Source organism: Corapipo altera, unplaced genomic scaffold (genome assembly GCF_003945725.1).
Source record: "Corapipo altera isolate COAL_440 unplaced genomic scaffold, ASM394572v1 46, whole genome shotgun sequence".
Lineage (NCBI taxonomy): Eukaryota > Metazoa > Chordata > Aves > Passeriformes > Pipridae > Corapipo > Corapipo altera.
In genome coordinates this window covers 59,270-347,627 of record NW_020884883.1, presented here as the reverse complement: position 1 = coordinate 347,627, position 288,358 = coordinate 59,270, and the positions used below count along the sequence as shown (strand labels likewise).

At 37.1% G+C, this 288,358-nt stretch overlaps 3 protein-coding genes and 1 long non-coding RNA gene across 5 annotated transcripts; 2 read left to right on the top strand and 2 right to left on the bottom strand.

Moving 5' to 3' along the window:
* The first annotated feature begins 80,625 nt into the window (after positions 1 to 80,625).
* MCPH1 (microcephalin 1) lies at positions 80,626 to 201,743 on the top strand. Its single transcript, XM_027641083.1, is given in 16 exon segments — positions 80,626 to 80,693; positions 82,825 to 82,916; positions 85,256 to 85,374; positions 89,488 to 89,572; positions 90,071 to 90,191; positions 90,481 to 90,621; positions 93,244 to 94,242; positions 102,210 to 102,322; positions 114,595 to 114,619; positions 115,313 to 115,331; positions 117,661 to 117,817; positions 123,773 to 123,850; positions 199,835 to 199,872; positions 199,874 to 200,009; positions 200,012 to 200,072; positions 201,688 to 201,743. Coding segments are annotated over 16 exon segments (2,259 nt in total). The 5' UTR covers positions 80,626 to 80,674.
* Positions 126,110 to 167,146, bottom strand: ANGPT2 (angiopoietin 2). 2 transcript variants are annotated; one of them, XM_027641084.1, is made up of 9 exons: positions 166,732 to 167,146; positions 145,732 to 145,887; positions 143,613 to 143,734; positions 141,779 to 142,011; positions 139,405 to 139,532; positions 132,695 to 132,796; positions 131,983 to 132,149; positions 129,100 to 129,230; positions 126,110 to 127,799 (listed from the first exon to the last, which is right to left on the bottom strand). In XM_027641084.1, the coding sequence occupies exons 1-9, from the start codon at positions 167,014 to 167,016 to the stop codon at positions 127,639 to 127,641; spliced, it is 1,485 nt and encodes a 494-aa protein (XP_027496885.1). In that variant the 5' UTR covers positions 167,017 to 167,146; the 3' UTR covers positions 126,110 to 127,638. The 2 variants fall into 2 exon arrangements, with proteins under 2 accessions (XP_027496885.1, XP_027496886.1); XM_027641085.1 differs by lacking the exon at positions 145,732 to 145,887.
* Positions 201,744 to 231,987: 30,244 nt separating the features above from the next.
* Positions 231,988 to 286,297, top strand: AGPAT5 (1-acylglycerol-3-phosphate O-acyltransferase 5). The gene is made up of 8 exons (XM_027641167.1): positions 231,988 to 232,434; positions 247,175 to 247,244; positions 247,459 to 247,574; positions 252,469 to 252,558; positions 258,971 to 259,061; positions 267,996 to 268,157; positions 281,919 to 282,042; positions 283,729 to 286,297. Exons 1-8 carry the CDS (start codon positions 232,216 to 232,218, stop codon positions 283,952 to 283,954), a joined length of 1,098 nt encoding a protein of 365 aa, XP_027496968.1. The 5' UTR covers positions 231,988 to 232,215; the 3' UTR covers positions 283,955 to 286,297.
* Positions 282,940 to 288,113, bottom strand: LOC113946190. Its single transcript, XR_003527338.1, has 3 exons — positions 288,032 to 288,113; positions 287,456 to 287,589; positions 282,940 to 283,172 (listed from the first exon to the last, which is right to left on the bottom strand). It is a non-coding gene; the product is annotated as an uncharacterized LOC113946190 (long non-coding RNA).
* Between the last annotated feature and the right edge of the window lie 245 nt (positions 288,114 to 288,358).

Genomic DNA, 288,358 nt, shown 5'->3' with positions numbered 1-288,358 from the left:
ATCCTTGCAAGCCAAACATACTCTGGGCTGCATCAAAAGAAGCATGGCCAGCAGGTTGAGAGAAGCAATTCTACCCTCTACTCTTCCCTTGTGAGACCCTCACCTACAATACTGCATCCATATCCAGAGTCCTCAGCACAAGAAAGACATGAACCTATTGGAATGGGTCCAGAGGAGTGACATGATAATTAACAGAGGGTTGGAGCAACTCTCCTGTGCAGAAGGGCTGAGAGAGTTGGGGATGTTCAGTCTGGAGAAAAGAAGGCTCTTGGAAGACTGTATTGAGATCTTAAAGGGGGATTATGAGAAAGACGGGGACAGACTTTTTAGCAGGGCTTGTTATGATAGGACAAGGGGTAATGGTTTTAAACTAAAAGAGTGTTGATTTAGGCTAGGTATAAGGAAGACATTTTTTACAATAAGGGTGGTGAAACACCGGAACAGGTTGTCCACAGGTAGGTGATGATCATCCCACCCCTAGAAACATTCAAGGCGAGGTTGGACTGAGCTTTGAGCAACCTGATCTAGTTGAAGATGTTTCTGCTCATTGCAGTGAAGGTTGGACTAGATAACCCTTAAATGCCCTTCTAAACCAAATCATTCTGTGATTCTATGATTCTGTGAGACTGCTAAAGGGCCTCCTAAGGCTGAAATGTGGCAGATAAGGGCTGGGAGGAGCAGTTTGGGGTCTTTGGAATAATCATTCAGTCATTTCCTCATGCATAATATAAAAATTGGAATGAATCGCATTAGAATCACATACAAATTACCAATGATTCTGAAACTAAAATTAAGTGGTTGAAAGGACTCCTTTAAATGGCACTGTTTTAACAGTATGTGGACATTAAGTTTTGCGTATGACTAAGACTGAAGTACAATCTTTTCATACTTTCAAATGAAGAGACTGAAAAGCATTTAAATTAATGATGTGACACACATTTATCTCAAGTATTATCATGCCATCTCAGCAGTAACTGTAGTGAGTGCAGTAAATATTGCTTGTTCTGGCCTGCAAAGCTACTGTTAACCTTCTTAGTGTCCCAAAAAAATCCCTTGGTTTTTTAAGAGAGTATTTTAATTTCAAATGGAAAAAAAATATTCATTGCTGATTTTAACTGAAAGAATTATTTAGGCTACTGTAAGCACAGAAAACAACTATCTTCTCTAATCGTAGAACAGTCATTTTAAATGTTGAGTTTGCTCTTTCAGTAAATCATCGCAGTAAAAAACCTCTCTTTTCAAGACTGCATATATGTGGAACACATTATTATGCATCTTAGCTGAGTCTTGATAGAATCTACTGATGTCTATTTGATAATTTGCTATACAATATGTATTAAATGCACATTAAGCAACAGTTTAGTACTTCAGTCTTTTATGCCTGTCTATGTGCAGCAAGTCTAGACTGGGTTCCTTCCTGTCCTGGTTCAAATTTCACACTTTAATTTACCTCCATGAAGATCCAAGTTTTGCATAGTAGGGTGGAAAGAAAGCATCACTTCCCAAATTTATTGATTCACAGAGATTAACAGATTTGCAGAACAACACAACTATTCTTTGACCAAGCTCTTTTCAAATGAACTAATTCATTCACCAGTAATCCTTGGCACTTTTTTTTTAGTACATTTAGTAGAAATTTTTTGCCTCCTTACGCTTTTGGATTGGTAGAACGTAAGTTTGTATTTTCCTGGTGCATGCAAGAACAAGCAACGAATCTACAGTATAAATAAGTAATCTCAGTTTATTCCATTAAATATTTTATTGCATCTTTCTTATTTTCTGAATTTTTTTCCTAAGTTTGCAGAATTGATTTCAAACTTTTAGTGCTTACATAAGACACCAAAAAATAGAACAATTCATCAACTTGCAAAATACTCACATATGGAGTATGGAATGAATGGACTGTGAAGTCCCAGGAGTAGACAATTCTAGTTTTGATCACCCTTAACAGCTTTCTATTTACTTTACCTCAAACTTTGAAAAGAAAAGAAATCTACTAACAGTGATCTTTGAAATTTTCTCTACGGTTCACATGAAAATTCTAAAATTTCAAGATAATGACATACATCTACTATATCCTATGAATTTTCACAATAAATTTGAAGTCAACTTTCCACATCATCAGTAACCACTTCATCTGGGATGGTAAGTAATCCTGGCTTTCACATAAAATATGTCAGAAGCCATAAGTAAACATTTACCTAGCTTTAGCGGTTACTCTTTATTATACCTCTGGGCATAAGGGAGGATATGAGGTGGTTCAGAAATGTTCAAATCAATTGCAAACCTCTATGGTTATCAGCTGAAAGGAACGCTTATTTTTCCCTCTTAAAGACTCTGCTAAACAAAAAAAATAAATTCCATTCTCCCACCGTTTGGCTAATTTTAAAAGACAATATGACATATTGGAATTATTTCTCTACTCATCTGAGCATCCCACTTCAGCATAATATAGTTATGTTCAACTTAGTTATGTTCAATTTACTGGCTTTGATGGTTAAAATTCTGGGAAATTTACACTCTCTTTTTGAGGGGAAAAATAAAGAAAAAAATAAGTAAAGAAATGCTTATGAGCTTTTCTGAGGAAAAGAAACAGAAAAATGGTTAATCACATCTACTTTACTACAAAATAAAGTGGATAAGTACATTTTGAGGGTTCAGTCTACAATTCCCATTTCTTTAACCTCTAAGTACAGGAAAAATAACTTTAGCCAGACCAAATATAAAATGCATGCTCAGTCACAAAAGAAAGTTCAATGGTTTTTTGGCTATTGTTGACAACTCTGCAACCACCTATTCCACTGGCAACTGTTAGGGTTGGATCAATAATTATCTTTGTCCTAATGCTTTGCTCGGATGGAAGCAGAATGAAGAGTCATTCTTGACTCTTAATGAAGAAAACAGTGAAACAAATAAAAGGAAAAACCGGAATTTTATGAATCAGAAATATTTATCGAGCTGTGATTACCAAAATGTCAAGCATTATAATAGTACTAAATATTCTCTCTGGAGGGTCACTGGGGTTTTGGAGACCTGTGATAAGGAGGAAGGTCTCACTCTTCTCCATCTCAAAACGTCTTGCTGCATGGGTGATCCCACTTGGGGTGCTGTCTCACTGAGGGATAAAGGAAGTTTGTGGAGCCCAGAAACAACCACACTAGCTGCCACAAGCACCAACCCCCACCCTCCCCATGACCTCATCATCAGGAAAGCTCTGCTCTGCCCTTTTTTGCAGGTTCTTTCTCTCAGCCAGTGTAGGTAGGAGAGCTGGGGAAATGGGAAAGCGGTGAAAGCATCTAATAACGATCACGGACTAAAAGAAGGTTGCCTTGGATCTGTGCAAGTTGTTCACATGCCCACTTTCCCTTTAGTAAAGGTAGTGTGAGTGATTTTGAGTTAGTAATTCTATATCTGTCTGTAACTGCTTTGGGTTGAGCTGGGAAAAGCAAAATGTAATTCAAATGCTCATGAGTTTGAAACACTGTCGAGGACCCAAGGTCCTAAGTGTCCCTGCTCAGTTTCCCAGAGCTCTCCCCCTCACCCTGCCCAGAGCACAGAACCCCACATCAGTCCCCTGGTGCCATCATCCCCTGCTGCAGCGATGACATAGCAGGGCCAGTCTCCAGCTCCCCACAGCCCAGCCCTGCCCAGCCATGGGCTGTGCTGAGCTGGGCCCAGCCTCTGCCCATCCTCCTCATCCCCAGGAATGTGTTCAATGCCCAGGGCTGGTGCTGCCCTGGTAACTCCAGCTGCTCTGCTGCTGGCTGGGATGGTGGGACAGGCCTGGCTGCCCATCCCCGTCTGTGCTGACAAGGTCTCCTTTGACTCCGAAGGGAACTCAGGCCACTACAACAACAACTGTATGTAGACACCTGCATTGCAGACACTTAAATGCAGATGTTTTAATCTGAAGCTAACTGCCATTCCTGGAGGTCATTCAAGAAAATGTCTGGTACAAGGTTTCCTGGACAAAAGGTAGATTTGACTTTGACTAATGCAAAGCTTTTATTGGTGATAAGGAACTTGATATTGCTCAGTACTTCTTCATAAAAACCTTCAGTTTTCCTCTGGGTAAAACACCTGGACTTCTGAATCATTCAGCAAGATGAATAGCATGAACCTGTCAGTCAGCTTGGTATCTCTTAAAAATCCATAAAGTTTTATTAAACTTTTGAAAGGCAATAGTTGCTCTCTAATTCTTGCAGAGGCTTTGTTGGTCTGAAGTGACCAACAAGAATACTGGAGCTGAAGGATCTTAGAGATGCAGCTGAAGTAATGAAGAGATGATGACTTCTGTGTGATCTTCAGTGTTTTCTGACATGTTCTTCTTTAAGATTATAAGAGCTCTGTATTTCAGTTAATACTGTCTATCGTCCTTTGCATGGAATTATTTTATAAAATAAAAATCTTATCTGGGAACTACAGTCTGCTCTCAAAATGCATTAACTCTTGGGGAGAAACAGACCTAACATATATTCTCAAATCTGAATGACAAGGAATTTGCTAGCATTTTATTAGAAATAGGTAAAAGGCAGCACCGACAATTTTCAGTCTCACAAGTCACCCTTTTACTCGTGTAGAATAGTAACTGTACCCCTATAATCAACTGGTGTGGTCTCATATTCTGAAGTGGATACAAATCCCCATGAATAAATGCTCCAGCACCATTATTAAAAGGAGCAAGAAGCAATGCCTTTATGGTCTGGTGAGCAATGACTCAGGCTGATGTATAGCTTTTTGATTTCTTCTGAAGATGGTGCTGCTGCTAGCACTTGAATTGTCTCTGCTTGTGGGGTTTTTTTCTCAATTGCCCTCTGTAGAAGGTTAATAGTAGGTATAGAATGCCAAAGTCTTCTACCCAGTGAATCACAATTTCAGATTTGTCACTTAGTGATGTAAAACCAGCTGCTATTTTAAGTGGAACGCTTACACTTCCCCCCCACCTTGCTTCACAGATGCTCTTCAGTTGTATGAAGAAATTTATAATTTTCTCTCTTCTACAAGCCTTCAGAATGTTACTAATTTCTTATTTACCACAAAATTTTCATCTTGTGTAAATTACATTGTAGAAGTGTTACACCGACCCTGTATGCTCTGCACTGATCTCACAGCTGGATAATGAAAAAATGAATTATATCCAACATAGAATTAAAATTCATAAGCATGGAACTCGTTGTAAACATGAAACTGCATCCTGTCTGTAAATATTCTGTAATGATGCTGTGAATTAGTATACTTAAGTTATTTCCAGGTTAAAAATTCATTACTCCTGCTACAAAGAACAACTTACAGACAGATTAGTAAAACCAAGCTGATATTACAATCATTATTTTCTTCTGACAGTCATGCTATTTACATTTTGTATTTCCTTTGACCTAGACAACTTTTATCATGAAATGTCAGCCCGAAGCAGCTGCAGACAGTCAGCAGCTCAGATTTGCATTGGTTTCCTTACGTCTTCTGGGGATTTTCTGCTCTCTGCTGCACATTACAAATATTAACAAAAAGGGAGAAAGATGAAGTTTTAGACATTTTGATCATCCTCAGGAGGAGTCACTGTCAACAGGATTTGGCCAAAGAGAGAAATGTCTATCACTACAGAATAGTGACATTTTTAAGCCTTCTTGCTCATCTTTTTTTTTCGCCCTATTTTTATGATACTACATCCTATATGCTCCTCTGATCTCCAGTTTCCTCTGCTCACAGATCATCCTACATTCAGCTTTTGATAGGTCATTGCAACAGTGAGGAATATGGGCATAGTTCAACAGCTAGTGTCATTTTTGTAAGTAATCGAAAGACAACTAGTTTAAAATGATATTTGACTTCACAAAAAGAGCTGATTTAATTGGTTAATTAAGGAAAATACAAAAATGTATTCCCCAAATTCTAGTTTAAAAATTATGGCTTCTAGTTAGCTTCTTCATGCTTCAGGAAGAACATTATAACAAGTTACTCAGGCTGAAATAACTCTTTGCAGGGTGTGAGGGAAAAAAGATCTTGTAAGTGGTCAGGTCCATGCACTGTATTTCTGATGTTGTTATCTCTTAGGTTGTGTTCTGAATGGTGTATCAGTAACAAGTAACTGAAGTCCATCAACTTAGAGATTTTAATGTATCTTTCAAAATTCATTCTCAATTTCAAGGAACCACTGTTGACACCCTTTGATTCAACAGAAGAGGCAGATAATATACATTTCTGTCTTATATCCATCGTCATGGTACCTAACATCACAATTAAAATTTCTCATTCAACTTGAAGACATCTTTGCTAAATTCTAAATCCTTATCAATGCCAAATAGAAGGAAATTGAACTTCTCCTTCTTTCATGCAAAATTAAATCTGATTAAGACTATTTAAAAAATAGTCGAACTAGTATTAGTTATTTCCCACTGCATAACTATATATTCTGCATATTGTGATGAACACATCTTTGAGCTCTGAATAAAATTTTATTTAAACATAGTATTAGCACAGGAATATAAAATGCCCCATGATAAAGATCATTTGATATAGAAAGAGTTTAGTTAGTCATTTTATGAAGGTTGAGAATTTCCAAGAAAAAGTCCTACATACTTTTTAAGAGTACATAGGATCACCAGATATAACAAAGCGTTATTTGAATGAAGCAAACAAGCATCTGATTTCTCTTTAAACCTGGTACAGATTAATTCAGTACTTGAATCTTTGTCACAGGTATTGATGAAGGACAGATATCCAAAAACCACTGGACTGATTCTCCATTTTAGAATCAGCAACTATAGTGCTTTTCACAATTTCTTAAGCTTTGCAAATTGGACTAGTAAGGAAGTATTATTAAAAGCAGGCCTTTGGGGAAAGTCTTTACCCGTATGTATTTGTTTGTTTGTTTGTTTCCCATCTACAAAGTACAGAGGTACATTAAATAACAGAGAATAAAGTTTTCTGAACCTTAAGAATGTTTTGTCTGGATTTGATTCAAGGTTAGGATTGATTCTTATTTCGTACAAACCAGTTCCTTCCTCTCAGTATACCATGTCTGGCAGTGTAATACACATTCTAATGGTGACATACACTTTAAAAGTACTGAAGTTCAAATTAGTAATTGCTTTACGTAAATAGTTGTTTTGGGGAAGGGGAGGGAGGGAACAGTATGTGTCAGCTTCTAGAAGCAGCTGAGATACAGTATGAAGAATTTGTGGTTGATCTGCAATGATTTATTAATACGCTATACTGCCTAGTTGTGGCTGTATTAGCTTGCTAGAATGTTAACTATATGCATATGTTGATTTACTTTTATAAGAGAGTAGTAGAAAATTGCCAAGAAGGCAAAATAAAGATTCTCAATAAGTATCCTGCTGGTAAACATTTCAAAGGCACTATGAAACAATATCTGAATTATTAAGCTATTCCAGGGACCAGCCAGGTCATTTCTTTTGCTAACACTTAGAGCAACAAGATTAGAAAAACAGTAGCATAGCAAAGAAGTACTTCTAGAAAGAGGGTGGAAGCTTTATAATGCAAGATTAAACTTTGAGCTTCTGATAATGATAAAAATAGGTAAAATCTCTAGACAAAAACTTTCTACTAAGCGTTTTAGCTCTAGTGAGGATGTAACTGGCCTTAATTAGCTATTCCATGGTTAAATTAACACTGTGAAAGGTGCTGAATCCTGACCTTATTTGGTACAGACTCTGAAGAAAAAATATCACTCCTTATATCACAACTCCCTTTTACAAATCAAAACCATTTTTAAATGAAGGTCAAACCATCAGTACATGCAGACAACAGCATTTGTAAAGCATTTGCTTCTTTCTAACTTAAGTGATCAGTAAGACCGATGACCATTAAAATCAAATTGCACTGCACTATGAAAGGAGACACATTTTTACTAGGTTTGCATTGTTGCTTTTTTTCCTTCCTGCTGTTTTTTATTACGCTCTCCAAAGATTAAAATGGAAAACTGCAGTCATGGATTTAACGTCTGTGTTCAGACTTCCCCCTTGAAGCAGATTGGCAAACAACATTACTGCCCTCAAACTTTGAGTGGCTCCTATTCCTGTACTTTAACTGTGGTCCAGGAATTTTACAACTTCTGTCTGTTGAGAGAAAATCTTATGAAATAAAATTAATTTCCCCTGTATCAAAATCTGTAGTTAGCAGCCACAGCATCTTTGTAAACAGGTAATATCAGAGGAATCAGAGGCAAGCTAGCATGAAATAGTAAAAACAAGTGGCTTCAGCCGCAAGTAATCAGCATCACAATAGGGAATATTCAGGAAACAAACAGAATTAATTTTGAAACCTTCAGTCTTTTAGACTAACAAAACAATGCACACACTTCTGCATATGCTTACATTTACTTGTCTGAGTAGTAGCAAGTTGACTAGAAAAGTACAGAAAGTAAAAGGAAACTTGCAAACATTTCCAGTAGCTGCACAGATGTCCCAGTGGAAACAAGACCAAACAAGCACGCAAATGGCAGTAATAAAGCCTAGCACAGTTAGCATAGACACACTTCAAATCAGAAGGAGTCTCTACTAAGTACACAGGGACAAAAAATCAAGTTCAGTACATAGTACAGCCAAAACAAAGGAAACTAAAAGGCGTAATGCTCTTCAGTGACTTTCTGAAGTGCTACTTAGCACTGTCTCGGGAGGTAGGCACAACCCTCTATAAAAGAAAAACAGACAAAAAGAGTCCAAAACCCAAAGTATTGCGCAGTAAGGAAGTCGTTCTGACCAGAAAGCAGAAATCAAAGCTCCGTGAAGGCAACCAACAAGAAAGTAGCAGATAGGTCACGAGGTGTCAAAATATCTTTGTTAACTAACACTTTGTAAGCTTGAGAGAAAACTGGGTACAGAAAATATATCCAAAAGTCCTTCAGGATTTTATAGGAGACTGAAGCATTCTGATCTCTGTCAAAATTAGTGCCGCTGATTTCGCAAGCAAACAAATTATAGGAAACTCACACTGATAGCAACTTTGTGAGAGTAGGGTCTCGGCATTGAAAGGAAGACTTGGCAAAAGCAGAACTATCTGAAAGCATATGAATAAGGTAATTTAAAACTCAAAGGGAGATACCTGACTGAGCAAAGCATACCTAAAAGGTTTAGCTGAATCTGCCATGCAGTATTTCAGCAGCTTTCTATACTGCATATTGTACTGACCTGCATTAACTTTACTTTTCATTTTTGTCTTGTATGAGTTCTCCCGAGGAAGCATGACACAGATATAGAATAAGCAGTTCTTTTAATATGAAAAAATTGAACAAGGTCACCCCATACTCTGTCAAAAGGGGTATTAATGGCATTTCAGTATCTTCCAATAACAAACCCATTTATGTATGCCATCACAGTAGAGTACTAAGCAGTCAAAGCACTACAGTAAAATTAATCAATACGTAATGTATTTAACTTTGAGCAAAATTTTAGTGCTGTTTTTTAAGGTACCTTGAGGTATCCTTTGGTAAATGGTAACTTACTAAAAGTAGCCTGAAACCATAACAACAGAATAAACATGCTTGCTTAATTTTCTTTTCAAAAGACTAAAGTATAAAATAGAAAAACATATATCATGCTTTACCCAAGCAACAATATCCTTTTGTGGCTGACAAAATATATGGAAGGTTTTTCTTAAAATCAAGTTGCCTGCAGTCAAATATACATAGAAAATGAGTTGTCTGCAACTCACTCACAAAGGGATTAATTTCCATTAGGTCAGCCTAATGTGATGCCCCCGTTGACTTACAGGTTATATTTTAAACATATCTCCTATTTCTTGAACTAATTTCAGGCCCTTGCATATAATGGAGACAAGTGTGAGGACATTGACTAGAGGACACAGCAACTTTTTCCAAAGATACCACATTTTGGTAATACTGAATAGGATCCAAACAGAACATGTGTTCAGGTTGGATTGAGTACTAGATCATAGTTTTATAGTGCACATAAATATGCACTACATTGCATATAAATATATACAGTATATATAAAAATATGTATTCTATTGCCTTTAAACAAGACACTAGTACTTTTGAAACCAGTGGACTTATCAGTGCACCTAATGACTTTACTGTTTGGGACACAGAGCAGTCCTTTTTTTCCCACCAGTTGACATTTTCTTGCTATTTTCTGAGGGCCAAAGGCAACATGTGTAGAGGTACACAGACTTCTTCTTCCAGAGGACTTGCTTCATATTTAGCTTTAACCTCCCTCTGGTATGGGTCACTCATGCTCCAAATATCTTTAAGCAGGTATAAGAAGTTTTGCACAATTCAGCTTCCTCCTGTTCCATCCTCTTTTATCTAAATGCCCAGAATTTGGAAAAGCAGAATTCTACTGGTTTTCAACAGGTATGGACAAGGATGCTCAGGATATTCTGTTTCTGTCACAGGCCTATGAAGATTCTCCATGGACTTGGATAAGCAAGTGTTTTACTGAAGGCCTTTGTTTCAGTTCAAGTATTATATACTTACACTCCTTGAATAAGTATGACTTACTCATCTATTCACTGACAATTACTGATTCATACACTGATAATTACTCTCATGAGTTGCTCTGCAGTAATTTGTTGCCTTCCAATCTTCCTCTTTCCCTAGTCCCAGGAGTTTGTTTGACTTTTCACACTCTCTGTATGATATCCAAAATTCTTCTCCCAGAGCCCTAGGGTACTGTAGCTGAAAACTGGAACAGAGAACAACTTGTTAATTTTTTGAACTCTGAAAAAGGATACTAGCAAGAGCTGTGCTTTAGGGAGACACCAACACCTTTGGGTAGCATGTTGGGGCTTTTTTTACCATTGGCTTAGTACTCCCTGTGCACTTAACTGGAGATAGAAGCCTAAGTCTGGAGTGCACATTCCTTTCAGGAAGCCACAATAGTCTCTGATTTCTAGAACACTTAGATCTTTTACTTGATCAATTCCCCAATCCATAGATACTGTAATAAAAAATATCCAAAATAGAAAGGAAATAACCTTTATTTTTTCCATCTTTCTGTGAAAAAGAGAATTTTGATCTTCCTTAATTGTATTTTATTAATACAAAATCTGAAACCCTGCCACTTTATGTGTCATGTACACTGGATACAGCACGTTTAAACACCTTTAGGGGTCTATTGGCTGATAAGAAACAATGCCACCAATACAATCATGATACTCTTCGAAATTTAAGAAATTGGGAAATAAAGGCAGACAAAGAACATGAAATGGGAGCAATTACAACAGCACACAAACAAGCAGCAGACTATATATAAGGAGCTGCCAGGCTACTTTCTCTCCCTTTCTGCACTTTCCTTTCTTCAAAGAGTAACAAATTATTATATACGCAGCTTCTCCAACTTTGTCAACAAGCTCACTTAGCCCCTCAGTGCTTTCCACCCCCTCTTTAGCAAGATAATAAAAAAAGTTTTACTTATTAAATGTTCAAGGACTAATAACTTCAGCATGAGTTTTCTGTTCAAACAACATAAACTGCTCAATCTGGGAGGACAGTAAGTAGGTCCCCAATTAAATTTCAAAATCTGACTAATAAGAGATAAAGGATTCACCTTTATAAAACAAAAGGTTTGTTTGACCACGAGGGAATAGAGGAAAAAGCTAAGAATCTAAGCTAAAGGTACATGAAAGGAAGGGTAAAGATGGAAGAAAAGAGGAGGGAGGTGACCTTTGCAAATGTCCCAGGTTCTTTCTGAAGCAAACACAGTATAAAGCACTGTGTGCATTTAGGCCCCATCAGTTTGAATAAGCCAACTGTGATCAAAGCAATTATTCAAAAGAATTAAGTCAAACACACAGAGAAGTGTTTGGAGCATAAGAGCTGTTGTTGCAACAAGATGACAGAATGTACTAGCCAAAGCCAAGGAAAGCCAGGCTTCAGTAGCTGTTTGAACTTTTTAAAGGAAAAATTGTACTGCAGTAACTAGTGAAGAATCAATATTTTCCTAATTAATTCTTTCCTTTGCAATTTTGAGTGTGTTGTATCACCACTATTTCTTTGTTACACAATAAATGATTCAAGCTTTCAACTCTAATTTTAATAACATTTACTTTGTCAGGGTGGGGAGGGGGGGAGTGTCATATACTAGTTCACACGAGTATTAATAAACTTGCAGCCAAAATCATTAAGACAAACATTGGAGACTGACAAATTCCATGAGGAAAAGATATGATATCCTGCCCTCCTCGAGAGAATAACTGCAATGGCAAGGTCACTAAAAGTGTCACTGATTAGCTTAAGAACTAAGTCAACAATAACTTTTAAATTTAAAATTGCATTTAAAATTAAAACACTGAGTGATCTAGAGAAAAGCAGTACTGGCATTTAGTAATTTGGAGTAACTTAATAAATTGCGAAGAAGCATTTGGACTAAGTATACTCCTAACATCAGCAGAATCACATTCTTTGAGTAATACAGGATTAACATTGTCAGTGACTAAAACATCATCACTCTGGCCGCAGAATATAAATGGCTTCTCTTCAGCAGGATTCTTTAAGTGATAAACCTCTCTCTCATCAGAATGTATATATTACTTAGTGTTTATTTTAAAGACATAGATTCAAAAATAATATTGAAATCTTTAAGTGCAGAGAGAACACTGGACTATTAAATTACATGGTTGCAGAAGGGGCTGTTGCAAGCTTTTGCCATGAGATAATTAGTTTTTCTTCCATCTTGTTCAAATTCACTTTAAAATTAAGGTGTTCAGTTCTGAATTTCTGCCAAACACTGCGACAAAACATAGGCTGCAGCTGAAGCATCAGGAAAGAGAGAGAGGGAGCTGGAAGCCATCAGCAAAGCAAAAGAACATTATATTGTGATTGTGAAAAATTGAACTAGGAGACAGTACATATAGATAAGAAAATATAATGGTTGTTCTGCAGAGCCCCAGGATGGAGCCATTCCACAACAAGCAGAATACAAAGGAACAGGAGGGAAGAATTTGGTCAAAACTCTAATGATGGTATCAAAGATTTTAACATAGTCTAGGTAAGGTACAAAGAGTTGCCAAAGTGACAACAAAATGTGGTTCAGCAGCACAGAATACTAATTATGGCACTGACTGAAAGGTATGGTTTAAAGAAGAGATGCATATGCCAGGAGAAATAAGTAAACACAATAAGATGAGAAGAACCTGCAGGAAAGTATAAGGAATGTCTCAGCAACTATTTGAAAATGAGAAAAACAGTAGGTTTTTTTTTCACTGATATGGAAATTATTTGTCTCATTTACAGATACAGAATGGAAAACAAAACAATGAAGACAGACAACATGTGACACCAGAAGAGCTAGCCTAAGGTGGCAATAGGTAAAGCTTGTTACTGCTCAGTACCCATTGGTATACAGCTATGTCGACACAAACAAATTCCTCATGGTCACGAGACAATAGCCCAAAGTCAACAGCTTGAATCTGTATTCATTATTTCTTTATGCCTGTAGACAGGGTTAGAAAAGAATAAAGACTAAATAGACAGATCAAACAGAAAGCTAGAGGCTTTTTACAAGGGCATGTAGTGGTAGGACAATGGGAAATGGCTTTAAACTGAAAGAGGGTAGGTTTGCATTAAATAATGGGAAGAAATTCTTTACTGTGAGGATGGTGAGGCACTGGAACAGGTTGTCCAGAGAAGTTGTGGATGCCCTATCCCTGAAATTGTTCAAGGACAGGTTGGATGGGGCCCTGGGCAACTAGATGTAGTGGAAGGCATCCTTGCCAATGGCAGGGGAGTTGGAACAAGATGATTTTTAAGGTTCCTTCCAACCCGAACCATTAAATGATTCTGTGAGCCTATGGCATGGAAAATTGAGCACCTTTTCACTTTTGCAGGTAGTATGTGTGAATGGAGAATGCAGCAGATGGACAAAAGCAGTGAGAGGAATTCATGCTTGTCCTATCTGTGAGGGCAGTCCCATCAAAAGGAAGTTAAAGCAAAACAGTTTTGCACAGTATCACTGTAGGGAATGGTAGGAGGGAGAGAGAGACTCTGTACCCTTTTTCCTTTCACTTAGTGGGTTTTTTGTGGGTTTTAGTTTGGACCTTCAGGTGTTAGGGGTTTTTTTGTTGCTGTTGTTGTTGGTTGGTTAGTTTGGTTTGTTTGTAATCTGTTTTTCCCAGTAGCAACTGGAAAAAATCCAGTCATAAACATCCAGTGATGAAAATCCAATGACAAAAAGTTCTTCCAGTATGCAAGACACATGGAGTTAGTGCTATCTTCAAAGCAAGAGAAAATCAATGGTCAGGTTAGTAGGCACTAATCTGAGATAGGCACTCTGATCATAAAGCTATCATATGAGGTGGGCACTGCTACCCACACACTGAGAGTGCATGATATAAAGGCTTTGCAAGTGCCTATCAAACCAGGCCCATTGAGGACTTTGCAATCTGTTACATCTGATTCTGGATCCTAATCACATTTAGTCCTAAGGAGCACACTGATCTGCTCAGCACAGTGCATGCAGTTCTACACAAGTGCAGATGAGCAGTCAGTGCCTAAAGAATTACAAGTATGAGGAAGGAACAATTAGGACAGAACACACAGTGCAATTAGAACTCAGTAGGGACTATATCATACAAAAAAATTGCAAATTCATAATAACACTGCCTGGGTTACTCATCGTCATTAAATAAGTCACCAGCCAGTTTATTTTATTTTCTTTGTTTTGCTACAAATTGCCCCAAAAACTTTAACATCAACACCTCATAAAAACTAGGTATATAAAGCAAATTTTGAGTGTGAACTGAAGTTAAATAAAATAATCAAGCAAATTAGTGTCTTCTCTAAAAGAATATAGAAATAAATACAAATTATATAAATATCTATAAAACAAAGCTGATGGCTGCACAAAAGACTGATCTCAAAGAGTGACACCTGCTTTTATAAGTCATATATTGCAGGGCTCACAAACTAAGATGGAATTTAGAGGGAATGTGTTTTCCAGTTCAGGTGAGGAAACAGAATGAAAACGATTTTACCTAGGTCAAAAAATGTCTGCACCTTAACATCCAGAGCAACAAGCATCAGAACTCAGATGGAATGAGTTGTCTCGATATAAATTACTTGCATGTTCCTACAGATATTGTTACTATTAACAAATGGAAGTGCAGGATTTTATGAGCTGTCAAAAGTATATATATCTTGTCAGAAGATCTTGAAGGTGACCTAACCAAGTTTTATTCTGTTCTTTTCAGCAAATATAAGTAAGAACAGATTCCAGAATCACATATTTGGCTACAGAATAAAATAAAAAATTTAAGTAGTAGCCTAATTAATGTTTATTTTACAGCACAAATGTTCATACCTATTAAAATTTATCATTATAAATCAATATTATAATTTTTATGTTTTATGATTATTATTATTATGTATTCTGAAAAGGCACTAGAAAATTTGGTCTCAAAATATTTATACAATTCTATCCTAAATCATTACTTGGAGAAACAGGACTAATACATGCATATGTTGATACCATATGAAGCAAGAGTAATGCACACACTGCAAGTAGAGTGTTCGACCTGACTCAAAGCAGCAATATTAAAAAAGGATGTTTCTTTATTAAAAAATAAAGAACATTTAAATTGTATTAAAAATACTTTTGTAAAAACAAATTCTAACAATAAACTTAGCAGCTGACTTTGAGGTAGAATTTATTTTTCATAAGTTCAAATAGTTGCAGTGTGGGCATTTACATCTGAGCTTCTCACTCTGGCCTTCCCATGTAATTGATGCAGAGCAACAGGCACGTTGAGGGAGTCATTCGTCTGATCTGTTTCCAATGTGTAGTGTGGGATAACACATCACACCCTGGGGAGGTCTATTTCTCTGCAATGACCATAAAGGGAGCTTCAAGTGACTAATTCACAAAGTACTATAGGTATCTACATTTGTTCAGAAGAAACCCACCCTAAATGTGTTCTTGAAGAGGAGTGTGATGTATCTTAAGACAAATACAGGATAAAAAGAGCATATTGAAGAAGTAGGTTAGAAAAATAATTTAAATTTTCAGGCTCAGTGGCTAAGAAATTACCATAATCACATCTCCTGTAAGTTCTCATTGTCTCATTATATTATCAAAAATCAACTTCAAAAATGAGCTTATTAGCTTACACTGGCAGCCACAACCAGGTAAAATGTATGGAGACAACTTGGAATGGTGAGACAGAATCCATAATGAGTAGCTGGTATAAACATTGTACAACCAGATATGAGAAATAAAGACCATATACCAGAAAGGGAAGGGACATTTCCTTCTTGATTTCTATTTGAAAACTGTGAAAAGATTTTATATTGCTAAAGATTTCAAATACATTCTTTTGAATTTCTCTTGCTCTGTTAGGCCAGCATAAACAAACACCAAAACATTCAATAATATATGAATTTTATCGAAATACTTCAGCGCAATGTAAATAAATGTTTGCCTTGATTCTTAAATCCAATGCCACACACGCACACCTGCTAAAAGGCAGGCAGAGCCTGAATGCCTGCTGGCTGGAACCTATTTCTCTGTTGTGGGTGGGACATTCAGTTAGCTAGTAGGGAAAGAGGAGCTTTGACAGCAGCCAAACAGTGGGGCAAGTTGACCAGAGGAGTTGTGCTAGCTCTGGTTTTGGAGGTTTTCAAGACTGATGGGACTAATTAAATTTCCACGTCTTTTCCAACCTATATGATTTTGTGTGCACGTGAGTCTTTCAAATATGAACATCTATAGAAAATTAATTATATTGGATATCAATTGATTAATATTTATTAACATAAATTTCTGATTTTCAAGGAACAATCCATAGTGCAAATCTTCTAAAATAAATAGGGACAAATATGTAACACCTACGGGCAATTGAATATAAGAACTCTCTCTTATGCTACTTTTCCTTCTGTCTTACACTGAAGGTGATATTGCCAAAAAAATCCTAAAAAAAATCACACAACCATGCTTTTGTTGCATATCCACACACAACGTCAAAATACAAAACTTATTTCAACTACTGTTTCTGTTCTTCTTGCAAATAGAAAGATGGTCCTCATGCCAACATTTAATTTATAGATACTTCTATCAGAACTTTCAAAATTTTGTAATTGTCTTGATTAGGCTTATTTCTTTTCTTTTCTACTCACTTCTTTTAAGTTATCTTTCTTGTCATTTTTTCAAAAGGAAAAGTTCAGAAAAATGCAAAGAAAAATCTACATCCATTTTACATTCCTGTACACAAATGCTACTTAGTCTAAAAGTAAAACCTTGAGCTTGGGTTAATTAGTCATCTGAAGACTTTAAAAAAATTATATAATCCCCAAATCTTGTAATCTAAAAATCTGCCAGTAACTTCATTCTGGAGGAGCAACATTTTCTTTCATAAAGGCTATAGATTATACATAGACAATATATAACACACATCTATGTTTAATTTGAGAGTCTATGATTAATGAAACATAAAATGCTTTTCATAGTTTGAAAACTTGGTTATATAGTGTAAATAATGATATGGAATGACAGCAATAAAATTACATCTTTAAATATACTTGATCAATTAAGAGGTTTTATGAGAATAGTAGTGACAGTACTGGGTTTTTGGGGTTTTTTTAAATGTAAACAATTTCATGGACCATTACTCTGTACTCACAAATAGTAAGTCATAAATTTCTGTAATCTCAGAGAAAGGAATTTGCATTTTATCTCTGAAGTTGTGAATATTTTCTGTGGGATCTGATTCTGACTTCAGCCTCTACCACTGTAGCTAAACCAACTTCAATGGTATTGCACTGTGATAATGAAATCAGCCCCTAAACAGTTGCATTCATTATGTAATGGAGTTCCATTAGTTAAATCTGAGAGACAGAATGCACTACCATTTATTTCAAAGCTAAAAGTATTTCTGACTTTTTTTTTAAACCCTGAAGACAATTTTGAACATTGTATGTATAATTCATTGACTTCATTTTAGATGAGAATTAAGTAATCAAAGTGTCTAAACAAGGGTGTCTCAAGTTATTTGAGATCTTCCAGGATATCTAAGCCACCTACATGGACTAGCAAGAATGACATGGAACCTATTAGAAACCTCTGTATCTTTCTTTACAAGCAACTGGAAACAGGATGTCTTGGACTTGAGATGACATTCAGCACCTAAGTTTAGACAACAGAATTCCACTTTCAAAAATATTTATTACTATCAGTATTAGCATTAGCTAAGTATTATTTAAGTCCGAACTGTTTCATTAACGTCTCTTTATAGCCAACAGAAAGAAGTAAACACTTCAGAATATAATTCTCATTATTTATTTTGCATATCTATATCTAGGTCAAATGACATACAAAAGCAGACATTTCTTTGCACTGAGTATAAAGGAATTGCCCTTCCCTCTGTGCTTTCTATCACTTTTACATCTACTGAACATATAACAACTGGAAGCATTATGATATCATATGATTCAAGTAACTTCCTTTCTTCTATCTAATCTAAATGGCCTGTCCATTAGTTACTATAGCACCGCATGATGAGCATAGAGGAAAAAAGCACAGAGTTAAGAGATGTCTGTTTCACACTGATAGCATGCTTGAAGAGACAGAGATGAGATTCATAACAAGGATGAAGGATGCATTTATTCTGCTTCATCATGTGTTATGTTATACAGAGGCATAATCCCAATGATATTACCAAAATAAAATTCATCAACAATTGCACAGTATCTCCAGTGCAAAGTAAATGTAAGAGTGTGATACATGAGACACCTCATAGTCTCCTGTACCTCTGAAAAGTGTTTATTTAATATTTCTGCTCCTAGGTGAGCAGTTAGTGATCAACACTGTTTTGTAAATGGTTTACATTGAAATATTTGTGTAGATAAGTGTTTTAATACAAGACACTTTTTCCATCAATGACTTTCACTCAAATCTTGGTTTAAATCAATTGTGTTTGATATGTCACCCTCAGCTTCTGTGGATACTGACTACAACACATATGCTAGAAAATTGCCACAAATGGCAATCCAGCAAGGGAAGTCAAGCTCTGCTGATGAGTCAGGGATGAGGTTCAGTGAGATAAAATGAATGGGACAGGCTCAGCTCAGGACACTGATTCCATTCTGCCATCAGATGTACAATTATTGATCTCAACAGTTTAAAAGAAAAGCATGTATTTGATGTAGTTGGCAGCAGCCTTCTAGTTAAATTGCTCTTCAACTGGCAGACTATTCTGTGAGCTTTGTTACAGAGCCGTTCATTAAATGCACATATTTTTTTGTATTTCTCACTACACTTAAGATAGTGAGTAATCTGAACAACTATTTAAACATTTTCAGTCACTACCCTAAACAGGTGCAAATGCAGCCTTGTTTGCATGGAACCTGAAGCTTGCCAGCAACAGGTCAGGAAGAATTCACTAAGTGTAGTCTTCTGTTCAGCTCAAAAGATGCGTAAGAGAACACACTGTTGAGAAAATCAGTGAGTTTGTCACAGATTTGGGCCTACAGCGCTTGGGAAGAAAGTCTTTGGGGGTAACATATTTTTGATATGATATACTTCAGCGTAGATTGTTCATAAATAGCTGGCAAAGATATAGTTTTCTTTTTTTTTTCTTGTCCCTCAAAAAAATTCAGGAGACAAAACGGGAACAGACAGGGACAAAGAAGCTTTTCCTAAAATTGTAGATAAGTAAAATATTGCCAGAAAAAGATTATGAAAGAGGTAGATCTAAAATTTAAAGCTACTTCTGTGCATACCTTTGTACCTGCTCTTTACAAAACCACTCGTGACTTGTTGTTAATATAGTATGTGTAAAGGAATTAAAGCATGGGCTTTATTATTCCCTAAAAGAAATCCCAGCTGAGGGATTCGAAAGAATGGGAGCACAAACCGCTAAAATCTGAGGGAAAGTACAAGAAGAGAAATATGGGAGCTCTGCAGAAAAGGCAGTTGTTCAAGGAGAGACAGAGAGGGTGAAGAGGATCAGAAGAAAAGTAGCAGCTAGGAGTAGCCTGAGAGAAGGAAAAGCCCAAAAGACAGAAATAGGTCTTGGAAAAGGTAATGGCAGCCCAGCCAAGACGAGGAACAGCAATTGCACCAACTCTCTAATAAGGGCATACGTCAAGTGTCGATATGAGATTTTCGTGCAGGAAGAGCTTAATGGATAGAGAAGGAACCCACTGATGGAGACAAATACAGGTGGTGTCAAGTGAATCAATCTCCAGGGCATAACACTACTGCCCTTACAATGAACTTCCTTTGAAATTGCAGGTACATTTGTTAACACAGTCTACATGATTATCTGAGCAGAGAACATGTTTTTATTTTGTGTATACATAACATCTTGCTCAGAGGCCTTGATTGCTAGGTAGACCCTCTCAGTGTTAGTGTGATACCAGTACTAATTAACAGTAACAAATGCTGTCAGCAACCGAATGGAAGGAGAAAGGGGGGGAACTAGATGGCCATGCAGATTCTTCATCCAAATACACCATAACAAAAAAGGACTAAATGGGAACATTTTTACTGTCTCCCCTTACAGCTCTTTCCTGGTCCATGAAAGCCACATCTACATAACAGCAAATGATATTGCAATAGCAGAAGGGTTTTCCCACCTGCTTCACCAGTTAGGTAGGAATTAGCAAAGTCATGCGTGTACCAAATGTTTGTAGATGCTTGTATGGTGATTATAAAAATAAAAAATTAACCAGCATGATCATAAATCACTGTACTTTGCAGAAAAGGAAGCTGAATTAAGGAGACAATTTTCATGTATACTTATCACTGTAAGTATATTGTGACACATCTTTCAACTGTTCCTCTGCAGAAGACTGAAACCTTCACAAGCAGGGTCTAAACGTTTGGGTTATTCTGATTATATAATTTCCAAATGTGTTGTGCAGCCACTGCTGTTAACTGGGTGACATGATGCATGACCCCACCAGAGGATAATAGCTCAGCATGTTGCATGAAGCCCACTTGAACTCTTTTGGCAAGAACAAGTGAGTCATTAATTATCCCACAGTCGAATCTATTGAAGACTTATTAACACTAATTCACAAGAAAGGGGCTTGTCTGATTCCCAGTAGGGATTGCGAAGCTTAACCCGACTGTTATTAAAATGTGCCTGATATTAAGGCAGTACCTCCCAAAGTAATGCAATTTTAAAGTGATATTAGTAAGATCCTCTGAAATATACTTGACTTCTCTATAAATATTACTATTGTATTACTATGCAATTACTGTTCATTGCCTAACCAAACAGGCCTTAACTATAACATTTAGAATAACGTCTGGTGCTCCAAAAATTATGTGAACTCATTCCAGCTATTCACAACAAAAGCTAAGTTAGAATTTCTGTTAGAATTTCTTTAATGCTTAGTTTAGAAATTCAAACCGACTGTCATATAGAAATCTATCACAAATTAATTCAGAAGTAATTAAAGAACACTTGAAAAGTAATTCAAGGAATAACCAAATACATTAAAAAATTACTAACATTGGCAGTTTAAAAATTGCTGTCATAGGAAACCAGAAAGTAGAACTGATATGAATTATACTGAAGATACTTAAGAATTTTTCTGGTCTACAGAAGCCAACAGTAAACAAAAGCTCTAGACTGAAAATTGAAGCAGAAGCTGGAAATATATTTTGTATTCCTTTAGGAACTTTGAAAAAACAACAAAACACTGCAAAGTTAGGTTTACTTGTACATTTCTGTCAAAATAGTAATTTCTGGTCTAGTTGCATTAGTTTCGTCTGTGTAAATCCACATCCGGGCAATATTTTGGGATTAAACCACCCTTAAATGTTTGCTTAATCAATAAAAATGAACTGACAAGAATGACATAGTAACTTGGAAATCTATGATGGGCCAAATTTTCAATTTTTTAAAAAATATGTCTTTAGAACATTAATTTAAAATACTTTTAAAGATATTTAATAATGAAACCACCTTAATTTTACTTTAAAAATTATTCATTGCTTAAGCAAACTTTACACTTTTAAATTGATTATTCTGTGCCATGATTGTTTAACACAGTCTGATGCCTGCTGGTATGTTTTGAAAAAAGATGAAATGTCTATAATAGAATTAACTAAAAGTTGCAGTCCTGAAAACTGTGTGGATGATGATGCACAATCATTAAATTACAAAATCCTAAAGAAATTGTCAATGCACCTCACATTTTAATTAAAAATTTCCTGAATTATTTTTCTGGACATCATCATTAGCATTTCATCCAGTCTGGTATAAAACTCTTGCCTGACAAGGAAGCATTCCTTTGCTTATATTCATTAACAAAGTATTCTCAGGGTGTCCTTAAATGTAGCTTAGGAACAGAGTATCTATCTATATGCTTTGCATGTTTGGAGTTTTTTTCCCTGAATCTGAAAAAAAATAAATTATCCCCAGAAGAGAATGGGATTCAGACACTTAAACCCTTTTGGTTTCTCATACTTCTTGTGCTCCTTTTGAGCTAGAAACTCTAACCTACTAGGCACACCACATCCTGGAATCCTGTCCTGCCATACCTAACCCTTGCCCTGTTCCTCTCAGGGAGCCTTCGTGCCTGATGCACAACTCTGGTGTCCACTTCAGGGAGCAGGCTAAAAGTCAGGCTCTTCAGAACTCACTGACTCAGTTATTTTTCGTTTTTAAAGGAGATCATTTGCCTGACAAAAGAGAAAATATTCCTCATAGGATGAAATAACTTTCTCATTTAAATCACTGGTTTTTGTGCATCCAGATAGAAAAGATTTCATAAGGATCTTTATCATACCAAAAATGTGACAAACACTGCAGTTGGCACCTGGGTTGACATCATGGCGTATTATGGTATGTCGAGTCAATACTCTCTAACACTGAAAGCACTATTCATATAGTGGAAGGCTGTAGTTCTCCAAGAGAGACAGAATGATCACTTTTTAAATGTGAATAAATGGTTGCAGAACAACAAAGCTTTCTCCGAGCTGTTAGGAGAGCCTCATAATAAAGTGATTATGTCTGGCTGTCTATTATAAAATCTTCCTGTTACTGAACCACTTTTAATATCTCATACTGAAGCTGCATACTCAGGATCTGCAAGCATTTCCAAAAGTGGCCATGAATTTTCGAACCGATTATAGCAACCTGACAGAAACATTTTTAAAAGCTTGACCTGGCAAACTGCTGAGTAGTCTTCTGAAGTGTTGGACAGCCTCAAATCCAATTGTTTTTAGGGAAAGCTGTGGCAACTCACTGAATTTTAGGAATACTCAGCATTTTGCAAGATTTAACTCTGAAGATCCTAATTGAAAGTCAATGAGAGTTAGTTTCCTAAAACTCAGTGTCTCTAAAATATTTCAGTTCTTGAAATCAACGGAGTCAGCTCCCTAAGTGCATTTGAAGCTCACAGTTTGCACTTTGCAGAGAGCAGTGCCATGATACCTGGCTCCAGCATAAGCGTTCATAATATCTGAAGGATATACTGATGGATTTGCATGTCTGCCATCTTCTGCAACATATTTATAACTTCCAAGGAAACAATAAGTTAGGGGGGGAAGGCCCTTAGTAATAAGCCCAGAAAATTCATTTTTTTATGTGTGCCATTTGTAGAGAGATATCACAATTTTGTAGTGTTAAAGGAAAATAGAATGGAAAAAAGGAAATAAGGTTGACATTGAAAGATGACAAAGGAAACCTGATTTATCCATCCAGGTGTACCTGTCCTCTTTATGAAAGCTATACAGATTCATTCGTTATTTTATATGTAAATAGCATGCTATTGTTAACATTTCAGCTTTACTTTGAAAAAAGTGCACCACCACAGCATTTCTTAATAGGTAATACCAGAAGTGGGCATTCAGCAGACACAGCTCATTGCCCCATAAAGAATAAGCATATGAAATCTGTATACCATTTGGTGGAAGCCAAAACTAACAAAAACTAACCACCCTACTGCCATGTTTGAAGAGCCTGATAAGGCATTCACTTGAGGTCCCAGCTCTGAGTCCCTTATCTTCCACGATTCCCTCTTCATCATTTTGCAAAATAATCAGAACGGAAAGGGAGGAGCCCACAGCAGCACGGTAACCAAGATATGGAGAAATTCAAAGGCTCTCCAAAATGCAGTCTCTAAGTTTCTGTTTGGTAGATGGACCAAGCTTTGTTCAGAAGTTTTCTCAAGATGTGCCTCCTCCAGTTATACCCCTAGCAGCATAGGGTCTTCCCCATATCTCTCAAAGAGGAAGAGGAATGATCACAAGTCAAATATTGGAAACTCCAGCAGTAGTGCCCACAACAAGGTCATTATTACTCTGAATATTTTACCAATTTTTTGTTAGAATGTACTAATAATCCAAGTCATACCCATGCCAAGCTTTAGAGAAACATTTTTGGGTGTTAGTCTGATAGTCTCTAATTAACTGATGTGCCCCACACTGTGGCACCAAGAGCACTGGCCTTGCTGGAGCCCCAGTCTGGCAGGGCTGCCCTCCTCAGCCATGTCCTTGTACAGAACCTGTTTAGGAACAGGAAGCACACAGAGAAGACAGCTGATGTTATGAGTTTGCACTGTGTTTTCTGCCTATAAAAGAAGAGTTTAGCACTACAGTTTTGGATTAATTTGGGGTAGGTATTTTCTCATGCAATTAGACTACTGCCCTCAAGTCCAATATTGACTTGATTTATAATCTTCTGTTAAAGTTAAATTGTTTTAATATCTCTTTTGACTCTTTTTCCAGATACTACTTTTTATTACTACATGTATTTAGGAGACATTTAATCTCTTTTTAAATAAAATGAAAAGAGAAAATGAGTACAATACATATAAAAGCATACATTAACCATTTATGCAGTAAAACTAATCAAGGTACGATCAGGATGACCTCAATAGCTATAAGAGGAGCATATCAAGTATTTTCCTACATGGCTATGTGTTTCTGTCCCCCAAATCCTAGCATCTGGACAAAAATGAACATAGTCTATGCTCTCACCAAATAAAACCCAGAGAGCTCAAAACCAGCAGAAATGCTTGGACAGCCCGAGCAAAGGAGTGACACTATGGTTCCACCTGCCCTACCTCGTCAGCCCACAGAGCATAGTGCTGGCTGTGAAGGGTTGTGGCAGCTGCCACTGCTCTGTTCTTTCCTTCAGGAACATTGCATTTGATTCCAGATAATGCTTCCATCAGCTGCCACAAGAGTTTCTCTTCATGCAATGCATAGCAACCTGGAACAGTTGTAAAGTTACAATTTATTGCTAAGTATTTGTGAGCTTATGTTTCATCTGAAAATGATGAGTCAAAATGAACCTTAATGGGTCAATCTTATCACTGAGTAATTCCAACCTATGACCAGTAATATTTAGGCCTGCTACATATGGTTGGGATTCACACAACCCTTACCAGCTCAAGCTATACCTCATCTTGCAGCCTCACATGCCTTTCCTGGACAGGAAAGAATTCAAACCTTCAGCCTATTTTTCTGAAGTGTGACCTCAGCTAGCTCCACCTCCCTTTCGTTTTTAAAAGCTGGAATAAATATTTTTCTAACTCATTTAGATATAATATTGATGATTTGCATTCTTAGAACAAAAAAGTCATGGTGGAGCACATAGTTGTGCACTGAAGTAATATTTTTAATGTCATGTCCACTTCTATTTATCCTTTTTTCATATATACTGTTGAAAATACTTATGTAATACAAAGGAAATTAAAAAAAATCGAACTGTATTCATTTACATTTTACCTCAGTACAAGATAACTGTTAACAAAGTGTATATGCTTGTATATATACAACTAAGCAAAGCTACATCTGAGAAACTTACCAGTTCAGGAAAAAAAGAATAATTTTTATTGTTCTTTCTTATTTTTTGACGTTATTTGAACAAAGCAGTTCTCTTGTTGTTATTTATTTACACAGTGTACAAACGTGCACTCTCTGCTCTTCAGTTGCTTGCCAATACTTTTATTTATTTAAAAATCAATCTCCTCACCATTAAATCCACTGTAGATGACAGATTTGGTACATGTAATAGTGTAGTTTTAGTGCAGCTTATATATTCTTCAGAAAAAGAACAGCTGTCTTGTATTGTTGTAACCACTTTTGTTTTGTCTTATACGTAAAGTATTTTTAAGGGTGATTTGAATCACATGGGACCAGTAGGCAGTTCATTGAGATGCCTATGAAGAGATAGCTAGTACACATTGATCTGAACTTCTGCAGTAGTAAAGACAGTAAAAAACTGAATTGTTAAAAGCCAGGATAGTACAGAAAAAAGTATAAAATAAAGTTCAAAAAATAATTATAGATTTTTTTTTAAGGCTACAGTTCCCTGCTTCTGGCATCAAATGTATTTCACCATACAAAATTTCACTTCTACTTTACCTGTTAACAAAAATCCCAACTAATTGCTTCTACAGTATTGGGTAACAAATGAAAGACTCTGCATTCCTAAACAAACACAGCACATTTCAAGAAGGAGTAGAGAACATTGATCTAGCAGTGACTGAGGCAGAGGTAGCTGCAGAGAAATGGAAAGGGAAAAAATGCAGAAATTGAGAAACAGGAGTGAAAATTCAAGGAAATAGCATGCTGATCTACCTGAGAGTGGAAGTTGATGTTGAATGAAAGGAGAATATATTCAGAAATGCCCTTGATAGATGTATTCCCATGCTCTAAATAAAGCCATAAAACATATTATACAGTGAAAAGTGTTGAGGGAACACCTGAAACAGCAAAATATTTTGTGTTTCTCATGAGAAATATATTTTCAAAATTGAATACAGAAGGCTCAAAATATTATATGTGGCTTTTTGTATTGGCAAGTGATATCTGGTGTTAGATTTACCACTAAGTTATATTAAATAATTTCACGGATTTTTGCAAGATTATCTGACTGATAAAATCCTAACTGATAACAGAGACAAATTTTGCAGGGAGCTAGAAGTCACATAGCACAACGCTCCAGAAACACATCTAATAGAATATATTTATCTCAGTAATAATATGAGATGTGGAAGCCAATAATCAGGCCACCAAATTAGATGCCAGGATTAGAGCTGCCGATTCCTTACCGTCAAAGACTGCAAATACTGGCCTTTGTCTGTAGTACCACCTAGTGTCAAAAACTCTTATCTCCAAGCTGAAAAGAACCGGATTGAACTCCATCTATGCTCCTTTATTTCCTCTGTCCTAAATAACCAAACTATGCAGGAAGGGTATCCAGAAGGCCTCTTTCATGATGTCAAGCCCAGGGAAGAGTCTTTCATACTTTTGCTTGCTTTATGAATTTTGAGCCAAAAAGGCGTTCAGGTTTTTGGGACAGGAGGTAAAAGTTCCCCCAATATTATGCACAACTTTGAGTACGGTTAATTTTTTTCCACAGCGTGAAGAACCAAAAATGCTGTAGGGTTTCTCTGAAGTGAAAGTGAGAGAAAGCCTACAGTGAGAGAGGCTGTGGTGGCTCAGTCCGGGCACTGTTTTGCATCTGTGGGCAAGCCCAGAGTGGAATCAGAGAACTTGCTAAGAGAGGAACTGCCTGCACACCAGAGAGCCAGCAGCTCCAGCAACACCCTGAAAATTCATCCTCCTGCTCTCCACATGTTTATTTCCTCGTGTATATTTTCTTTCAAAATCAAATGTTCTCCTCTAGATCCCAGGTTCTCAGATTGCCTAGGGAGGTGGCCATGCAGGGAGCCTGCCTCCTGCCTGCCCATCTGGCAGGGATGCTTGCAGGGCACAGGAGCAGGAGAGCTGGGCAGCCCTGGAGTAAACGCGCCTGCCTGCCTGCCAAGGCAGGAGAGCTGCCCACCTGCCAAAGATTGGCATCTGGCAGTCCCTCTGGAGCAGGGGGCTCCCAGGCAGCTGGCAGGCTGTGGGAGCAGGACAGCCCTGTGTTCCTAGAGCCCCATGCCAGAGGAGCAGGAAGCAGAGAGAGAGAGATTTAGTGACCACCCAGTCTGGGGGTTCCAAGAGAGTTGGGCAGCTCCTAAGCCTGGCAGCTGGGAACCAGGCAGGCTGGCATGGTGACGGGTTGTACCTTACTCAGCCTAACCAGGGCTTTTGGGATCTCTCCCCTCAAAACCTTTCTAGTGGAAAGTGGTTTTGCCCCAGAATTTTATCCATTCTGTTCGGGACTTCCCAAAAACACACTATCTAGAAGAAAAGTTTGTAAAGTGACTACAGGCACAGAAAGCTCACAACATGAATTCAAATTAAGGCAGAAGAGATTCAGCAAATGTGAAAGGATACACAGTAGGAACATTTACTAAACCAGAATGGAGCATGTTGACTGTGAATTCCTTGGAGATGCAGCCAGCCTCTGCACAAGGGCCTCATGTGACTAATGAGTAGCTGCCATGGCAGCTCCGTGTATAGTTTGTAGGTTTACTGATAAATTCAATACACGAGCAGACCAGAGAAACAACATAAAGATTAAATATATAACAAAAATTTGTAGCAACATCAGTTAATTGCAAAGCTGAGGCAGGAGGTGTTAATTACAATTATAGATGAGCCACCTAGTAATTCACATTAGTGAGTATAGAGCAATTATCAACCTGCTGGTTTTCTTGCTACTTATAATATACATGTTTTCCTACTTTTGATGGAACATAATAGCTGTATTGAACAATGTAAAAGAACAGTAATGGATATAATGCCTATTTAGGTAACCTACAGCTGTGATACACAATATTATCACAAAGACATTCTATTTGAAGTCACTTCAGACAGCTAAGTGTTTCTGCTGCTAGAACAGAGCAGAAAATACATAATGGGCATTTCACAGATGGACAGATACACTTTGTTTCTTGCATTAAGATTTACAAATACAAATTAACCTTGACTGGATCTGAGGCAAAAGTACAGTTTAAATTATGCACCAGTAAAAAAATTAAATCTAAGAGTATTAACATCAGTAAATCTCTCTGCAAGTGATAATTTGGAAAAAAATCTTCGTCAATTGATTGAAGAAATATAGTCTCCAAGCCTGGCAGATGTGTTATTCCTATGAGATACTAACTGATTTGGTTTAACATGTCTTACCCAGGAGAGACCATGCCATCATCATGTTAGCAGCCTTATCATATAACACATCATCATACGGAGTACTATAAAACAGGCATTAAAGACAAGGTGACTTCTCAGGAATAGGTCACTTAGTGCCATGTTAGTGTCATACTCATGTTCTTCACCATGGATCTATTTCAGTGTCAAGGCTCTGGTCACACTAATTATGCAGAGGTACCCAGGGGAAGGTAGAATGTACATAGAGCAACTGGCAAAACTATCCTTTCTCTTTTTACTGAAATGCAAGGCTCTGTTTTACTCTACTAAAAATTTCTGGTTTGTCCTGTACAATGAAAATCCCTTTCAGTCAAAAGGCAGTTACACATCTCTAACTAAACCTCCCTGGGATGAACTCTGTACATTCATACTTACAAGACACTCCACTGGTTTATTTCTGACAGTGCCTTACCCCTTGATCACTCAAGCCTTAAAGAAATGTTATAAAACCACTATTTGCTTCATACTGAAGCAGAACACGAGCCACATTTTGAAGATATAACACTGTTATTTCACATGCTTTTCATATATTTATGCCATTAGTTCAGTCACATTGAAATTCAATACAAGGATATCAAGCAACTATGCAATTTGTCTGAAAACTAGTATCTTTCGGGGCAGATGTTTATCAATTAACAGGCACAACTGGGATATTATAACTAAGCTACACATTTTCTGCTTGTTTAGCAGTAAGTGAAGCTGAATTCATTGAGAGCAAATTAAATTCCTCCTAGGTTAATGTACAGAACAAAACTTCACCACATTAGCAACATTATTATCTTACTACTCATGTTTTGAAGTAATTGTAAACTTCAATGGCAGGAACAGTGGCTAGAACTAACTAAATATTTTGAATTAATTCCATGACTATTTACTCACATTTTAAAAGAAATTTGTTTTGAGTTACATCTGCACCATTTCAGTGTTTCATTTCTGGATTACATTCACCAAAACCACCTGCCCAGCAGATTTGTGTATTACATAAGTCAACATAGCTGCTATTTTGAAAGCTTAGCTGAAATATAAAGCAGCATGCCCTTTATACTTTCTATGCAGCAATAAATATACCTAGAATTATGATATATCTATGTGTTCTTCTTCCTCCATAACCAAGTATGCATATGTTATCACCCTGTCTTAATCTGGGATTCTTTGACCAGCTTTTGATCAGATCAGATTTCCAGATGAGGTACTACCATTTTCAGACCTTTGAGTCTGAATAAGTTTCAAAGCATGTTACCATCATCCCTGGCCTAAAATTCCTAGTATTTCCATAATGGCACTGGGACTTGTATGATGTCAGAGCAGAGAGCTACAAATGAATTATAATTTCTTCCCTCTCTAACACTCAGATTGAGCAATGTTTTTACTTTCTTTGATATTGTTGAAAGATAATTTTGCTGACAATAACCATGCCTGCATATGTCTCAGGCCTTGTAGATACTACACGCTTAATCCAAGGAATAACTTAAAGTGTAACCTCACTCTATCAACCTCCATAAATCAAACCCTCTACATTATGTTTCACCTCACATAAGTGAACTGCTAGAGAATTTGAGTGAAATTCAAGTACCACTGCCGAGTGTGACAATGTCTCAGGATAACTAAACAGGTATTCAACATATTTAAATACTGAAAAGAACTTTACAGACTTTAATTGTGAAGTGCTTTCACTGGAAAATTCTTCATTTACTTCAACAGAAGTAACATTTTATCTTTTCTACTCATGCTTGATATGGATGTAACTCTGTGTTCTTTAAAGACTCATGAACAACTAAAATATAAGGAAATGGTTTCAAATTTTAGAATACTTTGGGATTTGTCACTGATAGTGAAGCATCAGAAATGATCAAGTGTAAATAGAGCTTAGACACTGGTATTGGCCATAGCTGAGATCTAAGTATCTTCCTCTGTATCTGAGCATCATCACTGCCAGCCACTGGAAATCAAACCTCACATTATTATATGTAACAAAAGAATCACTTGTCCTTTTTCCCTTGGCACCAGGCAGAAGTTACAGCTTCCAAGGTATTTTATAGTGAATGAAGTTAACTTTAGTATCCTTGGACTACTCCACCCCTTGAAGAAATTTTTATGGCTACAACTATGTTAGCTGAGTACACTCCAGGCATGAGTTCCTTAATGACATTTCCAACAGCTTCTTATTACCCTGTCTTTCAGTCCTTTGTAAGCTTTTGCTTCCTATTCCCCCAAGCTGACAGGCACTTCATATTGCTGTGTTCTGTTCCCATTCTATTTAGTATTGCAGACCACCATATAGTCCTAATTCTGGGCAGCTGAGGCTGTGACCCCAAATACAGTTTTTAAGATCACTGCATTCACGTACTAGCATGTACTTGTCCAAGTACAACTCCAAGAACCATGAGTTGATACATAATTATAATGCCATCCTAGGATGACTAAGTAGATCATCTACTGAGTCCCTAGTTAGGCTGTGCAGCACAAACTCTTTGAGGAACTTCTGGAGTAAAAAAAGTAGTAATTGAGCCACTGAAAGACAGATAGTTCTCCAGCAATGCATAATAGGCAAATTCCTAAAAGTTTTTAATTCTGTGTGTTGCTGTGATTCAGTTCCAGAAATTCAGACATAAGTTCCAGAGCAAGTATTGATGTCATCAGAGGGAGATGTGTAAAAGGCAAGAAAGTGTAGCATCATAGAGGGCTTTTTAAACAGTTTATGAATCATAACACATGGGTATCTTTCATTTGTGAACATCATACAAAAACTAGCAAAATTACTGTTGTTTTTTTAGGGGTTAGGAATGTATCTATTGTTAAGGATAGGTCCGGTGTAATTCTCCTGCTGTGACATCACAGATGACGCCAACCTATGGGAGATAGTCCTAACTTGTATATTTTGTCTAGGCACAGTTGCATTTGGCTTGGCATTACTAAATGCTACAAAAAGAAGTAGTCCAATGACAAGAATCTAATCCGTACACGAGGAGTAATCTGAGGTAGCTGAAACACTGAGCACAACCTACTTCCAAAAGGGAATTGCCTGTGTTGGGGACCAGATTATCTTTAAGATCCCTTCCAGCACAAATGATTCTATGATTCTATGTCATAGTTACAAAAACCAGCACAAACTTAGAGTTACCAACCAGTCTTTTGGAGCCCTTGGTGTCTGAGAGTACAAGTGCATCCCTGGGGCAATCGTGCCTGGAAGAGCATTGTAACTCACAGAATTAGTGATCCAAACAGGAGTTATCCTGACTGGGTGGATATGCTGTGCTATCATGCATGTAGAGCCTGGCCTTCAGACTGTTTTGCTGCATGTACCCCTTGGTTGCAGGGTCACCTCATTGTCACAGCAGAGCCTGTGGACAGCTCATACGCAGCTCAGCAATTACACCACCTGCATGACCTGGCTCTAAAAAGTGCAGCAAGATGATCTCATGGGAACATCCTTTTTTTCTGACAGTAGAAATTATTAATGCAATTGTTTTCTTTTAAGAAAGTCGTGTAAGATCTTAAATGGCCATAAAATGAGTAAACTTTCCACGGATAGGATCCACACAGTATGTTATGCCCTGGTTGGAGACCTGTTTGATGCTGGGTATCTAGGGATTCACAGCATCTGAAGGAATATAAGATTATCTACATGATCCTCTTTTCCTTTATAGTGTTAATACCAAAAAAATGAGATTTTAAGTGATACCTTGACAGACTCTGAGTGCCTTTCATTCTAGGACCATAAGAAATCAGCACCTTCTGGTGTAAAACAACACCATATTTTCTTTCTATAGCCTGCAGTACGGAAATGGAATTGATTTTCCTTTGTCTAAGTTTATGGGGCTCCATTTTGCTGCATTTTCAAATGAAAGGTATCAGAAAGCTAGTTACTGGAATAAAACAAGTTTTAAGGAAGACAATGGTCATCTGTGTTTCTGAGTATCCAAACTTCAGTTTTGGCAGTACTAGGAAATAGAAATGTCATTTTGTTTTAGCTCCTTGGCACTTATGATCACAGCATGTCCAATTGCTGGCAGAAAGACAGGCAACTGAAAAGCCCTGACACTCCATAGTGCAGGCATCCATCATTATGCCACCATTTCGCTATCACCTTTCATTAAAAAGCAAATTAGAAGACTGACTTAAATGTTATAAAACTTGGTCAAAAGCTAACCTCTGGTTACAGATCTTGCATGCAAATTTTAAAGAAGAAAGAACAATTTCTTAGGATTTCTTAGGATAAGACATGGAAGGTAGGCTTATAATGAAAAACTACTACCTCTGTTCAGTGACAGTAGTGTCAAGCATTATTAACAGCTCTATTTGTACTGTGAGAAAAAAATAGACAAAACAAACAAAAAAAAGAAGATGCGTGAAGTTTCAAATAAAAGCTAATATGAGTTTTGTACCCAGGATAACTCTCTATTTCACTCCAGAATTTTAAAAGTTGAAGTTAAAAGTGGCTGCTAAAATTGGCATTCTTTTGATATAAGACAGGGTGATGGAAAAGATCTAAAGTAAAAATTTTTTCAGATTTTCTGGAGCTTACCATGGTATCACTTTTGCTATTAATAACTATGCACAGCACAGACACTGAAGCCCTAAGCCCTTAAATGAGTGTGCAGAAGAGCATAAACACTGTGACTCAAGTTGTTCTCTTTCCTTCTCTCCTAGTTCACGGGAGAAATAAAATTAGATCTATTCTGGTAGCAGACTCTTAGCTCTTGATATACTTGCTTACCTGTTCCAGGTAGGACTCCGCAGGCAGAGATAACACTCTGACTTGTAAGACAGAGCCCCTGCCACTACCACTGTGCTTACAATACTGACATAAAATTCCATGACCATTAGCGTAGGTCCAATAGTTTGGCCCAGGTAGTTTTATAAAGCAGATCTGAAAGAAATGCAGGTTTGGAGTTTTTTTATTTTATGTGTTTCCTTACAGAAAAGTCTAATTGTGACAAAAAATACTCAGATTCAGAAACAGTTTCCATCAGTCACTGGTATTTGATAGGTAGTGGGCTTTTATTATTATTTTAAAAATAAATCGAAACTTCACTATTTGGAAATAATTAAAAGCACTAAAAACCAAAGCACTTGTGCTCCTCAATCTTTTCTGATGTTCTGCAAAATCAGTGGAAAGGCAGTGACAGAATGAACGCCATCACTTCTTCCTGGGCTGTGTGACATCCAACAAAAGGAAGAATGAAGGTTCTGCAGACTGGTTATTTTCCTTACTCAGGAAAATAAACCATACTTTACATGGTTACAGGTATGTTTAACTATGACATTTGACTAATGCATTGTTTAGTTAACCACACTTTTACTTGCAAAGTTACCTGTACTTTGAAGTACAGTACTGGACTACAGCCTTAGAGGTTCTGTGCCTTTAAATTAAAGCAGAGTAGGGATCACAAGTGCCCTAGAGATGATAGCCATCACCAATACCAAGAAATCTCTTCAATATGCTAGCAGTAAAAGCTAATAATAAAGAACTGAAAAATTAGCTTTTCAATTATCTGCTCCTTTCAAATCCACTTTTAGTGGGGAAAAAAGACAAAATTTTTATCTACAATTTTATCTATAGCTTTTCTCAGTCCTCAGAAGTACACAAAGTTTAATGATCAGTGAAACACCTGGTAACAGCAAAGGTTGAAAGACAAAACCCATATTGGTCTTTGTTATTCTCATCTCCTCAAATGTAATGTACACGCTTTATATAATTGTGATTTCTTCCTCCAAAGGTCCTAACAACAGCTGTAAGTAACTGTTTAATCTATAAGCAACTCTAAAAATGGTCTGCTTAAAGGAACTGGTCCTAGCATTTAGTAGTATGTACTACATCCAGGTCTTGCCCCTATTTGAAGTGCTACAAATCAGATATGAGGCTAGAAAATGTGGCGGTTTTATCTAAATTGAGCATACAAAGCAACCAAAGTCACCGAAGGCAATCTATATTGTCCTAATGCATCACAAAGAGCACTGTCAAAATGACCCACTCAGAAAGAAAGCTAATGTTCCCTATGGTCCAGCAAAAAGAAAATATAATTAATTGGAACCCTATAAAACATTATGATAAATATCTTATTTATTAGACTACTTCAGCAAGATCTATCTAATAAGAAATCAGATTGCTTTCAGAACTGGCTGGAACTGCCATTACCTAGCCATCAAGCAGTGAGAAACAGACTATGTTCATTTAAGCAGGAAATGTCCCTCAGCTTTCATGTATTTACTATAAATATGACCTGAGTTTATGAAAAGCTCTTCAGTCATTGTTTCACTAAGACAAGAGCAAACAGAAGAGCAGTTCTCTAATGACTGATACTACTGAAAGGTCTCTTACATGGCTCGCTGCTTGACCTGTAATGTGGGATAAGAAGCTTCTTTTTACAGCAGCAATGCCTCCAGGTCACATTTAAGGATGTTTTTTTCTTAATGAAGGCTGCTTTATTTCACAGACTGTACCATCATCGTTATACTGGCACAACAGCACTGGAAACTAATCCTCTTCCAAAGGAAATACAAAAACTATGTGCAAATTAGCAAGCCTTTAAGACAAATACAGAGTCATTAGAGTGAAACAGTCAGTGTTAGGGAGTGGATATCCATGGTTTTTTTATATATTCCACTTGCCTTAATCTAGTTCTGTTTCCCAAATGTTTATTTGCAGGTGGACCTCACCTTCTAGATTTTATTTATTCTAAAAACCAATTCATGTGTACTAAGGCCACCCCACAGTGTGAATGGAAGGAAGGGTGGGGAATGTCAGGAGATTCAGTTCAAAAGTTCACTCCTGCACTAAAACACTATGTCCATATTGTCCATAAACACAGAAGGAGTCTTCCTGTTGATGTAAATTTACTTCCTCTTTAAATTATATAAAGTCCATTCGATTGTTTTTTGCTCATACAAGAGCTGACATTTTTCATGCCCATATTCAAAGCCAACTTGCTTGTACTGGCAAAAGTATATTTCATAAACCCTGGTATACAAGTAACATCAAAGGCAAATCAGCACAAAGTATTTCTTCTAAACATGAGGCTGCATACCTCAAACAAGATTCCTGCACATGCATTGCTCTTGTAAATATGATAGATGTATTAATCATGCCATAGACAAGATGAGCTTCTGACACTTAATGCTATTTCTGTATGTTCTGAATATATTAGGATTATATAAAATGCAGCATCAACCACTCCATGCATAAAATTTGTATTTGTTGGACATTATTAATGGGAACACAAAGCCTCTCTCAGTATGTGTATGTACATGGTCCTTTAAACTATGGTTTGCACAGTAACTATCATTAATTTTAAAAGCCATCCAGTCATATTCCTGCACAAAGCTTTGAGAGTGTAAGAGTAAGCTCACATGTGCACAAGAATGATAAATGTATTCCTTTGCCTCACAGATACGATTTATATTCACCACTGCAGTGCCCATCATTTTTATGTAATGTAATACATTGTAATGACTTCTAAGTAAATAAATACTTTACAATGAAATAAATCAGGGAACTTCAGGCAAGAGCTTGTTAGAATTTTTCAGTGAAACTTTTATTATTTGGGAGAGACCATTTATCAAAGGTTTTTGTGGGATTAGTAGGAGTGACACTTACTGGGAAAGGTTTCCGATCTCTAATATGGACATGCCAGAAATACAAAAAGAAATGCAGGCAACAGAAGAACTAGTAATTGCAGGAGGTCTTTTGATGTACCAAACTCTTCGGAGTCCTTCTTTCTCATGATATTTTTTTTCTGTGGGTGGTACTTTTCTTATATCTGCAATTAACTATTTATTAGTCCAAAGAGAAAGAAAAGCTATTAGACATATCCTAGAGGGGTGGTCTCATCCTCTCAGTTAAAAATTTCTGAACATATACCCAATATATGTATATTTATTTATAAAATACATATATTTACTTCTGTACTATTATATTTATATATTATAAAACATATACAAAAATAGAAATTAAAAAGTATGAGATAAACATTATTTTAGAGTTTATTTTATTTATTAATGGTACAAAAATCATAGAATTATACAATGGTCTGGGTTGGAAGGGTCCTTAAATATCATCTAGCTCCAACCTCCCTGCCAGGGGCAGGGATGCCACCCACTAGAGTAGGTTGCTCAAGGCCCCACCCAAACTGCCCTTGAACATAAGGCATCCACAACCTCTCTGGGTAGCCTAAGAAATGCTTCACCACCCTTGGAGTAAAGAAGTTCTTCCTAACATCTAACTTAAACCTGCCATCTTTCAGTTTAAAACCACTGCCTCTTGTCCTGTCACCATGTGTCCATATAAAAAGTCCCTCTCCCTCCTTTTCATAACCCCCCTTTAGGCACTAGAAGTCCTCAATATAGTCTCCCTGAAGTCTTCTGTTCCCGAGGCTGAACAACCCCAGCCTCAGCCTGTCTTTGTAGGAGAGGTGCTCCATCCCTATGATCATTTTTGTAGCCTTCTGGACTTGCTCTAACAGGTCCTGTCTTTCTTGTGTTGAGGACCCCAGACTTGAATGTAGCACTCCAAGTGGGGTCTCACGAGGGCAGAGTAGAGGGGCAGAATTACCTTCCTCGACCTGATGGCCACTCCTCTTTTGATGAAGCCCAGGGTGGTTTTCTGGGCTGTGAGCGCACCCTGTTCTCTCACGTCCAGCTTTTCATCCATAAGAACCTGAAGTCCATCTCATCAGGGCTGCTCTTAATGAGTTCTTCTCCCAGCCTGTACTCATGTCTGGGACTGCTCCAACCCATGTGCAGCAGCTTGCACTCGGACTTGTTGAACTTCACAAGGTTGTCATGGGCCCACTTCTCTAGTTTGTGTTTTCTTCCTGCTCCCCAAGTCATTGCTTTGAGCATCCTGAGGTGTGTGCACACTCTACTTTGGAGACCACTGAACTAGAGTACCAGCCTCAAAGGCATGAGTCCTACTCCCTCATCTGAACTGAAAAGATCCAGGATTTGGTTTCTCACAAAAACATCTTTCAAGTAGTCTTGAATTTGCTATGACAGTTAAGATGGTAGTGCTACACTCTTTTTGTCTGAATTCTTCTATCTCACCACTAGCAGGAACGTGAATTGTCATTTCTGCTATCGTGAGTCTTGATCATTTGCAAGACAACTCACTAGAATTCAGTATATAGTAATGACATCTATATTCAGCAAAACGGTTGTTGCCCAGCAGAATGCTTAAAAAGTTATCTTTTAATATTTCTAAGTTCCTCTCTTATTACTCAGTCACCTTTCATACATACTCAAATAATTCTACAGTCTTAAAGTTGCATACAAGAATGCTTATTCAGTCTTGTTTAAGCTCTGACATAATTCCTTAATACCGATTTCTAAGTCCCAAATAGAAAGTCCTCAAAAGCATTCTAGTCTTTCTTTAATAAATACCCATCTCCGCTTGCCTGATTTCCCAGATGCACCATTCAAGTCACTAACACATGGGAAGAGTGCCCTTTTCAGGAATATATGCACCCCTCTTTTCGTAATGAGCCATTGCTAACCAGGTTTAGCACATGGGAACCCGGACTCTGCCCATGCTGTGGGAAGCCTGAAAAATCAGTTGCAGTCAACGCCACAAATAATTTAGTCTGCTGTGATGGTAGGTTGTACACCGTTTGTATAATGGCTAGCTCTTAGAGAACTCACAGAATGGTTAGAAAACAGAGCAGCCTGAGCTCATCCCAGGGGATGTGGGCTTAAGCGTATGGCTTTCAGTTATTGTGAGGGGCAAGATACACCGCCTGCCTTCAAAACTGACCTGCCAAAACAAGAAAATAGTCAGGTGGGCCAGGCTAGGCCTGGACCTCTAATGACTAGACAAGTCAGCGAACAGAGACATTTAAAGCTCTGCTTTTGGTCTGGAGCCATGACTCAAAAGTTTCTTTTTTAATAAAAGGTGTTCTCACTGCTACAACCAGACTTATCCTTGCTGGCTCTTCATCTGGTCTTGTGATACTTTTCACTATGTAAGAGTTCAAGATGCAAAGGAAGGCATGGAAAGTTCATTTATTCATATGGGAAAAGAAAATAATGCTATTTTTAGTCAGTATATTTAAAGTCACCTAATACTTGAATATGAAAACCTACTGATAAGACCAGAACTACAGCTCCCTTTTTAATACATTGTTGTGAAATCCCAGATATGATGCACAGTCATAATTTAATCATGGTAGTAATAACTTTGATACCTTTGGTAATCAATTAACATTATCTTTGGTAATCAATTAACACCATGAATTTTACATTGTGATATAAAAATCGATAATATGTCTTACTATTCCAGTTCATCAGCAAGTAGTTCATTTTGTTACAGAGACATTTTTTTATATCAGTTAAAAGAAAGCTCATTCCAGGGCTGTATTGTTCATAGAGGGTTCTTCCTCCTAATGGAGAGACAGGTTCCACACATATCCTGGGTACATTGACTCCCACTTAGGTATGTAAATTTGTAGAGTTTTAACTCAAAATGAAAAAAATGGTGCTATTTAGAAATTAAATTCTGCTTCACATAGCTTCACATTGCGTGTACAACTGCCTTTTCTGAACATTTGAGTAAGCAAAGCTTCATCTATTCAAATGCCCAGAGAAAGCCATTTCTGAAACTCACGTCTTTTAGTTTGCTTCCAAAACAATAATTGTCTTAAGTGGAAGTAGAAGTGAATCGGAAACAGGAAGATAGGTTTTGGCTGACCAGTCACGGTCTGCATACCAGACTGTGTTTATGAATTGCCAAAGGAAGAAAACACTAGTCTAGGCCTACACAAACTGATATTAATGCTCTTTGACCATTCTGTTTAAAACCATGGGCACTATGTTTAAAACCATTGGTATGTACAATGAGTAAGCCATGATTAGGTAAACTGTGTCCTCCCAATAACAAATAATCCAGAATTCATTCTCCTGAATTGATATCTTGTCTAAAATATTATCATGCAGAAAAAACCTTGTTCAAAATACATATACATATATATTCCTTTCTTCAGGGCAGGAAGCATATTTGCTTTGCAGTCTGTGAAGCTCAAAGAAATCCTCAGTGCTGAGAAAACAAAGTACCTATTGACACAATCATGTTTAGTTGATCTCTTAGAATTATGATGATGCTTGGTCTCACTGACTGTAGTAGCAGCATTTATTGAAGAACTGTTAAGAATTCTAAATGTAACACAAAAGCCTGGTTTGTCAAAAAATGAACACGAAGGGAACAGGGAAAAACAAAGAGAGCAGGCAGAAGAGGTAGACCACCACTTTAGCATTCTCCTGAGCACTCAGAAAGACAGCTAATGACCTTGCCAGTACACCTCGAGCCTAGACTTGGAACCGTCCATGGCCCATGTATTGTATTAGTACAAATACTGCTGACATTTTCTTGAACTTGTTCAGGGATATATCTCCTAATATGGTCTCCTCAAATTTTCATGGTTAAATGTCTCATAATACTAAAGTCAGAATGTGTTACATGTTTTTTTCCATTTGTAATGTCACAGTCACATAACAAACTAAAATGACATTTTTCTCATTAAAATATTTCTCCAGCAGCAAGTCACAGATCTGCAACAGTACCTGGCACTGGGATTTATTTTTTTTGTAGATCCATTTGCAGAAAACTAAATATGTGGTTTATATCCACTTTTATGCTTAACGTAACAGCAGCTACATCAAAAAGTTAGTATAGATTTAGTCCAAGCTTTCATATATTCCTCTGCAGATGACAGAACAAGTCCCATAGAAATGTTTTCAAATAAACATAAACATTTATTTAAAGTAGCTATTCACAGAAGAGGTACTTTTCACCAGAAATGTTACCTGCAGTTTTTTTTCTGAAAGTCACATCTTTGCTTTAAGTGGTTTCTGTAGTGTTTGCAAAGTCTTCAGACATAAAAGGCCATTAAGAATACAACTGAAACTGCATGTTGTCTCACCCTACAGAGGTTTGTGGTGTTGCCCGCAAACAAAAGCAAAAGACCAATTATGGCTTGAACACTGCCTGTGTCACACTGATAACTGACTACCCTTCTTCGTTCTTGTATTTTTGTAACACCTCAAGCAAAGGATATGTTTTCATTTCAAGCTCCAGTCCACTCCTAACTTAACAGCTTTCATTCAGTTGGGGTTAACTTTCACCTCCGTTTGTTCCATGAGGTCAGACTCCACTGCCTACTTACTCCATTTTCTAACATTTTCACCTTGTCCCATGCAAATTCATAGAATTTTTACTAAGGATTGCAGATTTTATTTCTCTGCCTTCAAATCACTTGTTGAAACTCTGATTTACAGCTAAGATCACTGTCAGTGATGCTAACAAACATGTCACTGTGTCTTCATGCTCACACATTTTAAGCAATCATTATCCTGTCCTGTGCATAGACTGTAAACTGTAAATGTATACTACCTGAGAAACAGGTTATGACTAGTCTTCCTGTGTGCAGATAGAAAGATAATATAGGATAAAAAATAGTAATTTTTGTGAGGAACATCAAGATGAGAGGCATTCATAAAAGAGTAGTACTTCACAATGCACCACTGAGGCTTTTGATCAGTATCTACCCAGTAGATACCCAGTATCTATCTGTATTACTAAGCTGGTAATACAGATGACTTATTAAAAGCATCCAGGAGTCTTTTTTTGGTAATCATTCAACTTAAGTCAGGTGAACTACAAAATACGAGGGGGGGGAAAGGTCAAGAAAGCAAGGCAGAAGAAACAAAATGGGTGGAATTTATTTTTTAAAAAGAATTCGGGTTTTTTTCTAACATACACGTTCACCATAAGAGTCTCAAATTTTCAGCAATGGTTATTCAACATTTATACCAACAACTTGGAACATAAAGAGCTCATTTAATACAGCCATTGTTGTTTATAGTGTTTAAAAATTCATAAACTCACTGTATAAACTCACTTGCTGAGATTAGTGCTAAATATTCTTACCTAAAACCAGTGCTACACCTGCATAACAGAAAATTGGGTATAAAATGTCAGAAAAAAAAGGTAAAAAATTATGTGCAAAACTACTCCTGTGCAATATTTAACTGGCTTCGACTGCACTGAAGAAAATACTATAATTAAGTAATTATGGAGCTTATCAGAGCAATATATTTTCTAACATTAGTGTACATCAGACATATGATGGTCCATAATAAGAAGTTGGATGTGCTACAATGTTTTCTTCCCATGAGACCTAGTTTGCATGTACGTTATACAGATTGTTCTACAGAAATAATAGAATTGATTCCTTGTTTGGTTGTGTCTTTTTTCTAAATGGAACACTCTAAAAATCAAGCATTCTTTACAGAAAATGAAAATAATACTTGAGGGCAGCATTAGTGGGAATGATGAATAAGAAAATAATAGGGTTTTTTTCTTTTGTTTATTATGGTAGCATTTGGGAACCTCACACTTGGACCAGAAAAATCACTTTGTCTGGAATTGTGCAAGAATATAAAAAGAAAAAAAATGAGAAGAAAACATTGCTGATCCTATAACCTAAACTTCATCATTACTTGATTTTGATTTTATAACACATAAGTACACTGAGCTTTGTACTCCACTCAGAATGCAAAACACACATGCACTTTGTAGTCAAGTGCAATTTTTTTGCTTTATTCAAGTTCTAATAGGAAAGGCCTGCTTATGTGTACAAGCACTTACAAGAGGTTTAGATAAAAACACCCCTCTTAGGTAATTCATAATATTTTTTACGCAGTAAGATAAAGATGAAAGAACTTTGCTTCCTAAAACTGGTATGGAACATCAAGAAAGCTCGTAGATCTGGTTCTGTTCAGATTCTGGAATCTGAACAATTTTTCATCATTAAAAGTCACGGTAATCTTGAAAATCTCTGATATGTCCAAAACGTCAGGGTACAGCAACACTTCTTTTGGAACATGATATTATAAGAAATTCCAGACCTTTAATTTGTGATGATATAGCAAAAATATTGAAAAAATAATGGTGTGTCACCAACCATAATGTATTATTGTCTATGGACATCAAACTTGTTAAATACAACTAAATCTGGGGTATGCATGAGAGTAGAAAATTTAAGAAAAGAATGTAAACATATGAGGTAAGGTAATCATTTTGGTAGACTGAAAAAGTCCTCCAGAAATTTCATCAGGAATGCTGTTTGCTAAAACATCTGCTAAAATGAGAGTTTTCATCTCCTTGGAGCTTTGCCCACTGTATGTCTGAACAATTCCAGGAAAACAAAATTCTCTGTTTAACTATCTCAGAAAGCATGCAAAGCATGCAAAAAAGTTATTTTAACTACTGTTCAATAGACATTCAATTTTTTGGAGTTGTCTTCATGCTCGCAAATACTGCTCTCTCTTAACTAACAAGTGTCTACTTTTTCTTGTCTACTTAATGGTTATTTTGAGTCTGGCCACAATACGGAACTGAAATCAACTTCAGTAAACAACTTACCATCAATAAAATAGCTGCTTTCTGGAATTTGGCAGAGTAAAATATTGAAACCATAATCTTCTGCAGTGGTCATAACCTGAATCAGAAAATCAACACACAGTTATAAACATCCATCATAAACTTATGGCATGTTTATCATTTTATTTCCACATTCAGCATACTAAACTATGCACAGTTTTTAAGTTCCTCTCTTGTAGGTAATCGGGCAAAACTATAAATCTGTACTTGTGATATTATACATTATTTTATTTAATGACAACGTTAACAGAGTTATGAGCAGGATAACTGTTCAACTCAACACACTCTGCCCACTTGCCTCCTCACTAATTAGGAGAAGAGACAGAAGTAATTGTGGTGAAGAGTATCGATGATAAAAAGAGAATGCAAGGCTACTTCAAAATCTTAGAACTTGCAGTAGTCCAATGTCATTGCTTCTCAGATACTGTTTTCCAAAAGCAGGTTTTGTGATGCAAGATGCTGCAGTACTGTCTCCTTAAGAGTTAGGAGATTTGTAATTATTTTTCTGGCCAACTCAACCAGCCAGGTAGTCAGGTCTGCAAAAAGCAAATCTTTCTTTCTTTCTGTTAGTCTCCTTGTCACTTTATCTTGGCACACTTCCCTTTCCCTTTCTAGCCAGCAACTATTTGCATAACATTCTATTGCAAATGACAATAAGGGTTGTTTAAAACTTTTCCAAAGGTATTTCTCATTTTTCTTTTGCTGGTCAGACAAATTAATTTGCAATTTAAGCAAGATGAGAGAATAGGTGAAAAAGAAATCCAGTGCTAATAGTGTGATTAGCTCTGATATACAATATTTAAGACAAGCATATTTCTTTCTTCATACTCTGTGGGACCGATTGGACATACAAAAGGTAGATTAAAATACCAGTACGGTTGCTCCGAAGATGGTAAGGGCACTCACTGATACGTTCCCAATGACAGCTGGGATGGTTCCAAAGGAATCAGCAAACGAGTTGTGACACACTACTGGTTTGATTCCACTAAAATATAGGAGTTTCTGTCATGCACCTTTCTGTCTAGTATGAAACCCAAGCGAAGTTGGGGTAGCAGTGCTTCTTAGCAGGGTACTTCTCAGGGTTACCAGAAAGGGCCATTTTTGCCTTAAAAATGTGCTATGGCGTGTTCTGAGTTCCATGCTGAGTTCTTCAGGTTTACTTGAGGATTGACTGTACTCCCTCAGGTGCCATGGCAGGGAGAGAAGGCAGATGCAGGCACAACAGAAGCCTCTTCTCACCCAGAAAGCCATCTCCTTTGGCTCCTTCTTTGCACATGGATGGGGAGAGGATAAATGGTTGGATCACTTTTAGTTCCATACTTCAGACAAAATCATCCAGGCAATGAAGCTGAAAGAAAGCCTTGTCTACACTGTTGTGTAGACAACAGTGGATAAGTTAACCTTTTGGATGAATCAAAGCTCTGTTTTCTCCATATGCTGCTCAGTGAATGCAAGCTGAAAGCAACCTGAACACTCCATGAATACATCGGTTAGTTAACTGATGTTTCACTTCAAATATATTCCTTAACTTATCTTTCTATATAAAATAATTTTGTGAATAATTTCTTAAAACATTTGTGGAAGTATTTCATCCTCTTTTGCATTACTTCTCATCACTGATTTACATCTTTTGTAGCTGCTTCCAAAAAAACCTCTGTGGAGTTTTAAATATTGCAAAGATATTTTTAATTCAGAATTACCATTGTCTAACTTTTCTTGCCCCTTTTCCTGTAAAACCCTTTTACTATCATGTATCAAATATCTGTTGTGACCATTTACACAAAAAGTGCATTAGCTATTACTTCTATTTGCCCTTCATTTCCCTGCACTACATGAATTTACAAGGAAAGATCTGTTAGGGAGCAGACAAAGGCATGTATCTGGCGTATCTATTTCTCTTTGGCTCCTGGTTAGGAGTGGAGAGCCAGAAACTTAGTGATAAGCATTAGATGTATGAAATATTGTTTTTGAAAGCAGAAAATTAAAAACTTCATCTGGAGTTGTGAAGCCTTTGAATGGGTGTCAGAAATCAGACCATGCAGCCCTCACTAGTACTTACTTTATTTTGTTCTGTTAAAGATATGCTACTCAATCCATCCTTTCATGCACAATCACACACACAAAACCCCCCATATTCTCATCCAGTGATGGAGTAAATCCTATGGCTAAAACCCCCAATATACAGTTATGAGCAAGTGATAAAGCTACCTGCCAGCTCAGCTGTAAAGGTATGCAGGAAGCATTTTTTTTTTTCTCCCTTAGGAACAATGTGAATAGGGCTGTGATTGCAACCTGTGGTGTTCTATCACAAAAAGTAAAATGTCCATGTTGTGTTGCAACATTTCATCAGTGTCTTAGTGGATATGTAATGGCAGTTTAAAACTGCATGGCAACTTTCCTTTGAAATATGATGATGTCAGAAAGCCTGACACCATGTTAGTTCCCTGCGTCCTTATAAACCTAAGGCCCAGTTCTGCAGAAGTTTCTGCAGAAGTTTCACATGAAAAATTTCTAATGCAAAGCAAGGATTTTGTAAAAAAATGCTGATTCAACGAAATAAAAATATTTTTATAAGCATTTTGGTTTCAGAAATTCACAGGAAAAACATTTCCATTTGAGAAGAAAAATACCTGTCTCTGATATCTATTCTCTTCCTAGCTAATCTGGAAGGCAACTTGGACCTTGAGTCATAAGTTTCATGATTTTAAAAAGTCAGCAATATGTTTATGAAAACTGGAAATTTGACTGTTTCCAATTCTGGAACTGCAGAAGACCTCATTGTGTATTCAGGTTTGGGTACTGTGTCCAGTTCTGGGCCTCTCAGTTCAGGAAGGATGTTGAGGTGCTTGAAGGTGTCCAAAGAAGGGCAATGAGGCTGGTGAAGTGTCTGAAGCACAAGTCCTGTGAGGAGTGGCTGAGGGAGCTGGGGTTGTTTAGCCTGGAGAAGAGGAGGTTCAGGGTAGACCTTATCACTCTCTACAACTACCTGAAAGGATGATGTAGTCAGGTGGGGGTCAGTCTCTTCTCCCAGGCAATCAGCAACAGGATAAGAGGGCATAGTCTTAAGCTATGTCAGGGAAGGTTTAGGTTGGACATTAGGAAGAAGTTCTTCACAGAAAGAGTGATTGGGCATTGGAATGGGCTCCCTAGGGAGGTGGTAGAGTCACCAACACTGGAGGTGTTTAAGAATAGAATGAATGTGGCACTCAGTGCCATGGTCTACTTGACCATGGTCATAGGTTGGACTCAATGATCTCAGAGGTCTTTTCCACCCTGGTTGATTCTGGGATTCTGTGACCTGTGTGTTTCTAAGTGATGTAGCAGGTAGCTGACCATTTTCCCTTGGAATATGGGGGCTTCATTCTGCTCCCCATCCCTGTCTTCCCACTCAGGGGACTGGTACCCAAAGAACAACTGTCCTTACTATTGAAGACTGAGGCAAAGAAGACGTAAAGTACCTCATCCTTTTCCTCATACTATGTCACTATGTTTCACCTCACATGCAGCAAAGGATAGAAATTCTCCTTAATCCTCTTTTGTTGCCCTCTATACTCTTTGAGGGATATGGTTATCAGTCATGATTGTGCATGGACAAAGACTTTACAGGTTGGAACCTATATAAATATAAATAATATACTGAATTCCATGCAGTACAATTACATATAAAAGTGTATATAGGTTCTAAAGAGAGTAAAACTCATCATTCAACAACGTATTACCTTATGATCGACACAGACAAACAATTCTTACACTGGGAACAACAGGGCTAACTGTCCCTTCACTTGGACCCATCGGACGAAAAACAGAAGCATAAACAACAAGCCTGAAATTATTTGGACTCCGTAGGTAAACAAGGTAAACAAACTGGTATATTATATCCAGTCTTTCAAAAAGGCTAACTTTACAAAGCTCAGGAAGATCTGCACATAGATAGAGCTGTTTAAGAGGATTCCAAAGAAAGGTCTCATCAGTATAGTGTACAATGGCACTAATAATCCCCTTTTGCTACTGGAAATATACATCCTTGTGTTAAGTTCCCTTTTCACAGACCTGCCCTATTGTCACACCCTGGCTGACCCAGATCATTATCCTTTGCTGTCATTTCCAACTAAGTCCCCAGCTTCTGGAAGAAATTCTTGTTATTAGTCCCTAAATGCATGACCTGACACTTTTCATTACTAAATGTAATCCTATTCTATTACAGGAGTCCTTTAGGTCATCCAATTTCTTCTTTGTATTGATAATACTTCCCAAATTTTGTAATCAGCAAATTTCATTACCACATTTCCACCATTTCTGCCAAGGTCATTAATTAAACTATTAAATGAGATCAACCTCCAAAAAGAATCCTTGACGAAATCTACACACAATCTTTTTCATCACAATTCTTCTTTCAACCAATGCATTGGCATATGTTTTCAGCCAGTTGTCCTGTATTTCTATCCATTTTTTGCTATTTTTCATTTTGACTAGTATCTTCCCAAATAGTAATGTACTGAACGCTCAAATGAAGATCAGATAGACTGGATTTTCAAATCATCTAAGACTGATAAAGAGGTTAACATTGGCATGTCTCACAGTTAGGAGTCTTAAAATGGTTAGTTGACAAAGCTAATGTGATTCATGTTCATATTACAAACACAATTTCAGAAGAATAGATATGTGATCATCTCAGGAAACATCTTTAAAGTAACAAATGTTTTCAACACCTAAATGACTAGGCTGTCATCATAACCAAACAAAATTGTGGAGAAACCCAAACACTTAAGATAGGAATACAATTAATGTCAAGAATTCTGATGTTAGGGAAAATAGGCCTAATCAAACAAAAGAGATTTCATTTTTTCATAAGACTGGTGAACAGAAATATATACACTTAACACATAAACTTGAAAAGGATTTTACATCCACATTACACTGTGATTAATACAGAAGCATCATATGATATTGATGAAGCATGTGATAAATAGGGTAAAAGTTACCACTAAGAGTAACTGCCACAACCTTGTATCCTAGACTGACCCTGCAGTCACCCAAAAAGACGTTCACTGTCCTCTCTGGTGTGTATTATATTCTGAATCACCCAGCAAAGCCACCCAGGGGTGGCCTTTCTTTCTCTGTTGTTTTTATATTTCATGGAGTGGAATCAGAGACAGGAAGAGAAATAAAGTCGGGTGCAAAAATGTCAGAAATCATTCTTATTTGGAAGTTCTTAACACACAAAGCTTGCATATGCAAGTGAGCTTGAAATACCTTTTGAAAATGCATGTACTTACTATGCACGCAAAGTCAGATTCATCTCGGAAATTCAAGACACTCCCTGAAATGGTGCTACTCTGTGATCTCTGTGATCAAGCTAAAAGACTGATAGACAAGGAAGCTAAGAACTTAGACACAATGTCAATGTAGTTAAGATCCAGTATAAGATGCTACCTTACTGAAATACCTTCAAGAACTCACAGAATATGCTGAGTTGGATGGAATCAAGTCCAACTCCTGGTCCTGCACAGGACCACCTCCAAGAGTCACACTATATGCCTGAGAGCATTGTCCAAACGCTTCTTGAACTGTGTCAGCCTTGGTGCTGTGACCATTTCCCCAGGGAGCCTGTTCCAGACCCCAACCACCGTCTGGGGGAAGAACCTTTTTCTAATATCCAACCTCCATGACACAACGTCAGGCCATTCCCTCACATCCTATCACTGGTCACCACAGAGAAGAGATCAGTGTCTGCCCTTCCTCTTCCCCTCACAAGTTGTAGACTGCAATGAGATCTCCCCTCGGTCTCCTCTTCTCCAGGCTGAACAGACCAAGTGACCTCAGCCACTCCTCATAATGGCTTCCCCTCAAGGTCCTTTACCATCTTTGTTGCCCTCCTTTGGGCACTCTCTAATGGCTTAATATCTTCTGATATTGCAGTGCCTAAAACTGTCACAATATTCAAGTTGAGGTTGCCCCAGCGCAGGGCATAGTGGGACAACATCTCCCTCGACTGGTTGGCAATGATTTGCCTGATGCCTCCCAGGACAGTTGGCCCTCCTGGCTGCCAGGGCTCTGCTGACTCATATTCAACTTGTCATCAACTAGGATGCCCAGGTCCCTTTCCATGGCACTGCTTTCCAGCATCTCATTCCCCTGTCTGTCTGAACATCCAGGAGTTGCCCCATCCAAGGTGCAGAATCCAGCACTCTCCCTTGCTGAACTTCATATGGTTGGTGATTGCCCAGTTCTCTGTCAAGGTCTCTCTGCAGGGCCTCCCTGCATTAGAGGGAGTCAACAGCTCCTCCCAGTTTGGTGTCATCTGCAAATTTGCTTAGTATCCCTTCCAGTCCTGTGTCCAAGTCATTTATGAATATGTTGAAGAGCTCAGGGCCCAAGACAGAGCCTTGTGGAACCCAACTAGTGACAGGTCGCCAGTCTGATGTTACCCCATTCACTGTTACCCTCTGTGCTCAACCTGTGAGCCACAACATGATGTGTTTATGCAGCTGTGTGCTGGACATCTTGTCCAGAAGGATACTCTTCTCACTGAAAAGTTTTCCATTTATTAGGAGTGTTTTTCAGGCAGTCCCAAAAGCACAGGTTAAAGGCTTGATTCTATTCAACATTTTCATTAGTGAGCTAGTTAAAAATTATTACACATGGCCATACATTTAGCAAAATGATAAATAAGGAAAAGGAATTGTGCAGAACAGTCTCTCTCACTTGCTAAGTTTGACCTCTATTTAAACAGCATTTAATTTACTAATGTAAAATGCAAAGTTCTATTTGTAGAAAGCAAGACTAGAGGTAAAATCCACAAGCACGACAGATTGTATCCTGAAAAGCAGTGACCAAAAAGCATGTAAGAATTATAGTAGACTACCAACTAAACATAAACATCTGGTGCATTGTTATCACTGTGCTGTATACAGTACTGGTGAAAGTAATCCAAGGAGATTGAATTTAGGTCTAGGAGTTATGTCTAGAAAAAGTTGCTGAAAATTCAGCAGTACTGAAAATATACAGAATATCTCGAAGGTTGTAGAAAATGCCTTTTAGTGAGAGAAAAAATAGATCCGTCCATTTTACCAAAAACGTGAAGCTGTGAGATGATTACAGAATAAAAGTGCATTTGCAGGGAGGAAACATCAGGTGTTAAAGCTATTTAATCTTATCAGGAGAGAGCAAAGCAGAAAACTGTGGCTTGAAGCTGTATTCACAGAAACTTGTGTAAAAGCTAAGGTACAAGATTTCAATGATAAATGAAATGATGAGAATGTGTAATCTCTGAATTTTTTCCACTACTGGTAAAAAGCTTCAATTAGAGATTTGATCCATTTTCAAAAGACGTAACTTTGCAAAACAATGTGAAAAGCAATGTTATGAGCAACTAGATGATCCAGTAATTTTGGCCTTAAATTTATGTATGCCAAACAAATGACAACATAATCTCTCTATCATCTGTCAGACATGCCCTGTATTTCTTACACTTTACCAAGAAAGATTATGCAGGGGTTTTTTTGTATTTAAGAAATACTATTAGTGTCACTTTCTTCAGCAGTAGAATAAATCCTCTAATATCAGGAGTATAACTGTATAGGCATTTAAAGAAGAGTGAAACTATCACTAACACACTGTAGAAATGCAATAATTATATATAAATAGCATTTTCACATATAATATGACAAGTGCAAGGTCTGATATTTCAGCAATGACATGACTAATGGATAGTACTGCACACATTCCATTTCCTTTCCAATGACCTGCCCTACCAATGGTATACAGCTCCCATTTCAACATGGATGGATCACAAAATATTGGATTTTAATCCTGTCACTGGTACAGAATATTGCTTGTCCTGGGCTTCAGGCCATATTGAAAGAAATTTAGCATTTGTGGAGGAAGCAGAAAGAATGAAATATTTCTCTAGCAAGATATTTATTTCCCTCAGTTTTCAAAAGAGAAAGTGCATCTTGAAACTAGTCACTAACTAAGTTAGAATGTTAAAAGAAATACCAGCAGAACTTTATGGGCAAAGTAGAGTAAAAGAACTAGGTATCAGACGGATATTACAACCATAGCATCATCTGAGGTATATGACAGACTAAAAAAAAATATGTATTTAAACCTTAAAAGAAAGCCAGTGGAAACATCTGAAGTGCAAACAAAGTAAAGAATTACTGTTGAAAGTAACATTTAGACTAGACTAGATTAGAGTAGAATAAAACAAAATATTTGCAATTGGAAGGGACCTACAACAATCACCTTGTCCAACTGCCTGACTACATGACGGCCGACCAAAAGTTAAAGCATCATCCAAATGCCTCTTAAACACTGATAGGCTTGGGGCTTTGACCACACTCTAGGAAGCCTGTTCCAGTGTCCGACTACCCTCTCAGTAAAGAAATGTTTCCTGATGTCCAGTCTAAACCTCCCCTGGCACAGCTTTGAGCCATTTCCATGCATCCTGTCACTGGATGCCAGGGGCAAGAGACTAACACCTCCCTCTCCAGTTCCCCTCCCAGGAAGCTTTAGAGAGCAATGATTACCCCTTTAATTCCACATCTCCAAACAAGACAAGCAAAAAGTCCTCAGCTGCTCCTCATAGGACATTCTTTCCAGCCCATTCACCAGTTTGTTCCTGGACATTAAGGTGCTGGAGTACATCCAGTGAAGGACAACAGAGCTGGTGGAGGGTCTGGAGCACAAGTCACATGAGGAGCAGCTGAGGGAGTTGGGGTTGTTGAGCCTGGAGAAAAGAAGGCTCAGGGGGAACCTTATCACTGTCTATAACTACCTGAAAGGAGGATGTAGCCAGGTGGGGGTCAGTCTCTTCTCCCAAGGTAACGAGCCATAAGACAAGAAGAAATGGCGTCAAGCTGCACCAGGGAAGGTTTAGATTGAATATTAAGAGAATTTTCTTCGTGGAAAGGGTTGTCAAGCATTGGACCAGACTGCCTAAGGAAGTGGTTGAGTCACCACTCCTGAAGGTATTTACAACACATGTAGACACATAAGGACATGGCTTAGTGGTGGATTTGGCAGTGCTAGGGGAACAGTTGGACTCCATGGTCTTCAGAGTGTTTTCCAACCTAAACAATTCATGATTATATGAAAAAATTACATAGACTGTGTGATTTATTCCAAATATGGGATGGACATTCATAAAAAAAAACACAACAGATTTTTATGGGATTCACTCCTGACTGAGATAGCAGACAAACAACACAAGAAACTGCAATATTAATCTTCTCTTGAAAATCCTTAAGTTAGTTGTCAATACTGTATTTACAAGGGCACATAATGTTTGGATGTTAATGAAATTAACAGTTATTTTGCAAAGTCACGTTAGGAAGCATGGACTAGTAGGAGGAAGCACTTGCCACTGGTTAGAGGTCTTCAGGACTCATGTTCAAGAAATATTTTATACCAAATATTAATCCTCCACAAAAAAAAGCATATGTACATCAAGCTTGTACTGGGGTATATTAAAAGGCATTAAAACACTTTAACAACATATAGGTGTTCTTTTATGTTTCTCATGAAAATGCCTTTTCAATTAAACACTTTATAATAAGTAAATGAAAGACTAATTTCTTTTCTTCTTCTAAAGTTATTTTTTTTTTCCCTGGCAGGTTCACATTTACAAAGATTAGCAGGGTCTGCACCAAAGCCATATAGCAAATTTAACAGCAAAAATTACTTTGGGGGGAAATTAAAACAAAAGGGGTGGGGAAGAGAGAAAGAGACAAAGAAAGGAAAAGGGGAAGGAAAGACTCCACAGTGGCCAACTGAGTAGGGAAGTGATGGGAGTTTCCAGACAAGTGTCCTACCCTAGGAGGTGTCCAGCTATTTGCTTGAAAGTTTACAGAGATGGAAATGAAAAACAGACTACAGAAATGGAAAGAGAAGGTCCTTAGCACTACAAAGGCTAAGGGTCCAAAGGCACTGTGCAACATCGCTGAAACATGCCAACACCAAACTATAGGAAAAAAATCTGAGTAAGTGTGAAGAGCAACAGAATTGAACTGAAATAGAGATTCTGGGTTTTATCAATTAATTCAACAACTTCAGTCATTGGGGGAAATGTGTCTTTTCATTTGGTTTCTTGTATGCTAATCAATTCCTAATTACTCAAACATATTGAATAATATATTGACCTCCTCTCACTGTTTGTGCCATATAGGTTAATGAATGACACTGTAAAGAACACAGTATCACACTTGGAGAACAAGGGATTCATGTATTATTCACTCTACATAAACATACAGTTACCCTTTTTTGCATCTAAGCCAGATTTTGGGACTTGCAGGTTGTTTGTGTGAGGAGATGCTGATAATGTAACCTTGTTTATTTACATCAACATTAAAAAAATAGAAAACCTTCTTTCTGTGATCAGAGAAAAAAAAAATAAAGTCTCTTAGTTTGCAGCTCTGTCCTGGAGTTCTCAGTCCGAAAAGCTTCTTTTCTAACGACCACATTCCCAAGAATGGTTCAGGCTATGCCTGGTACTTCGTTGGTAGCTCCCCTCTTTTCTCCTATGACTTTTCTGCCTTAACAACACAACAGCCCAAAAAAATCTCACCAGCCTTTCATCTGCTTTTCTTTCATATCCAGAAATATGTATGTAGGTTTGGGAGTGAGGCTGCAGTCTAGTTCTTTGAAGAACTAACTGCTTTATTTTTTCCCCTGTGGTTTTGCTTCTCTGTCTTAATGCAGAAGCAACATTTGGAGGAGGTGAGGGGCTTTAGAGGTGAAAGCACTGAACATAAAAAGGAAAATGCTGTTGTGTAGGCAGAGCAGGGAAGAGGACAGAAGTCATTGTACATAAACAAAGAAAAACCACATGCCTAAGGAAAACACAGAAAAGAAAATAGACTTGAAGAGAGGAAACTGAAACTGGAGATTCATTTGAACACTTAGCCATGATCACAAGTCTTCTTGTCCCATGGTACCTACACCCCAGTTCAGTAACCTCAGGGAAGACAATGCCTTCCAATATGCTACACTGAAAAAATTATTCCCAGTTTTGTTTGTAATGCTGAGGAAAAGGAGAACAACATTCCGAAATTGTGCTTTGTTCAGCTGCAGATAGAAGTGACTTTCTGTTTTCTGCTGGTCTCTCCCTAAGGTAACCTAATTTCTCCTGATCAGAGATCTAGTGATTCATTCTGGCTTCTGCCAAATGTCATGGCAGCCAACAGTCTGTCGTAGCCTACCTTCTTCCATGCTCTGCTATTCCTATAAGGGTAGCTGGGACAGGTCCTTAGGGAAGGGTATTATGACTTTGAGGAAGGAAATGTTGAGGTCCTTAGGTCACACTTTTTTCTGCTGGTTTAATCATTTCATACCAAACAGGAATCAATCTTCAGAATTACGACGGCTGAGTTCTTTGTTTTACAGACCTTGGTTTAAATTGCTAGACCAGTTCTTACTTATTTCACTCCTGTCCAGACCAGTGAGTCAGAAAAAGAAGAACTTTTTTCTGCTGAAGTAATTAAAAAAGAAGGTTATGCGGAAACACACCAGATACACAGAAGACTCAGTGATATACCTATAAACCTGCATAGAATGAAAACAAACCCTGCACACAGACACAGAAGCAAAATCTTGGACTTTCCAAAGACAGATACACCACCTTATGTGTTTTATGACCTTATCACAGGAAGGGTGATAGCACAGTTTACAAATCCCTCTCCAAAGAGATTCTATTCCTTACTATGGACTTTCCAATCCATAGTTTTGAGTATCTTTAGATATTCTACACCATACAGTCAAACTCCTTACAGGAATATGTGTATAAAATATTCTTTCCAGGAGCACATAATTTGCTGCATCAGGGCCCGTGTGCTTGTTTACTTCATAGGAACACAAATGTGCTATTTTAATTCTTTCTTTAATGCTTTCATCTAAAGAACAACATTTTCCCCTTCTGGTCCATGACTAAACATGTGACTAAATTTGTTATAATCTAAAGAGAAGTGAAAGCCAGGAGGAAGATGAGGATGTGTCCAGGGGAAAACATGAAGGAGGAGGTACTTGCACTCTGCTGCTAAATCTAGCATGAGTGGGGGCACACAACAAGTCATTTAGACAAATGGATAAGGTGTGGGAAACTTCAAGAGAGAAACTTCAAGTTCTTGCATAACTGTAGAGAAGTAATATCACCAGGATAGAGAAATGTGGTGGAACAGCTCACATAACTAAGAGTTGTAATGGCTTTTTGTCAAAGGTTTTTACTTCAGAGGACAGACCAACATGGGTGACACAGTGGTATGTAGCTGTCACATATCATCTGATCAGAAATATCAAGATGAAAGCTTCTTTAGACACAACACTTTCACATGCCCTGGTATACTTGTGGACTTCAGCCACTCTGACATGTGCTGGGAGAATATATTTGCTGGGTGCAAGTGATCTGGGAGATTTTTGTGTTGTGTGAACAAAAAGTTGAGTTCCTCCTAATGAAGGGGTCAACTGAGTAGGGAGATGCTCTCCTTGACCTATTGCTCTAACATAGCTAAGGAGTGGCCAAGGATGTGAAGGTCAAGGGCAGCCTTGGCTGCAGTAACCTTAAGACCGTGGAGTTCAAAATTCTGAGAAAAGCGAGCAAGACAAAGAGTAGAATCACAACTCTAGACCTAAGGAAAACAAATTCCAGCTTGTCAGGAACCTGTTTGGCAGGATCCCATGAGAGACATTTTGAAACAAAAACTGAAACCTGGGGAAGCAGCTACTTGCTTTTCAAAATGCTTATACATTCATGCAACTTCTACTATGTAATGTTCTTTCACTATGCAATACTTTCACTGCAGTGATAACAGTACAGAGTAGAGAGAGAATATACTTCGCTCTTCAAAAATGTGAGCTGAAATTAGAAGGCTATGCTAGAGTATAAATATGAAGACTAAGTGGTGGTTAACATTTGCATAAGATATGCGATATAAGCAATACAGACAATATGGATTACATAATGCATATATTTTATATAATGAACATCTAATATATGTATGAGAATTAAAAAAAATTTATGTGTTATCATTGGGTCCTAACTACAAATATAACCACATATACCAAGGTGGGAAGTCTGTTAGGAAGATATAACACCTGTAAATGTTCATGAAAGTGAATCTGGGGGGGTTAAAATTTTTGGAGAGTCTATCCCTTGTAAAGTACAGATTTGGAAGCATAACCTCAAATTAACAAGAACTGGCAGTGGGTAGGGCAGGCTATACAGGAGCCAGAAGACTAAGCAAGGAATTTTACTTCTCTAGGTTTGTTGTATACAGTAGAGGGAGAACATTTTCTCAACAAGGCATGTCATAGTTTGTTATGAAATATTTCGTAAAGGGATCTCTACCAATACTGAGAAAGTCTAGAGAAATTAGCCTCCTGTGCCTGAAGGTAGTAATTGTAAATATCCTCGATGTCCTCCTTGATACTAGGTGTTTACAGAAAAGTAGATCAAATAATTGCACTATCATAAAAATATGGTAAAGGTACTTGTGCAGATAAGAAAGGTTTCTTTAATATAAATCTGAATTTTGAACTTCACAAGATACATGATGATATTAAACTAAATCAGAAAGAATCCCTGTGGTTGGAAAAGTAAAAGCAGAATATGGATTTATCTTACCTCCATTTCTCTGACCATTAGTTGGAATCCTGAACTAAAAACTAAAGGAAAAAAGACTAATGCTAATATTTAAATATTAACTTTGTTTATTTTAAAAAAGTAGAGTCTTCTTTTCTTACCTTTCTTTACCATGTAATCATTTCATTTGTGCAAGGAACATCTAGGATGAACTCATTCTAGGATACTTATGAAGGCAAGAAATATATAATTAAAATTTGCTTGGATACAAACTGCAGGATCAGATTCTTTCTAAGTCAGAATTTAAAGAAGAAAAAAAAATTCTGCTGGATGTAAGACAAGTTAGAGAAATGTTTAATGAAAGTTGTTTACACAGCACTATTATAAAAATATAGATCTTATGTATGTGCATTCGAAGCACGTCACAGCACCAGTCTAAAACACTTAATATCCCCCTATAGATGACAGTTGGAAGATAATTTTTTGCTTACTCTGTTGAGTTTTTTTTCCTATTTACATGCCTTGAATATGTACAAGGTCTACTTTGAAAGAGGTGATGCATTCCCTCTGCGCTTTCCATATTGGGAAAGGTATTTTGGATGTGTATCTGTTTTATCTTTGTTTGAAAGGATTTCACAAATAGATTGTTTTATACTTTTCTTCATGATCAAAAGAGAAAAAGACCTGGATAAGGTATGATCAAAAGAAATTTAAAAACAATCCCACAATACTTCATTTGAGCATAAATAAATAAATAAATGCAAGTCAGATAAGACTAAATAGACAGATGGTAAATAAAAACAACATATAAATAACAATTAACTTATGACTGTGCCTAAGACCTTTCATGCACTACAAAGAACGTACAAAGATAAAATCAGTAGCAAATAGAGGTTTTACTCTTTCAACGTAAATTAAATTTTTCTGCTTAGAATTGAAAAGATATTTACTAAAGATATCTTGTTTCTGCAATTTTGCATGGACTCTTGTAAAATATATATCTATTACAGCTTGATATGCAAAACGATTTTTAGAAAGGAAAACCAACAGAATAACCAGCATCCATGTGACAGAAATGTCCTTGGCTTCAAAATATAAAGGTAAAAAAATTAATGTTGAAATGTCAGTATCCTTAGTGCAACATTTTGTACAAAAATATTTATATTAAAACATTACGAAGTGTTTAAGCTCAGCAATTGATTCAATATTGAAGACTATTTCAAAGGCTGTGCCTTTGTCTTTAGAAATTATAACAGTGCAGAAGATTTCAAACCTGTAAAGATTTACGGATATTTTAATGAGTAATTGCACACAACTCCATCAAATTTACAGGATAGAAGTTTATTTTGCTTATTATGCATGCTCTAAGGCAATTATAGTCCTGTAAATATTTAGGAATTTATCAGTGGGATGAGCCAACAATTAAGTAAACGAACAAGAGGTAACAAACTCAATGGCCAGTATTTACTTACTATTTTAAATAATCTCTAATATGCCCTAGATAATCATCATATTACAGCATGGAATTCACTCAACATCAAATAGAGGATGACTTACTCATATAAGAGGTGAATTTAAAAGCTTTGTGAGAAGAACCCTTATGGATCTGTCTCAAAACAGTGGAGAAAATAAAGTTCTCAAGTGAAAAGAATTGAACAGTTTAATTAGGGTTGAACTCTGAACCACGCATTAAAGGGCCTTCCAACTAGGTATAACGAAAGCCTAGGGTAACTTGGGAAATGTAAGCATTAAGAACATCCGCCTCTGTCAGTATAAAATTGGAACTATAGCTGCTGAAAGGTTATTACACTTGATGGTGCAAAACTTTAAATTAATTATCATTAAGTTTGAAAAAGAGAGAGAAAAAAACCCTAAGGTTATATCCAGATGGATTAAAGTGGAATGGAAAATAAATGGTTACTCACACCTGCCAGTCTTGAACTTTAAAATATGGACTAGCAAATGCATTTTCCAAAATGTCCCAAGTGATTTACAGATTTATCATTATTATCTAATATTAGTATTACCACTGAACCCTGAGGGCACTGTCAGACCGTTCAACAGTGTTCAATATCTTCACAAGACAAGGAAGACAGGTAACATTTGGGTGGGGGATAGAAGACTAAACTAATAACATATATGCCAAATTACTTATCTACATGCAGCTATGCAGCTGATAATTTGGGTGGCTGTGGGCCATGAGGAGTCCAGGACCAAATTCTGAGCACAAGTGCTCTCCCCTGCATTCACTGAGCACTGGGGAACTGCGGACATTTAAAACAGGAAAAAAACCCAGGCTGAACCTGAATAGGTATGAGAGTGAATTAGGACCAAAAAATAAACTCACATGAGGGAAGGCAGTACAAAATTGGAACTAGAAGTGCTGTGGGTAACAACAACCACATAACAGTAGAAACTAGAAAGTGAAACCACAACTGGGTTGGCAAAACCAGCAAGACAGACGAAAAAGCAAGAGCCAAGGAACAGGATGCAAAATAGAAAGAACTAAAGTGGTTAGTGAGCAAAATTAGCTGTCAAGGCATAGGGGCATTGAGATTGGGAAGGGATCTGGAAAGGACATGTGGTGAGGCAGTGGGATCTCGGATCCTAGGAAGAGCTGTGGTATTAGAGGGAATTATTGCAAGGCACTTACTGTGCTGTGGCTGTAGGAATGCAGGCAGAGGAAGAACAGGAAGACTAATGAGAAGCAAAGACAGACTTGAGACTAAGGCAAAGAAATAGGGGAAAAGATAGGGTCTAACTGCACCAGAAAATTACAAGTGGAATAAAGAGTATGGCAAAGTCTGGAGTGAGGGGAGCAGCTGAATAATGCCCTGGTGCACCCTATCACCATGAAAAGGCAGAGGAAGTGTTTTGCATAAAAACTACCTGGTCAGTTGAAAAGTCCCTTAGTTATTCAATAAACTACTTAATAAAGAAGTCATTTGATCAGCAGGTAATGCAGTCAAGTGTCAAGAGAAAGCATGCCCATTCTTTATGTGCTAATTTCAAAGCTCTAAGCATAATATCTCAGATTCTCAATTTGTAAGAAAATGTTGGACCCCAATACCAAGATAGTGGTCTCCAAAATTGAAGTTCACCTTATTCTCTACACCTGGCAGTGATAAATGACTAGTATGGCTAGAAAAATTTAATGTACTGCTTAATCACAAATACCTATAAGCCAAATACTCTGGGGTCACTAAGGAAAAGGTTTTAATTTGAGTTTGGTCTGTTTATGGACATGATTACTTGACATAGTCATCAGTAAAAACAGGAAACAGCCTCAGTAGCAGCTTAAAATATTCTCCATCTTCTGCTTTTAATAAAATTATACAAAGCTACACTTTTCCATTGGAAAATAACACACTTCTCAAGCACATGCAGCAATACAGCAGCATTTTATCTTTTTTGTGTTTTATACTGGGGATGTATTTATCTTTCAGCATGATAAATAACAAGTTCTACAGAAATGTGCACATTAAATGATGCCAGAGCATAAAAGTGGCAATGCTGGTTCATATTACAAGAATATAAATAGATAAAATGTATGATACTTCAAAGTATTTTCAGGAACTATATATTTTATTATTGGTATATAAGTAAGTGGTAAAACATGAAGAAGATAAGGTAATTTTCAGTGCTATAAAATTTATACAAACTAAATTATTTTCATATATATGAGTGAAAGGAGAAAGAGGCAATACCTCATAAATGAAGCGCATTACCATAATTTTCTACATGCCCTAAGATATCTACACTGACATATTAACTTCCATTCACTTGTTCAAAACATTTCAGTTTTCTGGAAAAAAAAAAAAAGAAAGATGAGAAGTGCCTTGCAAATTTCTCTTTAAGATTTCCTTCAAAAGACTTTATTATTTTTCTACTGTGTAAAAGAAAATGTGGTTTATGCATTACTAAGAAATAACGTGAACCTCTGGCCATATCTATTGGTTTCCATCAGTCTGTTTAATTATCCTGGCCCATAGGTTTTTATCTTGGCTGTTAATCTTGCCACTAAATACCAGACCTAGCAAAATCTGAGAGAGTAAGCACAACCTCCCAAGTCATAACATGGACTATATATAGCATGTGATCAGGAGCACAAAGTAAATTTTATTAATTATTAGAAAAATCTGTTTTCTCATCCAACAATGTCCTAGCACTTTAGGAGATGCTTGAAGTTACATAATTTTAAATTGCAGCTGTGACTGCCAAGTTAATGGTATCCTTTCAAATATGGCATTTCACTTAAAGATAGTTTAGCCTTTGGTCTTCATTCAGTTATTGTCGCTGTTCTAGAATTTTTCCTCTTTTTGTGGCTGTCATTACAACAAGGATTGTTTTTAAAATGTAGCATAATTAATTTACTAAAATCTCTTAAGAGTAAATAATTTTTAGATGTTTTAATGTTTTTTAAAAGGAATGCTACTGTATGTATTCTATGTATCATATTTATGTTACAAATCATATCTGTGTGGATAAATATACCCTACTAAGCATTTGATTTACAATAAGAAAAGGCTGTAATGTTTTGGAAAGCAGTTGTTCAATCTTTCCTAAATTACAACCTTAACTGTTACTCTACAAGTGTTTCTATGCATCTGTAACAAACATTAGGAACAGCATGATTCTGATTACATATTTTTTTCTAGAGATCATATCTTGCTTCTCTGATTCACTTGCCTTGGGGCCCTGACAATTTCCAAAGCAGAGGAGCACCATCTAGTTGTTTCTATACCAAAGCTGCTGCCCTTTTCTTTAGAAGTATATACTGGTTTTGACAGTATACTTTTCAAACATTTTTATTAACAATAAGATTTTAAAAAATTATAGTTGCTTTAGGTATATTTAAGCACGAACTCCCTTTGTGCTGTTCAATATTTATTTCTACATAAATGCTAGATATTCAAACAACTAAGAACTTATCTATTTCATTTGCTTGGCTCTATCCTGTGTGTTTGCAAGTAGGATTTGGTGGCTAGAGAGAGGACACTTCAGCATTGTGCATCAGCAGGAATGATCTCAGGAATTCCTTTGCCCTGTTCTCAGAGATGTGAGTGAGACCTGCTAGCACAGTCTCTGTCAAAGTCCTCAGCAAAGGGGAAAGTAGCAGATCATTAAGATATGGTTTGCAAATGCAGGTTACACACCCACAGCTCTTCAGCCTTTCCTAAAGTCAACCCACCTATCACTCAGGGGGTTTAGCTTTTTCGCTTTTAACTGTACTATTTTTTATAGGAACACACATTGTGTTTGGGGGAACGCAATCAGGATTTTTATTCCAAATTTCAGCAGCATTCTCCTTATTGAATAGAGCAGAAATATTTTATGCATACTGCAAGAAAATGCAGAGTCAGGATCTTTGCTGTAATCAGTTCACCTGCAGACTAATACTTCAGACTATCCACTAAAAATTTAAAATGGATAATTTTACCTATGAATTCTATTGTTTGTCAGATGCTTCCATGCAGTATATGTATTAGCACCATAAGAAAATAAGTACTTGGCAAAACCCTAATACCTAAAGAGATCTATATAAGCCTGCCTATAAAAGTGTCGGGCAGGAGAACTAAGAAGATCATTGTATCATTTTTACAGTTTCCCAAGTGCAAATTATCTTCACATTTAAAAACCTTCTAAGGTTGAATACCCGAAGGCACTTGGAGATCTAGACTATATTCTAGACATCAATTTAATAAATCCAGAAAGACTGTAATACATAGAAGAAAAACTTACTCTTGTAACAGGCCTATTTCTTTGCCCTTGGCTTTTAGAAAAAAAATTTAAGTTACAAACTAAACAGGTTCAATCACCGGACTGGGATGAACAAAATCCCTGATTCCTGGAGACAGCAGCATACAAGTAAACCAAAGATGGAGAATAGACTTAATGAGGGAATTGCTATGGGAAGCAAGGAAAAGCACAAAGACAAACAACACTCTACCTCACTCAAAGCAGAAGTTTGTCTCATCCTACTACGTAATTCATTTTTGGAAGTTGGCACCCTGGGAAACAGATGGATGCTACAAATTCAATTATTTGAAAGAACTGTTAGATGCAGCTTCCCATGATTCCTAATGAGGTCAGATTTAATATGAAATGAGTTAAAGTATTCTAATATTGGAAAAGAAAATGTAAAGCTTAAAATCATCAAAATATATTTTCATGAACTACTGGTAATGATAGTGCTTTGTTGGCTTTGTTTCTCCAGGAACCAGTAAGCTAGAGAAACTGCAGAATCTGACAGAAAAAAATGCTTTAAAACAGCAGATGGCATCTTATTTTCTATTTGGCTTCTGGAAATCTGCTGAACTTTCATAATCTGGATCTTGAAAATTATCCTGACCTGTCAGATAAGTACAAATTAAAATAAATAAACAAATCACATAAAAATAAACACAAATATAGAAGAGCTAATAATTTCACATATAGAAAAGTTAAAATACCCAATACATTCTATAGAACTGTATTAGGACCATTGTGCCAACAACTACTACGTTTCTTAAATCAAAGTCTGGTAACCCTGAATAAGTTAAAAAGAGCCAGGAAATAAACAGAGGAAATACTTCAATATCTATATCAGTCTGCCATCCTCACTGGAAGTGGAACAGTGTGTCAGAATATTAAAACAGTCACTGGCAAGTCTCCAAGATAACAGCTGGAACATACCCAGCAAAGTCATATATCATAACAAACATCTTCTGTAGGAACAGAGACCATCTAAATAAAACCAAAAATGGTTACGATGCTCTGCTTCTTGGGAAGACCTAGAATGTTAGCCAACACTTGCTCTTGATGACCAGCCCAGCCATGGTGCTCTAGATCACTATGTGCTGTCTGCATCCATGAAGCAAGTCATGACTTAACCCTACGGAGTGAGGTGTCCTTTTACAAGGAATCTCTTTCACACACAGATATCTATAATGTGCAGAAGGGCCTTCCTATTGCTTTTTGAGACCTCTTTTTGTCTATACCTCATAGAATAGTTGATTCACTTTACTGTCTAAGATGCTCCTGTCTTTCACCAGCCACACTGATCACATTGTGTCAGTATGTAAAAAAAGAGGTTATTTGTGAAACTGGGGAAAGTTGAGAAAGAGTCTAAACCCCAAGAGAGCTCTGTCTAGACAGAAGCAAAATCCAGCATGGTAATGTCCCACTTTGTTTCACTCCCAATCTTTATTCATAGTGAAAGATTAGAACTGTTCCATAGTGTTGAACTGTGCCTAGGGCTACAGTTTTCTACCTAACTAGGGATACACTCACCACAAGTGTCTCACTTTTTGTTCACATGATGTGGACAGCTGCAAGCTGCTATTTTCTCCTGAGTCCACAGAAACAGTCTGGGCAAGAAGACTGAATGCTCTAGAACTGACCTCCTCACTCCCACACCTTCCTCTTCTAATGCCCCAGTCAGCTGCTGGCATTTCTGCAGATACTGGCATTTCTGCAGCTGCTGTTCCTGGTCCAAAGTGAAGTTTCCACACTTTTTTTTTTTCCCCTTTGTTTTTCAAGAGGGAAAAGGCAGGACAATGGTGAGGTCAAAACAGCAGTAAGGGTTGTGTTATGACAGTGCGTAAAAGGAAAGTACACTCAACATTCTGGCAGTGGAGGATAGTCTACTCTGTCAGGGAGCAACACTAAAATTTTTGGTTGATTTCTGAGTTTGGATGGGGTTTTTTTATTGTTTGTACAAATCCCTACTTACTAACAGTTTACAGCCACAATTTTTGTTTAAGGACAGATTCAGTTTAGACCTAAGGTATACATTACTGCGAGCAGAGACTGACCTCTTTTCAGGTGAGAGAGAGAGGTGGTGTTGCTGGTGGGCAGGAAGCATCCAGGGCATGATTGCTGGTTCCTGGCAATACTAGCACACACAGTTTAATACTTTTCATTTCCATTACTATAAATAGTCCTATTTTATCTCCTTTGTGTAATAGGCATTTAAGCCAGGCTGGATGGAACTCTGATGAACCTGATCTAGTGGAAGGTGTCCCCGCCCACAGAGGGGGTTTGGGACTAGATGATCTTTAAGGTTCCTTCCAACCGAGGCCATTCTATGATTCTATGAGAACTCATGCAATCAATAAGCAGCGGTTTTGCTTTGTAAATGTGGTTGGCCAATTCAGTAAGTGAATTATATGGCTGATGATTCTAGTAACGTTACTTTTTCCCCTAAAGATTTTTCATTTTTTAATGTTTGTCAAGAAGTGTAGTAGTCAAATGTCATTGTCAAAGACCTGCTTCCTTCCTAGCAATCTTACCTGGACCTCAGCCATGTTCCTTCCCTGCTACTCCTCTCATTTCACTGAAACTGTCTTGCTCTCTCTGCTTCCTCTTTCTCTGTTGCAAATACTGTTGATGAGAAAGTAAAGCTCTCTCCTTAAAAATATGTACAATTCCATCCTGTTTACTCCACACTCAGACTGACCTCCTGGTCAAAACAGCAGAGCTGCACCATTTTATTGCAATAAATTACAGCCTCTTGAAACAATGAAACTTGAATTAAAATGTTTCTGCTGCATATTACAGGACATAAGGGCACCTAGGAAAAAAGCAAGGAACAAACCCTAACTAATTAATTCTTACAGCATTCCTATGCTTCAGAGAAGTAGGAAAGATTAAATCAGACTAAGAAAACAGAAGCCTCTCCCAACAGCTTGAAAATATATCATTGCAGGTTTCTCACAATAAAAAGTAAAAACATTTACATGAACTCCATGCTACTTTTTCCATATCTGTTTATATTCAGAAATGAAACCCTTTGGTCATTATCTAGGAAACACTTTGGTTACCCTTTGTCGTGTGTGGGAGTGGAAGGTTTAGACAAAATTATTACAAAGCAAAGCCTTGCTGGAGAGTTTTGAGATATAGAAAGGACTCCCTTGCTTTCTAAACCCCTTCTCAGAGAAGGGTTTAAGTACAGCTGAATCCTATCTTAGCCTTGGACTGTGTTAATGGTTTAAATTTAAGGAATTATTGAGGTATGATTAAACCACTTTACCCCGCAGGTTTTAACGAATATATCTAAATATATAAATGAATTATCTATTATGAGAAATTAACAAACAGGTGAACAGACAAAAGATCTTAATCAGAATTATTTACTACACAACATGAACACTACAAATCTACTAGTAGAGTATAATATAGCATAAAGTAGTAAAGTACACTGTAACAAAGCAATTATTGAAACAATTATATTGAAGCTAGCAAAAAGAAATAACTATTAAGTAAAGATCTCATGTAACTCACCCATACCAACACTCGTGGAGAGATTTCTTTCACGAAGCCTTGAGGAATATCCTTGGAGGGCATCCCCCACAAAGGGAGGAATCTCCACACATACACTCCAAGAAAGGTTATGTCAGAAGAACCTGACTGCATGAGAGAGGACTGAACTTTTATAGTATAAAGTGATTGACTGCTAGTCACACATTCACAGGCCAGCTATCAGCTTATCTGATTTGAAGTCTGGTGAACCAGGATGGTTTTAGTGTAATTAACACCAAGACAACACCTGGTTCCAGCAGTTGATCTTTCATGATGGCTTGCATGATTGCCTGATTGGATTATAGGTCTTATCAGGGTGGGTCTATCCTGCCACAGCCTTGAATTTAGTAAATAATGTCTTTAGCTCTGTTGGTCAGATAGCCTACTTTCAGATCAAGAGAGCAAGAGCAACAGTTCCTATGATGTAAAATAAAACTCCTACAAAAATTGCTAGCTATGTTTCCTTTTTAGTTTTTAGGTGACTTTTGAAATTCAGCTGAGATTGAAAAGTGATGTAAGAATAGTTTTTAAAAATGAAGAAACTGCTTTCCCTGCAGCATTTCAGTTTAATTATGTTTCTGATTTTCTCTTTGTAACCAGAAGCATTGATCAGCCTTGATTCATGTAAAGATCATCTTCTGCAGTGCTTCTTTCTTGTGATATGATGGATACAACCTAATTTTCTAAAACTCTATATGCTTGTTTACTAGCAAATAGAAGTTTTTTTCTTCATTCTTGCTCCACTCTGCCCCCTCCCCATCAAATACGTACATTTCCTATGTTCAGCAATCAAACATAACTTTTGCAGCAATACAAACCATAGCCTGGCTTCATAGTCAGGGTGTAGTGATCCTGATGTTATAACCACAGACAAGTCTGGGACTTGGACATGATTTTCTTTTACTCTCTGAGGCCAGATATTAATAAAGTCCTGAATTCTTTTCTCATGCAACATAGGGTCACACTCCAGAAAAAGCAAGAATTATCACTGGAAAATGCAAAGAAGAGAAGCCATGGATAACATTGCTGTCAAAAATGAGGCTGTATTTGATAATATGCTGTCCTTAACAAGGAAGTATGCTTAAGAAGTTTCTCATCCTCAAGAGTTCCTTTGGGCCCCACCTATTTTTCTCAATCAGATTAATAAAATGAAGCAACATTGTTCAAAAACATGGGTCTTGGAGGAGAGGACCCATTAACCTGAATGCAGCCAACTATGCATCATGAAAATCTGACAGCTTACTGCCACTAAGAGGGGACAGCAAACAACAATGGTATTACCGTCTGTGTATAGAAGGGATAATTTTTAAGCCTGTTTCACCTTCAAAGATATTTTATCACAGATGTACTGCTGTGTGCCCAAATACTTAAGGTCTCTGCATTTAAAACAACGGGAGGCAAATGTTATCCTTAGTAGTGTTGCGAAATTCAAAATGCCCTTGACATTTATTACACTGAGAATTATGATGAGTCTAATTTGTAGTAGACTTGTTAAACTGCTGGAAAGAAGCATATATCATCCCAGTAATATTTTTTCTATGCTTCAAATAAGACATACACATACAGGATTCAAAACGTTTCCCTTATATGAAGTGAAAAAGACATAGACTTCACTCAAAAATACACTGACCTCACTCATCCTATTGTTTTTCTCGAACTTTGCCGCTCCTGAAGTTTCTTTCTGTAAGAACACTTTGTCTCTTCCTCAGCCTTAAGAGACATTAAAATCCTTTTTATAATCCAATACATTGCCAGTAAAAACTCCTTGTTCCAACTGGAAGGCAAAGCAGATGACTTCCGCATCACTGACTATATTCCTAGAGTATGAATCCTTTTACAACCCCATTTGAGACTTTATATAGTACTTTTTATTCAAGCAAGTATAGTGATGTAACTTTTTTCCTAGTAATATATTCACTTCCTTTTTGTCTGACACAATTTTGCTACTATCTGCAAGTCCTATGTGAGAGTGCAACAAGCTATTTCTTCGCCTCAATGTTTTGCCATTTTTGAAAATGTTAGGTGTAGGTCTCATTTTCCCAAACCAGTTAACAGTTTGAGATGTTCAATCCAAACTTCTCTACAAGTCTTGTTTCAGAGGTAGATGATATTTTCTAAGACTATCAGCAACTTACCAAGACAAAAGAAGTTAACATAGGTCATAAGCAAGCAATGAATTTGTCATTCAGCTGTAACAACTCATGTACATACTCTGCCTCTTGTAAACATTTTCTCGAGGGTCAGTGAGAAAGAGTAATCAATCATCCACTTGCTCCTAGGTAAGAGCAGTTTCTTTTTGGCAGCTAGTGAACAAGCTGCTGTGCTACAAATTAACAGATGTGTTCTATAATGACTGCTCTATAGGTCTATCAACAAAAATGTTCTGTATAGTAGCCACACTTAAAGTTAGGCACCCAAAATTATCATAAAAAGGCTAATCATTGGTCTGGAGCCTATTACTCATGCCAAAAGTGTTTTTACAGCTAGCCATATGCTTGTGAGTCTCAGGCCCTAATTTCCAGCCAACAAAAACTGATGTGAAAACTTCAACTAGATGAACAGAAATCAGTTTTGGAAATGTTATGTAGAGCTTCTGGACTTCACAAAAGAATAGTTTTTCAACTTTATCAACAAGCATATGGAAATGTAATATACATGTGGCAAATTAACATAATACAGTAAGAACAAGGTAATCTCTTAGTTCATATAGTGTCTAGCTTTGTGTTGCACTATATCAGAACTGCATTATCTGAAAGAATACAGAAACTAAAGTAGTTAGATAACCACCTCAAGATAATCCCATTCTTGGACTTTGTACAAAACAATCTTTGATCTAAAACTTTAGGATGTCTTCTAAATGTCAAATAACAGGCCTGTTATCTGTCTGTGGGTTTCAGTATTTTCCAGTCTGTGGATCTCTACAGCTTTTCCAGCAGATCTATATGTCACTTTAAATTTTCACATCCACTGGGTTATTGCATAACAAATCCAGTTCATATTGCAAATCCCTACTAAGTGATCTCTGTATCTGTAGCTCACCCAACTGCAGAGCACCCTTTTATCTTGTTTTGTTATGTTTTGAACAGTCTGACAGAGTTGCTTACTCTTCTGATAGGTTTCACTGTATTGGGATGATCCAAATATATTCTATCTCTGCCTTGATGAAAGAGAAATTAGAATCCAACTTCAAACAACTGAAACGCAAATGGGTTAATCTTTAGCATTCTCAAATCTCCCATCTGCCATTTAACTTCTTCCTTATAATCCATTCCTAAATTTTATTCCATTTAATATTAGATGGACCATATTAACTACTGGCTTCACTAGAATTGCATAAAAGATTAGTTTCATCCCTGATTACCAAAAACACATGGTGATCAATCAAAGAAATCAAAATGGGTTTGCTCTACTTGAACACAAATGGATGTTTATCTAACATTTGTCATTTGTTCCTTTGCTGCTTGCCTATACCCTGAAACAACATCTCAGCCTTGGCCACATTGATCAACATAACTGGTCTACTCTGGCCTCCAATCAGGTCTGGAGTCACACCATCTATAACGCTGCTGATACTTTTGAGAAAGCACGCAGGATCACTCTCGAGGAGAAAAGACAACACAGAAAGAATCGTGCCTTGCAGAATATACAACCTAAGGAGTCTTTCTGCTGTGCCTTTTGCAACTGGATGTGCCTGTCTCTTATCGGCCTCTTTAACCACCAGCGTGCTTGTAACAAACGTGGGTAGAGCCCTCCTCAAATCTTCATTCACGAAGCCCAGCCATGATGATGACAACCTACTTTCACATGCAGCAGCACTGAGAGTTACACTTAGTTCTGCTGCACTTCTTCCACTTCTTCGATTTACTGTGATAACAGATTAGCTAAACAGAGCTAGAGGCATGCAAAAAACTTTTTTGCTTGTCTTAGTCTAGATGTTGTTTAAACATATTTGAAAAGGAGAGGGGTGTAAGGCTTGATATGCACACAGGTAACCCTGGGCATCAGGCTGTGTCTGAAAAGACAAAAGGCGAAAGTGGAAACCCACTTTGGTGCTTTTATAACACCACCTTTTGCATGTGCAATAAAACCCAAGGCTGTGTTCTCCCCCTGTGCTCTATGGCCTGCCTGGCCCCCCTGCAGGGGCCTCCAGTCATGTCTGTGAGAATTTTATCACTTGTAGCAAGGGAGTTACCTCTCGGCAGACAGATAAAGATACACAGCATCCTGCATGAGAATGAATTCTTTCCCACGTTAAAGCTTTTTCGTGGCAGCAAAAGTTTCTTTGAGCAGGTGTTACCCTCTCCCTTCTCACCATTTCTTCCAAAGGTCTCTGCACCTACAGGGGGAAACCAACAAGCAGAATTAAAACAAACAAACAAACCAATTTTCCAGATCAATAATTTTATTAGAAAATACAGCACAAAAAATTATGAAATAATGAGAACTCCAGGTGACTCTATCCAGTAATTTTTATAAATATTGCACTAAAAACTAAGTACTTTATAGCATCCTGGAAGACACCATTTCCAATGGTAAAGTGTTCACAGAATTATAGACTATCCCAAATTGGAAAGGACCCATAAGGATCATCGCATGCAACTCCCTGCTCCTCACAGGGCTACCTAAAACTGAACCATATGACTAAGAGCATCAACCAGTCACTCCTTGAACTCTGACAGGCTCAGTGTTGTGACCACTTCCCTCAGGAAAGTCTGTTCCAGTGACCACTCAATCCCTCCGGGAAGAACCTTTCCCTAATTCCAATCTGAACTTCCTCTGAAACAGCTTCATTCCATTTCCTTGTGTCCTATCTCTGGACAGCAGAGAGATGAGCATCTCCCTCTCTGCTGGCTGCCTTGAGAAAGTTGTAGACTGCCATGAAGTCACCTCTCAGCTTTCTCTTCTCCAGGCCAAACAAGCCAAGTGACCTCCTTCTCCTAAGTCTTGCCCTCAAGATCTTTCAGCATGCTGGTCACCCTTGTCTGGACACTCTCTAATACTTTTATGTCCTTCTTATATCGAGGCACCCAAAACTGCACACAATAGTGTGGAGGCTACACATTGGCAGCATTGAGAAGGAAAATGACCACCCTTGACCGTCTGGCAATGCTGCGCTTGATGCAACCCAGGACACAGTTGGCCCTTTTGGCTGCCAGGGCACTGCTGACTCATATTCAACTTGCCATCAAACCAAATCCCCAGATCTCTTTACTCTGGGCTATTCTCCAGACCCTTGAGGAAGACCACACACAGCTCCTGAAGTCCCCTGAAGAACTCCACTGGTGACTGGCTGCCGGACTGATGTAATCCCATTTACTATAACTTTCATGTTGACTCATGAGCCAATTGCTTACCTAACCTATTATGGACTACTATGCTCTATGCTGGACATTGTATTCAGAAGGACACTGTGAGAGACGTATCAAAAGCATTGCTAAAATCTCATACCACCATATCTACTGGCTTCCCTGGGTCAACTAGATGGATGACTTTGTCATAAAAGGAAATTAAGTTGGTCTTTCCCCTCATGAACCTGTGCTGGCTGTGACCAATGACTGTATAGTCTCTGAAGTGCTTTTCAGTAACTCCCAGAATAACCTTCTCTATATTTTTACCAGACTCTGAAGTGAGGCTGTCAGGTCTGTAATTACCAGGTTCTTCCTTCTTGCCCTTTTTGAAAAGTGGGACATTTGCCAGCTTCCAGTTGACTGTGACCTCTCCAGACTCCCAAGATTATTGAAAAATAAAAGAGAGAGGTCCCATAATGACATTAACCAGCTCTTTCAGTACTCTGGGATGAATCCCATCAGGCTTCATAGATCTATGCATATCCAGCTGGAGCAGGAAGTCTCAAACAAGTTCATCATTGGCTGGGAGTTGATCATCCGCCAGTCATGCCCTTCCAACACTGAGCTCCAGGGGTTCCAGGGATCATCATCAGTGTGGAAAACAGAGGCAAAAGAGGCATTAAACATCTCCACTTTGTCTGTGTCCCTATTTAAGCAATAGACCAACATTACTTCTGATTCTCTTTTTGTTATTAACATATGTTAAAAAGCCCTTTTTGTTGTGCTTCACAAATCTAATCAAGTTTTGGCCACGAGAATTTTCTCCCTACAGTGGTGAACAGAATCTCTGTACTTCTACCATGTTGCTTGTCCTCGTCTCCAATGTCCATATACTTTTCTCCTCTGCCTAAGTTTTAGAAGAAAATCCCTGCTCGTCCAAGCCAGTCTTCTGTACCACTTGTTTGACTTCTGATATTTTGGAATTGCTTGCCCTGCCTAATCATCCTGTCCATCACAGTCATGGAGCTCATTCCACCAAGTTTTGCTTCAGCCAATGATGTCATAGCTCTGAGACAGGGTCAAAGCTTCTAGCTCTTCTTTCTTATTCCTCAGGCTGTACACATTTGTATGAGGACATTTCAAACGTGGTCCATGTACTGAACACCATTGCTAGACCATCCCTCAAACATTGGCATACCACCCTCAGACTTATCTGTAGGGAGCCTGGTTCAATTAGCTCTGCTAACTCCTATGCAAAGATCATTTTCCCCTTTGAGACAGGTGTAACCCATCTGTTGCCAACAGGCTTGGTGCCATGTAGACCAACCCATGATCAAAAAACCCAAAATTTTGTCAGGTACACCAGGCTCAGAGCCAGGTTACTGATATATTGGTTCTTCCAGTTTCTTCCCTCATCATTTCCTGCAACTGGACGGACAGAGAACACAACTTGTGCTTCTGATCCCTTAATCAGTTGTCTCAAGGCCCCGAAGTCTCTCCTGATTGCCCTTGGACTTCTTGTTGCAACTTCACTGTTTCTTACATGAAAAATCAATAACAGATCTCATCGCATCTTTACTCAGGTCCAAGGAAGGCAGCAGACCTGTTCTCTACAAGATCAGGTTGCAGGTGGTGTTGTTCCAAGTGGTTTTTTCCACCTTTAGAACACTGTCTTGTACAGGAAGAACCCAAACCACACTTTATTATTGTCAGGTATCCATCTTGTCCAGATGTAGGACTTTGGATATATCATTGTTGAATTTAATGAGGTTCCTATTGGCCCATTCAGGTCCATTTGAATGGCAGCCTTAAACACTGTCAGGAGTACTGACACTACCCCCCAGTTGGAATCATTCACAAACTTAAGCGATTCCTTTCTTACAGCATCAAGGCTCTCACAACCTGGAACTTTAGAAACATAAAAATATACATTCTCAGCCAGAGTTTACCTAATCTGGTAACATATCTCAAATAGAGTCTCAACCTATTTATGGTTTCAGGATTTCCTGAACTAGGCATAACTGTGAAGTACCTAGTAACCCACTTGAATTCTGGGACCACTTCTGTCAGCCACAACAACCAGTTGCCAGGAGTTCTACAGTTTAAGTTCCTCTTGTGTGGAAAAAAACTCACATTTTCTTTTTGCTATGAATATGCCTTCTACTGAACTCTTCTTCATTGGGAAGAGAGAGTGAACAGCCTCTCCCCAATATCACTCTCCAGGTCACTCCTTTTTACACACTCACATCCCCAATCACTCCCACTGTTTTTCAGGCCATTTTGAGGCCCACTAAACTATATGGAATCTATCACATACCTCTACTCACACCAGTCACACTTCTCTGAACCCAAACTCTACTATATCCTACTTAACTTGGGAAACAAGCTCTGCTGATGGGATATGGGCAACGTATAGTACAAGTATAGTAATATTCCTTGTTTTGCTGTCTATTCCCAAAGAGACAGAAACAGAAGGCTCCTTTCCTGTGTGTACCACTTCATCCTTAATACAACTCAGAAGATCTAGTTGGCAAGTAACGCACTTCAGATGCTTTCAAATGAGCTTTGGTCATTCGTGTCAGGGAGATATAAGAAGTTCACACTTAATATTGTTCTCTTTGCTGTGTGCACTGCTTGAGGAGCTGAGTCAGTTGTAGCAGATGTGAATCAGCACCTTTTCTGCTTTAGTTCGCACCCTGAACTCCAAATTCACCCTACCATCACTTTTCCAGAGACTCACAAAAGCTGTGGAGCTCACAGCAGAGGATGGAAATCTCTTAAATTGGTCTCACCTATACAACCAAGACTTGCCTGAACATATGCAACAGCACCGCGTTTCTAAACAGTACCATTTGGGCTGCTTAGCCAAGAGACAATAGGATCATGAAGCATTTTGGATATTTGTCATTAATTCTGTCTTCCATGGTCTGGATCTGCATCTCCACAGAAATGTATGACAAGCAAGCAGCCTGTGTTCAGTACTCCAGTTCTCCATTGCTTGGGAAAATCACAAAGCTTCAGCACAGAATTTCAGTACAGAGGTCAGATAAACTGTCTTTCCCACCCCTTCACAGCTGCAGTCATAGCCTGAACTGAAGGCAGTGAAAACTGTTCAGAGGGCAAATGCATAAGCCTTCCATGCCAGCATGAACAACACAGACACCTGCTTATTAGCATGCTGTTGAGTCATGCTCTCAGCTACATGATGGGCTGTTACTTTTCAGCATGGTGCTGTGTTTTTATTCCACAGTAGGCCTTCATAGTAGGGGTCATAATGTGTCAAAGACATTGTCTTACTGGGAGAGTTAAAACTCCACAAGGATTAGTCTCTATCCTATTATCAGTGTTTCACAAACTCAAAATAAAGCTGGTGCTGTGTCAGCACATTAGCTTTGGATTTAAAAACAGTGATTTCTTAAATTACAGGGTAGAAAGAAAAAATAAAATTGGTGTTACTGCCTCAGCTGAAAGAAGAAAATATTAACTGCTTTTTCATTTCCTGAAGGTTTCATACTTACTTACTTCATGTCATTTTCTTAATCATGAATATCACATTGGAAAATGAACAAAATCATCACATTGATGAGAACATTCAACAATTTTGTAAGACTACATGATCAATAATATTATACTTCCTTCGTGACAGCCAATAAATGTCCCTCAAAATTTTTTCCTTGTTCCATGAAACATAAATAAGAAATGAGAGCAGTAGTAAAGGTTTTTTGACAATGATAAATACACATACATCTGACAAGCATACGTAACTGGTTTTTCCCAATATTACTCACAATGTAAGTGTGAGTAATATTTCTTTGTTTGTTTTACTAATATATACTAATAGCCTACATAATATATATTAAAATAAACAGGGAAAATACGAGATAAGAATTTCCTCTTGTCTGTTTAGATTAAACTACCCTGGAAAACAGAAGTGGTAAGTTGAAACATGTTTTCAAGCATCGGTCAAAGGAGGAAAACAGGAAAACAAACAAGCCACTGTTGGCAACCTCAGGAGGCTTTCTTCTTGTGGAGAAGCAAAGAGACTAGAATGCCTCTAAGGCTACTGAGGCGTGACTCCTGTATCTTATTTACAGCAGTTCAGCACAAGCTATTGCCAGCCTGTATGTCAGATCACTATGTGGTATGAAAAATGGCAACATGAGAGTTTATTTCACTAGTATAGTCCCAATTTTGAGCTATATTAGCACCACTTTCAGCTGGCTTCCTGGTCTGTAATTCTACTATGCATCATCAAAAGTCTAATCAGCTGGAAGTGGCCATTTCTGGGCCCAAAGATGTCTTCCTAGTGCTAACTGGTCAGGAACAATTTTGCTGACTTTTATACCAACTAGGATAGGAGAAAGGAAAAGGCATTTAGGGGCACCATATGGCACAGGGAAGGGAAAAAAACTGTCAGTTGCATAAATGAGGATTCCTGAGATCATGCTAGCATATACCACTTTTTCATAAGAAAACTGTTTTCTAGACGGAAGTAACAAAGATTAAATCTAAGTTCCTGTAATAAACCATTTGATATATGTTACGTTACTGCTACATATGAAGAAGAAGAAGGGGGTTTGTTCAAGTCCTAAATGGGGAAGGTAAATAGACATAAGATAGATCACAGGAGAGGGAGAACTAAAGAATATTCTAATGGAGATCCTGAAGGTGCAGTTAAGACCCAGTCATAGCTCCAGCTAGATACAGTTTTCATCTTACTTACTATTTTAATTATGAGCTTGGAAATAACAAAGTGTGTGCTAATGAAATTTGCAGATGGACTGAACAGAGGCTTTATTAAAACAGAGGCAGACTAGAATACAAAAACAATTGGATGAGCTCACATATTGGAATGTAATGAAATTGAAAACTAATAAACAAGCAGTTATGGTGCCATAACTCATGAGCTGGAAATATAAGTCTATCACAGAATAATTACGTGGTTCCAAGAAAAGGATCATAGGGTGAATTATGTAAAGTGTATCTAGCAGTCCAGTGTTAATAGCATAGTACACAACAGATACACTGTACAATTTTGTGTGCTACTTAACAAATCAAAATTCAAACTGAAACCGGAACACACAAGGACTGTTGGGCTCACTGAGAAAATGAGGAGTCTACTTTTTCAGAGGAGACAATGATAGTGGATGTGGACACTCACAGCTGCTTTCTGGAGCTTTCTCCATGAAGGGACCATGCAAGTTTGTACCTCCTGCAAGCACTTCTTCCTGCCTCTACATCTGTAGTGGTCAAGTAGCATTTAGAGATGATAACTGCAATTGTTACACAAGTGTTCAGGTATTAAAGAAACAAATTGACTGACTGGGATTTACTGATTTATAGGAAGTAGTGCACCCCAGTTGTTTAAGTTTATCTGGGACATAACTTACACTTGGAAATTTAAGAATGTCAAAAAAAAAAAAATACAAAAGGTTAAAGCTGTTGTTTGCCCAAATTGGAAATACAAAGCCAACCAACCAAAGGAACAAACAAACACCACCCAATAATCAATACACAAAATTAGACTCCACTTAATAATAGCAAACCTCCTTATTTGTTTTAGGTATCTTTCAAACACTTAATGTCACGTCTTAGGGAGTAAGTAATACATAGCCCACCATCTGAACTCTGTGTCTGAGAAATGAACCTTGTCTCTGTGATACAGCCTTACAAAATACAATCCCAAAGGTCCCTTCCAATTTATATCAATCAGTTAAGAGCTGGCTGAGAAGGACTCTTGACTTAGCAAAGAAAAGACTTGAGAATACAGATCTTTTTCATATTTTACCTAGCTTTGGAAAATTACATGCATTGTTGGGTTTTTTTTAGTTTTTCAAATTCTTTGGATGCCTGACAAACATTTCAGTATTCATAGAACTTTTACTTTTTTGGGACTATTAATTCTTTTTGATTAGGAGGTCAGTTGAAATGTAACTTTCACTGTTCCTTCCTTTCTCAAGATTATTTACCTGTAAAACTCTTTCTTGCCAGTGTTGCATTCTATAACCTGTATGTCCTAGTAACAGAATGTGCAGAAATCATGTCAATCTAATAGTTGATGCTACATTCCTAGCTTTATAGACACCATGAAATTGCATGTCATCAACCCAAACAACAAGCCTATTAAGATGGCACTAACTTAATGTAAGTAAGCTCCATTTGTTGTCATTTTCAGGAGTTCGTTATGGCATGAAAGCTAAAACAGCCTGATGTATTCAAGCTGACAAAACAGCAGCTGTAAAAATATATTGCTGCTTTCCGTAAGTACTACAGGATTATAAATGCTAAGGAGGAACTGACAGCAAGACAATACTGGCGCAAGAACAGACAGCTATTAACTAACCATGGAATTCTGAAGGGTAGTCACCATCTGATAACTGAGTTCCTGTAAAGCCTGAAGTAACTCTGAGGTCAAAATGTCAACAGTTTAGGACAAAACTGTAAATTTGTAGGATATTTTTGGCATTGTATGTATTTGTTTCTGTAATAAAAAAGGTGGGCATTCCAAACCCAGTGTTCTCATGAGTAGTCCTAATCTGCTCCGATAATGAATTATAACATCTTCTTGCAACTACTACTCTTCATTTTCTCTACCAATGTAGAATCAGAGCACGGAAATAATTGTACAATTCAGTATATTTCCCTTTAGCATCTAAAAAACCTGCTATTACCTTTTACATAAGGGCTCAAACACAGCCTGCGGATTTTTTACTAAGGGTTTGCAGTGTACATTTAAATCTCCCCTACCTCCACTTCTGAAATTGCCTTCAGATTAATGTTCATAGATGCTGCATTAAGACTAGACTCCCTTTTCCTTGAGGCAGGGTTGAGAACCTTGGTAAAAATATTACATTCTTGTCTAGCAAAATACTATGTAACATACTGACAGAAATGCAAAATATAGGTAAATGCAAACAAACATATATATGTAGATTGACTGGTCACTTTATACACATAGTGAACACGAAACTGAAAGGAAGCCTGTCACAGGTTCAGCAGATGAAGGACCCAAGAACTTGTGCTCAACATATGCCATAGATCTAGTGCCATATCAATGCCTTGGAAAATAAACAAACTGAATCAATACTAAAATATTATATAATAAATTAAGATATCTTAAATAGCATTGGTACAGCCATCTGCTTGGAAGACTCCTAGGGGTCAAGATTTTGAGTCTGTCCATGAAAGTAAGAATGGACATAATGGACCCAAAGGTATTTTAGGTCAGCACTGTCTCTCCAGTGGGAAATTACTGAAACAAAGAACAAAAGAAAAGAAAACACCAAAGTATTCATTGTAACTTCTCAGAGTCCAGCAATATACAATTCAGGGCTTTACTGAGGAAAAGATGGCTTTGTACACTTTTTATAGTCTTAAAATGGATTTCATGAATTTGCTGAATATGCTTCTAGAAACCATGTGGTTTACTAGCACTCTGAACACACTTCCACAGCCTGATGAAGCACAATGTGGAAATATCTCTTCCAAGAAGATGCCATCTGCCAGTCTTTTGGTGCTCGCTATCTCTCGCCGGGAATGCACCACTCCAGGTCCACCTTCTGCATATGTTTATGATTTTAAGGGCCTCTAGCACATCCAGCTTCCACTGTTCCTTTTCCAAGCTGACAAGTTTTTGTCTGAATACTGATTTCTGCTAAGGAAATCACTCAGTATCCTTGTTTTGCATCTCTCTTGTTTTTCCATATCTGCTATATTATTTTTCAGATGATGAAATGAGGTTTGCACATTGAAGATTTCAGGACAACCATATTTGTCCAGCCATATAGCAACCCCTGAGCTGTATGAGTTGTACAGTGAAGCTGTGCAGCATCATTTTCCTTGATGTACTCCTTCTTTCTCATGGCAAATCTCTTTATACTCACTAATTCTATTATTTTTTATACATTTTATCATTTTTCCTGGGGAAACCATCAGTTTTTCTCTAATTTCCCTCTGGTATCACATTTACTACACTTCAGCCTTCTAGCACCAAAGCCAGTTCCCGCTACAGTGCACTAACTATAGTTAATAGTACAGTTGCTGTCAAGCAATTTTGTAAGCTTTCATAAATACTGTCTCATAGTGCTCTTTGCCAATCCCTGTTTTGCTGGCTTTTTCACTTCAGACACTGCAGTTTGCGCCACCAGAGGGTTGAGAGGCTGCTGGTACTCTGATGCACCTTTCTAGAAACTAAAATTCTTCCTCATGGTTAATGGCAACACAGAAAATTCACTCAGTGTTTGGTTGTCAAAATATCCTGGCATCCCAACCAGCAGAGAAATAGTGTGGCCAGCAGGAATAAGGAAATGATTCTTCCTTTGTAATGGTACTGATGGGGCCACGCCTTGAGTTCTGTCTCCAGTTCTAGGACCCTCAATTCAGGAATGACATTGCACTGGTGCGTGTCCAGACAAGGGCAACAGAGCTGGTGAAGGGTCTGAAGCACAAGTCACATGAGGAGCAGCTAAGGGAGCTGGGGTTGTTTAGGCTGGAGAAGAGGAGGCTTAGAGGGGGTTTCATTGCTCTCTACAGCAACCTGAAAGGAGGTTGTAGCTAGCTGGGTGGCATCTCTTTTCCCAGGCAACTAGTGACAGGACAATATAACATAGGCTTAAGCTGCACCTGGGGAGGTTTAGGTTGGACATGCGGAAGAATTTCTTCCCAGAATTAATGATTAGATAATGGAATGGGCTGCCCACGGCGTTGGTGAAGTCACCGTCCCTGGTGGTCTAGTTGACATCGTGGTGTTTGGTTATAGGTTGGACTTTGATGATCTCAGAGGTCATTTCCAACCTAAGTGATTCTGTGATTCTGTAGCACAGTTTCCAGCAGCATTCGCTATCACGAACCTCTGCCGGCGCAGGGCAGGGCCGGAGCTGGGCAGAGCACACACCTGTTTCTGAGCAGGACTGCGTGGAGCACGCACCACTTTGCACTCCAGACATGTGTGGACACGACGCGGCCGCCGGTCCCTCCAGCCCCTCCGCAGGCCCTGCCCGCCGGGTCCCCCTCAGAGCCCCGGCACGGCCCCGCGCAGAGCGCAGGCGCGGCGGGGCCGGCGCGGGGGCGGGTTTGAACGGTGGCGGGTGTCGGAGCCTCCCGGGTTGTGGCGGCAATGGAGCCCGTTCTGACAGGTACCGGCCCGTCCGCCCCGCGGGGGCTTCTCCTGGCGCGGCCGAGAAGGGCCGCCGGGCTGGCGCGGGCCTCACTGTCCCGCTCTCCTTCTCCTTGCGGCCCTTGCCCCGGCACCTTCCGGCTGGGCAGCCGGCGGGAAGTGGCCGGGCCGGGCGGGTGAGAGGCTGCAGTCGCGGCCGCCCGTGGCGGGGGGACAGGGCTCCCCCGCAGGTCGCTCTGGCTCGCCGCGAACCCGCCCGGTCCCGGCGGCGGGGCCCGGCCGTTCCGGGGCAGGCGGGCTGTGCCCGGCAGGCCCGGCGTGAATCTGAGGTGCCGGGACGGGCCGGACCCGCCTCGCTCGGGCTGCCCCGCTGGGGTGGCTCCCGGTACTGCATGGCTCGGAGCCGCCATCCGCTCTTCCTGCTCCCGTCAGTCCTGGCTTCCTTCTGCATCTCTCTAAATTTCTGCCTCGCCAAGTTGCCCTCTAATGGCAACTCAGCGATCACCGCCTTCTCTGAGGCCTTCTAAGCATAAGTTGGCGTTTTCAGATTTCAGAGCTCTTTTAGTTGAAAAAAGCGCTTCTTCATTTTCCTTTCCATCAACTATACAAAAACTACAAAGGGCCTTGGAGTATATTTGATTACCTAAAATTGACTAATTATCATGAAATGTACCTTTGATCCTCCTGCAGGTGCATGGAGCTTTGAAGTAGCATCCCTCAAAATTCCTAGTGTGGCCTTTACTGAAATGTTCCGATCTGTTTTTCTAGAAGAATTATACCTATGAAGGTTCTAAAATATTTCCTGTAAGAGGAAGATAGTGTCTCTTCAAATACAAGTGCAGTGTTTCTCACAATAAAAGAATCAAGGGGAAAAAGCAACTCTTGTCAAATGCTACCCCGGTCTAGTAGTAGAATGAACCCAGCTGGTGCACTGGAGTAGATTTAAGTTCCCGTGTATATCTGAAGTCATAGTACTGATAATGAGATTTTTCCCAGTGGACTGAATAAGGAAGTGGTTTATGTTTCATATTTCTCTTGTATGTCAAAATTATTTCTAGCAATTATAAAACTATGTTAATCTATAGAAGTACTTCTACTGTTGGAGCGTTGTTCTAGTTTTCATTTAGAAAGAAGACAGGCGGCACTACTTACTAGTTAATCAGCAAGGCATGTGTCGTAACTAAGACAATTAAACAATATTTGCTGAGGATGACCCTTTTAAATTGAAACTCTCGATTTATTTCATCAGTTCTGAGAGTTGTCTGGCCTGTGGTTTGTATAAAGTTGTTTTTGGTGAACTGATATGCCTCTAGTTTCTGGAACTTTCCTGATTCATCATCAAAACGGAAAAGTGGCATGGCCAGTGGAACTGTAGTTTTACTTTAGTGCCCATCCTGAAATGAAATTAAAATTAATGAAGGGATTGTTATGAGTTTTATTTGCTTATCCCCCCATGTCAGTACTTCTGTATTGATTTTTTTAAAGACTTTGTTTGGTTGTTTAAAGACCTTGTCAACCAAGGCTGGTTTCATTCCTTGAAGAGATCGTTGAACTGCTTGATAAAGGAAGCTACTTAAATGTGAATACCTAAAGTTATATAAGGCAGCTGACATGAAATTTTATTAGCCCCTGTTATATGTACCTAATTTGAGGTGGTTGGATATAAATAAAGTGAAAATTCAAGTCGATGGGAAACTGTTAAGTAGTATTTTTGTAGAGTTTTCTGGGAGTTTGGGGAAGGAATAATTCTATTGTGGTTATTTAATTTTGTTCTGTAGCTTGTGTTACATCAACTTGTCTTCAAATTTTTGATTAACCTGAAGTTAGCAGTGATTAAATAATGATAAGGGTAAGCAGTCATGTAAAGATAACGCATTACTTCTTAATCTGGTAGTGTGTTTTAAATAAGTGAAGTGAAACGTTGTTTAACTAGTGTCAGACTTCTAAGTTAGCTTAATTACAACTAATTTAAGGGACATAAATACAAAAACTTTCTGCTGCTAAAAGCTGATACTCAGTTTACTAAAATGTATATTTGCAAGTGAATACAATATGTATAGAGACAAAATTTTATTAGAAAGGCAGCCTAACCAGTTTTACCATATTATATACTTTATTAGTTGTTTGTTGCTTTCTCTCTTCTTATCCAGGTGTTTCTGCATTTGTAGAAGTTTGGTCATCTAACAGAACAGAAAATTACTCAACAACCTTTGAACAGCAACTTCTTGATATGGGAGCCAAAGTAAGGAGACTATTTTGAAATAAATAGAATAGGAAAGCACTTAATTACACACTAGCTTGCTTGTTCTGCCTGTCATGTATATTCCTTTTTAGTATGAGTTTTTAGAGGGCAGGAAGGAAGAAAATCACAGACCCAAGAGCAGACCAACATGCTGTGAAATTCTTGCTCTGACAGATGGGAAATGCATTTAAAGCCTCTCTACATCTAGAAACCTCTTTACATATTAATGTGATAGCCTGCCTTTCTTGTGAAGTATTGAGCTTGCCATGTACTATGGGCAAAACAAATCAAAGTGTTGAAAACCTGTGGTTTGCAAGTATGTACCTTAGGTGGTTTTGTTTTCTTTAACTTGTAGGCAGCTGCTCTGTTATTAGTAAAATTTTCTAAGTACCATGGCATTTTACTCTTTCATTCCCTCTCCCACAAATGTTCTTCAGTTCCAGAAAGTGCTAGTAAAAATACATCTAAGAGACTCAGTGTATGTCAAAATGATTTTCTCCATACCAAATATAGTTGACTTGTAGGTGCAAAAGATGTTTAATTGCCAGCTGTAAAATTTCAGCCAGAGACCAAAGTCAAACTCACATCTTCCCTTCTTTCACATTATCACTGATTAATGGAGATTTTTACAGCCCACATCATACTCTAAAAAACATTTGTGTGAACTCCCAGTGCTCTTTAAGTGGGCATGTGTAGATATATCTTGCTGTAATTAAGAAAGCTTGCTGATCTCCCTCAGTCCTCTCTGTATGAAATAAGTTGAGAGAGTGCGACAGAACAGTAGGATAACTGGTTTTATTATAAAAGCAAACGCAACTCTCAATAAATAAGTCAAGTAACAAATATTTCTTATTCTTTTGTGCTGTACTATCAGATCTTTGTAATTCAATTCTGATGATAGATTTTTCTCACAGAAAATATGACAAAAGCATAGGGCTTCAAAATTCTTCAGATTGATTGAAGTAGCCAAATATGGTGGAAGGTGCAGGCAGATGATGTGGATGAGCCTATTTAGCAGATCCCTGTGACTGAAAAGGGGTGGTCATGCCCCTTCATTATTCCAGACACTTCCCTTTTATCGGCTTAGCACATGATAGTAGGCTGGCGTGGCTCATTGTGTCAGGAAATTAAACTCTGTATTAGTTTTTCACTAGATTGTTGATTCAGACATCTCCAGGTAAGTTCAGCTGAGCTGCAGAAGACGTCTGGGGTAAGGGAGGAGGTGGGAGGGGTGAGAGGGATGTATAAGATGGTGTTCCTCCATAATTTGGAGACAAAGCTATATCAAGCATCTGTCTCCTTAGGACATGAGCTGTCAGCTGGATACTGGCAAAAGTGAGTAAGCAATTGTATCTGGAATCATAACTTATTCCAAGAGAGATTCATCTGTCCCATATACCTAGATACTTAAAAATTATGGGATTTTGTCTGCTAAGAAGTCATAAATCAGCTTGCCACCAGAAATTTTTTGCAAAGCTGAATAGTTTTCTTAAAACTAAATACAGACACAGCATGCTGAGAGCCAAGTATAGTGGTGCAGCTGAGAGAGCAACAGCTGAGAGAGCAACATTTGACTGTGCTGAGAAGGTGCTGCTGCTGTAAAAAATGGGTTGTATTGGTCTCACCATGTCAACAGTCACAACTGATCAAGCAGTTCTGTGTAGGGTGTTTAGTCTCCACAAAGGAAATTTTGACTGTGAAGAATGGAATATCTAGAACTGAAAACATTATCACTTAGTTGTCAGTAGAAGCTGATAATTGACAATTTGATCAGATGTGGAATATAACTGTGTACTGACTTTAATTTTCTGTATTTCTCACTTTTTAAAGCATTCAGATATAATTTTTTTTTAGTGGCACCTTCAGCCTTCCCTCGAAACTAGCAGTGATCTTTATTGATGAGAATTGGTTTAAAGAGTGAGATTAGCTGTACTCTTTAAGCCTTAGTTATTTGCTGAATAAAAGATATAATTTGCTATTTCTTTAGATAGTGGCATCTGCTTTCTATACTGGCTGTTGCATAAGAAATTATGTTGCACTACATAAGTAAGTGATACAGCTAGAGTAGGGAGCTGGAATTAGTAACCTAGAAAAAAGAAGTCTGAAAACAAAAGGCTACTCTAGCCCTCTAGCCTGCATTGCTTGAAAAATGAGGCTTGAGTTTTGATTGTCTGAGGGTTTTTGCAAAGATGGGAAAGATCAAAAGAGTTTTTGACATAATGTTTTGAATAAGTTTTTATGCTAATGGTTTATACACTAAAAATAGACTACAGTAGCTAGTTTCATTAGCATTTTCCTATTATCAGACTTACAGGTGAGCTCTCTGTGTACTTCTGCAGGTCTCTAAAACTTTGAACAAACACGTGACCCATGTAGTCTTCAAGGATGGACGTTTGACTACATGGAAAAAAGCACAGAAGATGGGCATAAAAACAGTTTCTGTGCTTTGGGTGGAAAAGTGAGTACTCATGGTTATGATGAATGTGACTTTTCTCAGAGATAATGAATTCTAGTATTGTTTTATTGAAAAACTTCAGTACAGAACCTGTTTTATTAATGTACTTGAAATAGTGATAAATCCATGGGTAAATTGTAACTTTCCTATGACATTATTCCTATTATAAAGCATGTTAGTTGCATAAAAAGGTAAAATGTTAACTCTTAAAAAATGAATGTGTTGAAGTAGTTTCAAAGTACATTTGTTAACTATTCAGTGTTCTACTCCTTACTGTCAGAAGGCATGCATAGGCAGTGAAGGCCAGATATTTATGTTGGATAGCATTCTTCCATTTTCCTATGAAAAAGTACATTTCATCAAGGGCATTTTACTATTTCTGTACTTCTGTAGAAAGAATATATCCTAGCAAGAAAGAAAAAGATCCATATGTAGTCTGGCTTTTAAGACATTTGTCAAGTTCAGAACAGCACTACTTGAAGATTCTCTTCTACCATACGGAAAAAGTTAAATTTATTTTAAAAAGTTGTAAAAAAATTTTGGCTATGCAGCCGATCAGTGAGAATTTGCTAGTCCAGAGCTGCTTCTCTCGAGTTTACAAAGTGCTTGTGAGACCTAACTTAGATTTCAGACGAAGTGTCAAAACACAGTTTATGAATATGCATGTGTTATATTCAAACATTCCAATCAATAAATCGATGTGATGATGAAAATTAGAATATAAGTCAAGTAAAGAGGGCCTTACCTATACCAATTATAATATGCACAGAGATAGCAGTCTTACTGCAAAAATTTTGGGGTTATATGTTTTTTTTAAAAAAGGGGGGGGCAAATCTGATCTCTTCAGCCACTTAATTATAGGCCAATACAACCAGAAAACTTGTGATGCAAGGCCATTAGCATAAAAAGAAATTTCTGTAGAAGTAGGGGTTTTTCTTTTTTTTTTTTTTTAAGGATGTCAGATATAGAAGTTACAGACGCATAATCCAACCAGCTTTAACAACAAGGAAAAAATACTTTAAGTTCCCAAAAATGCGGGTGAAGCAAAATTGTGTTTATGTGAATGTATTTCCCTAGGACTTGGATGTGCTATGGTAAAAAGAATCTCAAAAAAGTGCAGATGAGTAGCATCAGCCATGGAAAAAGAATGAGAGTGCCTTACAGGGGAGAGTCTCGGACGTGTCATACAGAAATACTGTCTCCATAATAGCAGTTCCACCACAAGAATCTTCTCTGCAATGCTGGAAGGCATTGAGTGGATGAACACTATAGAAAGTTGAGCCATAGAGACAACCAGATATGTAACACTGTAGGAGACAGCAAGGAGCTTTGAAATCCAGGAGTAAAATGCTCAAGAAACTTTTGCTGGATACCAGCAACAAAGGGAAAAAACAAGAAAAAGAATCTGGAGGGAAAACTTAAACTGTTTGGTAGGAAAGAGAAGGCTAGCATCTTCCTGGTATTTTTTTAAATGTTCCTAGTATCATTCAGACCAAGGCAAGGTCTTGGTATAGAAGATGAAGTTTGTTGGAACTGGGGGACTCCTCTGAAATAGAGGTATTTTGCTGCAGAGGAGGATCCAAGCTGTGAATTATGATTGAACTTCTCTGTAATCTTTTTCTTCTACCTTTTAGTTTAAAGTAAATGCCAAAAGAAGAACAGAAGAACATACAGCTTAGATTGGTGCATACTGTAGGCAGAATTTATGGGAATATCATATCCTTGAGCAAAGTATAGGTCAGGAGTGGTAGAAGCTTACATACGAGATAGTAATAAATATTCTTACTAGTCATAGGGTTATGCAAATGAGGCACAGGCAGTACAAAATTAAATCAGTCTGTGCTAGCATTCAAATTTTTTTTTTGTAATAAGATGAGGAAACTGGAGTGCCTGACTTTAAATTATACGCCTTGTATATCAGTGTCTGAGACACTGATAGGCAGAAGACAGTCTGTTGAACCCTGGGAAAATGTAAAGAATGTGTGCCAGTAAAATAGTTGTCCTGTGTGGATGGAAGCTTAGTTTAAACCTGACAACTGTGTAAGCAGATAATGCAGAGTTCCTATGAGTTGAAGTTTTAGCATTGCTAAAAAAGATGGATGGCTTAACCAGCTGCTCCGTTCAATAGCAAGGGGAACATTCTCAGAATGATCAGAAATGCTGTGAAACATCATTTCAGGAAATGTAATAGTAAGTGTCAACTGTCTAGTGTAGACTGGGAGTTGGGTGACCCTATTGGAGTGCAATGCAAACCAAATATCTTAGTTATTGTTTAGTCTTAATTGGTTGGTGGATGGTTCTTCTAATATTTAAGTAATTTTTGTAAGTATGGCCACAGTATAAAATATATGTTTGTACTGGAACACCAAACCCAAGAACTTCTGTGATGGTGCTTAAATTCAAAAGGGAATCTGCTTGAAGTGGAAGTAGCTCTGTTAAGAAGCTAAGACAGTAAAGGGAATAAAATTCTTCCTAGTGTCAAGGAGACTATTTAAAGCATAAGTCCTCTTAAGCATATCAGAGAGAACATGAATATCACATTTTCGGACTTACAGTAAACATTTCCATAACATTGTCACTTCAACAGTAGTCAAAAATCATATTAAGCAGAACATGAAACTTCATGTAATGGAATGACAGCATTTTATTGTGGTTACATTTGGAATGTTGCCAGAGATGGCAATTAGCATTACTGAAGTTTACTTATAAGATGTGATCGAAGAGACAATAATGCTTCAGTCAGGAAAAGAAATGGGAGTGGAGGAGGGAGGCTCTTGTGAATACAAATGTTCATATAGAGAGGCTGAATATGAAATGAATGTATATTTTCCTTTCCAATAGAAGAATGAGAAAGCATCACATGCATATGCCTGGATGCAGATTCAGAGCAAACAGTAAATGATGGTTTTCAACAGAACTCCTTGATGCAGAAACATAGTCAGCAAAGATTTACATGGGTTTAGAAAATTGCTGAAGCAATTAAATGTTTATCAAAACATAAATACAGTGTTGTATCTGACCATGTCTAAACAAGAATTCTGTGGAACATAGACAATTGAAGTTTAAAAAAATTTGTGACTCCAGAGTAAAGGTATTTTTAATTTAAAAAAAGTTGTTTAGTTTCCTTCTCTTTTGTCACCTTTCTAAGAATGGTAGATATGTCTCATGTTAAAAACAGTGAACAAAATCATGGATTTGCTATTGTGCAAACAAATTTTAAGTTTAATGCAAAATGAGTGACAGCTTTGGGATCACTGAGAAAAATCTTTTTGCATCTTCTTCAACACAAATACAGTGAGCAACCTAAAAAAAAACAAAACCCCAAACCAAAAAGAACCCTATAAAAGACAGAATTGCTACAATCTGCGTCCAGATTAGGAACACTTAATACTTCCATATCGAACCCATGATTGTGGAACTCTACCTGTATATTCTTAACTCGTCTCACAAATAAATGATAAATCATTTACATTCAGAATTGTATGCAAAAATTCTTATATTTAGTGGCCAAATTTTCTTCTGTTTAGCTTCTCTGAATCAACGAAATGTCTGAATTAGTGTAATTTTTCATGTTGTCTGCATCTATGCTGATTAACAGTCTCAAAAGTCCATCGTTTTGAATATCTCTTTTTGATGCTCCAGAGAATTCTAAATTCAGTTTGTTTGACAAATGCACGTAGTAGTTTGGCTTTTTTCTTCGTTCAGAATTGAGTAACTGAGGATTAGATTATAATTGTACAACCACAGACTTTCTAGCAGTTTCATCACTAGGTGTCAGTAGAGCCACACTGATGGCTGCAGGAAGGACTTCAGCCACAGCTTTGGAATGTGTGCAAAATAACAGGAGTGGGAATCTTTCAGTTTCAGAACAGCAATTTAGAGGGCATCATTAGCACAAAAAACTGTATCACGTATCTGGCATGTAAGGTATAGATTTGGGTGATTTTTTTAGCATTACAGTAGTTACCTTAAAGTTACACACTTAGGAAGGATTGGTGTTACATTATTACAGTGCTCAGATGGCTTTTTTTGCAGTAAAGGTTGTCATTCTTAAAAACAGACAAACAAAACCAAGAGAAGAAAACCTCAGCAAACCTGCTCTAATTTGCTGTACAGGTGTCAAGAAACTGGAGTACGTGTTGATGAGTCCTTATTTCCTCCGCTGAACACTAGTGAAGGATTTCCACTACTGATCAAAAAAGTATGTGATTTTTTTTTTTTTTTAAATAGAACAGTAAACTTTAAAGTTTGAACTTAACTTTCTGACCTCCGGCATTTGAGCTGTTTATTTTCAGAACATTCTGTAAACTGTACTTATCCATCTAAATAGGATTTTAGAGATAGGCTGTTGGTGTGATCATGTGGCATCTTACCTGAAGAAAGTATACTAAAATACAGTTTTTGTATTGGTGAATAAAAAATGAAGATGTTTCATTGAGTTGCAACAAACTCTATTTAAAAAAAAAATACCTTTGAAGCTTTAGCTTTGCTGCAAACAGTAAAGATCTGTTAGGTTCTTTCCTACTTCATATTAAAGTTCACTTTCAAAAATGTTTACTTCTGCAATTACCTGTGACTCTCAAGATAAGTAGCATAAACACCAATAATAAATACTGTGATGAAGAGATAGGCAAATAGGAAGTATAGTTACTTCTGGCAGTTTTATACTATGTAACTAATAGTTTTGTGTGTCTTGTAGCACAAATGTATGCAGCCAAAAGACTTTGTTGAAAAAACTCCGGAAAATGATAGAAAGCTTCAGAGAAGACTGGACCAGATGGCTACAGATTTAGCTATACAAAAGACAACAATTAATGCTGGTAAGAACTATTTTTGACTAACATTCAACTATCTGAAGTTATTTCTTTAAAGCACTTGATAGGGTTTTGTTTTTTGGTGGTTTTTTTTTTTTTTTAGTTTTATGCATCTCGCCATGAAAAATGAAGTTGACTTTTTACAGAGTTCTTTGCAAGTCTGTGGTGTTAAGGCATCTGTAATGATGTTAGATAAAAGGAAACTATTTTTTGTTTTTTCGAAAGAGAAATGAAACTTCATCTGAAGTTGTATAGCTTTTAAATATTAATATATAAATACAATTTCTTTGTGTAGAAACGGATGTACCAGTTTTACTATTTGAAGACAATGGTTCACTTATATACAGTCCTGTTAATAAGATGAAAGATCGGTGCAAAGCAATTGAAAGAGGAATGAAGGATATGAAGAAAAAAAGAGAAAATCTTTCTCCTACTGGTAAGGAGTTAAATTTTACTTATCTATATGAACATGCACAGTTAGCTGGCTACTGTTTTTATATTGCTGACTTTTTTGCACACTTGTCATGTTCTCACCTGCAGAATTTTTTTTTATCTCTTACTTGATTGCGTGTCTTCCCTTCTTCCCAGGTTTTGAGTAGGTACTGAACAACAGGATTTACAAATTAAATAAATTTGAATAACCTAATTGAATAAATGTAGTTGATTTCAAAATGCAGATCCGGGTGAATTAAATCTAGATTGTAGTTTTCAAATGTTTTTTAGTGCTTGCATTATCTTACTGAGAAAATATTAAGGTCTAAATCATTAGGTTTTGCAAGTTGTAAAAACTGTTGAATGTGGAACATCTTTTGGTGGGACGAATCTGTAGTATTTGAAGTTTTAAGATGTCTGTGTCAAGTAGACTGTGAGTTTCTAATTTGAAAAATAATTGTGAGAGGAAAGTAAAGATATAAGTAAGGATAAAGTGATACATAGATGAAAAATTAAACTTCAGTGTAATTTAGCGTGGCTTGTATTTATTTTCTCTTTGAGTTTTAGGTAAACCTTCGAACATATTGAAAAGCATTTCTACTCTATCAAGGCTTTGATGCTAATTGCAGAATTTGACAGAGTCCTTAGTAAAATGCCTCAACAGACCCTAGAAATGTCTGTAAAGATTTCTAAATGGTTTGCTGTCATTCTTTAGTTTCAGAAAAATGTGCTGCTCAGTTACCTAGAAAAAATGCTTACCAGTATGTAATAGCTTTTTTTGTTGCTATATAAATTTGAGACTGCTGAGCAGTCAATAATTATTTATGTGGTTATAGTTCGCAACGCAGTGAGTTGTCTCTTACAACTAAACTGTTTCTAAATATGAATAGATGGTATGGAAATCTGTACATTTCCAAGTTGGGCTAACTAGTTTATTGTTTACAAGTTCCTAGGTTCACAAATGACTCAAATACTTCCAAGTAGTTCATCAAGAGACTACCCTCATAAAGTTATTCTCATAAAGTTAGGGGTTTGTTCCTGTGTTTTAGCATATTAACAGGATGTAAGAGAGGTTATTGTGAAGTCTGTTGAGCTACATCAGTGGGCATCCTAACAGTATTGATCATGTATGCAATGGGGACGTACTTCAGACATCATGTCTTCTGTCAGTCACATGAGCAAAAAGCTCAAGTTAGATGCTGGTGTTTGATCTCAGTAGAAATGCAAGGAGAAGACAGCCTTTTGAATTCATAAGGAGGGCTGCTTGAGAAGTTTGCCTACTATCTGTTCTCCCCCAACAGTAAACTGTACCTTGTGCTTTTCTGAAGTGCTGTATTTTGTTGACATCACACAGGAGTTCTGTCATGTTGGCTTAGCTGAGAACAGGGGCATTATCCCATTGCCTGAAACAGCTTGGTATGTCTTTGTGCAATGTTAGCGAAAAGTGATAGCTTAGTACTGGCAGTAGCATAACTGTGCCAGCAAAGTTCTTTTATTTCTGTAGATTAGTTATGTGTTGATGAGGTAGAACATTTCAATTTGAGAACTTTACCTTGAGTAAGTCCATTCAACATTACAACTGCACAATGTAATTTTACATTAAGAATAGACCACCATATCCCGTGACAGCATTCAGTGTAGCTTCCATCTCTGATGCTTTGTGACAGTGGCCCTTTTGTTTGTGCTTGAGAGATATACGAGATATATGGATTAATAATGGTTAAAAACTTCAAGAGGCCAGTTTTATTTGAGGACTGAATTTAAGACCTCTTCGACTGTCAGTTGAAACTCTGATCCTTTCTTTTCCATATGTTCATGTTTCTTAGTGTAGTTAGCTGCACCATATGTTTAAAAATATTATCTATGCTTTTAAGCAAATAACATCAAGACTTCCCCTAAAATCCACAGGAGCGCTTGCAGAAATATTGCTGAAACTTTGAACTCAACATGTGTTTAAGCAGAAGCATCTATTGCAATTATCAGATTGTAGAACAACAGGATTTTTAAAATGTATTCTGAATAATCAGAGGTATTATCTTGTTTCAGAGGAATTTCTTCTGAAGAGTTATGAATATATTGTGTACCACCTCACACAAAATAATTTCTTGAACATTGCTACAAGAAATTATACATTTTTCCACTCTAATTATTTTTAATACATTGTGTGGATGTATGTGGTATGATACTATGATGTTGTATTTAATTTCTTGACTGCAAAAGCTACAAGGTGGTGCTAACGCCGTGGTAGCAAAAATGGTTACTGAGTTTCCAGTATTACTCTAGTGAGCTTTATCAGTAAAATCTTGCTGGTTTTCTCCACAAATACAAGAGTGAAAGTGAGTTCCTCTGTTGCTTTGTTTCAAGAAAGCAGAACAGGACTTATGGGTGCTTAATGACCAGGTAAGGAGATATGATAGCTAAAGCTGTCGTAGGTTCTTGTCAACATAGAATGTGCTTTGTTTCTAATCCATTTTCTGTTTAGTTTTTGATGACTTGCTATATAATATCCAGAGAAGTGGCTAAATCCTTTTTTTGGTTCAGTAATTCCTTATATGTTTTACTGAGAAATTTATACTCTTTCTGTTTTGTTCGATAAATTTATATCAACACTTTCTGTGTTCTGCAGGAGAACAAATCGAAGACTGCTTGAATTCAAGTTATGATTATCTTTGGGGAACTGAGAAATTAAAGAGACAGAAAACAGAGGTAGTAGAACACTCCTGTGATACTTGGACTGATAGTCTTGTATCCACGAGTGCATCAGTGAGTTCTTCATCACAGGGCAATGAGCGAAAAAGCTTAACACCAAAACGACATACCAGAAGTAGTTTAACAAAGAAACAGATTATACAGCACACTTTGGATGGCAAACTGTCTTTAGAAAAGAAACAACCAAAGTTTCCAAAGAAAAATCAGAAGAATGAAAAGAGCAAGACTACTTCAATTGCAAATGAAAGTTCTCTTCTCAGAGACTTCGATCATATTACTCCTTCCAAAAAATTAGTGCAGCTAAATACTGTTCCTTCTTTGATTGACAGTCTCTCTAATTCACCTATGAATAGTGAAGACTTAAATACGTGTTCACTGGATAAAAGCTTCCCTGTTGACAAAAACGATAGTATTCTTGAAGACAAGAGGAGGAAGAAACTACAACCATTACCTAATTTGAAGTTGTTTACCTCAGAACTAAGTGCATCAGGGTCTAAAGAGCTCTTGCAAGCAGTTACTACATATAGCAAGTCATGTTGTACTGAAGAGGCTTCTTATGAAGACTTCTTTTCATCATCTAATTTAAATGAAAATCAAGTACAGATAAGAGTGCCAGATGAATCACGGAGTCGTCCTGAAGTTTGTTGCAAAGACTCTTCTACCAGCAGGGACTTCTGTCATGTGAGTTTCTCTAAACCCCATAATACTACCAAGAAACATAGGAAAAAGTCTATTTCAGTGCATGATTTTCCAGTAAAGAAAAAATTCGAACCAGCTAAACTTCCTGGAAACATACCATTAAATATATCAGGTGGCACTGCAGAAGCTCTAGATTCTGATGATGTGAATAGGCTGCCTCAGCATGCTCATGAAAAGTCCTACAGAAACAATGTGAATTACTGTGCTCATACTACTGGTAAGTTACTACCTAGAGCTGGAAAATCAAAAGATATCATACTGCATTAGATATACTCATGCAACTAAGTTGCAAAATATACCAACATTCCAAAAGGAAAAATATTTCAGAAACACACCAAAAGAAGAAAATACTCCAATACTGACTTTATTTCTGAGTAAAATAAATGAGCGCATAGGATCCAAAAGAACACCTATTTATTTTCCCATACATTAAAAATACAAAGAAGTCATAAGAGATAGGAAACTGTTTACTATATATAACAAAAGTAATGTTGAGCCTTCTTTTCTCTTAATGTTCGGTATTTTGAAAAATTTCTGCTGCTATACAAAATCTGTTTAAGACACCAAGGTCTTTCTCTTTTAAATGTTATGGTGCTCTTGTAAAGTAGCTCCTCGTCATAGGTTGCCTTGTTCAAACTATTTTTATTTCACAAGGAAAAATTTCTACTAAAATTGAAAATAGGAGCATAAAATCTGTGGTGGAAAAAATACTTGAGTTAGCAATTTCTAACTTGTGCAAAGGTGAAGATGTAATAAGACACAAGTTGCAATGTAAGCATCTTCTTCAACCATGACTTTTTTATATGAACTGATCTTCGTCTTTAATAATAATTTTAAGAATATTTTTTATATTTAAGCATTTTCGAGTTAGTTTAACTTAAGGTATTTCAATGAAAATGTATACTAAAATATTGAATCTCAGGAACTTCCCTGGAAAATGGTCCTAACTTGTATTGGGGTAGCCATTTTCCAATTATGATATTTTGAGCTCTGTTTGTCAAACCTTACATGGAGTTGAATATTTGTAATTATAATTGTATATTTTAGTAGCTTGTTTTTTCTAGAAAATTCTATAGCAGTTCATCAATGAATTATATGAAATTAATTATTAACTTAAAGGACTCAACAAAGTTGATGTCAGAGTTATGAAATCCAGTTGAAATGTTGAATGGTGACTGCCCCTATATCTGTAATTAGTTGCTGAACTGTGATCTGCTATTTGAGGTTCACTACATCTGTATTTTAATACCTGAAGTGCATCGTTACAGCACAGTTTAAAAATCAGTGGATGCAGGTGTGTTATAAATGTACACCCATAAATGACAGTTTACTCCTCCAAGTGATAGAGGAGCCAACAAGGAGAGGTGCCATGCTGGACATTGTCCTCACCAACAGGGAAGGGCTGGTGGGGAATGTGAAGCTCAAGGCCAGCCTTGACTGTGGTGACTATGAAATGATGGAATTCAGGATCCTTGGGGCAGTGAGGAGGGCGCACAGCAAGCTCACCACTCTGGACTCGAGGTCAGCAGACTTTGGCCCCTTCGGGAATCTGTTTGGTAGAGTACTGTGGGCTAGGGACCTTGAGGGAAGAGGGGCCAAAGAGAGCTGGATAATATTCAAGGATTGTCTCCTCCAGTCTGAAGAATAATGCATCCCTACAAAGGGGAAGTCATGGAAAAATGCCAGGAGGCTTGCATAGATGAACAAGGAACTCCTGGACAAACTTAAATACAAACAGGTAGTTTACAGAGAACAGAAGCAGGAAAAGGTAACCTGTGAGGAATGCAGAGAAATTGTCTAAAGAGCCAGGGATCTGGTTAGGAAAGCTAAAGCATGGGCAGAAGTAAATCTGGCCAAGGACATCAAGGGTAACAAACAGTTTTTTTGCCTCAGACTTCACCATCAAGTGCTTTGGCCGCACTGCCCACCACCTTGCAGCAGGTGAAAGCAGGGATTGGGAGAATGAAGAACCACCTGCTCCAGGTTTGACACCATTTAAGGAACGTGAAGGTTCCCATGCACAAGTCCACGAGACCTGACAAGATACATGGTGGATCCTGAGGAAACTGGCCAAGGAGGTGTCTAAGCCACTGTCCATCATATCTGAGAAGGCATGACAGTCCTGTGAAGTTCCCACTGACTGGAAAAGGGGAAACATAACACCCATTTTTAAAAAGAGAAATAAGGAAGACTCAAGAACTACAGACCAGTCAGTCTTACATCAGTGTCTGGCAAAATCATGGAGCAGCTCTTCCTGGAAACAAAGCTAAGGCACATGGAAAGTAAGGAGGTGATTGGTGGCAACCAACATAGCTTCACTGTAGACAAATCACACCTGACAAATTTGGTAGTCTTCTACAATGGGGTTACAGCAGTGGTAGATGAGGGAAGAGTGACAGATGTCATCTGCCTGGTCTCGAGCAAAGCATTTGACACTGTCCTGCATGACATCCTTGTCTCTAAACTGGAGAGATATGGATTTGTTGGATGGATCCCTCAGAGGATAAAAAATGGTCTGGGTGGTCACACTTTTAAGAGTTGCAGTCAACCTTTTCTCTATGTCCAAGTGGGAATCAGTGACAAGTGGCATTCCTCAGGGGCGGGTATTGGGTCTGGTGCTGTGCAACATCTGTCAGTGGTATGGGCAGTGGGATCAAGTGCATCCTTAGCAAGTTTGCTGATGACACCGAGCTGTGTGATTGACAATGCTGGAAAGAAGGTTTGCCATCCAGAGAGGCCTTGACAGGCTTGAGAGGTGAGCCTGTGCAAACTTCATGAAATTCAACAAGGACAAGTGCAAGGTCCTGCATGTGTGTCAGGACAATCCCAATCACAAGTACAGACTGGGTGGAGAATGGATTGAGACCAGTCCTGGGGAGGACCTGGGGATGTTTGGACAAAAAGCTCAGTATGCCTTGGCAATGTGCACTTGCAGCCCAAGAGGCCAACCACGTCCTGAGCTGCATCAAAAGCATGACCAGCAGGTCGAGGGAGGTGATTCTTCCTGTCTGCTCTGCTCTTGTGATACCCCACCTGGAGTGCTGCATCCAGCTCTGGAGCCCCAGCACAAGAAGATGTTGATCTGTTGGAGTGAGTCCAGAGGGGGCCCCAAAGATGATCAGATGGTTGGAGCACTTCTATGACGACAGGCTGAGAGAGTTGGGGATGTTCAGCCTAGAGAAGAGGAGCTCTGTGGGGACCTTAGAGCACCTTCCAGTACCTTAGGGGGGCATGTAGTGATAGAACAAGGGGGAGTGGTCTTTATCTGAAAGACAGTAGGTTTAGCTTAGATATTAGGAAGAAATTCTTTACTGTGAGAGTGATGAGGCACTGGAACGGGTTGTCCAGAGAAGGTGTGGACTACTCATCTCTGGAAGTGTTCAAGGCCAGGTTGGATGGAGCTCTAAGTAACCACATCTACGGAAGTGTCCCTGCTTATTGCAGGGGAGTTGAAACTAGGTGATCTTTAAGGTCCCTTCCAACCCATTCTATGATTCTAAAATATATATGAACATACTGTATGGGTATTTTTGCCATGGGGCAATGTGCTAGAAGACTATTCCTAAACTATATATTTCCTAATGTCAAAGAACAGTCAATTTTTCATTTAACAATCATGGAAACAAATATGGAAGGAGAAAAATCACAGAATATTTTGAGTTGGAAAGGACCCACAAGGATCATTGAAGTCCAACTCCTGACCCTGCACTGGGCAGCCCCAAGAATACACAATGTGCATTGAAAGCATTGTCCAAGCACTTCTTGAACTCTGTCAGACTTATTTGCTACATTTAAACTTAGGTATGTCAGTTAATTCCAAATTTTAAGTTCTAGTGATTAAATTATGATCTATGTTCTAGCATGTCATGCTTTTATTGTCATGCTGGACAAGTTGTTTAAAATAAGAGATTTTGGGGGAGAAAAAAAGGAACATTGTTCAGCAAACAAAAGTTATCTAATGTGTACCTTTTTTTCCCTTTTTATTAGGAACGCCTGCAAGTCTCAATTTGTGTTTCTAGTGATTTTAATAGTATTTGTGATTTATCAGTAATGGTCATTTTCCCAGATATAATATATTCAGCTTCATGTATCTGTTCTACAGTCAAGTAGACACTCGAGTTTGGCAGCTCAAATGAGCTCACTTCAAAATGGAAGGAGTCAATAATGAAAGAAGAGTTGTATTTTCCTTAATAATGCAAGTTTTGTGGAAAAAAATGAAATTCTTGTTTCAAAGTTTCTACTGTGACTCTGTATGCTGGAATAATTGATTTTTATTAAATACAGGTTAAGTATTTCCTTTTTTTTATTAAATACAAGTTGACTCTTGTCCTTATTAGTAAATAAATAGTAAATTGTTTGGTTTTCTGTATATTGTACATTATTTTAAAGATGGTAAATGCAGTAAAATATTTTTACAAGCCAAAGAATTATTTTCACTCATCATATATATATATATATATATATATACATACAGAGTTAGGAGTAATATATACAGTTAGAAATCATATAAAATTTTATTATACCTTTATATATTTTAAATACCAAACATTTTTCTTGCCCTTTTTTTTGGTTACAATTTTATGTGAAAGCACTTTTCCCCAGTGTCTTTAATGACAAGAAGATTTTATAAGCTTCCTTTCCTATTTGGAACATTTGATTTTAAAGTAGAAGTGTAATATGCAGGGTAATCTGAAACTAACTTTTTGAACCCTAATGCTTATGTGGTAGCAAAGCTCCTTTGTAGGGTCCGTTCAAGGCTGCCCAGTTCTGCTGAGCAGCAGAGACATAAATATGGCTACTTCTTTCAGTGCAGTCCAAGTCATGTGACTTAATCTGCAAGCTGAAATAATAATGGGCAAGGAGTGCAAGAGTATGCTCATTTAAGCTTTTGTCATACTAAAATAGTTTAGAAACTTGAATTCAGACTTAGCATTATTTCCAGTCTTAAAAATAAACTTAAGGCTTAGCTGAGTGAATTTTATATATTTATGGTGAATGTGGGAGGCAAATATTATCTTAATTGGCCAAAAGACATAAACTAAGACCCATTGTAGTGTAATTAATGTAACTGAGTGTTAAGATGGGAAATCTGAAATATCATTCTGTTATTTGGTGCAAGAAATCATTACATTTAATTTAGGTGAATGAGTTTTACCAGAATTCCTAGGTGCTATGAGGCTTAATGCTACCACAATACTGTTTATGTCTTTAAAAACACACACATGAAAACTTCCTTAGACTTGATGTGCCTTTTGGTTTTTTCAGTTTTGGAAGAAGGCAAGCTCACTAAAAAATATTGTATGATGTCTTCTACTGACATTTTATTATGTCTTTTCACAAGACAATTGAGGCACGAAGAAGAAAACTCTCCTGGGTTCCTTGTTTTATTTATCTTCACAAAAAATTTGATTGTAATTAATAATTAAAACAGAAAAGGACAAGTATGTCTGAATAGAGGACTGAGGATTATTTTGATCTAGTCAAGTTTACAAAACCTGATGACACTTGTCCTAGAGCACCTAAAAAATTACATAAAATTGTTCTAAACCATTAACAGGGTCTCTTTGAGAACATGAGGGTCACATAAGTTTTCAGAAGACTTGAAGAAATGGTGTTCTCTGTAGTAAAAACTTGGTATTTACCCATACTGGATTAATATCTCCAACAGTAATAATAAAAAAAGTTATTAAATATTCTGTGCATATGTACCTGAAGGATTACTAATGGAGACAAATTCAGACTTAATTTCTTCATAGCTGGGATAAATAAGTGTAGATAAGTACAAAATAGTAGATACAACATAGCTTAATTTAAGTAATACTTCAGTACAATATTTTTTAAGTAGAACATTATAGGTAAAATTTTTATTAGATAGACATGATTTATTTGATTTAACAAAACTAGCTCATTGTGCCTAATCATTGCTTTTTAACTCAATGGAAATTATCAAATATAATTTTGAAGATCATATTGTGGTTCAAAACTTCTCACTGGTGATAAAATTATCACCGATGAGTAGAAACTTAAATTGTAAAGTAAAATCACTCTAATTTGTTGTAATACCTCAGAGAGCTGTTAATTTTGGTACCTGTCACTGAATGATATTTTAGAAGAGCATTTAGGAGATCTAATGGACCACAGTGGCATGAATTACCTGCATATTTCAACTTAATTTAAGGATAACAGTGAATGGAATTGTTTTAAAAAGTTCTGTCAACTTTATCTGAAGCACCCTAGGAAAAGCTACTAAAGATGAAAACTCTTTACTTATGCCTGAGTAACTGCTTTAAAAAGAAGCGATCAGGGAAAAACAGACAACGCCGAAGCTTGAGACCTACAGAAGGGAAAATCTGGAAAGTCCTTGAAAAGTCCTGATAGTCAGGAACTAGTAGGAACTAGATTGCAAAGAATAGTCCTTATTTATGTAATGCCTAAGATCACTGAGCTGATAATCAGAAATTAGGGACATTATTCCCTCTTCCTGCCTTCCTATAAATATGATGAGCCTATGGGAGTGAACCCTAGCTGAAAAGTGGTCCAAGAATACAGGTCTTGAGACTTTAATCCCAAGTGGGACAAGAGCTGTGGTACAAGAGCTGTGGAGCATGAGCATTCGGGTTAAGAGTGGCAAAAGGAATATTGCACCACTTTTCACTGTCATACCTCAAACCACCCCTCAAAAAAAAATAAATTTCAGGTATTACGGTACCTGAAATGACTTAATGGATATTTGGAAATTACCAGAGACTACCTGGGGTAAAGCAGTGGAGTAGATGATCTCCTGACATCCTATGCAGTCATGTAGTTTGTAGATTTTTTTAAGATTGAAAATATATGTTTTAAAGGTCTACTTTTCACAAAACAGAGTTAAAAAATAGGTAAATTTTCATAAAAAAGAGGTAAATTTTTTTTTTTTAGTGGCAAGGTTTTTTTCTCCTACTTGCCATCAGTCTTGCTCAGTGATTGAAAATGATGGGCCTCAATGCAATACTAAATAAAATTAGCATAATTAATTGGTTCTCCCTTTATTACATGACACTTTGTATTTAAATATTGTGTTTAAGTGAAAAATTGCACCTGAAAACCAGGTTTAGTTGTATTACACAAAAATTACTATAATAAATTTTGACTAGTTTAAAGGCTATAATTTTAAAATTAGTAATCAGTAATGGATTGTAATTTGTTGTTTTTCTACCACCTCAAGGACTAAGAGTTTAAATAGCTGACAGAGGAAAAACATGATTTTTAGTTATATATGCATTCAGGCTTGTAAATATGGAGAGTACCCTTCAGTATTTTCCAAAAGTAGTCAAAGAAACCTATTTGGCAAGAGCTGAATTCAGGCTTCTTTAATCACCAATTAAACGTTTTGAACTGGTCTCATACATTTCTTTGAAATTAAAAATTAACAAATGTTTTAAAGTAGACTCCATTGAATTAAATTTGGGGAAAATTATCTCCTTAAATTTTGAGCAACTAAAACTTCATTGACCAAAAGATAAATCAAAGTTTTTCATCTTATGCAAGCAAGCTAATTTCTCAAACAATTCAGGAGTTTATTATTTAGTTCTTATAAAAGTCATCCTCACCGTGTTGAAGAATTAAATATGTGTTAATTCATAAAATACATAATGAAAAATACTACTTTTTGGCAGCCTCATTAGAGTGCATTCTTATGGCCTTTTTATAAATAATGGAGTTGTTATGCCAGCATGTGCATGCAACCTTGACTGCTAACATCTTGCTAGATTTGCTTGCAAATTTTTTGAAAGCATGTTTCAGACCTTCAGGTCATTTTATATAGTGTGTACTGAAACCATTGGTGTTTCAGTGTGAAAGGGAAAATCTAGTCACTACTGCTTCAGACTCAAATTCAGAGAAACTGCAAATTTGATAATGAATAGAAAGCAATTTAGCTGATTCTCTACTTGTAGTTAATATATGGTTTTCGAAATATTGGAAATTGGGAGTTTTGCAACTAGTTCATTTACAAAAACAAGTACTGAAAGATGAAGTCAGATGCTTGAAAGTCATTCTTTTTCTCTAGTTGAAATACCATGAAAAGTAACTGGTGCAAATTATTAAGTCTCTTAACTATACATAGCACTGCACCATGATAAAATAATTGGTGGCAGTTTCACAAGATTGCATATTTTGTTTCAAGTTTCTAAATTTTGTTTCTAGGTGACGAAAATGAAGTTTCAGAGTGTCATGTTACTGATGGCTCTTGCAAAGCTTTTAATGAATGAAAGAATAAATGCAGTGGAGGATTAAGAAAAACCAGAAGACTCCGAACGGTCAGTTTAACTGGACATTTGGTTTGTTAAGCTCTTTCTTTTTCTTGGAGAATCACTGAGCGCTTTTATATGTACAGAAAATAAATGCATTCTCTATGCACTATCAATTTAATAACTTTTTTTTTCTGAATTTCACTTTTCTTGAAATATTACACTAGTGGTCTTCATGTATAACCACAGAACTCAGGTTTCTGGTAACTTGTGGTGGCAGAGTCCATGCCAAGCTGACATCATAAAGGAGTTTAATAAGCCAGCCTGAACTGTTTTGCCTGAAAAGCCACTAAAGTAACCTGAAAAGATACCTGTCCCTTTTGGAGGAGTTACTAAATGTGGCAGTGGTATTTAATTGTTTTATAGTACATCATCACCAGTGGATGTTTCTGCAGGATAAAGATTTATGCAAGATTGTCTTTTAGGTTGCAGTAAAACTAAATAACTTAGTATTTGAGCACAGTTTGGCTGTAAAAAAGGGAGAGAGGCTTGGGTCAGCACTGAATCTTTTTTTAGTTGTTTTTCCTTTCTAAAAGTTCTTTTAAGTAAATATAAAACTGATCAAGAAAATGAATATTAGTTCTTTTTATCAGTAAGTAGCAAGTCATACAATGAGTGCTGAGTTGTTTTGAGAATGGGAAGTCCTAAAGTGCTAAAGTTTTACTGGTACTTATTGGTGGAGTTTCAAAGGGACTGATCACAGATTTTGATCTTCTTTTATGTAAAAGATGTGAGCAGGTGCAATTACTAGGTTCAACCTTTTAAATATTTTGAAGATGGGATATTCATCTCCATGGACCAATGATCTTCTCTGGGTTAAAATTATTATTTGACTTCTCTGGATATTATTACTTGTTACTTTTCTTATATATTTCTTCCCTTTACTTTCCTAAATATGTAGATATTTATTATTTGTAAAATTAATAACTATTATGTAGAACATATAAATCATTTCACAATAGATCCACATCCTGTAGAAGCAGTTAAGACAGTCTACTTTTTAGGCTAAAGCATCTCTCCAGAGGAGTTTCATTTCCTGGCACAGAAATCTGACTAAAATTGCTAAATGTAAATCCACAAACCACAGTCAGTATCTCTTTCTAAGGCTACTTGCAGAAATGATGTGTGGAGATTTGTCAGATTTGTTGGTACTGGTTCCTTTTTCTGTGCAATTACACTACATCAGTGCTAGTTTTGGCTCATTTCTGTTAAGATCCCAACATAACTATTATATACTGAAGAGAAACAAAAACCAATATGAAGTCCTTTTTTATTGTTCCCCTTTTTCAGACCTGACCTTGCAGTCAGAGGTGGTTCTGCTTAGTGTCTGCTTGCAAAGAATGCTCTGTCAGGTGTTTAACAGTAGCAAAGCTAAGTAGGCTCTGGGGAAAATTCTTATGCAGTGTTTCGAGATTGCTGCTTTCATCCATCCATTTCAGCTGGGTGATAATACAATTTCACTCAAATATCAATAAAATAGCAGTACATACTTTCATTCATGTCATGAATGCTTTCTAAAACTAATTTTAAAGGTTTTCATTGTCAGTTTAACTATGCAGATTCATTTAAAGACAATTTTTGGGGAGAGTGGGGATTTGATTGAAAGGTGAAAAGAACTTCACAAAAAGATGCTATGTGATTAACCAGACAGTCTGGCAACTAGACTGTTGCACTGAAAAGTTTTAAGAGGGCATTATTTTGAACAAAACTAGACTGTGTAAATTTTTGTAAATAATTAAATGGCAAAACTTCTCTAGTACCAATCAAAATATGTTCTTGAAGCTTTATAAAAACAACAAAACATTATACAAATTTTTATTTAATACTTTTTTCCAATGGCTACAACTTAAACATTGCAATGTTTTGCTAACTTTTGACAATGTGAAAGTGAAGTTAGAAAACATTAGTTTGTTTCCTTTGCCCAAACAAAAAAGTGTCTGAGATAAATAGCATGAATACTTTAAAAACTATTATTTTATTGAATCATTAATTATTATGAAGTATTTTTCTAATGTTTATTTAAATCTTAAAAGAATTTTTATGTTAAAAATACAAGTCCAAAAGAAATGCTATTTCTTAGTTATTTTAATGTACATTTCCATGTGATGACTATGTTAATCTTCAGACAGACCGTATTGCTGGAAATCTGGTGTAAGTGTAATCTGTTAAATTCATTATTTTGCTTCTCAAATTAAAGATAGCTATATAAATTGCAGTTAGGCTTTTGTCATAGAAAAAGAGTCTAAAAAATCTACTGCCTCTTTAAAAATATTTTAGATGTTTGCTGAATGTAATTCCTGGACAAAGTCTAAACTGGAACTTTTATGTGTACTTTAGTTCTTACTCATTTGCTGTGGTGTATGCTACAGTGACCACTACAATTCTAACTTGTTCAGTACAGTGAAAGCATATCAATAGGCATTTGGAAATCACTATGTGATGGTAAATATTAAAAAAGCCATGGAAAAATACCTTTATGAAATAAGACTAGGTGTAAGTGTTAACATTATTTACTTCCATGGTTATTTCTATTTGTCATTTTTGGTTTCTTTAGTATAAATCAAGCTGTAGATTCTATATTTCTCTGCTTTACTTAATATGTTATGCATTTCTTTTCTTCAAAACCTCATGCAAGTTGAGTTTCCTGTATTTTGTTTTAGCTGAAGTCAAAATCAGGGAATTACTTTGATTAGATGCTTGTATATAACAATTTTAAATTACAAGTACTCATAATTTCTTTGTCTACACTCTTTATATAGGCATGCTTATTGTACTCTTAACATGGAAGACTTCTAATCAAATTTATCTAAAATTGTATTGTCAACAAACAAAAGCCATGAAGACAGAGCAGTTTATAATGACGGCTGCAGACATGTTGGGGGAAGATAAGTAAGATTTTCAGGAATCTTTAATGGCTTCAGGAAGAAGCTTTTCGGATTTAAAACAACACTACCACCCCAAAACCAGGACTTTTGGTGTGTTCAAAGGCAGTGCATAAAGATAAATTTATAGAGTTGACTCTTAGTTTTGAGAGACAGCAACACCTCAATGAGGATAGTTTCAGATTCTTCTCCTACAGAACTGTTAAGGATAAACTCTGTCAATTAATGTCTGTGAATGTCATCAGGAGTCTTCCTTGCTCTAGAAATTTAAGTTGATGATACTGGATTTTATGGATAAAATAAACCCTTTATGTATTGTGATGCATTTTTTAATTATTCCATGAAATTAGATACATAGTTCTTTGTTGCTTTGCATAGGGAAGACGAAGTTAAATAACTAAAATTAATAATAAAGCCAAAAATGTATTCAAACAAGTTATTTACAGTGGTGATAAACTTGGTATGAGGTTGAGTGCTCATTGCTTATTGTCACAAAAAAGTTTACATTTACCACAGCGCCTGCTGCATGTCACAAATGTAAATATTTTGTACTTTAAAAATATGAGAGACTCTTTATTAATAACCAGTTAACTGCCATTTTTATTCAAATAAAAAATTTGTTTCCTAGTTTTAGAGGGATATGAGAGGCTATGGATGTCTTTTAAAGCATCTAACGGTATGATATCACTAGATATGCAACTCAAATTTTACAGTCAAAAAATCCTTAACATACTGTTTTCTGAGTGAATAGAAGAAACGCTTTAACCACATGAGAAAAAACAGTTAAATATCATGAGGGATAATTAAAACTGTATTTTCACAAAGACGACAGTATGGACTTAACTGGAATTCCTTCAGTTTTGTTTTTAAACATTCATCTTGGCTTGTATTTCTATGACTTTTGGATTTCGGTGAAGGTACATGTATCAACACTGAACTGATGAGATTTTTTGAGAGGAGGGAAAATTTTTGCGAAGAGTCTAAGCTTGTGCTGTGAAACAATTGGTGTCACTAAATTTCTGCTCACTCAGCAAATTACATATTGGTTGTTTTTTAGAACCTTTTTCAAGAAATAGTGGCTTAAGTAGATGGAGAGTTTTGATTTTTTTGTTTGCACAGAATTAAGAAAAAAACTCACTTCACTGTTTCTTTTTTTTTTTTTTCTATAACATTGGTAGTTATTGTGATTTTTGGTTCAGAGACTATTTATGAGGTCTTACATAAAGTCAGAACATATTTTTTATTATTACTTTTAGGCAAGTAGGAAATTACTCAAGATCTATCCATGGTGAACAGTAGATAGGGATAAGTATTGAGAATAAAATCCTGGAATCCCAGGTTACTTGAAGTACATCTATATCATCTCCATCCTTTTATTTAAAAGTCTATGCATTCTTGGATTTCATGGTGGAAGGGAGGCTTTAGTGCAAGAAATAGATGTAGCTCTTTCTGGCTCAGAGCATGAGGGGAACAGTACATAAACATTGTGGAAGAAGTGAGAGCTTGGAGTCCACGCTTGAAGTGTACATACCTCATTGCTGAACATAGGTATATATTCTGTTCTTTTCCAGTTTTGGGGTGCAGTGTTACATTTAGCGCTGAGGTCACAACCATCATGACAGAAAACCAACCAATCCACTGGGCTGCAGCTGGTTTGACAGAGAATCAGTGTAAAACTGAAACTGTTTTCCCTCTTGGCATCAGAAACTACCAGGAGGAAAAGGAACTGCTGCTTAGATCCTATTTTTATTTTTTTTTAATTTAACTATTGGAAAAATGAATGCCCAACATAAACCTACTGGTATCTGGCATGACTCTATAGGTCGGAAATCCTTTAGTTGATAGAACTGCTTTCTAAATTATAGTCTCACAGATCTTGAAAATTGTTGAAAATCAATCTGAACAAAAGACTTCCTAAACTCCATTTTATCAGCATTTGATGTGTCTTCATTGAGATTTTTTTAATATTTTAAAACAAATATCACCATTCTTTTCTACATTAAAATTAAACATTTCATAGATTAATGGTATGATCTTTGTAGAATTGAATTATGAGCTTACAAACAAATCTGTGTAGAACAGAAATATAAATATACAATCAGCTAAATAGGAAAAAAGTCTCGCAACACATCACACACACACTATACAAAAATCTTTTTTTCGATGATTTGTGTACAAGTATGATTGATTAATAATTCTTCAAGATCCTAAATTTTTTTTTTATTATTATTCTACCCTTCCTAATATTGCTGTTGCACTTCAAAGCCTGAAATAAGTATTGTTCAGTTGTTTACCATATTGTCTAGAGTGCTGTATAGCTTTAACTCAGGTTGTTTACTATCATCAACAAGTGGGTTACAATCTTGTCAGAGAATTATTTACTGAAGTTTACAATCTTGTATCTTACCATAAAGTTAACATAAATCCTGGCTTGACTCTTTTGGGCTACAAACATGTTCAGGATTATATTCATCTCAAATTCCACTCATTGCTGCATAGCTGGCATCTCCAAAAGACTTCAACTATCCAAATTAACATCACACTGTTACTAATTGTGCAAACCCACCATGTAACAGTTGGGGGGATTCAAAATTGTTCTTTCCCTCTAAAAATGGTTCCATCCCTACAGCCTGCACAATGGAAATTTGTCTGTGCCTCAGTTGCTTCTGCCCAATGACCTGTTGTGAACAGAGTTAATGAGCCAGTGATGTCTGCAATGAAGTTGCTGAGGCAAACATCATTTCTGATGAACCTTCCATGGTGAGTGGCAACCACTATTACCAAAACTCAAATGGATGGCTGATGAGGTCTTAAATATCAAACCATTAATTTTACTGAAGCTACTCTACTGTTACCCACTACCCTTGGGCTTGTATTTTATCTTGCAGTTTTGGCACAGCTTCTCATCTGAAGCTTTATGAAGTGCTTTTAGTTGGTCATAAGTCATCTGTCCAAAGAGATTGTTCACTTCATTGGATCATAGTGAAAGCATAAACACTTTTTAATGTCTGAACAGATGAAACATATTCACTCCCATGTGATACTTAATTTTTTGTTGAAATTATTTACAGAAGGTTACAAACTAATTTTGTTAACCATGGTGAAGCTGGGATTTGGGGGGAGAAGTTCATGTTGCTTAAAATTTCAGCGGAAACTGTGTGACCTTCTCACAGATCATTTGGGAAGGTGAGTATACATTGGGCATTATTTGGTACTAATGACAGAATTAATTTGTGCCTTAGTGTTGTCTTTGAAATGTTTCTTCTTGCCTATATGAGTTTTCTTTGTAACACAGTGTTGCCCTATGATAGCCCTTGTTCCTCTTTCTCCTGTCTTGTGACTTTTTTGGGGTGAGCGAGTGCCCTTCCTTCACCCAGTCTTTCATCTTCTGTTAGAATCTGAACTATAAAGTAACTTTCTCCCCTTCTTAGCATCCCACTTCTTGAAATTCACTTCTGTCACACTGTCTCTGTCTCTTTCTTATATTAGAAGAAGGTTCTTTACCCAGAGGGTGGTTGGGCACTGGAACAGGCTCTCCAGGGAAGTGGCCACAGCACCAAGCTTGACAGAGTTCAAGAAGCATTTGGACAATGCTTTCAGGCACACAGTGAGATTCTTGGGTCTATCCTGTGCAGGGCTAGGAGCTGGACTTGATGGTCCTCGTGGGTGCCTTCCAACTGAGGATATTCTATGATTCAGTGATTCCTCAGGTTTCTCATAATAAGGTCTAGAGATGAAATTTTCCTAGTGAAAGACAGTTGAGAACTGGACTGCTGCTTTTCCTGAGCAGTGGACCAGGAAGCCAACCCCTAATTGGTACCTGTTGGAAAGAATGGGAATCACTGCTACCTGTGCTTATAGAAACGATAATAAAACTTTTCATGTCATGTTGATTGACCTGGAAATTTTTTTGTTGCAGCCAAAGCACTGGAAAGAAGCATCTACTCTCCCCTTAACCTCTGGCTATTCTAATAGAAAAAGTCAGTCTCCAGTTTTGCTAACGATCGCAGACAGGTAAACATGTCCCTTAAACTTGCAGAATGCTGTGAAAGCCATCCCTTGCTACAGAGATTTTATATCTACCCCTATGATTGACTTTTTTCTCTTAAATATAGTTGTTAGCTATGATTGGTTGTATGTGGAAAACTGAAAATGTCAGTAAGTTGTAAACTCTGACACTGCTAGTCTGAAAAGTCTGAAACCACTCATCTTTCATCTTGCAAACAGAAGTTCTACTAGGGGTTGCTGTGTCTGCGATTACAGGATTTCTCATGTTTTCTAGTATTTGGCAGTGAAGGAAAAATGGTGCCCAGGCACCTGTCACATCATCTTATTTTTCTGTCTTCTAGTAGCCTACTTTGTTTTTTCATCTTTCCTCATGGCAGGATTGAATTTTTTCATATCTTTCTAGGACCAAAGCAGAGGTGCCATATTTGGTTAGGAAATTACAGTTGAAATTGACTTTTGCAGCCAGAGGAAACTGGAAAAACATCAGTATCAAAGGACTGATAAGAGGAGAAAGGCTAGCCAGAAAGTAAATTACAGCTTTGAATAATTGCTGTTTAAAAAATACCGAATAATAATCATTCATTACAATTACCAATTATTTTCAGCTATGAACCACAATTACTTGAATAAATTAATTATTACAATTTATAGATTGTTTATAAAAGCAGACTTAAGGTTTTGGATCCACATTACAACCTTCCTAGATAAAAGCAAAGTGAAATTAACCTGGTTGTTGAATATTCCTATGCTACACATGGCTCTGTCTTTTGGCTCATGTACTAGTAGGACTGAAGATTGTTACTTCTGAAATACTACTGTAAAGATCAAAAGTCAGTATAAGAGTTCTAAACCAATTTCAAAACCATCTGATGGACTTACAATAACCAGAGAAGAAGGGATTTGAAGTATACAAACAAGATAGGATAATAATCCTGTACTCTCCCTTACACTGTATTTGCACACACATGCACTGCTTTCCCCTGCCTCCCTCCTGGCCTCCAGAAAGGAGGTATATTGGCCAAATCACATAGGGGAAGTATCTTGTTGAGTCCTAAAGGAGAAGGTCTTTTTTTGCTCCATGAAAGCATATGTTTGAGATTGATAGTACTCTGAGGAATATTTCTTTCAGAACTTCAGTCAACTTTAAGGCACAAGAGGAGCATTTGGACTAATATACAATTCAAAAGTACTATTTATTGGTTGAAATCCTTTCTTGAAAAATATCTGAGGCCTAGATTCTTGACTCAAAGACAAAATGAGATCTAATATACTTAAGCTGGAATTCAACCAGTCACAGATGTAAAATTATTATTATCATGTTAATTCTTTATGTGAATGCACTTTATTCTTGAAAACTGACCTGGAAAAACATTTTATGGTCTAATCTTCATTTGTCACTTGTGAAACAAAACCCATGACATGCTTAAGGAAGGAAAATTTGAGCTCACCTTCTTGAAAAGCAGGTCGGACAAAACGGGACATTTTTATTCTTGTCCTTCAGCTCCAAGAAACACCTGCTCAAACTTAGAAGGAAGAAAAAAATACATTTTGGACACCTTCTTTCTGAGGTTGGTAAGTTAGCATACAGGAAGTATCACGTTATTTTTTTAGTACTGGGGAGATTTACAAGTACTATTTCCTCTCAGCTACTGAAATGCATGTTTTATATTTCAGATGACTTAGAAAAATCTTTCTTTCTTGGCAGACTCTGAAGAAGTACTTAATGCAACTTGCTTCTACAAAATATATAAAGGAAAGCTAAACTATATAGTATATGTAAAAGCTTATATTCCAGACCTCAAAAATAATTCAGAAAGAAGTGTGTTCTGAGTCAGAGTACAGATAATGCAACTCTTCAGGATTCAGAGATTAATGATAAATAAAAGGACCAGTTAACTTAATACCACCTTTTCCAGTGTTTTATTAATAATAATCCCGCTACAAACATACATTAGAACTCCCAGTGATGCTCAGCAGATGGCTTTTTGCTGGTCAGAAAAGAAAGCGCTAACTCAATTTTTTTTGGTTGTTTTTCTTTGGGTCGAGTTGGGTTTTTTTGCAATAAAAGCAACATAAAAAAGAAAACACACAAAGAGCACAGAAGAAAAATTGCATAGCGAGGGGGGAAGCAATTAACTTGAAAAATGTAGAGCTGAAAATTAGAACATAGTTTGGCTAAGTTTTCCACTTGGTAACTGTAATTAAAGAGAACTGCTTGTCTTATTGAAGCAATAAAACAAAATATTGTCTGCTTAGCAAGTGACCTCTAACTTGCAAAAATATGCAGTTCTGAATGCAAATGAAACAACAGTTTGGAAGAAATTTAATTTATTACAATTTCTACATTTTGTGTGCGTTCTTCTGCATTCTGAAGTCTTTGAATAACTTTTATGTTCACTGACAGGACATTTTTTCAGAATACTCCCTGTACCATCATGTATGCCATGTACTGTAGCCTAAAAGCCACAATTCAAAAGCTGACTTTGCAGAGTAAGGTCAGGACAGGCTGCAGGTTTCCTCATTTGTGTGGATCCAGTATTTTCACTTACCTATAGACAAAGTATTAAGAAACTGTTAACAAACATTTCTGCTTTGAAGCTGAAGAAGCAGCTGTAGGATTTCAAGCTGCTCTGGTCCTGATTTATATTAATGCTTTTTTTTTTTTTTAAACCCAAGTTTTGGCAAAAGTAGTTGTATGATTAGTGATACTTTCATAACGTATAAAAATTGCAGGGAAGGATATTTTTTTGCACATTCTAACACATCAGGATCTGGCTTTAGAGTTAATGCTATGCAAGGAGCCCCAAGAACCTAGTGGAGGTCCTTTTTTTGGATTTAACTTCAAACTTTGACTAAAAGAGCTTAATTTTGATAGCAACGAGCCTTGGCTTTACATGCTGAAGGAGAACATCATGACCATGCTAAAACATATATATTTGACTTAGATGAGTTTTTCCATGCAGAAAGATTGGACAGAGGAAAGCAAATCCTTGCTTTTAAGCCTTGTTTTTTGCCTTCCCAGGCTGTCACATCCCAGAATCCTTTAATGTTCATGATTTTTTGCAGATCCCACAATGTGTATTAAGACAGTATGAAGTGTGTCCTCATAACTGTATAATCTGACCCCATGTCTGATTTCAATCATCTGACCTAACCTGTGCAGTGAGTGTCTAATATTGCAGTCCTTTCACCAAAGAACCATTACTTAATTTCTTACTAGCTGTCTTTTTTGAGTGTTTATTCTTAAATTCTGAGTTTATGTAACTTAATACTACTTATATTCATGTTCTGATAGACATATCTAATATATATTGTTGCATTGTTGTTATTGTTGCACAAACTCTTTGTGTGTAAAACTCCAGTGTAGAATTGAGTTGGACCTTCCAAGAGCAATTGAATGTGACTGCTTGTTTGGAGTTGGAAAGTGATGCAGTAGAAAGTCTTTTGGCTAAGAACAGAACAAAATTTGATTACAGATAACTTCACTTTATCCTCTCTTCAACGGTCAGGCTAGCAGTAGAGTAAGATATCAACACTAAGTATTACTGGCAACAAGTTAGAATTCAGAAACTTACATTTCCAAAAATACTACATTGAATTTCTCTCAAATATTTCAATATAAAAGTTGCATCCTTTTGTCTTGAAATTTTATTCCATTCTATTATTGATTGTTTTTACATTTTGACATTGTATACATTTTCAGTTCTGAAGTATTGTAGACCTTACATGCTTATCATGAATTTAAAAGATTATTGAATGTGCTGCATTATGTCGCTTCTGAAGACTTAAATAGATGGGGTTTGTGATTTTCAAATTTACCTACCCACAGAATGAAATTACCATGTGTATGTTGAAATGACTCCTTCTTATGTTATCTTTAATATCTGCCTTGTCAGTGGTATCTAAATTGTGTTCAGTTTACGCAAAGAATGTTCATATAATGAACAGTCATGGTGCACATTATTAGTCTACATTCTGTAAGTCTAATAGTCTACACAGGTAATTCCAACTCCATTCTTAAATGTGACAAATTGCTTGACTGCTCGATAGAGAACAGTTCTGTACTGATAAGAGAAGTCGGAGTTGCATCAGAGTATGTTCTCTCTTCTGTTCTTTGATTCATTAGTGGGTAAAATGAGTTGCCCTCAAGTCGTTTTTTTACCTGTACTAGCAATTCAAAATATTTTTGTGGTCTCAGGTCAGTACACTACTCAAAGGAAACTTTGGGAGCTTACCACTTGGGTTGTGGCAATATATTGGAGTGCAGAAGTGGGAATGATTTTTTCTTATGGACCAATAGTTATCTGGAGAAATTATTTAAATTCATAAATTGATTTTGAAAATTAGGAGTTGTTTGAAATAATTTTATAAAATTCGGTCAATCTACTTTTTTCTACAAAATTAAAATGTTTATGTATTTCTGTATGTTTATGTAGCTACAAATAATTCTTAGCTAAGGTTTTCAAAACATCTTCTTACATGCATTTTTTGGTGACTATGTTCTGTTTAATTATGTATTTCTCTGATACTGCTAAAATTCTTGTTCTGCGCTACCTTTGTGCGTGTTGGAGGCCTTCATGGTCGTTGCTGATGAACTCCCTCCTTTTCTGATTTCTATAATACTAGTTCTTAAAAAGCTTCTTTATAATCCATATGAGGCAAACACTCCTGCTTTGTACATAAGCTATGGCTGGTATTGCAGAGGAAGGCAGGGATGCTTTTTAAGGTCTTTCAGAGTTGCTGGTTTGAGGATTGCTGTACTCTTTGAGTATCCCTTGTGTGTTACATTACACGAACAACTTCTATTTACTAGAAAATATTAAAGAGTGAAGGAATGTTTACTTAACCTGAACATCATATACTGAAGTTATGCCAAAAAACCCCCACTATACTGTAAAAATAAAGTCATAAAAATTATATTTTTCAATAAATATACTCTTGTTTCTGCAGCATCTGGGCTAATCTCTGCCTTTCTTTTGGAAGAAACTGGAATTTTAAATTACAGGTTTTCTTTGTTGTAGGTAAGCTGCCTTTTCCTTTCCATCTGATCAGAAGGAGATGGCAGAAAACAAATACTATCCTTTTTTCTGTGGCATCTCAGACTGGAAATCCTTTGCTTTTTGTTTTTGCTAATGAAAGCTTACACTACTGTCTTCTGCTATATCAGATGCTTTGATACAAGACGTAATGGAAATGGTTTCCTTCCTTCCTTGTCTTCAAAGTTTAATATTTCTATTATATGTGTTAATTAACTCAGACTCTTCTCCAGGTAATACTGTAATTGTGAGGTGGTTTAGTCCTTTCAATGGAACAGTTTCTAATTGAAATTTTTTTTCAAAGGGGAATTTTTTTCAGATTTTTGATGTTTTCTTGTCTCTTTCACATCTCTAGCCAACAAGGATACTAGTTATGACTGGTGTCTTCTAATTATTAAACATTCTATTTATTCAGCACACAGTTTAAATTTGAATGTGGATAATCTTGTTATGTGTATGCAAAATTTTGGGGCTGTGCACTTTATTTCATTCTATGTTCTGGCTAGAAATTCGTACACACATGTATATGTCACTGCTCTTTGCACTGTGTATGTTTCTGTTGCTATGGTGCAGACTGAAGTAGTTCACAGGTGAGCTCAGCAGGGCTTCAGAGCAATAGAACTGAAATTTTAAGCAAGTTTTGAATTTTTCTGAAGGAAATGTAAATAGTAGTTGTACGTAGTAAATGGTTCAGCCCAAGACTTAGGTTTTCCCTGTACATTTTAATTATTTATATTTAAAAAATCATAATCTAAAACATAAGTTTAAAACGTTTTCTTTCATACAAATAGTTGCAGAGTAAATATCAGCTGTAGGCTTTTTAGCCCCTTACTTTCAAAATATTTGAAGCAGCTGCCACTGCATATTTTGGGAGAGAGTTAATAATTTTCTGGCATGCTCTTATCATTCTCTTAAAGGTCTTACAGCATAAAGAACATCCAACAAAAACACAATTCCATATTTTATACTACACTTGCTTACAGTTTTTTAATTCTTTTTCAAAACTCAAGATATTTTTACTATCCATAAATCTGTTTCAGGCTTGATGTACTTAAATCTTAATGGTTATACAGATATAAGTGCTCAGAAACGGCATTTAGTGGCTGTTCTTTCAGAAGTTTTGTGTAAATGGTTGTCAATAGCTATTAACAAGTATATATGTCAGAAACATAAAATGTAAGTAATACTTTTCTGGTACTTAATGTGACTGGATGCTAGTAACACCAAGTTTATAAAATGGTCTTTGCAAGTCATGCACTACAGGATCACTGTGGAGGAGATAAAGATCACAGCTACAGTGCAGATAGTAGGGGAAAACAGAGGCTGTGGTCTGCCTAAAAGAGGAGAACAAATCCTGGCAGAGCTGGGGAAAATTTCATTTTTTATAAAGAGGTCATTATTTTATTATGTCTTTTATGTTGCTTGTATATTGACTTTTCCCACTAGCCAATTATTTCATTAAATTAAAATATCTGGTGATAACAATTGCTTTTCTTCAGAACCTTTTTGTCAAGACTGCTTTTGGCTGACTACAGCTGTAGGCATACATCAACTTTTAAATGGGTGAAAGGAAAGGGACTGCTTCTGAAAGAACTAAAGAACAGAAAATAGTCTTCCAAAGTACAACCCAGTGGTCAAAAGCCAGTTTTACTACCCAGTAGCTACAGCCTCAAAAGTGGTTCATTAGAATTTACATTTTAAGATGCATGAGCTCAGTGGTTTCATGGGATCGGGTTTTGAGATTATATTAAATGCTGCTCACTGATTCACAGCCAGCAGCTACCTATTTTTCTGATTTACAAATCCAGTGAAATTTTGCTGTAAATTTTCATCCATCAATTTTTGCAGTTGACTCAAGGATAAACTGGTGAGTTTTCTCTGCCTTTTATAAGACATCTTAGATTCAAGTCTTGTATAACAGGAATTTCTCATCTCATTATAAGGAATATTATGTAGACATGGGAAAGAACTAAGAAAAGGTTCAGGTAGAGCATGGAAATACATCCCCTGAGCATGCACTCTGGGCAGGACCAGCCACTGTGGGTTGCAGCATTGCAAAAACATTCACTTGTAGGCTATGTCAAGTTAAAGCTCACAAAATGTAAAGGGAATAGTAAATATTCTAGTAACAAGCAAAGCCATATAGCCAAGGCCAGAATTCACACTGGAGTGGTCAGTTGCTTGATTTTTTTTAAGTATCTCAGCATACAATATCACCTTTTAATTTGTGTGAAATTAGTTTGCTACACTGTTTTTACTATTAATTTATTTGTTTTAAACTTCTTGAAAAATAGATTGCTCCAATCTCTATGAAGAAGTTTTTGCAGTTTTGTTGGAATTCCACTAAGTAGTTTGTTTTTTTTTAGCTGGGATACTTTGGGAGTTTGTAACAGCTTTCCTTTCTGTGGAAATCTGGAAATGTAGTGAGAATGAAGTAACCACAGAGGCTTCTGGAGATGCTCTGAGTGCTCTTGCGCTCTGAGTGTCCGTGATTAATGTTTTACCTGAAAGGATCGCCAGTGTGATAGATGTGACTGTGTTCAATGTTGTGCTTAATTGCTTTATCTTATGTCAAATGCCCTGGATGTTTCAAAGTCAATGGGGGGAGCAGGGAGGCCACCAGAACTTGGCTTTCATTTAATGATTCTTTAATGATCATTTATAATTGTAAAAATAATGATTAGTAAGAACAGGAAATTGTTCTCTTGCAACAGCTTTTCTTTAGTGATACCAAGATCTTACTCTTTTCACAATTATATATTTATATGCTTCAGCACAGCTATGTAGAGACCTTGAATTAGAATTCCAGTTAGAGGTGGACATTCTGTAATTTATATTTAATTTTAATTGTATTTAAGGATAAGTGAATTTTTAATTGAAACATTTGCTCAAATCTGTAGGTAGAAAGCCAGATAGAACTTTAGGATTTCTCTCTAAATTTAGACACAGCATATTATTCAGATGCTGAAAATCTTATGCTTCCTAATGAAAACCTGTTAAGAGTGCTATGTCTAATTGTTTACATTTCTTGGTAATACTTTTATGATAGTACTACAAAAGCAACCAAGAATTAAGGTCTGTTGTACTGGGCACTGTACACAAACAACATATTAGATAACTGCACTCAAAAGCTTTTATTTAAACAGACAAGATAGATGTGGGGGACAAAAGGGCTTTGAAGTGCAAGTAGATATGACTGTATGATAACAGAAAAGGGTCTGTTTGGACTCTATTGAGAGGGTAATGAATTCGGGGCTACCAAGTATGTAGAGGCTTAGTGAGAAAAGGACAAGAAATTATTAGTGAGGAAAGAGATGAGTTTGAGCTAATTTGTGTTGTGTGTATATGCTTTTATAATTCTGTAAATTCACTCAATGTTGTTTGGGGTCTTTTTTTTCCTTTTCTTCTTTTTAGGAAGCAGTAATACAGTAATTCAGGTGATGAAAAGAACTTGGAGACTTTTGTTCTCAAATGATGTATGTGGAACAAGAAATCATGTAGTTACTGGGGATCCTCATCATACCTTGAATGTTGTGCTGAGAATTTCTCATGGGTGTTGGATTGTTTCTTATGAATGGGTGAGAAGTGCTTTTTAATTTTACTACACGATAACTTAAACTTATTTTGTATAGCTGAAATATCAACTATGCTTGGGTCTATGTTACATACAATGGTACAATGTTCAGATATATAGACTTACCTAGAATTAATTCAATTAGATGAAATTTGTCTGTGTGAAGCTCTGTTACTGTGAGTTACAGTCTTTCAGCACTTAATCTAACCAAAGAATTTCTGTATTGTACCTCATTATGTATTTTAGGAAGGCCTGAACTTTTATCTCATGGATGAGAAACTCATCTCCTATGCGTTATTTTTGGACAGACTAAAGGCTAAATAAACCATTTCTGCTCAACATTAGCCAGCTCACATTATTCAGATTGAATTTTTTATATCCTGATAATATATTTCTGTTCTGTTCTGAAACATGCATTTTGTTCAGCGTTTGGTAAAAATTAAGGGGAATTGTTAGATCCTTTGCTGCAAGTAGGAAAAATATAAAATAGAAATACCAGTGACTGGGTGGGGAGCTTACCTGTCAGCCCAGGCTTAAGCCATCTCAATTGCTCGCTCTGATAGTGGAACTATTTCTGGAACTATGTAACATAGCTGTTGGAATTTATATGGAATTAGTTCTTCATCTTATACAGAAAAGGTTTGTTGAATAACTTTCAATTTTGTAGTTTCCTTTTTCTTAAAAATACTTGAAAATGTAATTGTTGGGCTGAAAATAAACTCCTATTGCCTTTTTGTTTTTGAGATGTCTGACACTTAGCAGTGTGTAGCTTGTCCTGTGTGATATATATGCAGTCATCTGAAGTTGTTGTGGTATCCTTCAGGGTTTTCATAAATTCTTGGTGATTAATTTCCCTTGGAATAGAGGGTTTGCATCTTTTGTCACCTTGAGGATCCAGTAATGTACCTTTGTGGCAAAAAAAAAGACTAATAGCTGCATTAAGCTTGGCTGCATTTAGAGGAACACATTTGAGCCGGGGGTTTGGAAAAGAAAATCTCCAGACATCCTTTCCAGCTGCAACTACTATATGATTCTTTGCGTCTATGAATTAAATACACTGAAATATCTGTCCCACACTTGGCTTTGTATGGAGCATTTAACAAGTCACAATGTAATTGCTGTAAGCCATTTTTTCATAAGAGGGTAGTCAAACATGAAAGCTGTGTTTTATCTCGGAGAAAAGCTTCAAATAACTAAAACAGTAAAGATATAACCAGTACAAAATAGCTTCCTGTGTTTGTACATAAGGCAGTATTTGGATAATCAGTATTGTGACAATTGCTGTCCTGGCATTTCACAGCCCATTTTGTACTCCGAACTTCTGCGAACAAATTCATGGTGAAACCATCTACCCATACTTTTCGTAGACTGTATTGATCAGTAGTAATGCCAAATTTTGTCCTCCTATCTTACAGTCTACCTTGTAGACTTATTCCCTCAAGTAATTAAGTAATCTCTTTCACTGAAATAAATTAGTGCTTTGAACTTTTTTAAAAAAATTATTTCTTAACTTGGTTAAATCAATGAATCTTATAATGTAAGAGCTTTTTTTGTCTTATTTCTAATTGTGTCACTGGCATAATTTTGCTATCTTTTAACCCAAATTAATTAACTGAAAAACTAGAGAAGAGAAAGCTGAAGCCTTACTTAACCGTCATTCAGTAGATGGAATTCAGGAATTCAGTAGAAAATTAGTTAGGAGAACTTCATTGGTGCTACATTATTGAATCCTTTGAATGTAATCAACCCTATCATAAGTACTTTCATTGGTAAAATAGTTCAAATTGGATAATTAAAATAATCAATCAATCTGGAGAAATTAATTACACTTTTTAAACAAGGTATTACTTTTGACCAGTGATGATTGTCTTTTGTAAGATGTCTCTCAACATTTTGAGAAGTTATTTACATCTGCCTTTTGACTCGTAACATGGAGATAGTTTAGACTGAAATATTTTTTTTCTTCCGAGAAAAACTTAAAATTATATTTTTAAAGATGGATGTTGGAGAAATACCAGATTTGCCATCAGACATTTAATCTTCATAGCACTCTATTTATATATTCCAAGATGAATTATTTGAGTACAAATACCATATGATCATTCAGTGTGCTATCTGGATGGGTAAGAGACCATAAATAATGACGACTCAAACAGTGTGTTTTCAGATCCTTGAGAACTTGATGTCTGACATACCTTTCCCTATATGATGAGAACATAGCTGATATGGATAACCAGAGGAAAACTGCACCAAGGCTAAACTTTTAGTTGTATAACCTACAGAACACTTTTGGAGCTCCATGCCATACTGGTTGCCTGCTACTGAATTACTTGAAATAGCCCATACTTGAGGATGAAGTGACAGATTGGTCAACTTGATTCTAGAGTCCAAAGCCAAAGGAAAACATTCTTTAAGGTTATAAGAGGTCCACAGAAAAACTATGCTTTTCTCACTCTCTTCTTCCTTCTCTGTTTTCTCCTAACTTGGGTCCTCCAAACATCAGGAAGACTGTACTGGTATATTCTCAATATCTCAATGTTATCAGCTGTATTTTCCTAACTTCTGATACTCCTATATCCAGCATTCTTACTTGATCCATACAGTACTGCTTTATCATTACAACTTAAATCTTCTGTAGCTGCACATTTGAAAACTTCTAGATAGCCCTTTCTTCTTAATAGAAAAGTGTTTATATTCTGAAGTATTTCAACTAAGAATAATATTGCAAATCATAACTTGTTTTTGTCCTGCATGAATTTGAAGCATTTTTTCTAGTGTTGCTGTGAATATATACTAGTTGAAAATTTGTCAAAGGCAGAAGCAAACTTTCAGTAGTTTGCAATGGAAAGCTCTTGTCTTTGTTTTCATGAAAACTGAATGTTTTAGTGAATGGTGACCTAATTATTTGCTCCAGGACCTGTTCATGAACTCAGTATCTAATTTTCTTTTTATCTAGGAACGTAGATACGATGCCTTTGTACTCAATTCCAGAACCATGATAGACAAGCATTAATCCATCTTTTGTTAAGACAAACAGAATTCATTTCTAAACAAAATTCTGTAAATACTAAAGGGATTGATAGATCTGTTGCTGTAGAATTGGCCTGGAAAAGAAAAAGGGATTATTTAATCATAACTAATCTTTTGGGTTTATGTTTTAATCTGCTTGAGTTGTTGTCCAGCTACTTTTGGTACAAACATAATTTTGGTACTATAAGGACATGATGTACACATTACACAGCATGGTACATCTGTTCCTGCTGAAGATTATTTATGAAGAATTTATTTTCATGTAGCTTGTCTCTGTGTTAAATTTTCTTGGTTCAGTTAATTAAAAGAGAAATGGCTTGGATTAACAAGTTTTTTATTTTCAATAAATGCACACAACTATAAGTATAAAGCTCACAGACTTCAATATTCTTACTTTAAATTGCTAAAAGTAATTGTAAAAAATGCACACGGCTACCATTTTAAAATTTATAATTTACAATCCTAAGTTGCAGTCTGTATGTTTTTAAGAAGTTACTATACTTAGCTGAACACAGAAATGCATTATTGAGTTTTGAATATTTGTTAAATGTCACTGACTTATTAATGTGATTAACTCTTATTTTTGTTTGGTATGATATAATGACTGTAGAAATTATTTTCTTTTTTTGTATATGCGTTGCATTTTCAAATATTTGGTTGTACATCTTCTAAAAGAAAACATAATATTCTTTGGAATTCTGTGATCAAGTTCAACAATAAGTTTGAAGATATGCTGCTTTTTATTACCAGCAACAAATCACTATTCACTTCTAGTCACCTGCAAAATTAGATACCTCCCCTCACAAGTCAAACATGACTTATCACATCACACAAAGCACCAGCTTTTGTAGCAGTTCACATTAAAAGTGCTGGTTTCCCTGGAAGTCGAGAGACATAAGCTGCTTTCAACTGAAAACTATAGAACTTAATTTAGAAAATAATTTTTTTATTGAAAATGAGTTTGGAATTTTCCTTCATGTAGCAATAGATTTGGGGCAAAAAAGTCCTTTACAGAAACTTATTTTCGTATATACAATTAGGCCATTTTATAAGGTTTATGTTGCTAGTTTATAATCACTCTGTTCAGCTTAAAATTTTTCATCAATGAGCTTTAACATTGTAGAGGATAACTTTACCATGCTCAATATCTACAATACCAGTTTTTATCCAAGTGGAATAGCTCACAGGCTTGTTCCTAAATTTTGTGAGGTAATGTTTTATAATTAAAATTAATAATATATGAATTTGTATGGCGTCTTCCAAAAGAAAGAAAAATACAGAGTATTTCAGTTATTGTGAAACAAGTATGGGAATAATTTCACGCACTGATGAAATTCAGCTTGTTCTAAGGTGAATAATGACAGTTTAATGGTGCCTGGCTGTGCTAACAGTAAGAAACAGCCATCATCTATTTAAAATGTGAGAGAGCTATTTAGGGTAAATGTGACAGAGGTAGAATTATTCTAAAACAGGGATTTACTCTCTGATAAATTCCATATATCCCATTTTGGGGGTATATGTATGCTTCTTATTCCCTTAATACTCTCTGTTGTTCTAGGAGAGCAGGGTCGGTACTTGTAGGTAGCATTGCTTGCTTTGACTTGTATTTAAGAGGTGCCAGATGGCAACTGCTGGAAGGATGTTGTGAAGCTTAAATATCTTTTAAAGGGAAAAGTTCTTGAGTGGAATGAGTGGACAAAACTGGTAAAGAATTTACCAATCTCTTACCTATATAAGAAGCTTTATGGCTCACCACTGATAAAACCAATGAGGAAAATAATCTTGTCTTCCATCAGAATGTGGTTCTAAATTTAGACTATCTACAAATTAGTAGCAAAATGTCCTTTATATGACTCAAGGACAGAGCCAATGTAGAAACTTCACTCTTTTTCATTTTCTCATTAAGATGATGCTTTTACCAATTAAGGGATAGTATCTAAACACTATGTGGGAGCTTTTAATATTATAGTCTACCAACTGCAAGTTATGGTAAAGTGTTTTGAAGAATGGTTTAGAAAATCAGTGTGGAAAAATATGCTGGATGAAGCAGTTTTGGGAAAGTTTTACCAAAAAAAATAAAAATAGTGTCTTTCAGAAATTAAAAATACAACCATTTTAAGTAGGTTTTTTCCACTAACAATTTTCTGATGGCGCTGATGGGAACAAAAGTCTGAAAGTAGTCCAAAGTGTTAGGATTGCTAGTCTCCAAGGATCATATTGATACAGTGTTTCAGAGCTCAGTTGAACACAAATGATTATGTATTTTGTAGAGTGTCAATGTTCTGCGCCTTTTTTTGTGCTCTAGAATATGACATTGAGAGGAGGGGACCAAAGTGAATGAAACTGAGTTTTCCTTCTTTGCAGGCTGATTTACATATGTAATGTATATTCTATGCAATAGTTACATAATCCGTGTCACCATTGTTTAACATCTTCATTTATGATCTGGATGATGGGGAAGAGTGCAACCTCAGCAAGTTTGCAGATGTTAGAAAACTGTGAAAGAGTGTTTCGAACACCAGATGGGTGTTCTTGTTCAGAGGGACCTTGAGAGGCTGGAGAAATGAGCTAACAGAAACCTCATGAAGTTCAATGATTAACAGAACTGATATAGTATAACTTCCCTTTTGGAATCTTTGTTCTAATTCTATGTATTGTGATGAAAATAAGTTGACTTTTCTAATGCCCTCACAAGGTTTTAAATTTTGATGTAGCTATGCAAAGAAATATGGCCAGTATTTTAATGGTTTGTTTCAGTTGTAAAATTTGTATCTTCTCTGATTGCGTGATTTTTCAGCAAATCATTTGGTTTGGATAAATGAAATATCAAACAACTGTTGCAACAGCACTGTCACTTCTAATTACACATTCAAAGAGTTTATTTTTTTAGAAACTATAAGAGCTCTACTTACTACCTATTTAATTCTAGGTTCTGTGGTCTTTGGAACTGGGCCATTGGATTTCAGAGGAACCATATGAGCTTTCGTCCAGCTTTCCTGCAGCTCCTGTAAGTTTAATGGTCCTTTAAGCTTCTGAACCTTCTTTTGTTTATCTGGGAAATTACTGGCCCTCTAAACAAGTTTTGTGAACAAGAAAGCCTACTAAAAAAAATATTTTTTAAAACAAATACTGTAAGGAGTTATTTTCTCCTTTGTCCACTACTTTTTGAAGTGTGTGCAAAAACTCTGGTATGCGTGGAAAATGCAAAAAATTGATCCACCAATTAACATCTGAATAAACCAGGATCTTATTGAAGTATAAATGTACTTTAATTTTATTTTTACCTGTGCTTGTATATAAAATGGAGAGGCATGCTATTGCCAAATGGAAAGATTTGCAGGTCCTAGACTCAATTTTTTTGGTCCAGAAATTTCTTGGGCAATGGAAAGTTACTGTGACCTTCTAGAACTGCTAAGTAGGAAAAAATGAAGCATTTTTCCTGCCTCTAATGATCATTCTCAAATACTGAATCAGGAACAAGTGCAAAAGTGTGCGTATCGGGGACATTGTGTACCTGTGCAGACCTGCGAGCATCAGTACTTCATATGTTCTAATCAATTAAACAGTAATTTTATTTTTGTTATAAATCAAGTGTTTAATGTTATTTCATTCCTTCTGAAATGTTTCCTCTCACTTCACTTTGGTGTTTGCAGTTGAAGCCATGCAATCCTCTTTAGATAAAATGTCATTTAAAAACATATTCACTCTAAAATTTCACATTCGTGTTGATAAATTGCTCCATTTTCCCCAAAAATTAAAAAGTCTCAATAAACAGGTGATCTATTCAATATCTACATCAATATATTTGATCACTTTCCCAGAATAGTCATGAAAAAGTCTGAAGCTTTAGAAAGACTTGTTTTCAACAAATCAAAACTAGCCATGCAATATTAAATTATTTTTGTCATACAATGTTTTTTTCCAAAATAAATAAAATTAATGTCAGCTGGAAGTTAGCACTATTTTCCTCTGCCAAGTTGAGCATTCATACTGTGCCAGATTCCATCATGGTTTTTAAGAAGCTTTTTGGGAGTTGGTTTGTTTGGTTTTGTTGGCTTTTTTTTTCCTTAATCCCCTAGATTATTGGGGTGGATATGCTTAGTATCACAAATATTGGGAGCATTTTCTTTAGTTGTCTAATTAAAGGCAGCAAACCAGGAAATGCAGGAATGTATACTCAGCATTTCTATTAGATTTCACAGGATCATAAAATATTTTAGATTAGCAGGGACCTCTGCAGGTTGCCTAGTTCAACGTTCTTCTCCAAGGGACTCGTCCAGTCCACCCTCGTGGTAATGAGTGAATAAATTAAAAAGAAAATTTACATTTTCCAATTCCAACTTGTATTTGCTGCATCTTGTCCCTGTCCCTTGTCTCACTGCGGTGCACCTCCCAGAAGAGTCTGGCTCTGTCTTCTCTGTGTCCTCGATCAGGCAGTTCTAGGCAGCAGTAAGGTCTCTTCTTCCCCTTCTCTCTCTAGCCTGAAAAATGCCAACTCTCTAGGCCTCTCTTTGTGTGTTGTGTACTTCTTGGTATGCACAGCTCCTTTGCTACCTCCTTTACTACTTGCTCTCTAAGACATTTCTTAGGAATTCATGAAAGCAATTTTATGACATATTTTGTTTTAGTTTGGGATTCATATATCCTTACAAGTTTACTATGAAAAACAATAAAATATTAAACAGTAATTTTAAGTACGCTATTTTTGCAAGTCTTCAGGCAATGACTGTTAATTTACATTCTTTAGATTTATCTAAAAGCAGATCATGAAGTAATATTAGAAATATTTTTTTGTATCTGCTATCCTTTAGTAATGATGACACATTTTTAGTGAAGAATGGTAGTGGTGTGAGTGGTGGGGTTCTCTGACAGCAGCTTCAGCAGCTTTAATGACTATCAGTATAAAATGGAAAGTTTTCTTCCATCTTTCTCAAAATCATTTACTGTTTTCAAGATAGAACCATAGAATCATCCAGGTTGACAGAGACTTACAAGATCATCCAGTCCGACCATCAACCCAGCACTGCCACTGTAACCCCGAAACCACATCACCCGGTGCCAGATCCAGATGCCTCTTAAACACCTCCAGGGATGATGACTCCACCACCTCCCTGGGCAACCTATTCTGATGCCTGGCCACCCTAACAGTGAGTCTCCCCTGTCTCAGTTTAAGGCCATTTCCTCTATTCCCCTCACTGCAGGTGCAGCAGAAGAGACCAACCCCCACCTGGCTACAACCTCTGTTCAGGTAGTTGTAGAAAGTGTGATGAGGTCCCCCCTGAGCCTCCTCTTCTCAAGACTAAACAATCCCAGCTCTCTCAGCTGTTCCTCATAAGACATGTTTTCTAGACTTTTAACAAGCCTTGTTGCCCTTTTTGTTAAACTAAGCTTTTTTTTGCTGGAGGATTTTGTTTTGTTTTGGGCTATGTTCTTGCATTTTAACTAGTTCAGTCATCTGCTGAAAGTAAAGTTTTACAAAAATAATACTTTAAGGCTAAGACTAAGCATGAGAAGTAAAAGCTAAACTTAATTTTGGGAAAAATCTCCATAAAATTATTTTGTGTGATTTATGAAGAAATATCTTCTCAGTCTGAACTGTAGTGTTTAGTATGCAATTTTAAGGCATATAGTAACAAAATGAGGAGGAAAAAAAAGTAAAGATCACCTAGTAAAGTAATTTATTCACATTGTGGCATACATTGAGGGCCTACCTACGGAGAATTTTTAGGGAGAATTCCTAACCTTACTGAAAAAAACAACAGTGTGACCTTTTAGATTACTTTCAGGGTTTTTGTTTCCTGTTTTTAAAATGTAGCAATTTGTATCATAAGCATAATTTTAATTGTATCAAAGAACATGCATATGTTTTTCAGATAAGTTATTTTTACAAAACATATAGATATGCTACAGCACCAGGTGATAAATGATTGTCATAGACAACCGGACATCTGGTGTTAATGCCGTTGTCTCAGTTTGTAGAATACTGATCAATTATTTTACAGGTAAATGACAAGGGAAGAAAAAAGGTACAATCTTCATAAAAATATAAAGAAATACATACTATATTGTAATATATAGAGATTTTTGTAATTTAAAGATAATTACTGTAATAGTACAAACTGAAAGAAATGGTGAGTTTTGTACATGGTATTTCCCCAAGAATAAATGCAAACTATTCAAATGCTATTTTTCCTCTGTTAAATAACATAATATAGGCTATTGGAAAAAATCCCCAAATAAATGTAAGAATTGTTTAGGAGATTATGGAGGGAAAGAATGTATTCTCTGACTACAGTATTGAGCTAATTACAGGAAAGTATTTTTTTATATACATAAACGGCAAACATGACACAGAAAGATAAAGATAAATAGTTCTAGATCTAGCTAAGTGTTTTATATTAATGTTTAAAGTACAGTGGTGAGGCAAAACGCGTATTTCTAAAACTATTTTAGGGTTTTTTTCACAGTTCCAGTTACTTACTAACACATACATAGCATAAATGATTGGTAAAACAGAGTCCTTGTCTGCCAGTTTCTTGGATGTTCTTTTTATTTGGTCATTTGGCCAAATCACTGTTATATCAAGTTGATGCTTTAGACTTTGTGTCTGGTTAAATAATATGAGCTTTAGCTGATCAAGGCTATTGCAATTCAGGAATTATACTGAACTGACCCCTTCAGAAGACTAGTGCATGTTTTCTGGGCTTGAAAAATGAGACAAGTTGCAGATGTGTGTTTATATGCTTGGCAAATTAAGTCTTTGAAGACTATACAGTTCACATAATTCAAAAACATTTAGAAATCTGCTGGTCGTATCATCATAGTTGTAGCTTTGAGAGAGTATCCCGAGCCTTTCCAGTAGTACCACTTGATCCCATTAAACTTGTTGTTGTTCTGTCGTAATGGATAATACATTCCATTGAGGTTAGAAGGACCACAAGCATCAAACCACCATCCTACAAGAGAGAAGACAAACATCAGCAGAAGTAATTTTCACAATAGTATATAAGGTCACTTTGTTGTCCAGAAATGAGAAAGAAATCTAAGTCCAGTTTGTCATTCTTGTGATTTGGAACTGTCGGTATAAAATACTTGCCTCAAACTCAGGAAAGAAGTGTATTTTATGTATCAACTACATATTCTTGAAGCTTATGTAATACATTGTACTTTAAAATTGAGAAGGGAAGGTGTTCAATCAAGCTTAACAACATCAAACATTGCTGACAGTCTGAAGGCAGAACATGAACTGTAATGATCTCAAGTTGTCTTTGATTTTATTTACTCTTTGGTAAATTCCTGTTCTTCACAGATTTGAACTCAATTCTTTTTAGAGGGTTAATTCAGTTCTCTGTGCAGATCAGTTCAAAACCTTCTGAAACTTGGTAAGAAGGAAAAGGAAAAAAAAGCAGCCCTCATTGTGTATCCTTATAGTCCTGACCTGTTAGTGGGTCATAAGGAAAATTTATTTTTATTACTATTATTTTTATACTTCTGTTATGATGGTGATAGTATATGTGTTCTGTTTTGCAGGGCAGTAATCCAATTATCCTTTTGGATAAACTGAAGCTGTCTTTTTTTTCTTGCAACTTGCGCTAGAGGAAAACAAACCATTGCTTAAGAGATAACAGGAAGAGAAGTCAAATTTACAAAGAATTTGTTTACATTTCAGAATGTGGAATTCTAGATTAAAAAATTATAGAATTTGGTTGAAGATAAAAATGTCACTTAGAACTCAAATAACTAGTGAACGATCATTAGAAAAATGTAGATATCTCATATCGGTGATGTATCTTTACCACTTCATAATTATATCAAAATATATTTATGATTCGTGTTGCTTTCTGTAGCACGTGCAGTACACAGCAGCTTTTGGGGATTTTCTCCTCTGGGTAGTTAGGGAAAGAGTTTATGCCTAAAGAATCAGGAGCCATTTCACGGACGAGCTGGATCTCTGAAACAGGGTTTTTTCAGGGAGTTGTGTTTTGATCTCTGACTGTTATTTCATTCCTTGGAGGAAGAATCTGCTGTCTTTTGGTTAGTTCCACAATTACAGACTTTCTTGTACCCCAGCTTTAGAAACTTCTTTCCTCCACTTTTAACTTCTCTTGTTTGACTTTAACTAACCATTGTAAAATGATTTGGAGTCACCATACTAGTAGTCAAAATTTACTAATTCAAAATTATCACTGTTTATCTCGTAGACAATTTCACTGCCAATAAAAATAGGAAGACAGAAAAGCATAAAAACATTCCTACCTCCTGTTAACATTTGTGAACATTTGCAAATACATTTGTCATTGTCTGCATCCTTTGTGCTAAAATCATTTCCTGGTTGGCTTATACTACTTATTTTGCCCGCTGTCCCAGTAAGTCCTTTAAGGTAAATCCTGTAGAAGTGAGAAATGGAAAAACAATTATTAAGTGGAAGTTGATGGTATCTGATCTGCAAAATAATGATGGAATACTTTGCAATAAATATCCTGTTCAAATAGTTAAGTTCTCTTCTGGCCAATGTACTGTTGTAAGCTGTTTTTCAGCATAATGTTTTCATATGAATAGAAATGGTCAGCACAATATTCTCATGAACAGCCTCCACATTTATAGAGATGATGTTCATGTCATCATATTAGAAGCAAATTAGAGCAAGTATATAATAACTCCTGGAATTTTTCATGTAGATCATGTATTTCTTAATACTGAAATTACACTGTTCAACTTTCATGCCACAGTAATAAAAATATTTTTTTATTAAGTTTAAAAGTTTAAAACAAAAATTTTGGTTCCCATTTTGCTATTAACACAGCATAGCAGTTTCTCATGACAACTCTGCATATATCAGAAATAATAGCATTATCTGGAGTATTAATTACAAGCAAGTGACTGGCATTTTAGAAGTTGCTCAGTATTTTCCTTTCCACTTTCCTAATTATTCTTCCTTTTCACATCCTTCATAGATTTATTAGCATGAAATCATCACAGGTATTTAAGTTTTCTTCAATTCCCTGGCAAGGTAAGCTTTCAGTGAGGCTGCTGCTGTGTTGGGATGTGCTTACACAGGTGCTGATGCAGTCACAGTGGGGAGAGACAGAGCACCGAACTAGAAGGATTTGAACCCTCTACTCCCATAGTATCTCTTTGGGGGTTGCATTTCTGTGTCAGATACCTCATGCTTCTCAGAGGCATTCTATTTGTTAAAGGAGGAGATCTGAATCTCTGAGGAGAATTAACTTGTCCCTGGGTCAATCTTTACCTTGCATGTAATTCTCTGCTTATGATAGAAGTTGTCTTTGGGAGTTTAACAAATTATTTTAACACATTTTATATTCCTTATTTGAAAACATATTGAAGTAATGAATTTTTACTCATTTAGCTTTCAAAAGATCAGCTCATTACAGATTTTCTCAAAAATGTCTTTCCAGAAAATTATTCTGTTTTTTTCTTAAGGTGAGTTCAAAATTATGTAAGCCAATTTATAACATAAATTATATTAAAATTTCCAAGTATAATGTATGCACCTAGGCTTGATCCTTAAATATAATTTGAAGTCTAATGTAAGCACAGTATTATTCATTTACTGTTATTAATAATTTTTTTAAAGTACAGCTTAATATAAGAGAAGATGAGAGGCAGTGGATGGAAATCGAAATGAGAGGTTCTGACTAGGTATCAGGAAAAACTTTTTTTGCCACGAGGACAGACAAGCAGGTTGTGCAGTCTCCACCTCTGGAGGTTATCAAGACATAACTGAAAAGCCCTGAGCAACCTGGTTTGACTTCTTAGCTTTGAGATCAGAAAGTTTGAGTCAAAGTCCATTCTGATCTCAGTTTTTCTATAAAGAAATTTCAGTTTTATGGTCCAACTCATAGTCTTCCCAGCATTTGGAATGTATTAATCTTTTTTTATGTAATGGATCACAAATTCATAGAATGGTTTGGGTTGGAAGGGACTTTAAAGATCACCTAGTTCCAATCCACCTGCCACGGGCAGAGACACTTTCACTAAACCAGATTGCTCAAAGCCCTGTCCAGCCTGGCCTAGAACACTGCCCCCCAGATGGGGCATCAAAGATACTCTTAATTGAATACTTTGTTTTTTTTCTTTTTCATAATGTTAAATATATTCTTTAAACCACTCCATTTTATGATGCATTCCATGTTTGGTTGCATATTATAAGAAAGTTTCTTTTAGCATCTTAGTTTTCAGTAATTATTTTTTAATATTGTAAATAGACAAGGGTAATGACCCAATTTGCAAAGGTTGCCTTTCTAAGTATTTTAAAGCATTACTTAAAAAAAAAAATCTCTGCTGTAGATTCTGACTGCTTCCAGATGAAAAAATATTTACTTTGGAGTTGAGACAACTGTATACTACCAAGGCATTAAGATCTAATGTTTTGTGGGGGGCAGATGCTGATGGTTTGGAATTGCTTTGCTTGCATATAAGACTTGAGTTGAAATAACAGCATCAGTTCTCTCAGGTGTCAAACTGACTTTATTTACAACAAATAGCTGCTAGAAATCTTGGAGAAATTCACCTAAATGTAGGTAATTTTTCTGTCCAGTCACCTAAAGCTCCATGATTCTGTACGATTATTAAAAAGAAACATTTCATGGACCATGTAGTAGGAAAGCATCTGTTATACTGTGGAGACTCTAGCTTCTTCTCGAACAAATCAAACAGTATCTACTACATTTACAGAGAGCCGGGAGAATGAACTATGAACTGCCCATATATTTCAGCTGTGGATGATATTACTTCAGAATGTATAATACTATGATACTACTAAAAGTGTATAATACTATGATAGTATTTATATTAAAAGTATTTCTTTAAAATTTGTATTATTTTTTATTCTAACTAAGATGTGAGAAGAAATTATGAAGCTTTACATTTTACAGGATGATGGGAGCATAATTAATAGGTCCATTAAAATCTGGTGTGCACTAGGAAAATACACATTTTCTCCTTTGGAAAAAGACATAATTTTTTTAGGCAATAGGTAAAAAATGAAGCAAACATTATTTTCTGAGTGAAATGGAAAATAGTCAAGATTTGTACAAAATAAGTTCATGCATCTACCCAGTTTAGAATTATTACTATCAGAGCTTTGTTTTATTCAAGTCTGATTTTTCTGCTTACCTGTATTTTAGTTCTTCACTTGCTAGAGAGAAGTGGTCATACAATGAATACGCCTCATTTCCTTCCCAGTCTTTCAGGTGTATTTTAAGAACGTAACGCTTCTGATTAGTCAACTGAGAAACAAACTCATTTCCCAGCCAGTATTCCCCAGCAGGATCACCAAATCCCTGCAATTCAAGGTGTATAATTTAAACTATATGTTATATTAAAGCTTTGTTTTGTTGGGGTTTTTTTTTGTTTGAGTTTGAAATTATCACTTTATCTGTTTTTAAGTTTAATAGTTTTCAAGTCTGTCAACTGAGAATTTTACTGTGTCTATGAGGGTTATTGGTCTGTAATATTTCAAAAAGTTAATTTCAGCAAAGACAAGCTCAGGAATCTGAAACAGTGAATCAGTATTACTTCATAGATTTGGAGCAGTTTCGACTGTTGCCACTAGAAACACAAATATAAATAACTCAAAAAATGTAGACATATGATGGAACAGTTGATTAAAGAAAAGTAAGGTTTCTCTTTAAAAACAAACATCACACTTGCAAGTCTGCTTAGACAAACAACTTATTGGACTCTGACATTTTCTAAATGAGCATCTAAGGACATAGACAACTTTTTAAAGTTGTTTACATTCTAAGGATGCTATTAATGTAACTTTAGTATATTAGATTTCAGATAATAATAACTAATATTTAAGGCTTCAGAAAACATTGCTTACCATCTTGTACTCTTTCCATGTCCGGTGAAAGTCCACACTGCCATCTTCACGTCTCTGAATAACTGTCCAACCTCCTCCACCAGTTTCCATGTCACAGTAGGCCTGTCAGAGTAAGTATGTAACAGCATGTCATAGCAAAACAAAACCAGAAAGGCAAGTTGTGCAAAATATGTGTTAAAAATGCAGGTTTTTCATAGCTGTCATACAAATCAGTTGTGGTTGTCCACAAATAAATGTGGTTCCTCTGTATATTCCTCTGTATCACACTTAACAGAATACAAATGACACCTTAAAAATAGCTGGTAGCTGCTGTTAAAGGAAGAAAAAAAAAAATAGCAATGTAATTTCTTATTCTATGCTTCCCTCTTGCACCGGTATTTTTATGAGTTTCCTCATGATATATTTTTTCTAAAAGATGTTTTCACTTCTCCATTTTTTTTGTCGGAGATCTGTTCAAGTTTCCCATGGCTTTTCAGAGTATACTGTTAAGTTCAGGCAGTGAGCAAACTGAAATATATTTTTATTTCCACAATCATTGTTCAGTGCCTTTGCAAATGGTCTGACCCCAAAGTGAAATGTAAGTGTAGAACAGTTATTATCTCAAACTTAAATCTTGAAGCCATGTTATACAGACTGCAATGGGTATCTTATATTCTTGAACAAAAAGGTAACAACTATAAGATGTTTCCAAATATTCCTAAATCACCTTTGGTTTTACCAAGTCATTGCTAAAACTTTGAAAGGACTGACATGTAATAGGCAGTTCACTGAACTCAGTTTTAGAATTCCCAATAAACGCATCTCTGGGACATAAAATTCAAGTTTATAGGTGTCTTTTTCAGTCAGTCTCCTTCTAGATTAAAATCACTACAGTGTCAGAGATGAAAGGTATTACTGAAGGTGCCAGAGTATTGGGGAGATACTGATGGAAAAAAAGTCTTTTGACAATTAACGGGAATTTTGGAGTGATGTTTGGGAGAAATAGGGGACAAATTAACAAGAAAATTTTGTAAATATGTGAATATCTAGTACAATTTTTCTTGAGAAAGGATTTGAAATTGTTGCATCTAATTCTGCTTTTCTGAAACTAACAGAACTTAGAGATAGATGTGTGAAGTTAGTGAAGCTAAGCTGGTGTAACTCAGTACAATGAAAGGCAAAGTGAAGTCAGGATCTGTTTAAATTGCATGTTAGTACCAATACTATCTTTAAGAAAAATATTAAATTGCTTGTAGAAGTATTCCTGTCTGGAGAGTTCACAGTTAATGCTCTCTCATTTGTAAGTTTAATTTTTTTACCACTTCCTGTCAAGATACTAAAGTTCTGAGACTTCTTCAGAATTATTTCACATCTTTGAAAAGTTTTTATATTCCATTGTGAGTATTAAACTACACTAACTTCTAATCTGTATTCTAGATCTTTCATCTATTAAGTGAAGTTGCATCTTCCCATTTACAGCTGTGGAGCTAAGATTTGACTTCTTACATTTTGATAGGATATTTCATCTGTAGAGACTAATTAAATAAATAAATTTAAAAAAACCTAGCCAAGCATTTCAGTATGAATTTGGATGTTTCCTTCCTTGTTTAAAAATTCTCTCAGTGGTCTTACTTATTACCTAATTTATTACTGCTGCTTGTCACAATGTGCCTACAGATGTTCCAAATCATGACTGAATGACACTGAAGCTGTATGGCTTTTTCGTCCTCTTCTTTGGGTCACTGGCTTATCAGTGTTAGCAGTTAGCAGATTTGAGCTCTTTGAACTGTTAAACATCCCAGAAATTCATTGAAAAAGTATGACTTCAGAGAAGCCAGGATTTCATTCTGTCCTATGGCAGTTTTATATGTGTTGTTTTAGGAAGTAAGGTGTACTCCTTACTAAATTTTCCATGTAGTTGGCTCTTTTAGGGTATGTGGATTGTACGTATGTGATACGCACACACATGTATATATTTATATAATTCAAACAGGGTATTTACAGTTCAAGCAGTGTCATATATACTGTTCAAAGGCAACAGACTTTTGAAGGGAAAGAAAGCCCTTACAGCTGGAAATATCAAATATATTAGTGTTTCAATAGGCTGTAGCACATTAGAAATCCAAAGCAGATACTTTATTTTAAGCTTGTATCTAGACTCTTTGTTCAACATCAGAGAATCATAAGACATTCAATTTGAGATTTTTAGGAAAGATAAAATACATAAGGAAAAGAGTTGGATTAGGGATTACTTCTTAAAGTATATAATGTGAATGGAATTTGATTGAAAGCAGCAACTTTAATTTATACTGATGTGTGTAATTCCTTACATCTCAAAGCCTGATTTTTCTTTGTTTTTACTAACATCTTTATTTAATGACCAGTAAAAAATTGGTAACAGTATATAAATTAAATTTAGTAAAATAAAAATTACCTTGTAAAGGAAAGGCAGAAGACATAAGAGATCAGTCTGTTTCAGAAAGCTAACTCATGAAGTGTAATCTACATGTATATGTGAAAACTAATTTCCACAGAGGGCTATGAGGAAGGATACTAAGAACGGGCTAAAGCAGATGCAGATACTTTTGTTAAGCATTGCTACAAGTTAAAAAGCTGATTTAACAGTGGTAAAATATTGTTGGTTGTAGAGAAAGTTGTTGATTCTGAAGCTTCACCGCACTTGAAAGAACAATATAAGCAGTCAGATGGAGAACAGAACTGTTTCACCCTTCTTTGAAACATGGAGTTTTTAAGTATGTACAGTAGGAGCCCATGTATTAATTTACTTGAGCTGCAAGTCCAGTCGATATTGCTACTGTAGACGTTAATTGATGGGTTTTTTGCATGTTACATTCAATTTCCTTGATGCCTATCATCTAAATTTTGATTCAGTTGGAATTATTACTTTGAAGAAATAAATGCCTTTAAATAGCACTTTATTTTGTTCTAATGAGATTAAAATATTCTCGAACAGTGAATGACTGTGGATGTTCTACATAAAACATTCCTGTAACAGGGAGGAAAGTAGGCAAATGGAAAGACAACTAGCTGTTATAGGCACTGTAGGTTTGTTGGTATAAGTGCTGGGGTACTGCAAATTTGTTCCCAAAGGGAAAAGCAACTAACTAGGAACTGAAACACATAATAAGAAATTGGAGAAGAGATGTCCATAAAAATCTCATATAGATTTTTTTTACCAGTAACGATTTTAAGAAGTTTATGTAAATTTGTGAGTATAATATTTCCGCACCAAAAAAATTTCATGTCAGTCATCTCTAAGGCTTTCTTTTATAACTCATTACTAGAACAGAACTCTTCTGACCTTTCAACCTAGCCTAGGTTTTATATTCAAAAGGAAGACATGTAACATTTGATAAAACTAGTAAAAATAGATACGAAGATTAGACAGGCAGCAGGAGTCTTCAAACAGATGCCAAAAAGAATAAAGAGATTAGCCTCTCAAGTTACAACAAATTGGAATGGGGAATATTTGAAGTATCTTGTGAACTGCTTCAGTGCTTACAATTCTAGCAGCTGTAGCACTGTGAGAGGGTGTTTGGGATGTAAGTGTTTTCAGACATACTTTATGAATGGTAAGGCTCAGTCTGAGTTATCAGGATGAAGATCCACTACAGTTTTTATGCTAAAGCAGGTGCAGTTCAGTGATTTTGTACTCTGCTTTCTCTATCTCCTAGAGATGTGACTAGATAAGAACTGCAGTCTGAGTTTCCTTGTTCTGGAAAAAATAACTACACACACTGTTTATAATTTAATTTACCCTTATACCAGGTACCAGTGAAAAGACAGATGATGAGACTTCTAAGATTCACAGAAAAAAAACCAAAATCATCTTACTTATTCTTACTGTATTGGTGAAGCTACACATGTGATCTTTTTTAATGCTTGGCATTAGAAACAATGTGAAATTACTAGCTAGTTTTTTGGAAGGTTATGATAAACCATTTTGTTGGTGAATTCAACGTTGCCGAAATCACTTCCCGTGAGAAAGTTTTGGTTAAAAGGCCTTGGCTCTGAATGTGTGTCAGTTCTGGGACAAAAATTCAGCCAAACATGGATGGAAATGGGAAAGAGCTTAGCCACTGTTTCAGTAACTATTTTAAGCTTTGGAGTAATACGTTGGTAACAGTTTTATGTACTCTGCCTGGTTAAAACCAGGAGGTTAATTGGTTCATGCAGTTGCTGTAAACATGAAACTATTGACTTTTCTTGGGTTTGCCTCTGCCATTTTTCCTTGTGTCAGCAGTCTTTTGCTGTTTTTCCTCGGTGTTTTTAAAAGGACTTAGCTTTTGTCCTGGTGCAGAACAGGAAAGCTTGAAAATATTAATGGAATTAAATAATTGTTTTCCTCTTGACTCTCATATGCAGTTCCTTAGTTTTGGATTATGATGGGAGACAAATTAGTAAAGTGGGATCAGTTACAGATTACACAGGAGTTGTTTATAAGCCCATTGGGAGGTCAGAAGGTGTTACAAGAGGAAAAGATGAAAACATAAACAGCAGTGCAGCACTTTTGGCAAATAAAAAAGGTCACTCTGTTTCCTGGTCTGAGTAGCCATCCACATCATAAACAGTTGAAAATGGTGTAACATGTTGATTATCCCTAAACCTTCACTTCCCTTGACAACTCCTCTATATTTGTATAAAAAATCAACATCAGATTAAAACTTTTTAGTCTCTTATTTTCAATGTCATATGGTAAGTAAAACCTTCCCTGTCTTTTTTTATCTGAAGTGGGCAGAATACGATTTAAATTCTTTAATATTATGAAATTACTGATTTAATGCTAATTTAACTACTTTTTAGCCTAGTCAGTTACCAAAATGGGTATTTATTTTAAGTTTTTTAAGCCTCCATGTTCAAATTTAATATTTTATAGTCTATGAAATTTGTGATTGTACTTTTGAAAATGCAGTGTAAAGTTTATGACAGAAATTTTCATTCTGTAATATGTCCTGCACTTGCATCTGATTTTAGAAAATGTGCATGCTCTGTATATTATATATGACAGTAAAATTAAAACCAAAGAAAAACACTTGAGGCAAGTAATAGTAAGAGATCTAAGGAGTGTAAACCTTCCTGAGATGTCTAACAAAGACTGCTGCAATCTATTACTTCAGAGATGTAGTAGCTTGATTCTCCTTTAGCTTTTAAAGTTGTGATTGTAGATATCTATGCTATTTAAATACCATTCAGCTTCACTTTATGGCATCTTATGTAACTAATTTTCATGTGAAACAGATGTATTTAGACTAGAATATTTGACAAGAAAACTAACTTTTTTTTTCCCCAAGAGAAGCAGACTTTGAATAATTTCTCTAGATTATATCTGCAAAAAATTGCAGGTTTTATCTATTGTATTTTATAGGTCTTACCCAAACAAATTTCTTATTTCCTTTAGCTGAGAGCTTTGTAAATGTAAAGATCACAGTCTGGCTTGGGCTAAATGAAGTTCTGGCCCTTCAAAGACTAATCACTAGTGAATTTCATTTCTAAACCTTTACTGTCCAAGCTTGGGGAAAAAATGCTTTCTCTGTCTGGGTTTTACCAATTGCTTTTCCACATATGACTCATTTTTCTCTGTTTTTTTAAATTTTCTGTTAGTTTTTCTGATGTAATAAAGTAAAGCCTTTGGAATTCCATAAAATATTTCTTTTTTTTTTCATGTAAGGAAATGTCTACAGTAGAAATTAGAAAATAAAAACATCAGAAAATTATTTAGTGTTTGTCTAAGAAATATGTTAAGCATTTTTTTTCATATTCAAATGTCCTTTAGCCTGTTCATCTGTGTCTGAATAGTTAAAAACAAACATTCATCTTTTGAGCCCGATTCCTCCCAATGCTCACTACAGGTTTTGGTTTATCCTCACAATCTACATGTGACTTTTCTCCCTTTCACATTCTGTTGACTGTTTCAACTGACTTATACTATCTGAAGCTTTATCATTTTATTTATTTCAGTAGATGAAGCATCTGTCAGGCATCCAGTGTTTCATCTACTGAATGCCATTTTTGGCTCAAGGTCTCTTCTATAGAGCTATGGTGTATGGCTTTAACTGAAATTGATGCTGAAGTTCATTTCAGTTAAACATATGGGGAAAAAATATCCACAGAGGAATTTAAACTGCTCTGGTGAAACCACTGCAAACTCACCTTTTATTTAAATCAGAGCAATATTTTCCAGAAAAATCCTCTCTGTTACCCAGTGTCAGTCGTGCTGATCTAATTGTTAATGCGTTACACAAATGTCCTTAAAACTCTGTCGTGAGTATATATCCATGAGTACTCTTCCGCGTCCCTGATTTTACCTCCTTTTGCCGTGTGAAGGGACTTGGGCACGTGAAAGAACTAAGAATTTAAGAGGAGATAGGAGTCTGCAGATCATGCAAGAGCAACTCTGATGGAGTTACAGACTTTATAAAGAAATGTCAGTACGTTAATGCTTTAGCTGCGTTAATTTTGCAGAAAAAAAAGAATTGAATTCTGGCATGCTGATGCAAACAACAAAATGCTCATTAATTTTAACGGAGCCAAGATTTCACCTGAAGGACTTTTTTCTTCCTCTTAGATATTCTGACTTAGGAGTGATGAAATGCTTATAAAAAGACCTTGGTAAATAGTAAACTTCACTATTAACTAGCCTTCAAAATAGCATATTTGCCAGATCAAATAACTTTTAACATCCAGTATGCCTAGGTAGCTCTTTATCCTACCTTCTTTTCTTGTGCCGTGTTTGAAACTGTTAAAGTGTAGATTCCACTTGTTGTCAGTCCAGATTTGAAAGCTTCAGCACAGTCCTTGAAGCTGATTTGCTCCTCTTTAGCTATGAAGTTGTTTTTAGCTGTTAAAAGTACAATTGAAATGGAAGGCATTAAGAAGAGACAAATAAAAGTTACTAAGAAGCAATTTATGATGTAATCAGCCTAAAGCTTTGCAGCTCCAAAAAGATATTCCTGGCCCTGAAAGAAATGACAGATCAAGATACTTATTATGTATGTTGTCACTTTGTATAATTTAGAGACATTATTCTGATAGGAGTCTGGTTGCTTGATAAGTTGAAAAATGCCAATACTTATGTTGAATAAGAAAGGATATTGCATGACATTCAGTTAAACAGTTTCTGCTTCCACTCATTGCCTTTCCTGGACTCTTACATGTATTACAACCTATGTACTCATTAACTATTACTATATAAATACCTAACTAGCAAGTGATTATATTAAAAATCACTTTGGGGCAGTACTCTAATATTGTAAAATCCAATGTAAGAGTTATGAAGTCTTTTATAATACAGTAGATGGGTGGAACTACTCTTACAAAGATTTTAGATATTTTTCTTTGCCCCTGTGCTTAGCAGGAACAAGTTTATATGTACCAAACTGAAGCTTGGCAACTCAGCCCAACCCACTGAAGAGACATCCCTTCTGGAATTGATTTGTGCAAAAAATACATTTTCATATGTCTAAGCTTTCTTATTCTACAGAACAATCTAAGGTTCATCTTTTCGTTCAGTATTTTATAACTGTGGAGGTTGGAATTTCCTGGCATTTCGCCTGCTGACTGATATTTCATATTTGAACCTTTTGGGGTTGGTTCCATGTGTTTTCCCTTTTAATTCAATCTAAAAAGCAGTCAGTTACTACAAAGGTTTAGGTGCCATATAAATACATGCTTATATTACAGTTGCTTATTATGTTGTTTTTAGCTTGCTTATTCATTATTTACCTGTTTAAGTGTTTTGCCTTACATATAAAAATAACACGTTCAGTGTTTTAATTGCTTTTCCACACTCTATTGTTTGTATACTGTCTTAGAAGCTTTCCCTGCTAATTTTGTCTTTTTGGCAAACACTCATTATTTTTTCCACTCTGGGTTTAACAGTGCTGTAGCCAACATGACTTTGACTTGTTTACTTATTTGTGCACTAGCATAGCAGATAACATCAGCAGGAACATGTACAGCCTTGGTAATGGCATTTAAGGGGATAGCGTCAGTTATCAAGACAAAAAAACTTGGGATTTACTTTGTTTAGAAAAACCTACAACATCATATTATTTAGGATACTACTGAAAGTAAGGACTTCCGAACACTCTTTTCCTTTTCTGTGATCTAACTTGCAGTAATGTAACACAGACTACCTATACTGTCTTCTATGGTGTAATGACAACTTTTAAAAATTTTTTCTGGTATTTAATTTTAAATCCTTTTTTAGGGGTTCTGTATGCTTGTATATTTTAAGCCCTGAGAACTTTACGGGCAAATGTGCCAGTCTTTTCTATGGAACAGCTATACCTTCTTAATTTGTCCAGGTTTCATATCAAACATAAAATTCAAGGCAAGGAATGTTTAAATCCTGTGTAGCCATAACTTTGTGGTTTGTGTGCAGTTTTCTATGGAGCGTTTGAACCTGCACAAATTTGGAAGCTATGCTTTGTGTCTATGATTTGTTGCAGGGTTGTCAGGCAATTAGGGGTGAAATTCTTGCCTATAAATTTGCTAGGCTGAGGGTTTTTTAGGATGAACAAGGAAACTTCAGTGGAGGACTTTGGGCAGTACCTGTTGGCCTGGGCTGCTGCTTTCTGTTGTTGGGGATAAAAACTATGCCTGTGCTGGTTCCTTTGCCTTTATCAGCCACTATAATTTGTCCTTTCTTTGATCAACTCTATGTGCATAAAGCAGTGAGAGGTGGCAGAAACAACCTTTGTGAGCCAGGAAGAAATGTTGCAGGCCTACATCATGCAGTCTAACCTAGACTGGTCAATTGGTATATTGGTATATTGCCACACGGATGCTATGTGAGATGAATGACACTTGGCATCTCTCTATTTTTTTGAACCACTGGAGAAGTGGGCAGGCAAACCAGTGTAAACCACAGAAGCTGAACAAAATGTTGAAAAGAAACCACAAAAATGATGTGTTTGTTTACCCTACTCCCCTAAAAAGTAGGTTAATCAACTCAGGCAAAAAAATACAGACTTTTTGAGAAGCAGAAGTGTGACAGAACTAGATGTAAGACTTTGTAGGTAATAATGTACATAAATTAGAAAATAGCACAGAAATTATATAAGCATGTTTGCTTTTACTTACAATTTGGTGTAGAAATCATAGTAAGCAAGTTATGAACGGTCTCCATCAGATCATGTTGTTGTTTTTGCAGAACTGAGTTGTTTACTGTAGCTGTAGCTAACTGCTTTTCTAGTTCTTCTATAATAGAATTCTGTCTGGATACTAGGACTTGAAGCTGATCTTTTTCATCTTTTATTGACTTCAGCTGAAGTGTGTGCTTGTCTTCCATCTCAAGAACTCTTTTTTCTAGAAAGCTAAATAAAAGATTACAATTAGGCTCCCCAGAAACAATTTTGAACTGATGTCAAGCCTGTTGTAGAAGTTTCTTTCTTCACAAGTACTCAATTTCATTCTCTGATGCCATATCTGCAGTAGACGACTAAATGAAAGTTTAGTTTCATATATATGCTTTAATTTATTACATAGGTGCATTAATAAAAAACATTGTCTGCTATAGTCTATATTGCAGGCTTTTTGGGTGTTTGATAATTCAGCATTATTAAAGGAAAGATACAGTGACTAAGATTTCATGGGTTTACCCTATTAAAAGATGAAACTTATTCTCATCTTCAAACAGATGAAACTGTGAACTTTTCAAACATCCTATAATTAAAATATATACTTAATATGAATAAATGTTATGGCATTAAGACAGGGAAACTTGCAAATAGTTACTTGAAGATGTGTTAGCCATCTCCAGTTCTGGAGCTGGTATGATTAGGTCTCTGGATGGAACATTATTTCACTGCTAATTGTTCTGATGCAGACACTGAGAAAGCTGATGTTAAAAGGTGCATGACCAGAAGACAGAAGTTTACCTAAAATCCATTGCTGTTATTGAAAAAAAAATCCTGAATCTTATGTTTCTTGCAGATTAGCTCAAAGTCACATTGCCTTTTGTTAGGTGAGAAACAATGCTTTTGTGTTTACATGGATGTTACAAGAGTAGTCTAAGATCTGCTGAGTTCAACACCAAAGAAAAGTGACCTTTAAAATTCAGTATTTCCTTCGCTTTCCATTTGATAAGGATGCTTGCTCTTCTTAAGCTGATAGATAAAACCTTTAGGGAGCATATGTAAGTGTAGTAGACTAGTGAACAAAAATGTCAAAACATGTCTCATGGGTTTTTTAAGCTAATTCTTTCAAAATAAAAAGCACTTTGCACATATGGTTCTCATCAAAAAACATGGTTTTGAAGGAGACAACTTACTGTTATTGCTGCTTTTAAATTTCTCTGTAAACTATTTATTGCCAAAAGTAAAATAAGACCCTGGTGATATGGAAACAAAACCAGCTGAAAAAAGGTATGAGCCTTTGGACCACAGCTGAGTACAGAAAAGGATAAGAATAACAGTTGGATATTGGTCTGAATTTCAAACATCGACTAGTAAGGAACATTGAATGTGATTAGTGTTTTATTTTTCTCATGTTAGACAAAAATTGCGGCCATGACCTGGTTGTTCATTAAGATAGCTCTGTACTACATGGAAATAAAATTTTGGAGATGTGGTTGCACTCAATTAGTTTGAATCAGGTTACTGATAACTTCATCTTGATCAGTCTAAAGAAGAATATAAATTGGCTACAACTGACGTACTGAGAAGTACTGCAGTTTTAGCCTTAAGTTCCTTAAATAAAGGAGAACTTTAAATAGTGAAAAATGATATATAAAGAGAATATGAAAAGAAGATACGAAGCGTGATCTCCTAGGCTTTAAATAATATATGACCTTTGTAATGAGCATAGCTGGGTGTGGGGAGCTTGTGTACCAGGGCTTATTTTCCTGCTTCTGTACATTTGTTTCTAAAACTATTATAAGGGCACTTCAGGGAATAGGGTTGATAGGCAAACTTACCTGTTTTTTTCTTGTAATTTTGTTATCTCATTGGTCTGATCTGAAATCTGTCTTTCAAGTTTGTTTGTTGAAAGAGAGTGTTCCAAAAGCTGAAGTTCAAGTCTGGTTGTCTGGTTTAATACCTAAATAAAATTTACAAAAAAAATTTGACAATTAAGATACTTCTCTTAAATAAATTTTAATTTTGTTATGTTCTGAAATCATGCAAATCTCTTCTTAAGCTTATGATTAAAAATATATGTATTTTTCAACACTTAATGTGGGCACAAATGTTCATGGAATCAGAATGAAGAAGAATACACATAGTTGCACTAATTTTATTATTACGCTACCATATATGAGTGGGAATATTTCAGTAGTCTACTACATTTCTGATCAATGGATGAGAGTTACTGTGTACTTTATGTACTATGTACTTTGCTGTTATACCTTCCCCTCTGTTATGATAATTCTTATTTCATTACTGGAACTGTTATGGTTGTTGCTCAAAGAAGGAGTTGAGTTGTTATCTTAGTCTGGTGTAGAAATTAGGTACTCTATCACTTGCTGAAATCTTGGCCCAGTCCTAAAATCACTTGATAGTTCCCTCCTAGCTATTTTTCTCAATCCCAAATTATATTTTCAAATGTTTTTCATGCGAACCACACTTTTGTTAATTCATTCTTTCCATTTTAATGTTACCTTTTCTAAATGTATTGTTTACACTTTACTTGCATCTTTAAATCAAGAGATACAGATACTAGGAAACATGGAAGATAGTGTTCGGTCTGTATGGGATTGCATTACTTTGAGGCATGTTTTCTAGAAATATTTTCTCATTGTTTTAGAACAGCTTTTTTTAATTCAACAGAATTTGGCTTTCCTTGACAGGAAGAATTGATTACTCATGTCCTTCATGTTAAACAGTCATTCAGGACATGATTTCACACTTAAGTGTAATTGAAAACTATTGCCAAAAGTAAGTGTCCTTGAGAGAGCAATTGTTTGGTTAATTTCCTTATGTTGCTAATTAAACCTTAAACCCAGTCACCAGTAATTTCAAGCAGAGAAGGAAAGCTACAGTCAGGATTTTCTTCCTCTAAGCAGAAAATAATTGAGTAATTTCCATAAAGACATTACAGTGAATGAATAAATACATTCTCTCAACATGTGCAAAATATTAGGCTCCTGAATAATGCAATCAGAAAGTTAAATTCAGTACCTCTGTGAGCTATGAACTGTCAGTTTATCAAAGAATTCACAAAGGCTTGTTAAAAAGTGGAATTTTATTCATTGGATGAATTCTACAGATAGTAAAATGTCTAACAAGGATTTTAGATTTTGTATGCTATTTATATTATATAAAATGTTATGTGCTGCATGCTATGTTCATTATGTGTTTTGGCAGTTATATGTCTGAATTTTCCCACCATGTCTGCAAAAATACAAATGCATGCCATTCTACATTGATTGGACTTGTCCTCCTATTAGTATCTGCATTCTGTTTAACAGAATGTTAATGTTTTTTAATTAAACCATAATTAAAGATAAACCCTTTTTTTAAAGTAACTTAGCAAATAATATGTACAGCAGGCAGGTTTACTTCTGTGTGAATATGCTTTTCTAGAAGCCTTCTTAGAGTATCTGTGGAAGCATTCATTAAAAAGACACGTTTTTCTTGACAAGTTAAAAAAAAAATAGAAAAGTTTCAGTTTTAAGAAGCAATGAACCTGGTAAATGGAGCAAAGGCAGTTTGAAGGAACTTTCTTTTAGCTAAAGTGGTGAATAATCAACAGAGATATACAATGAAGGTTGAATGAAAGCACACTAGGACCCAACTGATGCTTAGATATAGTATAGTAGTTTTAAGTACATTCTGTTTAAAGATTAATGTAACAGTTATCTTGCTAGACTTACTTCAAATCCTGCTGTAAAGGAAATCACTCAGGTGACAACACTGGGCTTGAGATGGAACTAGGTATTATCAAATACTAATGTATCCTTAGGCTGGGTGCAGCTCTTGGTGATAATGATTGACTTCTAATTGTTGAACTAAATAGTGTAACAATAAATGGTGTTAAATGTGTAGTTGTAGTATTTGGGAAGCAGAAGCATTTTTAGGTTGAAATTCATTACTTACTTGTGCTTCAACATCTGTTAATTTGCGGGTCTGTTCAGCTGTTTGATTTAGTAAGTTTGTGCCTATTTCAATCATTACTGCAGTCTGGTTCTGCACTGCAGTTTGCTGGATCTCTACCATTTCTTTCTTCATACTGTCTTGGATGTAATTCTCAAGCTACATGGGAAAGGAAAGAGAGAAGATAGTTGCATTCTTTAAAATGTTGGAAAGGGAGGTAGTACAGTAAGCCTTCTTGCTGCCTTGCTAAACAAATTTGTTCCTTGTCCTTGTTATGTATTTATGCAAAGTTTCCCAATGTTAAGTTCTTTGAGAGGAAGGGCAAACGTGATAAGGAATGTGTGGCCACTCATTTTCTAAGGGAAGGAACAGAGATTTGCAGTGGTAGATAGAAGGTACAGTGGTAAGAATGCTTGTGGGCACTTGGAAGATTTTCTGCCTTAGTGCTCCCACTATTTTAACCATCAGAGGAGCTTCACCAGCTTTGGCAGCGATGGGAATTTTTTAGAAGACAAAAGTTTAAGAGTTTAGTCATCTTCCTGTATTTACAGTTAAATATTTTCAAAAGCATTTTGCATCACATGACTAGTAGTCAGAGAAGAGGTCAGATGTCATTTAAAACTCTTACGTGCACATTTTTGTCAGAGAGAATTTCAAATAAAGACATGAAACCGTAGAAAAACCTATAAATACTTTAAATGCTTAGGATATAGGAATGTAAAAGTTGTTTAAAATACTCGATTCTGAAGTAATTTCTTTAATTAGGTTTTTTTAGTAGTCATATTATAAAAGAGTACCCAGCTTTCAAGGAAAGCAAGGAGAAAATAAATAGCAAGGATAAAATTAAAGTAACCTTATATATGTCTCCTTCTACCTGTCTGGATTATCAAAAAGCAGTCTGATTTTTGTCCACACTTCTTTAATATCATTTTCTCAGTAACATTGCTAATACTTCATATTTCTTTCATGGCTTATGTTTGAGCTCAAAAATCCAGGCCACATGATTTCATTTTTTTCCATTGACTGGTGAAATTTCTAGAAATTTCTAGAATCAAAGTTCTACTTCAACACTGTTCTAACAAGAGATCCATAATAAATTTTGAACTTCATGCTGTACCTACAAAGAGGATACTAGCTAATAACAAATAGCTAATGTCATTAAGCACAAATTATAACACATGACCAATTCCTAATCTAAATAAAATGGTAAAACAGATTGATATCTTGAATTTTTGAAAATATTATTTTGATAATGCTATCTTGATATGAATGATGGCTTGTAGTAAGGAGAAACTTTGAACATTACTGCATGGCTACTTTCCATATCAGTGAGGAAAAAACATCTTATGATTTCATATTCTATCAAAGCATGGGGGGCAAAAAAGGATGTACAGAGAAAAAAAAAGAAGGCGTGAGACATCTCAGGTATCAAGAGCTACTGTATGAGAAAGCATTGAAAATATTGCATCATCTTTAATTTAGAAAAAAAGGCCCACAAAAAGTAAAAAGAAAGACAGCAATGAATAGATCAACAAAGATAGACTGTTCATGAGCTTTGATTCTTTCATGAAATAGTTGTGGATATTAAAACTCAGTCTTCAGGGTTGATTCCTTTTTCACTAGAGATCAGAATGAGAATCTCAGCAAAGTCATCTCCGCATACGGGATTACAGAACTGCATGACTTCTTTGAAATTGTTATCGCTGAGTTATTCCAAAACACACAACTAAAAAATGAGTTAATTCTGGGCTTAAAGGTAAGGTAAACATTTTGTGGTAGGCTTAGAGAATTGCCCTTTTCAAACACACAGCTGTAAGGTTGCTCTGATTACAGTATGCAAAACCTGTGATTACAATTTAAGGCATCTGGTGGTTCTGGTTGCCAGATTTTTATACCCCTTGTCACCATGCTTGCAGCCTTAGCAAGAAGTTGTTTAGACACACAGATCTGCATTTTCATAATTTATCTTATTTGAGTATCTGTAAGTATAAGCATATCTCCAAGTATCTGACCTCTTTGAAATAATCTCATTTATGTGGTGAATTCTAAATTATTGAAGTATTATCTCGATTCCAGTTTAATGGTTAGTCTTCACATCTGTTTTTCAACTTAAAAATATTAAATAAGTAACTTAGGGAATATGGTATCTGTGCTTACTTGAAAGCACGAAATATGAACACCAAAAGGGATTTATATTAAGATTTAAAGCCAGTTTCATTATCTGACTTATTTATTCTAATTTAGAGTGACATGAAACATCAAAATTATATTGACCTATTAAGTGGCTTTGGAGCTTCTTGTGGGTTTTTTCCCTAAAAGTCCTACAAAGCATGATTACATAAATCCCTTCTGTTTTTTACTTCATATTAACCAGTCCTCTCCCACTTTTGTACATTCTCTGCATGTACATATCATAAAATCTCTTTTCCTGACCTGAACCAAGGTACGCACTCATCCCTCTGCTTATATTCCACTCTCTCTTCATCACAAAATGCAAAACTGTAGAAAGCAGGACTTTTTACAACTATATTTCCTAATTTTTTTTAAGTGGCAGGTGCTTTCATCTTTCTTCAAAGAATGATGTTCATCCAAAATGCCCACCATCTCCCACTGACCTTAGTGAGAGCAGAACATGTTCCCATTGCATACTCTCAGAAAGCAAGACCCTCTGCTTTCCCTGAGAGGGAGGTGGAAGAACATTTTAATTCAGGCTCCAGTTCCCACAGCCACAGCTGAGCTTCACTGACAGCACTGAGGATTAGCGGCCGTTTTGCCAGACTGCAGTTCTTTGTGGCACATTTCTTTGTAGAGTACCATTCATCAGTTCCTGCAAAGGAGCCTCCTTCCTTTGTAAGCAGTAGCACACTCAGAAATTGCTGAAGGGAGAAGAATAGGCTGAGTCATTTAAAGGAGGGAAAGACACAGGAATGAATGCTGCCGTCCCCATCTGTCAGTTGGGAAGTTTGGCAGTTTGTTTTGAACAGCGTGTCTGTCATCTTCAATATTTTGCTCCAATTTGGAGGGTGCAGCAGCGATTATTGGCTAGATTTCTCCTTTGCCACGTAGCTAGTTATGGGAAGATAATTTTTTATCTCCTTTTAATTCAGATAATATTTGGCATATAAGAATTGTGTTGATATATCTTAACCTTGATTACATGATGGTTATTTCGGACAAAGAAATTGTCAAAACCTCATAGCTGACTATTAGTGATGCAAATTCCTTCAGAAATTCTGTTTTTGAGGGAGTAGGTCAATCAATGAGTCCTAACTTAAGGCAGTTACAGGGGAGAGGAAAAGAGGTATTAATACATTCACTTTTGAAAGAATGAATATTTGATAGCATTTCAGTGATTCTTTGTGGGATTTTTTTATAAAACATTCTATCTTTTGTGTAAGAAGTTGGCTTGCATGTATTTTGGAAAAAAGTAAATATAAAAATGAAAGCACAGATGGGAAAAAACATGCCTCAAAGTATGTTTACATTGCAAAAAAAGCTGGGAAAATTGAAATAATTTCACAGTTAAGATCTGTAACAGTTAAAGTGATGCATTTTTAGAGAGAAGAAATTCTCTAAGGTCATCACTTCGGGGTTGTGTTGTGGTTTATTACTTCAAATTATATAAAATCATAAAGTTTGATGAAAATACTTTAGCCAAGTTGCCAAAAAAACAAGGACAGGTCAATCATAGTGGAACACGTTCCAACACATTGCTTTTATAGCCAAGAGTGTCCTTTTTTAAGCAAGCTGTAAATTGACAAGAAAGAAAGACAACGTGTGGAGTATGCACTAAAAGGAATTTGTTTTCTAACCATTGGCAGATATAGTATTAATCCTTTATGAAGAATTGTCAGTACTTATTCAAATGAAAAGCCTTCCTGACTGCTATCGTATCGTTTGTGTACATATTGCAGAACAATTTTACAAAGAATCAGTGACTTATTTTTGCGTTTCAAAGATGCTTTGAGTTACCAATTTTTTCATTTACAGTTACAAATGAGATCTTGCTTTTGTCCTTTTCTGCCAAATGTTTAATCTGTACTAATTAAACAGTCACGTTCCTGGCAGCATTTATAGCTACATGAATGCATACATCACTTCTTTGCCAAATGCTACTCCATATAAATGGTACAAATAGTATGGACTGCTTATTTTATTTTATAGAATTTGTCAGTTGTTGGAGCAGGCTTTCCAAATAAAGTTTGGTGATTTTCTTGATGTTTCTAATCTGATTCTGTCAACTGTAACATTTATTTTCAGGGAGAGATAATGTTAAATATGAGTTTAATATTTAATATAGTACTGTGTCCTGTATGAACAGGTTGTATTACAACACATATTGCATGTTTAGTCATGTAATGTAGATACAGAGAAAATTTCAGGGCTAATGACATGTATATGGTGTTTTTTCCTCTAACTTTTGTTTTGAGTTTCCAAGAGTGGAGTAGATCCAGCAGAAAACCTAGCAACAGAAAATGCAGTGTTTACAGCTAGGCATTTTTTGAATGTGCATTTGAAGCTACAGTGTTTGACATATGTAGAGGACTCGGCAGTAAGGCACAGACTGTCAACTGAGAGGGGGATCAAGACCATCAAAAGACCCTCAAAGTCCCCCAACCCATTTCTGTAAAAGTCCAAAAGAACGGATTGTGTGTGATGACTCATTTACGTGAAGAGTGAGAAACTTAATCCCAGGGTGGGGAAAACTCACCTATAAAAAGGTATCCCTCCAAAGCCTGGGTGGCACCACAAGGACATTGGACACCTTCTCAGCTGTTCTTTTATTACTCTTATTATTAGAAGATAGGGGCAAACATGTGCCAATTTCCAGGCCAAGTGTGTAGTTTGGTAATAAAAATTTGTAAGCTTTTTTTTTCTGAACCATTTTGGCTTTTGCCATGCTTTTACAACCCCATGCATCTACAACTTTTAGGTGTTCTCTTCTGCATAGGAGCGAGATGTGATACATACATTAAACTGTCAAAAACTTTGTGAGTTATTGTTCTCACATTCCTACTAAAAATGTCCTGTGCTTTATGCAAAATTTACCTGTGTGAATTTAAACCATAGGAACTTAATCAGCCCTTCCAATACCTGTGGTCATCATCCTTGGGGTATTTTATTCCTCAAGATGTTTGGTATATTCACAAAAGTGAGCAAGATGGAAAATGTACTTAAGCATCCATAATCAGTTTTGCTGAGTTCTAGTGACAGGGCAAAGTACAAAAACTGCTGATGAGTCTCATCAGTTCTCTTCAAAATACGTTTTCAGAGTACAGATGAGACCTTCCTACTTCTCACACTCCAGATGTCTTGAGTTATCTTTAACCCAGTAATTCTTGGTCTTAGTTGCCCTGCCCTTTTTTCAGAGTGGCAGTGATCTTTGGATTGTAGCCACATCTGGTTTCTTCATGAGTCATCTGAAGTAGAATTTAGCCCGTAAGTTGGAACATTTTTTTCAAACTCTGTGCCAATGTGCAGTTGTCTCATTGTAGAAGGTTATCCTTATATACCATAAAATCCTTAAATTTCTGATTCACACATACATTTTTGTACATAAAGACAAAAATATAGTTTTTTAAAAGACTATTTTCACGTACTTAACTTCCAATTGAGATACTAAATATTTAAATTGTTTATTTGTAGTATAATTGAAGTTTCTACATGAGGAAGGGTTTCTTGGGATGAGCCAACTTGGATCCTTGGATATGGTTAACAGTGAAATGTAATGTAGTCTTTAAAAAAGAAGAAAACACAGTCACAATTTCATCACAGCAGTTCATATAAGCAATATGTAGTATTTTACATACATATATATATATATGCCACATATGCTGCTTAATGTGCATGTATGTAATGCATGGAGCACCATATTGGCAGGCATTCCATGTGCGCTTATATTTGGATTTCCATATCACTTTTATGTGTTTTGTATTGCTGTTGTGAAGCCAAAATACTGTACAGATTTCGGTTTTGTTCTCTTTAGAATAGCTTTTCATACTTGTTTTCACAGTCTGTCAATGTTGCTACTGCTTAAAGTCAGAATAGAAATAGAAGGATCACTATCCCTTCCAAGAGTCATTTATCTTGACAGACCTAAGGGAACACAACATTTTTAAGGGCATTGCATCAATCCCCATCAATCAGACTTTAGGCTATTTTAAATCAGCTTTTAATAAAATAATTTATTTCTCTATGTTTTCTGAAAGTCATTTATCAATTTTAGTAGCTTATAACTTTTGGAAAATAATATTACTCTGCAGAAGGAAAAAAGCAACATTTTAAATTGCATTTTTATCTTTTTCATTTTTTTTTTCTTTTTTCCCTAAAGCAGGATGTCCCTATGGTCTATGTGCTGTTTCTCAAGGGAGGAAAAAATTCTTTTGGGAATGTATATGGGAATGCTTGAGATGTCTCTACGCTATTAGATTCTTACATGCCGTATTGAACATGTCTGCCTGTCCAGACCTCTGGCTAAGATTTTTCTCTTATCTCATTTTCCTGTCAGCAAACAAAAGGTGAAAAACACATCATAAATGAATACTATCTGGAAGTGAGCTGAGATTTACTGGAAAATATTCAAGCTAAAATTGTGTAATAAAACGCTAAAGATTTAAATGCTAATTGTTCAAATAGTAAATACAGACTTTAAATGATACACAGGAGATGGTTCTGTTAATGACTCTTGTGCATTAAATGAAAGCTTACCAGGTTATTCTCACATCTGATTACATTACATTTAGACAAAGCTGTTTGTTATGCTTTTGTAATTTACGCTTGCTAGCAGAAAAAAATCGCCCCCCCCCCCTTTACTGGCAATAATCTACTTAAATAAAAACTAAATATTTCATTAATATAACATGAAACAAAATGCATTAAATGCCTTCATTGTCTATGCAAATATTTATGAAGAATGACTTTCACTCTCTGTTCTTGAATGGAAGTATTTTGTACCTAATACCAAAAGTTATTACGGCACAATCATGCTTTCTACTGTATGTTTTGAACTAACTACGAATGTTACAATGCAAATGATGATGTAGAAAAAGCAAAAAAGAAAGAAAAAGGGAAGAGACTTTGAGAGCTGAAACAGTCCCAAAGGCTAATGTAGAGTTGAGCTCCCACCATTCCAGATGCTGAGCTTGTTTTGTACATGTGATACTACACTACTGCTTTCCTAACTAATGTGCATTTTCATGTGTTTTGTCATTTGGAGGATGACATGGGTTCTTCATACTGTATATGATGCTTATAGTTTCTATGGAGCATTTTTGGGGAGTTGTACATTAAATTGCAAATGAAAAATATTCTTGAGATTTCAAAAAAATGTTATTAATAGAAACTAAATAGTCACCTTGACAACCGTTTAATAGTGTGAATTTAGATAAGAAAAGAATTAAAAAAAAAAACTAACAGCAACATCTTCAAAATTAAAATCAATTATTTAGTGATTAACCAAACTCATTAAGAATTAAGGCTGTTCATTAAGGCAGTAATCTAAGATTCTGAATCACCATTTTTCAGGATCTCAGCTAAGTGGTATTTCTCTTAGAAATCAGGGAAGGAATTCATAAAGTTCCCATTAGTCTAAAAATAAAGAATAAATAAATAAATAGTATGAGTCATGAATGGCATTTTGCCGAAGTTCAGTAGCACTGAAGCCAGGAAGACAAGAAGCCAGTGATGCTTCTGCCATTCACTAATATGAGTATAAATATTTTTTTATATGCAACAAGCCATCCATATTCAAAATTAGAATTCTTTATGTATAAACAGTATAAGAAATACTGCTAATCAATATTTAATTTTTAAATACTAGATTGTGACATTCAGCTGTAATTTCACAAATTGAATATTCAAACTTTTTGGAGACAAGCCTACATGTTTTCAGTTATATCTTGTACTTGTGTGCTACCATCGGGGAATCAGGACTTTACCAGACTGGTGAAAAGATGAGATTCTGCCCTAAAAAGGTGACATCTGAAAAAACACTTGCTATCCCAGATCTAAATAACCCTTTCCCATTTCTGTATTTTTATCCATTCCACTGAGTATTAGGCAGCTGAAATAAACTTGCTATCAGATATGCTGGTGGGGATACTTATGACATTTTTTATGAAAAACATTGGCTACGTAGCCTTATAAACTTTACAAAATATTTAGCAAATTTGTCTGCCACAGATAAAGTCATTTATCATTTTTATCTCAACTTAGAATATCAAGTGATTTTTTTATGAACTCCTCTTTCAACAGGACTGCCTATTTTAAAGAATAACTCATGATGTGACCAAGCAAATCAGAGTACAAGTTTGTGAAGAAATATGAAGCAAATTCCTCTTTTCAAAGCATGTTATTGGGGAAATGAAAAAGAGCTAGGCATTCACAGTTCATTCTCAGCATTGCTTTCTAGGGAAGCAGTCATCTTGCATTCCACTTCCAACCAGAAGGAAGAATGATTTGGAGTTCAAGGATCAAACTAGTTAGGAAGCTGTGGAACACAATTAGTCCCTTTTGTGAGCTATAAAACTGGGTGTCTCCTGTTTCAGAGCTGTGTTCACAGAGCATCTTTCAGCATGAAAAATCATTAGATTTTCCTTTTAAACTTCACAGATAAGGAAACTGAAAGCATTTTAGTAGTTCTTAAACTTTGCAACATACTGGCTTCTAAATATAGTTTATGGAGCTTTTCTAAGATCTTTTTCTTGAAGAAGTTTCAATGATGATGCTAGCAAGAGACAACCAGTCATTTGAGCTGAAGGCCTGAAAATTTTTAATGCTCAAGACTTTGGGGAAGTACATGTCAGCTGCTGATTTCAGTTTTGAAGAACTGAATTTCTTTACTAAGAATGCAGGGGGGAAGAAAAGTAATTTCCTGTCAAGTGCTGTAGCTCTTTTTTGTAAGAAATGCTGCATCTTTTTTTACTGTTTCCATTGATAATATGTTAGATGGACTTGAGGAGGTGGGGTGTCTGGAAAGCTGCTACATTTACATCACCAGCCTGAAAATTCCTCACTTGCTGGACCAGACCTGTGAGAGAACTTCCCTGAAGTTTCCAAAACACTGGGCAGGGGAAACAGGACTCAAAACCAAAATAGGTTTAACTCTAACTACAGAAAGCACTAAGGGCTGCCTTAAATAACAGAAGCTCAGGTTAACCTTGGCTTAGTTTAAAAAATGATCATCTTGATATGTTCTTGTCAAATGCCACTTATTTATTTCTCTTTGCTGTTCCATTAGCACAGTTAAGAGTCTTTAATGCAAAAGCTTCTGAGGAATTCCATGCTTGAAAGATAAAACAGGAAGCTACTGTGTTAAGCTACTCTGTTAAGAGTGGACAAACACAAATATTTGGAAGCAAGATCGGCACATATAGGCAGCATATTACAGAAACAAAATGTAGTGTGTGATACAAAAAAAAATACTTTAAATTATATAATCCTGATTAAAAAATACTTTTTTTTTTGCCTCAATACCTAGGATTATCCATCTAAAAGCAGGCAGTTTAATTTTTTGGAACAGGAACAAGATGACAAGTCTTTCCATCCATTTCTTCCAATAATTCCTCTTTGTCTGTGGTACCCCCTAAGCACTCAGGCAGTCATGGAAAGTCACCGGTTGAGCTGAGTTCCAGTCAGTGCTCCTGAAAGCCTGACACCAGGCAGCTGCCAGTTGGTGCTCTTCTATGAAGACCAGAAACTGAAGCCAGATCCTCCCCCCCAAAAAAATTATACTATTGGCATTAATAGTAGGAGAAGAGGAGGAACTCTCAGCAAAAATGGCTGAGAACCAAAGCTATGTGCTATAGGATGGGTATTTTATAGGAGGACACTGTTCCCTGTCTGTCAAGATCTGATGGGAAGGGCCACTTAAGAGGGAGACTTCTATATGCACTTTCCAGAGACTCTTGGATGCAAGACTCTGCTCTCAAGATGAGTAACAGAGAAAGTAGAATGACGTTGATACTACACGCACCTAGCCAGGAAAAGAAGCTATCTGTCTCAGACTTGAGAGGTGGGCCCATACAAACCTCATAAATTTAAACGAGGCCAAGTGCAGGGTCCTGAACCTGGGTCAGGGCAATCCCAAGCATAAATGCACACTTGCCAGTAAATGACTGAGACCAGGCCTAAGGAGGAGGATTTGGGAGTGTTGGTGGTTGAGAGGCTGAATGTAAGCCAGAAATGTGCACTTGTAGCCCCTAAAGTCAGTTGTGTCCTGGGCTGCATCAAAAGGAACATGGCCAGCAGGTCGAGGGAAGTGATTCTGCCCCTCTACTCTGTACTCCACCTGGAGTGCTGCATCCAGCATAAGAAGGGGATGTGGACCTGTTTGAGTGGGTCCAAAGGAAGGCCACAAAGATGATCTTATGGCTGGAGCACCTCTCCTATGAAGACAGGCTGAGACAGCTGGGATTTTCCAGTCTGGAGAAAAGAAGGTCTGGAGACCTTAGAGCAGCCTTCTAGTACCTGGAGGTACTACAAGAAATCTGCAGAAGAACATTTTTCACAGGGTCATGTAGTGATAGGACAAGGGGGAATGGCCTTAAGCTGAATGAGAGTAGGTTCAGGCTAGATAGTAGGAAGAAATTCTTCGCTGTGAGAGTGGTGAAGCGCTGTAACAGGTTGCCAAGAGAAGTTTTGGACTCCCCATCCCTGCAAGTGTTCAAGGCCAGATTGTTTGGAGCTCAGAGTAACCTGGTCTAGTGGAAGGTGCCCCTGCCCACAGCAGGGTGGTTGGAACTAGGTGACTTTTTAGGTCCCTTCCAACCCAAACCATTCTATAATTCTGTGAACTCTCAGGAGAATATCCATGCAGTTGAAGGTTAAAACCAAATCTGACAATAAGGAAAAACAAATCCAGAGTGAGAATCCTGAATGAGAAGGAACATAGAGAAAAGAGACAGGCAGGAAGCTGGATAGCTTTAACAGAGGGAAAGAAGCAGGAGGGAAAAAAAACCCTGAAATGAATCTGTGTGAGCAGAATTTTAAAAATGGACATATCACGGATAGGAATTCTTAATGGCAGTGAGTTGCAAAAGGGGACTGGAAGACTGCTCTTAAATCCAGCTGGGGGAAGGAATTGTCTGATTTGCTCGAAGTTTAAAAAACATGGTGTAGTTGGAAGGAAATTCACTGAGGAAAATGGTGAGTGTGAAGGACTTGACTGGATGAGACTCTTGGGAGATGTTACTCCCACATGGACTTGAGAGGGACAAGAAAAGGAAAATGTTTATTTCCTTCTGATTAAAGTTATCGCTTTTTTTTTTCTATTCCAATAGCATCCTTACTTACTTAGAGGTAGTCCACATGAAATAAGCCTTAAAGCACACATCTACTCCATTACCAACTTAAAATACTTTTTTCAGTAATTTTTTTAATACTTCTTAGTGAAACTAAGAAGTCAATGGGAATTTTTCTACTCGTTTAGAGCAGAGCTAGGTTTTTGTATGCTGTCCTCAGAGCCTTTTTAAAATAATAAAGTTTACCATAACAAAGAAGCTGAACTCAAGACATGCCTAAGTTTTCTCTAGATGCAAGTCAAATAAACTTCTGTGTCAGGGGAAAAAAATTAGAGTATTACTAACTATATTTAAACTTTCTTCCGTAGCTGGTAAACTGTAATTGTCAGAATCCTTGCTTGTATGTGCTAAGATTTCAGCAGGCCAGATTGTTTATATATGTTGCAGTTTGTACTCTTTCTACGGGTTAGGTTATTAGTCTTGGGGCTTACCTTCTAGTTATTTGAACATTCTTTCGTCATGTCAGAGTACTTTTCAGAAAACCTTCTCAGTAAGGCTCCAGTAACAGTTACAATAGGATTTTTTAATTTACTATTACTTTATAGGCAAACGTTATATCTGAGAGAAAATCTGCTATCAGGATGACAGTTTAATGTAAGTGAAAACACAAGGATAGTTAATATGGTCAAAGTTCAGACCTCATGCAAGGAAGTTCAGGAGTTTTTAAGTCAATTTCTTAAAAGCAGAAAACACAAGATTTTGTCTTTTTTACTTATTCACTTAAGCTATCTTTTGCCTACTTTATCCAATTTTTTTAAGTTGTATTAAGAAACTGGATTAGGGTTCCCTTTGAATAGTTGAATTCCCTGTTTATAAAAGAAATTTCTGAAAAGAAAAGCAAATATATGAACATTGTTTCATTAAGTCTTCACCAGGGAATTTTCTTGAGTAAGAAAACTGCCTCAATGGACAGGGTATTTATTAATACAGTAGTAAAGTACGGCAAGTGTGTTTTCCATTGCTACATATATTTCGGTCCTGATCTGCAGCTTTTTGATGTTTGAATATTAACATTTTTCACAGCCGAGATTGTCAGTTGACAGCTGGTACCATGGAAAAACGAGGCTACTGCTTCTTGACTGATTGGCACATTCTCCTTAAGGTGCTGGTTTATATGTCACTTCGAAACTGTGGATTTGAACTAGTATCTTGCAGGTAGTTACACCTTGTAAGTGGAAAATGAGGAGGGAAATTGTTGCACAGAACATAATGGGAAAAGACCTAAAGGAAGTATATGAAATTTCATAGGATGATATCTACAAGTTCTGTCAAGGAGGACAAGACTGAAATGATTTTTGAGTGCCAGCAATCAAAATTAAACCTCTCAGATTACTCAGATACCTCAGTGTCAATCTGTGCATCAGGTCACATGATGAACAACACCCCTGCTGTACACAGACGTCACTTCATGTGTAAGGGAGCTGATATGGGGGCTATGGCTATTGCCCAGGAAATGTCCTTTCCACTGAGCTGGGTGTCTCCCCATTCCCACACCCTGACAGAATGGAACAAAGAGGCTTTTTCCTTCCAGGATCACGTGCATCAGGTGCAGGCCTGAACCAAAAGCAAGCATAGCGATGAAGCTGATACCGTGAGTGCAGGAGGTGAATGACTCCTAATGCCTGCAGCGTGAGAATGAACAGGTCTGCAGAGCTGTTGTTTGGACGGGGCTTAATACAGTGCTCAGTCATTTTATACTAGAGATTTTGAGAAGATCCTGCCATTTTTAAAGGGATACAATTATTTTCTCCAAAGGCGAGAACTTTGTTTTTCTTTCTCCCTGTCAAAAAGGTCTTTTAAGTGGAGTGATAAAGATCAAACATTTGCTTAGTGTGTTTTCATGTGGTTTTGACAAACGATTTATTAAAAAAAATACTAAAGCACTGCTTCTGAAGTATCTCAAATTATGACAGTTGTGTGAATGATTATGCTGTACCACACTGGAATGCTCTAATACGCTAGTTTTGATTTTATACTGAATTACTATGGTCCTCTACAATGCTTTAGCACAGTTTTCGAAATGCACATAGCTATTTTCAATTTCTTGATAATTATATTGTTAAAAGATACTACAGCGTCTAACAAGCCTGTTAAAAGAATTTCAGTTACTAATATTGAAAGAGCTATAATGTATCAAGTAAGGCTTTCCCTCCCCTCCTCCCTGTTCTGGAAACCTAAATAATAAGTTTTCATACCTAGATATTCAATAAAATAGTCTGTTAAGATCTCAGCATGTTACCACAACACATTGATTTTAATACCTGACACAAATCAATGATAGAAAGTTGATATTTTGTTCCTCAGAGGGTAAAGAAACTAGAGTTTTGATTGGTTTTTTTTTTTATTTTAAAACGCTATTATGATGCTTGAGATCTGAATAAAAATAAGGAACTAAAAAGATATTTTTTCCCTATGGTATTAAAGGGAGTATGAGCAAAGCTAGGACACTTATATGCCACTTGGGTTTAACAGGAATCCTCAGAGAGAGCTAAATTGGAAAGAAAGTTGCTGTCATCTAAGAATTCTGAAGTATTTCGTCATCTGCAGGGAAAAATGCTTCCTTACAGCTGCTGTGAATAATGTAGCTGTGAAGAATACTAGATTTCTATCCATATTTTTATTAATAGAGAGGGAAGTTAATAGAGAGAGGGTTGCATATTCTATCTCTCTTTAGCAGTAAGACCTTTTTATGACCTTAGTAGGCTCCTGGAAGATTGTTAGCTAAACTTATAAAGCTACATATGGGCAGTATAAAGACAGCAGAAAAGTTCCTGTAGCTTCCTTCTCTCTCTCCAGACTAAGCCATAATGTGCTCAAAGTTGGAAAGAGAACAGATATCTTTTAGTCATACAAAGTGTGGGATATGTTTGCTGAGCTTTGTAAACAACATCTTAATTTTGGGGTTAACCTGTTCTACAGACAGATAAAAACTGACAGAATTTTCAGTAATTACTTGGATCATGGAAAAAAGAAATTTTAAAAGGCATTTAAGGAGTAGTAATGCCTTCCCTAGGCAGTTTGGAAAATGACACAATGAGTGTTTGCAGAACTGTTTAGGTGTGGGATTTTTTTTTATACAAAACATAGATCTGGATTTTGTAACCCAAGAAATTCTTTAACATCTCCTCTGAGCTTGGTTTACTTGGAATAGACTTCAAGTTCACGAAACAGTATTTCATTTATTCTTACTAGAGAATAAATACAATTCTTTTTTTGCCTCTGCCCCGTTTCCTAGAAATGTCTGTTAAAGAAAATGAAATGATCACACTATTTCCATTTGTAAAGCACTTTTTAACTTACTGTATATGTGTGACGTTATTTGGTTTAACAGTGTGTAATGTGCCATATCTCTAAGGCACTTCTTAATATTAAATTACTGTGCTATACCTTTTTTCCCCAAAATGCTTTGCCTTTTTCTATTATCTGATGTTCCTATTGTTTTTCCACCTGTAATTTATATTTGGCCAGTCTGAGAAATTCAAATAATAAAACAGCAGATAAAATTGTCTTTGCTTATTTCTGAAACTTCTTGTTCAGTGCCATGGAAATTTTCCTTTTCTTGAAGGTTCTACGGTCCACTGACACATGGCTTGTTCATTGCTTTCGCTGTTATTACCAGTGACAGAATTCCTAGGGTGCATCCTACCAAAATATTTTCTGTGTGTGACAGTCTTGTTTCAGATACTAGTATATACATGAAATATTTTTTTATTCAGGAGTCATCTTCTCCTATTTTCCCTTCTGCAGTCTGTACAGGAATCCTTAGGGCTCCCATCAGTAGCTTATTGTTAACTAGATGCTGAAACCATTTTTGTCTGAAATTACAACTTGCATCTTCTGTTCCAGGAAGGCTTTTGGGGTTTTTTACAATAAGAGTGGTGAGACACTGGAAGAGGTTGCCTTGAGAAGTTGGAGATGCCCCATCTCTGGAAGTGTTCAAGGCCAGGCTACATGATGCTTTGAGCAACCTGGTATAGCAGAAGATGCTCCTGCCCGCAGCAAAGGGGTTGGAACAAGATGATCTTTGCAGATCCCTTCCAGCCCAAACCAGTCTGTGATTCTATGATTCTGTCAGAATGTGGGAATAGGGAGACACAAAACTCTATGAAAAAGCCATCAGTTCTGCTTTGACTCTTGTACCTAAGCTGATTTTTACAAGTGGGAAGCATAATGTTTACCTATATATTCATATAATATTTGCACTCTCGTCCACAGTTCTACCTTCTACCTCTCTAGATTCTGAGGCTTACAAACTTCAGTGCCACAGTAATATGCAGGGTGAGAGCCATGCAGCATGCTAGCTTTCCCAACTTCTTCAGCAATGCTGATAGATCTGCCTCTTCAAGGAGGATTTCTATTAAGTTTTCCATTCCACTATTTCTCTCTTTTCCAGGCTGAAGAGGCAGACTGAACTTACTCTAGGGAGCTAATTAATGAGGCACCTGATGAAACTCTGGTTTTCCCAAGTTCCAGAGAATGATCCATGAGTGGTACCTCTCTGTTGTAGACCCTAATCTGATATGACACTGTGTCTTCTAAATCAGTTGGCAACATTGTGCATGTCTAGCCTTATAACAATGGGAACAGTGGTGGAATACTGTCTTGCTTTGCCCCCATCCTGGCTTTCAGCTAAAGCTATGTAAAACCCCATGGAACAACTGATGCAACAAGAGGCTCTTGAATTAAAGCATGTAAAAAGTTATTAAAGAAATAGTAGTTAACTAAGCTGCTTAGTATTGTAAATCAAATAATGTGGTGCATTTTCAAAAGCAAATACTCTACTATGTAAAGGACAGTATTATACAGTCGCTGAAGATATTAGTTGTCACAGTTTGAAGGTTGGAAATGGGTGTCTGTGTCTTCTAGGGTAAGTTCCATTCTAAGCAATACATATGTGATAGTTTAGGAATCAAGCAAATTATATTGTTTCTCTTGGTAAATTAAGGGGAGATGCACACTGATGAATTTGTTCATAATGAACAAGAAAAGAGGAGCAGTAACAAGATAATTGTCTGTAAAAGAAACACCATTCTGAACCTCAGTCTATCTGCCAAAGTTTCAAAGATATTCTAAAGGTTATGCTCTTAAATTGTATAAGTTATATGCAAACTAAAAGGACTGGAAACTGGCAATTCAGGCATCTCCAAGCTCGTTTCCTATATGTACACTTGAAGAAAGAAAAAGAAGGGAAATTAAGCACTTGATATTGATAATTGATGGAGAAAGTCTCCCAATTTGCTGTTTGGACCAGTCAAAGATGAGAAGTTTATGATCATGTTAATCACAAAGCACAAAAAAATATATCTTGAATGCTAGCAAACGACTAGTTCAGTAAAACAAGCCTCTGTTTATCACATTTTTTACTGATAACATCTCAGAGATGGCAAACTGTCAACTTTAATTTTGTCTTGTATATCTGTGCAAGAAAAATCTCATCTTCTTTAGTGATTTTGTACAGTTTCATACCTGTATCACCAATTTGGTATTTCTGGAATGATGCAGAAATGGTCTTTACAACGTAGTTTTTAAACACATGCAAAAGTGTAATTTCAAATCCTTTCACTGAAATTTACCTACAGGATATACAACAATAAACTACATAGTTATATCATCTAAAATACTGTGGAAACTTTATCTGGTAACATGTACTAATCTGAAAGTAAAAACATATTTTCTTTTGAGTCCTGCCAGTACTCTTTTGCTTAGCAAATACATCATTGACAGACAGAAACAAGCACTTTTCACAATAAGTAAAAACAGATGCATTACTTAAGAAAGGAATGTGGGATTCAGAGGCAGAATCATGTCTTGCGTACTTCAAAATCCAACACTGTACAATATATTTGTCTTTATCCATTGTGTGCAGATGGCTTTGGATGACAGTATGTCAGAATATCATTTTGTATTTGAGAAATGAACTTCAGTACGACAATAATTATAACCTTTCATTGGTAATTACTTATCAAAAATTACAAGCATTCATTCTTGTATATATTAAAACATCTGATTTTGTTGTGCTTTAGGAAGAAACATCTTTCAAAGTGACAAAGGGTTTTTGGCTTTCAGGATATCATGACAAGGGAAAATGAATCTCATTTCAGTGTATACAAAGATACCGCATTTCTAACAGCAGTGCATCCACCATTCTGCTGGGATGGTTCAGAATGAAGTTCTAGTCTTAGGTTTAAAATGTTGATTCCCAACACAGACTTTTATTTTCTAGTCTTTTGATCTGCTGATAAACTACAAATAAATTACCTATATTCCATTTGCTATAAGCAATTTGATCATACATTGTTTTCAGCTGTTTGCAACAGGAAAAACTAAGAAAAAATTACCTATTGCTTTTACACTATCGCTTTGGACAGTCATATCTCCTGAGCAATAGTCTAGTCAGTGTGCTAAGAAGCAAATTCAAGTCAGCATTCAGTTATTTCAATGTCTTAATACCTGAAAAAAATGCAGTTCCTTGACTACAAATGCCATGATCCAAATGGTAAAGCTGACATTTATTCAGAAAGAAATTTGTTTAATTGTTGAACTGAAAGGAATTGCCTGTCTTTTAGGAATATCTGAAAACAAAAAAGTTCCAAAGTATAATAGCCAATATACATATCTATATTTAAAATTTCCAGTCTTGTATCTCATCTGTGTACCAGTCTGCTATCCTCTCAAATTAATTGAAGATTTTATTATTGAGAGGTTTACTCTCCCTGCTGACATGCACATTAGAAAAAATCTTACTCTTAAGTATATAAATTGATCTTAAAGTAGGGAAAGGCGAAGAGAAAAGTTCATTTCAGGTATATTGCCACATGGTTCATCTAGGGTTTTGACCTTTGCTTCACAGTATCACTTACTGGCTTACTGCTAAACACTGGATTAGGTGGAATAGTGGTTTATTCTAGTATGTCATCGGAATGCTTAAACATAATCTACTTTTCAAAAGACATTCTCCAGTTTTATGTATGGCATGTACAGTAGTAGCATAACGCATTATTAAAGTTCAGACCAAAAAAAAACGTATTTTCATGAAGAAGCAATTTGTAATAACTGTAGAAAGAATTCTTTTGCTCTCTACACAGAAGCAGATCAGAAAAGAACCTGGATGTATGTAACTCATTTTCTTCCCATTGTGTTTGTCCATTAAGCAGATGAAGTGCACACTTCCCATGCTGTTCCATTCATACAACCCAGTGTTCATTCAGAAACAGAACATTTCCTTTAGTTGATGGATTAAAGGCAGGAGAGGGGGAGGTGTGTAAAAATGTTTGGGGATGTGCAATACTTCAGGAACAACGTTTAAAGTTAATTCACACTTTTGTAGTTTGTACTGTATTTTTTTTACACAACTTCAAAACAAAAGAGTTGCTGCCTCTTAAATGAACAGAAGTAACTTTTAAAGAGCAAGACCTAATGCAGATTTTTGTGCAAGTTAATGTCAGGTTATTTTTAAAACCAGTCTCATATTACACTTTCAATTCACTAAAAAAATTAAGTGAACACAATTTTTTTGCCCTGCCTTGACTGATCTTGCATTATATTTTGATAAATTGAAATATGAACCTAGGAATGTGTGTTAGTGACCTTAAAAAGAACAGCAAGTAAACTCTAAACAACTTTAGAGGTTATTGTTTGCTTTTCATCTTCACTTGCAGACCAGGTGTCTCTAGCAAAGCAAATCTGAGGAAAAGCTACTTTTTGTTGGAGGTTCTTTGTGAACAAAACAGATGACATTAAGAACAGGTGTTAAAATACTGAAAAAAGCAAACAGCAATTATTTTACAGGATGTTTAGCTGTGGAACAGCTAGAAAAAAAAATCAGGCTATTCTAAAACATCTTATTTGGAAGTCTTTGCTCAAATAAAAGAAACATTTCTCTGTCTAGTAAATCATAATCTGTCTTTCAATCCTCCAAAGAATGGGTTAGAGATACTTATCCTATTCCTCTTAGAACTGATTTCCCAGGGACTAACAGGAAAAAGCATATTTTTTACTAAATAAGGATGCTGGAATTTGTTTACTGGTTTCCGTTTACCTGATGCCACTTATGATACTGTGTTTGCCTACTTAAGTAGCATTTAGCACTGGAGTCTTGTGTGGTTTTACTATTTATGTTAAGAAATTGCTTAGCAGCTCGGTAGATTGGACTGTTTTACTTTGTGTGCTTTTCATCTTGCATTGCACATCTGTTAATGTTGGTCTTAACACTACAATAGTGAGCATTGTAAATTAACAAGTAGAATGGTAAGTATGTATGTGGAGAGAAGTATGTTTGCCTGTTAGATTAAAAAAACAAGAGCTACTTAACTGACATTATTTGGGTGCCTAAATTAAGCATCCTAAACCCATAAAGAGAGATTTAGAGTCCCACACTGGAGCCTTCAAGTGTATGCATTTTGGATTTAAGCTTCAAGACTCATTTACAGGTTGATGAAAACACTGTGTTTGTCTACTTCTGTTTCTTACACTCAAATTTGCCAGCAGGTTTCTTTGGTTATATCATACTAGTTCTGTAACTTTGTAACTGATGAGAGAAGTGAACCCTAATGCAAAATTATTTTATAGCTATGTATGAAGTGGCTACTTATTGTAGAAAACTGAATTCTCTCCATTTCCAACACATATTTCTTACATTTAAAAAAAAAATTATGACATCACTGGAACACCTATTTGGAAATACAAAGTCAAGTCCTCAAAATATTTATTGCTGAGAAGATAGGCATCTTGGTACAGAACATAAATGCTTACAAATTTATTATGCAGTTAAACTATTTTTTCACTCTTTTTCAGGTACTAGTGAAATAAAGGGGTTTTAAATCAAAATCTCTTGAACTGCATAGCATTTTGAATCAGATGATTTTCTATAATGTAAAATAGTTATCAGGTTAATTCTCCAGTAATATTAAGAATATATACAGCAAAATTTCTTCTGCTCTTTCAGATAGAAATGTTGCGACTTTCAGGTATAATGTTACAAATGTTGCCACTTTGGCAATAAACGTGTCATTTTCCTTTAGGTCCAATGGAGTTGCATTAAAGGAAGCTCTGTGGCATCTTCAACACCTTTTCCAGAATATTTTCCCTTGAATGTTGTACATTTGAGTGGGAATGTTACAGGATGCAAAAAATATCCTCTAATGCACTTTCTTGAAATTCTATCACTTCACAGGGCTAATTTCACTGCAAGTCTGATTTGCAGTCTTTGCTTAGAATTAGTTCTTTATCAATGGTGCTTAATAGGTTAATTTCTGCATCCAAGTTTTAAAATCACATTTCAGATAACATTTATCAAACATGCCTTGGATAAAGGTACATTCCATATTCTTTAAATAGGGCTAGAATAGCCCTCGTTAGTTATTTATAAATTAGTAGCTGGTTCTTTATGTCTGAAATTTCAGATATGCCCACGGTCCATCTCTGTATGTAATTGCTATTCGTCCAAGCAACTCCAATATAATGACAAACTTTAAAGCATGATCTCTGCAGAACTGTGCAGTTCACTGGTCCTTCTTAGTCAGTAAAGTTATGTTCCAGACTTCAAAACAACTTTTTGACTGAAAGGTAATTAAAAAATCTATCTTAGACAATACATTTTGGGAATTTAGAAACTGTTAGAGAAAACAAACATGCAAACAAACAATTAAATAGATAACAGGATGTTGCAAACAAGATTTTTAGGATAGAAATTATATTACTCCACCTTCATTAGCCACTGAGTGTTGTTTTCCATGATGTTCTCAAGTAGCTGCAGTCTTTGAACTGAATCATCATAGTCCAGCGGCGCATCCCTCTGCACCGCGTTGGACACGTACGGAGTGGAGGACCGGCAATTGTCCGTCTCGGGCAGGAGGAAGGTGTAGCTGCACGAACCGTGCTGAACCTGGTACTGCTTCTTGCCTATCGTCTCCATACTCTTACTGAAGGAGTTGTATCCTGAAGCTAGGAAGATACCGCAGCCCAAAAAGAAGCAGGCGGCCAGCTGCATTTTAATCCCTGCGGCAATCCGTCGGACCGAGAGAGCCTGGGTGCGCCGGCCGGAGCCCGGCCCTAGTTAACCTGCGGAGCAGCCGAGCGCTCTGCTGCCATGTGCCGCCAGGGCAGGGCAGGGCAGGGCAGGGCTGGGCTGGGCTGGGCTGGGCAGGGCTGGGCTGGGCTGGGCTGGGCTGGGCTGGGCTGGGCTTCCCTCCCTCAGGCGCCCGGGGCGGTCCGGCCGCTCCCGCCGTGCCCGCAGCTGTCAGGGAAGCAGCTGGGCCGGCCCCGCCTGGCCCACCGGCCCGCTGCCTTCCCTTCCGAGCTCCTGCCGCCTTAGCACCCTGATCAGTCCCTTCCCGGCCCTTATATGATAAGTTGAGAGAGCGGGCAGACGAGGGGAGCGGAGCTGCTCCTCCCTCCCGCGCTCGCCGGTGCCGGGGGGGCACCGCGGGACGGCTGGAGGGAGCGGGGCGGCGAGAGGAAACCCCAGGGAGGAGCCGGCAGAGCAGGACCCCTGCGAATTCCTGCGGCACGGCTCTAATTAAGGGTTTCCTAGACAGAGCAATCAGTTCCGATAGCCTCAAACTATGCTTGTAAATTATTTGAGGGGGTAATAATTTTTAAACTGTTCCTCCTCTCTCCACCCTCCCCCCACCAAAAAAAAAAGTTCCTGGTCTTGCTTGTTCTTAAAAATTTATTATTTTTTAAATGTGCTGAACCAAGATGTAATTTAGTCGGTGTTTAATGCATTGTGTAATAACACAGAAAGAACCTGTCCCAAGCATACAAAAGCAGGCATGGGCACCTCCTTGCAAAGAGAACAAGGGACCGCTTTCAGCTGAACACTGACTTCATATTTTACTGAATCTCTGAGATGAATACTCATTTTTAAGCATATCTTTCAAGAGTTAAGCATTTACAAGCTTTTTATTTATTATTTTAAAAGCCTTTTTTGTCTGTACGAAATGGCTAACTTTGGAAGTGCTAATGTTAATAAGATTTAGAAATCACAAGTCATCTGTGACTGGAAGAGGGAATAACCATCCAGAGGCAGTGGCAGTAAGGCATGGCCCAGGAAGTGGCATGGCTGAATAGCAGTTACCCTGTCAGCTCTCCCTAGCCCAATTCTGTGCCCTTAGAAGTGGGAAATACCCATAAAAGGTGAGGGAAACGCTAATAAATTAAGTTTTTGAAATGTGTATGTAAGAGTAAAAAGGAGATTCCCCCTGCTTCCCACTCCCATGTTCTCTGCAGTGATCAGTCATCTTGAAAAAGTGGAAAATTACTAGCCAACTACCAGACCCTGGGAAAGAGTTCATTTCACTGAAATTTTGGAAAAATTTACTTCTCTGTAGAAAGAAAATGACTTCTTGAAACCACGATGATAGGATTCCGACTCCTGAAGACAAACTGCCTGATGAGATTTTGGCTAGATCTGGATCTGGAAGCTATAGGTTTTTTTAATTAAACAGAGGGAATGCCATGCTCGTGAAACTAACATGAATTACTGACCAAAGTTTCTCTTATTCAAGGAAAATCCCAGCATGCCTCAGGATCTCTTAGGACACACTGTCTTACACAATTTGCTATATTTCATATAGTGTATTAATGTGGCTTTTACTTTTTAAATCATGGAAGTTGTGTCCAGGAGTTGTCAAAAATAATTGTAGCACTTAAAATGCACGTCTTACATTGTTGGAAGCTGCTGGGATTTCGTTACATACTACATAGTTGCTCTGGAAAGGATAATCTCTAGACTTCAATTCTGGAGAATTCCAGAAAGATTCTAATGACAAGTGGAACCAATTTGTCAGATTTTTTCCTGTGGAGTATTCATCTGCCATTGTTCATCCTTCCATCCAGAGGAAACAGAGGAGTATGTCTGGAACAGTCTAGATTATTTTCTACAAAATGTACATATTTGGAGTGTTTGGTATATAAATTATGCATTCTCCATCCCTTCAGCTTTGTACTCCAATAGCAAAGCAGATTAATGTGATAGCTGCACTGACAGCAAAAGTTTCAAACATTTGTATACTGATGTCTAACTTTCAGTGTATGAAAGTCTTTGAAAGGATGTTTAATTCCATGTGAATAACAGTATTTTGTGAGGTACTTGAGAAACCTACTATTACCAAGTGAAGACAGAATGTAGTATTAGATTAATGCACTAGACTGTGTGAAGCATTTCTAAGTATCTAACCAGACACTGAAATTCAGGATTTTCTGTTATTTGAGTAATTAATTTGTTAAGTTAAATGAGAATTTCCTATTATGACTTTTACTTGCTCTTAAATTGGCCTGTTCTGTGTTTTCTTTTCCTTGAACAGCTAGCTCAAAAAATATATATCTTACTAGTCATTCCCCCTTTCCCCACTGTTTGCTTATACTCAATAGAGTAGTGCTGAAAATTAGATTGCTGCAGCCCTGAAAATATCTGTCTCTTAATGAGAAAGAACTGGAGGATAATTTTTATTTTTATTACTATATTTTCATGGATTTTTTTCATTCTTTATTTAGATATTAAATATCTAAAGATGAAACTGAGCAGTGTAGTCTTTTAGAAGTTTTCTTTTTAATTATTAGACCTCTACTCTGTGGACTATACATATGTAAAAGACAAGACTTAAGGAAGAGTCTGCTGAGAATTCATTAGACAGGATCTCTATGAGAGGCTTGATTAAATTAGTAGTTTTTGAATGGCTATGAAACATGCCATCTGTGTGCCACTCTAGTGAGTCAAATCATCAGCATAATCTGGCAGCTCAGTTTTGCTGGGTTTTTGAGGAGAGACTGGAGTGTCTCTAAAAGTTTGAACTGGAGTCTGTTTTCCTTTAGGAAAGGCCAAAGCATGACCCCCGGGAGGCCCTTGCGCTCTAACGGGGCCAGGAGAAAAACTGAACTTGGAGACTGCCTAGGAAGGCTTGCTGTATCCTGGGCCTCCACTAGGGAGAACTGTGGTTGTAGGAATACTGGACAGAGAAACAAGTTCACCTTTTGCTGTATTTTTGGATGGGTTTGTTTTGGGGGGGGGGGGGGTTGTTGTTGTTTTGAATCAATGAATGAATAAATGAGTAAATGGCCAGTTGCTATGGCAGCAATTCGGCAAAAAGGTACAGAAAGCACAGGTATTATTCTGAGAACTGACAACAGACTGCTAGTGGAAGACTCTTACCAGCAGGCATCACCAGTTCGTTACTACTTGCTGTGCTTCTCATCTAGCTCATGGGGTAACACCCTAAAGTTCACCATGGTAATGTTTTCCCCAACTTTTTCTTGATACTCCCAGGCTGTAGGGGCAATAAATGCAACCCCCAACACACATAACTGAGAGAAGGTTTTCTGTTTCCCCATCTGGGTCCAATGGACTCATATTGCTTTAATGAAGTGCTCTGTCCTGCTGTCCAGGAAAGTTAGTGAGCATTCACCTTGCCAACGAAATAAATACACATCCCTTTAACCCTTCACTGCAGGATACTGCCGTATTTGGTTCATCTTTTGGAGCATTTGATTGTGATCCTTCACCCATTCTATCCCTTTGGGAGCAGCTTTCCCAGCTGTGGAGGAGGAAGTGGTCTTCTCTACCTCCCCAGGGAGTCAAAGCCAGTCAGAGTTCAGGAGGAAAGAAAGTAGTAACAGCTAAATTTAGAAAACTGGTGTGAAAAGTAAGGCAAGTTAAATACACTTTTGTCCTTGAAATCTGAGGAAGAGGAAGGACGATGCCTGAATGCAAGCCTTTTTACTGAGCCATTGAGGCATTATAACAAGTCTGCTTGAAGGGAAGGGCTTATTCCAAAAAAGCTGAATGACCGAGAAGATCTGTCCCCTGTCAGTTATGAGAAGGACCATCTCTTTATTAGACATGTTGAAATAGGGAAGAATTTAAATAATTTGGCATGGAGTCTTATAAACGTCAGTATGAAATTGAGTAAGAAGTTATAATTCAGACTAGTCGCTTCCTCTCGGTGTTTCTTTCGTGGTTGTTGTTCTCTTTATCTTTAATTTCTACTGTCATTATGGAGTGTCATATTTACACTCATGATACTTTTATTCTGTAAACTAAAATATAGCTGTTTAGCCTGTGATTTCCTGCTTGCTTTAGAGCTGAGTGTATATAATATTTGCCATAAAATAGCAAATAGTGGCTTGGTATATTTAAAGTACAAATTAGATCTTTCCCTTTTTAGAAAGAAGATACCCACTCTACAAGACTCACCTTATAAGCAGAGCTGAAATGTATATTTTCTCAAAACTAAACATTTAGAACGTTTTGCCAGATGTGTGCAGGCAATTTCCTTTCCTTGGGAAACATTAAATTCCCTTAGTCAGCCAATCCTGGTTTTATTCTATGCAGCATATAACTGAGCTGCTTTGAGAGAGATGCCTGCATTCTACTAACATTGTCTTTCCAGTTATCATTTTACATACAGCTGCACAGCTTCTGTTTGACAGGCAGATACAGAGATCTTGTGAGATCTCTGATAGAAAAGGAAGCATATAAATTTTTGAAGCAGTGTAAGAAAATGTTGACTTGGCTTTAGTCTGCTATCTGTAGACTTTGCCACCTAAAACTTATAAGATGTTGATTTAGTAGATAAGTTTCCATTTCAGCAGTTTTCTTTTTTTAGCAAGGGAAAAGTACATAATGAAATATGTGCAAAATGAAGGCAGAACAATTTAAGCAAGTAGGTTCTTGTGCTGCTTTCTTACAGGGGTATTTGATCTACATATATAAATGAAAATGCCGTAATGTGAGAATGTATAACTTCAAAACCAAATCTGAGATGAAAAATTATCTAAAACATGGAATAAATTAGTGAACTATTTCATATATTCCTGGTATTTACATTCCTCACATTTTGACACTCCATATTAAGTCCCTACCTTTGGTTCCTAGTACTTAAATATTAGTTTGTGATAGTTCCATTTGCTGTCTTCAGAATATTTTCTTCCACTGGGACTATTTTAGCATTTTTCTCAGGAACAAATGTCAACAAGGACAAGACTCATGAACTTGTAACTTAAAAAACAGGGGACAGGATCTAGGACCCTATTGGATTTTTAGTCTGCTGAAAATCTTATCTGTTTTTAGATCTTTCACTCTCTTTGAAAGAGAGGAGTGACAGGTTATTATGTTTTCCTAAAAGCCAAACAATTTCTTTTCATCAAGACTCATAGTTCAGATCTTAAGCACTTTAAAATTAATGATAATATCTTACCAATCACTCCTCCTTTCCCCACCATTTGCTTATTATCCTTTTTATTCGGTCTGAACTTTTCTGTCAGCCTCTCATGATTTATTTAACAAAATCTCAGGATTACCCCTCACTTTCTCAGATGCAGCTTATTTCTAATCACTCAGAACATCTGGTGTAACACCTTGTGAATTCATAATCATCTTTATGTTCCATCTCTTATGTTCTGTCATGTCTGTTTCAAGTGCTTTTCTTTTCAAAAGAGGGCATTTGCCCAGTAGTTCTCATATTGTACTTCTACTGAAGGGACAAGAGGTCAATAATCTGATCCACTGAAAATTTCAGTTACCACTCTGACTTGGTGACTCAGTCTGTTTGTTCCCATCTTGCCTTGTAACATCCAATCCATCATTTCAGTACGCAGTATTTTTGCTAGATGTCACAGCATTAGTGGAAGCATAATGCAGCCAAAACCAGACTTTGCGTATTCCCTTGGAAATGCTTGCATGCTCCCTTTTTCACAGTTGATACTGCCACTATCCTTCAATGCGTTTAAATCTATACTCTGCGAGTTATGTTTATATTCCTTCATTTCTTTGGTATTTTATTCTCTCCCTTTTTTAAGCTATGCTTTCATTAATGTATCTAAAATTCCTATCTTGATCCTTATCATCAACATACTGAATTTGATAACATATTCTGTCTGACTCCTCCATAACATTTGAAATGTGACTTGCTTATGAAGCTTATTATAGCAGTTCTGCCTCACTTAGTAAATTACATTCAACTTTGCTATCTGTCAGAGCTTCACACAAGTAGACTATCTATTTAATTGCTTTGAATTTTTTCACTTTTGGAAGGTCTAAATTCAGCACCTCTCCTACCAATATGGTAGTTTCATTGCTTGCTTTGTAGCCACTGGCTGGATTGGCTTTTGTGGACTGTCTTGGGTTAAACTTGGGATGTCCTTTCTCAGTTAATCTGACATTTAATGTGACCATATTTTCCGATTATAGACTTATTTTGGTGTCCCACTTTTTGTTATATAATGTTTGCTTAAGGCTTTTTGACTAAGATTGCATCAACATTAAAAGGAATTATACATTTTATGTATACATAATTATATCTGTATGCTTGGTGTGTTGTAGATGCTAAAATATAATTGGTCATGTTAATTTCATCATCATCATGGCTGGGCTTCGCGAACGAAGATTTGGGAAGGGCTCTACCCACGTTTGTTACAAGCGCGCTGGTGGCTAAAAAGGCCAATATGAGACAGGCACGTCCGATTGCAAAAGGCACAGCAGAAAGACTCCTTAGGTGGGCTTCTGCAAGGCACGATTCTTTCTGCGTTGTCTTTTCTGCATAGCATGTTAATTTAGATGGGGACTTTATAATATCACACCTTGAGCAAGAACAATAACATGAATTAATGTTTTTTTGAAATTCCTGTCATTATCACTTCCAGATTCCAAAAACTCCTTAAATACAAAATGCTTCTTAGTTCGTACTGTTTCATTACTTTTATAGTGATTTCCTGTATCAGTCCAAATTTTCAAGCAATAGCTAAGGTAGAATTCACAAATATCTATAAAACTGTAATCTATACAGATGTAGGTAAATATGTAAGAAGATTCTCACTGTACATTAATGAAGTTCCTGTTTGTAGGACAGATGGTAGTTTTCTTCACTCCAAGCATTTTGTAATAGTGAATGTTATTTTAATCTTTGAATGATGAATCATCCATGTGCAGAACTAGGAAGTGAGTCCCTGGATTGTGAAGAATAGCTGCTATATGTCCTTCCTCCCTAACACTTTTATATTGTTTGGCTATACTACTCAAAGAGTGAGCTTATTATCTTCAGTTATGTGATGACAGCAAACTTCAGCTGGTAAAAAGTGTAATTACATCTTAAACTCAAATAGCACAAGTTGAAAATTGACATGGAAATTACAGCTGTGTTAAGGATCTTGCAATTGCACTGTTGAGTATCTTTGACAGTGTCAAGTATTGTGCCCTGTGTTATCTCCCATAGTGGGCAAAACATAATACAGCACTTGTTTAAGCAAGTTACCATTGGTTTGAAGCTGAGTAACTTGTGTGCTAACGTGTAGCAACTACTCTAGTAAAGCCTTTAAAACCTGTTTTTAAAAATTGTTCCCATAGCACTTGCATATTTACTCTTCATTGTTGAATTATAAGTGAAAGCATATAACAGATGTTCTTACTCTATATGCTTATATACTGTTTATATGCTTTGAAAAATGTCGTTTAATTACAGTTTTGTGCACTTGGACAATTTAAACTTAAAATCTTTATGTAAGGGTTTGACTTTTGTTGTATTATGTCAATGTTGTATTATGTTGATGTGAAAAGGCAGCAGACTCCGAAAGAATCCAGAAGGCTTTTGGAAAATGAGAAATCTGCCTTACTGACATCCAAAAGAAAAATGCTTATGCCGTTTGTTTAAAAGGATGTATTTTTAAAATGTCTAAGAAGTTGACAATAAATAGCCCTACAAATCACCCCAGTCCCTGTGATTTAAACCCTTCCTCTTGTAAGCAGTCATTCAGGTTGGCGGAAGGTTCTCTCATCTGATAATAGCACACTTATTTGATAATAACAGCCTGTCATACTTCCGAAGAGCATGTTCAAGTTAAGAATCTGAATTCAAAGATAAATTGATGTCAAAGAGAGAATGAAAAGGAAGTGAGAAATTGTGTAAGAGGAATAAACAAAGCTTTCAGAGAGAGAGAGGACATTTACAGCAACAGTAAGGTACCTAGTTCCTGACATCTGTTTCCCTCAAGAAAAAAATACAGTACGTGCTCTAACCTTTTTATGGAGAGTGCAAGAAAAATATTTGCAGCATATTTTCATATACTCATATTTGTTGAACTGTATTATGGATGTGTAATTTGAAGAGGGCAGAGCAACTGCAACTATTTTTGCAGTCCATAAAGATAAATATTTTCTTTTTTCAGTACTAATAAACATAGTTCAGTAATAGTTCTCAAAAACAGTGCCCACCCTCTTTCTGATTCTGCCACAAAAACTGGGCATTCTTTTTATCACCGATCTTACTGCTGTACAAGGAAAGGAAGGAACAAAAGTGGGTTTTTTTCCCCAGTTAGAGAAGCATCAGAACCCATGATGGGACAGGACAAAGATTACCTGAATACAGATACTAAGATTAGGGTTCCTTTGAGTTTGGACTCCTTGCCTCCATACAACCTATTACTCTGTAAATATTAACATAAGTACCTCACTGGCTGAGTAACAGTCTGTTCTTTATCTCTCCAAATAAATCATTTGCTGGAAAGACAATCCTCCATCTCCAGTGGAATGTGTACAGAAGATCAAATCTCTTATGAGTATCCTATCATGAAAGTGGTATATTTTCTTCCCAACACAAACCAATTAGAAAGTCCTCTTACTGGTCTTTCACTTTATCTAAATCTGATTTACTTTTTGAGTAGTTTTACTGCACAGAAAATTCAAATCTTTTAAAAACTTTATTTTGTTCCACTAGAAATATATATGTACAGGAAATCTGAAAACATTTGTTGATGACGTCTATATTGTTTTGAGTGTGAATCCACATTCAGCCTAACCACAGTCAAACTGACTTATATTTACAAATCCTTTCAAATATTTCAATTTTAGCTTAGTAGCTTCAGTTTAAACTTGATTATAGAACATCTTGCTCATAATTGTATGTTCTTACTTGATTTTTATGTCAATATTTTCAGTCAAATCTCTGATCAAATTCTATTATAAATTAATAAAGCTTCAGCTTTGGCATTAAATGATACATTCTCAGTTGTCACTGTTTCAGCCATAGCCTGTGGGATGTTACTAATAGCAATGTCCTGTGAATAGCATTTTTCTTGAACATAAATAGCTTTATTTCTGGTTCATCAAATTAATCATCAGATTATGTTCTTCTACTAATTTCTGCCTTCCTTTGCCCGTTTGTCCACTTAAGTATCATTCTTAGGAGGCAAAATGCATATATTAAAATATTTACTAGATGATGCCATGACAATTAGAAGAACATCTCCTAATTCAGCCAATTTAGAATATTTTCCTTTTATATTAATGAAGATTGTATCCTTGTGCAGGATATCAAGATGGCCTTCCTCGATTAAATGTAAAAATCAGGTCAACCAAGAATTTCTTGTTGAGTCAGAGAGATTTTTCTCAGTTGATCAGAAGGGAACTCTTGAGTAACAAGCTCAGATGACAGCATCTGAAGTTAGGTGAAGTGAATGTCATGAAACTTATGGAAATAAGTGATGGTTATTCCAGATTTCAGACGTGTTTCCTTGTCTCATGTTAAAGTGATAGATATATTATCAGTATTTTTCATTTTATTACAATTCAGACTATTGTATCCAAACTATATTGTTTTGCCTCTCATCTCTTTTGGTAATGGATTCATGTGGACTGTGAATTGATTAAAAAAAACAAGCCAGCAAAAAATTGGGTCTAAGTGGATTATTCACCCTGGAAAGATAATTCTTTTACACTGTAGGTGCATTCTTCAAGGTTAAGAGCACTATACCTTTGGTCAATGTCAGCTGAAATGTTGAAGCAGTGGCTGTTCTGGAGCCCCACTGCAGCCTCTGGCGAGAAAGGGTGGGCTAAGTTTTCAACCAGCTTTGAAGTATTCAACTGAGTTTTCAACCAGCTTTGAAGTATTCCAGGCAGGACTGGAGCAAGCAGGGAAATGGTTAGGAGTCATGGCCTAAACTTCGTTTCAATGTCATACAAAGTATAAAGATACATTTTCTGAAGGTAAGATCTATGAGGCTGTAGAAAAGCCTCTCCTGAGAAACGGTGGAATCCCTTTTGTATGAGTAATTTAATATAGATGGGCAAAACACTGAAATATGTAAAGAAAAATCCTGTACTGGCAGGAGTATGAATTAAGTGCCCTAATAAGCTTTTTCATCTCTTAATTTCTCTCATCAAACCTCATCACTTTGATGAAAGAAAGAAAAATGTTTATGTTGGATCTCCATGTGAAAAGTGCTTATAGGAAAAAATATCCCTCCTCAGATGATAAAAATATAATTAATATATTTGAAAGAATTCTTGCATTTTCTCATAGCTGTGAAATTAAACCTGTCAGCCACAAGCTAATTTAGTGCCTGCAAATTGCTAAGCACAATTATTGCTATATAATGCAGCAGTGATTTTAATATTGAAAATTATTATGGGTTTAGATTTTTTTGTAATATTGGGACAGCTTCATTTTATATTATCCATAAGTGACATGCAAAAGAATATAGTTAATCCAATTGATAAAAACATCAGCATGAGACTGCTTCATAGACTATTATTGCCCACAAGAGAACCTGCACTTTGTAGGCATCATGAACATAACAGGCCAGAAAGTTTACATCAAAATCAGACTGCTCTTCTTTTCTATTAAGTTGGGATAGAGTAATTTCTGACTTTTCAAACCTCTGTTTTGGAACATTTATTTTATGTGAAGTGGACTCCTTTGTATTCATATGCTTTATCTTGCTTTTTCTGCAGAGGGGGCAGAAAATCTGCACTCACCTACCTCTGACCTAACTCTGCTGGCCCACAGCTTAAGACTGCAGTACACCCAATAAAGAAAAATAACACATACTTTTAAGATAACTATTTTAATTAACTGATAGCCTGCAGGACTAAGAAAAAAGTGATGCTTTAAAGGCAATTGGGGGACCTCTCATTTAGACTTTTCTTGTTTCAGTCAAAACCTTTTTCTGATGTGTCTATTGTGCACAGTGGTTAGAAGCTGCTGAAGTAAACAAAATGTGGGTCTGTTCTCCGTTATTGTAATTTGCAGATAGCCTGTGACTGCTTAGAGAGGATAGCCCAAGGCTTTTAAAGCTGTTAATGACATGAAGAGAGGCCAAGAACTGTCTTTATTTGCAACATATAAGTGTATTTTAAAAAATAAACCAGAATGTGTGAATCCTCAAACAGTTGCCATTTGCATTAGCTTTACACAGTGAGAATTTTTTTTTAAAGGTACAGATTTCTCACCAAACATTCATTGGACTAGTTAAACATTTGGAAGCATTTTCAAGAGGTGTCACCACTAGTTAAAATATTGGTTTTCACGTCTGGTCCAAACGAGAATCAGGCTTTGCACTATGTGAAACTTGGTTCCCTTTCATTGATTTCTCAATGTTCATAAATTCATTAAATGTTCGATCATCAAATTCCATCTCTTTTCTGTCTCTTTCATGTCAGAAGGAGCACCTGTTCCCAAACAGTGAATTGGCAGATGGTGTAGTAAGTACTGCCCCATATTACAGCTAGGGGAATTAAGTAAGAAGGCAAACAGAATGCGAGGTGTTCAGGGTTAGAAATAAGGAAAAGGGAGTTTCTTATCTTGTCCTTTTTTTTTTTTTAATTATTCTTTTTTTAGTTAATCTTCTGTTATAAAAGTAGAGTTGTGAATCCTGAATACTAAATGTTGAATTTTGGGACAGTTTGGGACTGTGTAACAGCTCTACATATGGACATCAAATACACTGTAATTGGTACTGCATCTGCTGTACACGCAGATTTTATCCATGTATGCACTGTGCCATTTTCCCAGCTTACTAGGCATCTGAAAAACAGCCTGGTTTCAATGAAAATATGTGGAAAGCCATGCTCCATATGCTTTTCATATGAGACACAAGACTTGACTGTGTAATATTGGACATCCCCTGGTACATGGGACACCTGCCAAGCTCAGCAGAAAGAAAGAAAAGATACAGGCAAGAGAACAAAACCAGAGGAATAAATGATTTCTAAATCCTTATTCTGTTTCTAATTTTTATATTCTACTCTGGTCTCAGCTGTTACAGTCACCTTCTAACAATGTATCTGAGCTGGAATAGCCATGTATTCTGTACTTTAAAATCCTTTGTGGTCAAAACTTTAAAATGTTTAATATGCATAAATGAATGTCAGATTTTCAGAGGTTCTCAGTGTAGGCTTAGAGTCTTCCAAAAATCCTAGTATGTCTCCCTTTGTATCTTTAGGTAAGAATGTATCTCTGATCTATTAGCTTGGAAAAGGATAAGAGCATTTCAATATGTTACATGCATGAGTAATTTAGGTTGTATTTGAAATGTAAATGGCAGATGTTATAAATTTGCTAAACAGTTTTGGGGTAAAAATTAAGTCTTACCTTGTTTTGGGCCATACTAGTGTTGCCAATTCTTAGGTTACTCAGCCATTTTGGTCTGTTACATCCTAGATTGTCAACTAATTAGATTAAGAAAAAAAAATATTGTTTCAATTTGGGAGAAATAGTTCTATTCCTCATGGTTACAGAAGCATGAAAATTTTACTCTGCAAAATGGCAATAGAATGCAGCAAATAAATAAAAACCATAATTTTTTAGCATGATTTTGGAAGCCAGGATCCTAATTTCTGTGTAGTTCAGTTAGCAGTCCTAGACATCTGAATTCCCCTGAAAGTCCCATTGTAAGACCTTCCTTTCACATCTCCAAAATGTAAAAGTAAATACTGATAACATCAACTTATTTGACTTTGCTTTTGAGACTTTGTTTTCTTGTATCTATTTATACATCTAATACTGTTAAACCCCTTCATATTAGAATGTACGTGTTTATTATACCTAGTGAGAAACAAGTCCTCTCAATACCTTTGATGCTGTGGAAAACTTCAAATTAAATTGGAATTGGGTGTCCTGCCTACAGTATGATCCACAGTCACAGGTTTCACTTACTAAAATATACTGTGGCTGTTAGTAGCACTTTTATAATATGCAGGCTAATTCATGTGGAGGATTTTTTTTAAGCCCTTCAACTCCCAGTCTAACAGAAGGAATCATGAGAATATTTACCTTCATTTATCATGGTTTAAGTATTAACTACATTACGAGAGATGGCATAAATCACCTACTTGGCATTGTCTCACTTTACGTACTAGGTCAAAAAAGGTCATCATTTTCTGCAAGTCATATGCTGCTTCTCCAATATTCTAATACTCTACCGCTGTTAGTTTGCCTGTGTTACATCTGTGAAACTCAGAATAATCCCTATATTAATTTGATACATTGTACAGACAATAAAGAAAGGAACTTTCATATATTCAGGATGAGAACGTAAATTACTATTTTTATTTAATAAAGATAGATTGTTGAGCCTGGCACTAATTTTATCCTTTATTACCAGTGAAGACATGAGAACTTGAAGTACATCCTGCTTCCATACCAGGGAAATTGGCTCAAACTGGAAGGAGGAAGACATAGTGTCATTTTTTTTGTGGACTGTGTCCTTTAAATGTTAGTTTACAAAGACATTCTGAGTCAAAAGGTCAATTTTATCCAAAAGTTGTTTTTTAAGATGTAGTACATTCAGACATACATAGCCTATGCAGACAAAATAGCCAAGAGGAGTTTCCAAAACCTGTTGGACTTTATGGGCGCGTCTGATTATTTCTCAGGAACCATTCTGGGAAGGACCCCCACCCACCTGTGTGGTTTCTCTGGCTGATGTACTTGATCTATGCACTTGAGCACAGGATCATGTCCTGCAATGACTTACAAATAACCTTTAGCACCACGCTAGCTGCTAAAAAGAATTCTGTTGTAGCTACATAGCTAATTCTCTGGTATAAAAATCATTGTCTGTAATTCCTTTTTACCACTCTGTAGTCTTGCTTACACCATGATGACCTCATATATCTCACTAGTAGGATCCTGATGCCTTCATACACTTTGGTCACAAACTTTTCGCTGGTTACTTTGCTTGTAATTTTGATGTATGACACCAGTTTTCTCTTTGCATTTTATTGGTTTGGATAACACGGACATGAAAAATGAGTGAATGTAAATTTTTTTGCTAAAAGAAGGTGCTAAGTGTTGACAGGATGGCTGATTCCAGCCAAGAATTTTCTGTGCAATACAAACATAGAATACATTTCATAAACCTAAACTGCAGTTTTTGTTTGTTTACTTTTGGGTTTTGTTCCAAGTTTCTTGAGAGGACATGATCCTTAAATGAAAAGAAACACTAGGATGTGTTTCCATATACTTATATGGGAAATACTGTGATAACAAGGTACCAGAAGAGCAAGCAAGCCTGCAGTAAGAAAGCTGAACTTAATGTATAGGTAATAAGAAGAGGAGAGTCAGGCCCAGTCATCTTTGCAGCCAATATTCATTGCTAAGAGAAACAGAGGTTTCTATTGTTCTGTTGGTGTAGTTTTGGTAGAATTCTGGTTTGCTGCAATTGTAACACATTCTACTTTTACATTATCATCTTAACTGTAACTTTGCACTTCTAGAAAATCAGCATTTGGGAAAACTGTACTATCATTAAAAAACACAGTTAGAGTTTTACTCTGGTCTTTTTTCCATGGTAGAAAAAAAACTGATCGAGTTTATGTGCCTTTGTGGATTTTTTCTCTTCTAGTGATGTTACACTGTGATTGTGTTTGCCTGTATGAATCATTACAAGCTTGCTGGCAGATGGTCACGTACACTTTGCAAAAGTGCTTAATGTTAATAATCAGCTTTTAGCTTTAATATTTCTTTTCTTGGGATAAGTAATATATATTATCCTAATGCCTAGAAAAATCATGGTTGTTTTAGTCACTGCCATCTGAATACTTTTATCCTTCAGTAAAAAAGTTTTCTCTGTACATGTTCAGTATTTCATGAGTGAAACTTATTGCATGTATAGATGGTAATGCAGAAAAATTAGTGTTCCATCTTTCTTATATGAATGAAATGGAAGAGTGAGTGATTCATGAGACCAATATGAGCTAAAAAACCTCCTGGGTTCTGCACATCAATGATTTTTTTGTTGGTTAAGCCATTCAAACCCCATGGGGGCTACATACCTACAGTTTCAGCAATCATGCTTTGTCTTACTTGAATCTCACACTTGTTATGGTGGAAGGATATTGCTCATGTATATTTTATTGCATAACAGTAAATCAGGCTTGTATGCAGTGTTTATCTGTAATGGTTAAAATGCTGTCAGTCCAAAACACATTCCATTTATTTCAAAGGTGAAATTGTAAAGAACTACTTCTATGTAGCGCAGTAAAATGGGTTTATCAAGAAACGTTGTTTTATAAGAGGAAAAATTTATTGGATTATTTGCCCTTATCATTATATTATCATTTATTTGAAATAGTTCTAGATGGAATAGCTGAAGAAGCCAAAATATGGTGGAATTTTGTGGAGACTCTTTATGTTGGGAAGGTAAAATTTCTAGTCTAGCAGTTTTAGTGGAGACAGCTGTTGAGACGCTCTTGTTGGCTTTTGTTTATTATAATTGTAGTACACTACATCCAGGCAATAAAATTAGTTATAAATCTGACTCCCTCAAAACAGTGTCATGAAATGGTTCCAGTAAAAGTGAATCTTAGTAATTTAATTAAAGTTCCCTTATTTTTAATAAATTCCTTGCTGTTTTTTCATTTATTTATAGGCAAAAGGTGGTATTGCAACTCTATTCATGTTCTTGGAAGAGCATATGAAACTGAAGTCCATGACAAGGTCTCTACAGTGTAGGATCATGGCCTACAGACCTGATAAGGTATTTTTATGAATGGAATTCTCAGTTACATCTCCTGAGAGCATTAGAATGTATATTTTAGCTGATACAGCTCCCCTTCTCAGACACTTTCATTTGTCTAAGACACAGTCTTAACAGCAGCATTCTGTCCTCCAAAATCGAGGCTGAAGTAATTCACAGATAATATGGAGAAAATACTCCATGAACCTATGCCAAATTTCATCCTGCTAATCTTAGTTTCAGTGATATAATGGACTCCTTTGATTTCTAACTCCCATACCTTTGCTCCAAAAAAAATTCAATTTTGAAATGTATTCATAAGATAGTTGCCGAACCAAATTCCAACTTCAGCTGATTTATTTTGCATTTTTTTTGATTTCTTTTTCTTGTGGGTATACATTTTTATATATAGACATACTTCTGTACTTGTTATTACTGTTTTGTGATTTATTATGTGTTGATGAGATTCCATTATTATGTGTTGATGAGATTGTAGACCTTGGGGGATTTTTCAAAGAAAAGAAGTTCCACTGTCATGTTTTTCTTACAGTGATTTATATTCTTGTATTGAAGTTATTTATCAGAAGTATTTAAAAGATCATCTAAATTCATAATTTTAAAAACGTATTATTTAATATTTGCCCAAAGCTGGTCCCAGAGGCTGCAATCATAAAAGAGCCTCACTTTGCTAGTCAATATATTACTATTACGAAGGTAGTATTTTTCATTATTTTCCACTGAACATAAAACCAGACTTTGCATCTAAATGCATTGTACAAATTCAAAACAAAAGATAGTGTCTGGACCAGAGACCTTTAAAGCTACAGAAGAATACTTCCATCCTTTTTTTTTCCCAGTCTGACTGAAAGGTCACATTTTACCCATATTGCATCCTACCAGATTTATTTGTGGCCTGGGGCTTTATCAAGTTCATTTCAAGCAGAAAACTCTGGCAGTGGTTGACATGACAGACTTTTACCTGTGGAGCTTATTTGAGGTAGCCTGATTCTGCTGACTCTCAATAGTCTTTGCTGCATGGCATGTCTACTTTTAAATCTATTGTAGAGAGAGAAGTTTATTGGGAATATGCCTGAGGGATGGGAATTTTATAGGTAGTCTGAATGGGGTGGATTTTTGTTGGCTGTTTTAACAGTAACTGTTAATTAATATCTAACTTTTAAACTTGTTAGTTTTGGGCAATCCAGGGAAAAAGTGTAAAAATTTTGTGTAGTACTAACTTTTAATTCCCTAAAATGGAAGGAAATAAACATTGCAGAATTAGCTTAAAGGGGTCCTTGCTAGCATATTAAAACTGAAAAACTTGTCCTAAAATTTTACTGATATAACAAAAGTTTTGCCTAGCCTCATAGATTCCTTCCTGAATCAAGGTACATTTTAAGTGTCTGAAACATCTGAAGTTTCAACACAAAGCAATGCCAAACTCTACAGATTTCTTGAATATTATTATTGAAATTTTGGTTTTAGTCTAACATGAAGGAGGTAGACAACTACGATGTTTTGCACAAAATTTTGCTATGTGAAACTATATAGTTGACTTGATTGTGGCTTAGAAGAAAAACTATTTCAAGCTCTGTTTGTCGCATCCCATTGAGTTTTTAGTGTGGCTCAACTCATGCTAATAAAACAAAAAATAGTCTTCTTGAAGTGGTAGCATAGTGTGATCCCATTGTATTCTCTGTGTGGTGTAGATTGAGCTGGTTGCTCACGTAGGAGATGCTGAAGGACACACAGTGGTTCATCTGACATGAAGTTCAACAATGTTTCTTCTTAGTTTATTGTGGGTTTTTCCTGATATTTATAGAATCATAAATCATAGAATGGTTTGGGTTGGAAGAGACCTTAAAGGTCATCAAGCTTCAAGCCCCTCCAGCATGGACAGGAACACCTCTTTCCATTAGACCAGGTTGCTCAGAGCCCCATCCAACCTGGCTTTGAACATTCCCAGGGATGGAGCATCCACAACTTCTCTGAGCAACCTGTTTCAGTGTCTCCTCCCTCACAGTAAAGAATTTCTTCCTAATATCTAATTTAAACCTGCCCTAGTTCAGCTTAATGCCATTCCTTCTTTTCCTATCACTACTGCCCTTGTAAAAAGTCTCTCCCCAGCTTTCTTGTAAGCCCCCTGTAGGTACTGGAAGGTGCTCTAAGGTCTCCCAGGAGCCTTCTTCCAGGCTGAACAACGTGAGCTCTCTCAGCCTGTCTTCACTGGAGAGGTGCTCCAGCCCTTTGATCATCTTTGTGGCCTCCTCTGGAATTGCTCCAAAAGATCCATGTCTTTCTTATGCTGGGGGACCCAGAGTTGGATGCAGCACTCCAGGTGGGGTCTTATGAGAGCAGAGGAGAGGGGCAGAGTCACTTCCCTCAACCTGCTGGCCACATTGCTTTTGATGCACCCCATGTTATGGTTAGCTTTCTTGGTTTTCTGGGCTGCAGGCACACACTGCCATCCAATCTCCTATTGTGCGCTTTCCCCTAGAGCATGACACCAGTGCTCTGGAGCTGCTGGCTTATTCTCAACCAACACCCACAAATCATTCTCCTTTTTTGGTGAGATCATTTCTCAAATTTAGGATTTTTCCAGGATTAACTGGACTATTTCTATTTTCGTGCTGTCTTTGGAGGGTGTTGCAGAAGTAGTAGTGGTTCTTTTATCAGAAGTTTTCAGCATCCTCTGTTGGCTTCAGCCATTTACAGTGCATGTCTTTTCTATTGCATTTCAGATTTGTCTAGGAAAAAAGCCTGAGCAGCTGTCTAGGATTTTAACTGCATATACTGGAGAACTTATCTTTAGTTTATAAGAAAAAGAAGCAGTGCTTTCCACAAGGATACATGTGCACATGAATACCTGTTAGCAACAGTTACTTCAGTTACTCAAAATTACATTTGTCTGACTAATTATAACTCCTATTATAATGTTATTTTAAGTTTGAACTTCTGCCTTGGTAAATCAGCACTTCCATTTGTATGATTAAATAAATTTAGGAAAGAAACCACATACATTGTCAAATACAGGCTGTATTGTACCTAACCAGACAATTATATGATGTTGTGTTTGCAGGTCTGGTGTTTAATTTTTCATGGGAATTTGTCTTTCTCATGGTAATTGCAAATGAAGTAGACAGAAGTCTTTCATCTGGAATCTAAACATTAACAAAAACTGAAAACTAAGGAAAGAGGATATTGTAAAGGATTCTTATTGCTCTTATCTTGTAAATCATGTTGAGGAAAACATAGGAATATTTCTATTAAAAAAAAATCCAATTATATGTCAGAGAACAGCGTATTACAAGTATTCTTAAAATATTTTTGAATCACTTCACAGGTTGTATTACATTTGTGTGGCATTAGAGTAACTGATTATTACCTTCAATAGCTTTCATGAGACACTATTAGTGGAAATGCTGTTATCCATGTTTCATCTCAGAGAACTGCATTCCATAATTAAGTGCACTTAAAAAGCCAAATTAAACTGAATGAACAAAGTAACCAGTAAGGATGTTCTCTTGAGCATTCATTCTTACCATGATGAATGATGCTTGTTTTTCTCTTCTCTTTAATTAGAATGTTTCTACATTTGCCAAAGAAAATGTTGGAATGTGGACAAAAACTGAAATTATAGGAACGGAGTTTGATGTAATAGCTTATTTGTAAAGGAAACACAACTTGTTTGGTATTTTATTGAAACAGGAAGTTCAGAACCTCAGTACACACAAGCACAACAAATTCTCAGGTGCTAGTTGAGTCATCTGTTGTTGGAAGTAGCCTCATAGAAGGTTTCCCCTTGATTTAGTTTTAATCTTCAATTAACAAAGGGAAGGAAATTACAAACAGATTTAGTTTTAGATTATGTGCAAAGCTCTCTGTTGCTTTTTAGCTGTCACCCTGATGTTCATGCTTTGTGACTATATCATGCTGGCACTACCGGAGTGTGTCTGAGTGAATATATTCAGCTTTTAATGAGCAGAAGAAACCTGATGTGTTAATTTCATTTATGAAATACTATAAAACTTACTTACTCAAAGTACTCTTATTTTTCCTTCTTCTCGTCATATCATACCTGATTTCAGCTTTACTGCAAACTGGAAAAGTAATCAGCTGTGATAAGGTTGTAATTGATAAAACTACTGGTTTTAGTGTGGGATTATTTAATGTTTAATTGTCATATTTGTTTGTAGTAAGAGGTCTGTTATATAGCAGAACAGAGTGTGATGATACCACGTAGTTTTGTTTAACTGTGAAATCTTTAAAAAACAGTTTGGAGTTTAAGTGAATATCTTCTCTTGCACAACTTAGCTTTTCCCTTCCTTCAAAGTCTGCATGACACTGGCCATCTTTGAATGAGAAGGATTTTACTGAATTCCCTCCAAATCCCATCATTACTGTTCCTCTGTTTAACCCCAGGAGTATTCCAGTGTTGTGCAGTAAGTTCTTTCCTCCATCAACAGTCTGAGCGATGATGGCTTTATAGCTCTCCCAGTACCAGTCCATAGCATAAGGACAAATGCATTAGCACTTTAACCAGTAATGCAATTTTGAGAAAAAATTCCATGGATAGCATTAAAATTATCATGTTAGCTCCTCAATTTTAAAGTTAATAGAATTTTAAAATAAAAACAGACACGAGTGCACTGAGTGTGCATTTTTAAACTTTTGCCCTTATGCAGGGATAGCTGTATCAGGTTCTTTTTCCTCATTCTCCGTGTATATACTTCAGTATAGTATGTGTGCAAGCAACAGTACCTTCTGTTACATCATGGTAGTTTACATTGTTACAGGACTAAAGCTGTATTCCTGATACACCCGCCTTATTCCTACTGATTTTAGTGGGAATTCTGGACAGAGCCAGATATGGTAAATATTTATTTACATACTTTTACTAGAAAACTAGTTTGCAGGAGAGGAGTTACTGAGCATTTGTATTTTATCTAAGCTATCCAGATGTTTGACTAGAAAATAACTAGTAATCTTGCTTGTAGATCATGACTGTTTCTGTGCTTTAGAGTATTTATCTTGCATTTAAGCTCAAATCCCAGTTGCTCATATTTTATGTACAGTACCGGCTTAGTATCCTTTGGTTTTCAAATTGTAACTGCTTGCTTATGCAAGGATAACCTCTTGAAAAGGCTTTTTGCTTTCACTAAAGTTAAAGCACTTCAGGAAAAATCCAGACAGACTAGAAAGTAGTAGCCTCTCTGTCCTGCACCATTCTTAGATGAAGAATGGTAGGAATACAGGAAAGGAACTAAGAAAGGAGGACAGGGTCAGCAGCTTGACCCTACAAACTTTGCCCAGCTAGCATAAGAAGTCACTGAAAGTCCACTACCATAATAAGTCCGCCTGTTTCTCTGTATTTAACTGTATCATAGCTGGCAGGCTCAAATTTAAAACAAAACCAAATTCCAAAAGGAATTTACAAGAATATTTCTTTTCTTAAAAAAAGTTTTTTAGTAGATCATCATTACATTTTCAGTAAACAGAACTAGAATTTTTTGTGAATTGATTTTGCATTGCCACTTCAGATTTACACTTCAATAGCTTCACCTGTAGAGTCATCCTTTTATCTTCATTAAAATAGTTTCTGCAAGATCACATGCAAATATAAAATCAGTCAAATTAATATTGTTTCATCATCTCTGTCACTAAAAAGAGCTAAACTAGAAATAAGTGATAAAAAAGTAGAAAAGTTATTACATGTTGAAATCCCAAATGCATTTGAAATCCTAATCAGGAATACAATTCTATTCTAAATAAGACATGTTCCAAATTTCTTCTTACTCACAGAAACAACTGAGATATCAAAATGAAGAAAGTGGTGTTCTCCAACAAACTTTTCTTGAGTACTGGTAATTTTAAAACATAATTGACAAAAAGCACCTGGTCAAATATTTAAACACCTGGGGGGTTTTTTGTTGTGTATATGCTGGCAATTCCTCTTGCTACTCCCAGTGCTGAAGGATTAAATGACTTTGCTTTCCATGCTTCCTATGGGATCTTTTCTTCCAGTTTCTGATATAGATTAAGTGAAGAAGAGATGTTATGATGCATAAAGAAGTATTCCTGCCAAGCAGTACTGCTCAGGGAAGTTGTAGAGCAGAGCTGATCATGTCAGCAGTTCTTTCTGGAGTTTCTGAAAGCAACCCCAACCAGGTCTAGTCTCGCAGTTGGCAGCATTCCACAGCAGTGACATCCAGTTTTGTGATGCCAGGTAATCTTTGAGTGGATTTATTTTTGTAATTCTCAGACATTTTTAAAGACTTTTCTCTGTTGAACATTGAATTTCAACTGAACCTTTAGTTCATATTTTAAAAACCAAGTGTTTCCTGCTAATTATAAGTGTAGTGCATGTGTTTTCCTGTAAGTAGAGAGGTTTGCATGGAACTTCTGAATGCAGCTCTCCAGGTTTCTGCTGTGCTTCATCATTACCATGCATCTTTTTTAAACAATTGAAGAAAAAACAGGTTTTAATTATACATGACTTTTTCATTAATATGTGGTCTGTTATGTTGTAATATATTGGGTGCTGAACAGAAACATTTTATGTTTTTGTTGATGAGGGAATACTTTAGGCTGCCCTACTTAGTTTTTCCTCTGCTGATACAAAAAAAAAATTAAAATAAGAAAGCAACTTTAAAAAAACCTAATATGCTGATGCCTGATTTTTTTAAAGTGAAGTCCTTTTTATTTGTCTCATTGCAGCATATCAAAAAAAGATTGAGAAAAGTCAAGCCTAAAAAATTTGAAGGAAAACTAACTCACTGTGTTCAAGCTTTGACATATTTCATAAAGCTGTTGAAAACCAAACCATGAAAGCTAGATTTATGAGCTTTTTTAAAGTTATTTGTAGATTCCCAAGACAATTGTGTTCCCATCACTTACTGTAGCCTTTAAAACTCAAATGACACTTAAAAATATTCATGTTTGGCACACACTGAGTTACTGTTGAGTGTTGCAGTGGCATTCAGCTAAAACAAGAGTAGAGAGGATAATGTATTCTGCCTTCACTTAAAACGTTTCAATCTGTTGAGGCACAGCAAGAGGACTCACATTTTCATATTTTAAAGATAAAACTAGGAATTATTTTTAATGTTAAGATTACTTTTATTGTGGGTTAATACAACTGTTTGGGAAACGAGCCTTTTGGGAGCATCTGTGTAACCCTTCACATTTGCCAGGCTTTTCTTTTCAACAAGATCACTCACTTTGTTATTACTGGAACAGAAAACTCTTTTATTTATCAAAGCATTATTCATCTGCACATTGCCAGGTATAGCAAATCTGTTGACAGCATTGGATTTATCATTTACTGTTAAAGGCGAATGGAAGGATTCCCCACTTCCCTAAGCCAGCAAAACAAATGTCATTCTTGAAACTCACTGAACAATATCCTGTGTTGATTAAAAAAGAAAGCTGGAGAGTCCAAAATGATTCAATATTTGAAAAGTCTAAGGTAGTTGAAATGAGCTTAGAATTTTTTTTAAATGCAAATACTAGGCTTCCACATCTCATGTCTTCATTATTTGTAGTATTTAACCATGGGGAGTATCAAGTTGTTTTCCATGAACTTCAGTGTGTTATTAGCTCATGGAATTTCTGTTTCAGTGTGGTCTTTCATCACTGAAATATAGTTATCTGGAAATGTATTCTTTCAGTCTGTGAAAATGTAGATGTGTTTACTCCCATATGATTAAACATTGCTATTTACTTCATTAATACTTCATTCCTTAAACTACTCTGACGAAATTAATAACCTATTCCTAGATTACATACTGGTCTCATGCAATAGCTATTAGTCTGCCTAAGCAAAAAAAACAAAACAAAACAATAGACAATTTGCCTTATGTGGGTTGGGAGAGTTCAATAAACCTCAAGGATACTTTATGTAAAACATGGGTAAATGGTTGCAAGATGAGGGAATAAATGCCAAGATGCAAGTAATCTTCCTTCTTCCTGTTGCCATATGAGAATGAACTATGAGATACCAATACAGGCAACTTATAAAATTGGCTACATTTAGTTGAGGTCATTTGAGTGCAGGTAATAATTCCATTTGAAAGAAGTATCCCATACCTACATCACTAGCCCACTACGTCTGCAAGGAGTGACTCTGTGCTCACTTGTGCCCCTGTCTATAAGTCAGTAACACAGGCAAATGGAAAGGGATCTGCAGAGCATGAGCTGGTGCCAAGAGCACCATGCACACAACACATATTTGGGGATCTGGGCTCATTCCAGCCTGCTCCCCTGAACTGATCACATCTTTTAGTGTATTTCATCCAAACAGAGTACAGTCTATGCTCCAATGGCTGCTCCACAGTGGGAACAAAAAGTATGCTCAATGGGAATGACCAAGAGATTAGTTTCAAAATTGCACTAAACTAGACCAGTAAGAATGTAAGTAGCATTTTGCCAAAGGTCTTGTGAGGATATATCCAGCAAGAATAGATCTTTGTCAGCTGTGAGGAAAAACATGTCCCTGTATATATTACATACCTTTTAAAGTTATGGCTGGTTGTCTAAAGCAAATTATTTGGAGGATGAGATTGTCTTGGTTTGCATGTTGTCTCAACTGCTTTTGTTCAACTGTCAGATGAGTTACAGGAAAAAACTTTCTGTTCTTACTTTACTTCCTTCGTGGGTTTGAGACATACGACCTTGCATGCATTTAAAAACTGAATTAGTTGGAGAGTCCTATCAATAATGCTAGATACAAAACGGTAGATTCTATGTGGCTTACTTAGATCTGCTGCACAGACGATTCATATATGCTCATGAGAGCTCTTGGTCATTCCTGTAATGAGGCCACGTAGGAACCACTGGCATAGATGGTACAACTATCCCATCCATACTCTGCATTTTTTTGTCTAGGATTTTGCTAAGCTACTAGGCTGGAAAATTTGATTAATCATGACCTAAAGTAGTAGAACTGGGGATTGACACTGCAAGTTCTTTAACTACTTAACTGTCTTCATCTCACCTCATGAGTTTTCTCATTCTCACCCTTCTGAATTTCCACACCCCCCCATCGCACAGAGTGGGGAAGCAAATGGCTGTGTGGTGCCTAGCTGCCACCAGGGCCAAACTATAACAGATTGTAATTAAAATAACCCTGAGAGATAGAAGGAATGATCAGAGATAAGTTTGATGGAGTTCAATAAGGACAAGTGCAAAGGGGGAGAAATAATCACTTGCAGATTCGCAATGCAATATTTCTGCTCAAAGAGCAACTCAGTAGAGGATCCAAACTGATATATGTAACTTCTGTCATACCCAGATAAGGAAGCAGGCACACCAGGATGTGTTAACAGGCATGCTAAGCACAAGAGACATGAATTGTTTGCAGTGTACAGAGAGCAGTGGTGGGGCTTGAGCTGGAATACCATGTCTAGCTTTGGGCACTGCACTTCAGGAAAGATGTGGATCCATTGGCAAGAATCCAGGGGAGAATAATAAAATGATCAGAGGTCTCCAAATATGACCCAGGAGCAAAGACTGAAAGAACTGTGTTTGTTTAGTCTACAGAAGACTGAGTGGAGACATGATAGCTGTCTTCAAATATTTAAAAGGTTGTTTCAAATAGGAAAAGAAGAAATTGTTCTCCATGTCCTTTGGCACTAGGACAAGAAATAACGGGCTGAAAATGCAGCAGAGATGATTTTGGTTATATTATTAAAGATAGCTTTCTGACTGTGAGAGAAGATAAGCATTGGACTAAACTGTGTATGGAGGTGGAAGATTTCTGCCTTTGAATTTTACTGGGATTCTTGGGGGCTTGTCACATGTCCTGTATGTAACCCTCATGGTATGCCAGTGGTGCAGGACTCAGAGTCATATGTGCCACACTCATACTCCACTTACGTGATGCGTGGCACATTGCTTCTTTACTGATATTCGAGCAATTGGTAATTATATGCAGAATTTTGACATAAGTTTCTGATTGTAATTTGCATTCTCATCACTCTCTGGTAGTCACTTAAGCTCTCTTGAAATAAGATAAAACCAAGGATGGACAAGTTTTGAGGTATTTCTGAAGAAAGGTTTTAATTTCTAATCCTGAAAAATACTCCCTTTTTCAGCTAATTTTTAATGAAAGGATTTTTTTTAATTTCAAAAATAATTAGTTTTTGTTGAAACCAAATGCAAATATATTTCTTTCAGTATACTTTTGAAGTTCTAAACAAATAGTTATAGTAAAGTGACCACCTCTTACAATATTATCAGAGTGGGTTTTGACTGTATATATGTTGTGAAAAGATTTATTGTTTTACCCTGGTTTGTTTTTATTAATCTATAGTTGATTACATTGATATTACATAGTATTTAAAAATAGTTCTACCTCTGGAAAACAAGGAAATTAAACTAAAAATAAGTGAATTTGTTATCTTTTTTCCTGTAAAAATTTGCTACACCGGAAAAAAATGTTCAAGCATCTTTCAGTATAGTTTTGAATATCAGCCAAACAGTAGATTTATTTGCCAAACATTTTCATGCAGTGTTCCCATTGGACTTGGTCTTCCAGAGAATAAATTGGTGAAATTAACTTTTCTTATCAGTCTGTGGGATTTGAGAGAAGCAAAGTTGTCTGCCAAAACACAGTAGAAAGAAATAATATCAGCTAAATTGTCTGGATTCAAGTGTTCTTCCCCTGGCCCTCGCCTTGGCCAGGAAACACTTACATGAAGGACTATCAGAGGAGGGGAAGAAACTGAGTTTTGAAGAACTTTCCAGATAACACAGTCTTGACTGTATGCCATTTCTCCTTCTTTTACTTTCCTTTTTGTTTTTCAAGACCAAACTTCAAAGGTTTCTTTTTTTCTGGACCAAATTTTCCACTCTGTCTGCCTTCACTTCTGGCTCCTGGCTCAGGGCACCAGTCATCTTCTACCACAGAAACCTACACCCAGTTTGCCTGTACATAATCTACAGGTGTGTACACATGCTGGGGTGCTGATGTAGCCTTATCAAGTGTTCAAAAAGTATGTTCTCACTTCTGTCTGAAGGCTTATGCTTCTCTGACTTGACAGAAAAAGAGCTTCTGTTTTAGCCAAAGGATATTGATAACCAATGAGAAAGCATTGTTTCAATAAATAGTCACAAATAAGGATGCAATATTTGCAATTAATTAACGAATGTTGCAAGTTGAGTTTTGCTCTGAGAATAGAAAACATCGCTAGCAGTAACAAATGCATGTCATACCAAAGAGTGGAATAAGGTTCTGGGTGCTGTTGAGATGTAGTATGGTAGTATGGCCTGAACCAGCTGAGGTCCTGCATATGTGTGATATTCCATGAACTTATCTAAGATTTCTCAAAGCTGAGGAACAGCTTGCTGAAGAAAGTTGTTTCCAGCTCTTAGCATGCTCCTTTTTATATCGGAGAGCACCAATTTATTTATCTAGTGCAGCATTTCAATGTAATTTTTAAAGTCTTTAGTGAATACTCTTTCAATTTTGGTATTCTCAACACGTTAAAAAAATCAGCAAACTGCTAAAATAAGAGAAAGCAAACTAAAATGATGAGCTTTTTATTTAAGTAGAAAATGTATGCCACATATTTTTCCTACAAAAATAGAGTTGCTGTTTGCTTAGTTGCTTCTATCCTATTAAACCTGATATTTATAAAGATGAAAAAGAGAGCATTTCTTCTTTGTCCTGCAGCAGTACTGCATTGTTAACACAAACCTCCTTGATCCCTGTAGGGTCCTGTAGATTCTGCAAATTCCTCACTGCAGGACAACTGTACTTTCAGAAGTCTGCACACTGCAATACTCTCCTCTTTATCAGAAGCAGGCTGGTGCTCCACTTGTGTGGATGTGTGTGAGCCCTTGATCTTTACATGTATATGGGATTCCACATATGTGTTTTTCTGTTAAATTTTTACTAAATGATGGACTGTCTGAAAATGCATATCACCATGCAACTGTAATGTTTCCTAATGGAGTTGTAATTTTGATTTCGTCCTTCACGAGGGCTTCATAAAGAATTACAGTAACTGAAAATATAAATATTACTCGGCCAGTATAATGAACCATACTGTCATATGAATATTAAAATCTCAGAGCTTAATATTTCCCCAGCAACACCACTCAACTATATTAAATGGATATGCTATTTTATATGTCTTTTTTTGATAAATTTGAACACTATGAAACCATAAACCTTGTGAGTTTTGGTGTTTATCAATTTTATGAGTTTCAGTCATTTAGTTGCAGAGTGATGAACTAATCCATAAGACTTCAACAGTCAGATCATTTTTTTTAGTGAAAATGAACGATTTCTCATCAACTTCAAATGAAATAATACTTGGTCTTTGGATAGATATAAACCAAAAAATATACAATATTCTCCCTTCAAACTTGTGTCTGCAATTTTATCTTCTGCTGTTTGCATTTAATAGAATATATTTATTATTTTTGCAAGTAACAGTAACCAAGGCATAATTAGAGCTTTCCATAAGTTCAGTAAATGCTATATTAAAGGGTCAAATAGTAATGATAAAGTAAATCAAAAGTTTATTTTTGTAGATTTATTTATCTCTGGTGAGCAATTGAAATTAGTAATAAAGATTAATAATGCATACATTGTGTAATGCATGCACAAATTTTCAGATGTATAATCATTAAAGATGGCTACATTGTATATATTTTTGAAGGTAATACTTCACATTATCAATTCTAGCCTACAAATACAATTTCTATTAAATGTAATAAGTCATAATCATGTAGGTTTTGTGAAATACTATTATTCTAATACCAATTTAGACTGGAAATTTCTTCAAGTGCTATTTTATGGAAGTTGGACACTGAAAATTGTGTACTGTATATAGGAAATTAGCAGTTTCAATGCTTAAAAATTTCCAGTTACATCTAGGATAATTATTTTCTTACATATTGCATGAATTCAGGTATTTATTCAGAGATAATACCTTTGTGGCACTTGACAGCTATCTCCTGAGCCTCATGAAAAGATCACACCCTTGGACTTTTATGGAGTTTTGTGTTTGTTCTGGCAACTCACCCAGCACAAGATATTTTCATAAAGTTCTAGACAAAACTGCAGAGTTTGGGGTTTTTTATGGTATGTGCTCATTCGGCTTGTGGGGACTGAAAATCAGTCACAGGAGGGACAACAGTTGGTGAAATGTTTTCTGTGGGTTTTTTTCTTTACAGGGAAGAAAGGCTTTATTTATTTATCATACATTCTCCTTAAGTTTTACTTCTGTCAACAGTGATTTTTTTTTCTTTTTTGAAACATACATTCAAACAAACAACTAAATTAATGGTACATTTATGAGAAATGCATGCATGTAAAAGGTGTCTTCCTGCCATTCACCTAGCTAGTGAAAGAATGAGATTAATGCTTAGAATCTTACCAAAAAGATTAAATAGGTGCTTTTATAATGTTTTGGGTTTTTATCCATCTGCTAAAGAATATGATTGGAAAGGAAAATTGGTGCTGTCTGTTATAATAGGCACTGACAAAACTGTAACCATGACTACTGACTTATAGATACACAATTTGTGGAAATAGTCCCTTTTGGGGTCTGATATTTTCCCAGGCTTGGTCTCTGCTAAGGAATTATTTATTTATTTGTAAAAGCGTATGTGAAATGTGTGTGGTTTCAAAGGGCTGCGAGCACCCCTGGAGTGCTGCAAAGGCTTTGATGTTGCGAAGGCAGCTGAGTCAATTCAGGGGGAAGAGCTTAGCTGTGCCCTCTCATCCCACCGCCAAACCCTGTGTGGTCAGCTGGCTGCCCTTTCAGCAACTGGCCAGAGGTGTTTCTTTCAGGTTTGTGGACCAGAAAGCAAAGTTAACCTTCCAGACTGCTCTCTGAGCTCTGAACATAAAGGGTGGGATTTTTCCCTCTCTCTGTGGCCTGTGAGTGGACCCGATGTGCTTGAGCAAATCCAAGCACAGCCAGCTGGGAACGTGGTGTTGGTGGTGATCCAAACAAAGGAAACGTAAATACGACACTGCATGTTGAAGCTTTCCTTTGACGGTACCACAAAGATCTACTGTGTTCTTACCCTGTCCTCCTCTCAAATGCACTGATAATGCACCCAGATGAAATCGTAAAGGCAGTTTAAGAAAACCTTCTCTAAAGCATGTCAGCATTTCACTTCCCTGGGTGCTCGTAGTATGTTCTAAAAGTATAAAAAAAAGAATATAAAATAAAATTTGTGGACATCAGCTGAGGTGAGCTCTGTTGGGTCCTTAAAATTTGGATTTCCTTATTTGATGATTAGCTACATAAACATTTGCTTTAATATTAATTTCATCCAACAGTTTTTTCTATAGGAAGATGTATCATATAAATGAGTTTTCATTACAGTGGCAGCAAATAAATCTTTTCAGGAAAAATGTTTGAGGAAGTGGGAATACAATTAGCCCTTTTAAATCATATTCCCTAAAATATGTGAAATAGCAGGTCGCAACAATTTATATTTGGTGTCTTCTATCTAACACACATCCAATTGCATTCTTAAGTTAAAAGCTTCTCAATCTTAATAATTTTCATCTTTAAAATCTTAGAGTTCCAGGCTGACAAAATCAGTGTGACTTCTGTCGTTTTTAGTTAAATCTGATTTTTTTTAGACAAACTAGTATTATAGTCTCTTGGTAATTTTATTTTTTCTATCAGTTCCATCTGATTTGTGCCAATAAACAGTTCCAGAGAGCTTGTTATTTTTCACTATAGTGCGCTCTTTAATTAGTTGACCTTGCTTATCACAAGCACTTTAATAGTTTCACAATTGCACAGTTTTTAAATTGATAAAATTTAATGATTGCAGTCCTAGTAATACCAAAATCACACTGCTCCGTACACTGGAGATTGCAGAGTGTTTTATGTTCCTGACCTAGTACCCTTTTAAGAGAGTAATCATGGCCTCTAAACCTCACAAGATCCATCAGCAAGTGAATTCTAAATCTGATACTATATGTTAAAAAAGTACAATCAATAATTTTCTGGTCTTTGTGACATTAAGATACCCAGCAGACTGGGATTCATAGAAGAGCATTCTGCTCAGATGGAGGTAGGCAGTACTCACTGAGTCCAAAACCAGATCTTCTGCATGTGTGTAAGGTACTGGGTGCCAATTTACAGGAAGGGCCATTGGATATATTCAATGAGATTGGGTCCTCCAAAATCTGCAATATAACTCTCCATTGACACTGTGATCAACAAAATTATTTAGCAACTCTTTGACTTCCATGAGACAGGATTAGGTGCCATGACATTCATAAACTTAAGTTCACAGAGAAATAGAAAATAAAAAATATAGGGTATTTCTTGGATTGTGATTGAGACTCTTTGGCCTGCTTCAACCATAGCAGTCACTGTCTTTATAACTTACTGAACTCAGAACCCAAAGAATCAACCTAATTTTATTCTCAGGAGATCAGTCAAGGAATTAATGATCAGAGAAAGCTGAATTATTTATTGATGGATATCTCAAAATTCAGATGAGGATTGACATGCCCCAGAATAGTAGAGGCCAGTGACAAAGAGCCACTGAGCTACAAAGTCTTGTGTTAGCATGGGCTTCACACTTTGCATATGCTTGCTCTAGCTCTAGCTAATTGATCAGAAGTGCTAAGACAATTCACTTTTATCTGCGAACATGCCATGGAACTGTTTGGCTTTACTTTTATCTGCGAACATGCCATGGAACTGTTTGGCTTTACAAACCCCTGTAAACCAGGTGCAGACTCACTTTGGCTGCCCAGCATATATGTTATTGCATTGACTTCCAAAGAGCCTGTGGTTTCACAGCATGTTTGTGTCAGGTTTGGAGTAAGGAATCCACCCAACAGGTAATTTCTTCCACTGTTCCAGTTACACCTTCTCACTGACTACAGTTTCACATTCATATAAACCAGATATATGCAAGGTGACCTTTCCTCTATGCTCATGTTGGTCATCTGTATGAAAAATTCCAAGCACTACATAATATGAAACATTTCTTTTTGTTGTCATCTTACTGTTAACTCCAATCTCAGCCTCTGAGACTGGCTAGTAGGTTAGAGTCTGGTGCTAATGCCAAGGTTGTGGGTTCAATCCCTGTGTGGGCCATTCACTAGGGAGTTGGACTTCAGGATCCTTGTGGATCCCTTCCAACTCTGAATCTTCTGTGATTCTATAAATTTTCCAAACTTTGACAAGCGATACAGAATCAGACCTGTTACATATGTTGCTATAGCAGGTCAATGGCAGCCTTGCTCTAAGAAATACAAACTTGCTTTGTTTTAAATTTTGGTATGAAAACTTTATATTGTATACCATGTTGTGTACATTTGCTGTATGCACTGCTTTTATGCACATTATGGCTAAAGGAGATGGCTTTAAATGCTGAAGCACTATCCTGCCTGGTATATACAGAGAAGAAAATTTGCCTTATATAGATCAAGCAGGCTTTTATTATAATGATCAAATGTTACAAGCTGCACAGCATTCATAGAGAACTTTTTTTCGTGTTTTGGAGACAAAAGGGCCTACATTAAATGTTTTATTCTGAGTGCTGGTACATTTGTGTCACTTTATACATCTGAGAGAAGAAACAGTTGGTATCTGTGGAGCACAGGAGGGGTAAAGAGGTCCTAAAGTAGTTTAAGTTCTGAATTAGATCCATTTGTAAAGCTCACCAATATGAACCAATGAGCACTATGTATTATAAAGGCTATCACGGTTTGTATTAGTGCTGCAAGAGTATTGCATAATTTATAATATCCTTTAATATTTCTGTATGATGGCCAGTGCTATAAACATAAGAATGTAAGACTATGGTGAAAAATAATACTGTCAAGTGCTTTAAGAAGTTTTATACTTAAACTGTCTGACCTCTAATGAAATATTCTCAAACTCTGGTTTGGGAATTGTATCAATCCAGTAGAGCAAATTCTTTGTATATTTTACGCAAGAATTTCTGATACACTTGAAAAAGTAAAGTTCCTACTCATATATTATATTTCTTTTTTTCTGGACTAGAGAAACCGAGGATTAGTTTTACTTTGAGTGAAAATGTAACACATTGGTTAATAAATTTTCTTGTTTCCTCAAATACAGATCTGCAGACTTCAGCGTCACCTATCAAGAGGAAAATACTAGCAGAATCTTTTCAAACCAACCTGTCATGTTTATATCTCCTACCAGTCAACCACCCTGTAAAAAGCTCATTGAACTTATACAGCTGTCAGGGGGGAAAATATGTAAAGCCTCACATCAGGCAAAAAATCTTTATAAGAAAAAAAACAAGGAAAGAAGTACCAGGAATTAATATATTTATCATAAACATGTGTATTAGGTAAGACTCTAAATTTCAACTTATGTAAAATATTGCAGAATATGTGTTCAAAAATTTATCATAAATAGGTCACTGAATTGAGGTTACAGAGGGAAGAAAATAGAACTAACTGCTACAGCAGTTTCAGGAAAGTTCTCTCCATGGTCAGGACTTTCTCTTACAGCTAAGAGTACTTTCTAAAATGGCATGTATTTCAATTTTAGGTGCAGTAAGAAAGGGTTGTAAGTGGTATAAATTGGCATAGCACTACTGAAATATGGTAACCGGCACCCTGTGATAATCTGTCCTGAATCCTGTACAGCACATCTGAAAGACAATTTTCTGCAGTCTGTATTTCACTTGCAAAAAGTTTCTTTTTAAAATCTGCTGTTAAGTTTCTGAGAGTTGTTAGTCTATTGCTTTTCCAACTCATTCACGACACAGTCTGACAGTCTCTCTTTTTTCAGACAAGGGTGTTTTTCAAAAAGGGACCTTCTTCATATGAGAAAAAATAAGATCATATAACTTAAAACCTGAAAGAAAATGCCACTAAAGAAGAAAGGAAAAGCGAGCGATAAGGGAAAAAACACTCATATAAATGTAAATTTTATTTCATGCTTACTTAAGGTATAAGATAAAATTGTGAAGATTGGCAAGAGAGCCATAAGGAGGTGGCACTGTTTATTGTGCCCTTCTCGGTCTTCAAAGACTTTTTAAGAGCAAGGGTGGTAAAAGAAAGTGACCAGATGAGGAAACCAGAGGTTTCTGCAGGACTAAAAATAAGAGTAAATTAAACACAAAAGTTTCCTGTAGTAGTACTCCAATCATAAATTCCAGGTGGGCAAATGTAATGGTCTAAAGTGCCATGTGATTCATGTGGTATGCCCCTCTCTTCTACTGGTTTCATGAAGTTCTGCCTCACCCCAGGTCCAAGATCTCATGAGCTGCCTGCAGACACCTTCAGCTTATCAGTTGACTGAAGGAGTTGCATGTCCATCTGCTAAAGAAAAATTACTCTGAATTCTTTGTGGCTTTTACAAATTTCTCAGTTCACTTTTGCAGTCTGATGGTGCCTTTTCTAATTGCTATATCCCACTCACAAGACCCGGTTATACAACATCCAGCTTGTTTTAATGATGAATCATCAAAGCTCAGAAAAAAGAAGCATTTCTGTATGATGCTTTAAAGGAATGATACAGGTCTTTGAAGCTCTGCCCCTTCCTCAGCATCTGTGTACACAATAGGATGAACAATGTCACCTATAAATTGCTGTCTTAATCAAATAAATCAGATCTCAAGTTTTTTCTAATCTTTGACACTTCGCTGTTGCAATCCAGTTGGTTTGTGGTTATCTGCTTTCTGCTGTTAATAGCAGCTGCCAAGTAATTCACTTAAGGTTGACCAGAATAAAAAGTGTATAGGTCAATAATGCAGCACCTTTTTAAAACTTAATAAATGGTAAGTGCTTGCACTATTATCATTTCACTGTTTGCGTTTGTTTTCTCTCTCTGGGTTCTCAGCCCCACCAAACTATTTTATAACAGAAATTGCTCTGAAATACGTGGTTGCTTTATCCTCTGTTTCTTTTCATTTTATCTTAAATAATCCTGCTTTTTTTTTTTTTAATTTATTTTAGATTCAATCACTCAGTATACAATATGTCCCAAGTAAAACCACATTTTTCAGCTGTGAGCTAACTCAAGAGCTTCCATATGGTTGTAAGGAAACATGCCTAGTTTGGATTCAACAAAAAAATAAGCTATGAAAAAAATTTCTATGAAAATGCAAGTTACATATTCATAAATTCAGGAGAATTGTTTCTACATTTTTAATACTTGTACAAGAGTTCATCTTCTGAAATCTTTAGTTTTTGAAATAAAGTACTTCCCTAATAAAAGTCAACTTGCTTTTATTTATTTGTTGAAGATTTTTGGACTTAAAATGAATGAATCATTATTCACTCAGAGAGAGTGGAAAGATATTATTTAATCATTAAGTGAAGTTGATCATGTTACAGTGTATATTAGAAGATGTGCAGTCAGTGTGAGTGAGCATGCCTGAGCTCCATCTGGTGTAGTCAGCAGGAGCTGTGTTACCAGGGCAGATCCACAAATCCTATAGGTTCCTCTAGTCCAATTGCCTCTGTGGCCAGCTGAAGGCCCATGTTGCCACATCTTCATAACCATTGCTAAATACATTTCTTTGGTAAAAGAACAAGGCTGCCCAAGGTGCTCAACTCACACCTGTGAGTGTAAACTTGCACTTCTAAACTGAGTTTTCAAAACTAATTGAAACTCAGTGATTATGCTCAGATGTATAATTAAGGTATTATTTTATTTCAATGCCTTTAACTAAATCTCAGACTGTGTCTACCTTATACCTAGGCTGAAACCACAGTTACTGACTCTGAGTCAAATGCATTAAGAATGCATTTCTTCTTTATGAAGAAACTAGTTGCCAAGTACTATAGGCTAAAATACAAATACTTAAATAGGTTATAGCATGTGAACATCTGATTCCCAGTAAATAACAGAATAATTTATTTGAATTATACTGCTTAACTTTGAATATAATGACCTCCAAGTTTTATTTTGTAGTCATTTCTTAAGTGTACTACCCATAAAAATCTGTCACTATTAATTTATATAATATAGCATTCCATATCAGCTTTCTCATAAATCTTCTTAAGATTAATCTCAGCTATTTAAATTGTAAATTCTTGGATCAACTTCTTGGTCTTTATTACTCACACATGTAACAAATTTGACAATGAAAAGTCTAATATCCCTTTTCCCTAAACTAAAATGTTTCAGATAAAACAATTGGTCAATTTAGATAATTTCATCTTAAATTATATGGTTTGATAGAAATCCCTATCAGCTGTTCTTGCAAAATTTGTAGTAGACAGGCAGATACAGCCAGAAGAAAAGTAAATTCCTAATTTTGGTCTCATGGTTGGCAACAGGAGTGCTGTCCATCCTGATTGACTCTATAGTCCATAGCAAACACAGGAGAGGTTAGAAATAAATCCAAAGACTGACACCTTGTACAGGCAGGAAAAAATTTGTCAGAAGAAATCCACCAACCAAAAAACCACTTGTACTTGATACTAAGTCCTAAGGACAATATCACTGAGAAGAAAAGGCAGAACACCAAGCAGCAAGAAGCATCAGTGATTCATGAGTAGTTTTGAGTTGGTCAGTGCTAAGATCTTTGCAGTGTACAGTGGTTTGTGAACATTCTGTCACAGCACAGCCATGCATTCTGTCCTCTACAAACTAGTACCAGGCTCTCCTTATAAGGAATCTACTTTATGTTTTTTAATTTCCTTTATTTCTCTCAATTTTATTTTTTTGTGGAGGAGAGGTTGTCTTAATACTACCTTTTTCATCCTGCATGAATATTTTTGCCATTCATTTGTGAAAATGGCTCAGCTTAGCCACTGTCCCTCCTTCTCAGAGAGCTTCTGCGCCCCTGTGAAAGGCTGTCACTAGCAAAACCCCATTAGCACAATTAAAGATCTTTGTAATCTTAATTTGGTTAGGAATCTGTTTAAACTCAAATACATTTTATGCACACTAAAATACATTTAGTTAAACTAAAATACATGAAAAGTCAAAATAAGTATTATTCCTTCCTGAGATTCACATTAGCTGAGTTAATTTGTAAATGTAAAGTCCCAGTACAGTCCTATTTTAACCCATTTTACTTTCATCAGTGGTATAGGTGGTATCACTTGAGTGCAGACCACCAATATCCCTCCCATCCTTCCCTTTCCAGAGATAAGAAGAGCTTTTACCACACTTTGCATAATTTTGTGGGGACTTGCACTGGCAAATATGGAAATACTAAGGAAAAACACAGGCGTGGCCTTGAAGGATGTGTTGCTTAAGCTGTGTCAGAATGGCAGTAAAATTGGTGTCCTCTTCAGACAGTATATCCCTAAAAATAAACTGGGATCTAAAATAATTTCTTAGTTTCAATGACTAATGATGTGGGATTACCTAAGGATGTGTTTGAAAGCAAAACTGACAGAAACTCATAAGGTGGATGGTTCTTACATCTTTTCCCCCCTTTCTCTGCTTTTGCAATCAGTTTTAGATTGCAATTGCGTTTGTGGTGTGTATATCAATTGAGTAAAAGGTCTCTGTGTATTCACAGTGATCCTAGTACATGAAACATCTGGCACTGACTTACTAAACTACAGATTTGTTGAACTGGTTTTATGTTTCTGGATTTTTTTCCTCACTCAACTATACTCAACTTTTTGGAGACTGTTACTTTTTAAATAAAAATAACTAATAAAACTATTGCATGACTTGATCTTCTGTTTATAGTTCCAATAAAATAAACTTGTGTTATCTTAATTGTTCTGTATAGAATGTAATTTAGGCTTAACTGCATTATGTGGTGAAGTGTTATTAGCACATTCAGTACTAGGAAGCTGCTAGCACACACATGCATTTTTTTGATGAAACCTATAATCAGCTTAGGGACTGTAAAGCAAAGGTGCTTTTAGTAAGTATTTCTGAGCAGGAACTGTGGCTCTGTGGAGTTGTGTTTCTGACCCTTCTAGAGCACAAAATTGAGGTATCCCAGGAACTATATCTAGAAAGTTGACTTTTTTCCTCAAAACCAACACACAACCCTGAGAAAAAAATTAAATATTTGCTCACACTGAAAACTGAAAAGCGTTAAAAAGTCTGTGTCTGTGCCAGCAGTCTCCTTTAATGACAGATCTAATAACATAAAACCAAATAGCTGTAGTCCTATTGCACTGATCAGGGTTTTATTTCTGATCTCCTTATATTGCTTTTTTTCAGAATTATCTCTTTGCATGACATGACCAAACAGCAGGCTCTGGAAGAGCATCACCTTTACTACAGCAATATGCAGCAGCTGATAACAGGGTGGTTTAAAAGTGCCAGTAGTAAAAAAATAACAGCTGGTGTTGTTATCAGGACAGGTGTCTGCTGAGAGCTTTTGCTGGGCCCTCACAAAGCAGAGTTTTTCTTCTGTTGACACAGATGTGGAACAACCCTCTAAGCACCCAGGAGTGGCTTAAACTCCTGCACGGGGCTGAGGTGTTGATAAGTAACAGCCAGGTGCAATGTAGGATGGACTGCACGTTTCCTTGATCTGCCCGAGTCAGCATCCTTCAGAGGGTAATTTGTGGCATAGTGCTGGAGGCACAGCTCTCCCAGCCTGCCAACACATCCACAACCCTCCTCACCTCGGGAATCTCGAGGTCACACTAGCTGAACCTTCATGCAACCTCTTCCGTGCCAGCTTATGTTGTTTGCCTAGTAGCTTCTGTTGTCTGGAAGGCACCTGAACAATCACTAGAGACAGAACTGCCCTGGGGTGTTTATTTTCCAAGTGGATTTATCAATGCCCACAGTGTCTTTTACATTGTTCTTAGAGATGTTAAAAAAAAAAAAAAAAAAAAGGTGAAGCTACATGTGAGGTGGTGAAAAGGATTGTTACCACCAGTCCAGGCAAGTTTAGGGATTGCTTGGGGTTTGCTTTTTCCTTCTTCATGACAGATTTTATGGAGCTATACATTTGGATCTTTTATGAGAGGAGTGTGCAGAGGGAGGTGGTTTCACAATATTACTGCTGTGACATGTGCATGTGATAGTCAAGGCAGCTGAAGCTGAAATGTGGAAAGTCTGCTGCAAGTAGTTACTTTCTGCAGTGCATAAGTCTTTCTTAAGACTGTGCTTTTTCAAAAAATTGAATAATTAAAGAAATATACTGTAGAAATTGCAGGAGGAGATAGTTTTATGATTGAGAACCGTTAGGGAGATGATCTCATCTCTAAATTAAAATGCAAGATATTTACACACAAAAATCAAAAGAAAGCAGTCTAGAGCGTAGTGTAAGTAAGGATGAATTAGTTTTACAAAAAAATTCCTTGATTAGAACAACTGAGACCTTGCTACTAGGCAGTGAAGTACTATCCACAGAGGAACAGAAGCAAATCTTTTCATTCAAACCAAAAAGCAGCACACCTTTCATATTATACATTGACTGGGTATCATCTTTTCCTGCTTCATGTTCTTTGCAAATAACTATTTCTTGATAGTGCCTACAGATTCCTTAGTGTTGTGTCAATCAAGTTCATAAAACATAACCTGTCTGTTTTAACAGATGCTTCCAAGATGGATCCTTCCCTCTGCTGTTCTTTTCCATCTTCCCTGATTTAGTCACAATTTGTTTCATTCTTCCAGCTCATCAAACAAAACCTTCCTTTCTCTTCTGAGCTCTCATCACTGTAGTCCCACCTTCTCTATCAGATCTGACACGTACCTATGTTTTGCTTTTCATTTTTGCTTCATTAAAGAATACCAACCTTAAGCATTAAATCTAGTGAGGAAAGAAAGGGATGGGTGGTTAATAACCATTTTTATGCTTTGCTTTTCAGACTTCCATTTTAAAAGTCACTGTAGAAGTCTGTGGTGCAGTTCTTCATTCTCTCCATGTCCTATTTTAAAGGTCTCCACTTCTTTACTACTTGTACACTGCAACTACCTGGTTAGGGATAGGCAGGTAGAAAGCTATACTCTGAGCTTCTGATGGGCTAAGAACTATTTTTTTCCTGTTGTACTTAGATGACATTACTCTGTTCCATCTAATCTAACCCTTTGTTTCATCTGCCTCATGTTCCAGAGGAAGCTCTCCAGCACATTGTTGTATTTGTAAGAGGGCAAGGGCCTGGGACCATCAGATTCTACCTTGCTGTAAAATTGGAGGAAGATTCATAATAGAAGAGGTTCCCATCATATTAAGGTAAGACACGGGTTATGTACTTGGCATAACCCTGTGCCTATTTTCAACTAACAGTAAATACTGTAACATGTTGTTCCAGAATGACTGTGTAGACTCAAACTGTATGCAAGACACATGATATGCTTGAGCCTTAAATTGCTTTTCAGGCTTTTTTTTCAACTCAGTAGGGCTGTTTTTCTTTAGATCATTTTCAGTTGCTGTCTTGGCTACAAATATGGAGAAGGTAAAGGAAGAGCATTTTGCAGATTTTCTGCTCTGGAGTGAAGCATTCCAGCTCATTCACTCACAAATCAGAAGTTTGTTCAGGGGAAGTTTCTCTAAGTAAGTAGCCCCCAGGATTTAGAGATAAGCCTAAATCCAAGATGAATACCTGAAGTACGGAAGATGCCATGACTTTAAATGTTCTGTGGAGCACACGTGGATAAAACTAAACCAACATCTACAATTCTGCATTACATTCTTTAAATGTTAGGTCGAGCAAATCCAGGATTTTTATCTTAACAGATGTGGGGAGGGTAAAGGTTTTAGTTCAAGAAATGAACAATATGGGCCTGCTCTGATTATAGCCTAATGTCTTGATTCATATGAAAATCAAGACACTTGGGAACCTGCTACAAGCTTACAGATACTTGACCTCTGTGAAGAGCCTGATTGGTCCCTCTGCCACTTTTAATGTGCACTTTAAGAAATCTGGTGCTCTCCTCCCCCCACACTGATGACTGAATATTTCTGAATAACTTGAAATTCACACCCACTTGAAATGCTGACTTGGGAATACACTTTTTTGGACACATGCTTCATCATATTTCAGCTGTACACAAAGATAAGCACTTTAGAAGTTTGGAGGCAGAGCATTTCCTCCTACAGAAGAGAATTTATATTTTCCCTGACATTGCCCAGGCAACACAGGCTTGAATAAAAAATTGACGCTAAAAGCAGAGTTCTCTAGTCTGGGAATCAACACTGTTATTTTATTCCCAGCTACATTCAGTATCCTACTTGAAGAAGAGAAGAATGTCCTTCATAAGTCCAGGGATGTTGAACGTATGACCCATATAGAAGCTATTAGAGGCCATGAAGATGCAAAGAAAAGAATTTTAAGTTATAGAATGATCCAGCTGGAGATTCATTTTGCCCTGATTTTATCCAGCCTTTCCTCCTTTTGTGCTTTCTTGCCTTTTTCCCCCCTCTGACCTTAGTAGTGATATTGCATGTCTATTATATTTAGAGTGTTGTATGAGAGACAGAAATCCATATTCTCTAAACAGTACTCTCCTGCACAGTATCATAGCTACTATGTTACAGAATCAGATCTCCTCTTCTGCCTTCCCATTTCAAATCTTTTGCATACCTAGAACAGCAGTGGTGAGCCACACACAAACTATGAAGGTATAGAAATCTCATGGGAGATATAACCCTGAATCTGCCCAGGCTAACAAGGGTTTTGCACCCAAGTCTTCAGTTCCCTGGATACCTTTATGAGGATTAGTCATACACGGACATGCAATTTAGAACATCTAAGTTAAAAGCGTAGGTAAGCATGGAGACAGCAGAAGCATGAAGACTCCTAATAAAGGTTGCCTGAATATCCAACCAAAGTTTTTCAGGAGATTATATCATTAATGAGGATAGGTTTGTATCTCTGAAAGTTTCTTCTAATGCCTAGAGTGCTAAAGGCGTAACTAATCCAAAAGGTGACCAACCATTGAATTCAAGAAAGGTTCTTTACTTCCTGCCAGATTAGCAACATCTTCCTTTACATTTCCAACATACGGGTATGCAGTTCTGTTCTCCCTGTATCTAAACCAACAAGGTATGTACTGAAGAGGTTTAGAGAGGGGTAGAAAAGTCAAATCTACAAAGTGGTCTCTGTATGAGAAGTGGTTGGACAAACTGGGATTCTCCTGCCTGCAAAAGAGATGGCTGAGAGAGTCATGTTGCTTTTCACACAAAATACAAGTGAGCTATGGAACTTCAACTGTGAAAATTAAAAGTTTATATGGATTTAAAAACAATTGATCTAGGGATTGTTGGAGGCTGAACCATTCTGTTGAATGGCATGGTAGCTCCCTTGATCTTGATGGGACCAATTCCAGGTACCTCCTGGCCTTTTTGCTGCCAGGCAGCACTTATACAAGATACCATGAATCTTGCAAAACTAGCTGGAAGTGATGGGTATGATGATCTTCTAAAATGGTTTGCAATACAGCAGAGACAAAACATCCCGATGATGACCCATTAGGTATGGTCAGGGCAGCAGATAAAATGTGTCTGTGACAGTTCAAGGAAGTTAATGAGTGCTAACTCCGCTATGGCTTCCTTTGTGACTGTCAGCCTGAAATAGTGTGGGCTGAATCTTAAGAATACCCATACTAATTAACCATCATCTTTCCAACCCTGCAGGTAAGTCTGCATTCAAATAATCTTAGCAATCCAACTTTGTGGTCCCACCACTACTGTACCAAATAAGACATACTTTCCCTTTTTTTATGTTCTTCCTACACTGCTGAAAGACCATGCCTTCCAATATCAACAACACAAACCTGTTTCTCTTCATGGACCAGAGACTATGAAATGGGTACATAACTGCAAGAAATTACTAGAAAGTGGTCAGCTCTGCCTACTCTAACTCTCCTGACGCAGCTGGCACGAGCTGTTCTTTGTGGTATGCAGTGAGTAGGAAAGCTTGCTCACTTACAAGAACTCCCAATACAGTTGCCAACCATCTCTGTGTCTGTATTCAGAAAGAAATCTGTGCCGCTGTCCCAGGGAAAGCTCAAAATGGTGTATTGCTCTCACCAGGCTGAGACACAAACAGCAGCCTGCCTTGTCAGTGACATGCCATGGCACCTTCTGCAATGCTGTTCCTCGATGGCTGATTTGAGACACATCTTTTCAGAGGAGCTACCCAAACTAACCTGCAGTGTAAGCCATCCCACAGCACACAGGCCATGGTAGGCTGGGCACAGAGCAGTCGTGCAATACAAGCAATAAGCATCTGGCTGAGAAATCACGACTGAGTGCTTTTTGCATTTGTTGGTGTTCACAGGAAGTGTATTTCTTCTAGCTGAGTGCTCATATTCAGTGCTACAGATCATGCAATCTCACTCCTAATGAATCAGCCTTGGAAAGTTTTCCTGTCTGCTTCTTAGTTGTTTATACATTCCTGTAATGGCTAAATATTTCAGTATTTGAAATAACAATGGTTTTGGGTTTGTTGTTTTTGGTTTTTTTTTTACCCTGGAGCCATTTTCTTAGTAGCTAATGGTAGCTATTGATTAATACTACTCTTTATATCTAAAATAATACCAGAATTCTTTCCAATTAATCAAAGAATAGTGTTACAATGAACTTATAAATAAATAATTGAAGCTAATAACAATAACTTTTTGCTTTTGCATTTTTGGCAGAATTAGCTTCAGTTACTGAGGTAAGAAAATCTTTGTTTTTTTCAAATCAAGAACAAGTGCTCTGTTTTGTTTTAACTAACACAATTTACTCACATCAGTGGCCTTATTTTTTTTCCAATTCTGTCTTAGTTGCTGGACCCTGTAAAACCAGCAATTCACTCAGATGATTACTATTTTACTCCCTAGTGAGACTAAATATTCTTAAGCTACCTTCCAAATGCAGACTTTCAGCTTCCAACACAGAGAAAAAAAACTGTGTACAAATGTCCAATCCCAAGTTATACAAGGAAAGTACAAATACAGGGGTCTCTCAGGAAAACTGGATGGTGCAAATCGAGTGTGGGAAAATGCTGAGAGCTTCAGGTCACAGCTGACATTTAAACTCAACACCTCTGCTTCTGCAGTGCTATTACTGGTCATCAGTGACGTAAAACACTGCTTCACAGTGGGTTTGATATTGAGATAATCTGTACAATGAGCCACTGAATACAGCTATATTTACAGACTTAATAAATTCTTTCTGCAGAATATCAATATGGGTGCCTACAAGCAATGTTTCTTTTTAACTTGCATAGTTGTGCTTTTTCGCATGACCTGCACAAGAGAAGTACTAGCACCTGCCTCTTCAGAAGTGATTTCCATCCTATTATTATTGTCCATGATACAGGTAACTGAATACCTGAAAACTGATAGTTACATTTCACAAGTTAGAAAATTCCAAGCGAAACTAGTGAGGCGACTCACCTCTATACTTTATTTCTGCTTCACCAAAGAGGATCAGAGGTGCTTCACTTCTTCCTTGGCCATTGCCTGTGGTATCCTTAATAAGGTGAAAGAACTAACTTTGAACTGAAACAGCACAAGCTCTGTCTGTCCACTGCTCATGCAGAACAGTCAGGTGGTCTGGTTTACAGACAAATGATGTTATTTATTTTACATCCTGAGTTTTTTTAAATATGTTGCTGCAAATCATTTTTCTATCTTTTAGGTAAATAAATGATCTCAAGTTTTGATGAATTTGAGGTTTGGAAAAAAGGAGGCACATTGCAATAGGAGAAATAAGTTTGAAAATACCCTTAGAAACACCCAGCATTGTCATAGAGAATTCTTGAGTAATGTACATGTGGCTCCTAATAAAATTGTAAATGCCTGCATTATTGCCAATAAAAGAAGCCATCTGGTAGGTCTCCCTATTAAAACAGAGGTTTATCTGCAACCTTTTAAGTCTGGGGTTTTTTTTTGCTGTGGGATGTTGCTGAATCATTAAGAGAATCATGGCAGTGTTAATAAAATTATTTATGAAGTTATCAAAATGCCAGTTGTGATAAATTAGATCCTGTCAAGTCACTTCTAAATTGGACTCTGACTTTGTTAAACCAACTTTATCTCAACTTTGGTCATCAGCCCTTCATACTATGAAGGGTGGTAAAAGCACGAGTGCATCAATCACAGAATCACAGAATATGCTGAATTGGATGGGAGCCACAAGGATCTTTGAGTCGAACTCCTGGCCCTGCACAGGACCATCCCCAAGAATCACACAATGTGCTTGAGAGTATCATCCCAATGCTTCTTGAACTCTATCAGGCTTGGTGCTGTGACCACTTCCCTGGGGAGCCTGTTCCAGTGCCAGAACACCCTCTGAGTGAAGAACCTTTTCCTAATATCCAATCTAAACCTCTCCTGACACAACTTCAGGCTTGTCACTGGTCACCACAAAGAAGAGATCAGTGCCTGCCCCTCCTCTTCCCCTCACAAGGAAGTTGTAGACTGCAATGAGGTCTCCCCTCAGTCTTCTCCAGGCTGAACAGACCAAGTGACCTCAGCCAATCCTCATACGGCTTCCCCTCAAGGCCTTCACCATCTTCATTGCCCTCCTTTGGACACTCTCTAATAGCTTTATATCTTTCTTACATTGAGGTGCCCAAAACTGCACACAATATTCAAGGTGAGGCCGCCCCAGAGCAGAGCAGAGCGGGACAATCCTCTCCCTCGATTGTCTGGCAATACTTTGCCTGATGCCCCCCAGGACATGGTTGGCCCTCCTGGCTGCCAGAGCACTGCTGACTCATATTCAACTTGCTGTCAATCAGGACCCCCAGCTCCCTTTCCATGGCACTGCTTTCCAGCATCTCATTCCCCAGTCTGAATGTATATATGGGGTTGCCCCATCCCAGGTGCAGGATCTGGCACTTTCCCTTGTTGAACTTCATATGGTTGGTGATTGACCAGCCTAAGGCTGAAGTCTGACCTGGGGGAGTCATTCTGTGCACATATCAGCATGTGATTCCAGTGTCATCTGTGAAACCTGTTATACCTGAAGGAGGAGGTGGGGAGAAAAAAGGATACCTTATTTCAAAAGGGTGTTTTTACCCCAAGAAACCTCTTTCTCCACTCTGTGTCACTACAGAAATATATCAAGTTGGGGAAAGTATGGTAAAATAGCAGAAGAACAGCTAGGTAGTTATGCACATATCCACCCCTTGCTTCTATTCCCAGAGACAGCAGACACAAGGTAGGACAATCTAAACACCCAATGAAAACCTGCTTGTCCAAAAGACTGGAAGGACCAGTAAAATCACTAGCAAGCAAAAATCCATTTTAAGTAAGAAGCTACTGCCTACCTTTATTAGTGGCATCACCACGTAGCATCTCCTTTATGCCTCTAAAAGCATGGCAAAATGCAAGCTATACAAGGTTTAAGGACACTTGCACAAATTCAGGATTAGGAAGGACCAAGGAGAAAAATGGTCTAGAGAAAAAATAAAAGACAACTCTCATTTGAAATGAGACATTTAAATCCATTATCAAAGAACAAAAAGTGAGTTTATCTGAAGATACTAAAAGATTCTTCTTTCAGTACTTGAAATAATCCGTTTATCAGTGATACTAATTGAAAGATACACGTCAGGCAGCATAAAAAGTGTTGGATGGCAGGAGAGGGTTTTTAAATAATAATAGTAATGCTTTATGGCATTAGGGTTTGGGGATTTTTAAAGAGACAGAGTTGATTTTGCATGCAAACTTCAATGAAGCACAGCAATGGGAAGTATGCAGTACTGTAATTTCATCTTTGACATTATGCTGGTTACGGGAGAAAAAGCTTCCCCTTAAATGTTTGGTTACACTAAGAGTATTGTTTATATGATATTTCTGTACTAGTGAGTTGCATTTCAGCATTTTTCTCATATTGTAGAGAACATGTTTGTTTAGATGTCATCTAAACCAGCATCTTGTGGTTGTGTTCAACTGTCAGTAGAGTGGTAAAGAGATATTCCTACTGAGTTCTTCAACCACTTATGGCAAATTCAGGCTTGTTCCAAACAATTCTCACAAAAGCATAAAAAGCTTTAGAGATTATTTATTTTTGAAATACAGTCAGTCACCAAGGTGCTGTGACAAAAGGGGGCCCTAACAAGGCCAAGGAACCAGCCCTGCAGTTCCAGCCCGTCACCATCCACATACAGGCAATCCTAGTTGCTGGAGCTTCAGAGGAAGTACAGCCATGAACATACATATAATGCACCTAGTGATAGCTGGTGCCCTCTGATGCCTGAGGGAGCTCACTGAAGAAAGAGTTCATGCACACTTCCAAGCATTTAAAGCATAAAGAAATTTGATACACCAAAGCAAGTAGAGACAGTAGCTCGAACACAGTAGAAGCTGGCATGTTATTCCTCTAACAGCCAGGACAGAGAAGCCTGTGGCAGAGGACGACACTAAATTGCTGTCAACAGCCACAGCTAAAGAGCAAGTGTGCACATGCCAACCACTCTTTGTCACTGGGCAAAGTCAGCAGGTGCTCAGGGGCAGCTGCAGCCACCACAGGCCCCACGCAGGAGTCCCTTCCAGTTTCCAGAACATGGTGTGCGTTTCACCGAATTAGTGTCTTTACCTCGTCTTTGATTCCTGCTAGTTTTCATCAATCTCAGCTGGTCCCATCCCGTGCTCAGAAGTCTCATTTAATCTAACTGACGGATAAGAAGCATAGGCAACTTTTTCAATAAGATTTCTGACTTCACCCTTTTAACCCAGAGAATAACTATAAATAGTTTATAATGTCTGGGATTTCCACAGCCTAAGTGCAGCTATAAATAGTTCTAAACATTTTCCCACTTCATGCTTTTGAAAAGAACATTCTCCACTTCCTTTCTTGGAGAACCCCTGGGAATAAGGCTAGATCACAGCTCAGAAAATATGTATATTAGGAGAGTTGAGCAAGACGGAGCTACAGTAGGGCTAATTTCGCGTCAGCAAAGGGTCAGGCATCTTTCGCCAGGAGTTCACGTCCGTGATGTCCCCAGGCAGGTCTTGCCAGCCGACTGCGGTAGGTTCCTGCCCGCTCAGCCCATCGGGGTGTCGGAGCTTGTTCCCGAACCACACAGCCCACGGCGGGGTTTGGCCGCAGTTACGTGCAGGACGTGTGTGCTCGGCGGTCGCTATTTTAAACACCAAAGCAGGACACGTCCCTTCGGCTCACATTTAGGCATGGACTTGAGCGGCCCCGACTCGGAGCCGCCGGTCCGCGCCGAACCACCGAGGGCCCGGGCTGGAAGGAAAGGTCCGGGAATGGTGCCGGGAATGGCCCGGCCGGGAAGGGGCCGCCCCCTGCCGGCCGCCTGCCCACCCACCCGCCCTCAGGGCCGCTGGCACCGCGTCCCGCAAGGCACCGCACAACGAGACGGCGACAGCCAACAGGAATTCCCGCTTTGGCGAAGAGCAAAGTCGTTCTGAAGCGGGTTCGGAACTGGAAATCTGACGAAAAGAAGAAAGAAAAAAAAGCCTGACCTAATGGCAAATCATGTCCTGCCATTCTTTCCTTCATTTCCTCTGTCTTGCCTTTTTTATGTCACCTTAAGTCACCACACTGCTTTCACTTTAAAAGATCTAAAACCTTTGATATCTGTTTTAACCCTTATGTGAAGATGTTTGAAGTTGTTGATCAGAAAAGACTGGAATTTATCACTACAGAAGATGATAAATTATTTGCTCAGGGACAGCAGATCATGTACCTCCTAATGAACAGGCATTTGCAAGATGCAACCACAGGAAACAGCTTCACACAAAAATTTAGGAAGTAGAGCAGTAGAACAGCTCAGTTGAGAGACCCAGACCATTTATTCTATGTGGCCCAGAAAAATGTTTATGCGGGAAAAAAAAAAAATCCATTATGCCATTATATCTTTTAAAAGTACAGAGCGGTTTGATGAGACCATTTCATGCATGGCTTCATGTCTACAGAAATACAGATGAGCGGTAATGAAAGACCAGTTTCAAAACAAACATTTTTAAATTGGGCTCAGGAACTGGCAAGGATGTTGAGTTCCTAATATTAGATGGCAATGACTTTCTGTAAACAAGGAGCATGAGAAGATAAAGTCCTAACCCCGCAGGACTCTGGCACCTCAGAGAACCTCCATAATATAAGGTGTAAAGTGTGTGATGTCTAATATTGAGAGCACAGCGAAATGGTTTAGCATACAAAAAACCAAGCTGAGATGCCTGCAGAAATTCATATTTGCTTTCTTTTGATGCTTAAAATCAAAATAGCTTTAAATTTGTATCTATGCAGTTGCAAATTTGTATACAAAATGAATGTAAATTGTCTGTGATGTATGCAATACCAAGATGCTGACTCCTTAAAAAGAGCCAGCGCTTCCACAAGTACTACTATCACAGCCTGTTCACAGATTTGTTATATGGTATGCAAACTCTGCACCCACTTAAATGCTTGAACACTGAACAAAGTATGGCTCACTTCAAAAATACCTCCTTTTTACATTGACTCAATTTCAGTTGGTCCAGATAAAAAAAACTGTTGATATAATTGAAAATGCCTCATCACAGAGAAGATCTGACTGTGCACAGCAACAAAGAGCTCTCTGCACAGCCACCTCTCACATCATCATTGGAGACTTTGATAGCTTGACATTGTGGAGGAGACTAGATTATTTTTTTTCTTGAATCTGATGCAGACAGAATGTGAAAACATAACAAACCTTTGTAACCGCTGATCAACCAAAACCAAATCATCCAATCAGTGAGTGCTCTGTAGTCTACTTAAAAACACTCTACTCATCACAGATCACCTCTATATTAAGCTAATTGTGAGAAAAGAGAAGCAGTGGTTCCATGGTTAATGATAAAAGACAAGCCTGATCTCTTGATCAGGGAGAGTATGCGGTGGCCAGCACATACTCTCATTCAGGGTATTTTTGAATGAGAATTGAGATGCCTATACCAGCAGACCACTAAAATAATTCTGCTCCAAACAAAGCTACAGAATTAACCACAGCTTTGATACACAACACTCCTTCCTCCTTGGAAAGGCCAGTGAGAATGCACGAAGTGGTACATTGCACTTGCACTTAGGCAGGATAATCCTAGAAATTTCTGTGAAGTAAAAAACAAAAAAAATTTACAGCTTCTGTCTTATTGTCATTGAGTACTCAGTAAGCACTCACACTCCTTGGCCCAGTTTCTTTTCCTTCCAATCTTGTTTTTCAAGTGGAGCTCCTTTACTAGTAAGCATTCATTTAAACAGTCATAGTACAAGCCACAGACTCTGAACCGGCAATTTCATTCATCTCCTTTCTGAGCAGCATTTTTCTTCTGCATTTCCCTATCTCTGTAGGGTATAATGCAATTCACTCTAATGGATTCAACTCAAAATGCTGCTCTCATTTGGCATGGAGCAAGTTCTTACAGAACCGAAGAGCCAAACTCATGATTTCCAAACAGAAGTAATACGCTGAGGGGGCTCGGTTCAAGGTTCAAGCCTAAACACTATTCTAGGTAAGATTTATTATGCAGCTGAATGTGGTAGTAAGCTGAGAGAGGGAAGAGTTAAGTGATCTAGCTGAAACGTTATTTAAATATTGTGAATTAAAAGCTTCAGCCTAGCTGCAAAGAATTAAAAAGGGTACAAGCTTGGCAATGCTCCTAAGGCAGTAAAAGCGATGTTTAGAGAGAAAGAAATCTTTGTTTGAATGCAAAAAGGAAACTAAAATTGGCAAAATGGAGCAAGGAAAATGTATCTGGGCAGTCGCAAACTGACAGAATACAAATTTCCCTTAACACAAGGAGAATCTCCACGAATTTCAGCAGGGCCACTGTCAAAAATCTCATCATATAATACAGTCAAGGTGAAATCCCAGCAATTTCATAGGCTATTTTTAAAACTGTAGTTGTTTCTGTCACATCTCACTCTCCTCTCTTTCACACTCTGAGGGAGGAAGGTCAGTCACTTCTTCCATACTCATCTTTTTTATAAGAAATGCTGTCTGAGAACTCAAATTCTCTTCTGTTGGCACCAATGGGACTTCTGCTGATGACTTCAGTAAAATGGGAACATGGACCCCTTCTTGGAAAATCTGTAGCAAGTGGGAAGAAATCTAAACCTCTTGCCTCTTCAAAGGAAACGATTAGCCAGAGGGGTAAGATCACACTAAGTTGCTGTGATTGCTGTCACCAAAAAGGGTGGTCCCACTGCCTCCTCTGCAGGGGACCCAATCTTATGTTGATGGCTTAGTTTTCTGTGGAATCATCTGCTTGATCAACTTGTGGTTACATGACATCTAAATCCCAGCTCAGGGAAGCAGTGTGTGAGCACAGGGCTGCAGAAAGCCAGCACGCTCCCAGGTATACTGTGAAATTGCCCCATAAGAAAAGTATGATCAGAATCCTCAGAGCTAAACTGTGAAGGAGTTTCTGCACAGTGCAATTAACGAGGTGACTGACCATCCATTTTCCTAAATGGCAAGCCTGCCATTGAAAACTGCGTGAGGAAAATCAATACAATTTCTTGCAGGTTTGTATTGCTTCAGAGCGCATTTGTCCTCCCACATCAGCCTGGCAGTGAGAAAGTCTCCATGCAAGACTGTGGAGGAGGGATGTGTGCTGCCCTAAGTCCTTTAAACCTGCTAGACTGGGTAGATGAGGCAGGCAGGTGACGTAAACCCTGAGGTAAGCAGGCAACTGACACGATGATCTCCCCAACAACACAAACCCCATGGAAGGGTTGCTCTGTCCTCAGTTTTTCGTTGGATTGACTCTGCCTGCCATATTATTGCCATCCAACTCACAGTGTCACTGGCAGGGGAGCACTAATAATAAGTGAACTACAGCAAATGTCATCACTTCCCATAGCCCTTTCCCTGTTGAGCCAGACGCTCAGGGCTTCAGCTAAACGGGGGAAAAGGGACATTCCTCACCCAGTGTGAATACAATCAAAACATATCAGGGTACTTCTAATTAAATCCTACTTAAAATTATTGCCTCTGTAGAATTGCCTGCAAGGAAAAAGCCCCAGAATAACTCAGTGAACATGTAGTTCAATTCACCATTTTTGTCTCTGACCAATGCCAAACACATCCGAGAAAAGGCCATCACTGACATAAATTCCTGCAATCATATGAACAAGTAGAAATGTCTTCCTGACTGTACCTGGGATTTGGCCAACGATACATTAACAGCCTTTGTAATTTGCGTGTAGGTACTGTAACCACAGAGACTCTCTTCACTGAAATAATTAGGACTTTGGAGATTCCCTAAACAAATTCCCATGAGAAAAGAGTTTCTGGGTAAGATTTCAGAACTCTGGTAAATTGCTCAGTCTAGAATATGATTACAATATTCCTGGCAGTGACAGAAAGTAAAAAAATCACAAGGTAATACTGGAAATGGATCCGTTCAGCTGGAAATGTGATTTTATGTGATCTGCTAATATTTGTTTCTTTATATTTTCAAAGCAAAGTCAGACTAATGTTATCTATCTTCTGTGCTGGTACTGACTGAAGAAACATTATGGAAATTATATGTCCATACACCTATAAGCTTATTACATTAGAAGAATGGAAATTTAACTGTATTCAGCGCTTTCATAGACATTTTTTTCTTATTAATCTAACTTTAGTTTTACAGGACTGGATTCTGTGAAACTAAGGAGTACACTTGTGTTGCTGCATGGGAAATGTCTTGTTTTTAATGAGTTTCCAACTTAATGACCTGTGGGATTTCAAAGTTCCTTTTTGGTTCTAAAGGAAATGATTAATATATATTCTGTCTTTAATTATGGTGCTATAATTGTGTGAAAGGAATTCCATTCATTCTTTTCTTCATTTAAATGTTTTACATTTGTGAATGTCAAGCGACATATTCTCTTAAAAGTTCTGTCCGTAAAATGATGTATAATATTATTCACTTTCAAATGGGAGAGCAATGAGAGTACTGGTATTCCTCAGTTTTGAGCAGGATATTTTGATTTTTACTTTAAAAGGTTACACGAGTTATTTAAATGATTGCTTGACTAAAATAAAGTGAATTTATATGGAAATAAATGCATGGCTTCAAACATCTATTAATGTAATATTGACCCTTATTTTTTTACAACGAAAAATTTTATAAAACAGGAAATGTCATGTGTGTATTTTTGTTGATACTGTAATTGGCTACTATAGCCCACTAGCAAATATCCTAGGATAAATTTGGACAACTGGTAGTTATACTTCAGAAAGTAAATCTTAATCCTACTGTTCTATCTGTATAATCCAAGGATTTTCTAATTCTGAAAATGAGTCATGACTTCTTTCTCCTGTTTTTGCCCCGAGTAATTGGGAAATCAAATATTTGGTTTTTTAAGAGCTTGTATATGTGCTGCATACAAATCCCATCTCTGTGACTCAGAGATTTTGATCCCCTGGTTATCAGCCAGATATTTCCAATAACCTGTAATCTCTGAAAATAAACATTTTTGTCTGATTATTCCTTATACATAAGGAGAGCCTGATTTTGCAAAATCTTGATTTAAAAAAAACCTTTTAGGGTGTACATCACCACAGATGCTTCTCCTACTACCTACTCGGCTTTCCTGCTCCACACTAGACACCACACCAGGTGCTCTTCACCAGGTATCCCTAATTTGGTTTCCCAGATAGTCTGGGCTAGAGCCCAAGACCATTTCCTGTTTTGTAACTCCTTGACATGGGTCACAAGGACAACACAGACTTATTGAATGAGACCAGAAACATTTCCTTTCACATATGTCTGAAAACTTTTTTTCTTTGAGGTTTTGTGTAGTCCACAGACCTTTAAAAAAATGTGAAACCTATATTTGCTAATGTGATTCACAGTTCCTCATATGCACCTCTCCATCCTGCTAGAGATATCTACCTCTTCCCTCAGCAGCACCACCACCAAAAAAGGAACACAGACTAGGAAAGGACTATCTGAGTCATCAAATCACAGTCATCTGCTATCTCAGGACCATGTCATATCATTCATTAATAAAATTATCAAACTCCATCTTAAAACTACTTATGCTTTGTTGCCTCACTACACCTGTAAGGAAGCTCTTATTTCCAAGAGATAAGCTTCTGTTATCTAACAGAATTATCTAGTATTAATCTTCCAGTGCATTGACTTGCATTTGGCACAATTACATTTAGTCCCATTTCTCCAGTTCTCATCTACCATGTTAACCTTCCGTGTTTTGCATTTACAGAGCTGCACCAGGAATGGTGTAATTTTAAGAAATGTATTTGATACACAAGATCTGCATTATCGTTCTGCTGATAAAGAGAAAATGCTCTACTATCCTAGCAAGGTTAGAGTGACCTTGCTTGTTACTTCAGAAAGAAAAATATGCACACACATTCCATAAATGAGTGTGCTGATATCTTCTGCTAGAAGTGAAGTGCAAAGTTAAATCACAGTAATACTGCCACTACTGGTAGGTGTTCCTACCTCCTCTGTCCTCACTGGCTACTCAGCTTTGTGCTGTTGAGAAATAACAATAGCACAGACTGACTTTTTTGTGGCAAAGTCATTACAGAAAATATTTAACAGTATCAGGCTCAAGATCAGTCTTCGAGGAACTCTGCTTTCACACGAATTCTTCTTTCTCTTTAGCCAGTTCCTCACCTTGCCTACAGTTCTAATGCTGAACATCAGGTTCTCTGCCTTAATTACTAAGTTTCCATTTGGCACTGTATCAGGTCCTCTAAAGAAGCTGACAACTCTTATTGTAATTTTTAAGTTACATTACTAAAGAATACTAAAATGCAATTTGCATTTTATCCTCTTTGGTCTCTTTGGTTTTTTCCATCAAAACCAGATTTTTAAGTCCTGTGAAGTCAAACTGAAATACTATCCAGAGTACTCTTCCTAAATATAGCACCATGTATTGATATAATTGAAACCTTGCAAGATGCAGAATCAATGTTATCTGTCTTCTTCATGCACACAGTACATTCTGCCTCCTCTCAGTAGACCATGAAAGCACTGCCTGTTGATGAGCGGTAATTTAAAAAGTCAATAAATTCCTCCATCAGGTATTTCAAGTAGATTAATGTGAAATGAATACACTTTGTATTGCCCAAGGTAGAACTGGATAACTTGCATTTACTCTGGATTATGTTAGCAATCCCTGTAGTACCAGTGTGGCAGCTCCCTGCTGCTCTCACCTTTGAAGTGAGAACATGATTTCTGCAGCCTGTGATGTTGATTCCCAGCTATGTTTCTAACTTCTTCTCTCCAGAACTCTAAAGAGACACTTAGAATAATTATGTCTGAGAGAAGGAGCTAAGTGTATGTCACAAAGAGTAAATCTACAGCATATTATGTCCTCAGTTTCACAGTCCACAGGGCATATGGGAGATGTCCTTCCTTAAGATACTGCAGCCACCTTTGAGACAACAACGTTGCTCTTTCTTTTCTTTTTTTAATATATTGTTCCATTTAAAATGTCTACTCTGGTGGAATACTAGTGGTGTTGAGAGTTCACACATACTTTATCGCTTTGATTCCAGTGGTCTTAGGTGTTCACACATGGTTTATCATTTTGATTCTCCCTTTAAGCAAAAGCATTTGTGAAACATGAAATAACTATTTTGTTCTATTCTGTTCTGCTTAGGACAGGTTTTCAAAGATGAGTTTTAACAAGAATTTTACAGAACAGGGAGAGTCAAGAAAAAAAACCAAGTAATATGAGATTTAGAAATTGTGGCACTGAAGAAAGAGATTGAAGAAATTTTAGGTTTCTTTGCACCTGGATGAAGAAGAGTTGAAGAGACTTCAGGGAAGAAGTTTGGTAATAAGATTCATAAAAGATGTAAAAGACTAACAAGGTGTGAATCATAGAATCACGGAATCTCCTGAGTTGTAAAGGAACCCACAAGGATGATCGCAGTCGAGCTCCTGGCCCTACACAGCTGCCTGAGAGCATTGTCCAAATGTTCCTCATACTCTGTCAGGCTTGGTGGTGTGAACAGGTGGGAGCCTGTTCCAGTGCCAGAACACCCTCTGGGTGAAGAACCTTTTCCTAATATCCAACCTAAACCTCTCCTGACACAACTTCAGGCCATTCCCTTGGGTCCTGTCACTGGTCACTACAGAGATCAGTGCCTGCCCTTCCTCTTCCCCTCACAAGGAAGTTGTAGACTGCAATGAGATCTCCCCTCAGACTCCTCTTCTCCAGGCTGAACAGGCCAAGTGACCTCAGCTGCACCTCATATGGCTTCCCCTCTAGACCCTTCATCATCCTCGTGGCCCTCCTTTGGACACTTCCTAATAGCTTTAAATTTCTCTTATACTGTGGCGCCCAAAACTGCACACACAGGACTCAAGGTGAGGCCTCAGCCTGATTCCTGATGCACCCCAGATGTTTGAGCTTTTCTTAATGCAAGGGGCCTGAAGATGATAATCTCTTGAAATGTGTCAGGTTTTGCATTTCGATGCTTTTGCCTCAAGACAGAAAGTCATTGCCAAGGTCACCATCAGATGTTTTGGGCCTGACAATTTCACTATCAGTGCCTTTGAGCATCAAGATGGTTGTTTTCATGGATATAACTGCATATTTTATTTTTCTTTCCTTGACTAGTTCTTTGCAGGATACAGAGATAAAGATGGCCTACAGCCAAGCATTTGGCAGCCCTCTATCCTGTTACAGCTATTCATTCACAAATTACAGGTGAACATACATAGAATTGTGAATTTGTGTGTGTGCATCTTGTATGAAGTCTTTGACTGCTTTATGTCTCAGATTATTCCTTTGGAGATGAACAGAGACTAGTTTTGCTGATGCTGGATATATTATTAAATTATTATATATATTACCCTTTTTCTTTGGTGTTACAATGTCAGGCAAGGACATCATCTTCACTTTACAGGGTAAAGACATCATCTACCCTTTACTGAAGATCAGTCAACTATTTCCAGCTGTGTTCTTACACGGGTGTCTTATCTGCGAGCAAATGGCTTGAGCAACGTCTCCAGTGTTCTGAGACAGGAAACTGAGACAAAATTATTATGGGAGGCAGTGAAAGGACTAACTAACTTCTGTGTCACTCTTCTTTCTACATGTTTTATTGCTGTTTAAGCAGAGGGCTGTACTCTTTGTCTCACGCAATGTACTAGCATTAAAGCAAAAGACAGTCCTGTTCTGAAAAGTTCAACAGAGAAGGATAAGTTTGTTTTACAGAAGACTGCTATTTCATAATATAGTGCCTTTCTGTTGGGAACAACACCCTATTCAGAAAAAAAAGGTGTGAAAGTGCAGCTTGGAGAACTGGAGGTGGACTGCCCCAGAGCCACGAGCAATGAGAGTCTGCGTGCAGCAGGCTGCCCTGCAGCTGTGGACACTGAGAGCTCCAGCTACCAAGGAAGAATAAGCCTAGAAGCCCTGAGAGCCACAGCTCCCAGAACTTCCCAGATTTTTGCCAAGGATCCAGGTCAGCAAACTGTCAGGAAGCAGGGTAGGGTTCTCATTGAAACACTAGATTTTGACGAGTCAGCAAATCCTCGATTAAAATCATAGAATCATAGAATCATAGAATCAGCTGGGTTGGCTCCGAGATCAAGTCCAATCCTTGATCTACTACCATTGCGGTTACTAGACCATGGCACTGAGTGCCACATACAGTCTTGTCTTAAAAACCTCCAGGGTCGGAGAATCCACCACTTCCATGGGCAGCCCATTCCAATGTCTGACCACCCTCTCTGTGAAAAAATTCTTTCTAATATCTAACCTAAACCTCCCCTGGCACAGCTTAAGACCATGCCCTCTTGTCTTGCTGATAGATGTGTGGGAAAAGAGACCAACCCCCACCTGGCTACAACCTCCTTTCAGGTAGTTGTAGAGAGTGATGAGGTCTCCCCTGAGCCTCCTCTTCTCCAGGCTAAACAACCCCAGCTCCCTCAGTCTCTCCTCATAGGACTTGTGCTCGAGTCCCTTCACCAGCCTAGTTGCCCTCCTCTGGGCCTGCTCCAGGACCTCAATGTCCTTCCTGAACTGAAGGGCCCAGAACTGGACACAGTACTCCAGGTGTGGCCTCACCAGTGCTCAGTACACGGGAAGAATCACTTCCTTGGACCCGTTGGCCACACTGTTCCTGATCCAGGCCAGGATGCCATTGGCCTTCTTGGCCACCTGGGCACACTGCTGGCTCATGTTCAGCTTCCTGTCAATCCAAACTCCCAGCTCCCTTTCTGCCTGGCTGCTCTCCAGCCACTCTGTCCCTAGCCTGTAGCACTGCAGGGGGTTATTGTGGCCAAAGTGCAGGACCCGGCACTTGGCCTTGTTGAACCTCATCCCGTTGGAATCAGCCCAACTCTCCAACCTATCCAGGTCCCCCTGCAGAGCCCTCCTGCCTTCCAGCTGATCGACACTCCCCCCCAGCTTACTGTCATCAATCATGCCAGAATTCTTCCAACCGTCTCCACTGATAACCTAAACAAATAAAGGGTGTGGAGAGGAAATAGTATCCTTATTTTACAGCAAGGGGACTGAGGCAGAGATAAGAAGTAGCTTACGCCAGGTACTGAAGAAAGTCCACAGTCAGCAGGCAAACTTAGATTTCATGCCATCCCTTAGTCACAAGAATCTCCTTATTCTAAACTTAATTTGCCATTACAATGAACTTGTGAGATAAGTATTACTTTCATTTTATAAATAGGAGACTAAAATAGCTTGTACAACAGCAGATGGGAAGCCTGTATCTGAGCCAAGACTTGAACCCAATGTTTCTAAAGTTGCTGAGCTTTAGTAGCAAGCTTACCTGTTTCTTTCGTGAACAAGGTACACAGAAAAGATACTGTCAGTTGCAGATAACCTTACTCCACTTACCTAGCCATACTAATTGCAGCAAGAGTATAGATTCCTACAGCGAAATACTCTGTGCTACAGTCTTCTTATACTGAAGCCATACTGTCCCTGAAACAATGTTGGTTTACTATGACTAAAACCCTCATATGTGGTTGTGGGTAGTACAGAACTAAAACTTTAGACAGGAGAAGATAACTAATGCTTCCCAAAACACTTGTATATACTGTTCAACTGGTTTTCCTGGTTCGGCTAAACACGAGCAGCTACATCTGTATCTAGGCACACCACAGAAGTTCTTTTCCCAAGTCTTTCATGATCCCAGGTTTTGTCCTTCAGCTGGATTTCCACTTTGAACACTGCCCTAATTGTAGGGAAGAACTGTAGCATCACCAGGTATTAAAGTCAGTTCAGTTTTTAATAGTAGATTTTATTTTCAAGTGTCAAAGAGCTTTGGTGTCTTGTCTTTGCTTATTTTAAAATTTGGGGTTGAAATTTCCTAAACCACATTCCCTTAGGGGACATAGCTAAGTAAAATCTGCTATTCTGCTATGCTGCTCATAGCCCGCTTACATTTTACTACTTCTGGCCTTTGAACAGGGATTTGTTTGATAACATTACGAATAGCATTTGAGCTATGGATATGACTTCTGCTCCTACTGTGAAAATTGGCTCAAATTTGGCAAAGTCACAGACCTTTGATAAATCTGTTTGCGAGTGCATAATAGAGAACCAGCTAAAATACATGAATCCTGGCTCACTGAACAAGCTTTATAGATGCTGTCCTTTCAGAGAGAAAGCATGCTTTGACCCCAACAGGCTGTCCAAGGACCAGCTGGAGGGCTACAGTACCTTATTTCTGCCATTCTCTCAGTGCTCTCCCTGCCTATACTCAAGTGCCACAGAGACAGAGGCCACCCAAGTTACATACAAAGGGACTGAGAGTTTGACCAAAGGAGGGGAAAAAGGCAGAGCTAGAACTGCTGGTCAAGGATGAAGCTGTGGCTGAGAATTGTTGAGGAAAGACTGGACAGTGACCAAGTGGGCAGGAAGTAAAAACTAGAATCGCTCAAGCAGAGACTGACATAAAGACTGGATAACAGGATTAGGAGCTCTCGAGGGAAATTAAGAGCAAACTAGGATTCACTGGGGAAAAAAAGAGACATTGTGTGAGAAATGTGAATGGGATGTACAGAGTCATGGGAGGAGAATTAGCTAGGTTTGCCTGGGAAGGAGATAGGAAGAAGCATAGCTGAGAAGAAAGGATGTGTTTTGAAAGCGGGACTGAGAGTTTGACGGGTGAAGACTGGAAACAGAGGAATGAGAAAACTTGGAGGCAGATGAAAGATGATAGTACTCCAGCTTGATACAAAAGAGTCTGTGTTCATTAAAACTCTCTTTCCTCCACAATTTGTAGAGTCTTGAAAACCACAATAGCTCTGGTGTCATCAGATATGTTTTAGAACCATAGGAAAAGCGTGCTTCTCCTCATTTACTAGTTTGGTTTATTAAATGGTGACATATTATACTAGACTTGTATTAGAGAATCTTCAAGTTATTTTTATGTATAAATCCTATGAGAGTGAAAGTAATGTCTCACATGACGATTGGGGATTTATTTTTGGTAAAAGAAGAATTACTTGCAAAATGAAACTTTAAAAGTTAGCAAATGCCATAAGTAATTCTTCCTATGCTTGCAAGACAGAAGTTATAGAACAGCTTTCATATGGGGCAAAACTCAGTAAAATTCATTCTGAAAACAGATAACCTAGAGGGGATATATGGAGATCTGTAAAAATCATGAGTGGCACAAATAAGAGAGTGGATAGGGGTTTTCTGCCTCTTTCAATACAACCTATAAGGTACATAAAATGAAATTATAATGCAGCAGGTCCAAAAAAAATGAGATAATTCTACTGCTTGTCAAAGGCTGTTGTAGAGGCTAAAAGCCAATATGGGCAAAGGGAAGAATGAGTAGACATACATAGGATAAATCTGTTGGTGAATTAGACTTGGCTCCAGACCCTGAACCACAAATGGGAGAGATTGTAGACTTGTAGAGATAAAAAGTATAACCAAATTCTTAAGAAGAAATTTCTTAGGAGCCAGAGAAGAACTGCCTCAATTAATGTACAGCTGAACTTGAGTTTCCTTATCACTGCGGGGTAATGATGCAGAAGACAGTGTAAATCACACCACAAACACAACCATGCCCACTGCCACACAGGGACATAAAGTGGAAAATACTCTTGTGGGCCACAGAATTAGCTCAGAACACAAGCTGGCCCACTGTGCTTCCTCAACATTTTCTCATGGTAAGAGAGTTTCTGGGCAGGACATGAAGGTGAGGAAAGGAACGAGCAGAGCACAAGCATGTAGCAGACATGTTACTGAGGTGGATCAGTTAGATGTTGTGCAGCCTTATGTTCTGTGTGAGGGTCAGCCATGAAGTCCAATGGACAGAAGCACAAGAAGGAGCCCTGCAAGGCCAGAGTCAGGGATGGACAGGAACAACTACAGTTCTCATCTGAGGTTGGAGAGGATTGCAGAATTCAAGGAAGCCTTCGTTTCATTGAGCAAATGCAGAGAGATGCAGAAGGTCATGGGCATTGTCAGAAAAAACACACACAGCTAGAGGACCTGTAATATAAACTAGTCTACTTGTCTAAACTAGTCTACCTGTAATCTAATTATTTTTATACGTTACATTAAACAATTGCTACATAAATGCATCTTCAACATGAGAGACGTGCATTACTCTTACCCTGCAGGTCACCCACCTCAGTGATGGGAGGTATGAGTTTGATACCCTCAACAAACTGAATCCATGCTGAATCCAGTTCTCTGAAGTAGGAGGTGATGTTGGTGTCTTCTTTGGCCACACTTTTAAAAGTGTGTTACCAAACTCTTTGAGAGAGATCTGTGAGTTGTGGATCTCAAGTTGACAGATGTGCTTCTGAAATACAGAATGAGAACTTGCAAGATCATACTTAGGCCACAACACTGTCCTCAGTGTATCATTCTACCTGATCTTGCACAAATACACATTCAACCTGCTAATTTTAATCAACTTCCTGCACAGACTGATGATGGCTGTGCCGCTTAGCTCTCTGCATGACATGCATGGCATAGCAAGCCTAAGTTCCCACTCCAAGTCTTGGACTCCAGGAGTTCAGGTGCTTAAATTCTTATCTGGATCTAGATCTCTGACCTTAATATCAGTGTCTCGCTTATCAACATTTAAAAACAGAGGTAATACCGATAAATAATCTCCCAGGATATTGCTGAAGATAGCACCATCTGTAAAAGTGTGAATTCTAAACCTCGAGGCAGTTTGATTTGTATCTAACATTATCTGGCTTTTGCTTAGTCTATTTGGCAATTGCAGTGAGTAGGTGACAGAATTGTGAAACACAGTTTTGTGACTAGCAGTACGAGAAAACCCCTTAATGTTCAGAGTTGGTGCTTAGCGACACAGTTTGTAGTTCCTTCTAGAGGCACAGTCATCAGTATTTTTCAATATAAGATTAACATCTGATATTTTTTTCAGAGCTTGGTGAGTCTGGCTACTTTAGTTGTGACAATCACTGGCAGTAAGAACCTAATACTAGAATAATCAGGGTCATACCAAACAGACTGAGCTCCTTATGCATGGAAGACCAATGTTTTTTTCCAAAATTGAAGGCTTGTATATTCCTCTAAATTTCAAGGTTGTTCTACAGAAGAAAATAATATCTTAAGAGGTCTGAAGTCTTAATATCCTAAATGGAGTTCTAATCACCCTAAATGGGGTGATTTTGCTTCACCCAGATGAAAGTAAAATGCTTAGAAAGCAATTTGGTCAAAGGAGCTGTAATTAGGGCTTTCATAGGACTAGAAATGATGAATTGTAGCAAAGATCAAAACAATTTTCTTATTTTGTCTCTGTTGTCTAAAATCTGAAAGACCAATATGAAAATTCCTGCAGCACAATACAGAGGGATCTAGGATAAAAAGTGTCTCTGAATCAAGAGAAGCAAGGACTTGGTGGCAGCATCCCGTATCTAATCACTGTGGTGTATTTCTTTAATGGAAAAGTTTGGGTTTCATTCACCTGCAGACATTTCAACACAATATTACCACATCATACTGATCTAATTATACTAGTAAATTAAGCCCTAAGCCATAGTATGTAGATTTCATACTTTTGTGTAACTGAAATGGTATCTATACATGTGATAATATATATTCAATTAGGAGAGGAAATATATTAAAACAACCTGTTGAAAATAGCAAATAATGAAAAGCAGAAATGAAATGTCTGAGCACAGGCATATGTGTGTGGTGTGGGATGGTATGGTGTGAAAAAGTGTAAAATGGAAGGCAAAAATAAAATTCAAACATTAGTGTAACAAAAAAAAAGGAAAAAGAGGGAGCATACTAAAAACATGTAATGTAAAACACAGCAAAGAAAGTACAGCAGTCTTTGTCATACAGGGCAAAAACATTCAAAGGAATCAAAAGTAAACATTCTAAAACTAGTAAAGACATATATTTTTATATCCAAGCCTAATGAACTGAAGAATCTCAGCGCTCATTTTCAGCACTGGGGCAAATGACTGAGCCAGATTCAAGACAGGAAGAATACACATGTAAATAAACACATGTAAATAAATATAGTAGGGCCTCGCAAATCCTAAACTGAAAAAGTATTACTGAAGTGGACAAGTCCAGCACTTAAATATATCAAGAAATACCAGACTAAAACTGACTGTTTGAGTTCAGCTATGTATTACTTTTCCACTAGATCTGTACTGCCTTTGGTGCATAGAATGGGTATTATTTCTTGATGAGCCTGGTATTTTATTTCCCTTTTTATTCAAGGTGTCTTCATGGGTAGGGTTGGAAGGGACCACAGCATGTCATCTGGTCCAAACTCCCTCCTCAAGCAGGCTCATCCTAGAGCACACTGCATCTTCAGTTCCTAGTTATTACATGACAGGAACAACATTACATGATGTTCTCCAGAGGCAGAATTGTTCATTTCTGCAGATTTTGTAAACACATAATATGCAGGTTCTTCAGAAGTATGACTGAATTTAGAATCCTGTAAGAACAGATATGATTTTATATGCATGGAATTAGAGGCTTCAAGTTTATTCTTTGATATGAAAATTATTTTAATTCCCTTCACATTCGTTTCACTGCAAGTCATCTCTTCAGGTTGTTCACTGAGTTTTTACCCTCTTCTCATAAAGTTAATCTGCTTTTAAGCCTAGACAACTTAATTTTGCCATATTTCCCCCAATCCTCTGCCATTTCCCAATCCCAGTTCAGATTGCTAATCTACATTTTCCACTCCTGATTACAGTCTCATTAAACAAACACACCTAGTTGCTCAGAATCCTTGTCTCTCTCTGCCATTGCCTTTGTGAAGCAGCAGGTCTGGATCCCCTCTCCAATCCATCCCACTGTTCCACCCACATCAGAGCATTCGCTCCTCCATATCTGGCTCTGCTCAAATCCACTTCTCTGTGTTGTATTCGATTACTCTGTCCTCCCTATATTATAGTGAATTACTTTCTCTTCCATGTGGCCATGTTACAGACATCACAAAATGGAAGCTTCCTCCTCACTTTACTGTCTAACTTAGCTTTGCCAAATTTAAAGCAGAAAAATTCCCTGCCAAAAGAGGCTGTGATGGGGAAAGTGCTTCTACTCAGCTCTGGTAGTCCAGAGCTGAGGGTAGTGTATGCAGTTACTCAATGAAGTCAGAAATGTATGCACTAATCAGGACGGGGAGCCCTGACAGAAAAGCTGCCATAACCCCTCCTACCTCCCTTTCTGGATGGGGGAACGAAATAAAGACCCTTTAGTCTTGTTAGGGACACAGATGCTATAATGAATGTTCAGTGTTTGAAGAGAACACTGCCACAAACTTCAACCTAGTATCATTCCCCCAGTCTTATTTTGCAGAACTCTTCAGGATGCCACTTTCAACACACATTAAAAAATAGCTAGCACGAGGTCAAAAGCACTGAAGGACAAAGCTTGTCCCAGTTAAAGCCTGGCAAAGGAAACAGATCTTAGCAGAAGGTATTGAGCATACACTTCTTTCAAAACAACGAGATCTTTACAAGTTTCAGGATAAAACTAATTTTTAAAGACAAGGAATTAATGCCTCGCTATAATAAGAAATTCCTTCTGGGAAGGTTATGGAACTGTTTTCTTCAAGACTTCTTGTATTTTCTTGAAAAGCAGTTGGTGTATCTGGATGCTGCTGCCACCAGACTATTGGGGGTCAGAGAGGAGGACGCGAGCCAGGCAGCTGCCTGCTTGTGCGAGAACGCGTCCAAATGCAGACTGGTAACGTGAAATGCCTCCTAAACCCTGAGCACCACTGTGCCTGGAGCTTGCAAAGGGAGAAGTTTACTTTTCTTAGTGCTCCACTTTGGAACCGTGGGTAGGAAGCAAACGCGGGTGCCTCGTCTGGCACGGAGCCCAGCAGCCAGAGGCCACCACTGCAGCCACTCCCGCGCGGAGAGGGATAAGGACGGCAATAAGTGCACAGCCCAGGGGCAGCTCGGCCCGGCCGGCGCCGCTCGGCCCCTCCCGCCCGCCCGGAAGCGCCGCGGCCGCGGGGCCGCCTTCCTGCGGCGCGGCTCCGCCTCCGCCGGGCAAGATGGTGGCGGCGCGGGCAGAGCTGTGAGCCGGTGCCCGCTCCCGCCACTCTCTCTCTCTCTGTCGGCCGCGGTCGCCGCCACTGCTGCTTCCCGCCCGCCTGGCGGGTGTGCCCGGCCCGGCGCGGCGGGCGATGCGGCTGCGGGGCCGTGTGTGAGCGCGCCGCCCATGTGGGTGTCCCGGTGAGGCCGGGGGCAGCGGGAAGATGCTGCTGTCGCTGGTGCTGCACACCTACTCCATGCGCTACGTGCTGCCCGCCGCCGTCATGATGGGCACGGCGCCCACCTACGTGCTGGCATGGGGCGCCTGGCGCCTGCTCTCTGCCGTGCTGCCTGCCCGCTTCTACCGCGAGGTGGACGACCGGCTGTACACCATCTACCAGAGCATGGTGCTCTTCTTCTTCGAGAACTACACGGGCGTGCAGGTGAGCCGGGCGGGTAGGGCAGGGCAGGGGGCTCCGGCGGCCCGTGGTGTCGCTCTCGGGTCGTGCGGAGTCCGCGGGCAGTTGCGGCCCCGGCCTGTGCCCGGTCCGCAGAGGATCCGCCTCGTTCCGCAGCCGCCGCTGCTCCGCTGGTGATGCTTTTCACGGAGTGTTGGTGTTGTGTTCGTTTTGCAGGTCGGGAAAACGGAAGAGATGCGACACTGGTCGTGCTCTGTCAGCACTTGAGTGGCAGCCGCCTTTGCACACTTGAAGCCCCGTGGCCTGTGTTGCGCATCTGTAGTATTAAATTGTCAGCAGATGAGGAAGCTATCACCATAATTGTACATAAAACACGTACAAGTTTTTAATAAATAGATTACTTAACCTCGAAATTATTGCAGCTTTTCAGTTTTTGTGCAGTCTACCACATGTCAGTCTTTGGCCCTTAAATTTTGGATCAGCCATGGATTGTCGTTATTCAGGATCTCAGTTTCAGGTGAATAAGTTGCAATTAGAGGCCTCTCTTGTGTGATCAGCGGGATATTTGCATTCAAGTAATAATACCTCACTTACAAAGTGCTGTGTTTGAGACGTTACATATTTGTCTGTAATTTGAAAAGTAAGCAAGGAGACTTTTAATTCTGCATGTAAAAAATAGGTACGTAAATGACAGGTGCTTCCTGCACCTAAACCTGACTTTCAAAATGTTTTGAATGTACAGAAGTCTGTTTGAAGTTATTGTCATCTTTAGGTGCTTGAGAGTAAAGAGTAGCAACGCATGTTGACAGGTGACAGAGCTCATACGAAGAAGGCCTTCTTCATGTTTACAGCTAAGGCGTTTGTCCACTTCCTAACGAAGCATTTATTTCAGAATCAGGCTAGATCTTCCCTAATTTCCACTCTTGAGTACTGTTGTAGGGCTTGTTTCATACTGATTTTGATGGAAACCCCCAAAGCCAGCTAAAGATACAGGAGTTGCACGGTTTAACATCAGAGTAAAAATAGTACAGATACAAAACCAAAGTGAGATCTTCCTTTAGTGGTAGTTTTTGATTCAGCTTGTAACTCATGTAACTTCACCCTTACGTCTTGTCCAACTTAGCTAACTTGTGTTGTGCTTTACATATATGGGTTACTTTTTAAAAAAAAAAAAGGAAGAAAAAGGGAAAGAGGAAGTAGTAGCACACAGATGAAGTACTTACCATTTTATCTGCCTTCTATAGTGTCTTTAGTGCACATACCTTGATGTGTAGTAATACACCTTGGTCATTAGCTGCTGAAAGTAGCAGTATAGTAGTTTAATTCAACCCAATCTAAGAATGAGAACCAAAAATCAATATATAAATTGTAATGGAAAAACTACTCTAGTTTCCTATGATTGGTGTGCAGAGAGCAGCAAACACTTTGAATTTTTCATAAGAACTTCTATCCAAAAAATGCCTATGACATAGAGGTAAAGAAAGGAAAATGCTTATCGAAAGAAACTAAAAGGCAGCCATAATCTGTTGACCTGTTTTATTGCATTGATAAACTTCATACACACAAAAATGGTGGGAGATAGTACAGGTGATCAAGTAGGACAATATTAAAATAGAGATGCCTTGTCACAGTAAGTAACAGATGATGTTAAGAGGTGATGGAAGAGGAGACATATGTCATAAGTAAAATAGTAGCTGAGACTGGAAGGTAAATAAAAACTTGGAAAGTACGTGCATATGTAGGGAGGTAAGAGGTATAACCCTTACAATTCATGTATCATTTAACTGGAAGATGCCCTCCCTTTGAGGAGGAGAAACAGAGTGTCCTTTCAGACCTACTCTTGCAAACCCTGTACATGCTTAACTTGAAACTCACAGTGGAAAGTTAACCATGTGCCTGAGTGTTTGAGATTGGGATGGTAACCTGAGAGCTGTTTTAAGGCATATAATTAGATGCAGAAGTGTAGCATCATTAAAATTAATTCCAGTAAACTAGCAAGAATAGTGGCTTCATAAAGGCAGTTGTAGGGCTTTACCAGCATTAAGACACCGTAATAGCCATGGGAGGGAGGAATTCCATGTCTCTTTCAGGTTTATTAGGTTATTCAATAGATCAGAGTGTTTGAGGGATATTTTTTTTTGTAACTGGGTAAATGGAAGGCCAACAACCTCATCCATCAAAATACTGGAACTTGTTGCGTAGTCTCCCCGAAGTCGTTAGATTTCTACAGATGCTTAAGTGACTTCTTGTTGGCAGTGTTGCCATCTTAATGTACATAAAAAGTCTTTATGTACTGTTTAGCATTCTTTGGTTTTTCACTCAGAGTATTTGTGGCATTTCAATACAAGAACGCTCTAAGGCAGTTGTGGATATTTGAGGTGTCCAATCTTAAAATAATTTGCTGAAATTCCCGGTAATGTGAGTTGGGTGTTAATAGAGTAAAGTTGGTTTGGATCATAAACATGGATTATTTTTTTGACTAAATTAACTACTACTGTATCATGATATTTACTTTCTATGTATTTGTCAGGAGGTGATGTTTCTATCTGTCATCTGCTGTTAGTCCATCAAATATCTAAATCTATCTCCCCCTCATGAGTGTATGCACAAGCATATTTTTCTTCTTTTTTTTATTATTCTTGACTTGGATGTTTTTAGCCAGGTTTGTTAAAACAAAACTCTAGTTCATGCTAGGAAGGCTTTTTATCTTTGTAGCAGTATCTCTTCTGTTGGAAATGTAACTAAATAAGATGATAACCTGATCTGCGTGACAGAAAATTTTGAAATACGAGTATTTCGTTTTCTCTTAAGTAGTTTTTTTGAGTTCTAAAATACTTGCAGATCTATAGTTGCTATAAGCCCTGAGTACTTATGTTCTAGATGGCGGCTCATAAAGTAACTGTACAAGTTTCTTACTTGCTTATACTGTAAATACTTTCCCTTTTTAAATTTTGGGTCAGACACATTTTTTTTCCACCAAAACAATTTGTTTTACAATGCCTGAGAGAACTCAAGCTAAGTTGGTATCAGTTTAGGTTTTCCAATAATGTTAAAATTCGTTAATGATTTGCCAGAAATAGTCCTTCTTGCTGACTATCATGCAAGAGTTGGCGGTAGAAAGTTGAAGAACCAGTATTTAGAGTACAAAAAGCAACCAGAGCATCCCAATGCTGTAAATGAGGTAAACTGGACAAAGCCAGTACGACTGTAAAGTGAAATCCTATAATACTGTGTAAATTTGTCAGTGCAATTACAGTTGAGCAGGTTTCCGTGAATTTTATTAAGGAGCTATAAATATATGAAATTAATTCATATGTGGCATTGTGACAGTGCTCTTCAATAATCTCTAAAATTATAAACTCTGAGTAATGAAAATGTGTAAATGCTGTCTGTTGGAAAGTGGCATAGAGAGAGCAGCCCTGCTTTGGCCCTTTGTTGGTTTTGATGCAAATGCAGTTGTGTTTTCCCACTTGTCCTGTTGTGAGCTGCAGATACCCTACAGTGCTGTTTTCTAGGAAGAATATATGCATAGTGCTTGAACACTATGTAAAGTGAATCAAATGCTATGTAAAGAGAGTCTCAGAGAGCAAAGGATGTTAATTTTATCAGTGATGAGCCAAGGCAGTAACTGATACAAACAGGTGCAATTCACACACTTTGAAGGACTTGCATTTGCTGGTGCTAATAGTTGATTTGGCCCCAAGTTTTTAAATCATCAAGTAGTTTATGAACTGTGGTGGTATTACTGCTTTTGTGTTTACTGTGTTAGGGCAGTCTGGTCTTTTACATTTTGTACGACAATAAACAGCTGAATCTTTCCCTAGAATGTGAAAACTAGAGTGGCTGCAAATATGCCTGTGATTAGGGTGTTTGAAGAGCTGAAAGGACTAGTGATTTATTATGCTGAATGCTCTCATCTCTCTCTGACCCTCAGCATCTTATCCCAGTTGCTGTCAGGGTGATGAAATTAATGTCTATTGTGTTTGTGCACGTTTCAGATCAGATGAGGACTAAATGTTCTTTAACTTTTTCTGTTGTAATTGTTTTTGATGTTTTGTATGGAATGCCAGTGAAGAAATAATAAATCATCACTCAGACATCTTCCTAAAGGATCATTTTCTTCTGAAAGATTTTGACAATTGAATGAAATCCATAATTGAATTAATGCATATGGATTTTGTTCAGTACTTGTGTCAGCTGTCGTTCCCTACCCCCACTTCCTGATGAATAGCATTTTTTGGAATTGGTGTTTACATTAAAGACATTTTGAAATTGTGTTTTTTGTTGTCATTATGGGATTCTGGAAGGGCCATGAGAATCAGATGGTACCTCAGTGGTTTTTTAGCAGAGCTGCAGTATTTCTAACAATTATTTTATAAAATACAAGAGATCCCTGTTAGACAATGCAGTGGGCTTCCTGGTTTGATGTTGAAGCTGTGTCTCAACAAGGTTGAAAACTACTTAGGGTTAGAGCAAACTAAAACTTTGTGGAGATGTTGTGCTGCTAAACTCTAGACAGTGTTTTCCAATGGAGTAGAGCTGGGCTTTTTTCTTATGTCTTGGCTTCCTAGGGAATCTGTGAGGAGAGCTTGGTGTCTGAGACTGGGATAGATGCTTAGTCTTCTAGCTATTGGCCAAATGGCAGTGGACGTGAGTGTGTGTGCCCATCTCTATTCCCAGGACAGCAACCTTCCCAGACAAGATTATCCTTACTTACTGCCTGCTTTTCCTTTTGAAGCTATTCAGCCACCCAACAGGTAATTCATGAGGCCTTAAGGTGGAGATGAGAAGGCAAGGGGCAGTGCAAGTCTAGCAGCGAAGTGGCAGCATAATATAGGGAAGTGCTTCTGGTTGCTGTTGGTGAGGTGGTTTGTCATCTCTTAGGAAACTGGTTCTTCCCTCTCCACGATGGCAGAGGCATCATAACCAGGTTTCATCATGTCAGGGTGAAGGTTTGCCTTCGAACTGCTTTCTGTCAGTCAGTGTGAGTGGCAGGGTCTGACTCCTCGAGATGAGGACCCACTTCCTAGGCAAATGCCATAAATGGAAAATCCAAAGGAAACATCACTTTTAACCCTTCTTCAGTTGTGTTTGGAAATAAAGTGTTGGCCATTGCATTTTGGCATGAGACTGGGTTTATTAACCTGTGCTTGAGTTCCCTCAGCCCTCTTCCCTCTGTGGCCGCTCAGGAGTGGGAGGGTACTGGGGCAGTGTGGGAGCTGAGCAGGAGGGCACAGAGCTGCCGTCGAGGCAAAACTCTAAGCTCGGGTGGGAGCTGAACAGCCTCCCAGGGCTTGAGCTTTATTAGCTCATGTAACTTACAGCAGTAACCCCAGTTAGCACCTGCTCATGTTGCTGCTTTGTGAAACAAAAATGTTAGCTGTTGCGGGGCACTTTGAGAGGTTGAAATAATTGCAACTTGTAATTTAATTGTGATGGTAGAAATAATGAAGTAAAGGTCTTGGGGAAGCGGTAGAAATTTGGGGATTGGTAGACTGCAAAATTTGAAAAGAAGTGTAGTGAAGTGTATCACGTTTATGTGGTAAACTTTTGAAAGAAACCCAGTGAAATTTTTCTGCTGTGATACTGGCTCCATTTAAAGGGTTTCCCTTGTCACATTTCATTAGCAATTTCAGTGCACAGCTGTCTCCAGGCATATATGTATTTTATAGTATACAACAAAGTCCTGTGTGTTATTAGAGCAGAAAGAAGTGATACCTGCTAAGCCCAAGGGATGCTACTTTAAAATTAAGATGTATGCCTAATTTTAGACTTTACCTGGCAGCAAAAATAGATACATTAGGTATGTAAACTTTGTGCTCTTTCTGTTTTAGATATCGCAAACCAGATATTTGCATATATCTTAATGTTTATTCTGTCTGCCTTTATTCTGTAGTTCTGAGTTTGAAAATTATGTCCTTCAGGACTCTGGTACAATGAGATACCAGCTACAGTTCTGGTGTGCTGCAGATTTGGCTTTGGGGCAATCTGGAAAGAATTTAGTATGGGGAGATTCCACATTCAGTGCTGATCCTGATTATCCTCCACTTACTGCCTTATATATGAAAAATAAAATAAATAAATTAAAACTGAGGTCTTTTTTAGAAATCCAGTATCAGCTACCTGAACCAAAACTGTTATTTGGGTTCACAAATTAGGAGCTTTGTGTGAAGATTTGACTAGCATGTGTTTTCTAATTGGGAAGTCATAGCTGATTCTGAATTTCGTATTGGTCTTATCTATTGGAATCTCAATTTAAAAGATGTATGCTTACATTTTTAGGTTAGCTACATGAATGTATGAAAGTATTAAAAAGTATGTGTCAGGTAGGAAAAGCTAAGGAATCAAAGGGCAAGTTTGAATGCACTTATAAATTCTGATTCCTTTGGCCAGTAAGTTTTGCAATCTCATGGTTTGATTTTAAAATTTTCTGTTAAAATGTTTTAATTTTAGTATCTTAAGATTTTTTGTGTATTAAATTTTAATATAATTTGTTCTAACTTTACATAATTTGTTATGCATTAAAATAAAAATTGTATTTGTCACATTTTTTTTAATTACTTTTTTTTTTAACCTGCGTGAGTTTTTGACACTTTCCTCTTTTTGCATTTTACTGTGTTTTGGTAGATACTGTGCCATGGAGTTTTACAGTGATCTTCCATGCCCTTTCTTTCTGCTTACATAATATGTCCAGGTACTTTATGTAAGGATGATTGTTAATTGAGACTTTTTTTCTCCTAGTACTCTACCATTGGACGCTGTTCTTGCTAAGAGAAGATTCTATTCATAGTTAAACATTTGAGTGCAGTTATTTCAAACTTCTTACTTCAGGCTTACAGAGTATCCTTTTTTTTGTGTGTGTGTTTTAGTTGTGTTAGGTAAAGTAGGCTCAGATGTCAGGGATTTTGACATTACAATTATGAGGAAGCATATCTTCTCAGGGGAAAAATACTCTTTAATCTATCTTCTGTCAGTTTGAATTTATCCTATGAAGGGATTTGCTATAAAAAAATCAGGGAAATAATTTTCTTTTGTTCTTTTCATTTCTGTTACATATTACTTGTCATCTTCCCTGTTACAACTAGATCCTCAGCGTGGGAGTAGGAAATCATAGCATTTATACTTGTTTGATTTTTAAATGTAAAATTAGCTACACATGATTTGGTCAAATTTGTATTTTAGCACATAATCCAAATTAATATTTTTTTCCATCTAGTTACTTTGAACTGTATTGTGGTAGTCGCAGTAATTTTTCCTGCAGAACTTATGGATTGACTTGAAGAGTCATTCCATTTTCAGAGGCTGCTTGGGAATCTGAGGGCATGCATTTTTCTTTTTGAGTAAGCAAACATAGTGCATGCGCCTGAGCAAGCTGCAGGTGACCTGTCTTATTCATGTGCTCTGGTGGTGAGCAGATTAGCATGATTCTCATCTGGTGATTTTTTGTGGCTGATATAGTTTACTGTGTCCAGTTCTGGAGCCAGAATTGTTGCCGCTAGCTCAGATACCTCCTTGCGTGTTCTCTTTTGCTGTGTAGTGATTCCTTTGCCTCACTGTGAAAGTCCATAGTGCTTAAATTCTAAATACTTAGTGAAAATGATGTGTGGAAAAGCTTTCAGAAATCTTATTCCACGATTATAAGCAGAGAACATAGAGGTTTCTTAATCATCCCCTTTCCCATTCATGTCAACTTATTGACAGCTTCACACCAGTTTAGTCTGTACTTGATAAAAACACTTGTACGAGTATTTCAAGTAAAGATACAACTTTTCCTTGGAGTCCTGGATATTTAGAAGCAAAGTTCCTATCATAAAGAGTTCTGGCTAGAGGAAACACTGCAAACTGTCACAAGGTTTCCTGCTTCTGGCTGATGTGTGGTGCACAAAGGTTATTTCCAGAGTTGAGCTTAATGTACCAAAGTACTGTAGCTGCTGTCTGGGGAGAATGGGCGGGATGGCACATGGACATTTTGTATTTTCCACTACAGAAACGTAATAAAGTAAGCAATAGCCACATTAAATGTGGGTTGCTTTTGCCTTTCTTTTAAGGAGATTATAAAAATATGTGGGAAGAAGTCTTCAGAGGTGCCAAAGGCTTATAAAGGAGACTTTCTCCTATTGAAACAGATGGAATACTTCCTTCCACTCTTGTGCTGGAAGGCATGTTTAGGTTTTGTGTAATACCAAGATGCCAGATGTTCAGAAAAACACTCCTGTTGAAATCTCAACTTATAAATAATCTCCTTTCACGTGTGCTCTGTACATGTATATGTCTGAAGTATGTACAGTTATTGTTAAAAAAATGTAACTAGTGGTGATTTACTATAAAAATTATTTAGATGCTTTAATTTTGACTTTCCCAAGTGATTGTAGTTGTGGGTATGTGCCACAGAACTACATTGTAATCAAAAGGAAGTCATTTGGAGAAAGATCAGTAAATTATTTGGGTGCTGAAAATAGGTTTTATTCAGAATTTAGATGCCAGAATCCTAAAGTCGTGTTCTTGAAAAGTCTTGCTTTTTTTTCTGTTAGCAAGATTAGAACATCTATGTTATACGGATGCCTTTTTAAAAATTTTTTAAGGATTCCGGGGACCCATTATCTTTAATTCAACTCAGAAACTGTAAAACCCTTGCAGTCAGCATCAGAACTAGATGACTTCAATACATGGGGTTAGTAACACTGAATGAAATGTAATGTTGGTAAAAATTTGTCAATTTAGACCATGAGACTAAAAGCTAGTATGAAAGCAAAAATGTACATACTTCATATTTAACATCATGATTCATTCCTGCATAATCCATATAGGTTGCTAATACAGTTTTCTTACAAAAAGGAAATAGAATGGCAATAAGTGTATTTTCTAAAGTTCTGTGCTCTCTGATTCAAATGAAAGATGTATTTTTTAAAAAATGCATTACATTACATACAGGAATCCTTTTAATATTTCCCAGAGCTTAGTCTCTTAGCAATGGTTTTCTTCACTGAACCTCAGTAAAATCCATAGCTGCAGAATGTTTGAGTGAACTCTGCTTTAATAAAATGGGTCACATGATGATTTTATGGTTCGCTGCTAAGCCTGAGCAAGACTTCAGACTTGTGCAATTATGTATTGAGCAGATAGTCTCTAAAAAGATTGAGGTGTAGCAATAATATGATCATTACCTACAAATTGTATGTGCCCTAAAGGTATTTTTAGAAAAATGATAAACTTTTTTTTTCAGATCTAGAGAAAATGCAACTAAAACCATGACAGTCTTTCCCCTTCTGTCCTATTCATATTCCTTATGCTCTAGGCAAGTGAAACCTGTATCTGTTAAATGTGAATAAAAGTGCTTTAAAAATAAATATTTGAAATTCTTATAGTAGGACATCTTAAAATCTGAGAAATTTGTCAGCAGCAAGTATCAGTTCCCTGTTTGTATCCTGTCTTGAGCCTGCTCCTTGTCAAACAGGTAAATGGATTCTGTGGTCTGAGGTACTTTCTCTAGAAGCTCAAAGTACTTGTGTCATCAGGCAGGTTTTTAGTCTTTGTTCAAGATGCCTGCAGAGGTCAGCTTGCACGGGAAATGTGCTGACTTCAGAAGCTGTTACTGGGTGGTTGTTCTGGTGGTTGGTTGATGCAAGCTCCACCCCTTCACCACAAAATTGTATCCAGAGATTGTAACAAACAGATGAGACATATGCCCTAGCATACTATGTATTTTAATAAACACGTTGTAGTAGTGCCCAGCTAACAAGAATGCTCTTGTCCCAAAGAGCACACAGTCCTAGTTATTAATTGGGAAGAAATACTGAAATGGAGAGAAGTGCATCTCATGAGGGTAGTACAGCTGAGTATATGAAGTCTATATGGTTGGTTTTAAGTGTTGATGTTGTGAATATTCTGTTTCTCCTCTCTTCCTCCAGAAGAGGGAATGTTCTCCCCATTATCCTACTACTTTTATCCTCCTTTCTAGTAACTATTGCCTGTGCTTGAAACTGATGTTTTTCCTGATTGCAATGTGTCACCTTCACAAAGTGCCCCAGTGCACATCAGTCTTGTGGAAGTAACAGCAAAGAAGAGAGCATCATTCTGCAATTCACACCTAGTTTCTTTGAATAGAGAAGGGAGGAGGGTTAAGAAGGCTGAGGAACGAAGAGTGAGTGTGCTGGTAGATGTGATAGGACATCAGATGAGATGGCCCCAGTTTTTGCCAGCAATAACCAGTTGTTTGCCTTACTACTGCAGAAGCAGAAGTGCCAGATCTGCTTGCAGATCAGCTTCTAAGTGCTCCCATTATCAGCCACATCCAATTATAATATTAAAGTAATCATCTTAGGAGTTTGGTGTGATCACCAGTTGACCTGGAAGCAGGTCTTCAGAGAGTATGATTACTTTTACCTCTTGAGTTATTCTTGTCATGGCACTGTTTACTGATGATATAGCTAGGACGTGATTAAACGATCTATTTAATTTTCTTTGGTATGTACAGATTTCATAAGCAAGAAGTAGAACTCTAAATTAGGAGTGTCCACCTTGTTGCAGTGAAAACCTCTGGAAATTCTGAGTTATTCAGGTGTGGCTGCTGTGCAGGACTGTTTTACGTTGCTACGTGACCTACCACATTAACACAGCCATAGTTGAATATGTTGCACTGGAAGAAGCAGAGGCTGGTAGGGAAGCTGAAATGGGTGTCATCAGATTACCCAGGAGCTCCCATTTGCACACCCAGATCAGCCTATCACTGAATTAGTAAATTCTCTCATCAGGAGAACTTGTAACCTCCTGCCTGTGAATCAGAGCTACGTGTGGACATGACACTCCAAGGTGTGTCTTGTGCCCGCTGAGCATGTGAACAGCTTGGTGTATTGCATCCACAGAAGCTGGGTACCAACCTTCCCTCAGAAGGGGATCTAATAGCATCCAGTTTCCTTTATTTGAGATCACTCTGAATTGAATTTGACAGCACTGCTGTAAAGAGATCTGAAAGACCCACATTAACACTAACGGTATTACCAGTTATTGTGAACTGGGTTATGAAGCAACCAGAACATGACTAAAACCATGCATTTTAATGTTGCGTACACAAGTAATATTTGCAGTGTTAGACTGTAAATCTGCATATTAAACATTTTCCCTCAGATTTCTGCTTGCTTTGGCTTGATGTGTTGCTCTTCGTTTTAACTTGTTTTCTTTGCTTGACTTTATTTTGCCTTTTTTTTTTAAACACAGTGGATTATGTTCTAAATGAGTAGGATTCTCACATTCTGCATTGTGGCAGACAAGACATTTATCAGTTCTTTAAGCTGATAGGTAGAATGTATGTACATATACTATGACATAGGGAGAGCTAGGTACTTAGTTTCTGAAACTGAAAATTTCATCCCAGGCATATCCTGTGCCATTTCCCTGGTGTACTGGCTGCAGAGGGGAAAACCACCCCCTCTTGTGCTCTTCACACCCTCAGAGAAGCATTATTCTTCTGAGCGGGGCTAGGAGTCTTTTAGCCACTCTGATTTCTTCAGATCACTTCAAAAGGGGCTTGAATACAGCCTGGCACTGTTGGACATTTATTTCTACCCTGCTGTCCCTGATAAATCACTCAAGTGCTTGCCTTGGAGCATGGTGCTGATAAAGCCAAGGTTGTGGGTTCGATCCCCATACGAGCCATTCACATAAGAGTTGGACTTGATGATCATTGTTGGTCCCTTCTAACTCAGACTCTTCTGTGATTCACTGTGGCCCCCAGATATCTTCTGCACCATCAGACTGAGAAGGAGCCAGAGACTGCATGGCCTCTGCAGCAAGGAATTCTGCAAAGTTAGCTATGTAAAACAGCAGGGAGTCAGAGGGTTTCTGGACACCACGAAGCAGAGTACTATATCATTTCCTTCTGCAGCTATAATATACATTAGGTGCTCTGGTTCACCTAAACACATCAGATTGTCAGAAGTTGGAGGCCTGTCCTGAGAGGACTCTTCCCCTGCTTATCCACAGGTGAATTCTTCAGACATCATCTCAAAGGACAACATTTCTGCAAGATTCGAAGCTCTGCTACCCCACTGTTGTGTGTGATGAAAATTTTCAGAAACCTGATAAAGCAAAAACGCTTGGGTCTCAGAAAGAGAGCTGTGTGGGTGCCCACAGAGTAGGTGTTTCCTCGGATTGCAGGCTGGAAGTTGCCATTCTTATCTGTTTGTAGTATCAGTCTTAAGTTTGTAGCTCAATTCCTAGCTGAGAGTGTCTCACATGAATAGGTATTTGCTGGCCTTTAATGAACTGTATAAGCCTTTTCTCAAGATCAGTGATATAGGCAGTGCTGAAGTGGATGATGCTGCAGTTAAAGCGGTTGCATCCTCTTAGGCTGAGCCATCTGAGCAAACAAAATAGAGCTTCCAGATTTTCTCATTCTTATATTTGCTTTGAAATAAAATGTCCAATTTTTGTGTGTTTAATGAGAACTAATTATAAATAGGAAAAGATTTTTTTTTTTAATTCTGTACAGCAGTATGGCTGTGTGTTTTACCATGAGTAAAAGATTTTTGTCCATTACACGTAAACACATATAACTGTTATGGTGAAACATAATGTTGTACACAGAAATTGCTTACAGTAATAATGAGCAAATGTTCCTTGGGATTAAAAGTGAACTAGATCCAATCTTATTGAAATAAAAAATAATACAGATTAACTGTTATATTTGGCAGACAACATTATACATGTTTTTTTAAGGGAATGATCCTTTATATTTGTTTTTACTCATGCAATAATCACAACTGAAGGCTTTAAATCATGGGTCTGATTACACTGAGATCTTGACTTTGTACATGAAAGTGGAAATATTTACAAGTTGAAGTTAAAAACTGTACATTTCAAACCCTGGTTCTTGTGTGGGGCAGCTCTTGGGGTCAAGGGCAGATTTTGTTTTCCTCTTGTTCTTATTTTTTTTTTATATATTTTAGAAAAGCTTAAATAGCATTCAGGACCTTCTGGTGTAGAGATTTGTTGTATTGGACCTTTTCCCTTCCTCTAAAGCAGTCTTTGCCAGAAACGGCATAGTGGAGTCTTAACTTGAAATTAAAGCAAACAGTGTTTATGGACCTCACATGTAACAGTGCTGGGAAACTGTACTCTTGGAAAATGAGGCTTTAACTCTGTAAGTGAGAATAGCAAGGTTTATTTCAGTGGAATTTTTACACCTGAACTGTAAGGTCAGCCTTATACTGAACAGTGGTACCTAGTGTCAACAGTAAGGTTATAAATTCTGGAACTTCAATGAGAAGACTACTCCTATAGCAAAATCTTGTTTGAATTTCTTGGATGCTGTTCAAAATATATGTGTCAACTGACTTGTTACAAATAATGTTCAGTTAGAATTTATTATTGTATGCCTTTTTGGGGGGAGGGGGGCAAGGGAAATTAATTCAAATAAGTAATGTCCTCTTTACTGTATGCTCAGTGATCTCTTGTTCGCGTGTTCACTGCATATCTCAGTTTGGCAATTTGTGGTTTCTGCCTTGGAAACAAAATTTAGTCAATAGTGCGGTTGCATTTTCAGAGAGGAAACAGAATGAATGTGAAACAGACAGCTTTTATGAGGGGTTTTTGTCTAGTATTAACAAAACAAGGCACTACCCATCCAATATCACAGGTTAACTAAGAGGTGGGCAGATCTTCTGGGGATGCTGGTTGAGACCAGCATATGAGACTCAGCATACTAAACTATACCAATCAAGATCTGAATGTTAATTAGATCTTCCAGATAAAATTCCAAGATTGTCCAGACCAGGGAAGTGATGATAACAAGTGGGTAAACCTTCCAAATAGCACTTTGGTTTTTTTGGTGAATGGACTAATTTTGAGGTAGTGTGTATATCTGATACAGCTAACTTCTAGAAATGAGGAGTACACCCACTGGTATTGGCAGAGCAAGGGCTAAATTCTGCCTAGAATGTACTTACTGGAAAAACTAAGCTTCATTAAATAATGAAAATATTTATTAAAGATAATTGAACAGCTGTATTGATTCTTCAGTTCAGAATTAAAATTGATTCATTCATTTTTCATTTTGTATTTGATATAAAAGGAATTGAATTAATCCCTTTTAAAAGGGTGACTACGATTCCTGCTTCAGCATCTTGCTTCCTGGTTCTGCTCCCACAAGGTTATTTCGCTGAGGCCGTTGCCTCTTAGGGTGAGAAACTACAAGGTTAAAGGGTATCTTTAATATAACAGAGAAAAAAGCATAAGGAAACATACTGGCTGGAAGCCACAGACCAATTTAAAGACACCTTTCAACCTCATGCTTTTTAATTCGTTCTTGATAGTTAAAATCATGGCAAATGGTTGAGATTGATCTAACCCAGGAAAACTTAACATTTTAGATTGGATGATAAAGAGTGAGCGTCTGGCTGAAGCATGTCTTATTCATTAGATGTATAAAGTGAAATGGTGATTTTGTACCTGGCTATTAGCTTTAGTTATACTAATGGAGGGATCTTGTGGATGAAGGTCAGCTTCCATGGATCCAGTTCTAGGGCTGAGGCACAAAAACAGAATAGCTTTCTTAAGCCCTTATTAATTAATATTTACAGCTGTGTTGAGGAGTCAGTTGTCTGCGTGGTGGGTCCTGACACAGTGATAGAGTGTTTGTCTGTTGATGGTGCTAACTTGCTGACAGTTTTCCTAGTAAGTAGCCAATTGCTGCATTGGATGTCGTCACTGCCTAATGCAATGAAAATAAATAATGAAGTAATGCTGCATATTTTTTTAATTTTTTTAGGTAATAATCTACGGGGATTTGCCAAAAAATAAAGAAAATGTAATATATTTATCAAATCATCAGTGTACAGGTTTGTATTTTTTTTTGCTTGTCTTAGCACTTCTATAGGTTTAAAAAGTCTGCTTGTCTCTTTACTGTGTCTCTTTCCAGCCTTGCCCTAATGAGCAAGAACTTCTAGTTCAAAAACCTTTAATGACATTTATATGTACACCATGTGCTTTGTGTTTCATCAGTAGCAACTAAGAACTAATTTAACTGAGTATTTTGGGCTTTTGTCTTTGCAGTTGATTGGATTATTGCAGACATGCTGGCAATTAGGCAGAATGCTCTTGGGCATGTCCGGTATGTCCTGAAAGATGGCTTAAAATGGCTTCCGCTCTATGGGTGGTATTTTTCACAGGTAAGCCTGTTCACCTTTTCCTTGCTGTTTGTGGGTCAAATATGTAAGATGTACTTTCCCCCTCTGTTTGCCATGCATGCTGGGAAGACGTAGTTCTGAGCTGGCATTTATTTATTTGGACATGAAAATAGCTGGTTTCACTCAGTGTAGTTAGATGTGTATCTTAGTTGAGAGACAGTTATTAGACTCAGTAAATGAATACGTCTTATGGATGGTGTTTATTACTAGAATTAAAACTGTCTGTTAGAAGCATTTCAGAATTTTCTAGAACTTTGTTCTTGTTACAGTCCAAAAGTCCACTTAGCAGTAGGTGTAAACAAACTTTTTTTTTCTATGTATCATGCTACAAATTGGGAGTAAATTGGCATTTCTGTGCTTTACTTATTTATTTTTCTGTTGTTTGGTTTTAGCACAATATAAAAGAGAAAAATTGGATCTTAGTGGAGGAAAGGAAGCCCCATGAAAGTGTTGATGGTTTTACTTTGGACTTTAACTAAGCAAAAACCTGAGTCTAACAATAATCCTATTACTACATTTTAGTTTCTCCTCTTTCTGCATAATGCTCCTCTTGTCCCTTTTAGTTTGAAATCTCAACCTGATGTGACTCAAAACTACACAATTACTAAGAAACAGTGGGCCATGGTCACTGTACAGCCAACAGCTGAGTAGATGTGATCTTCGCTCTAAAATGGTGGAGAACAGTGTAGATTACTTAAAATCCTCCCTAAAATACTCTGAATTTGTCATGTCTTTGCTTTTTCTGAAAGCAGGACTGTTTTTAAATACAAACAAAATGTAGAGGGGGATGTTTTTGAAAGTACTGGTTTGTTTTTCTGGGTGATCAGAAATGGTTTTACAGCACTTATCTCAGGATTTAGATGGGCGCTTCATTGTTAGAACAGAAATAGGTAGAGTTCTGGATAACTGTTCCAAAGTGCTTGTTCAATAAGATTTTTCTGCTTTGTCTTTTCTATGTTCTTATGTGTTTGATGAACATGAATCTGCTTTCTGTTCCCCCACCTCACCACCTGGGCAAAGAAAAGCAAAAAAAAAATCACTTAGAAAAAATACTTCTAATAGAATTAGACTGTTTGAACTTACTGTCAACCCTGTCCAAAAGGGCGGGGAATATTGAGAAAAATACCATGCTCGGTATGATTAGAACTATATATTTGTATGTAAAGGAATGTATGAAGAGGTGTATGTCTGAAGAGGAGAATTTACTCTTTCCCTCATCTTTGGCATCATATTCAATGTTTTCAGCTTGATAGTTGAAAATCTTTGTTGTCTTATGGATGAGTGTCTTAGACAGCAAGTAGGTTGTAGATCTTGGCTCTACTAAAGCTGGTATGTTTAGAGAAGCATGTACTTCAGAGAAAATAACAAAACAGTTCACAATTTATTTTGTTGGTAGGTTTACTGTCCCAGTCCCCTAAATAAGTTCAAGCTGTCAGACCGTGTCATACCTCACTAAGGGTATCCTTTGGGAGAAAATGTACTTTTCAGTTGTCTAATGCTTGTCCCCAGTCATTCTCTACATTTTTCATCCACTAAAGTGACCAGTCCGCTGCATGGAAATATTTTGCTCTTTGTCCTTGCCTGTAGTCATTACATTGGTGGAGATTAAAGTCTGATTTAATTAAAATACAGACAGGATGTATATTCCATCCACTATCACTATGTGTCCAGAAATTATTTTTTTCAAGATTTTGGAAAATTACTTTTGCTATCCGGAATATCCAGTGCTCAGTTTCCTGACTGGTATATTGACTGTTAAAAGAAGGTTCCTGTGGAAATTAATCTGAATGTAGCTTACATTACTAATCAAAACATATATATTAAATAAAATCTATTCAGCTTCGGATTCCTCAAAAAAATAAAGCTTCTACAAGATTTAGTGAGGGGTGATTATTTATATATATATATATATATATATATATATATTTAATTCAGTGACACAACTGAAAGGCAGTGGTGATGCATGTGTGCTTAAATGACTGAGACGGGATGCTGAAGGCCTGCAGTGCGAGCTAATAGGTATTTTTATTGTTTTTATCACACCAAACAGTGCAAAAACATAAAACACTTCCTGCCCTTCCTGTTGATGTTCTGTCAGTGATGTCACTTACACTCCACTAAAAGTTTCCAGAGCCACACAATTACGCCATGCTCACGGAATTCATATTCCCTACCTCAGGTAAACATCCTGTTTGGAAATAAACGTGGTCTGGATGTCCAGGAGAGCGAAATTCAGGCACAAAGGAAGTATATTTGTAAACATAATCCATTGTTGACTGAGAGAGGGGCTTTTAAAGTACAGCGGAAAAAAATTAAAACCTTAAAAACAGTACTTCCAGAAATCTGTTTTGAAAGGAGTTCATATATTTGATCTCTTACTGAAAAGGAAATGCAATACAAATTGGGGAATTCAAGCTATATACAATGGCATAACTAGCATTCTTCTTTGGAGGCAGCTATCTAATAGCAAGAAAAGAAAAGAAACACTTAAATTAACCTGTTATGTTTCAGGTCTGATTTATAAGGTGGAACCTATTTCAGTGCAACTGGGATGTAATTTTGATAAATATTTTTGATATCTCGCAGTTTGCCTGATTTTTTAACACAGGAAGCATGTCTTTATCTCTTCTGTTATTCAGCATCAGCTTGTGCACCCTTTTGGTTGTTATTGAATTCTAGCAACATATTTAGTTAGTATGGCACCTTGCCTCTCTTTAGCTTTGTAACCCTGAGCCTTGGGGCACCTGACACAGTGATGTCTTTGGGTTGTGTGCAGCAAATGCTGATCTTACACTACATACTTTGTCTGTTCTTACGTGACTGTATGCTCATTTCCTTTAGAAGTACAAATCTGCTTCTGAGCATTAAGAAATCTGAGGTGGGACACCAGATGAGTCTTTGGTGTTATGGTGTCCCTGAGGAAACTCTACAGTAGTAACTTCATTTCTCCCAGTTAACAAATTAAACAAGGAGAAGTTGGTTCAGTATTTTTCCAGTTTACTGCAACTGGTTAGCAATTTGATAAGAGAAGACCTCGATTCCAGCCTTCTCCCATTTATCAAAGCTTCACCTAGCTCAGCTCACACAGAATGATGACTTACCAATTACATGGAAGTCTTGTATAGTAGATGCATTATTTCTGATACCAAACTGAGTTTCCTCTTCCTGAAAGGGGTGGTTGTGGTGAGTGTCAGAATACAACTGTACTTAAGTCTACTTAAGAATTCTACTTCCCTTTAGTAGTGTCAGATCTTAAAAATGGTCTTATAAGTGGAGTGTGGAGATAACATATAGCTCTCTGTTTACTACACAGCTTTGGAACCTTTTTCTCTTCATGCTGTTATCTGTCTGAACTGTTAATACTGCTTATGGGATGGTCCCAATACCATACTCCTGCCTGCTAAAGGCCAAACTCAGTGGGCTGGGGAATTCTGTTTATGGTTTTGGTCCCCTACCAGTCACAGCAGCCCAACTGAGTGTTAGAGCTGGCTACTTCACCTTGGCAGAGAACCACAGACAATAATGTTAAGACAGAATATGTAATATGGAGTTAATGCACCATTGACTTTCATGTTCTTTTCACTGCAGCTTTTGGAGGACAACTTAAAAGTCTCATCAAATACCACTGTCTAAGCAGCTACACGGCCATCTCTCCATGCCATGAAAAGCAAAGGCTGAAAGCAGTTTGCTTGACCTCTTCCTAACCCCTCAAACTTTATTTTTGGCCATGCCATGCCAGTTCCACACACAACCCCTGTTTCTACAATGTGTACTGTATCTTTTCCTGAGATCAGACATTTAAGTGAGGTTCAGCTCTTAGTAGTTTTAATCTTACTGTCACCTTTCTGTTGAGCATGTAAAACCATAAATAGACAGAAGTTGTCTGACAAAATCTAATACTAATAGTCAAGGTGGACAGAAAAGAATATTATGAAGCTATGGAGCCCCTTAGAAAACCCATGAAAACAAGGTACCTTAAAACTGAAATTCTGTTATTTGGAAGCTAATTTTGTTTTTCCAGACTTTATTGTATCATGTTTGTTTGCATCCTCTTTACTCCACAGATAAAACAAAGTGGTGGAAGAGGGAAATGATACAGCAAATTTCTCTTTGTGTGTACTTTACTGTAGTCCTTTTACTGAAGTTTTTGTGATAAATTGTGTGCAACAAGTTATAAAGTGAATCTCTTCCTGGACATAGTCCAACTTTTTGTAATAGTGTTCAGTAAAAATACTTCTATAAAATTCTTTGTCTTCTACGGATTTTGGTTTACTTATTCAGTTATCTCTGTATGTAACTTCTTTATTGAAAATTTGATTCTCTAAGAAGTGCATGGAAGTTTTCAAGACATATGCTAGCTAAATTTGTGCTATTCATAAATTTTGTATGTGGAGGTATGATACTTGCATTTCCAGTATTTGCATAAGTCACTATTTAAGAGCGGATGCATAAAATTGAAAGCATTGACCTGTAAGTACTTGTATGTGAGTAACTTCATTTGTGTGATTTTCCCTTGATATACAAATTAAGCTACATGTCAATGTTGTCAAGGACAGATCCCTGGGGTCACTTCCAGTGACATCTTCAGTTAATTATTTAACACCTTAAACAAGACACTTCAAATGTCTTATGCACTGGGAGTTTTTTTGTATCTGATTTTTATTTAAACAGATTTTGTGAACTAAAGTACATGCAAATGTAAAATTAGTTTCAGGTGCTTTCATCCTAGGAGAAAATGTCATGTGGGCAATTTGCAGCAATGAGTCATAAAGGTGACTTGTCATTGTTGTCTTGTTTGTTCTTCTATCAACTATTCTACATTTAACTACACTTAAATATTTAATGCTTTTCTTTTCTTTTTTTCTCTCTCTGATAGCATGGAGGAGTCTATGTAAAAAGAAGTGCCAAATTCAATGAGAAAGAAATGAGAGAGAAGTTGCGGGCCCAGATGAAAGCTGAGACTCCAGTAAGCTTATACCTTCCTTCTCATTTCTTTGACTTTTTTAATGGCAAAGGCTTATTGGAGAAAAGAGCTATGCCCGATACCCACAAACTACAAGATGGTAATCATGGATTTGTTTTCTTTCTGTGTTTTTACAGTTGCTTTCTATGATTAGAGTGATGCCTCTAATTAAAATGAGGAAAATTTGACTAGTGCTTTCTGAGTGATAGGAACTTTGTGATCCTCTCTGTAGAGAGCAAGGGGGTTTGGACTTAGAAGATGAGCTGTGGCACCTTCCTTGAGAAACCACTATTTCAAAAGAGAAACCCTTTGTTTCAAAAAACAACATTTTGACTACTGTGTGCTTGTCAGAGACTGATACTCTTGACTTCTGAAAGTCAAGAACCATTCTTACCAAATGTTAATTAGTCATCACAATGGTCAATCATTTTTAATGGCAGTGACATCTTAAGAACGCAATGACTTTGTCTGATATGCCTGGAGGAGGAAAAAAATCACCAAAACAAACTCTTGCAAATTTTCTATTTGAAGAATGATTATTACTGCCAAGTGACTTTTCTCATGAATCCCTGTATGGTTTGTGGCTCAGTGGTTAGCATCACTGTGCTTGGCTTCCATTACTTACTGTGTATTAAAATTTTTCTGCCTTTTTGGCTAAACTTCAGAAAAACCAACTAAACAAGCCTTGATAAAGAACAGTTACACTTTCATTTTATTTAAAAATGTATGATTAGGGTTTAAACTCCACATATTGTCAAACCTTATAAAAGGTGAGGCTTGAGTAAAAGGAGTGCATGGGTTGCTTTGACATTCATAATAGTCTTTTCTTTTTTCTTCTTTGGAGATAGAGAGTTTCTGTTTGTGCATGTGTCTGTGTTGAAAAAGCAAACTGGCCTTATGCTTATTGAGAGGCTTGAATGAGTAAAGTTGATGGTGTTGGAAATGGGCCCAGAACCTGGATGTGAATGCCAGGCAGTTGTTGCCATTTTCCTCATACTGTCTAGGGTTGCTGCAGACATTCATTCTGTTTAAAATCTCTCAGTCAAACCATATAGGGAATGACAAGTTTTATAAAACCAAAGCTGTCAAAAGCCTATTTACTGAGACAAATATTTGCATCTGCTGGTGTAAAAGACACAGGCCATTGCGTTGTCATTTGAGGGAAGACTAAATTTTCTGTAATCTGCTTTATTTGAGAATTTAAATGTAGATGCTATTAAATGACCTTTAACATGCAGTTACTACTCTGAGAAGAACATGATAACTTGTGTCCTTACACCATTACTCATGGAGATACTTTGCAGTTCTGCAACTTAGCATGGCATTCACGAGCAACCATATTGCTTTTAAAATAAAAGACATTTTGATCAGTAAAGCAAGTATGCCCTAAAGTCATCAGCTTCATGCAAAAATAACTGATCTACTACTCTGGAATTTTTATGTACTGTATGCTATAGCTCAGGGTGGGCTTTTCCTCAGTTTATAGGGTAGCTGGTGTAGCTTAGTCATTCTGCATGTATGTGGTGGTGGAGTTCTTTCTTTATTGTAGTGTTATAGAAGAGCTGGCCTTTCAACTGCTAAGGAAAGATTTATATACCAATAGAGTAGGGATGGACAGGAATCTGTGTTAAGGGTCATGTTGTTGTTTACAGTTTCTCTGCACATACAATTTAAACAAAAGAATCCAGATGATTAATGTTCAGTCTGTCTGGAGCCATCCCTATTCCCATGAAGAAATTGAAGACATATAGGAAGACAGAACCAGTCTTCTGTTCTCTTCAGTGTAGCAAGATCTTTGCTGTTTCACTGTGGACTTTTTTTTTTTTTTTTTTAATTACAAGTAAATTGGAGTTAAAACTGACAGGAAAAGTAAGACTGTCTCTTAGCCTCTTATATTCACAGTAGAACTGGATTAGTGATCTGGTAAGCCTCCTTTTGTGCAGTAACAGTGGGACTGCGTGATGTTCCTTGCCCACCTTGTCTTACAATTTCCACCTGCCTGCCTTAAAAGCCCCTTTTCCTCCACTTTGCAGCTGATCCACCCATCTTCCCAGATGCAGCCCAGCAATATCAGATGCATATAAAACTTTGATGCTAGACTGAAACACTGTTGCACTTGTGTTTTCTTAGTGGGAATCTTGAACTAATACATTTTTTAATTTTGGCAATTACTTTACTTCCCAAACTGTCATTGAATTATACACCTAAATGGTGCATTATTGAACCTTTTCTTGGTAAAACACACTTGAAATGCTGTGATTTTGTTTAAAATTCCATGAAGTCTGACTGATTGCTAACAAATTGCAATCTTATGTCTTGTTATGAGAACAGAGACTGTCACATTGTTTAAAGAGCACTTCTGCGTTAATGTTGTTTTAATGTAAGCTGTAATAAGATTAATGCGTCTCTCAATGCAACAATATATCCAGCTGACACTTTATATGCTCAATGTACTTGATTTATAAAGAAAGTTAACTCTTCTGAACAGCAAACTATTCAGTTTGATAAATGAAAATGTAATTTATATTTATTTTTATCGTGCACTGAGAGTAGGAAATCTGCATTCTGAGATGTGAGATTTAAACTAGTACAACAATATTTAGCTGATTACTATGTGTTTTGGTTTTGTCATTTAGTCACAGTTTTGTCATGCGAAGTAACGCCAATCAAACAATAAAAGCGTGGAGGGGACAGGTACATTAATACAACTGCTATAAGACTTATTGTAATTACTTTGTCATATAGTTACTAATTTGCAAATCCCTAACAACTTATAAATCGTGGATGTTCTTGCCTGCTTTCCCCACATCACCTTTTGTATGTCATTTCAATTATATCAGGTAGGCTTTCTCATACCCTATCTTTTTTGATCTTGGTTATTGATCTGAGTGATAGTGTTTCGCATCCAGTTCACCAGAAATGTGCCTTCTAGGCAGTGGTCTAAACATATATGAGTCTCTCTAGCTGTCAGAATGCAATAATATGAATTTTGTAAATGAAAATATTTGTTTTCTCCTTGTCACCTGGCAACAGCACAGTAAATGCAAGATACCTTTAGTCGGTAGTTACCGCTTATTGATGCTCTGTGTTATTCTACAGAATGGCAGCAGCTTCCTCCAGGACACTCTCCAAAGCCCTGTCCTTGACCAGCTTTTCTCTTTGTCACCTTCTCTTCCTGTATGTTTATGGTTGTTCTGTATTCCAGGGACTCTAATCTGTTGCTTTGGACTGCTTTCCCCTGCTCCACCCAGCTCCTTTTGTGGCCCTCTTATCTATGGCAGGGACTTCCTCAGCTACCCTACCCCCCGTTCTGGAGGCACAGCCCCTTTGGTGCTGTTGCTGTTTGGTTTTGCCTGGGAGACCTTGACGATGCTGAGGGAATGAATAGAATTGCTATTTGGGTGAATGCAGTTATCATCTTCCATTCATTTCATTTTGGATTGTGGCAAGTGCACTGACATTACACTGGGGACTCTACCGGTAACCCCTGCCTCTTTCCTGATTTTCTGACTCCAACAAGAATCAGTAAGGTTCTACTACATGAGTCCTGATTCAAAGCTTCACCTTGAAGCTTTCAAACTGATGAGAGATACCGAGTTTATTGACATGGAACCATCCTGTAGAAACAGGCATGAAAGTACCACCTAACTGAACATGGGGACCTAGTGCTTGGGTTAAAATCAATGTCTCAACGAATCAGGGGCTACTGTAATCCGAAACTGCCTATGCCATTTTGAACACAAGCACTGTATTTTGCAGCCACTGAGAAAAAGTGTGTAACTTTATGTAGCTAATTGCCATAATTGAAAAAATCCATATAAAAAATGGCTTTACCTTCAGCTCGTGTTTCTGGGCAATTAAAATGCTTCTACACCTCAACAGTTCTTATTCCAAGTTCAGGGGAGCTTATTTATTTATTAAAATCTTAAGAGATTTACAATCTTTGGAAATAGTGCTTAAGGATTTAACTTTTGCTGCCCATGTTGGGAGAAAAGCCAGTTATACAAATAGATCTGGTAGGCTGATTTGCTCTGGCAGAATATCTTTGTCTTGTGCAGGACTGTAGGTGAATATAAGTAGGAATCTATTTACATTTATGAATTTTACTCAGTTAAAGTAGTCCTAGTGAGCTACATAGTAGCTTTATATGTGTTGAATTTAAAGCAAAGGCCACTTCTCAGTCTTGTTGGTATGCTTTCAATTCAGAGATATTCAGATTCTGGTCAACAAACCTGTTTAGCTGCTTGTGTTTTAGAGGTTTACAAGAATAATTAAAGTATAATTTCAATCCCCACTTTGCTTTACACACGTAGGACTGGAGTAAGTAGATACTGTTCCCTGTTGTGTAATCAGCTTTTGGTGATCACATTATCTGCTTTGAAGACCAGTAACGTTGTTGCATGCTTGTAAGTGCTGACATCTTTACCAAGAATGGTGTTCCTATCCTGTATGCTTAACTTCCTTTGCTCTATTACCTGTTACAGCCACTGAATTACCCTTCAGAGCTAAGCATACAGTCTTTGATGGGGAAGGAGGGGGTTGGAACACCTCATCTTGAAGTACCATTTTAAGAATTCAAATTATGTGATTTGAATATGAGCACATTTATGAAAAGGAAAAAAATGCATCTGGATTTGAATATTATGTCCTTTCCAGCTTACTTGGAAAAGTTTTACCTAGTCACTTAAATATCTCAACAGTGTACTTCATAGACGAAATGTATAGATGACTGGGGAAAGTGTGGACTACAGCTGTGTCTGAGGATTCCTGTACTTGTCCCTGTACTTACACTACTGTTATGTTATAAAAATGTAAGCACCTTGACTCTTAAACACATTTTCTTTTGTTCCTTCCCCACCAAATCTGCATACAGCTTGTATACATTGGCTTGTGTTGATTTCTGTTTGTCCTTGAACATTCTTGGACTTCATCTGCCCTCTGCAGTCTGCCAGTTCTCCCCCAAACATGCCGTGACAAGTGCAGCTTTTTCTGTAGCTCTCTTCACTCTACTGGAACTGGTTTTCCCATTCTTAACATATTTTTTTTTCTTTTTCCCCTGCCAGGTTCTAGGCAGTGTACTCAATTCTCCTCTTTCTTGATCTCCTGCTACCTTCGCTGGTTGGCACATTTCCTAGATTTCTTCCCATCTCTGAATTCTAGCACATCTTTCAACTTTCCTCACTGGGGCTGACTCTGGACCATTTACTTGCTGGGGCCTGTCTTTGGCATTCAGCCTCTTCTCTAGCTCTTCTGCAGTTATTAAGTGCAATACCAGTGCAATACCAGTTCAATACTTTGATATTTTGTGGGCTAGAAGCACAAAGTTAGATTCCTGTATGTCTCTCTCTGAGTTTTTATTCAACTTGGTGTCTTTACATGATGTGGACTCCCACTTGTCAGTGTCTTCATCTACTCACTGATAATCCTCCTTGGACTGTTTTATAAATCCACAGTCTCTTTTTCTTTCAAATATTTCTTGAGATTAAGAAGTTAGTGTAGGCACAGTAGGCATTTCACTGCGAATGTGTCATGTTCAGCTCCACACTAGTTACCATTTGTGGCCATGTCTCCTCTGCAGATGAACCCCCAATATGAAATTTTCACTGCTTAAATGATGTTTTGCAGCAGCTTTGTTTATAGGAGATTATGCAAGACACAGACACTAAAAAAGAAAGAAACCTCTGTTCTGTTTCAAAGAAAATGAATGATTCATCACATTTGACTGGTCCTATTTGGGTACAGAATTTTGCACTCAGATATGCAGATATTTAGGCAAAATCATTACCTCTGTAATGATTTGAGAACCTATAGGTTGTTGCTGAACAGGCAAAGAGAATGAATTAACTTGGGAAATCTAACCTTGCAGACATGCATGCTTAAGGGAATGTGACTTTAAAGTTCAAATTACACTAAACTATTAGTTTCAGTTCCTAATATATTTAATATCAAGTGCGGTGAGAGGCACAGAGGCTTGTAAGGTAGCTGATCATGGATGGAATTAAATGTATATTTCAGTGTAAGGAACGACTAGAGGCAAGAGCAGTATTGAAGGAAAAAATTTCAGTCATTTGTGACATACTTGCCTGTCTTTTCAAAATCTCTTAAAACTGATACTCTTGTTGATATTAGCTGCTCCTGACTTGCTGACTTTTGTTGACAATCTCCTTTTCTAAATCACCTGGACTACTTTCTATGGTGTATTTTCAAAGGAAATTATTTTGAACCTTGAACAGTAAGTTTCTTAGAGCTAGGAAATTTTAGCTCAAGTATTCTGATTTTCTTTGGATCCTTACAGTAATCAGTGGTGTGAGCTAACTACAATATGGACCTATCAAGTATTGATAATTTCTGTAAAAGCAATCAGTTTACATTTATTATAAGAACTTGTCTGGTTTGTTTCTTTTTAAACCCACAGATGTATTTAGTGATTTTTCCAGAGGGGACTCGTTACAATCCAGAAATACCAAAAGTCATTGCAGATAGTCAATCATTTGCTGAAAAGGAAGGTAAGCAAAAAAAGTTTTGAAATAATTCTTAGTTAAAGTGTTAATATATATTATATAAAATTGTTATATAATCTGAAGATAACCTCACCTTAACTGGACTATTAAGCCTGCCTGATTGGTATTTAAAGGGTTAAAATAGCATAAACTAGTGTTTCTCTTACCAGAAAGTAAGATTATAGTAGCTTTTATACAGACATTTTATGCATTTCACATTGTGCAAGAGTAATAGTATTCCAGAAGGCTCTCCATAGTTTCTGCCTATATCTGTGTATTTACTTATTTTCTCGTTCAAGGTTGTAGGAATTACCTGCACTGAATCAGGGCTGTTCCACCTAAGTTGATATTGTAGCTCCAATTCCAGTTATTAGCCAATATAAAGAGTATTTTGCATAGAGATGGTTGTGCCTTAAAAGAAAAAGTCTTTCATCACTTAATTTTTAATTAGCATTAATACTCCTGTGGCATTTTGGTTTTCTTCCTCTCTCACCTTCCAGTCTCAAACTTCTCTTGGTTGAACTTTATTCTGAAGTCACTTTGGTTGTTGGCATTGTCTCTATAACCACAGATGGAATTACTTCATCTTTGGAAAGGCTCACAAAAAGCCAAGAGTCCCAAGCTTTTTCATATTTTTTGACATCATATGCACAGTACATGTAAACTCTGAAGTCCAACATGTTCACCGAACATGTTTCCTGGTTTTGTTTTTTCCTGTTGACCAAAAGTGAAATAATTCACTCTGGAGGTAAACAAAGAATAACAAATAGGTCTGGTAAATTCATTCCTGTGACACACTGAAATGAATTCACAAGTATGTGAATCAGCCTGTTGATATCATCAAGTTACTAAGTATTGTTAGCTCTTCTCCAAAAGGATACATGCTTTTCTTCTCCTTGGGAAGAATGGAATTTGTTTGCGTGTATGAGCAGGAGAGCTTAAGTCATAATGTATTTGTTCATTGCTTCAGTTTCCTGTCGGAAATGAAAGTCAAATGTTTCATTTAGCTTGGCAGTTCTTTGAGAATTTGGGGGGAGGTGGTGTTTGATAGGGATTTTTTTCCTCTCCTCCTTTCTCAGGGAAAAGATTTTTATTGCTATTACTTTAATTCACCTCTTAATTATATCTCTGCAGTCTGCAAAACAGTAAAACACTGCTTTTGTACTTTCAGAGCACCTGTTTTTTTCTCCTAGTGCTCTTCTCTCCAGTATGGGTCTGCTTTTATTTTGTAGGATTACTCCTTTTAAAAACTCCCATGACAAATAGTTATTAAAGAAGGAACATCTCCAATTCTAGTGCAGAATCCTCTAGATCTGCTTTTCCTCACTGCAAAATTCTTTTATGGTTGGTCTTACTGTTATATGGAGAAAATGGGAAGCAGTCTGCACAGAACCCTGCTCCTCTGCGTGTTCACACAAAGGTAGAAACTCCCTTGAACTGGAGCATCCCTCATACAAGCGTGCTGAGAAGCAGGATGGCTGACACCGAGAGCTGCTACCAAACTGTTCTGAAGGCTGGTCCACGAGGCCCATACCAGTACAAGGCACATACCAGTACACCAGGGAGCTGTGAGGATGGGGAATTCCACATGGCAGCTGGCAGGATGCGATGACAACTCCCCAGGGTCCCACATGCTACTGCACAGCACTGCTGGCCCTGGCCTGTGGCTTCCACACAGGAATCCCAGTGCCACCACAGTCCGGGCTGGATCCTGTGGCTGCAGAATGGGAGCCATGGCCTCACCAGTCGGTCACTACACGCTGTGCTGGTTGTGCTCCCTGTGAGTGTGTGAGCGCTGTTATGTTATATACTCAGCTGAACTAAAAACACATGATTCCACGCTTGTCTGAAAGATCCTGGAGGCTTCTTATTTCCTACAGTTTTAGGAAGGGTAGTAATGCCCAGTAGTTCTGTCAGTCAGAGGAATGAGGACATACTGTAACTTACAGTTTAAAATTGCACGTCATTCTTCATGGGGATATAATAAAGTCTAATAATTTAGTCTTGTCATCTTAGTATATTAGTTACAGAGCACAGTGCTTCAGGGTTGGCTTTACAGACATGTAGGGGAATTTTTTTATTTGTTTTATACCTTGAAATGTAAGCTTTATAATGCTTTTTTCCTACATTTTGGCCCAATTTTATGTTGAAAAAATAGTGCAAGTGTAATATTGGAAATAGTAGTTTAATTAAGAAGAATTAAACTTGAAACTGATGATAGAACCAGAACTATTACACCCAAAGATAACAAAACTATTCTTAGAGCACACGGCACAAGCATAACTCATGTTTATCATGCTGTCTGAAATACTGTTTTTTACATTTGTGTGTGTATGTTCTTTATTAGTTTTGCAGAGAGGAAATATAAAAAGGTTTTTTGGGATTTGTGTTTACTTTTACTGTCCATGAGCTGGATCCTCATCTAGAATAAAGGTTCATTGGTTTAGACAAAACAGTTGGGCTGAACTTAATTACCTACTCTTAGTGGGACGAGTTAATGAGCTGCATCTCGTATCATGATAGTCTTTTTATGTAAACACCAGTTTTGGACACAGTTACAGGCTCTTTACAGTTGGTCCTAGGACCAGTTCAACAAAAAGAAATGTAAAGTAAATTTAAAATATAGCTTAGGTTGACAAACAACAGAATATTTTGACATTGCTGATTTCAACTATTTTGTCTTTCCTCATTGGTATGAATATATAAATAAATCTTATCTGTATGTGAATAGGATGGAAAGATAGCAAACAGCAAAAGAATTTACAGTTGCTTGTGGTCACCCTTGAAAGAGGAGCAACTTTAAAAAATGCTGATAATAATTCATGTTACAGTTTGTTTTGCTGTAGGACTCAGGTTCTACACAAGATCTTGAGTCCTAGCAAGAGCAGGTGATTTCCCTCTTTCTGAAACACAAGGAAATCAAATATACAGGGTAAGTCCAACAGATGTGGGTAGATCTGGATGATTAAGTTGAGGCTGAAGGCCATCAAACAACAGAGAAACTTGTAGGGAAGAAGTAGAACTGTACTATTTTTAGAAAGCAATAAATGATACTGTACATTAATAAATTAAATCCATGGCCTGTTTTTTCAGATTTGTCATTAACTGCTTTGCTAAGTTCAAGTTGAATGTACTGCCAGATTTTTTTGTTTATTAAAACCAAAGAATGCAAAAAACATCTAGAGGTAACATTGATTAGAGTTCATTAATCCCCTAAATTAGGGGATTAATATATGTGGTTTTCATGTTGGAGCCTGACATGTGTATCAGCCTTCAGACACTGATCAATTTGACACAGCAAAACTTTACTCTAATTAACTTGAACTCCATCATAAGTTCTGTCCACAATTGTACTCAGTGAAAATAAGCAACAGAAAGTTGCTTACTTCCAGGTATACTGATTTTACTGTGATGACTGAAAATGTTGTCATCGAGGGATAATGCTAGTACCCCCAGAAACTCAAAGATTACTCATTCTACACATTTTACAAGTGGCAGAAGATTCCAGTCAGATCAGATTCTTACCCCAGATGGACCAGGAAGTATTTTAAACACAGAATATGTTTGTTTGATTGCATTGGGAAAGGAAAAATGCTACTCTTGAAGTTTAAAAAAAGAAGAAAAATTACCTCTCTAAAACTAAGTTGTTTGGTTATTTGTGGTAGGATTAATGTAGGAGTTATTCATAGAACAAGTTGAGAAAATTATTCTGGTATTTATGTTATTTGGCCAAAATAACAATATTTGCTGGAATTTCACAGCTACAGCAAACTACATAAGCCAGCTGTTACCAGAATATTAGCTAGAGGCTTCCAAGCTGAAGGAGATGTATGCCATGTAGCTGGATTTGAACCTGATACACCTAGTTGTCCTCTCCTGGTGGAAAGCAGGTGTCTGGGTAAGATGATTCCAGCAATTGCTACCAGGATGGGGCTCTCTCTTTCTCTGTTTCAGCATGGTTGACGATGCCTGTGTTTCTAATGGGACGTCTTGCAACGTAAGACGTAATCAAATATTTCTTCTTCTCCTCTCTTGAACAACTATGAATGTGATGTCATGTGGTTTTGCTCCTTGTCTCCTAAACTTTTGCTTTCCATATTCCAGTATTTAAGTATATAGACAGTAATCAAGTTCGCTTTCGTTTTCCACTGGGTGGGAGTAGCCGGCTAATGTGATTCCTGTCTTCAAATGTGATGCAGTCATTCAGTTGACTTACATATTGGTGACCCCTTTCAGGCTCTGATATATGAGTTTAGGCATCTTAAAAGTGCAGGAATTGTCCCACACTAGTCAGTGGGCTTGAATTGCTGAATAGTATCAATTTGTAGGTGGCACTCATATTTTCATGGGGATTTAACTAATCTTGTCATGATAGAAGTGGTAATTTTTATTGTATCTCTTTTATTCAAACTGTGAATCTTTCAAGCTTGGATCTTTTTAATGGTATTGGACTACAGAACCAAATATCTATAAAACCCCACAAAATACATGATTATTATTTTTTGTAGCAGCTTCTGGTATAAAATTTATTCCATTTATATGTACCCATGTAGTAGATTTCTCATCATTTTGTAGTAGTGAGTCATAGAATCATAGAATATGCTAAGTTGGAAGGGACCCATCAGGGTCATTGAGTCCATCTCATGGCCCTGCACAACACACCCCACACAACCACAAATTTCTTAAGTTTTATAGTATGAATTTTACCCAAATGTTAAGAAATGGTATTTTAAACAATTGAAAATAAATAGGAATAATCCAAACCCCTCCTACTCGTAATATTAGTAACTCTTAAAAGTCAAAGCCAAAGGGATCAGAAGCTTGTTAAATTTAACTTGGCTTATTTTTGCTGAATGAAGACAAAACAATCTTCCCTGGAAAAAGGCATTTATGGAATTTTGCAATAAGGTTTAATTTCTAACAAAGGTCATTTAATCAGGCAAACATTTCAGGTATTCATTGATTATCTTTCTTACTTTTATGCAGAAAAGTTGCTAATGTAAATGTTTTTTAATGCTGAGTTTATCTTGACAAATATCGTGCTTTCTGCTAAGATGTTTTTCTGTGCAGGATATGCTTATCTCAGATTTGCTTTTACAGGTCATATAAAAAAGAGCTGTTTCAACTGAGGTTTCCCTTTCAGTTGGCATTAGTTATAGATTGTATTCGAAAGCAATACAAAGTATTTAATATCCATAAAAGTTATTTGGAACTGTCTTTAAAGAAAATAGCTTTTGGTGATCTTTTTTTCTATACTTCCATGTAAGCAGGCTTAATCTAAAAGTGCACATTGAGATACGGAAAAGAGAATATAATTTTTAAAAAGAGTGGAGTATGGACCTTGAGTAGCATTTGAGACACCAGCTGTTAGGATGAAGAAAGGGTTTCTGTTATTAAAAGTCATCCCTAGAAATTAAGTTTAGAAAAACAAGAAGCTACACTGTATTTCTGTAGATACCCATGACAGAAGAAAGTGTACCAAGGTGTGGTGTCTCCCATGTCTTGCTGTGGGATGGTTGTACTCTTCCTGAGATTACTTGCATTTCCCGTACTTTAGTTTGTGGTAAAACAAAAACATTTTTTACAAGAGCATGCAGTTTTTTAATACTGCCATCAGCTGAGTCCTATTTATGTAAGTCAATGGAATACAAATGGATGAGCTCTCCCACCATATGTTATTTTATGAGTCTAGTTCTGGTTTCAATAAGTAAAGCTTCGATCACTGGAGGTGTTCCAGAAAGCTGGTGGGAACTCAGAGTTGGGTCAGTATTTGGGACAGCACGCATAACTGCAAAGCTTTCAGTCTAATATCATCACTGCATACACATTCACAGGAAAAAGGAAAGATTTAACTGGTATTGAAATCAATTTTCAAGTTTTCAAGTTTTTCACCTTGGTTCCAGTTTTTGTGTTTTTTTCAAGTATGTGATTTTATAGGGGGAAAAGATTCCTTCAAACTAATTCTGACATCCACTTTCAGTGAGCACATAACTTTTGTTGATGAAATGTAGTCAAGCTAATGTAATGCATAGAGTATTCTTAATTTAGAGCCAGGGTTTTTTGTTGTTTTCATTTAAAAAATGTAGTGTATGCACATCAGGGGTACAGATATGACTAATGAAGTCCAAGTTTGAAAATGTAGATGGCCTCCCTGTACTGAACTGCTCTGTGAGTTTTTGGCATAGATGAAGGGAACAGCAGTCTTCACAGAGTTGTACTTAGCTACTATTATATGTAGCTTCACCCTGAGAGGTTAGATAAATAATGTTTTGTTTGGTGGCTTTTTAGTTTTTTTGTGTTTAGATGTAAAATTCAGTTCTATAGATGTTAATGATTTGGGCTTTTGTATTTGCCAAAGTAATTATTTTATTTAATTCAGTTTTCTTGCAGACTTTCTGAAGTAATTCTGCATCTTACTATAGTGTAGTAAATGTATGATATTTGAAGTATCATTGCTCATCATATTTCTTCAGGTTTTCGCTTTTTTTTTATGTCTGTTTATCAATCGAAAGTTAGAAGAGCAAAGCTATAGCATTTTAAGGTAGAGTATTACATTATTAGTAGTATCCAGTTCATTTTCTTTGGCATTTAAAGTAAAATATCATGACCTCAAATACTGTGACGGAGGTTCTAACTTAGTATTGCACAACACTAAAAACAGTTTAAGCACAGTGTGTTTTGTGAATTGGATGCAGGCAGCTTGCCAAGGTAACTATACTGTAACTACTTGGATTTAAAATCTGTTATGTTGATTTTAGCAAAGATCATCAAGTAATTGCAAGAATGTGTGCTAATGTTTTTATAAAACAGATTCTTTAAAAAGATGTGCTGAACTTGCTACAAGTTTGTCAGTATTTCTGAATAACGAATTATAGATTTTATCGATTTTATTTAGATACATACTCATTTTGTCCTTAAACTCTCAAGAGTTCACTGGCAGCATGTGTAGTAAGAGTGGCTTATTCTACAGTTGCACTTCACAGGTTGTTGCTGACTATCTTCATCACCAAAATTGACCATGAATTAAAAAAAACTCAGCAGTGAATAGTCACAGATACCTAAATTAATAATTTGTCTAGAGGATTCAGTTCTCACTGAAGCATGTTTTCGCTTTTTCTTCCTTACAGTACCAGTTTGGTTAAGGGGAAGATTAGTTGGGCAGGAAAGGAATGATAGTGTTTTTAGAATAAGTTTGGGAATTTGGCTGAACAAGAGTTGTGTTGAGTGTAATGTCAACACTAATAGAGTTGCTGACAAAACACTAGAATATTCAATGCTTCATTTACAGTGTAAACATTTTGAAACATAACATAATTAGATGTTTGATGTAACAGGTCACAAGCTAAGAAAACACTACCACCATGTTATGCTTCAAAATATTTACATGATCCATATAACATTTTGCATAGACAGTTATCGCTATTGCCAGTAAAGCATAGAACAATGACTTCAGAAGGAGTGCTAGTAAACACCCTTTTATCTCTGTGTTCAGTCAAGGAGATTCTTAGCAAATATTAAGAAATCAAGATAATGATTTATACTGAAATTTTCAACTCTTAAGAATGTTAGAGCAGTTTAGAAACTGTCTTACAGTGATGAGTCGATATTTTCATAATTTTAGACCAAAATATGCTTTGCCCAGCAAGGGAGCTCAGTACAAAATCAGGACATAATATGTAATCCTTTGAATTGATTTTGCAAGCAGAAAGATTTCAAAAGCAATATCACAATACTTTTGTTTAGAAAAATTTCCACATCATCTATCAGGAACCGATAGCACCAGTGGATGGTTCTTTAAAAATGGACTGAAGAGTAAGCCAATGAAAAATAGGCTAGAAAGGAAAAACCAGAATTTTATTCCAATATTTCTCTATCTTCTCTGTTGGAAAGATAGATATCCTATAGCAAAATAGTGAAAATTTTTGCATAGTGTGATTTTTTTTTTCTAGAAGCCCTTTCAAGTAAGCATGGAAGAGTTGTGTTCAGGTCATGAAAAGGTTTTGGGTTTGGTTTTGTTGGTTTGCTTGTTTTCATTTTGAAAGTCATCGTATATTAAAATTCTGGAAACAGAATCAATTCTATAATTTTGAGCCCAGTGTATTTTTATGTTCTAAAGTGTGCTCTGATGGAAGTGGTCAACTGAAGCAAAAATGGATATGAAATACTGCTGTTAAGACTTGCAGAGTGACATTAAACCTGACGTTCTTTTGTCCTTGCCATACCAGTCTATGTGTCTTGGCCTGGAAAAGTTAAAGACAACAGTTGATTTCTCTCACTATGAATTTGTTAGTAGCCAAGTCAATCATAATAGGTTGTTGTAGGGAAGCACAGAAGATTTCCTTCTTAGTTTTGGTTCTCAGTGCTGTATTTCCCCCCGTCCCCCTCTAAGTTTTCTGCTAGGACAGTGAGTAGATTAGGATTCAGTATGTTCTCTAAATTGGCTTGTCCTTGGGAAGTAAAATGCTAGATGAGCATTAGGCATGCTTAAAATTCTCTGTGCTTATGCCTCAGTTGCCAAATCTGTTTCTGATACAGAATTTCAGGAGGTGATGCCTGTGTGTTAAGTATTTCTCAGCTAATTTGCTCTTTTTTTTAACCTCAGTTGAGTACACATAAACAGTAAAGAGAAGTGCTGTTTCATCAGTCATGAGCCACATTAAAACCATTGCTGCTTCTACAGCAGGATCTATAGAAAGGGCTCTTTTGTTGAGCAGCCTTCCTCTCCTTAATATTCTTTGGGATTTCTGTTTCATCTTTGACATGTGTTCAATAGAACATATGCAGTGTACACACATGCACATTCTCTCAACTGAGAATTGAGATTGAATCTTTTGTCATTTTGAATGGAGATGCCTGAAGTTCCTTGGCATGATGTTCCTTTTGTGAATGTAGTCCACTTTCCTTTCAAATACTGTAATTTTTGATTTTTTTTTCCTCTAGGACTTGCTATATTAAAGCATGTGCTGACACCACGCGTGAAGGCAACTCATGTAGCCATTGACACAATGAAAGACTATCTGGATGCAGTGTATGATGTGACTGTAGCTTATGAAGGTACTGTGGACCACAAAGGGCAAAGGAAGCTGGCACCATCTATGACAGGTGAGTTGACTGATGTCTTTTAGACAGGCTACAGCCATATACAGAACTGTTCATATACAGAATCAACCTCAGGTGCTTTGTAATGTTCTGAAGGTAATCTCCACAGTGCTTCAACCATCTTACCATCATTTAGTAGGGCATCATTCTTCTAGGCTTTACTATAGTTACCTGTGACATTCCTGCCCTCCCCTTCCCTATTCCAATTCTGCAAGTGCTCTTTGGAGTCAAAGTAAACTTGGAGCCATAGGCAGCAGGTGCCATTTACCTTCATATTTCTTCTAGCACTGGGATTTGGCATTATCCTCAATTCCCTCTGCTGTGCTACATATGTGTACGGGTACATATGTATATCAAATTGCTGAAATGTGGATTTTAAAGGGAAAATGTGTAGTAGTAGTATTTTATTGGCAGTTTTTCAATTTGCTACACATACCCAGTGACCTTACAAACAATTAACAGCATTTTATGGAAGTAGGCTTCACTTGCTGTAGCATTTTAAACCACTTACAGCACCTTAAGAGAATCAGGTAAATTAGTTTTATGTTCCTTGAGTAATCTAACCAGAAAACAAGTGCTGGGGTTTCTATAGGGGAAAACTCTGGGACAGAGCACTTCAGGGTTTGCTGTTTATTATGCTTTGTAGATAATTTTTTTTTTCTACATAATTCATTTACCTGCACTGCTACTGGAGGGCCAGATATCATCTTTCTTTCCATTTGTAGTTGATGTGTTACTCAGCCATATCTGTGCCTGACTTTCTGTTGCTAGTTGGCTCAAAGTGGAACTTTTGAGTCCTTTACACTACTGATACCACATGGGGGAAAAAAAAGCCACAGTAGTTCTGCAGAGCTGTTCAGAATTTTGAGCAAGTGTTGACTGAGGGACCTGGAGGATATGTCTTAGTTAACTCCCTGCTTCTTGGCTCACCCAGTGTCACTGGGACTTGTTCCTTCTGCTGCTAAAAATAGTTTGTAATGTGGCTGTTTCCATGTCACTTCATTAGCAGGTGTAACTCCTTCATTAGCACATGAACTACTTCCAGGTGCTATGTGATTAGAAATTCTGCAATTGTCTATTTTTACATTTTCACCCTGTTTAATATTCTTTTGGATAGGTGAGCAAAAAAACTGTTAACACTGTATATTGTTAACACTTGTGTAGTACTGTAAGGTCTTAGGATGGTTTTACTTTATGTACAGTTTGTTCCTAATGGATATTTTTTATAGCTAAATATCCAAAGTGATTTCAATTATTTAAAGTTTTTAAATATTTTTTTAAGTACCTTATGACTCTTTTACAGTACCCTTTGAACTGGGCAGTCTCCCTCTTGTCCCATCACCCAACTCTTTTTAAGATCCCCTCAAAACAAATAGGATTGTTTCTCCTTCCCTGCAGCATATCTTGTTTCATGACTTAATTATTATGCAGCTTCAGCCATTCTCATACTGAACTTCTCACTGGTTAATTAAACTATTAAAATGTCATTACCTAATGATAAGATGGCAAATGTTCAAATTCCTTATAAGACCTCTTCACCTATTGAAGTTTGCATGAAGCATGATATAATTATGGAAAGGGAACCAACAAACTGAATTTCCCTGTTGGCTGTTTCTTGTGTCTGGAGTCAAGCAATAATCAGACAGTTTGGGGTGGCTACTCCACATCCAGCCTTTTGGAACCTCCATGGCAGGCAGTCCAGGCGTATCTTTCAGCCAGACTTACTGTTAGGGCTGGGATAATTAGTGTCTCGGCCTTGGCTAAAAACAAGGCAGTAATACAGAATGAAGTACAGCCAACCAGTTGTTACCCATTACAGAGCAGATAAATGATATATCTATCCAGGGCATTCCGTGTGATTGTGGCAGTCACATGTATTCCATATAATATAAATTATGTAGATTAAGAACACTTTATAAATTACAGTGTGGAACATAGTTGTCATTCTTTTAGGCCCTCCAGACACAAAATGGGAGAAAAACAATTTCTGTTATAAGAGATCAAGATCGTTTCACCATTTGTTATCCAGAAGTCTTAACAACTGGTCTGTTCAGAAATATAACAAGAATTGAATTAGGCATACTTATGCATTCAACATTTTTTAGCATTATTGCTTTTTTACAATACTAAAATGTGTTGCGCATGCATGAAAAGGACATATTACTTCATATTTGTGTCCGTGCTGGTTGAGAATTTTGTTTTTCATTCTCATCGGAATAAAATGGCAGTGCAATTCTGGTAATTTTTAAAAGATAAGGTTGACATGTCTTTTTGAATCTAGCAACTCTGATTGAAATTTATTACTTGGAAAACAAACTTCTGATAAACACAAATTTACTTGAGGACTTCATTTCCCATACTATGCCATTTCCCATGTGAATGAAATCTGAATTCCACACAGATATAGTGTGTTTCTTGAAATACATTTTACTTTCAGTTCTATAAATCTCAACCTCAGAAGGACCTGTGCCACTTCTGGAAAAACCCATACTAACCTAGGACATGGTCAACTCTTGGCTGCTGTCTTCAGCAGTAAACAAAACAGGTTAAAAGGAACATTTTAGGTATTATGGGGAGTACTATCATGCTTTGTCTCATAACTTGTGTTAGCAAACTGTAAATGGGAAAAAACTTCTGAAGAAAAAGTGAATTGCATTTCGAATTTTGTAATATGCAGCTCTAGTTTAAACAGTCTTTCTTTGAAAAATTGGAATTATTTATTTTTTAGGCCAGCAAGCTTAAATATCATGATGTTGACTTGCTCGACAAGATTAAAACAAAGCATAGTATACTAGCAACTGTAAAATAGGCATTTACCATCAGAACAACAGTGAATAACAGACATACCGGATAACATGGTGCCATTTTAGAGCAGGCAAATTATGATAGTATATCCTTTCAAATGTGTTGAACTTTTTGTCACTATTTATGCATTTTAATGTTCTGTTAGCATTTTCCAGCTGCAAGTTGTTTGTTTTAGAAGAGATCAAATTTGATTGGTCTTAGACAGGGACAAAGGTTAGTTTAGCTTTAGACAGGGATGTTGCTTTCTGCTGTTGCTTCACATCCAGTTGTGACCAATGTATGCAATTTTTTTCCTACCATTTATTCATTATTGATTACTTTTCCTTACAAGAAGTTTAGATCTTGGTACATTTCCAGTGGAAATTTTCCAGCACATGGCAGCCTTTCCAAAGAATAGTGACTTCCCACAGATTGTTCCTCTCTCACTACTGAAGATGGCTTGTCCAGATCATTAATGACAGAATGTCATGGTCCTGCTTGGGGAGGACCATGATGCTAGACAGTATTTATTGTGGTCATTAGAATAAGATGCAAATGATCATATTCGCACTGAGGCACAGCTGAAGTGCATCTCAGGTACTGAATTCTCTAAGAACTGTTTAGAAGGGAAAAAGAGGAGGGGAAACTCTTGCACTGAATTTATTGATACTGTTTTACTACACTGTCAAGTTAAAAGTAGAAACAAGTTTGGGAAGAAAGAATGAGATCCTAGTTTTTCCCCTGCTGAATAAATGTCCTAAGAGTTTACATCCAGCTTGGTCTGGTGTTAAGGGGTAGGTCTTGTGGGACATGGGAACTGTTATCATTCTTGCACCTGAAAGCGCATTATATACACATCTACATCTTTATTATTCTGCCTGAAGGCTTTAGCATAACCAGATGGTATTTATCTGGCGATTGTAGATGAAAGAGTGTGTGAAATAGCAGCATGTGACAATGATAAACACTGAATAAAAATAGCAAGTATATATAGACTCTGTCTTAAAGAAGTCAGAGGAATTCCTGAGAATTATTGACTCTGCGGTATATCAGTCCTAGAACAAACACTTTGAAAGCATATGTATGTGTGCATTTCTGAAAATCTGTACATCACTTTGATCAGTATAATTTGAGGAGGTCAGACTGGCCTAACTTCCCTAGGGGAAAAAACCCTTTTCCAAAACTTGCACTTTTGTTAGGACCCAGTTAGACAGTGAAGTACAAGAGAATAGAAAACAACTGGGGGAATAGAAAACAGTTTTTGTCTGGACTGTGGCCCAGATTTGATCACATCCATTGTCTTTCAAGATCCGAAGAATGATAACAAGCATTTGCTTATAGATGTGTTGAAAGAATTAAAAAGCTAAATTATTAAGCTCCTAAACAGTAACAGGAATGTAAAACAGTCTGAAGTAAGTTTTATAGTGATGAAATGGCTAATTGTTCAGATCTCTGCTAGCTGTCTTTCTTACTGCATGAAAGAATATTGAAAAGTAAATGTCATTTATTTTAGAGTAACCAAAGAAAGGATGCAGATTAGAACTGAGGCTGGACATCAGCTCTTGTGAAATTTGTATCAAGTGTACAATTGCTTTTTAGTATGTACAGGAAATCTCAAATCAAGAACCTGTCATTCTGCATCTGTTCAAGCAGAATTTAAGTAATAACTACCTTTCATATTTCAAAATGTAAAATTTCCATTGATTTTTTTGGAGGAATTTTGACAACAACACTAGTTGGCAGCATAGTTCTGTGGGTCTTAGGCTAGATGGTCCCCAGAGGTCCCTTCCAACCCTAACAATTCTTGATACTCTATTATACTTTTTTCCTTTAGCGGAAAAACCCTAGGTTTATTTTGTGCAAAATGTTAAACTAAAACCTTTTTAATAACATGATTTCGCCAGGTACCACAAAGTAAGTAAGTGGTCTTTCAGTTTTAACTGAAAGCATTTTCACTCGTTCTTTAGGACTAGATCTGTCATTTTAGACCCCTTGTAATTCCCTATTAGATGTAGTTTGAGTAAGATGAAAACCTGCCTGTTAATTTGTGGGTGACTTACTTGAAATGGCACTTTCAACACAGATGTGGGCATATGCATCAATATTCTGCAGATAAGGACAGTCTGGGTAAATGCAAAGTATTTTCATACTGTAAGAGTTAATCATTGCACTTCTGTTCAACAACATTTCACTGAAGAGCGGCATCAGTTTAGGGGAATGTTTTCAAGCCTTGCTGTAGTTCTTCATAGAACTCCAGAATCGGAGAAAATGAAAGTCAGTCTGAGCATGAGTAGCACCTTTGTTTCTTTACCTATCTCAAAACAAGGACACAAAGATGAGTGTATGTGGAGTTCCTGTAGCCCAGTTTCTTGTCTCTACCAACAACCAAACTCAGATGTCTAAGGAGGAATGCAAGATTAAGGCGAGCCTAAATGATTCTTCCTTTTCCAAATCACAAATACCTGTGGGTGCTACATCCATGTGTTAGTAACACCCCCTTGGTGTGGGTAATATCCCCTTGCAACATCCCTCCAGGCCCTGAAGTGTGTGTTCCTCTGAGTGTAGGCCAGGACTTGTGTATCTCAGTTATTCCCAACCAGCTCCTACTGAAGGTAGGCATCCATAGGTTCCCTTTGGGAATTTGCGATCTGAAAGCACACAATCATCAGAAAACCTCTGCTACACAAAGTGGCTCTTGAAAGTATTTACACTGGAGATTCATAAAGTTTCCCTGCACCCTGGACCTCATGCACATGTGAGAAGAAGCATTCCACTCCCCAGGCAGCATTTATTTACAACAGCTCGAGGAACTCCTGATCTTTCTGCAAAAGTGTATCTGTACCCTGAGGATAACAAAAACAACTTTAATTTCTTCACAGTCAGGTTTGACCAAAAATATGTTGCTGCTTTAAGAGACTGTGTTTATTTTTGCTTTTTTGTGTATCACAGTCCTTTTCTTCTGTTTGTGGTACCGTTCTCTGTTTATCAAAACAGACTGTCTGAAAGAAAGGCAAAAACATCAATATAGCACTGCTGGCGTAGTTCCTAACAGATCCTGTTTTTTTGCTAGAGAGAACATTGTTTTGAACTGGTCCACTCCTTGTGTCTTTGCTTGCCATTTTTTTTTAACTACATAGTTCAACATTTTTTTTTCCCCTCTTCTGAAACTTTAAAGAAGTTCTGAGGAAGACACAGGTATCTCCTAAATTTGCTCATTTTCAGTTACCGGTGGTGGAATACCCTTTAGATGTAATCCACAGACCTAACCTGATCCAGGTTCTGTTCCTGGCAGCCTGTTTATCAAAACAGTTAAGCTTTTGTGGGAAACCTCCTGCTAACTTGGCCAACATACAATATTCACATATTATTATAGAGCAGTACAAAGGCCAGAGTGCATCTGTTAAAATAACAGATTAAAGCCACTCGAAGATTGTTTCAGTGAACTATAATATGCAAGTACTGTGGGTCTTCATCAAATACTATTTTGGATCAGCAAGACAGCTTAAAGTGACACTGCTGCTCTCCAGTGCTAATATCTGTATAGAAAACTATACGTACCACATTCTAATAATAACTTTAAAAGATTCTTTAGATCTAGGCATCTTCAGGAAGGTACAGACAAGTGATGATTTACCCTTGAATTTGCAGGATTTGTGGAGCTATATTTCTGAACTGCTATCTTCAGGATTTATATATATATATATATTTTTTTTTAAGCTGTCATAACCTTTTTCTGTGGCCTTTTTTCTGTCTTTTCTGAGTCTGCTACATCCTCCTTCAGCTACAGAGATCAGAACTGCACACAATATTTAAAATGTGGATTTATAATCTTTTCTGTATCTTTGCCCTGTTCTCAATGTCCTTCCTGGTGCTGCCCAGTATTTGGGGGATTTGGGACTGCTGCTGCACAACTGAGAGGATGGCTTCAGGGAAGGGTCAGCAACTCCCAAATTGTAACCACCAATTCCAAGTTAAGCATCATGTAATCAGAGTTTAAGCGGTTTTTTTCCCCATGTTTGTTTACACTGAAGCTTGGCTGCCCCATTTTCACCCTGTTTGTTCAGCTTTGAGGTCCTTTTGGAGTTGAGCCAGCGTTTGACTACCCATAAGAGCCTAGGATCTTCTGAAAGAAATGTGAAAAACTGGAGACTTCGCTGTTTGCTCCCTTCTTCGACTCATCAGTGATGACACAGAGTAAAACCAGTCCTAGCATTGATCCCTGGAGGACCCCAGTTGTCGAATGTTTTCCATCCTTAAGTCCTTCCATTTGCTTCCTCTCCTTTAAGCAGCTTTTGGTCTATAAAACATCATTTCCTTTAATCCTATGGCAGCTTAATGTCTTTAATAGCCTTCAGTGTGGAACCCTGTCAGAGGCTTTATGAAAATTCAAATATAGCACGTCCAGTGAATCCCCTTTATCCGCCTGCTCCTTGACACTGTTGTAGAAATCCAGCAAATTGGTGAGGCAGGGTTTCCCTTTACAGAATCCACACCAATTTTTTTTCAACAAAGTGTGATTATCACTGTGCTTACTGGTCTTATTATAGACCCTGCTATCTTACTCAGGGATGTAAGACTCTTCAGTTTGTATTTCCCAGCATCATCTCTAAAGCCTTCATTTGTAGAAGGGAACTCCCCATTTTTATGGCACAATGGTTGTTTGTGATGATAGGTTACACATCTTTGTTTTCAAAGTCCAAGTTTGAGAGCTTTTGGATGAATGCTGTCTGGTCTTGGTGACTTCCTGACATCAAACTTATTTATTTAGTCTAATACTTTCTGTCTGTTTACTTATTGATCTAGTTCCTTTGAGTGATCTGATACAAAGAATGCAATGAGTGCAGGAATCATACAGTTTCAGTAAGGAAAATATTGCAAGCAAATATCTGAGCTTCTCTTGCAAGGGCTTATACTTTACCATGAGTGCTACTCTTCACACCTTTGTCCTCCAGCAGTCCCACCAGTGCCTAGCTGGTTTACTGCTTTTAATATATTTTAAAAAGTTAAAATAGAGCACCCTTGCCATTTTTCAAGTTTCTTTTTGATCCTTTTAAGTTTATGTTTACATTTGGCATGAGTGGTTTCTTGGCTTTTCCTTATTTGGACAAGCTTTCCATTCCTCAAGGAGGAAAAGAAGGTAGAAGTATAGTAGTAGCCTCCTTAATTTTCCCATTAAGCCATACAGGTGTTTTTCAGACCTACACAGACTTTTCCTTTTGCAGTGTTATATGTCTTTTACATGGGTTTTTATTGCAAGTTTTTCTGGGGTTTGGTATTTAGTGTTTTGGGGGTTTTTTACCAGTCTCTAGGTTGCCTTCTTTTGGACTGTTTCTTTCAGGGTATTTTGATGCTTTGCCTTTCCTCCCAATACATAGTTCCTTTAATTCACAGAATCATTAAATCTGGAAAACCCTCTAAGATCGTGAAGTCCAGCCGTTGACCAAATACCATGCCCACTAAACCATATCACAAAGTGCCACATCTGTTCATTTTTTGAACACTTCCAGGGATGGTGAATTTACCACTTTCCTGGGCAAGTCTCTTCCAATGCTTAAGGACTCTTTTGGTGAAGAAGTTTTTACTTATATCCAACCTGAATCTTCCCTGGTACAAGTTTAGGCCATTTCCTCTTGTCCTATTGCTAGTTGCCTGGGAGAAGAGGCCAACCCCCCAAAATTCTGCATTTCTGTGCAGATTCTTTCTCTACAACACTGAAATTAATTGTATTGTGGTTCCAGAGCACTTCTTACAAACACTGTGCTCCACTCAAGACCACACCAGAAGTGGCATCTTTTCATGTGGGTTTTGTTACTAGTTGTTCCAGGAAACAATCTGTTGGGCTTTTTTTTCCTCTGGTGTTTTTGTCCTAGAAATCCGGTAGCCTGGTAACATTGCCTGCTGCTGCAAGGCCCCTGGGTACTTGCCTTACAGGGGTGATCTCTTGGTGCCAGTAATTCTTGTTCTGTCTTCATATTTAGGCATCTTGTATTGGTACACAGCTACATGTGTGTTGGTAAACTTCTGAGTTTTGCCCTCACATTGAATTTTATCTACATCTACCTCATGCCACATCCCTATGGACAGGCTGCTTTTCCTGACCGTCAGCCTTCCCTAACTGCCAGTCCAGACGGTCTCTAACTTTTTCAGTTTTTGCAGCTTCATAATGATTCAGGTGCATCCTGTTTCTCACCTCAGAACATCCTCCAGCCCCTAAGTCACTTATTCCTTATGCCATGCCCCTTCTGGATGCATGGAGGCTCTGATCTCTGTGTGCATGGCAGGCCTTCCACAGGGGATTGTCAGTATTCCTGAAAGGGCTATTCCTTAGGTCCCAGGCTTCCCTCCTGCCTGTGAGCTTCAGTCAAGCCTGCACAACACCCCCTGCATGCTTCCCTACATCAGCAGTACCTGCAGGTACTGGCGCATCCTGCTCCTCCACTGCTGCCCAGGTTAACTCCTCTGAGCAACCTTTGCTGGCCCTGGATGTTTGCTTTCCTGTCTGGTGCCACTTTGCTGCACCGCTGCTTTATTTTGTTGGAGTAAGTTGTGAAATAGTTTCCTGTCAGCTCAACTTGAGGTGATGGAACACACAAAGCTGAGAAACAATGTGGCACTTAAATTTGTGTTTGTTTTTCTGTTTGATTGTTAATTTGGTGTACAAAGTAAATGGAAGTGGAGAGATGGGATTTCTTTCTTTGAGGAGGAGATATTTTACAAACTGCTTTGATAGCTAAACACTAAAGTCCTGACTAGTGAAAATTTAAAAAGTGGAGAAGAAAGCATCTACAGTTCAGAGAGGAATGTCTTTGCTGTCATGGGTTTGCCTGTAAAACTATATACACCACAACACACAATGTTCTCTTACTGAAGAGACATACTTTTAAACATTTGAAAGGCTAGTTAGAATAAATATACATTATTCAAATTTCAGATTTCTTTGATATCACTATCAATTTATCACAAACATTACTGAAATCTGTTAAAACAGGAGAGAATTTTGGAGTCTTTAAGTGAACACGATGATGTCAGGTTTCAGTTTGTCCTTTCTTAATTTTGAAGGACTTGGCAATAATTACACTGCAGTAAAAGAGCCAATGTAGGAGGTTGAAATCTGAGCTACTTTATTGCCGTCGTATTTAAAGTGCATATAAAAATAGACCTCATTAGTAATTGAAAACTGGAATATCTGCTTAAGTGTAATGCCACTGTCACAACTTTCTTAAGGGGCAAGGCAAATAGTTTGGAGTGGTGGAATGAACCTCTCTGGTAGTATTAAGGGGAGGGTGGTCTGAGGCCATTTGTATGTCCCTTTTCAATTAAGATATGTCTATGCTTTGGAGCTTCTCTTTTCCCTCAGTTTCCCTGGTAATGCTGGTAATTCCAAACAATTAATTGGCTTCTGAAGGTGAGGAGTTGAGAACTGTCAGAATTTTGTGGAAGCTCCAAACATTGGTTTGCAATTAAAAATCTTATGAATCCAATTCCTTTCCTGGAGACTGCTGCACCTCATTCATTAATCCTAATTCTGCACTGAATCCTTCAGCCCTGTGTTAGTGTGAAACCTGTCCCACAGAAGGAAGGACACAGTGTCACAGTCTAAGGGAAAAAAATGCTCAATCCACCTTATTATTTTCAATTCCTTCCTTCTGCTGTGGTTGACCATTAGAAGCATTATAAACATTCTGTGCTTGTATCTGTTATTTAGCCAGATAGAAAGTTTTATTAGGAAATTATCTCCTACACAAAAGTCAATCCACTTGGCTCCCACACAAGTTGTTAGCATTCATTTAACCCAATTGGTACACAATTCTTGATTGGCTAATGCTTTCCCCAACATAATGTTTGCTTGTAATGCATGGTTTGCACTTATGGTTTGTCTCTTGGAGGAAAGTTCAGGCTTGCTTGTTCCTGCTGTTAATTACAACAAATCCTGGCAAGTTTAGGAATCTGAAAAGCCTGTAAGATGTTGGCCTTAAGGGCTAGTGTCCCTGAAGTTAGATGTAATTTGAACATAATAAATTGCTTCAATAAGATTTTGTTTCTTAGCTTAATTGCATAAGTCTTTGGGGAGTTAAGCTAATGTGAAATTAGGAGTCGTGGGACCACCACTAACCTTTAGAGGTTGTGGTGATAAAATCCAGCTGTTTCTTCTCAAAATCGACCTCAATATATTGTCCTTATTCGCTGGTGTTCTTATGTGATTGCAGTGACATTGTAGATTGGAAAAAGTTGGATTGGAAAAAAAGGTGGATTAATTGCATTAAACCCTGATATGAATTGGATAATTAAAGACTAGTGAGATTCCCTGATGTGCTGGATTGCATGCATTATGGTATTATCTGCAGATGTCCTGGTTGCCCAGACTTTGGATAAAAGGGCCTTGAATCGATGTGTGGGAATCATGACCCTCTCCAGGGGAGCACCTGCAGTAGCAGATCCCACAGCCTTCAGTGAGGTTGTACTAAGCTCAAACTGCAAGGGAGAGTAAGGCTGTGGAAGAAAGCATTGGCATTTACAAAGGTGGGAAATTATGACAAAGTTTTAGGATCTTCACATCTGGGGACTCAATTTAGATTGTTTGAAGAAGACCAGAGTGGGAAGTGGTAAGAGTCAACTTGCATTGGCACTTGGGCACAAGGTAGAAAGCGAGCAGCAACTCTCAGGTATTTGTGGAGGTTTTTGGCTGTCCAAGCAGATTTGTAGAACCGCTACATTTCAGCTTGGGATGGAGGTAAGGTGTTTCTTTAGAAATACTTATGTCTTGAATTTTGATTGGCTTATAATTTCCCTTAATAATTTATAACTGAGGTTATAAGTAACATCAGTAAAGACTTGTTTGTTCCTATGCAGAACAACCTATGTACTATGAAGCAAAAGAAACATACAGTAGAAAATGCACAGAATGTTTCAAATATCTTTTAAAGCTGGATCTTGAGCTCTAGCTGAATATGCATACCATAGATGCTTTTTATAGGAGTCTAGTGCAGAAAAAGACTGTATCATCTGGCTTCCAGGCATTTGTTTTCTAGATACAGTTCTGCATGTTGTTAGAATGTTCCACTTAATAGTAATGCCATTCAAAAGAGGATTTATACATCAGTGAACATCATAAGCGTTTAAGACATGGATAATACATCTGTCATTTTAAAATATTAATAGTATGCTTTTAGGTGATCATATAGTCAATGACCTTCATGTAGGGGCCTGGGTAGTATCCTTGGAGAAACAGGTTTGGAAAATCCTTTCTTCTCATTAAAGCAAGAGGAAAAACCTGCTTTTAGATAAAAGAACTCTGATTTCTTTGTGGTTAGTAAAAGCATTGCACATAAACCTGAAGAAAATGTCTACCTGTACCGCCATTCCGGACTCCAAGTACTTAACTTGCCTGCCATCTAATAGCTGTAGTTAGGAGAAGGCTCTGCCAGGAACCTTCTGGTGCCAGCTGTGTTTGCTGCTGCATGGCTGAGGTTGACTTGTGCCTGCTGGGAGCCCTCAGCCATTTCCCCAGCTGATGGTGCGGGGCCGTGTTGCTCCCTTTACGTTACGGTGCAGTTTGGTGAAGGGCTCTCTATGCGTGAACTCTAGACAGAACCACACACAGCACCTTACAGATTTGTGCATCAAACTGCCATAAGACTTCAGTGATCTCTTTATCTCTTCTCCTTCCCTCCCCCTCTGCAAGCACACATACACATTTGCATGAACAGGCTTTTAAAATTCCTTAAGGCAATTTCTAGTATATGATAAGGACTGCTTTTACAACAAAGTCCTTCCAAATCAGTAATCCTGTAAAGATGAAAAATAAATACAGGGATATCTGCTTTGGCAGACAACAATAAAGATGTACATGTCGCAGCAATTATTTTGCACATTCACTCCTCAAGATACCCCTAACAGTTATGGGTCAAAGTCTTCTGTACATCTGCACTGCTGTCCAAAAATGTCAACAACCTAAAGGGACCACCCTCTCTGTGTTACATTTGTTGTTTGTCTGTATTGTAGGAAGGCACTTCTGGTCCATTTCCAAAATATGAAAACTGTCCAAATTTCTGAAGACTTCCATCTTCACATCATGCATCTCTCTGTACAGAGATGTCATGGTTACTGCAGCACCCCTTGCTACTGGTAAATGCAGATGGTTACCAATACATACTGCACAGGATTTCACAGTGGTTACAATAAACATAGTATTTTACAATGTGCAGTATATCACAATAGTCATGCACAGTATTTTTACCACTTATTAGTTGTAAGAAATCCCACAAGGCTATTTGAGTAATGGGGTTTTGTTTTTCATTAATGCTTGCTTGGTAAATTTTTCTAGGGACAAATTGAGGAAATGGGGGAGGGGAATTACAATAGGGCTGTCTCGAGCTTTGTAAGACAGAAGAAAAATGAAGGGATAAAAAATAGAAAGCATCATTTTTTTCTGAGTCTTTTGCCCTCTTATACTTTGTAATTATAGATTATTGCTTAAACTGAAGCATACTTTCTTCTGGAGATGCTTTGGGAAATCACTGTAATTCCAATCCAGGAGCAAACAAAATTTAGATTTTAAAAAGGACAAGCAAAGAGGACTACTAAGAAGATTGCAGGATGGATAACTACAGTATCAAAGTTACTGCATCCCACACTACTGAATGAGTAGATTGCTGCTGAGGTAGAGCATAATGTTTTCAAGCACAGCATTTTACAGTTAGCAGGGTGCATTTTAGGACAATTCTTCCATGTTTCATGTGATCTCTGGGGCCTTTCGCTGAACACCTGCTCCTACAATGGTCCACTGTTTGAAGTGTGTAGGGCAGGTGGTTTCTAAGTTCAGCGAAGTGCTCAGGATCTGATCATAAGGAGGGGAGGCTTTTGAGCACTGAAGTTAGGCTTCCAAGGCATGCACAGACCAATTTTTTTGGTGTATTTTAGACAAAGAAATGCCCTACAGTGTTTTTGTGACTCAGTTCTGTTGTTTTGCTCTCTTTTTAGAGTTTCTTTGTAAGGAATGCCCAAGAGTTCATATTTTCATTGACCGAATTGAGCTGAAGGACATTCCAGAAGAGCAGATGTATATGAGAAGGTGGCTTCATGAACGTTTTGAAATAAAGGATAAGTGAGTAGAAATATGTAGAACTTCCTGTTTCAACAGTCTGTCTTACTTCTTTTGTATTAACAGATACACCCTTGATTTCTGTGTTACCAGCAGTACCAGCTTTAAGGCTCTCTGAAGAGAGGGTGATGTTGGTATTCCTGTGCATATAACGTATCAGAACCTTCTGCTTAAACCTTTTGCTCAGGAGGTTGGGATTCCTGGGGTTTTGACCTTCCTTAGATTGAAGAGGTGTGAGTCTTGTGTTCCAGGCAAGACTCATATTCATTTGAATACTCTCCGTTTATCTGCTTGTAGTTGAGTCCTGTATAGCCAAGAATGTAAGATGCCTGTGGTAGGCAAGCAAAAAAAAGCAGTGTGATTCTCTCCTTGTAGTGAGTTTTAAGTTGGAGTTAAAGGCAGGTCTTGATCTAATCTCTTCTGCCAAAATTGTTTACATTTTATCCAGACATCAACTGGATAAAAACACAATTAACCCCAAAATCCCTACCTTCACTAGGGAAACAAGGTGAAGTAGAAGTTTCATTTGTCCATTTTTTAATTGTGGCAGAACTAAAGTGCCTGGCTCCCTCCAGCATCTCCAGAGAAGTTCACTAGTGAACATATGCAGGAGATCCTAGGGGACCTTGTTCTCTGGAGGGGCTTTGTACCTCAATGTGGGATTTAAATATTGTTTGAGAGATGATGGTTTTATTTGCCATTAAGTCCAACTTAAGGAGCTACATCTGTTTACTTTCTAAATCCTTGAATACTTTATGTGAGACAGAAATTTCCCTGATTCTTCAGTTATGTTCTGCTTTAAAATTGTTCTGCCAATCTCACACTTCATGGAAGTAAAAAATGTATTCATTTCTCCTGTGAACTTTGAATTCATGTAAAAGTTAACATGACTGTAAGCATGGCACCGTTACTAAAGTGTCTTAGACATTTAAAATCACTAAAAAACTTTTCTTCACTTTAGAAAGGAAGAAAGTGTGGATTTAATTTATATAGACAAGGAGGTGATACATAAAATAAAAGACTGCCCAGTGTCTGTCCCTTTAGTTGTCTGGTGAAGACAAGCAAAACTGAACCCTGATTGTCTCATTGTAGGCTCTTGTTCACTGGAACATCTTTCCTGGGACCAAAGGAATCTGTCAGGCAAATTTAGAGATAGTTAAAACCCCAGAATTTCCAGATCCATTTATTAAAGGTTTTTAAAAGTAGGAGGAAAATAGTTACCACTAAACCAGTGGTGTAGCATTTTACTCCTGCATGTTTAGCTTCCGATGTATTTAGCGTCTTGTGAGCCCTAGTTATTTATTAGTTTATTTTATGAAGATGGTTTTTCCTCGTCCAATGATGATCTGTGTGTTGTTTTGTCCTACAATACTGCTCAGTGTTATGGGCTTTTAAGCTAAATGCTGAATGAAAAGGATTCTTTTCAATTTTTATGTTCACTGTTAAAATTAGTCCCCAAGGAAAATATACCTCTATTGCTTACAAGCGTTCAGACTGAGTACTCTGACATGCAACATGTTCGTAAGGTGTACTCATTGTTTCAACTTGCTACAGATGAGCTGCTACACATGGTGAGATCATTTGTTCAATAATGTGTGATTAGAAGCAGTTACTGGAGGAAAGTGTAAGTTGCTTAAAATGCCTTACACTCCTGTATGACTTTAACCATCTCCTTTTCTCTGCTTTTAGGTTACTAATAGAATTTTATGATGCGAAGGATTCTAAAAGAAGAAATAAATTCCCTGGAAAAAGTGTTCATTCCAAACTAAGCCTCAAGAAAACTTTGCCATCTTTGCTGTTTTTAGGTGGCCTGACTGCTAGTATGCTTCTGACAGAATCTGGAAGGAAACTTTATGTAAAAACATGGATATATGGGACTTTAATTGGCTGCCTCTGGGTTAGCATTAAACCATAAGCAGATGTTAGTCTCCAGTTGGTGAAATGTGCAGTCTTTTCTTGTACATTGCACCAAACCTTTTCCTGACTTTATAGAAAAAAAAGTGTAAATAAAGCCTTATTGGTCAAATATTGGAAATAATAGATTTTGTGACTTAAGCCTCTGTGTGGTTGGTCTGGGGAAAAGTAATGTAGATTTTCAGATTTGCTACTGATTTTTGCTGGAATAATGACAGATAAACCGAGTCATATGATAAATTGCTTTCCCCGTGAACTAACATCCATCTCTCTCTGCAGATTTGGAGAAGTATGAATTATGCATAAGGGTGTCTTAAGTGGACCTGTGAATGTATTTACAGAGCTTAATTTAGGGTATATATTTATTCTTCTGATATTCATGTTGAATTTTTGTTGTTCTTTCGTGCATTGGAGCAGCTCAGTTGCATCTGTCCCAGCTGTATCACAAATAAAATCAAAGCTTCTTTTTTTTTTTTTAATTTTGCTCTTCAGTTTTAGCTAAATACTGTGTTCTTTAAAAGGGACTGCGTAAGCTAGCAAATCATGAGATGTTACCTGAAGCAGAATAAAATGTTCCCGAGAACTACTGTTCATGGAGAAGCAGCTCTGTTTATCTAGTGCATGATTTTTGATTATATTGCAGTATTAGGTGATTATTTTACATATGCAAAACATTAAATTGTACTGAGCAAACAGTTTATTTTGCGCACCTTGTGTTTGTGCATAAAAGGAATGTACGTGGTATAACAAAATGTTAAGTTTTTGTTTCTGGCCTAACCAGACTGTAGCCTCCCTTGTGTCTGTTATCCCTACCACCTCAAGTGTTTCAGCTGAACTCACAGACCTTTCATGTGTACGTGCCATAAGCAGAAGTTTCCTGTTACCTCACAATTTTCTGGAAGCAAACTTTGTTGTTTGGGTAGTGCACAGAATTATTGTAACTCCAGGAGCGTAAGGGTACGGTAACAAGGAACCTTCAGGTGTTCCTGCTAAATCCCAAGCATGTGCCTTTCCCACTAATCTGATTTAGCCTGATATTTCATAACCTGGCAGTCATCTCCATGCTGTAGTATCACAGTAAGATTCACAGTCATTCTAGGTGATGCAGACTGCAGCTGGATTGAAGTTACAGAGTCAATGTATATGATTTGCACAGTAGATTAGTAGTGAACAAAATGCATATCCTGTCAGTATTTCACCTGCTTGAAAGTATACTTTAAGAAGCAAAATCTACAAACCCTGACTATCAGAAAGTCTGCGATTCCCAAGGCTGGTATTTTTGTTGGGGAAAAGCCATTTCCTGATATCCAGGGAACAGTCTATATGTACAGCAATGGGGTAGGAAAGAGGATGTATTTTATCTTCTTCCATTAGGGAATTGGACTTCTTGTATCAAAATGAAAAAACTAGAAAATATTTTTATATAACACTTGTAAGCTTTAAATGTGCATCTCTCTCTAGCTTCAGTATGATTTGTCTTGCTTTACAGTCCATTGTGAATTAGACATCTCTTAAAATTACATCTCAGTTTTTCAGATTCCATCATTGCCAGTTAATTAAAGATACGGCTTTTATTGTGTGTTTTTTCTTTTTTTTTTTTTTTACCTTATAAAGTAATTACAGTTATTACAGTTCCACCTTAAAATCATTCAGTACAACTTTCAGTTTGAAGTTCTGTGTCCTTTCATAATGGATTTTGTCACTGGAGTTATTTATATCGGTGATTGATTCAGGATATGTTGATGAACCATTTTGAAAACAATGACTGGGAACAATGTTGAAAAACAGTATTGTTATGAGGCTGTGAAACAGAAAAAAAAAAGCCATTTTATGTAACAGCCAAATGTGCTTACACGTAGTTCTTCCTATTCTCAGCTGACTGTTACCAGTGGGTATAACCAGAAGGCAGTGTTCCTATGTTAGTGTGATTTTTTCAGTCATGGAATGAAATTTTACTCTGACATGACTAAATTTCTTTGTAACAGCTAAGAATAACATTTAATTATACATCAAAAATAAATGCAAACAGCTTAATTCATTTGTAGGAAAATAACTGCTATTTTGGAGAGCCTAATTACCATGAAATACTGGATCACTCTTGCTGTGTAAGTACCAGGAATATAATTGACACAGTGCAGCAAACAAACAGGATGTTTATTTTGAACCTTATCCTCTCTGTTAATCTTTTTTTTTTCCTTGCCATTCATTTATAAAGTTTTGAAACTGTAATTTGCTGTTGTATTTGGCATTGGGAGTATCACATGCTATTTCTAAATATGCACTGATATTAACTTGAAATATTTCTTCATTAAAATAAGAAGAGCCAATGCTCATTCAACTTTTCTGTCCTGTCTACTTGTTCAATTTTTTCTGCACTTTCATGTTTGTAGCTTGGTTAATAGGAACTGCTTACACAAAGGCTACGAGTGTGGTTTTGAGTTCTTGATGGAAAAACTTGTGTGAGAAGCAGTCATTTGAAAGAAAACAACTTTGTGATTTTTTTTCCATTGCAGCTAGAAATGCATTAAAATTGATTTGTGCTTGTTCCAATGCAACACACCACCAGGTGGGTCAAACTGCAATAGCTTTTCACTCATGAACACCTGCACCAACTTCACAGGTTTAGTAATGTTCATTAGTGTGCAGGACCACAGTCCTGTCCAGGAATTGGCCTTCAGGCCTTGGCCTGACACATTGGCAGACAGTGTGGACAGACCCAAGGGGAGGGAAGAGGTATTGCAAATACCTGAAGTATATCTTGGTAGCAAATGCCACCAGAGTTTTAGTGATGTGTTAAATCTCAGATGGACCCATATTTCAAAAACCTCTTTTGCCAGCTCTGTCAGTGCCTTTCATAACAGCAGTTTCCCTCTACACCACAAGTACTGCTCTGTTCATATACATGCACGGTATGTAAAACTTGCAAGACCACCACTATGTGCTAATTCTACAATGATATGCTTCTGTTTACTTTTGGGGAAAGGCTGGTAAAGAAACATTAACTTAAATAACAGAGAACACAAAAAGTGAAGTGACAGAAAACATTGAGTGATAATAGAGTGAAGAAATGACTGAGGAGGGACATGTAAGGGGCTCCAGCCTGCTGCAGTCCTTTGCTAGCTCCTCTGAAGCATTTTTTACTGTAATACTTGTTTTTTCTCCTTTCAGTCAAATGTAACATAACTGTAAAACTTCTTTTAGTACTTAAAAATTGGCCCCTGATTATTTTAGCATGCATAGAATATATATACTCACTTCAAGTGAGAGAGAGATAACGAGTTTGGGGTTGGATAATGAAGGGAACCAGGACCAGGCTTGGGATTTTTGTTTTAGTGTTAAAAATTTTTAAAAAAGATATTTCTCTCACCACCTCCAAATAAAAAAACACTTTTAATGACAGACAGAAAGGCAATAGAAAACCAGCTAATAGGTTCAAGATCTTGGCACCTGCTTTATAAAGGCTTTTCCTTTCTAAAATTGGAAACCACAGTTTGGTCCTAACCTGCAGTTCTAGGTCACTTTTTAGCAGGGCTTGAAGCAAACACAGTGGGGTTACTCTTGTCCTCATTTTCTTGTTCGTGCCTGTCTCATCAATTTGGAGCTCTGTGGTCCCAGTGAAGTGAGTTGCATGATATGCTGAGCATAAGACAAAAGAAGAAATTGTTGTTTTAAGTTTGTATAATGGCAAAACTCACACAAGTAAAACAAAACACAGAACAAATCCAGGGAAGGAAAAGCAACAATAATCTAATTTTAAAAAAAAATAAAAAATTAGAAACATCAGCTCCAGTCAGGCATGACTACATCTGATTGATTCTAGGGAAGATTTGTTTTCTGTGTGGGGAGCAGTTTCCCAGTCAGCCTACTGAGCGTACCTCCTACCTGTTCAGTTTGAGTCCCAGATCTGCAGCCCTACACCAGGCTGACTGGTCTGTTGTTTTCCTAATGAGGAGTCCCCTCAGGACTTCTAAAACTGATGTGAATCTTGGGTTTCCTCCATTCTCCTCCTGGACTTGAAGAATTTCCCTGTTTGTTTTCACTCTGATAAACTGCTGACAGACAAGCCACTGGTACCCACCTCTTTCAGGGCACATCCTCCTTAGGAGGACTGGCATTTGGTGGGCAGAAGCCAGTGGAAACACTGGAGTCTGTTGCTGGTGGGCTGGAAGGAGGTGTTGCTGTTGAGAAAACAGTTGTTGAGTTCTGAGCAACCTGGTCTAGTAGAAGGTGTCCCTGGCCATGGCAGAGGGGTTGGAACTAGATGGTCTTTAAGGTCCCTCCCAACCAAAACCATTCTGGGATTTTGTAACATCTGTGTTTGACATCCAGGATGGATCTCACTCCTGTCTCTGCCAGAGTGTGCTTTTCACTGTTAGGCAGTTTGCATAGCTGTAAGTAAATGCAA

What these genes read in the sequence shown, in the direction of transcription:
- ANGPT2 (XM_027641084.1), bottom strand. Translation starts at nt 167,016, where the DNA reads ATGCAGCTGGCCGCCTGCTTCTTTTTGGGCTGCGGTATCTTCCTAGCT. An exon ending in AAATTACAAGAAAAAAACAG is followed by an intron (nt 142,012 to 143,612) that starts GTAAGTTTGCCT and finishes TCTTTTATTTAG; the next exon opens with CTTTCTAGAAAAAAGAGTTC. An exon ending in CATGGAAAGAGTACAAGATG is followed by an intron (nt 132,150 to 132,694) that starts GTAAGCAATGTT and finishes CTTGAATTGCAG; the next exon opens with GGATTTGGTGATCCTGCTGG.
- AGPAT5 (XM_027641167.1), top strand. Translation starts at nt 232,216, where the DNA reads ATGCTGCTGTCGCTGGTGCTGCACACCTACTCCATGCGCTACGTGCTG. An exon ending in ATCAAATCATCAGTGTACAG is followed by an intron (nt 247,245 to 247,458) that starts GTTTGTATTTTT and finishes TTGTCTTTGCAG; the next exon opens with TTGATTGGATTATTGCAGAC. An exon ending in AGATGAAAGCTGAGACTCCA is followed by an intron (nt 252,559 to 258,970) that starts GTAAGCTTATAC and finishes TTAAACCCACAG; the next exon opens with ATGTATTTAGTGATTTTTCC.